We start from the raw sequence: 288,358 nt of genomic DNA on the forward strand, positions 1-288,358 counted from the left end.
AAACACATTTTTACCATTAACCTTTTGAGTCCCAACAATACAAAAAAATATAATTTTAAAACCTTTCTCAAAATTAACCTTTATTATCAGAGTAAGCAACAAATACAAGAATCAACTGGTAAAAAGTGAACAATCAATGGTTTTAAACCTGTGATTTCACTTTGGAATACCAAAGACACACAGTTTTAAACCACCCGTTATTTCATGTGATTTATTTGAAAGCAAATTTGCATTTTGCCTAGACACAATCGCACATTTCGAAACTTCCATTAACCCATGACGCCTAAAACAAATTATAGTTTTAAACAACAACCAAAAATGGGCCTAAAATTTAACAAATCTTGTATCAAAGCTGTATACTGTCCCAGCGGTTTCATTTCGAAACCACTCATAAAAGCAGTAGCATAAACTCAGATGTACGTTACAATAAAATCAAATATACTTTCTTTCACTGTGGATCTCCTCAATATGATCACTATACAAAAACCCGCATGTCACAATCTCCTACAACCACGTAGCACCATCTCCGCGGCAACTATCGCTGTGAAGTGACTGCTACAATGCACTAAATTTGCAAAAGTAGCTAAGCGTACTACTAGATGTCTCTGTCTTGCAACAACATCGGCGTTTTCATGCTAAAGGCACTAAAAATTAATAAAGTTGTGGTTTCAGGCATAAACTACTGGTGCTGAAAGTGTTAACAACTGATACTCTTCTAACTCCGCTAGACGCATCAATGAAGACGTGGACCTGTCAACAAGTGTCACTAACAAGCGAACATTCTCAGGTGCAAATAAACGATCTAGATGTAACTTGGCGTAGACGTAGAGGGGTCAAAATATTGGAATACGTAGTTTTCATTTTGCCCAGTTTCACTTTGAAGCTGTCCGTCCCCGGTAGCTGAGTGGTGCCGGCGCGGTAGCTCAGCGTGTTAGGTCAGAGGGTTAGCTGCCCTCTGTAATAAAAAAAATGAGTTAATCGATCAACGACGAACTTAAACGGGTGTATTACGACGTCCGGCCCGATCAGATGCAACGAAAGAAAGCGAACAAAACGAAATAAAGAAAAAAAGTAGTCAGCTCGACAGCATGTCAATCCTAATGACCCGGGTTCGATTCCCGGTTGGGACGGAGATTTTCTCCGCTCAGGGAATGGGTGTTGTGTTGTCCCAATCATCATCATTTCATCCCCATCGACGCGCAAGTCGCCGAAGTGGCGTGAAATCGAAAGACTTGCACCAGGCGAACGGTCTACCCGACGGGAAAGGCACACACCAAAAGACAGTTTGGCATATTAGGTTTCGAGAGAATATTTCGAAACCATGATATATAAAAAATGGTTTTCATATGAAAGCTGAAACGTAATTGTGTACAAAAAAAAAAGGAATAGGATGTAAGTGCCACAAACTAAAATTTTCAATATTCAACTAAATGTGTCTTAAATATTGGATGATTGTATTAATTTTACGAAAAAATGTGTATATCAAAATACCTCTACAAAACATGAAAACAGTTTTTTTATGAATATGTACTTTTATGGAAAAAGAAGTGTCAGCCTTTCGTTTTCTGGAAAACGCTCTAAGTGCCTTACTAAGTTTGTGAAAAGGATGTAAGTCAAGGGTTTATGTTAAAAAAATATTGTAAGTCCATTGCAATTTTGAAAACGTTAGTAACTTTACATATAATTTTACTCTTTCAATGCTAGGCTAGTATAAAAATGGTATAAAATAAAATTTTAGATAGTTTTTTGGTTGGTACACTAAACACACAACCGAAGAATACTGCAAAACACACACGTGAAACGACCGAAATCACTGCCGTGTCAACGTACTGTTACCGTCTAAAGCAACTGTGTAGCTGAGGCACATACATCATGGCGGTGGCACTTACATCCCTTCCCATCTCAGCCTTGTTGGTGCTTGCTCAGTGCTGCTATCTTAGAACTGCTCTTTAAATTAGTAGGAATTTACCTGGCACTTGCAACTTTTTTCGGTTCATTACGCTTGGCTTATACAACCCTTTTCACTATAAAAGTCATTTTTTAATTTTTGGCACTTACATCCTTTTCCATTTCTTGTATTCAATTTATGTCCTGGAAAACTGTACCTTACCTTGTGTAATAATTTGAAATTTTGGAAAATATGACTCCATCATTAATTAATTCTGAAAAATGAAAAGTTTTGTTAGAATATGAATTAAAGAAGCTTTCACGCAGCATCTACCCACGCGTAATAAAGCTGGTTTGAAACAAAATTTTAGGAAATTGATTGGTACACAACGTGCAGTCGGAGTGTTTTCAACATACGTTACTAAAATATCTAAACGTTGATTATTATTTATTTGTTACACTTATTTTTGTTTTATGTTTTAAAATGTAATCTTACGTTTTAAATTTATGACCCTACTTTTTTATGTTTACCGTTTCACATATGTATATTTTGTTTGTTGAAAATAATAAGTAACTCATTATTATGGTACAAAGTTATTAAAAATAATGTTTATCTGTAAAGAAATGCTTAAAACATAACCTTTTTTACGCCATGCACATAAAATGAAAGAAATTTCTTCACACAATACACACGACGGACAACACAATACACACTTATCAGCCAGAAAAAATATGACCACCGACGTACTATCGACATAAACCCGTCCAGGCGATAGCAGAGCCACCTGGCATAGAATGACTGCCAGTCAGACACACCCACGGTGCATGTACTATCAACGAGTGTGCTATCCGCGTGTGGGGGAAGGCCGCGATCTATCTGATTTGCACGAGCATTTAGGACACTGCACGACTTGTCGGGTGTTCGAGGAGTGCTGTGGTGAGTGTCTTCAACACGTCACGAAACCAAGGTGAAATCACGTCCAGAGTCGTAGAGTTGGGCGACCACCCCTCATGACACACATCGGACGTCGTAGGCTGGGTGGAATGGTAAAACAGGACAGGCGGCGAAATGTGGCGGAACTAACATCAGACTTTAATGCTGAGCAAAGCACACGTGTGTCTAAACGAACAGTGCACTGAACACTCCTAACGACGGGACTCCGCAGCTGACGACTAATGCATGTGCCAACGTTAACACCACCACGTCGGCAACTACAACTGAAATGGGCACGCCACAATCGGCGCTGGACATTAGCGCAGTGGCAGAGCGTTGCATGGTCTGATGAATCGCGATACCTTCTTCATCCTGGTGATGGGAGAGCGAGAATCCGTCGTCTTCCAGGGGAGCAGCTCCTTGACTGCTGGAAGAGAGAAGCTGGCGGCGGCTCCACCACGCTCTGGTGAACATTTATGTGGGCATCCACAAGTCCAGTGAAGTTCGTGCAAGACACCATGACGGCCAAGGAGTATCGTACAATGGTTGCAGACTATGAAAGCCGCGCGGGGTTGCTGCGCGGACTGGGGCGTCTTGCCACGGTTCGGGCGGCTCCAACCGTAGAGGTCCGAGTCCTCTCTCGGGCATATGTGTGCGTGTTGTCCTTAGCGTAAGTTAGTTTAAGGTAGATTAAGTAGTGTGTAAGCCTAGGTATCGATGACCTCAGCAGTTTGGGCCCATAGCAATTTACCACCTACCAAGACTACGTACACCACTTCATGACTACCATCTTTCCCGACGGCAGTGGCATTTTTCAGCGAGGTAATGCGCCATGTCACAAGGAAAGGAGTGTGATGGAGTGGATCGAGGAGCACAGTGGTGAGTTTCAATTGATGTGCTGGCCCCCAAACTCGCCAGATCTGGACCCGATCGAGTACATCTGGGATGTGACTGAACGTGGCGTCAGAGCTCATCGCCCCCTCCCCGGAATTTAAGGGCGGTAGGTGACTTGTGTGTGCAGATATGCCAACTACCTCCAGTGACCTACCAAGGCCTCATTGCTTTCGTGCCATGACGAGTTGTCGCTGCTACCCGAAGAAATCCGCGAAGTGTTCAGACGCACAGCAGAACGTTTACATGCAGGTGTATCAGAGTAACTGTTCCTAATTTTCTGATGTCGTAGAGGACATGTACCGAAACATTACTTATCAATAATTCAGTGTCTGCAAATGCTTCGTTTTCTGTACAAGTTCAAAACGACACATTACTGGACATTACTTTATTAAGAAGGATGATTTATTTGATACCTTCTATTGTGTCAGAAAACTGGAAATAGTTATTATAGTACGCCTTGAATAATATTCTCTTGCAGTCAGAATCATTTAGAATGTAGCAAAACAAAACAAAAAAATAATCGTAAGCCATGTCTCCAATTTCCCATAGTGGCTCTGGAAGAACTAACCCACCAATCGGATGAATCATGAATGCGTGTGCAAAGGTTAAATACCAGCAGAAGAATGCTCCTCCCTTAAATGTAACTCGGTAACACCCACTAGTCCATCGCTGTTAAGTCGCTCATACCCATCCACTCCCACTGGCCCATTCTCACTCAGCTGCTGACATGAACTGGAAGTCACCTAAATAAAATGACGAAAACAGCTGCTTTTCTTGCTTGGCGCTTGCAGTGAGGGATGAGGAGATTAGTGTTTAACGTCCCGTTGACAACGAGGTGATTAGAGACGGAGCACAAGGTCAGGGTAGGGAATGATGGAAAAGGAAGTCGGCCGTGCCCTTTCGAGGGAACCATCCCGCCATTTTCCCTATGCTATTTAAGGAAATCACGGAAAACCTAAATCAAGATCGCCGGGCGCGGGTTTGAAACGTCGTCTACCCGAATGCGAGTCTAGTTTACTAACCACTGGGCTACCTTGTTCGGTGCAGTGAAGGCTGGCCACCCCTGGAAATCGCGAGTCGCGAGTTGCTGGTATGGCGAGCGTTGTCCGCATAGTCGAGAAGCGCGGCCATCTTACCGCAGCGTTCACAAAAGACCAGCATTGCTGCAAGGTTTTGATGACAAAGGGAAACTAATATTCGTTTCTTTGGGATGCACTTTCTTTTAATTTCTGGTACGTATTTCGAAACATATCGTCCTGTCGCTAGTTCGAGTTGTAAAAGATATTCTGTACATCTACATCTACGCAACTCAAGCCGCTTTCCGCTGAGCATTCGGTCTCCCCTCACAAGGGGATGGCGTAAATGTTTTGCTGCTTTCTATGGAGATATACAACAGACGCCAAATGAAGCCATCAACAGAAAATCCGCGTGAAGACTATGTGGTGTGCGAAGTGGTAGTCAAATTTCTAGACGAGAATCCAAATAGCGCAGACATGTGGCCAGAAAGGACTGAAGCGCTTGAAACTGTAGACTGCGAATCCACAGACACCGAAGAAACTGAAGAAAGTTGAATTCATGAAGACTCTACGGTTAATACTGCCATGTATAATCATCAATTATCTCGGAAAACAACACTTTTTGAGCTACCAGGAGTAGAAGTATGAAACCGGAATTCGGCTGCTGTGGCCGAGCGGTTCTAGGCGCTTCAGTCTGGAACCGCGCTGCTGCTACGGTCTCAGGTTCAAATTCTGCCTCGGGCATGGATGTGGGTGATGTCCTTAGGTTAGTTAGGTTTAATTAGTTCTAAGTCTAGGAGACTGATGACTTCAGATGTTAAGTCCCATAGTGCTTAGAGCTATTTGAATCATTTTTGTATTTTGAAACTGATAAACAATATTTTATTCAAAATAATCTCCATTCCTATTTATACATTTCTCCCACCTCCCCGGCAGGCTATGGATGTCAAGCTAGAAAAACAGTTTTTCTTTTGAAGCAAACGAGTCAGCGAGACATGTTCGTACATTTTCATACGAATTGAAGCGTTGTTCAGCGAGAGCGTGTCCCAGTGATGCAAATAGATGATAATCGGAGCGAGCCAAGTCTGGAGAACAATGCCGCATGCCCTAGCATTTCTCAACTGAACGCCTCGGTCGTTTCTCTCACCCGTTTTGCTGTGTGTGGCGGGGCGTTATCATGGAGCAATATGACTTTGTGTTGCCTTTTTCCGTATTCTGGTCATTTTTCACGTAATGTTCGATTTAAACCGATCATTTGCTGTTGGTTGCGATCAGTGTTAACGATTTCATCTGGTTTTAGAAGCTCATAATAGATGACATCCTTCTGATCCCACCAAACACAGAACATTGTCTTCTTTCCAAAGCGATTTGATCTTGCAGTGGATGTTGATGGTTTGCCTGGATTCACCCATGATTTACGACGCTTAGGATTCTTAAAATGTATTCACTTTTTATCACCTGCCACTATTCGAAGGAGAAACGACATTATTTTGTATCTGGCGAGCAGCATTTCACAAGTGGTCTTTCGATTTGCATGCTGTGGTCCATTCAGTTCATGCGGAACCCATTTTCCCACTTTCTGCACCTTTCCCATAGTTTTCAACCGAAGAGAAACGGCTTTCTGTGTCACATTCAATTGTTCCCCCAGGTCCTATTGAGTTTGAGTATCATCTTCATCCAATAAGGCCTGCAATTCGTTGTCTTCGAACTTTTTCGGTGGTCTACCGCGTCGTCGTTCCTCACGTCAAAATCACCACTTTTGAATTTTTTGAACCACACGAAACACTGTGATTTCCCAAAAGCATGTTCGCTGAAAGCTTCGAACAAGGAAAAAAAAAATGGTTCAAATGGCTCTGAGCACCATGGAACTTAACATCTGAGGTCATCAGTCCCCTAGAACTTAGAACTACTTAAACCTAACTAACCTTAGGACATCACGCACATTCATACCCGAGGCAGGATTCGAACCTGCGACCGTAGCGACTGAAGCGCCTAGAACCGCTCTGCTACACCGGCCGGCTTCGAACAAGCATTTGATGCGATTCTGCAGCAGTTTTCTTCAAATGATACCAGAAAAACAATGCTGTCCGCAAGTCGTAGTTTGTAGGCACAAAACTCGACACGTGTACGGGTTTGACACAGATACCAATGTGCACTACTGGCCATTAAATTTGCTACACCACGAAGATGACGTGCTACAGACGTGAAATTTAACCGACAGGAAGAAGATGCTGTGATATGCAAATGATTAGCTTTTCAGACCATTCACACAAGGCTGGCGCCGGTGGCGACACCTACAACGTGCTGACATGATTAAAGTTTCCAACCGATTTCTCATACACAAACAGCAGTTGACCGGCGTTGCCAGGTGAAACGTTGTTGTGATGCCTCGTGTAAGGAGGAGAAATGCGTACCATCACGTTTCCGACTTTGATAAAGGTCGGATTGTAGCCTATCGCGATTGCGGTTTATCGTATCGCGACATTGCTGCTCGCGTTAGTCGAGATCCAATGACTGTTAGCAGAATATGGAATCGGTGTGTTCAGGAGGGTAATACGGAACACCGTGCTGGATCCCAACGGCCTCGTATCACTAGCAGTCGAGATGACAGGCATCTTATCCGCATGGCTGTAACGTATCGTGCAGTCACGTCTCGATCCCTGAGTCAACAGATGGGGACGTTTGCAACACAACAACCATCTACACGAACAGTTCGACGACGTTTGCAGCAGCATGGACTATCAGCTCGGAGACCATGGCTTAGGTTACCCTTGACGCTGCGTCACAGACAGGAGCGCTTGCGATGGTGTACTCAACGACGGACCTGGGTGTACGAATGGCAAAACGTCATCTTTTCGGATGAGTCCAGGTTCTGTTTACAGCATCATGATGGTCGCATCCGTGTTTGGCGACATCGCTGTGAACGCACATTGGAAGCGTGTATTCGTCATCGCCATACTGGCGTATCATCCAGCGTGATGGTATGGTGTGCCATTGGTTACACGTCTCGGTCACCTCTTGTTCGCACTGAAGGCACTTTGAACAGTGGACGTTACATTTCAGATGTGTTACGACCCGTGGCTCTACCCTTCATTCGATCCCTGCGAAACCCTACATTTCGGTAGGATAATGCACGACCGCATGTTGCAGGTCCTGTACGGGCCTTTCTGGATACAGAAAATGTTCGACTGATGCCCTGGCCAGCACGTTCTCCAGATCTCTCACCAATTTAAAACGTCTGGTCAACGGTGACCGAGCAACTAGCTCGTCACAATACGCCAGTCACTGCTCTGGATGAACTGTGGTATCGTATTGAAGCTGCATGGGCAGCTGTACCTGTACACGCCATCCAAGCTCTGTTTGACTCAATGCCCAGGCGTATCAAGGCCGTTATTACGGCCAGAGGTGGTAGTTCTGGGTACTGATTTCTCAGGATCTATGCACCCAAATCGCGTGAAAATGTAATCACATATCAGTTCTAGTATAATATATTTGTCCAATGAATACCCGTTCATCATCTGCATTTCTTCTTGGTGTAGCAGTTTTAATGGCCATTAGTGTATGTAATTTGGGTTGCCTTGTGTTGACATTCGTCGTCAGCCGTTATAGGTAGCAGACGGAGCTGCAGACACGGTTTCACAGGACCTACACTGACGGCTAACACCATCTACAGGGAAATTCCGGTGTCATACTTCTACGCCTGCTATTTATCATTCATTGTCAACGATACAGATTTACGTGACTGGGCGTTAGGTACTGCCAACGCGATAGGCGATAAAGAATTTATAGCTTTTCAGAGTTGGATTAGTCGCTTCAGAAGGTCACATAAAATTCTGCCAAGAAAAATAACAAAATTTGTATCGAGAACCAGGTAGGAAAATGAAGTGATCCAAACCGAAATGATAGAAGCTTTTATTACGTATGCAAAGCGTAAAATCTCTAGTTTTAGTAAATCTTAAGTTTACAGTTTAGATCAGCTCGGTTTTCAAAAAGGAATGCGTGTTAAAAGAACACAGTCATTCAAAGGGGAAAAACATACAGAGGCGACTGCTGAGTCCACGACTTCATTCACACACTATAATGCCCATAATTAGTCTGGCTGGTTCATTGCTGCCTAAACTATATGTATGTCTTCAGGAATCAACTGGACGTTTTGGACCACTTGTCAAAAGAACAATGTTCTACGCAGAAAATCGAATTCGGAAAAATGGGACATGAGAAAACGTTATAGTTATCATGCTTTTTTTTCGTTTCGAGGAAACAAATCTCTTCTCCTATATGCGTGGTCAGGTCATGAAATTTCTGCTTCATTAAAAGCTGTATTTCGAGTTCCTAACAAAGAAGTCGAGATACTCCAGATTCCACCGCCCACCACGAACGGAATTCAACCGTTAGAGAGAGAATTTCAGTGGAAGGCATTTTACAGAAAACTAAAAGAGAAAATCATTGGGTGCAGATCACTGCAGTTTCCAGTCTGCCACCGTGACAATATTCTCAAGTTGCAATCAACAGTATGTTATCAATTTTCCTTCCCACGGTTTCAAAATTTGATTAAATTTCTAACTCAGGCCCAGTTTTGCGTAAGGAAGTCTAATAACGTCTGCAACTCGCAGGGCTATCATATGTCGGTCTTTACTTGTATGTTATTGGTGCACAAAACGTGTGTTTCGAACATTTGATCGATATTTCGCGTTTTTCCGGTAGTTACAATAAATAAAATTAACTTTGATGTGTTCTAAACCGTATATTTATTTGCGTCAGTTCCACAGCAATTTATAAAAGAAAGTTGTAGGTAACATATCAGTTTTACTTGTCAACGAATGTGTAATTATGTTACGACCACTTTCACTGGGCGAATCAGCTCTCTCATTGCAGTGCCAAGAGAGCGGCGCGTAGCTAACGTCACCTTGTCCCTAGATGGCGTTGGCATAACGTAGCAAGAGAGGTCAGCGCTGTACAATAGGCAGTTACAAGCGAGGACACTTCCAGGGCATATCAGCAGCTAAAACATTGCGTACGTGCTTTTTTCAACGTTAACTCACGGTAGTAAAAAAAAGCAGCACAAGTTTCGACTTGACAAGTCTGACCATTCCCCCGTTAGTCTCATTGTCTCTTGCCTCACAGCCACAGTCTCCTCCTTTTTGTCCTATTACTAAAGTCTCTTCTCACTGTCACTGTCACTCTCTTGCTTTCTCTTGCTGCTACTATCCGATTCACTCCTTCCCACTGCTGCCGTTTATTCTCACTGTCACTGTCTCTCTCTCACTCCCACGTTGTCAGTCTCATAGGCTCAGCCTCTGATTATCACTGGCTCTTGCTCACTTCAAATTTCACTTTCTCAGCATTCCTCTCTTACTGGCACTGTCTCCTTCACTACTTTTCTACCACTGTTCTGTTACTATCAACTACACTGAAGAGCCAAAAAAACTGGTTCACCTGCCTAATATAGTGTAACGCCCCTTCGAGCACGCATAAGCACCACAACACGACGTGGCATGGACTCGACTAATGTCTGGAGGGAATTGACACTATGAATCTTGCAGGGCTGTCCATAAATCCGTACGAGTGCGAGAGTATGAGGGGGTGGAGATCTCTTCTGAACAGCACGTTGCCAGGCATCCCACATATGCTTAATAATGTTCATGTCTGGGGAGTTTGGTTGCCAGCGGAAGTGTTTAAACTCAGAAGAGTGTACCTGGAGCCACTCTGTAGCAATTCTGGACGTGTGGGGTGATGCATTGTCCTGCTGGAATTGCCCAAGTCCGTCGGAATGCACAATGTACATGAATGGATGCAGGCGCTCAGACAGGATGTTTACGTACGTATCAGCTGTCAGATTCGTATCTAGACGCACGAGGGGTTCCATATCACTCCACCTACACACCCCCTACACCATTACAGAGCCCCCACCAGCTTGCATGTCAGCAGGGTCCATGGATTCATGAGGTACCTTCATACCCGTACAAGTCCATCCGCTCGATACAATTCGAAACGAGACTCGTCGGACCAGGCAACATGTTTCCAGTCATCAACAGTCCAGTGTAGGTGTTGACGAGCCCAGGCGAAGCGTAAAGCTTCATACCCGTACAAGTCCATCCGCTCGATACAATTCGAAACGAGACTCGTCGGACCAGGCAACATGTTTCCAGTCATCAACAGTCCAGTGTAGGTGTTGACGAGCCCAGGCGAAGCGTAAAGCATTGTGTCGTGCAGTCATCAAGGGTACATGAGTGGGCCTTCGGCTCCGAAACCCCATATCGATGATGTTTCGTTGAATGGTTCGCACGCTGACACTTATTGATGACGCAGCATTGAAATCTGCAGCAATTTGCGGAAGTGTTGCACTTCTGTCACGTTGCACGATTCTCTTCAGTCGTCGTCGGTCGCGTTCCTGCAGGATGTTTTTCGGCCGCAGCGATGTCCGAGATTTGATGTTTTACCGGATTCCTGATATTGACGGTATACTCGTGAAATGGTCATACGGAAAAATCCCCTCTCCATTGCTACCTCTTAGATGCTGTGTCCCATCGCTCGTGCGCCGAGTATAACACCACGTTCAAACTCATTTAAATCTTGATAACCAGCCATTGTAGTAGCAGCAACCGACCTAACAGACATTTGTTGTCTTATATAGGCGTTGCCGACCACAGCGCCATATTCTGCCTGTTTACACATCTCTGTATTTGAATACGCATGCCTATACCAGTTTCCTTGGCGCTTCAGTGTATGTTCTACGGCCACTGTATTCTTCTCTTTCTCTCACACTGCAGTTGTCTCCTTCGCTCTTTCTCTATCACAATCACTATCTACTACCTTGCAGTATTCATTACTTTTCCGTTTCTTTCCCACTGCCACTGTCTCCTTCTCTCTCAGCGTAAAAAAGCGGGCCGGCTGGTGTGGCCGAGCGGTTCTAGGTGCGTCAGTCTGGATCCTCGCGACCGCTACGGTCGCAGGTTCGAATCCTGCCTAGGGCATGAATGTGTGATGTCATTAGGTTAGTTAGGTTTAAGTAGTTCTAAGTTCTAGGGGACTGATGACCTCAGATGTTAAATCCCATAGTGCTCAGAGCTATCTGAACCATAAAAAAGTCTCTCACATACCAATATTTTTGGAAAAATTTTTAAAGGAGCTGAGGAAGGTAGAATGAGGCAGCTTGTAGCCTAATTTTCAGTCACTCTTTTAAAGAGGAGCGCACTCGCCTTTCTTGTGCCCTGATAGGAGCATTGTTCCACTTGTTCATTTCTTTTACCAGCTGCAGCAAGGCATGTCACTCATACGAAAAGACATTTATGGTTCAGTAAAATTTTGATAGTTTGCTTGTGTGGAATTTAAATAACACAAAATTAATTTAACTTGCACAAAAATTTTACATGTCCTTCAGTACTATAACGTGAGGCTGACAGAACCCTTCTGATGATAACGGACACATTTAAAGTATATATCTCCATGCTACGACATTTTATACACTAGGTTTTCGTCTCACATGGGATTTTATGTGCATAATTTACTTGTACAAGTTGGCTAACTTTGAACCTTTGTATCTCGAAGTCGGATAAAGATATCAAGAAAACTCTAGGATTGATCGATGTCGGGATTTCAGGAATACATCGTAACAATTACAGCCATTTGCTGTGCATAGCCATCTTGGAATCCGCAGCTCCGTTTTGGAACCCAAAAATAATGTTTTTGGTATGTTTCTCGGTAACGGACAAAATCGGCACTTCTAGATTAAAGTAGTTGCGATTTGTTGCCGTAAGTTATTTACAAATCCGCTGCTGACGGTGAAAAAATCGTGAAGCACACTTTCTTCGGGTATTCTCAGACGCTGCCCATGAACTAAATGGTGCCTCCATAAACCCCTTAAGGCGCAACGTAGACCCCATCTAATGCAAAAAGAACCAAACGACTTTCTCAATTTGCATGAGCTGGAAGAAGTGTGTAATATTCAAAACTCGACCCTCTACCTGTAGGACAGTTGCAGTAAAACGATCCTCCTGTAGGGTATACAAATTGTCCCTAGCCCGAGGTCTATCCGAAACGCTCAACCCTACCTTTCTATTACGAATAGAACCAGAGGTATGAGATCCGTAAAAATCCCGTTTTTATGCACTTTGTTTTGCAACATACTGGTAGCTCATACTGTCGTATGGTTACCGATATCGAGAAAGAATACCAGCGCCATGATGATTTCATGGAGTGAGAACCTGAAGGAATAGTAATAAATGTTGGTTTGAAAAGTATTGATGAAAACAGTTATCAGGAACCCTAGACCACTAAATCTACGGAAATGGATAATAACTGGACCGAGACCTACACGGCAAGAGAGAGACCTAGTATGACTGATGAACTAACAATATCGACTTCAAATGCTATTCAATAATGAATTATTGTAAAATGTGTGTACGCACCATTTAATTTTGTTTTTTAAATGGATTGATTTACTTTCACTTCACCTTGACACAAAAAGCTAAGTATTATACAAATAAACATAATACTTAACCTTTTGTACACTTACGAAATACACTATGTGATCCAAAGTATCCGGACACCCCCAAAAACATAAGTTTTTTTATATTAGGTGGATTGCGCTGCCACCTACTGCCAGATACTTCATATCAGCGACCTCAGTAGTCATTAGACGTTGTGAGAGAGCAGAATGGGGCGTTCCGCGGAAATGTGTGTGATGTCCTTAGGTTAGTTAGGTTTAAGTAGTTCTAAGTTATAGGGGACTGATGACCTCAGATGTTAAGTCCCGTAGTGCTCAGAACCATTTGAACCATTTGAGCCAAGCTTTTTTGACCAAGATATTATGTCACATCAAGTAACTAGAGAGTTCCCGTGTAAGCCAACGTACCTCTTTCATGTCATTTCATTTCTTCATTTTTACGATACTTCCAGGACAATCACATACAAATAGGTATATTTTAGTTTGTGTTTACTTTTGAATGCAAAATATTTTCTGTATATTTCCTGTAAAATCACCTTTTGATAGATCTGCCTCATCACTGAATCTTGTTGACAGTCCTTCCAAATTATAACGACGTTTCTCAGCTATTGTCGTATACATTGTTTAGACAAATGTTTTAGCAGTACTTGCAACAACATTTAAAGAAAGTGCATTATTACAAGGTGGTTTCAACGTACGATATCTAAAGAAAACATTGCGCATTCAAGATTACGCACGAAATAAAATCAGAATTGTGTGACATTGGTGGGTAATAATAAAAGAAGCAAAGAAATAAAGTGGAAAGCAAGAGCTAGACTGACTATGCTGGTGCTGGGGTAATGATCCTTTATTTTTCTGTATGATTCAAAATTTATTTTACAATAAGAGTCTGATATTTGCAAACTGAGCACCCTGGGGGACCCGAATCCATGAGAGTTCGCCCCCGGGAATTTTGAGTCTCCTGACCCCCCCCCCCCCCCCCCCAATCTCTCGTCGGGCATGATCATAAGCAAAATGGCAAAAGGTTCTTCCAAGATAAATTGAGCATCCAGAAGATCATCGCATAGACTGGTGCTAAACGCAAAAGCTTTTAGAGTCTCACTACAGGAAGCTGAAAACAGAGGTTTAGATATCTTTCTATACCCGACAAGTTGTCACATAGAGTATGGACTGAATGGTTCAAATGGCTCTGAACACTTTAGGACTTAACATCTGAGGTCATCAGTCCCCTAGACTTAGAACTACTTAAACCTAACTAACCCAAGGACATCACACACATCCATGCCCGAGGCAGGATTCGAACCTGCGACCGTAGCAGCAGCGCGGTTCAGGAGCTAAGCGCCTAGAACCGCTCGCCCACAGCGGCCGGCAGTGTGGCCTGAAAATTATGGTGGCGTGGCCATGACTCTTAAAGCCGTTACGCAGTTACAAGAAATTAACATTGCCACAAAATTATGCACAGAGCACCGAGTGTTTCCTTCAGAGGTAAAGTGCTGTAAATGCGGGCATAGTGGTCTGTACAGAAGCGATGTTAGCAGCCTGAATGCTGTAGGTGTAGATGAGTTGGACACTGAGCACAGGATCCTGAGAATCAAAGTCAGGTAGAACAACGTCGCCGAAAACAGCCGTTAAATACAAATGTGTTTACTTCCACTGTCGGAACACATTCGTAATAGGACGTAACGCTGTAAAGGCATAGATGGAATGCTGCTTGGCAGGCTTTGTGGAGGGCAAGGAATGTAAATTTCTGGTAGACGCAGGTGCACACGCGTCAGTCCACAGCCTGGACCTTGTAGGCAGGAGGAAACTTGGATATCCGTATTACAAGTTGCATGGAGTTGGTGACACTAATGTAGAATCGCTAGGTACGACGCTACTAAGGTTTAGTATTGCGACTAAGAATTTTCGTGAGCGTATGAAAGTGTTACCGTACATGGGTGTAGGGTATTCAGCGGTTCTTGCGCTAGACTTTCTCGACAAAATCTTGCTAAAATCGATCTTTCACAGTTTACAGTAGAACTCTGTTGGACTTGGTTTCCACTGTGGGATACAGTAGCAAGTGAGGCAATGTCACAAAACACACCACTCAAGAAGATGTAGCCAACTAAACTGCATACACGTACGCTAAGGTTCGGTTTCCAGGATAAAACACCAGCAGGTATGGGGAAGCAATATACGGGGTGTATCAAAAAGAATCAACATATCTGGCACCAATATTTCTGAAACTAATAAACATAAACTAAGGATTTTGTTTTTTGATGAACGGGAAACTAAAAAAAAAATTTCATAGATTTTCATAGGTGTTCAGTATGCATGGCATATGTCAATGCGGTATTCATACTGTTCCCACATTGCAGCGAGCATGTCTTGAGTTACAGATTGCACAGCTACTGTTATGTGATGTCTCAGTTCATTCATTGTTGCTGGTAACGGAGGCACATAAACAGAGCCTTTTATAAACTCCCACGAGAAAATAATCACATACAGTCACATCCGGTGACCTTGGAGGCCAGTAATGTAAGGCTGAATCATTTGGTGCAGTGCGACCGATTCATCACGTTGTTGTTTGTCACCTTCACGAAGAGCTTGCAGTAGCTGAATTTTGTATGGTTTCATGTGTAAACGTCGGCGCAACACTCGCCAGACGGACATCGGGGCATGTTGAGCTGTTGAGGTGCACGGCGAACGGGTTTCAGCGGTGAAAGTATGGCGGATGCGTTCGCCATCTGTCAGGCACTCGGGGACGGCCCAGCGATTCGCCGTTACACAAACAACCTGTTTCTCGGAATTTTTCACGCCATCGTCTAATGCTGTAGGAAGATCCACACCATACCTAGTACGAAAGTCACGCTGAACAGTTATTGCTGACCTGCACTGCGCAAAATGTAACACAAAACGCTTTCTTTTGTCCCGATAATATTTTTACCTGAACTGAAATGAGCGCACACTGTTGCTACCTAGAGGGAACCACTTAAAACTCGAGAGTTTGATCTTTCCAACAGTGCGTTGTTCACATACATATCTCAAATAACATAATAGTTATGATTTTTAAAAATCGGATGCCGCGCGGGGTAGCCGCGCGATCTTGGGCGTCTTTTCACGGCCCACGTGGCTCCTCCCGTCGGAGATTCGAGTCCTCTCTCGTGCACGGGTGTGTGTGTTGCCTTTAGCGTAAGTTACTTTAAGTTAGATTAAGTAGTGTGTAAGCTAAGTGACCGATGACCACAGCAGTTTGCTCCCATAAGATTTTACCACAAATAAATAAATAAATAAATCTTAAAATCGGATGATTCTTTTTGATACACCTTGTATGTCGTAAAACCACTTGTGGATAATGTAGAGTTAGACAAAATGCATTGTTTTCTGGGCAGAAATGTACCGTCCTTAACTAGTATTAATGGTTAATTTATGATTCCTATAAGCTTGAATAGCTTTGACATGGCGGTAGTTGGCTATACAGGAGCGGATTTTAGCGAAGGACCATAGGTATTTCCTGCAGATTCTTGAACAGATCCAGTCCCCAACTGTGCATTAGTGGAGGCACAACTGGAAAGTGTGTAATCTCACTCCGCCCCCCCCCCCCCCCGCCCTTCTTCCTAATTCCAGCTATTGTCCACAATAAGCAGTATTTTATGAAAGATTTGAGAGAAGCGAAGGTTTTTAGTTTGCTTAGCTTTTCATTTAGAGTTGACTCCGGTTCTTCATGTCTAGGGGTCTGATTCTTGAAGCTGAAAATCTCACATTTTAGGTCCTCACCGTTGGAATGATCTAAATAAATTCGAAGATCGTTGTTGCAGAATTTTTGTTTTCATATTAATATATTTTCTCATATTTTAGTATCACATACCGTGTTTTGATTGTCCACGTTAACAAAGTCGAAATTGCATTCTTCTCACACAAAAAAAAATACGTCAGATCACACCAGACGCATGCTTGCGACTCTCACACTCTGCAGAAATAACCTTATTCTAAAGGGTTTACAATTTTTCTTCACAAATGAATTTCTACTAGTTTCTGTTACATTATTACTTTCGATTATTATTTCATAAACGAATCCAGAAATAAAGATAGTAACCAGTACAGTATTGTGTAATTAATAATACAAATTTTAAGTGTGCCAGTAGTTAGTAATTTCAAATATTTCTAAAAAATAATTTTAACTGCACATCCAGAACTAGTACTTATCGATTATAACATCGAGACTAAAACATTTTATAAAGTAATTCATTTTCATAAATTTTAGCTTGAAATATAACACATTATGCATGAAATTATTAGGAACTGAAATAATACTGACCTCTCCAATTTTCGAAAAATAATACTGGTATCGACAACTACTCTTGAGGAAAAGTACTCATAGATGAGGATGTCCCGTTACAAGTGACACCTGCAGTTCTAGGAACTGGCGATCCGGCCTCATAGCAGCTACACACACGGGCGGATTTCTGCGATAGGTCTCGTTCAGGGCGTCCGTGAGCTATCGCCGAGGCAGAACAGCGCACTCACTTTGGGTATCCAGCAATTTTTCCCACACGATTTTGAAGGAACTATTCTGTAAAAAGATTGTTTTTACGTTAGTTGTAGCTTTACATGTCAGCTTCAAGATGAAGTTCCTATCACTTTGTAAATGGTCATAATTATTGTGACTTTTGCATATAAGTAGGACACTGTGTGAAATTCGAATGTATTGCAATGAGAAATTGCAGTCACTATGAATTTGCATTGGGGAGTATTGAACCATACATTGCAGCATATAGAATTTAGCTGACATATTGAATTTTTCTTTAAACTTGCGAGGAGATCAACATCTAACTACAATCTCGAGAAAATGGGTTCTATGAAGTGTATTCACTTCCGCTCGCACGCGGATGACATATTCACAACGCCCCTCATATGTACTAAACGGGTATTTTTTCGATATGGTAAACATGTGGAACTTTCTTACATACCATGATATAGGCTGCGAGTAACTGTAGACTTCTGCAATGGAATGACGTAATTTTTTGAGCCTGTGGTAACAGAATTAGTGTGGTTTTGCAACAAGATAAGTGAAGAAATTGTTGTTGTTGTTGTGGTCTTCAATCCTGAGACTGGATTGATGCAGCTCTCCATGATACTCTATCCTGTGCAAGCTTCCCCATCTCCCAGCACTGCAACCTACATCCTTCTGAATCTGCTTAGTGTACTCATCTCTTGGTCTCCCTCTACGATTTTTACCCTCCACCCTGCCCTCCAGTAATAAATTGGTGATTCCTTGATGCTTTAGAACATGTCCTACTAACCGATCCCTTCTTCCAGTCAAGTTGTGCCACAAACTCCTCTTTTCCCCAATTCTATTCAATACCTCCTTATTAGTTATATGATCTACCCATCTAATCTTCAGCATTCTTCTGTAGCACCCCATTTCGAAATCTTCTATTCTCTTCTTGTCCAAACTACTTATCGTCCATGTTTCACTTCCATACATGGATACACTCCTCATAAATACTTTCAGGAATGACTTCCTGACACTTAAATCTATACTCGATGTTAACAAATTTCTCTTCTTCAGAAACGCTTTCCTTGCCATTGTCAGTCTACATTTTATATCCTCTCCACTTCTACCATCATCAGTTATTTTGCTCCCCAAATAGAAAAACTCATTTACTACTTTAAGTGTCTCATTTCCTAATCTAATTCCCTCGGCATCACCAGACTTAATTCGACTACATCCCATTAACCTCGTTTTGCTTTTGTTGGTGTTCGTCTTGTATCCTCCTTTCAAGACACTGTCCATTCCGTTCAACGGCTCTTCCAAGTCCTTTGCTGTCTCTGAGAGAATTACAATGTCATCGGCGAACCTCAAAGTTTTTATTTCTTCTCCATGGATTTTAATTCCTACACCGAATTTTTCTTTTGTTTCCTTTACTGCTTGCTCAATATACAGATTGAATAACATCGGGGAGAGGCTACAACCCTGTCTCACTCCCTTCCCAACCACTGCTTCCCTTTCGTGCCCCTCGACTCTTATAACTGCCATCTGGTTTCTGTACAAATTGTAAATAGCCTTTCGCTCCCTGTATTTTACCCCTGCCACCTCTAGAATTTGAAAGAGAGTATTCCCGTCAACATTGCCAAAAGCTTTCTCTAAGTCTACAAATGCTAGAAACGTAGGTTTGCCTTTCCTTAATCTTTCTTGTAAGATAAGCCGTAAGGTCAGTATTGCCTCACGTGCTCCAACATTTCTCCGAAACCCAAACTGATCTTCCCCGAGGTCGGCTTCTACCAGTTTTTCCACTCGTCTGTAAAGAATTCGCGTTAGTGTTTTGCAGCTGTGACTTATTAAACTGATAGTTCGGTAATTTTCACATCTGTTAACACCTGCTTTCTTTGGGATTGGAATTATTATATTCTTCTTAAAGTCTGAGGGTATTTCGCCTGTCTCATATATCTTGCTGACCAGATGGTAGAGTTTTGTCATGACTGGCTCTCCCAAGACCGTCAGTAGTTCTAATGGAATGTTGTCTACTCCCGGGGCCTTGTTTCTACTCAGGTCTTTCAGTGCTCTGTCAAACTCTTCAAGCAGTATCGTATCTCCCATTTCATCTTCATCTACATCCTCTTCCATATCTATTTCCTTGTATAGACCCTCTATATACTCCTTCCACCTTTCTGCTTTCCGTTCTTTGCTTAAAACTGGATTTCCATCTGAGCTCTTGATAGTCATACAAGTGGCTCTCTTTTCTCCAAAGGTCTCTCTAATTTTCCTGTAGGTAGTATCTATCTTGCCCCTAGTGAGATAAGCCTCTAAATCCTTACATTTGTCCTCTAGCCATCCCTGCTTAGCCATTTTGCACTTCCTGTCGATCTCATTTTTGAGACGTTTGCATTCCTTTTTGCCTGTTTCATTTACTGAATTTTTATATTTTCTCCTTTCATCAATTAAATTCAATATTTTTTCTGTTACCAAAGGATTTCTACTAGCCCTCGTCTTTTTACCTACTTGATCCTCTGCTGCCTTCACTATTTCATCCCTCAGAGCTACCCATTCTTCTTCTACTGTATTTCTTTCCCCCATTCCTGTCAATTGTTCCCTTATGCTCTCCCTGAAACTCTGTACCTCCTCTGGTTTAGTCAGTTTATCCAGGTCCCATCTCCTTAAATTCCAACCCTTTTGCAGTTTCTTCAGTTTTAATCTACAGTTCATAACCAATAGATTGTGGTCAGAGTCCACATCTGCCCCTGGAAATGTCTTACAATTTAAAACCTGGTTCCTAAATCTCTCTCTTACCATTATATAATCTATCTGATACCTACTAGTATCTCCAGGATTCTTCCATGTATACAACCCTCTTTCATGATTCTTGAACCAAGTGTTAGCTATGATTAAGTTATGCTCTGTACAAAATTCTACCAGGCGGCTTCCTCTTTCATTTCTCTCCCCCAATCCATATTCACCTACTATGTTTCCTTCTCTCCCTTTTCCTACTTTCGAATTCCAGTCACCCATGACTATTAAATTTTCGTCTCCCTTTACTACCTGAATAATTTCTTTTGTCTCATCATACATTTCATAAATTTCTTCATCCTCTGTAGAACTAGTTGGCATATAAACTTGTACTACTGTAGTAGGCATGGGCTTCGTGTCTATCTTAACCACAATAATGCGTTCACTATGCTGTTTGTAGTAGCTTACCCGCACTCCTATGTTTTTATTCATTATTAAACCTACTCCCGCATTACCTCTATTTGATTTTGTATTTATAACCCTGTATTCACCTGACCAAAAGTCTTGTTCCTCCTGCCACCGAACTTCACTAATTCCCACTACATCTGAGTTTAACCTATCCATTTCCACTTTTAAATTTTCTAACCTACCTGCCCGATTAAGGGATCTGACATTCCACGCTCCGATCCGTAGAACGCGTTTTCTTTCACCTGATAACGACGTCCTCCTGAGTAGTCCCCGCCCGGAGATTCGAATGGGGGACTATTTTACCTCCAGAATATTTTATCCAAGAGGACGCCATCATCATTTAACCACACAGTAAAGCTGCATGGCCTCGTGAAAAATTACAGCTACAGTTTCCCCTTGCTTTTAGCCGTTTGCAGTACCAGCACAGCAAGGCCGTTTTGGTTAGTGTTACAAGGCCAGATCAGTCAATCATCCAGACTGTTGCCCCTGCAACTACTGAAAAGGCTGCTACCCCTCTTCAGGAGCCACACGTTTGTCTGGCCTCTCAACAGATACCCCTCCGTTGTGGTTGCACCTACGGTACGGCCCTCTGTATCGCTGAGGCACGCAAGCCTCCCCACCAACGGCAAGGTCCATGGTTCAGGGGGCGGGGAGTGGGGTGAAGAAATTACACGTTTATATTTGTACCAAGACAGTACTTTCCCATAAGGTTTTGATCTGATTTGTTCTCAGTTGACAAAAACTGTTTCAGGATTCTCTCGCGTTTGCGATTGCATTAGGATGTTGGCGAGGCGACATAAAGTAACGTCCACTTTGTTTGGTCAAAGAAGAAAATTTTAACGTGGTAACAAGAAAAATGCAGATAATACAAGAAATTCGACACTGATGAGTGAGTGATTTTCAGGTGATAGCAAGTTTTAATTGCTGCAAGTATAGCGTAGTGGTCAGACCAGTGACAACTTCGAAAACCTTATGCAGTTCTATCGTGAAATATAGTGTTCAGAAAATCGACACATGAACATTACACAAACAAGAATGTAAGAAACAGGGCGTACACGGATATGGTTGAAACATTTCTAGACAGTACTCCAACTGTGAACCAAAGTGTTATAAAAACGAACATCATTACCAAACACGGGAATACCTCAAAAACGTGCGAGCAGACGGCGTTTCATGATGTGAGTGAGAATCGGGATTTTGTAACGACTGTTTTTAGATGTAGATGGCTCTGAGCAGTATGGGACTTAACTTCTGAGGTCATCAGTCCCCTAGAACTTAGATCTACTTAAACCTAAGTAACCTAAGGACAGGTCGTGCGGTAGCGTTCTCGCTTCCCACGCCCGGGTTCCCGGGTTCGATTCCCGGCGGGGTCAGGGATTTTCTCTGCCTCGTGATGGCTGGGTGTTGTGTGCTGTCCTTAGGTTAGTTAGGTTTAAGTAGTTCTAAGATCTAGGGGACTGATGACCACAGATGTTAAGTCCCATAGTGCTCCGAGCCATTTGAACCATTTGAACCTGCGACCGTAGTGGTCGCGCGGTTCCGGACTGTAGCGCCTAGAACCGGTCGGCCACTCCGGCCGGCTTTAGATGTAGAAACTAAGCCATACTGTAAATATGTTTCATTACAGACCACTGATGATGTTTTATTTCAATAAAACGAAACGCATTTGGTGATAAAAATACGCATTTTGTTGTAGTATCAGAGACAGGTTTAAGGTACTTTCAATAATTTCAAAAATTATCTCAGAAAGGCGTAGGCCTCTTGAAAGAAGAGTAAAAGGGGGGTGGGTGGTGGGATGCGTTGTATAAACCAACACTATGGTGAGCGAAAATAAAATGTTGCTAGTACTATGTTAATTATTGTAGGCTTTTTCCCGTAACTATGTTATAGTCATTATTTTACAGGTATTACGAATTTTCAAGGGCTCAAGAATGCCCTCTTCCTAGCATTTTGAATCTTCATGGTTCTCCTAGGAATGCCCACGATTCTGAATCAGTTCCATATATCTGCAATGTGGCCTTTCGGTAATCCACTTTTTGACCCATTTTGTGCCATTTTTCTTTCGAGAAATATATGAGTACATAGCATACGAACAGCCTGCGACTACTACAATTTTCTTCAAATCATAGTCCATACTTTCTTTCGAAGATATAAACTGCTTTCAAAATGCGAAGCTGTGCTACGATAAATAAAATGCCTATGCAAGGCCGCACTGTACAACATGCTTGTAGTGAGACACCGTCGCAGCTACTAAAATCCGTCGCCTGTGGCCTCTGGCCTGTCGAGCATGTACCACAGTCCTGGATCTGGGGATAAATCACGAATATTCATTGATTTGCTCCCACACACGAAAGGACGCAGCCCGCGAGCAGCTCGAAAAGATTCGTTCCGACGGGCATGGCCTGCACGTTTAGTGGCCAACGACGGGCCTCATATCTGCGAGCCAGATCCGTCAGAGATACACGCGGAAATGACCTGCAGTTCTGGCCCATCGCGGCAATCCGCTCGTGTATCGCCAGCTAATGGAAGATTTGATACGATGGTTTATGGACTTACTTAATACAGATGGTCCTTTACCAATAAAATATGTTACCCAGCAGCATATACCTATGGGCCAGTTTATAGAAAGCCATACCGCATAGCAAAGGATCACCAACCATTAACGGAGGAGTTCATAGGCCAACAGTTGGCAAAGGGGATAACAGAGCATAGTGATAGCCCATGGGGGGCCAGCATCGTTGGCCGGCCGCGGTGGTCTAGCGGTTCTGGCGCTGCAGTCCGGAACCGCGGGACTGCTACGGTCGCAGGTTCGAATCCTGCCTCGGGCATGGGTGTGTGTGATGTCCTTAGGTTAGTTAGGTTTAAGTAGTTCTAAGTTCTAGGGGACTTATGACCTAAGATGTTGAGTCCCATAGTGCTCATAGCCATTTGAACCATTTGAGCCAGCATCGTCCTTGTTCTGAAAAAATCACCGGATGGTCCTAAGAAGTATAAATTCTGTTGTGATCACCATTGCCCGTATGCTAAAACAGTTGTTTGTGCACATCTAGCCCCCAGTATTATGGAAACATTAGACAGCTCAGGACAGCGCCAGCACTTTACAGCAACGGATTTAAGAAGCAGACATCACTAGCAAGAGGTAGCCCCAGAAGACAGACTGAAAACAGCTTTATGGTCCCACAGGGGTATCACAAGTATGGGATGATGACATTTGGGCTTAAAAACGCGCCATCCACATTTCAAAGGTTGTAAGATGGGGTCCTACATTGTTTAAAGCCATAAACATGCACGGTATATTTGGACGATATTATTGTATTCTGGAATGACATGCTATAGTATGCAAAATGCTTGGGACATGTATTCAGCTGGGTACAATCAGCATGTCTGACACTTAGCATAGATAACTGCCATTTTGTGCAGATGCAGGTGAACTACCTCAGACATGTGGTTAGCTAGAAAACTGCTCAAATTTTCCTCACCTAACAGAAGCAATCCGGTACTTCACAATGCCACAGACCACAAAATGTCTACAGTCACTTCAGAGTTTATGCTATTAATATTGCAAATTCGTTAAGAATTTTACACAGATCACAGAACCATTGAATTAGTTATTGAAAAAGCGTGTGAAATTCTACTGGTCAGTGGAATGTCAAATGGCATTTGAAACATTGAAGACAGCATTAGTTTCTGGTCCAATACTGACTTTTCCTGATTTTAGGAAGGAATTTATCTTCTCACACTATACCAGCAGTGGGTCTGTTGGTTGTATTCTTAGCCAGAATGTCAATGCGTGAACATCGAGTAGTGTATGCTTCAAAGCAGCTGAACAGAGTGGAGCGTAATTACTCCACTGCAGAAAAGGAAATGTTAGCGTTTATTTATCGGAACACATATTTTAGTTGTTAATTATATGGAAGGAAGATTGGGGTAGTAAGGGATCACACATCACTGAAATGGCTGTTGGGTCCAAAAGACCCTTCAAGCAGATCAATGAGGTGGGCACTCAAATTTAGTTTGTTTTATTATGAGGTGATTCTTAAACTCGGTAGTAAACACACAAATGCAGATATATTGAGCAGAAAGGTTGCAGAGCTGAATGCGCTAAGGAAAAGTGTAATGGAGTGGCAGCACTGGCATCTGACAAAGACTGTCAGGCATTCAGGTCACAACCGCACATGAGAGCTCACTCTGCAGAACGGCAAACTGTGGACCATGAATAGTTGTTCCAGCAGTGTTCAATGATGAGGTGTTGCGACAAGTGTATGACCATAAGTTGTCAGTTCATGGAGGATAAAGAACAATGGAGATATGAGTCACTAAAAGGCTGTGGCGGAGAACAAGAAAGTGTGACGTTGAGCAGCATGTAAAGGACTGTGTACTTTTTACACAAGAGGCGCAACTTAGTCATCAAAAATGCACCTTTCTAAGATTACCAGAGGCACCTAAACCTTTTCACATGATTGTACCTGATATTTTGAAACCGCTCAGCACAACAGCCACTGAAAATAAATACACACTAACAACAATAGATTATTTTTCAAGGTTCGTAGCTGTGGTGGCGATTCCTAATAAACAAGTTAATACGTGGCTCAGGCTGCCGTTCACGGCTGCATACTTAAATTTGGTGTACCTGATACCTTAGTTATGGGTTCTGGTGTGAATATTGTATCAGACTTGATGAAGCAGTAATGTCATGTACTTCGTATCCAGAAGTTATGGGCAACACCGTTGCATCCATAAACTAATGCCAGAATCGAGAAAGTTCGTAGAACCATCTCTAAAATGTTGTTAGTACTTAAACCAATAGCACACTGACTGGAATACACTCCTAAAATATGTAGTTCACGTTTATAATTCTAAAGTACATACCACTACAGATCGGCACCATTCGATGTTGGGTACGGTAGGATGAATACCACTTACTTTGGTGTCATGATTCCTAAATTGGGGCCTAACTGTGAATCAGTCCAAAAATTTGCAAAAAGGATGCCTGGGGTGTAGCAGGAGGTAGAGCAAGCCAACACTAGAGGCATGAAACGACGGGAAAAGTTGGAGCAACGTGTAGGGAAACTACCATAACATCGGGAGGTCAATGGGTGTTAGTCACTAATTCTTGAGATGACTTCTCTGCTGAACGTTAAAGTATAGTTTCTGAGAACAACGTATGTTAGTAGACTGAATGGTGGATGCATTGCCACGAATTCCAGCAACCGAGTTTGTGCCCAGGAAAACAACTAAGAAAGTTAAAAAGCGTTACCAGTTGATATGCAAGATGCACATAGCATACCCTATACATTGATCTCACACCATAATTAGTAGTATTTAGGTTTAATTATGTTCTTTCTAATAGCTGTCCGCCTACATGGCTGAGTGGTAACGTGCTTCCCAACCAAGCAGAGGGCCTGGGTTCGATTCCCAGCTGGGTTGTAAATTTTCTCTGTTCGTGGACTGTGTGTTGTGTTGTCATCGCCATCTCATCATCACCGACATGCAGGTCGGCCAATGTGGCGTCACCTGAAATAAGACTTGCAACTGGCGGCCGAACTTCCCCGGACAGGCCTCCGGACAAACAACACCACACGATCATTTCACTTCATTTCTAAGAGCTGTTTAATAAATGTGTTACTTTTTCTATTATTTTTCAAGTGAAAAGTGACTTTGTATTTATATTAGTCATGGTAGGTGGTTGCAGTTGTATTGGATATGAGTTATATCATGGTTGTTTTATTTTGTTCAAATGGCTCTGAGCACTATGGGACTTAACATCTGTGGTCATCAGTCCCCTAGAACTTAGAACTACTTAAACCTAACTAACCTAAGGACAGCACACAACACCCAGCCATCACGAGGCAGAGAAAATCCCTGACCCCGCCGGGAATCGAACCCGGGAACCCGGGCGTGGGAAGCGAGAACGCTACCGCACGATCACGAGATGCGGGCTTTGTTTTATTTTGTACACGCGTTTTCGCAGAAGGGAGGGAATGTTCCTTTCCTCAAGTGGCAGATCACCAGGGACTGCTGCACAGGTTGTTGTATTCCCAATGTTGCTGCATGTCATCAACAGAGAACCAACCCATAGAGCTTCCATTTAACAGTTAGTCAGCTGTGTTCTTTTCTAGACAGCCAGGTTTGCTATTAACCAGTCATCAAGGGACACTGAGGGTGTTTGTCGATGTTTGGGAAATGTGGAACGAAATTCGCAGATTGCAGAAAGCATTCGCAGAATTACAGAGATAAGCACAAGGGGACAAAATTCTCACCGAGGTACTAGGCAAATAGCAGGACTTGAGACTACCATATGGCAAGCTGAGAGTTAAAAGCTGATACAGATAACTGACATTGCACCATGGATGCAAGTTCGAAGGAGAAAAGGGTTGTTAGACGCAGGAGGAAAAACATTAAAGACAGTGTATAGAATGGTGGATAACGAGGATATTCAGAAGTTGAATGACATGGTTGGACAAGTGCAACTAATGGCAGGCAGCACCAAAACCGAAGTAGAGCAGCATAGTACGCAATTTGGGCATTCTAATTAACACCAAAATGGTATATGAGTCAACCACGGAGCTAGTCCTGTACACCCACGATACAATGAAAACAGTCAGCAGTGATTTGGGAGAAATACAAAATCGGTTTAGCTTACTAGACACCAAAATAGCATTAGAGAGACTATTACTGGTATTAGCAGATAGACTCAATGATGCGTAATTGGGAGTAGTACATATAGCAGATTACCTTGCGACAAACAGACAACTGAGTTCGGTACTATTATCGCCACAGTTCCTGGCAGAGCAGAAAAAACGCTATTAATGGCAGTAGGGAACCTACAGGAGTGTCTAAAGGAAAGCATAACCATTTGTTCAGCCAGGGAAGTGTAGACTGATACGCGGATACGCAAAATGCATCTACTTTTAGGAGAAAGAGCCGCAGCAGAATGCCAGAATGAAATATTGGCCATTCAGCCTCATTTTCAGAAAATAGGAGCACGTTGAGTCTGCTCGGATTTGGCACCGGAAACTGCGATCATGAATTGCTATGAGACAAGGAAACCTAAGGGAATGATAAAATTCGAGTTATGTAGGTATGTAGGTGAACAGCACAACTGGTGAGATGGCCGCGATGAACGGCCGCCACCTAGCTACACTCACGCCTACGACTGGACTCTAATTAATCAGCACTTTATTGTGTTGGCCATGGAAACCATTGGAAGTACTGCCAGCACAAAATTTAACCTATCTCAACAATACCCAATGTCCTGATCATATACACTCATTAGATAAGTTGATTGCATCTCAGCAATGGAACATTTCCATGGGACAAATGTTCCAACACATGCAGCAATTACAAAAGAACCGATGTTGAACTGTCATAACTATAAACATTTCAACAAGCAGTCTTTCCGTGTTTCTGATAGCAATTTGCCTACTTTTGTCTCAGACATGAAAGTACCTACTATTCAGACCTACCGATACACCAGATACCTGTCAAGTGGTTGACTGACATAACCCAGAAAGTATAGACTAAGAAGAACTATAAATTTGTGGTAGCTTATAAGAATGGAAATAGGAATAATACAGCATAGCTTCGAAAAGGGTTCAGTGAACCAAAACTTAGAAATAATGATAAAGACTTAAGTAAGAAAAGGGAGAGCCGTGTGGGTCAGCTCACATGAGCAAAAAAGTTGGTGCATTGAGCACAGTGTACAGTTATGTATGTAAAGGTATGAGACTTGCGGTGGATGTTAGAGAAAAATTCGGGACGAAATTTTTGCATGAAGGAAGGAGTGTTGCGCCACAGAATGATTCGGGTTGCAAGCCTAAAATTTTTACAGGCTTACCCAACGACCTTAGAGCGAAGGAGGCTCTAGCTTGTGTCTGATGTGCCAGTCGGAATATCAACATGGCGCACCTCTGACGTAGCAGAGACAAGGTACCAGGTGATCACTGCCACACAACCCGAGAGTGATAGAAGTTGAAGAGCAAATGCTGTAATACAACATAACAGGTCAATATGAAGTAACACTGTGTAACTTCCAGTGCCAGGGCACCACTGCAGTAGTCAAACGTTGCAAAAAGACCTGAAGTCGGCGACCCAGAATACACTGACTGGAAGAAGATCGCAACACCAAAACATAATTAATGTAGAACAATGAACTAAATGGTTCAAATAACTCTAAACGGCACTTAACATCTGAGGTCATCAGTCCTCTAGATCTAGAACTACTTAAACCTAACTAACCTAAGGACATCACACACATCCATGCCCGAGGCAGGATTCGAACCTGCGACCGGAGCAGCAGTGCGGTTCCGGACTGAAGCGCCTAGAACCGCTCGGTCACAGCGGCCGGCAACAATGAACTTTCGAGTTAACATTTGTCTAGGTAACATATTTAAGTGATTAAGATTACAAGATCATGGATAATGTAAGAGCGACATAGCCGATTGCAAATGTGAAATGCTGGTACATTAATAACCAGTGTAACTGCCAGAATGTTGCATGCAAGAATGCAAACGTGCATGCAGTTGTACTTGGCCAGTCAACGCAGGGATAGTTAATGCTGTTTGTGGATGACACTGGAGTTGAATTGGAGGTAGATCTGGTGATCGAGCAGGTCAAGGCAACATGTCGGACACTTTTTAGGGTATATCGGATTATAACAGTGGTATGTGGGCGAGCGTTATCCTGTTGCAAAACAACCCCTGGAATGCTGTTCATGAACAACAACACGACAGGTCCAGTCATGTTATTTACGTACAATTTTGCAGCCAGGGCGTGCGGAATAACTGCGAGAGTGCTCCTGCTGTCATACGAAATGGCACCCCAGAAGATGTCTAGCACGCAGAGAAATTCTTTGCAGGCCCTCAAATGGCCTCCTCCTAGTCAACACACGGTTATTACTGGCACCAAGGCAGAACTAGCTTTTATCAGAAAACACAACAGTCCTACATCGTGCCCGCAAATTAGCTCTCACTTGCACTACTAAAGTCGCAAATGGCGGTGGTTTGTGGTTAGTGGAATGTACGCTACAGGGCGTCTAGTTCGGAGCTGTTCTTGGAGTAACTAATTTCTAACAGTTTGTTGTGTCATTGTGGTGCCAACTGCTGCAGCACATGCAGTATGATGCGCCAGAGCCGTACGCCAAACACGATAGTCTTCCCTCTCGTTAATGCCACGTGGCAGTCTAGAGCCCAGTCGTCTTGTGCCCGAACGTTCTTGTGACCCCAGCTGCCAGCGGTCATGTACAGTGGCTACATTCCTGCCAAGTCTTTTTATAATATCGCAAAAGGAACATCGAGTGTCTCGTAGTCCTATTACACGATCTCGTTCAGCAAAAGGAACATGAGCTTCTCGTAACCCTATTACACAATCTCGTTGAAACTCAGTGAGGTGCTGATAATGACGTCTTTGTCGTCTTAAAGGCATTGCTGACTAACACCAACTCACCACATCCAGTCGCAAAGGTAACTAACGCTCGCGACCGTTATACCATGTATTTAAAGCAAACCCGATCTGCATCCTCATAATGGCGCTATTAGCGCCTCTCTTATGCGAAATTTGAATAGACATCATCTTTCAGATGTAGAAACACGCCTACCAGCTTTCGTTTGTATTGCTCAACTTCTTCTTGGTGCTGCGATATTACTATCATTAGCTATTTTTTTATTTTTTTTTTATTTTTTTTGCCGTTAATGCAACTTTGTGGCACCATAGAATAGGAGCACTGCTGGAGACTTCAATCTACCCTCGATTTGTTGGCGAAAACACATGTTCAAAGCCGGTGGTAGACAGAAAAATCTTCCGAAATTGTACTAAACGCTTTCTCTGAGAATTACTTTGAACATTTAGTTCATGAGCCCACACGAATTGTAAATGGTTGCGAAAACACACTTGACCTCTTAGCTACAAATAATCCTGATCTAATAGAGAGCGTCATGACGGATACGGGGATTAGTGAACACAAGGTCATTATAGCGAGGCTTAAAACCATATCAACCAGAACCACTAAAAATAAACGCAAAATATATCTATTTAAAACAGCAGATAAAAATTCGCTTGATGCCTTCCTAAGAGAGAGTCTCCATTCCTTCCAAGCTAATTATGTAAGTGTAGACCAGATATTGCTCAAATTCAAAGATACAGTACCGACAGCAATAGATAGATCTATACTGCATAAGTTAATAAGAGACGGGACTGATCCACCATGGTACACAAAACACGTCAGAACACTGTTGCAGAAGCATCGAAAAAAGCATGCCAAATTCAGAAGAACGCAAAATCTCCAAGACTGGCTAAGTTTCACGGAAACTCGAAATTTAATGCAGACGTCAATGCGAGATGCTTTTAATAGGCTCCACAATGAAATATTGTCTCAAAATATGGTAGAAAACCCAAAGAGATTCAGGTCGTATGTAAAGTACACCAGTGACAAAAAACAGTCAATACCGTCACTGCGCGATAGCAGTGGAAATGTTACCGATGATGGTGCCACTAAAGCGGAGTTACTAAATACAGTTTTCCCTAATTGCTTCACGAAAGAATACGAAGTAAATATTCGAGAATTCGAAATCAGAACGGCTGTTAGCATGAGTGACATAAAAGTAGATATCTTAGGTGTTGCGAAACAATTCAAATCACTTAAGAAAGGCAAGTCTTCCGGTCCAGATGGTATACCAGTCAGGTTCCTCTCAGAGTCGCTCACTTGACGAAAGGTCTGTTCCTAAAGACTGGAAAGTAGTACAGGTCACGCCAATATTCAAGAAAGGAAATGGGAGTAACCCATTGAATTACAGACCCATATCACTGACCTCAATTTGCAGTAGGATTTTGGAGCATATACTGTACTCGAACATTATAAATCACCTTGAAGAAAATGACTTATTGATACATAACCGACACGGATTCAGAAAATATCGTTCTTGTGCAATTCATACGAAGTAATGAGTGCTGTCGGCAAGGGATCTCAGATCAATTCCATATTCCTAGATTTCGAGAAGGCTTTTGATATCGTTCCTCACAAGCGACTATTAATCAAATTACGTGCATATGGAGTATCGTCTCAGTTGTGTGACTGGACTCGTGATTTCCTCTCAGAGGGGTCACAGTTCGTAGTGATAAACGGTAAATCATCGAGTAGAACAGAAGTGATATATGGCGTTCCGCAAGGTAGTGTCATAGGCCCTCTGCTGTCCCTGATTTATATAAATGATCTAGGTGATAATCTGAGCAGCCCCTTTAGATTGTTTGCAGATGACACTGTAATTTACCTTCTAGTGAAATCATCAGACGATCAATTCCAATTACAAAATGACCTAGAGAGAATTTCTGTATGGTGCGAAAAGTGGCAGTTAGCATAAACAAAGAAAAGTGCGAGGTCATCCACATGGGAACTAAAAGAAATCCGATAAATTTAGGGTATACGATAAATCGCACAAACCTAATGGGTGTCAGTTCGACTAAACACTTGTTGTTATTGTTGTTGTTGTCTTCAGTCCTGAGACTCGTTTGATGAAGCTCTCCATGCTACTCTATCCCATGCAAGCTTCTTCATCTCCCAGTACCTAGTGCAACCTACATCCTTCTGAATCTGCTTCGTGTATTCATCTCTTGGTCTCCCTCTACGATTTTTACCCTCCACCCTGCCCTCCAGTAGTAAACTCGTGATCCCTTGATGCCTCAGAACATGTCCTACCAACCGGTCCCTTCTTCTTGTCAAGTTGTGCCATAAACTCCTCTGCTACCCAATTCTTTTCAATACCTCCTCATTAGTTATGTGATCTACCCATCTAATCTTCAACATTCTTCTGTAGCACCACATTTCGAAAGCTTCTATTCTCTTCTTGTCCAAACTATTTATCGTCCATGTTTCACTTCCATGCATGGCTACACTCCATACGAATACTTTCAGAAACGACTTCCTGACACTTAAATCTATACTCGATGTTAACAAATTTCTCTTCTTTAGAAACTCTTTCCTTGCCATTACCAGTCTACATTTTATATCCTCTCTACTTCGACCATCATCAGTTATTTTGCTCCCCAAATAGCAAAACTCCTTTGCTACTTTAAGTGTCTCATTTCCTAATCTAATTCCCTCAGCATCACCCGACTTAATTCGACTACATTCCATTATCCTCGTTTTTCTTTTGTTGATGTTCATCTTATATCCCCCTTTCAAGACACTGTCCATTCCGTTCAACAGCTCTTCCAAGTCCTTTGCTGTCTCTGACAGAATTACAATGTCATCGGCGAACCTCAAGGTTTTAATTTCTTCTCCATGGATTTTAATTCCAATTGCGAATTTTTCTTTTGTTCCCTTTACTGCTTGCTCAATATACAGATTGAACAACATTGGGGAGAGGCTACAACCCTGTCTCACTCCCTTCCCAACCACTGCTTCCCTTTTATGTCCCTCCATTCTTATAACTGCCATCTGGTTTCTGTACAAATTGTAAATAGCTTTCGCTCCCCGTATTTTACCCCTGCCACCTTTAGAATTTGAAAGAGAGTATTCCAGTCAACATTGTCAAAAGCTTTCTCTAAGTCTACAAATGCTAGAAATGTAGGTTTGCCTTTCCTTAATCTATTTTCTAAGATAAGTCGTAGGGTGAGTATCGCCTCACGTGTTCCAACATTTCTGCAGAATCCAAACTGATCTTCGCCGAGGTCGGCTTCTACCAGTTTTTCCATTCGTCTGTAAAGAATTCGCGTTAGTATTTTGCAACTGTGTCTTATTAAACTGATAGTTCAATAATTTTCACATCTGTCAACACCTGCTTTCTTTGGGATTGGAATTATTATATTCTTCTTGAAGTCTGAGGGTATTTCGCCTGTCTCATACATCTTGCTACCCAGATGGTAGAGTTTTGTCATGACTGGCTCTCCCAAGGCCGTCAGTAGTTCTAATGGAATGTTGTCTACTCCTGGGGCCTTGTTTCTACTCAGGTCTTTCAGTGCTCTGTCAAACTCTTCACGCAGTATCGTATCTCCCATTTCATCTTCATCTACATCCTCTTCCATTTCCATAATACTGTCCTCAAGTACATCGCCCTTGTATAGACCCTCTATATACTCCTTCCACCTTTCTGCTTTCCCTTCTTTGCTTAGAACTGGGTTTCCATCTGAGCTCTTGATAGTCATACAAGTGGCTCTCTTTTCTCCAAAGGTCTCTTTAATTTTCTTGTAGGCAGTATCTATCTTACCCCTAGTGAGATAGGCCTCTACATCCTTACATTTGTCCTCTAGCCATCCCTGCTTAGCCATTTTGCACTTCCTGTCAATCTCATTTTTGAGACGTTTGTATTCCTTTTTGCCTGCTTCATTTACTGCGTTTTTATATTTTCTCCTTTCATCAATTAAATTCAACATTTCTTCTGTTACCAAAGGATTTCTACTAGCCAACATCTTTTTACCTACTTGATCCTCTGCTGCCTTCACTACTTCATCCCTCAGGGCTACCCATTCTTCTTCTTCTGTATTTCTTTCCCCCATTCCTGTCAATTCTTCCCTTATGCTCTCCCTGAAACTCTGTACAACCTCTGGTTTAGTCAGTTTATCCATGTCCCATCTCCTTTTTGCAGTTTCTTCAGTTTTAATCTACAGTTCATAACCAATAGATTGTGATCAGAGTCCACATCTGCCCCTGGAAATGTCTTACAATTTAAAACCTGGTTCCTAAATCTCTGTCTTACCATTATATAATCTATCTGATACCTTCTAGTATCTCCAGGATTCTTCCATGTATACAACCTTCTTTTATGTTTCTTGAACCAAGTGTTAGTATGATTAAGTTGTGCTCTGTGCAAAATTCTACCGGACGGCTTCCTCTTTTATTTCTCTCCCCCAATCCATTTTCACCTACTATGTTTCCTTCTCTCCCTTTTCCTACTCTCGGATTCCAGTCATTCATGACCAATAAATTTTCGTCTCCCTTCACTATGTGAATAATTTCTTTTATCTCATCATACATTTCATCAATTTCTTCATCATCTGCAGAGCTAGTTGGCATATAAACTTTTACTACTGTAGTAGGCATGGGCTTCATGTCTATCTTGGTCACAATAATGCGTGCACTATGCTGTTGGTAGTAACTTACCCACACTCCTATTTTTTTATTCACTATTAAACCTACTCCTGCATTGCCCCTATTTGATTTTGTATTTATAACCCTGTATTCACGTGACCAAAAGTCTTGGTCCTCCTGCCACCGAACTTAACTAATTCCCACTATATCTAACTTCAACCTACCCATTTCCCTTTTTAAATTTTCTAACCTACCTGCCTGATTAAGGGATCTGACATCCCACACTCCGATCCGTAGAAGCCAGTTTTCTTTCTCCTGAAACGACGTCCACTTGAATAGTCCCCGCCCGGAGATCCGAATGGGGGACTATTTTACCCCCGGAGTTTTACCCAAGAGGACGCCAACATCAGTTAACCATACAGAAAAGCTGCACGCCCTCAGGAAAAGTTACGGCTGCAGTTTCCCCTTGCTTTCAGCCGTTCGCAGTACCAGCACTGCAAGGCCGTTTTGGTTAGTGTTACAAGGCCAGATCAGTCAATCATCCAGACTATTGCCCCTGCAACTACTGAAAAGGCTGCTGCCCCTCTTCAGGAACCACACGTTTGTCTGGCCTCTCAACAGATACCCCTCCGTTGTGGGTGCACCTACGGTACGGCCATCTGTATCGCTGAGGCACGCAAGCCTCCCCACCAACGGCAAGGTCCATGGTTCATGGGGGTAGGACTAAACACCTAGAAATTAAAATTACGAGCAGCTTAAATTGGAAAGACCACATAGATAATATTGTGGGGAAGGCGAAACAAAGACTGCACTTTGTTGGCAGAACACTTAGAAGATGCGACAAACCCACTAAAGAGACAGCCTACATTACACTTGTCCGTCCTCTGCTGGAATATTGCTGCGCAGTGTGGGATCCTTACCAGGTAGGATTGACGGAGGACATCGAAATTGTTCAAAGAAGGGCAGCTCGTTTCGTGTTATCGCGCAATATGGGTGAGAGTGTCACTGATATGATATGCGAATTGGAGTGGCAGTCACTGAAACAAAGACGGTTTTCTATTTACGAAATTTCAGTCGCCAACTTTCTCTTCCGAATGCGTAAATATTTTGTTGACACTCACCTACGTAGGGAGAAATTATCATCACAATAAAATAAGAGAAATCAGAGCTCGAACGGGAAGATTTAGATGTTCCTTTTTCCCACGCGCCATTCGAGAGTGGAATGATAGAGAAGTAGTATGAAAATGGTTCGATGAACCCTCTGCCAGGCACTTAAGTGTGAATTGCAGAGTAACCATGTAGATGTAGATGTAGATGAGACCAGTAAACAAGGATAGATTCGCTCATACACCCAGGGTCACCACATTACAGGCATGGACTCTGCTCTATTAATAACAGGACTCTACATCTGCTTCATTCTTGGCCAACCCACTGTGGGTGAACTTCACGACAACTACATCCTGGACTACACACTTGGTTGTCCTCACCTAAGTGCGCAAGGGCTCTCCATAAGAGCGCTGATGTGTAACGCCACCCTGTACCACAGAACGTCTGGAGCAGGCAATGCGTGGCCACCGCCATGCTTCCAACTGCACGATGACACGCGAGCTGTGGCACACTGACATGCAGCTCCGACGTCATGACTCACCAGTGAGGCACGTCAGCGGTTTTTCACAGCACGCGCCGAGGCCTGGCAGCTGTACGAAGCACTGAGAAAGCTTCATTACTCCACATACCCCTCCCGGTGAATAAATGTTATTACAGATAGCGCCATGTTTCTAACGCTTCTAGGTATTCCTCTCGACCACTCTTCCACACTCTGTGCTTGATCTCCTGCACACAAAGTGATTAAAGCTCCCTGGGTCACTACAATTATTTTATTCGTGTGTTTCCCACATTTTCCCTTGTTATCTAATCCATCTGTTTCTGTTATCCTGACAGGTCTGCAGAAATGTTCCTCCCCCCCCCCCCCCTTTCCGACTCCTCTCTCTAAAATGATGTTTCTACAATTTTTTCTCCACAATTTTACAATTTTTAAGTATATTTAGTAAAAGTACAACATTACTGAAAATTATTACTTAAACGAAGTATAGTGATGAAAAATATTGGCCACAGCAAAGTATGTAGTAAGTAAATTATAAGTTTTATAATGGTTCTAAAAAAATTGAAAGTAAAACAAAATATACATCTTATGGCAGCTACTGTACATTGGTTTTAGCATGATGTTTAATAAGGGATAGGTATTATTTACTCCTCATAAATTATGAATAGTAGATAAATTATTAAAGGTGCCATATTTAAGAGTTGAGAAAATATCTCTTTCCAGGAATTGTGTTTTTATTACAATTTAACTTGGCATTTTCTTGTTTTTAATAAAGCAAACACATTGGTTATATAATTGAAGTCAAGTTCAGTAACTGTGTTATAATCTCTTGATGAGACAGCTAAATCTGACAGCCTACTTTCACCCTTACTCAAATTTAAGTAGTTTTTTATTATCTTTAATTTGATGAAACTTAATTCACATGGTAGATCATACCAACTGAAACTTGGGATACTGGAGGGCCAAGTAAATTACATATCCCATCCACCTTTTGTGCTGCTTGCTGCATCATTGTATATCACTCCAATCCTCAGTCAGCCAAAATTGGCAAAACCCAAAATCCTCTGGTCAAATAGAATATTAGTTTAAAAATCTAATTGCTAACCTTTGAAATCCTTTAGTATTGTAGCAAAATATCAGCAAGAAATACATTGTTGAACATGAGTTAGCTGTGTAGGCATCAGCTCTATGAACCAAAAACACTGTTGCCACGTAAATCATGTTACCAAAAGACATCTGATCAGTAGTAACCATAATGCTAATTGAATTAAGTGACACTAGAGATGATACTGTGACAACAGTATGTATTTAAAATCACAGGTTGAGGAAGAGGCTTCTTCTCATAGGCAGAAGATAGGAACATGAGGGATACAGGAATTCATCTTTTACTGGTCAGATTTTTGTGGTCCTTCTGCATGGCCACCCTGGGTAGGGCCTACCTCATGATCCCCATGGTACAGCCCTAATCTAACAATATCATAAGAAATTTTACGTGTTGTATTTCATTTAATGTATGACTATTGATGGTTTTTCTATAACAATCAGGCCTTATTTGTTTGTTTGAAACTGCATAATATGAGTCTTTCTTGTATTAAGACTTGACAAAGAGCTGTTTGGGAACAGTCCTTCACAGTCATTGTAAGGCCATACACCTTGATGAGACAAAACATCTTAACCACCTCATTGACAGCACGTTGTTCCACCTCTGGAAGTGATTCTGAGTGGCATGTATCTGACATGACGCTGACAGGTTTCCTGAGCGTGTTGCACCAGATCTCTATGCACAAGTCTCGTAATTCTCATAAATTACTGGCCAGTAGTTTTTGGACGCAGATATAGTGATGGATAGCTTCACAGACGTGTTCCATTGTGTTTCGATCAGACGAATTTGTAGCCATGACATCAACATTAATTCACTATCATGCTCCTCAAGCACCTGTGGTATGATTTCAATCCTGTGACATAGTCCACAGCTCTCATTGTGCCCTCATTTACTATCGCAGGTCCCACAGAAGCCCTGTTAATGTCCCCCATGGTCTAACACTGTTCCCACCAGCCTGTGGCAGACATGTGGCATGTTTCTAGCAGCAGTCACCTGTATGCAGCATATCTGGACACAAACATTGGTCTTGTAACAAAAAATAGGATTTTTTGAACCAATTATTGTGTTTTCATTGATCTACAGTCTAATCTTGATAATTCTGCGTGAACTGCAGTCGTAATTGATGATGTTGTTGGATCATGTCAAATCACAGGGTTTGTCTACTATGGAACCCCATGTTCAACAGTGTGCACTGAACATTTTGCTCTTATCCTGATTTACAGAGCACATTCAGTAGGAAGCCACTTAGGTCTATTTCAGTGAATTACACACTTCAACAAAACAACACAGTAAAGTTTATGGCAAAGGGTAGTTTAATTGTAACACATATTAAAGTTTCCAAAATGGAATGTGAAAGGACTGCTTTTTACCCTTGTGTTAAAGTGGTAATTGGCCTTATTTCATCACGGTACCTACAGAATCAGTATGTAGGGTGTTTGAGAATGTTCAAAGTTTCTTTTCTGGATATCAGTCCTTTGAATTTTCCAAGTACATTTTTATGGGACATTGGACATCTTACATTGGGGAAAAAAAACCAGTTTGTGCTCACTTATCTGCATGATAACACGGGCAGTGAGTGGAAGTTTATGTTACATTGAAAAGTGTGGCATTCAAAATAAAAGTACTGACTGGTATGCAAAATATGGTGGTGTTTCAGGCAGTATAGACACGAAAAGTAAGAATTGCTGACAACATTAAACATCTATATTAAAGGATGAAAATCCAATGAGTTTTCTACACCTTTTCTTCACCTCTGATCAATACCACTGTTTAGTAGTCAATACTTTCTTTTCTTTCTTTTATCTCTCCTGCATTACTTCATAGCCACCATTCCAAATCTTGAAGAAAGACAAATCAGTAAGTTGACATAATTTTTGTATTTTTTAGTCAATAATATCATATGAAATAATGTTTTAGGGTAACTCAACTTTAAGAAAGAAAGTGTTCATTGCTCAAAAACATGCTGTAAGAATAATATGTGGTGCCCACTCTTGATCATCTTGTAAACATCAGTTTAAGGAATTAGGCATTTTTACTACCAGCTCACAGCATATTTATTCTGTCATTAAGTTTGTTCTAAAGGTCCATTGCAGTTCAAAAGGAACTGTGATGTACGTAATTACAACACTACAAGAAAAAGTGACATTCATTACTGTACATTAAAATTGTATTTAGCACAATACTGCCACCAAAATTTTGATCACTTAATGAATCATGTAAAATGTCTGACAGACAGCAAAGCTAAACTTAAAAACAAACTAAAAAAGCTTCACTTTTATAAATCCTTCTCTTCCAAAGAAGTTGTATATTGAATTTTGTTCTAAAATTTTAGGTTTGTCCAGTAGCCTTGCATATCTTGTACATGTAGTATTTGATGGACCAAACAAATAACTTTCTCTCTTGTTTTATCATGTAGTGCTACCTTTGGTGCAGTGGTCTGGCTGAGTCTCTTGTCCAATTTGTGAACAGTCCTGTTTTCCCCATCTGTTCTCTCTTTCTTTTTATGGAGGTGAAGCAATATCAGATGCTAAAAGTTAGTGAATTTGTCAACACTTACATGTTTCTATCATATCACCTGATAATTTGACATTTCCCGCTAACTTCATTCAACTGTCATTTGTCTTTAATTACATCTGCCTATTACTATGTAATATTTTATTCTCTTTTTTTTCAGGAAGCTGGAGGCGTAGCACTATTTTTTGAGGCAGTATTGCTCTTTTCACCTTTGAGAGTGGGTGGGAGTACTAGACTGTAAGAGAACGATCATTTCATTCTTTCAGTAACACTTATGTTGTAACCAAAACTTCTGTGTCATGCATTTGCTAATGATCTACTCACATTTTATTTCAGTACCACAAAACAGAATGTCATATTGAATCCTCCTTAGTTTAGACTAGGGAAAATACCATACTTCCCAAAGACAGATTAGTTGATCATGAAATCTTTTTAACATGTGCAAATCAACACTTACTGTTATCTTTCAAACACTGCCATGTTCACAATTTTGGTCATACTCAAGCTTGCCACAGTCAGTGAAAATATAGCAGATACACCACTGGCTTAAGAACAATGTGAATTAATCAATTCTTGCTGCTTATATGGATAAAAACTGTAATGGAATCTTCATATCAGTATCCTGTTTAATAATATAAGCTTAGCCCTCCTTTGCACTCAGAAGGCTCTGTCATTAAATTGTCATACATGTGACAGCCTCAATGCACTTTATATGGGCTTGCTTCCATTAAATGTTAGCTTATGATATCCATTTTGAGATAAAACAGCTTAAGCTAGGGAAAGTATTTATTCTACAGAAATTAAAGTCATTATGTGTAAATATTAAATTTGTGCAAAGACATATTCAGGAATTTTGATACCTTCACAATTATGTGTCGGTATTCATATTCTTCGAAGTCCTTCATGACAAGAAGTAAGTAAATTTCAAACCGCCCTGCAGTACTTCACAAATCAAGAAACAATGGATATTTCCATAGAAACTTTATATCCCCCTCCAATTGTAGACAGGAGCCCAGTATTTTGACAAAAATATTTTACCATGCTCAAAATAGTTGTTAAGTGAACAGTTCGAAACCAGGTCTTAATTAAAAGCCACTCCTTTCTATTTATCAACCAGTGATCTGATTTTAAACTCTTGATTTCTTTCTTGTAATCAGATGTATACACCTTCATGTTTATGTAGCCAACTTGCTCTAATGTATAAGCTCCAGTTAGAAGAGAGTACCGTAATTAGAAAGTACCAACATTTTTTGTATGTAATAAGTTTTCTGCCCTTATGGCCAAACAGTAAATTGCTATGTGGGATACAGAATATATAAAAACAGAAATTGGATGCAAATATAACAGTGATCTGAATAATAATAGTAGAAGTTATTAGTGATAGCTAATACACCAGACAACAGTTTTGATCATCTACACCAGCTTCTTTTGATATTCTTAATAGTATTCCTTAATATTTTGTATTATGAACTGGCTGAATAATAGTTATCTTCCTCTTTTTCCATCTTCTGGGTGATGGAGTAAACCATATGACACTTTCATCAGCCAGGTTTCTTTATATGTTTCCTGCACATTGTTATGTCAACATCTCCAATTTTACCATATCCATTATTGTTTTCTTTTATACATTAACTTTTTTAGCCAACTATTTCATTGACTTTATGGATATGGATTTTTGTATAGTTTTAGTGCCATATTTATGATGATGACAAAAGTTTATCCCTGCATGTTCCTTGGCTGCATAAATGTTGGTACACTGAAGAGATCATTCCTTAAAACTAAACAGCTTTCAACAAAAGTGTGTTTTAATGTACAGTACTACTTGTAGCAAGCTGAAAAGCAGCTACTCTCATTCTTTCTTTTGATTTAGAGCTGCACTGAAGAGCCAAAGAAACTGGTACACCTGCCTAATATTGTGTAGGGCCCCCACAAGCATGCAAAAGTACCACAACATGACATGGCATGGACTCGACTAATGTATGAAGTAGTGCTGGAGGTAACTGACACCATGAATCCTGCAGTACTGTCCATAAATCTGTAGGAGTACGAGAGTGTAGAGATGTCTTCTGAACAGAATGTTGCAAGGTATCCCAGATATGCTCAATAATGTTCATGTCTCGGGAGTTTGGTGGCCAGCGGAAGTATTTAAACTCAGAAGTGTGTTCCTGGAGACACTCTGCAGCAATCCTGGACCTGTGGGGTGTTGCATTGTTCTGCTGGGATTGCCTGAGGTCGTCAGAATACACAATAGACATCAATGCTTATGTACATGTCACCTGGCAGAGTCATCTCTAGAAGTGTCAGGGGTCATATATAATTCCAATTGCACATTCCCCACACCATTGCAGAGCCTCCCACAGCTTAAACAGTCCCCTGCTGACATGCAGTGTCCATGGGTTCATGAGGTTGTCTCCATACTCAATACAATTTGAAATGAGACTCATCAGACCAGGTAACATGTTTCCAATCATCAACAGTCGAAAGTCAGTGTTTACAGGTGCAAGTGAAGTGTAAAGCTTTGTTAAAGGCGCTACAGTCTGGAACCGTGCGGCCGCTATGGTCACAAGTTCGAATCCTGCCTCGGGCATGAATGTGTGTGATGTCCTTAGGTTAGTTAGGTTTAAGTAGTTCTAAGTTCTAGGGGACTGATGACCTTGGAAGTTAAGTCCCATAGTGCTCAGAGCCATTTTTGTAAAGCTTTGTATCATGTAGTCATCAATGGTACAGGAGTGAGGCTTCAGCTCCAAATGCCCATATCAACAATGTTTCATTGAACTGTTTGTATGCTGACACTTGTTCATGGTCCAGCATTGAAATCTGCAGCAATTTGTGGAAGGGTTGCACTTCTGTCACGTTGAATGATTCTCTTCAATTGTCATTGGTCCCATTCTTGCAGGATCCTTTTATGGCCACAGTGATGTTGGAGGTTTGATGTTTTACCAGATTCCTGATATTCACAGTACACTTATGAAAACATTGCGCAGGAAAATTCCCACTTCATCACCCTCTCCGAGATGTTGTGTCCCATCATTTCTGCACCAACTATAACACGATGTTCAAACTCACTTAAATCTTGATAATGTGCCATTGTAGTAGCAGTAACCAACCTAACAACTGCGCCAGACACTTGTTGTCTTATATAGGTGTTGCTGACCTCAGCACCATATCCTGCCTGTTTACATATCTCTGTATTTGAATATGCATGCCTATACCAGTTTTTCTTGGTGCTTCAGTGTATGTTCTATGACCACTGTGTATCATTGATCCCTACCTTTAGTAAGATTTCTGAAATGGTTATCCTTTCTCAGCTCTCTGCTTATTTTCTAAAGAACAAATTGTTAACAGAAACACAGCATGGCTTCAGGAGAGATCAGTGCACAACTACTGCCAGTGCTGAATTTCTCCATAAAGTGTACACTCTCCTAGACCAAGGTATGAAGACAGCTGACATATTCTTAGATCTTTCCAAAGCCTTTGACTCAGTCTACCATGGGCTGCTCATTAAGAAATTGAAGGCTTACAATGTCAAGGACTCATCTATGCAATTACTGACAACATACTTGACAAATTGCGAACAATGTACTAAACTTTCATGTAAAGTAGATAATAAGGTAATAGATTTCCAATCTTCTAGAGATACAGTAATTCAGGAAGTACCACAGGGATTGAGCCTTGGTCCTTTTCTCTTCTTGGTTTATGTCAATGACATGAAATGACCATTCAACTCACATGTAGTAACCTATGCTGATGACACTTCTCTCTTATTTTATGAAAAAGACTTCGCGACGTTACATTCAGTTGTGTTAAGGGGAGTCGGATGGTTGTTTGGTTCAAAATTTTTGATTTTTATTTTTTGCACTTGTTTTGTTATGCATATATTTGGGTTTAAATTGATACCAAATTTATTAATTTATGTTGAATGGTTTCCGTTTTACAAGCATTTTAGTAAAACCCTGCAATGCACAGTTTACATGAATGGAACCTTCTTTTTACTTGCTAGTAACTACTTGTTATAGTACAGCTGTTTGAAAGCTTAGTTGGTAACACTGATGAAATAATGTTGGAAACAATGATGAAAACAGCTTCCAGTTTACTTTGTTGTTTCTAATTCTCAGTTTGTGGTGATTGAAAGTGAAGTTTGTTTACGGTAGTCGTATTTCAGTGTTTAGATCTCAGCAAATAAGTTTATATTATGTAAAAATGCCACAAATACAAAAAAAGAAAAGAAAACGTGAGTTAAGTGTGTGTGTGTGGGGGGGGGGGGGGGGGGGAGATGTAACCAAAAACAGTTTTTGCATCATGATGAATCTGATGTGGAAGTTCATTGTGAAGGTGAGCCTAGGCCTAGTACTAGTACTGAAACTGCTTGTGCTTCTAAAACAAGCTCTTCTTCTAAGAAGCTTACTCGTAACTTGGCTAAATATGAGATATATGGAAACGAAGAAGGTTGCTATGATATTGTTAATATCAACAGTTTAGGTAGCCTAGTTAGCCAAATTGCGGTGTGCGTAAAATGAAAAGGATCAGTTGCCGTCTCTACTGGAACCAGGCTAGGCTTACAAGTACCGATAGTAATAAAGTGCAGTAACTGTTCTTTTGAAGTGTCCACTACTAATTCTCCAGGCTTACCAGCCTCCAATCAATCAGAAGTAAATATTCGATTAGCCTACGCATTCTGATATACTGGAAAAGGTTAAGAAGTGGTGAAAACTTTCTGCGGTGTAATGAACTTGACAACTCCGCCAGCTTTCAAATATCACAATAAGATGCTTCGAGATGCTGTGAAACAGGTCTGTGAAGAGAGTATGAAGGCTACTATTGAAGAAAGTGTTGGTGAAAATGATGGTAATAGAGACTTGACAGCAATATTTGATGGATCCTGGCAATGTAGGCCCACACTTCACTCAATGGAATTGTAACTGCAATAGCAGAAAACACAGGCAAGGTAATTGATGTTAAAATTTTATCCAAGTGTTGCTGATGTGAAAATAGAATGACCAACAATCATGATACTGATTGCCTAGCTAACTACTCTGGAGTAAGTCGAGCAATGAAGGTAAAAGTTGTGGAAATGTTCCAAGAATCACCACTGAAATACAGAGTGTGGTACAGTATTATTTAGGAGACGGGGACAGTGCTTCTTACCCTAAGGTTTGTGAGGCCAAACCATATGGTCCCGACTTCTCAATCAAGAAATTGGAATGTTGTGGTCATGTCCAGAAGTGGATACATAGTCTCCTCAGGAAATTAAAACAGAAACTTGGGAAAACAAAACTTTCCGACCGTAAAACCATTGGGGGTTGTGGCTGCCTTACTGGTGAGGCTATAAATGAAATACAACTATATTATGGTTTAGCTATAAGGAGGAATGCTACAAAAACTCTAAAGGGCATGAAGGCAGCAGTCTGGGCAGAATTTTTTCATTTGACGGCTACCAACGAAGACACATCTAGACATGAACTATGCCCCATAGGTGAGACAAGCTGGTGCAGATTCCGAAAAGCCCAAGAAAAAAATGAGCCTTATGACCACAATGTACTCACTCATCTTCCTTTTGCTGTCATGGAACAAATAAAACCCATATTTAAAGACTTGGCCCATCCTGACCTCTTGCGTAGGTGCCTACATGGTGGAATGCAAAATCCTTCAGTCATTCAACAATGTTGTATGGTTGCGGCTACCAAAAACAACTTTTATTTTGATGACTACATGTCAGGTGGGAGTGTATGAAGCTATGACAAGTTTCAATGAAGGAAATTTAGCAAAGTGTAAAATTTTGAGTCATCTAGGCATATCTCCAGGCAAGAACTGTGTCAAGTTTTTGAAAAAGGACGATGAACTTTGGATTAAAACAGCAGACAAAGCTGTCACAGAAATTGAGAAAAAGTGTTGCCAGGCCACACAGCAAGCAAGAAGAAATATTGAGGACCGATTTTAAGAACTATAAGATCCAGATAGACCTTCATATGAAGCTGGAATGTACTAAATAAGAATAAAATCATTGTTTAATAGTCTTATCTTTATTTGCATTTCCCCGCCAACTGTGTTTTTCAATGGTTAGGAACATCGTTCTTGGCTACTATCAATGTTATCAACATGATTTTTAAAAAAATTGTTCCTTATTTGTTAGTTGCTGATTTAAACTGACGAAATATGAATATCTTTTAAAGGACTATGGTATAAATCTAATTAAAGTAAAAATATTGCAGTTTTTATGGTTACTTTAAAAAAAATATATTTTTTTTAATTTAAGTTTTTATTATTTTTAAGACTTATCAGTTGAAAATGAAGATAAAGATATAAGGGACACAACAAAAATAATCATTATAATATGGCAATTGGTTAGGGAGAAAAATGTTCCGTAAGTCATATAATTTAACATGGCCGAGATAGAACCATCCAACTCTCCTTAACATGATTTATTTCTGACTAGTAACAGTTTCTTTACATACTCAAACACCAACATATATGAGACAGAGAGGAAAAACACAGTTTTACACAGCACAGATTCAACTTGTGTCTGGTAAGCTGTTTTGGCTTTGTTTCCTAGAGTAGCACAATCTCCTGCATGGGTTAATTTGCTATGTTATTCTAAAAAAAGCATCTGTCTTCCATTTCTTGCAAAGCAGAAACCAGATATCCCCTCAGAAATGTTTTATAGCACTCACGTTTGACAAAAATAGTTTGAAGTAAAACACTGGGGGGGGGGGGGGGGGCGCTTCCTCAAAGCAAAAGAAGCCATTAGCCAATACAGTGGGTTTCTGCATTTTTGTGTAGTTTTTTGTTCACTCATCTGTGAAAACTGTGTGCATTTACATAATCATTAAATGAAAAGGACACCTGATATATTCACAGGTTTTATTATACATATATAGAAAGACTCACACTCTTCTTCTTCTTCTTCTTTTCCTTCTCCTTCTTCTTCTTTTCCAGTGCTGCAGCCCATGAATGGCTCCTTCCAGAGTGACTACCCTCTGGTTTTGCAGGTAGCATCTTCTTTGTCACAGCTGGTTACTCCAATCCCTGCACATGTCCCAACCACTGTAATCTTCATGCCTTTATGTGCCTGATACATCTTCTGCATACATCCAAGGCATTACTGACTTTTTGTGTTATTGTCCAGATTTTGGATCCATACATAACAATAGGTTTTCAGTGACCTTGAGATGGTGGAGGATTGCAGCATTTTAAGGATGCTATAATAACAACTGTTAGCTGCAGCTATTCTTCCATTTACTTCTGTTGGTGCCATATTATCTTCCATAACCATTCCTCCCAAATACTGTTTCACATCCACCAAACAGCTCAATACCTTTACACTTTGTTTCATTTCTGTTGTTGATCACATATTTAGCTCTTTCATTACCGATGACAGCCAAATGCAGCTATTTCATACTATGAAACTACAAAGTTTTCCAGGAGATATTTTATATTTCTCACAAGCATGGCTATGTCATCCACAAATATTATGTTCTGAGTTGTCCTATTGAAAATAGGACCATCTGTTTTACTTGGCAGTTTTCACATGACAACCTGCAGGGCCAAGTTAAATAACATCAGTGATACAAAATGTCCTTGTGTAAGACCTTGAAAGGTTGGAAAATTATTGAAATATTTGTCATAAACTTAATTTTTGCTGTTGGTGTTGCTTAGGGTCATTTCCGCAAGTTTTATTGGCTTTGGCTCCAGTAAAGCCTTGAAAAGACTATTCCAATTGACAGTGTCATAATTTTCTTTAAATCCACATACTGTTGATGCTTCATTATACCGGGTGATCAAAAAGTCAGTATAAATTTGAAAACTTAATAAACCACGGAATAATGTAGATAGAGAGGTAAAAATTGACACACGTGCTTGGAATGACATGGGGTTTTATTAGAACCAAAAAAAGTACCCCATATTGGTAGATGCATGAAACATCTCTTGCGTGTATCGTTTGGTGATGATCGTGTGCTCAGACGCCACTTTCGTCATGCTTGGCCTTCCAGGTCCCCAGACCTCAGTCCGTGTGATTATTGGCTTTGGGGTTACCTGAAGTCGCAAGTGTATCATGATCGACCGACATCTCTAGGGATGCTGAAAGACAACATCTGATGGCAATGCCTCAGCATAACTCCGGACATGCTTTACAGTGCTGCTCACAACATTATTCCTCGACTACAGCTATTATTGAGGAATGATGGTGGACATATTGAGCATTTCCTGTAAAGAACATCATCTTTTGCTTTGTCTTACTTTGTTATGCTAATTATTGCTATTCTGATCAGATGAAGTGCCATCTGTCGGACATTTATTGCACGTTTGTATCTTTTGGTTCTAATAAAACCCCATGTCATTCAAGCATGTTGTCAATTTGTACCTCTCTATCAACAATATTCTGTGATTTATTCAGTTTTCAAATTTATACTGACTTTTTGATCACCCGCTATTTCCTATTATTAACCTAAGGGCAAACATCGAAACTGTTGTTGTTCTTTCCTTTGTGAATCAACAGTGGTACTCCCCAACCACATCTTCTGCATATGGTCATAATTTCCTGTTCAGTGTCCAAGCAAGCATTTTGTATACAGCATTTACCAATGATATTCCTCTACAGTTATTGCAAATTATTCTGTCACCCTTCTTATGCACTGTTATGATAGTGGATGTGTTCCAGTTTGTTGGCCTTTTTTTTTTTTTTTTTTTTTGCTCCTCCATGTTTTTTGACATTTGCAAGGATACACCTGGAGGATTGGAGGATTATAGTAAGTTATTATTAATTACACAGTCTCTCACAGTCTCTTACTGACATTTCATTTCAGAGATTCATATACACTTCATTTTCCATATGAAGAAGCTTCAAAACAACTGATATCTTCAAACTTTTCAAACATAGTTTTCTTTGAGGAATGAGACCACTTCTAATACCCTACATTGAATAACTTCAAAGAGTAACAGTAACACATTCAACCTCTAATGATGCAGCTCCACTAAAAGACCTTCACTTAATAAGAATAGTAGTTCTCATCTATCTATAATACCTTTACAGTCTTGAACTCAGTCATTTTTGTACTTTTGCAAGAATGGTATTAAGCATAAATATAAGGAATATATACAAAGAACAGCAAATTCAACACTATTATATGGACATTTGTTGTTGTTGTGGTCTTCAGTCCAGAGACTGGTTTGATGCAGCTCTCCATGCTATATATGGACATTTAGCACCACTAATATAGTGTGATATAGACTTTGGTGACAAAAGTCATGGGTTAGTGATATACACATATACAGATAACAGAAGTATAACATACACAAGGTATAAAAGGTCAGTGCATTGGCAGAGCTGTCATTTATACTCAGGTGATTCATGTGAAAAGGTTTCCGGCGTCATTATGGCCACACAACGGAAATTAACAGATTTGAATGCAGAATGTTAGCTGTAGCTAGATGCATGGGACATTCCATTGTCAGATCCACTGTGTTGAGAGAGAACCAAAAATAAAAAATTTCACACATTACTTCTCATCACAGACAATGCAGTAGCCAATGGCCTTTACTTAATGACCAAGAGCATAGAGTTGTTAATGCTAACAGACAAGCAACACTGCATGAAATAACGGCAGAAATCAATGTAGGACATATGACAAACATATTTGTTAGGAGTGTGCAGTGAAATTTGGTGTTAATGAGCTATGGTAGCAGATGACCGACACAGGTGCCTTTGCTAACAGCATGACATTGCCTGAAGCATCTCTCCTGGGCCCATGTCCATGTCAGTTGGACCCTAAATGACTGGAAAACCATGGTCTGGTCAGATGAGTCCTGATTTCAGTTGGTAAGAGCTGACAGTGGGTTTCATGTATGGTGCAGACCAACAAACCCATGGACCTAAGTTGTCAGTAATATACTGTGCCAACTGGTAGTGACTCCATAATGCTGAGGGCTGTGTTTACACGGAATGGACTGGATTCTCTGGTCCAGCTGAACCAATCATTAACTGGAAATGGTTATGTTCAGCTACTTGGAGACCATTTGCAGCAAACAAGGGTGGAAGTTTTGTGGATGACAATGAGCCATGTCACCAGGTCACAGTTGTTTGCAATTTGAAGAACATTCTGAGCAGTTAGGGTGAATGGTTTGGCCTCCTCAAATGCCTGACATGAATCCCATCAAACATTTATGGGACATCATGGAGAAGTCATTTCATGCACAAAATCCTACATTGGCAACACTTTCACAATTATGGATGGCTATAGAGGCAGCATGGTTCAGTATTTTTGTAGCGAACTTTTAATGACTTGATGAGTCTCTGCAATGTTGAGCTGCTGCACTACACTGGGCAAAAGGAGGTCTGATCTGATATTAGAAGGTATCCCATGACTTTCATCTCCTCAGTGTACAAAAATAGTATTATTAATAATGGCATTCAAAAATATTTGAGTGAGTATAATAATAAACAATTGTTTAACTTACCTATAAAAAGATTTCCTTGGATTTGCTTTATATTATTTGGCAACCTGTTGTAGAATCCAGTAGCAAGTGGGCTTTGATCTGGAGTTCTTTTATTGCACATAATTTAGGGGTGGAAGTAGCAAGTTAGTGAACAGAAGAAGTGTGCACAGGCAGGCACATGCGTGCATGCACATGCTCTCTCTCTCGCTCTCTCTCTCTCTCTCTCTCTCTCTCTCTCTCTCTCTCTCTCTCACACACACACACACACACATGCTTGTACATCTGCTTTGTGTCTGACCTGTGTGTGTGTGTGTGTGTGTGTGTGTGTGTGTGTGTGTGTGGTTGCTCAAAAACTAGTAAATTTTTCAGTCTAGTTTATGGGCCTGATAATGACTGAATGCCTCTACTATTTTACATTATAACGGAACTTTCCATTACTATCTTTTATTACTAGGTATCACATCATACACAACTAGCTCTTTATTAACCAAAAGTAATGAGTGCTATCAACAGGGAATGTCAAACTGAGTCAATATTTTTTGATTTTCAGAAGGCTTTTGACACCATTCAACGCAAGTGTCTTCTAATCAAATTGTGTGCTTGTGGAATATCATCTCAGTTGTGTGACTGGATTCATGGTTCCGTGTCAGATAGGTCACCGTTCATAGTAATTGATAGAATGTCACTAACAAAAACAGAAGTTATATCAGGCATACCACAAGAAACTTTTATAGATCCTCTGCTGTTCCTCATCTACACCAATAATTTAGGAGACCCTCTGAGCAGCCCTCTTAGATTTTTTGATGATGATGCTGTCATTTACCAAGTTGTAAAGTCACCAGATGATCGAAATCAATTGAAAAATGATTTATTCAAGATACTTGTATACTGCACAAAGCGGTAGTTGGTTCTAAATAATGAAAAGTGTGAAGTCAACCAAATAAATACTAGAAGGAATCCACTAAATTTCAGTTACACAATAAATCACACAAATCTAAAGGCTGTGAATTCAACTAAATACTTAAGGATTACAGTTATAAATAACTTAAATTTGAACTATCACATTGATAGTGTCATGGGGAAAGTGAATCAAAGACAATGATTTATTGGCAAAACACTTAGAAAATGCAACAGGTCTACTAAAGAGATAGCCTACAGTATGTAGGTCCATCCTCTCCTGGAGTATTGCTGCGCATCATCAGGTAGGACTGACACAGAAGACACTGAAAAGGTTCAGCGGAGAGAAACTCATTTTTTATTATTGCCAAGTGGGAAAGAGGGTGCCATGGATATAACACGTGAATTGGTGTGGCCATCAATAAAACAAAGGCATTTTTCATTGTGGCAGGAACTTCTCGCGAAATTTCAATCATCAGCTTTCTCCTCCAAATGTGAAAATATTTTGTTGGAACCCACCTACATATTGAACAATGATCATTGCAATAAAATAAGAGAAATCAAAGTTCACATGAGAAGATTTAAGTGTTCATTTTTCCACACTTTTTGAGAGTACAACTATGGAGAAATAGCTTCAAAGTGATTTGATGCACCCTCTGCCAGGCACTTAATTGTGAATTGTGGAGTAGTCATGTAGATGTGGATGTGGTTCATGTCTGCTTAGTGTATTGTAATGATGAATGTCTCTGTTCGTTGTGCTTATATCTTCATTCTCTTTTACACAAATAACTGTCTTAAGGACATAATGAGAGTGCACTGCCAGTAAATTATAACTGATGAAATAGGCCATACAAGATTAATGTTCGCTTATATTAACTGCTCTCTTATGAAGCCTGAAGTCCATGTGCATTAATTGGTAGTAGGTTTACTTTAGGACAGTAAGAGTTACTGTATTTGCAAGATGTTTTAATAAGTAAATGTTACAACTGATCTTTTTACAGGTGTAGGTGATATGCTCTTTCTATGTAAGATGTTCATCCATTATAATACATAGAAGTTTATGTTTATAGACTGTTCCAGCTTGAGACAGTGATTCAGTATTTATATTCACTTGACATGGTATGTAATTTGACAAGAAGTTTATCACCACTCTCCTATCCTTATTCAGTGTACACTTATTCATGATTAGATATTCTATGCTCATCAAAGTTCTCTTTATTGTTTCATAGATGGAATGCCCCACCTTAACAGTATGTCCAACTTCAAGCAAACAAGTGTCACTCTCATTGTATTCTGGTATGGTATACATTTATTTGTGATGAGAAATGAAAACCACTTCCTCTTACAGGAAGAATAAATACATGAATATTTTGAACAACACTGAAGAAATATTATGAGATATATGAAATCTTAGACATATTTGTGTCATATTTCATTTGGTCGACTGATGAGTGTAATGTATCACGAAATAATACTGATCTTCAATGATAATAATAATAATAATAATAATAATAATAAAGAAAAAGAAAGTGAGTCTTGCAAGTGTCATGTCTCTACAAACTGAAAAAGCAAGGAGGCAAGTCCCAACTCTCTCTACCCAGACACATCGCAACAAGCACCTACAGGCATTTTCACAAGATTATACCAGCCCTTTTGTACTGTACATTATTTTGAATTTGATGATGTAAAATGCAGTCATGCAAGGGCATGCTTATTTTTCACTAACGCTATACAGAATACAGAATTTATAGCTAATATGATAGAAGAAATAAATGTGAACAGCATCTGTATAAATCACCATACGTTGTACTGTGATGCTAGCTAAGAAAGTGATTCTTAGCCATCCTGTACAGCAGTTGTAGCATTATTCTGGTAAAAGCCACTATACTTCACCATGACCCTATCTATTTGCACACTGGTATGGGTCCTGCATGCACTCTGGTGGCAGCCTCATGAACAGCTGTTGAGTGTCACTCCACCAAGGATTCAGAAATTAAGAGTAACTATAATGCAACTGATGTTGACTTCAGTTATGTCTTGTATTATGAAGGGATCTCAAGGAAAAACATCCCAAGGGGTTGCCGTACCCAGTACACCCAGGGTCTGACCGGCAGCAGCAAGGTCTTACTTGACAGGTACCAAAACCTGTTCACTCAGGACCCCTTCAGCGAAGATACGATGGAGGCCAGGGAGGAACTAATGCAGGCTATTGCTGAGGATAAGAGATCACGGTGGTGCAAACTAGTCGAGAATCTTGACATGAAACAAAACAGCAGACGTGCATGGAAATTACTGAAAAACTTAAGTGGGGACCTAACTGACCACCAGCAGAAGAACAACGGGGTAACAGCAAATCAGATTGCTAGCCAACTTCTGAAGAATGGGAAAACCAAAGGGAAAAGAGAAAGGGAAAGAGTTATACCCCAAGAACAAAAAGATTACGTACTCCTCAGTGCTTCATTCACAGCAACCAAACTGGAAGACGCCATTCAGAGTATGAAACTGAATAAGGCCGCTGGAACTGATGACCTTAGAATGGAGCAGATAAAACAGTTTGGGCCCAAAGCTCGAAACTGGTTACTACAAATGATGAACACCTGTATTAAAGAGCTGAATATTCCAAAACTATGGCGGCAGGCGAGAGTGGTGGCTTTACTAAAACCTGGCAAGGAGATAAAGGACCCAAAAAGTTACAGACCAGTGTCACTTCTATGCCATCTCTATAAGATACTGGAGCGGATGATTCTCAACTGGGTGGCAGAAACTATAGATGGAAAGCTCATAAAGGAATAAGCCAGTTTCAGACCAGGAAGATCTTGTTGTGGGCAAATACTTAATCTGACGCAACATATAGAAGACGGGTTTGAAAAAAAATTAATAACTGGAGGAGCTTTCATAGATCTTACTGCTGCATACGACACGGTAAACCACAGAAAGCTATTGCGCAAATTATATCACCTCACAGGGGACTGTAGGTTGACGATGGTTATTGGTAGTCTTCTGCAGAATCGAAGATTTAATGTCTCCCTAAATGGTAAGAACAGTAGATGGCGACTGCAGAAGAATGGCTTACCACAAGGAAGTGTACTTTCTCCCATCCTTTATAATGTGTACACTAATGACCAACCTATACCTCAAGATGCAAGACTCTTCGTATATGCTGATGACACAGCTGTGGTGGTCCAGGGGTCCAATTTTGATGCAACATCTGGAAATCTCTCTAGAGCGCTTGAAGAACTGTCTCAATACTATGACGCAAATCACCTCAAGCCAAACCCTGACAAAACCCAAGTGTGTGCTTTCCACCTGCGCAATAGAGATGCTGGAGTTGAGCTCAACGTTACATGGCAAGGTAAGAAGCTAAAGCACTGTCCAACACCTAAATACCTTGGGGTTGTACTTGACAGAGCGCTTTCCTTCAAGCAGCATTGCCAAAACACCAAAGCTAAAGTCTGCTCCAGGAATAACATCATCCGCACGCTGACAAACTATGAATGGGGAGCTCAACCATCAGTACTGAGAACATCAGCACTTGCTCTGTGTGTTTCTGCAGCAGACTATTCAGCGCCAGTATGGGAAGCATCTGCACATGCTAAACAGGTTGATGTAACTGTAAATGAGACAATGCGAATTGTTACAGGCTGTCTCAGACCCACACCAACGGGTAATTTGTACCTACTTGCTGGAATTGCCCCATCCAAGATCAGAAGGCAGGTGGCAGCAGACGCTGAGAGAACAAAGAAAGAAACAGATTCTTGACACCCACATCACTCAGGCTCGGAGGCTTAAGTCTAGAAATAGCTTTATTGCAAGAACCAAGATCCTTGACGGTTCACGGGAAGATAATAGTGTCCGTAGATGGAAGAATGAACAAACCTCACTGCAGATAATACCAAAAGAGCAAATGGCACCTGGAAACAAACTTCCTTATACAGTGTGGAGAACACTAAATAGGCTGAGGGCTGGTGTACCCAGATGCAAAACTAATCTGTGTAAGTGGGGACTGCTCACTAACAATGATGACGTTCTTTGCGGATGCGGAGAGGTACAAGACGAGGCACATCTGCTAATGTGCTGACTACTGCCGGAGCCCTGCAGTTTTAGTGACCTGCTACAAGCCAACGACAAAGCCGTTGCGGTGGCTAACTATTGGAAAAATAAAATTTGATCTGGACACGGAAAAGTAAAGTAAAGTAAAGGATACTTAGTTTGATTTCTTGTCATATCTGCTCTGTTTGCAAATGAAGATTTTGGGTATGTGTAATATATGCTGTGGCCATTTCTTCTCAATTTTAGAGGCAGGAAGAACCAAATATTCCCTGTGTGTTCACTTGCTGGAGGCTGAAAGCTAGACTGGATGTCCAAGTTCAATGGAGTCTCTGATATGACTCACCTTTTAGTAAAGCATACATAAACTTAATAACAAAAGTTTACACCTTTGTCTTCTATAGTTAATTTACTTCTAGGTTTTAATTGAAAATTCCCCCTCTGAAAAGGAGTACTCCATCAGAAAAGATTTCAGTTTGGATTTATTATCTGGTTTTCTACGTGTATGTAGAGTAGACAATCAAACACTAGACAAAGATGCAGTGATGTCATTGTGTATCAAGAGTGTGTTCAAGGAGGGGGTGGGGGAGAGACAGAGGAGGCAATCCTTACCCTCCCCCCCCCCCCCTCCAAACTTCTGATGTAAAACTAAATTAAAGTCAAATGGTGATTTTTTTGTACTCTGTGCCAAAGTTAAGCACACAGATTTAGAGCTCTGGTCACTACATTTTGGTCATTTGCTTCTGGATTCCACAAGCCACCTTACTTTGTCTGCCTGGGAGAATAAGTATCTTGGGCTCCCATTTCTGTTTGAATTTTGTTCACTGAACATTAGTGAGATGTCCTGATCTTTCTTAGAAGTAGACACCTTAGGGGTTGTGAAGCAACTCAAATCGCTTGATACGGGCAAGTCTTTAGGTCCAGATTATATACCGATTAGGTTCCTTTCAGATTACGCTGATACAATAGCTCCCTACTTAGCAATCATATACAACCACTCGCTCACTGATAGATCTGTACCTGCAGATTGGAAAATTGCGCAGGTCGCACCAGTGTTTAAGAAGGGTAGTAGGAGTAATCCATCGAACTACAGACCTATACCATTGACGTCGGTTTGCAGTAGGGTTTTGGAGCATATACTGTATTCAAACATTAATGAATCACCTTGAAGGGAACGATCTATTGATACGTAATCAGCATGGTTTCAGAAAACATCGTTCTTGTGCAACACAGCTAGCTCTTTATTTGCACGAAGTAATGGCCACTATCGACAGGGTATCTCAAGTTGATTCCGTATTTCTAGATTTCCAGAAAGCTTTTGACACCGTTCCTCAAAAGTGACTTCTAATCAAGCTGCAGGACTATGGTGTATTGTCTCAGTTGTGTGACTGGATTCGTGATTTCCTGTCGGGAAGGTCGCAGTTCTTAGTAATAGATGGCAAATCATCGAGTAAAACTGAAGTGATATTAAGTGTTTCCCAGGAAGCATCCTGGGACCTCTGCTGTTCCTGATCTATATAAATGATCTGGGTGACAATCTGAGCAGTTCTCTTAGGTTACTCGCAGTTGATGCTGTAATTTACCGTCTAGTAAGGTCATCCGAAGACCACTATCAGTTGCAAAGCAATTTAGAAAAGATTGCTGTATGGTGTGGCAGGTGGCAGTTGACACTAAACAACGAAAAGTGTGAGGTGATCCACGTGAGTTCCAAAAGAAATCCGTTGGAATTCGATTACTCGATAAATAGTACAATTCTCAAGGCTGTCACTTCAACTAAGTACCTGGGTGTTAAAATTATGAACAACTTCAGTTGTAAAGACCACATAGATAATATTGTGGGGAAAGCGAGCCAAAGGTTGTGTTTCATCAGCAGAACACTTAGAAGATGCAACAAGTCCACTAAAGAGACAGCTTACACTACACTCATTCATCCTCTGTTAGAATGTTACTGAGCGGTGTGGGATCCTTACCAGGTGGGATTGATGGAGGACATCGAAAGGGTGCAAAAAAGGGCAGCTCATTTTGCATTATCACGTAATAGGGGAGAGAGTGTGGCAGATATGATACGTGAGTTGGGATGGAAGTCATTAAAGCAAAGACGTTTTTGGTCGCGGCGAGATCTGTTTACGAAATTTCAGTCACCAACTTTCTCCTCCGAATGCAAAAATATTTTGTTGAGCCCACCCTACATAGGTAGGAATGATCATCAAAATAAAATATGAGAAATCAGAGCTTGAACAGAAAGGTTTAGGTGTTCGTTTTTCCCGCGCGCTGTTCAGGAGTGGAATGGTAGAGAGATAGTATGATTGTGGTTCGATGAACCCTCTGCCAAGCACTTAAATGTGAATTGCAGAGTAATCATGTAGATGTAGATGTATATGTAGATCTGTCACAGCAGTGTGCACTTCACATCATCCATGCAGCACAATCTGCCTTGCCCCTATTGTTGACATTACTACTTTTGTTAGACGCTCATCCAGAATTCAGAAGCTTATCCATTGCCCTGACAATGTTGAGTTTTCAGTTTTGTGCCCCATGAAATTAGTTTAAAACATAGCATATTTCTTCTCTAAAAAACAGAAGACAACTTGTAAGTGACTCCTTATGTATTAAGTGGATCAATTTGTTTTGTTCCCATACTATTCAATTTCGGAATTTATGTTATTAAAGTAATATTATTGAGATTTCTCACCAATTTGTACATGTTCTCATCCACAGTGGACTGTTCCTGATGCCTTGAGTGGGACAGGAAAGCAACTGAAATTGCTCAACAGAGGGAAGGCCACTTGACCTGACTGAATAACAATACATTGAATATGAGAGAGAACTTGCTACTCTTCTAGCAGCTGTGTACCATAGTAGAGATGGGGGATCCGCTCTTGAACTAATTCATAGAGTTCAATCTTTCAAAGGAGTGAACAATCAGTGATTCAGAAAAAAAGAACGGTAGCTCCAACGTTTCCCACGGCAGAGAGAGAGAGAGAGAGAGAGAGAGAGAGACGGAGCATATCAGCAGCGCCTCTGCTGGTCAGAGCACAGTGCACGCCACACAACACAGCCAGCGCCGGCCTCTGCCCTGCTTCTACCTTGGCTGCCTGCATTGTGCAGTGCCCCCATTGGATTTTGTGTTTCACATATGCCGTGCCGTCTCTGTGCGTCGTCTGCCGCCTGCAGTGTCTGGCGAAGCGTAACTTCACATCGCTCTCTGTCGGCGATCGTTTCAGTCGCACGTCCTGCCCTCTGGGCAGTTGATGCGAGCAACAGGACAGAGAGCCACCTAGCGGATAACATAGGAACTACTTGCAAAAACCCGCTCGCAAGGGAACGAACTATTTGTCTCGGAGCGGGTGAGTTCACCGCTACCCCCACCCTCGGAACTCGCCCGCTCAACGCTCGCCCCACCGTCTCGACTCTAGCCAGAGCGTCGAGCAAAGCGACTCAGGTGTCACTCTGGTCTCTGCGGTCTCAGCTCATGCAGTAATACAGCTCGCGGCTCGACCTACTCGACTCAGCGCCTCTGCATCGGAGTCCATCTCTACTGGATATTGTTCTTCGTAGTAATACCGCTATGTATATTACATTATTATGTTATGTATACATCAATTGTTTTTATTTTATTTTTATTTGTTTAAACTGATTAGATTAGGTTCCTGATGACTCCTCTTACTATAGGATTTTTATTATGGACACTCGAATTTACGCTTTAATTACGAGCGAACCGATAAACGTATCGCAAAATGTGATACACCAATATTTTCCTTGTTTTATTCTGCGTAAGGCTATATGCAGCACTTTCGTTTTACAGTCAAATTTATATATTTTTTTTTTATTCTGGTACGGATTTTGCGATTTTAGGCGTCTTCGGAAGGAAACGTTCACTTTAAAAATATATGGCTTGCGATGTATTTGTATGAGGTTAATGAAATTTTAATACATTATAGCCAAATATATTGTTAATGTAAATCTCAAGTTACAACATTTTCCGATCACCCAAAAAACCACGATAGTGCAAAATAAATCAATAATCAAAAACTTTGTCATATCATGGAAATTTCAATAAACAATACAAAATTCTTACTCATTATCTGTGTTACTTGAAAATAGGATCAAATAAGATCAAAATACAGGTATAGTACTGGAATAAACCAAGTTTAAAGGGCAATGTGCCTTCCATTTATTTTCTATTGTAAATGAGTGGTGAGTCATGAAAAAGAGCTAATTCATTTCAGGGAGTGAACAGTTCTGATCCAATCTCTGAAAAGAACAGTTTTGCCCATCTCTATACCATAGGTCATTGGAGGAGCAAAGTGTTTCTGATGATTGGAAAAAATCAGAAATCATTCCCATTTTCATGAAGTGTCATGAAACAGAGGCTCAAAACTATTGACTGATTTCTCTAATATTGACGGGTTGTAGAATTTTGGAACATGTTTTATACTCTTGTGTTATGATATTTCTGGAGGCCAAAAATCTCCTTTGTGGGAACCAACATGGGTTCCAAAACAATGATCGTTTGGAACCCTACTTACCTGCTCATCCATGGGACCCAGAAAGCAGTAGATACACGTGCCCAGGTAGGTGCCATGTTTTTGACTTCAGGAAGCCATTTGATTCAGTTCCACACTACCACCTAATGAACAAAATACGAGCATATGGAATACCAGACGAACTGTGGAGCTGGTGTGAGGAGTTTCTAACAAACAGAATGCAACATGTTGATCTGAACAGAGGTAACACTTCAGATGTAAAAATAGCTTTTGGCATGCCCCAGAGGAGTATTATAGGAACATTAGTTTTCACAATACATATAAATGACCTAGTAGAAAAATTGTAAGTTCCATGAGGCTTTCCATAGTTGACGCTGTTGTAAACAAAGAAGTAGCAATTATAGAGAATTGTAGTGAAAAGCGGGAAGACCTGGAGAGGATCAACACTTCATGCAGGGAGTGGTAATTGTCTCTCAACTTAAACAAATGTAACATATTGCAAATACATGGACAGAAAGACTGTTGATTGTATGATTACATAATTACAGCATGTTTTGTTACAAGTGCATTTAGCAAGCATGAAAGTGTGACTGAGAAGATCACTAAACTTCAGAGGCAGACACTGCAAGAAAGGTGTTCTGCATCACAGTACAGTTTGTTGTTAAAGTTCTGAGAGCATATATTTCTAGAAAAGTCAACAAATATATTGCTTCCTCCTATGTATATATATCATAAAATGACCATAAAGACAAAATTAGAGAGATTCAAGTCTACATGGAAGCCTACCGGCAGTCAGTCTTCCCATGAACTATTCGTGGCTGGAACAAGGAAGTGGGGAATGACAGTGCTACACAAAGTTCTGAGAGTGTATGTTCCTAGCAGAGTCAACAAGCGTGTTGCTTCCTCTCATGTATATCCAGAGAAAAGACCATGAACATAAAATTAGAGAGAGAGAGAAAGCCACATGGAGGCTTACCAACAATCATTATTCCAGAAAACTCTTCGTGATGGAACAGGAAAGGAGAGTGTGACACCACACACACCAAGGTGGCTTGCTGAGTATAGATGTAGATGTAGAATGTTTCTGTTTTTCTAGTAACTTCCTCTTCATCCATATCTGTGTGGAAATTTTCTGGCATACCTATGTCAGTTTACCTGTATTTACATGTGACATCTAGGAGTGTTATGCCCATGTCTTTGTACAACAGAACAAGTCTCCTTTTATATTCACATTAACATTTTACCAGTAAATCCCCAATTCTTTAAAGAATTGACTTTCCATGTATCATTTTGTTGGAGAGTCAGCAAGAAAAATTTTTGGAAATGTTTGAAATTATGTGTCAAGTTTGTTGGAAGTTGCTAAGTGCTGTCATTCTCAATAAATTCAAGATATTGCTGCACCATCAGTTGCACTGCCTCAAGACAAATACACAGTCTCAAATTGTGATACATGTCTTACTATGTTAAACTTGTAACATAAAATTATTCTTATTAATGAGTACATTATGACAGCATTTTAAATTTTTAAAATCAGTTAGTAATCACGAAAAATACTGAAAATGAAATTGTTGTTGCCCCTAGAAGCCATGTGATAGGCAACCTGCAACTGTGATGGGGTTTCGAGATAATTGCTTAGTAATATAGATCACTGATTTAATTCTGTTGTCATTTCATTGGATATACATAATCACCATTTCAACAGTTGGCCTGGAGTAACCAGATAGCCACAATTTTAATTAGAATTCGAAAGAATTCCAAAACTAAAATCCCATCCCAGTGTACTCTTTATCCTAAAGAGGAAATATAAGTAGTAGCTATTTTTTTTATAGAAAGTGTAGTATTCTCAAAAGGCTCAAAGCATAGAGCATAGCTTTTTTAACTTTCTCCACAGGAAAAAGTTCTGGGTATGTCCTCAGCCATTAGTCGTAAGTTCTGGTGTTCATGTATGACAGCATCCCTCTAGCAGAGAGAGCAACTAAGCATTCATTTATGCCAATAGCTGCTTCGTCATGGTAACTGTGATGTACATGTATGCCTGTGTGGCAGAAGGGTTAAATACATAACATTTATGATTTTAGTGCTATGTATGCTTTTCGTGGTCCAGACCAGATGAACTTGTTGAGGATTCAGAGCCTCGAATGAGCGGCACATCATAGGTCCAAAACAGTCATATCAGTTGGTCTTCAGTTTCATTACCTTTATTTATTTATTAATTGTTCTGGTGATCCATGTTGTGACAGTACCACAGGATATGGAAGATGTCAGAAATCTATGGTAGCACATAAAAACAAAACAAAATGATTTAATATTGCAGCAAACAGTAACTTAGGTTCTACCACAGAAAATCAATTTTGAGAGATAAATAAATATAACAAAAAAATAAGTGTTACAGAAAATAAATATTGCAAAATATGTGTCAACAATAAACAATAGTCAGGATTACAAATGTAGATTTGTGCACATATTTGCATTTAACGATACAAGAAATGCTAAACACTGTAGTTCAGGAACTCTTCTATTGTATAAAATGATCCTTGTAATAGGAACTGCCTTAAAATTTTTTTTAAACAAGAGCTCATCTACTACCATGCACTTAATTCTTGAAGGGGGGGCATTAAAATCATACAGCCAGTGAAATGGACTCCTTTCTGTACCATACTTAGATTTGCCTGTTCATAGTGGATATCATGTTTTCTTCTCATCTCATGACTATGATCCTCACTATTCAGTTTAAAAATTGATTTTTCTTTCCTTATGAAACACATCAAAGAGAATATATATTGTGCATTGGATGTAAGGATTCCAAGTTTCTTAAAAAGATTCCTGCATGTGGCTCTAGGATGGACTCCACACATGATCCTTATAGTTCTTTTTTATGCTTATCCAGTGACTGATTACCCCAAAATATAATTCCATTTGCCATAATGGCATGAAAATAACCATAATGGGCTGACTTCATGGTTTCCATACTTCTATAAGAAGGAACAATGCATAATGCGTAAGTTGCTGAACTCAGCCTTTTGCATAGATCCAGGATGTGGTTTGACCAGTTCAGTTTGCTGTCAATAAGCAAGCCTAAGTATTTTTGAGGTATCCACCCTGGTTATCACCTGCTCACCTATTTTTGCTACTATTTCTTCACCTTTGAATGTTCTGTGGAACTGAACATAGTTTGTTTTAGTGTAATTTAAAGAAAGGCCATTAATATTAAAGCAGTTCACTGTTCCACTTAAAACCTTATTTGCTGTTTCCTGAAGTTTATCTACTGAATTATCAATAAGTAGTGTAGTGTCATCAGCAAAAATGGTGAGTCTACAATATTCTGCACAGAGAGGCAGATCATTTATAAAGATAATAAAAAGTAGAGGGCCCAGAACTGAGCCTTGGGCCACTCCACATTTGATGGTGCCCCATTCTGAAGATAATGTGACTCCATTTTGACTATCCACTACAACTTTCTGTTTCCTGTTTGACAGGTATGAGCCATGCCATTTCCCTAATGAACCACTTATACCAAGATGTGCAGCTTTTTGTAAAAGAATCTGGTGACTGACACAGTCAAACGCTTTTTTTAAGTCACAAAAAATCCTGACCACCTTTAGTTTTTTGTTGATAGATTCCAAGACTTTGCCAGCAAATGCAAATAATGCATCTTCTGTTGACAAACCTTTCTGAAATCCAAACTGACTTTTGCTGAGGATATTTTTATCCCTGAGATGCTTAACTATCCTGGCATGCATTAGTTTCTCTAAAACCTTTGAAAAACTTGTCAGTAGTGATATTGGCCAATAGTTAGCAGCATCTGTCTTATCTCCTTTCATATACAGCAGTTTTACAACTAGATACTTAAGCCTCTCAGGAAGTATTCCATGCTTAAGGGATGCAGAAAAAATGTGGCAAAGGAATTTAATTACATGGCTGCAGCAGTATTTTAATAATTTGTTTGAAATATTGCCAATCCCAGTAGAGTTTTTCTTTTCAGAGATTTCTTGAACAGTGACTGTTGTTATCTTCATGTGTTGTACTGAGCTAGGTACTCTGGCTTTCAAAAGATTGATAGCTTGGTTCAAGGAGCCTTGTAAACCTATTTTTTCTGTTACTGTTAAAATATGTTTGTTTAAAGTGCCTGCAACTATTTTTGGATTGCTAACAAGATGACCATTAATTTTATTTGAATATTTTCACTACAAACTGCATTTTTCCTTGTTTCCTTCTTTAAGAAATTCCAAATAGTTTTTACTTTATTGCTCAACTAATCAATTTCTGTCTTGACACACATGTTCTTTGCTGCCTGTATGATCTTATTCAGAACTATAGATTATACTCTACAAGCCTTAATTATGAAAATGACACTGGTCTTCATATTGGGACTAAGCCTTCAGGCAGAGTATGTGCCACCATACTTGAAAATCACTGGGAATCTCCTGCTGATTACAAATTGCCACATTCTAAGCACAACAAGGAAGGAAGTTTCAAAAACAATATCTGAAAAAAGAGCACTTAGATAAATACAAATCATGGTTAGCTTTATCACCATCAAAACCAGGCCAATTTTGCAAAGTATGTCCTTTTATTTTATGCCTTCTCAAGGTGGTCATCATGGAGGATTGAAGCTCAACACACTAGTAATTGTATCACTAACAAAAGTCTGTAAGTTACAGCAAAATGCTGTATTTTCAGCAAGCTTTAGAAAATGGTTATGGGTACTTGGTGTCACACAAAAGACCCAAGAAAGCCACTGAAAATCAAGTCACAACATACAGAATGGAAAGGGCAAAACGAACCCAAAAAAAGTTGTAATTTTCTTGAAAAATGTGAATTTCTTGGGAGGCAGAACATACGTTTTAGAGGGCATCATGATGATGGCTCTGTTTTCTCAAAAGAGCCCAGACTGTCAGTTAAAAGTGACATAAAGAATTGATTAAACTTTGTGGTGAAGAATGGGGAGGCACTGATTAGTGGCACAGTATAGCTCTGATAGTAAAAGGGATGCACTTCTTAGTAAAGTTGTATAAAATGATTTCATTGAATGCTGTGGTGAGTAAATTATTTCACAAACATTACACAGAATCCAAGTAAATGGATGCTACAGTACTGGGCTTTATGAGATCACAGATAGTAGTAACAAAACTCAGATCATAATTTTTCTGAGATTAATTAATGAAGATATTATCAAAGTAGATATCATAGGTTTTATCAATCAGTCAACTCTCAGAGATAACTAGAAATTAAAAGAAATGATGATTTCTCTTCAATGTCTAGAGGTGACAGTGACAACAAAGTCTTTGGAAGATGTGAAAGATGCCAATAATTTGGACAAAGGTAAAGCAGATGAAGAGAGTTAATATCCCTGAATGGCTGGTGTAAAATAAGGTGAAACTGTGTTAAGCCATGTGAGAAGTCTTGATCTTAGTAAATGCACTGGTATTGAAACAGATGGGTACTCTGTCATGAGTTCTGAAGTTGTGGGAACAGTCACTACAATAAAGAAAGAATGTAGTAAGACTGAATGAGGCCCTCATTTCATTTATTTTTTAAATTTGGCAATTGCTAAGTGCTATGATGAGCACTTAGTGTGAAGCCCAACTGGGACTGTTAAAGAGATTGTCTCTTTCTTTAAAGTTTTGCCAAAAAGAAATACTGTACTCATAAAGAATGTAGGGAACCAGCTGATCTCAATGTGTGACTGTAAAATCTTTTCTTTTCTTTTTCTTTCTTTCTTTCTTTAAAAAAAAAATTAAAAAAAATAAAAAAAAATAAAAAAGAGAGAGACAGAGAGAAAGAGAGAAAGAAAAAACATTGAAACTATCATGTCATACCTTGAGGAAATTTGGAATGGTTACATTTTTCAAGTGACACTTCTAGCATAACAGCTAAGACCCTTTCATATGCAATCACTAATGGACAATTTGTTGTAACTCTTATGTGCTTTGCTGATGTGCTCAGCCTAACATTACCTCTCAGTAGGTTTTTTACAAAAAAGAGACTATTGATGTTAGTAAAGTAGCTGATATCTTGACCAATACTTCCTCAGTTTTGAAAACAAGGAGGGAAAATGTGGGTGCAGATACAGCCTGCTGTATGATCAAATCAAAAAGCTGGCAGGTATTATAGGAAGCATCATTCAAACCCAGAAAGTTATTTTAGGGCAAATGTATACTTGACACAATAAACATTGACCTAGAAAACAGATTTTCTAAAGATGTTCTCAGTTTCTACAGTCTCAGCACATTCATATCAAAAATCTGTTCATCTTCAACAAAGTTCAAGGAGTTGGTGATTAGATATGCAGAAATCTGGCTACAAAGTGGTATAAAGTAACTGGGGAGAATGAAAACGGCTACATTTCCAGTCTGAAGGGTGAGATCAACCTGTGGGCTGCAAAATGGAAAACTGGTGATGCAAACAAAACATTTCTGCTGTTTTGCACTCCAGAAATTTTCTCTTCAGCTATATCTGTAATGTTGATCCTTTATTCTATTCCTGTTTCAACTGTAACAGCAGAAAGATCTTTCTCACCACTGAAGCTCACTAAGACTTGCTTGAGAAAAAGTTTTGAGCCAAGGTACTTATCAAGATTTGCTTTGTTGTCTGTCCCTATAGATGTACTAAGAAAAAACTATGGACAGGTTTGTTGAGAAGGGCATAAAGAACAGAAAGATATGTTTCCTGAAGTGCAGATAATATAATGACAGTTATTCTTATGTGATTTCAGGAGATAGAGTAATTAACATTCACACACTCAGCTTACTCTCTACAGTTTTATATAAAAAGTGAAATAACTGCAAATCAGATACTAATATGCATGAAGCACACTAAAAAACCTACTGTATGGGTAGATAATTAAAATTAGAAGTATAAACAGAATGATATTTTGTAAAAAAGGTCTTCTATGCCAGATTTCATCTCATCAGTGTATTAAAAGATACAGTATTACATACAAAACTATGGTTTTATTCACCTTCAAGTAAGGTTTGAATTATAGTCACAGTGTAATATGATTCTCACTGTTTACGGTGTCCTTTTTGGGAGATATAAGCCTCAAATACTATATTTTGCTAGTGTAATTAATGTGGATATTGAATTTTAATTTCCATTATGTTTATTTCAAAATGAGTATCATTGTAAATTATATTGAAAATAAAAATTAGAAAAATGTATTTGAGTATATATTCAAGACTGTATATATCTGGCAAAAATGTAACTGTCAATAAATTAAAAACTATGATTTTAAAAGTATTTTATTATAATTTCAGTTTATTCACCTTTAATTTTATTTAGCAACTTTGTGTCAACAAAAGGTTTATACAGATTGTGGTTGAGAGTTAACAATTATATAAAAGAAATTAGTTGGAAAAAGGCTTTGAATGATACACATTCCAAGAAATTTAAAGCTTTTTTGTCTAGAATATAACACTTCTTTGTACTTCTTTGATTTTTTAAGTATTAAAAGAGCTTAAAATAATAGTTTTTGAAGGTTGTTTTCCTTAACTGTCAAGGGGAGGAGCCCTCATCTTCTTTCTCTTCCAGGCAACAGCCTTCACTCACAAAATTTCATTAACTCACCACAGATGTGTACTTTTACACGTTATTATTCATGGTACTAAATATTTCACCTCCTGAAGGTAAGGAACGTCCAACAATTCTCTCTAATATATATCGAGCACCTTCCTCATCCAGTGACAAGTTTAGTCATAAGTAAAGTTTCTGAAGAGTAAGATTTAATGAATTTAGCTGTTTGGTACACTCAGTGAGATATTCCTTCTACTTGAAGTGTATATCAGTATAACACCAAAACTTTGGCTCATTCATGATCATATTCTACATGTACCATTATTGTTGCCCTGTTTGTACTTTGGGTAACTACCTTTATTATTATGTCTCTTAAATAGACCATCAAACACTAGTTGAAGATAATGTAAAGTCCAGGATTGATTAACAATAATATTATGAAAAGGACAGATTACTACTCACCAAATAGAGGTGGTGCTGCGTTGCAGACAGACACAATGAAAATGCTGCTAAATATTTAAGCTCCTGTGCAAAAAAATTGCTTCTTCAGAAATATTACAAAAATATTATGAAAAGGACAGATTCCTATTCACCACATAGAGGAGGTGTGAGTTGTAGACAGACTGCAAAACATTTTAGCTTTCAAGCAAGAAATTGCTTCTTCATAAATAGACAAAACACACACACACACACACACACACACACACACACACACACAAGTCACACACACGTGGCCTTGTCTCTCGCTGCTGTGGCTTGACTGTGGAAATCAACTCTGTCTGCTGCAAGCAGCCATATGGGGTTGGTTGAGGTAAGGAGGAAGCATGGGGTGGGGGGAGGGATAGCAAGGTAAGGGTGTGGGAAGAGGATGTGCTGCCTATGACACTGTGCTGGGATGTGGTGGGGACAGTATAGAGGTGCAGGTTGCTAGGTGCTAAGTTGCAAGCCTGTGGTGGGTGGAAAATGGGAGATGGGAGAGGAGAGAAACAGGGGTGGGGAATAGACTGTAAGTGTGCTGGTGAAATAAAAAGCATATGTAGTGCTGGAGTGGGAGCACAGAAGTAGACAGGTAAATAAAGGACAAGGATTAGTGAAGACTGGGGCCAAGGGGGTTACGGGAATGAAGGATTTGTTATAGGGAGAGTTTGAACCTGCATAATTCAAAAAAGTTTGTGTTGGTAGGAAAATTCTAGATTGCACAGACTGAAGCAGTCATTAAAGTGAAGCACATCATGTTGGGTGGCGTGCTCAGCAACCACGTGGTCCAGCTGTCTCTTGGCCACAGATTGGTGGTGACCATTAGTGGGGACAGACAGGTTGTTGGTTGTCATGCCTACCCAGAAAGCATCACAGTGGCTGCAGCTTAGTTTGTAGATCACATAGCTGTTTTCACAGGTAACCTTGCCTTTGACAGGATAGGAGATGCCTGTGACAGGACTTGAGTAGGTGGTAGTGGGAAGATGTATGGGACAGGTCTTGCATCTAGGTCTATCGCAGGACGTGAGCCTTGAGGCAGAGGGTTGGGAGTAGGGCTGGAGGGGGCATGCACAAGAGTATTACATAGGTTTGGTGGGGGGTAGAGCACCTGTGGAATATTTGGAGAGAGATAGCTGATTTCTCATTTCACAACATGACAAGAGATGGCTAAAACCCTAATGGAGAATGTGATTCAGTTGTTCTACTCCTTGGTGGTACTGAGTCATAAGAGAAATCATCCTTTGTGGCCAGACAGTGGGTATGTGGGAGGTATTAGATGACTGGAGAGAGAAGGCATGGGAGATCTGTTTCTGAACAATGCTGGTAGGGTAATTTCAGTTTGTAAAGGCCTTAGTGAGACCATTGTCATATTTAGAGTTGGAGATGTGACAACCACAGATGGCTAAGCTGTATGGAAGGGACTTCTTTGTATGGAGTGAGTGACAGCTGTGGCAGTATTGTTAGGTAGGTCTGATGTGGACAGAGGTACCAATATAGCCAGCCTTGAGGTGGAGGTCAACAACAAGGAAAGTGGCTTGTTGGGTTGAAGAGGACCAGGTGGAGTGAATGCGGCAGAACATGGATGGGGTGCCCTCACCCTCAATCCAGATCACAACGATGCCATCAGGGATTTTTTTGTAACTTATGCCTTCAAGGAGAAGTAACTGTGGGTGACGATTTATTTGGTCAGTGTAACCAAGAAGGAGGTTGGAGTCAGTTGGATGTTGGGAGAAGTAGTGTTCAGTAGTAGCAAGGCCATGAGCATTGTGGATATTAGTGTATAGGGAGGTGACAATGATGATGAACATGGAGCCAGGTAGTAAAGGAACAGGAACTGTGGAGATTCAGTAAAGGAAATGGTTGGTGTTTTCTGTATAGGAGAATAAGTAGGTTGAAGGTACATTGACACCACTGTCTTCAGACTTTGACACTCCACAGTGCCTAAATTATGTATTTCTCAGCAGAGCAGTTTGCTGTCCCACGCAACATACAATCAGCATTTTCTTGATACAATCTGTAATACTTTTCAGAAAAGTGATCCCTGGGATTTAACTTGTCTTTACAATTGCCTCACAAACTGATGGTCATAATCCCATCCACACATCTTTCCCATTTAAAAATATTAGAAATTTTGATTGCTACATCATCATTTAGTCAATGGAAATAATAGTTGAAAAAGTTATTTCTGATGAAGGTCTTTAAGATTTAGGATTTATAATAGTAGTCATGATACATCTCTTACATAATTTGGGGTACACATTTATATCTCACAGGCCAAAATTTTTTCAAGTATTTTCCACAGCTACACATTTTTTACGCTATTCTACTCACAATAACAGCTGTTGGCATCATTGAAATATCCTGAAGCAACATACACTGCTATTGGATTACCTTTAGTAGACTTTTAATCACAAGAGAGTTTGTCCCAAGTACTTGGAAGAAGAAAGTAGATGTTGATTTATTTGCTATTGTTTGTAATGTAAAACTATTTTCTGTAGCTCCAGTGACAAGAAAAGTACCGCCAAAATTATTAAAGTTGTTTGTATTTTAATGACTTTTCCAGTAAATGACAAAAAAATAAGCAAGGTAAGTTGCATACTGAAGAGTGATTGTCATAGTTCTTTCATTTGCAGTTAACATTTATGAAGTCACACAACTGTTAAGTCTATGCGAGTGTATACCCGTCCTTTTTTCCCCCTAAGGTAAGTCTTTCCGCTCCCGGGACTGGAATGACTCCTTACCCTCTCTCTTAAAACCCACATCCTTTCGTCTTTCCCTCTCCTTCCCTCTTTCCTGATGAGGCAACAGTTTGTTGCGAAAGCTTGAATTCTGTGGGTATGTTTGTGCTCGTTTGACCTGCCAACACTTTCATTTGGTAAGTCACATCATCTTTGTTTTCAGATATATATATATATATATATATATATATATATATATATATATATTTTTTTTTTTTTTTTTTTTTTTTTTTTTTTTTTTTTTTTTTTTTTTTGAGGCAACCTCAGAAAAACTTCCTAAACTGCCAGAGCATATGCAAGTACAGTTAACATCACTCTTCCAGTCTGTAGGTAGAGCAAGTCTTACAAAACTGAACGACTTGATGGAGTGTGATACAAGAAAAAGTGTCATTTCTTCTATAGGTAAATTGTTTGATCTGAGAAACATAATAAAAGGCAATTAGACAGTGCTGAAATCTCTCAGCTGATAAAGAAAATTCCCATTCTACAAGAAATTCAAACATCAGAATTTCTTGTACAATACACATTGTTTAGGGATTTAGTACCTAGTTCTTGTAGAGAAGGTAAAGATGTTGATGTGATTGGTATTCTTCTTTCCTGAAAGCAGAGTATGGACTTTTTGTGGAAGCTGCAGTGAAGTCTTTGTGGATCCCAGTCAGTAATGTTGATAGTGGGACATCATTTTCTATATATTGCAATATAATGTCTGACAGGGGAACAGCTCTGACTCCCAGTAATATGGAAGTCATGGTATCCTTGCTTTCTCAGACTGACTTGTTTGTTGTGTACATAGACTAGGACAGGATAAATGTTTTCTAAACTTTCGTGATTTGGTATTTATGTTTTAATAAGATTTATAATTTTTATGCTTTTTCAATTTATGTAAAATAAAAGATTTTTCACTGCAAATGTGCCATAAATGTACACTCCTGGAAATTGAAATAAGAACACTGTGAATTCATTGTCCCAGGAAGGGGAAACTTTATTGACACATTCCTGGGGTCAGATACATCACATGATCACACTGACAGAACCACAGGCACATAGACACAGGCAACAGAGCATGCACAATGTCGGCACTAGTACAGTGTATATCCACCTTTTGCAGCAATGCAGGCTGCTATTCTCCCATGGAGACGATCGTAGAGATGCTGGATGTAGTCCTGTGGAACGGCTTGCCATGCCATTTCCACCTGGCGCCTCAGTTGGACCAGCGTTCGTGCTGGACGTGCAGACCGCGTGAGACGACGCTTCATCCAGTCCCAAACATGCTCAATGGGGGACAGATCCGGAGATCTTGCTGGCCAGGGTAGTTGACTTACACCTTCTAGAGCACGTTGGGTGGCACGGGATACATGCGGACGTGCATTGTCCTGTTGGAACAGCAAGTTCCGTTGCCGGTCTAGGAATGGTAGAACGATGGGTTCGATGACGGTTTGGATGTACCGTGCACTATTCAGTGTCCCCTCGACGATCACCAGTGGTGTACAGCCAGTGTAGGAGATCGCTCCCCACACCATGATGCCAGGTGTTGGCCCTGTGTGCCTCGGTCGTATGCAGTCCTGATTGTGGCGCTCACCTGCACGGCGCCAAACACGCATACGACCATCATTGGTACCAAGGCAGAAGCGACTCTCATCGCTGAAGACGACACGTCTCCATTCATCCCTCCATTCACGCCTGTTGCGACACCACTGGAGGCGGGCTGCACGATGTTGGGGCGTGAGCAGAAGACGGCCTAACGGTGTGCGGGACCATAGCCCAGCTTCATGGAGACGGTTGTGAATGGTCCTCGCCGATACCCCAGGAGCAACAGTGTCCCTAATTTGCTGGGAAGTGGCGGTGTGGTCCCCTACGGCACTGCCTAGGATCCTACGGTCTTGGCGTGCATCCATGCGTCGCTGCGGTCCCAGGTCGACGGGCACGTGCACCTTCCGCCGACCACTGGCGACAACATCGATGTACTGTGGAGACCTCACGCCCCATGTGTTGAGCAATTCGGCGGTACGTCCACCCGGCCTCCCGCATGCCCACTATACGCCCTCGCTCAAAGTCCGTCAGCTGCACATACGGTTCACGTCCATGCTGTCGCGGCATGCTACCAGTGTTAAAGACTGCGATGGAGCTCCGTATGCCACGGCAAACTGGCTGACACTGACGGCGGCGGTGCACAAATGCTGCGCAGCTAGCGCCATTCGACGGCCAACACCGTGGTTCCTGGTGTGTCCGCTGTGCCGTGCGTGTGATCATTGCTTGTACAGCCCTCTCGCAGTGTCCGGAGCAAGTATGGTGGGTCTGACACACCGGTGTCAATGTGTTCTTTTTTCCATTTCCAGGAGTGTATTTCCTTTACCTTTTACTGCTGAAAAGTGGAAATAAAATTTAGCGAAATTATTGACAAAATGGAAAAAAAACTAGCAAAAAATGTACCGAAATAACTTTTTAAAAATGACGAAATCGGCAAAAATTTTCACCACAAACAGGTGCCTCTATGCATAAGACTAGGATGCTTACTAGCAGTGGCTTCACGTCAACATTTTGTGGCGCTTTCGATGGTCAATACAGAGGTCTGTAAGGCCCTTTTCTTTTCATAGATACCCCCTCATACGTTCTTGCTCGGAGGAGTTGCTCACAAAGTTTGCTGTGGGTCAATTCCTCTCAAAAATCAACTTGGCCAAAGTACACCCTCAGATTCCTTACGGTGAGGCATCAGAACAATGCTTGTGGTTAATATGCCTTTCCACCTCTATCAGTATTAATGGCTAATGTTTGGGGTCACTAGTGCACCTGATATCTTTCAGCACTTATTAAAACAGCTTATGACAGTTGTCCCTCACTCCATTAACTATCTTGATAATAGTGTGACAGATGATACCATGGAGGATCACCTATGTAACCTCCTTTGTTTGTTTACTATTCTACAGACCATGGGTCTTAAATTTAATCATGCTAAGTCTCACTTTTTCCAGCCTTCCATTGTTTATTTGGGTAATGAAATTTCCTAGCAGGGTACACATGTGATGGGACAACATGTTGCCACCATTATAGCTTTGCCTAATGCAACCAGGTTAAGATAGAGCTGGATCATTTAACTTCATTGGGAGTGATGAGACCTATTTTCGCAAATGAATGTTGCTTGGAAAAGTGGAGTACTATCACAAGTTTATTCCCAGAGTGGGTACTATTGCCTGCCCATTGAATCTGTTGCTTCAGAAAAGTGCTCCTTTTGTTTGGTCTGCAGCCTGTGAGCAGTTTCAGGCCAGTCTCTGCCCCCCCCCCCACACTGTGTCTTGCAATGTTTCAAACTGGCAACTATCTGCCCCTGGTCACAGTCATGTCCCAGAATGAGGTGGGGCTGGTCCTGGCCCATTGCCATTCAGATGGCTCTGAACAGCACATTGCCTTTGCATCAAAAACTCTAAACTCAGCTCATGAGTATTACTCTCATGTGGAAGAAGAAGCTCTTGCTGCTGTCTATGCCTTTAAAAAATGTTTGTATTCTCGTATGGTGTAAAATTCATTTAATTGCCAAACATAAACCCTTGGTTTCTTTCTTTAGCCTGTCGGCATCTTTACTGGCCAAAGCCACATATTGTCTTCAGTGTTTGGTGCTGTTCTTATCCCAGTACAATTATGAGATCTATTTTTGTCCCACATTGCAACATGTGAATTTGGATGCTCTGTCCTCACTAGCCGTGGGCCCTGACTCTACACTCGATCAGGAGGAACTACTTTATTTTCAACTGGATGCGGAGGCAAGGCATACAATTCGTGGCTTCCCATTACCAGTTGCCATACAACCTCTGCTGTGGTGATGGGTCCGGCACTCTGGCAGTTCATACGCACAACACAACATGGATGGCGCAAACATCCACTGGGCCAAATATCAGACCCTCTTTGGGATTTTCATGTGCTCTACATCTACATCAACCTACATCCATACTCCGCAAGCCACCTAATGGTGTGTGGCGGAGGGTACTCTGAGTACCTCTATCGGTTCTCCCTTCTATTCCAGTCTCGTATTGTTCGTGGAAAGAAAGATTGTCAGTATGCCTCTGTGTGGCCTCTAATCTCTCTGATTTTATCCTCATGATCTCTTCATGAGGTATACATAGAAGGGAGCAATATACTGCTTGACTCCTCAGTGAAAGTATGTTCTCGAAACTCCAACAAAAGCCCATACCAAGCTACTGAGTGTCTCTCCTGCAGTGTCTTCCACTGGAGTTTATCTATCATCTCTGTAATGCTTTTGTGATTACTAAATGATCCTGTAATGAAGCACGCTGCTCTCCGTTGGATCTTTTCTACCTCTTCTATCAACCCTATCTGGTACAGATCCCATACTAGTGAGCAATATTCAAGCAGTGGGTGAACAAGTGTACTGTAACCTACTCCCTTTGTTTTCGGCTTGCATTTCCTTAGGATTCTTCCAATGAATCTCAGCCTGGCATCCACTTTACCGACAATCAACTTTATATGATCATTCCATTTTAAATCACTCCTAATACCTACTCCCAGATAATTCACAGAATTAACTGCTTCCAGTTGCTGACCTGCTATATTGTAGCTAAATGATAAAGGATCTTTCTTTCTATGTATTCACAGCACATTACACTTGTCTGCATTGAGATTCAATTGCCATTTCCTGTACCATGCGTCAATTCGTTGCAGATCCTCCTGCATTTCCATACAATTTTCCATTGTTACAACCTCTTGATATACCATAGCATCATCCACAAAAAGCCTCAGTGAACTTCTGATGTTATCCACAAGGTCATTTATGTATATTGTGAATAGCAATGGTCCTATGACACTCCCCTGCGGCACACCTGAAATCACTCTTACTGCGGAAGACTTCTCTCCATTGACAATGACATGCTGCATTCTGTTGTGTTTTAACTCTTCAATCCAAACACACAATTGGTCTGATAGTCCATATGCTCTTACTTTGTTCATTAAACGACTGTGGGGAACTGTATCGAACACCTTGCGGAAGTCAAGAAACACGGCATCTACCTGGGGACCAGTGTCTATGGCCCTCTGAGTCTCGTGGATGAAGAGTGCGAGCTGGGTTTCACACGATCGTCGAAAAAGATTGTTGAGCATCAACTTTCCCTCTTTGATGGCATTATTCTCCTGTTGATAGAAGTGTTTACACCCCATGATATGGTTCGAATGGCTTTGCAGTGGGAGGTCCTCCACTTATTACGTCAGTATCACTGGGGTATCTCTCACACAAAACTGTTGGCGTACAGCCATGTCTTTTGGCTGAGCATCGATCAGGAGATGAAACACCTTGTCATGGTTTGCCAAAATTGTTTATGTCAGCAGACAGTGCCATGCACTGTTTCTACACCATGGCCAGCTCCTTGGAAAAGAGTCTACACTGATTTTGCTGGTTCTTGATCCTTGCTGGCAGCTGATGCTTATTCTCATTTTCGGTATGTTGTTCATTGTCCATCTGTAATAGCAGACATGCCTGTCAAGTCTCTGCTGAAGATATTCTCCATAGAAAGCTTACCTTACATCCTGGTTTCAAACAATGGTCTTCAGTTCATGGTGCAGTCTTTCAAGGGCTTTTTATATAAACACAATAGCATTCACCACATCGAGGTGCCTGCTATCCATCCATAGTTGAACAGTGAGGCAGAACACCTTGTTTGGACATTTAACATATAGATGCACAAGTATGTAGAAGATTTGTCAGGCAAGGAGGCTCTCACATATTTATAAACTTCTTACAGAATGACGCCAAGAGACTGACAAGCTCCTGCACAACTGTCAGCCATGGATGCTGCTCAGCCTCTTGTGTCTGGGCAGCTGTCCCCCAGGATCACTGGTTTTATCAATGTCCATGGCTGGCACATCAGTCTGGGCCATAGTATTTGGATGGCATTCTCATTGGATTCTGGCCATCATCCACAGACAGCACAGTGCCGCATCTTCATGGTTCACACTGAAGATCGAATTATGGCACACCATCAGAATTGATTGTGTCCCAAGATGGGTGCAGTTCCCCATCCCCAGGGCGTGGGCCGAGTGCCTCTGCTCAGAGCTTCACCATCAGCAATGGTGGGTTTGCTTCCTGTGACCCATGCTGGCACCTTGCACTCTCCTGAGCAGGTACCACTGTCAGCAGGGATGGAAGTCAGGTCTCCACTACCAGAGTCTCTCCTGTCCAGTCCACCATCATTGCTGCCCATACCAATGCCCTGCATTGTAGATCCAGACAACCAGATTTCTCCTGCCCTCCTGTTGCTGGTCATGTCCAGCAGTCACACCGAGGTCAGCAGGCAGCAGGGGTACCCTCATTCCACTCACATTTATCTATATTTGCCAATCCAGGTAGGTCAGGAACTTCTCATAGCTGCCATGGACGTCTCTTTAGTTACAGCATCATGAGTAAAGATGCCATGTCATACCCCCTGTTAGGAAGAAGGTATGTAGAAACCTGTCAGTTACTGCATCAACAGCCCACAGCAGATGTAAGTTGGGCCACAAGGTAACCATAGGATGCTGTGACATTTAAACGGCATGCCCACAACAAGCCAAGAAGGCCAATAGGATCGCCAACCACCATCAACAGGTCTGCCATACATGCACAGTGCTACACCAGATGTGGAGAGGACAAATTATTCAGACTGTAGAGGTGGTATAGGTGTTGAAATATTTTTCACCTGAATGTTGTAGTCAGAGTTATTTTGAAAATTTTTGTACCTTGTCTTCAGAATTTCACCAGTCATCTTCTTTAATCTTGTAGACAAATTTCTGCTCTTGTAGAATAACTAATTTTCATGTCATGATTCAATAATCAAAACAGACTTGGTAGTATTAAACTCTACAGAAAAATATAAGTAGTAAGATCACGATCTCATCATATTATAAATTCTTAGCCACTGCAGAATGCCAGAATTTAAATAAAATTTCAATATAATGATACCTATGGCCAGTAATGAAATATCCTCATAATGCTCTCCAACACAAGAGGTGTAGGGAGCTATGGACAAATGCAACCAGATGGACCTAGAGACCCTAAGCGTATGAAAAACAGTTGGTTCAGTAGTATAGCTGATTGTTTACTGCAGAAAAATATTTTCTGTTGAAATATGAAGCTGTTTATGATTTAATATAATGTTGCAATACAAACAGAAGCCTCCTTTATATAGTTCAAAGTAATTTGTAGAATATGTGTGTGATCACATTCAAGTAAACCATTAATAAAAACTTAAGATAATGAAACTGCAAGTAAGGAAATAATATATGTTGACAAATTAAATGCCACCAGAGAATGGCTATATTACATGTAACACAAGGAACAAGAGAAACGAAAATGCAAGGAAACTTAGGTTGGAATAAGTCATGACAATTGCAAATTTGTGCCAGATTGGGATCATAACCTGTTTCCAGGAGTTTTTTCTGATGGGATATTTTTGCACCCTCTTATGCTTTAAATTAAAAGAAAGTTAGATCCTCCATCCCAATATTTCTCTGTATCAGAACTCCCTATGCTCTTCCCTCACTACTTAAGACACCACAAAGTACTAGTCATTTAGAATGTCTCCATACGACGCACCAATCACCTCAGCACCCACATCCATTTCCCACATGAACATCAAAGATACTAACAGAACTAACCACCACCCATCTTCAGCCACTTCAACACCTTAGTTAAGCTTAGCTATTTTTTGTTACAAAGATAGAATTTCTCTTTCTCCATGCCACCCACAAATACAAAAGTCCATTCTTCCACAATAAATCCCATGCCCAGACTTCACCCACATTGCAACCAAATCTAAAAAATCCAGTTACAACACTTCCATCACCATATCATTTACATCGAGCATCCCTGAGTCTAATTATCCACCTGCAGCACTGAACTGGTAAGCAATCTGTGAGTACATCAGCAGTTGCGTCATTGATGCCAGAACATGGACCTACATAAACCTCAACACTCCAACTGATCATTGTTGCATTATTAATCCATATATTTGTGTAAATAACACAGTTACACCTATATATAATATGTGTGTTTAATTGCATTTAACCACTTCATTGTTCAATCTGTTTCTGAGATCTAGTTACTCCAGTTGTCAGCTTGATGGGAAATATTAATCAGTAGCTGGCTGTTCAGTGCACAACTGTCTCTTGAAACAGTTATAAATATGTGTGTAGAGATATATGTAGGATGTGTAAGGCTGTGTGTTTTGTTTGTAACCATTGGCCTCATTTTACTTGAAAGAAAGAGTTTTTGCCTGGGCTAAATATTTGAATTTTAAATGAAGCTCATCCAATAGATTTCAGTTTGTTGAAAAAAAATTATTTATCTGCCAAGTAAAGTACTTTTGATCAAATTAGAAAAGTATAATATTATTTCAGCATAGGGAGCTGGAAGCATTACTGATAAGTGTACAGTAGTAACACTGTTGAAAGTTCAGGAATTTTCTTAACTATTTAGATTTCTTTTTCTAAACAACACTCTGTGATATCCCTTGAAATATCACACTTGGTTGACTGGATGAGCACTTTTTATTTCTGTCTAGTAAAATCATATTAATCTTTAAATTATCCATTGTGCATTAAAAGAAATTCTGCAGCCCACTGTTGATTTTGTCTTTCTGGTTATGCTGCCCAACTTCCTCTGTCACTGGTACCTAAATTCTGTTTAGGAAGAGAATCATATACAAATTCTATTACTTTCCTATTGCCTGTTAGGATCTCAATGTGGTTGGGCAGTGGTTAAGGTATATGACTAATTCAGATGAATGGCAGGATGATTCCTAGGATGAGACGTTGAACTCTAGTTAGTTCATTTCATGTTCTGTGGATAATTTGCATGATTAATCATAACAATATATAATGAGTCCTGTGACATTCACTTTACACATTCATATGCAAACATGGTTACATGTTGATCATCTACTTTTTTAAGTACTGAAGTGAGTGAATAATTCCTGTCCATCATCTTTTACACACTGCAAAATTAGAAATTGATCTTTGAAATAGGAGGAGTTGCAAAGGAGAAAGTTTTTCAGTTTGTTTTCAAATTCAGCCTTGCTGTCTGTCAGATATTTTATTTCACTGAGTAAGTGATCAAAAATTTTGGTGGCAGCATTGTGCAACACTTTTTGTGCTTAAGCCAACCTCAATGAGGAGTATTGAATGTCATTTTTCCTGTGGTATTGTAATTATGTACATTATTGTTCCTTCTGGACTGCAGTGGATTATTCACAACAAACTTCAAGAATGTATTCTGAAGCAGTTAGTCAAAACGGCTAACTCTTTAAACAGATGTCTAGAAGATGATCACAAGTAAGTACCACATATTATTCCTACAGTATGTTTTTGAGCAATGAGCACTTTCTTTCTTAAAGTAGTGTTACCACAAGACAATATTCCATGTGACATTATTGAATGAAAATACCCAAAATATGTCATCTTGCTGATTTGTCTCTCTGAAAGATTTGCAATGGTTCAAAGAGCAAATTTGGTTGAACTAAGCTGTCTGAGGAGTTCAAAAATATGTTTTTTTCCCAGTTTAAATTCTCATCAGTATGCACACCCAAAATTTTTTATGTTACCACCATAGTTATTATTTCCTCACCATGTGTTAACACTTATCATTAGTGTAGCACCTGTATGTCTGCAGAACTGAATATGTTGTGTCATTTTGAAGTTGAGAGTGAGATGATTAATGGAAAACCACTCAATAATACTTTTAAGAAGATTATTTACCATTTCTTCTGTTGCTGTTACTGTTTGGTACTCTTTCATCCTTCCATTTATTACTATTGACTTCTATGTTTACTTTTGTTGTTGTGAAGGACAATATAAGATCTGCTTCCATTTAGTTATAATATTTTCACTCAATTACCTCTTGTGGGCAATTGGTAAATTCTTTCCTCTGTTTCTGGAAGACAATTTCTCAACTTCTTAAACCTTCTCCAGAACATCTGTTGTGAATGATATTCCATGACTTAATGATGAATATTATCTCGAATGTTCAGTTTTATATGCATTAATTGCAAGGAGGTACAAAGTCAGAATGACAGTCTTGTGTGATTTATATTTGTTCAGCCAAGCAAAAGAATATTAACTGCAAGGAGGCAGAAGATGAGAATAATAATCTGTGTGATTCCTATTTGTTTAGCTATGCAAAAGACTACTTACTAGCTGTCTACTGTATTGAGAGCTGTCCCTCACTTTGCTGTACACATAATAACTGCAATCAAACTCCACATAACACACATTATCCATGTTGGTGTTGATGTTCCTTTCTGTTAAAGTGGTGATAGTTGTGGCATATTTTTCTAGTTTAAGAATAACCTGACTATAAGTGTGCCACATGAGTATGCATAGAAGCCAAAACACATTTTGTATTGTATGTGCAGCATGGCTGAGAGGAAAAGAAAGATGGCTGAGAAAATTGTCAAATATCATTGTTTGTAGACAAGGCACATAGTTATATGGTGGACGAGCCTAATTTGTGCCAGAGTTATTTGGTCTGGACAAAGAAGTTTCCCCAATAGCAAATCACTCGTACAGAAAGATGTGTGAGTGCAATGGGCAGCTGTCAGATAATCATTTCACTAGTGAGTACCTGCACGTGAATTTGAGTGTTTATATGGTTTTCATTAAAAGCCTAGAAATTGTGCTTCTCATTCTTCCTATGAAAAATTATATGCTTGGAAAATAACTGCTGCTGCTACTTGACATGTTGTGTTTGCATTATGCCATTCATAATGAACACTACAATTGCTAAATATTCTCATTACACCGAAACTAATTTGAAAATCAACACTAGTACTTCTATGCACAACCAGAAGTGCATACTGCAGACAGACACAATAGAATGTCACTATTGGCAGGTATACTGCATGGTATTTCCTGAGGCAGTGAAATGGAAGACATAGTTTGTGACTAAATGACTTGCTCGATTAGTAAATACACAGTCAACCACTTCGAAATATTTTCTAGTTTCTAACTATAATTCCTAACTCTGATGTTCTTCATGAAGAACTTTATGCCCCTCTAAAAATACTCAGGTGATTTTCTTTCCATCTAAACAGTCATATTTGTACAACCTCTGAAATTGCTCTGACAGTAATATTTTGTTTAAAAATTACATATTTTCTCCAATCTTGCGGAAACAGTGCCAGAAACTTCCATTGAAATGCATGTAATTTGATGCTTATTTGTGTGGTGATGGTGACATGCTGTAGATCATTAAAGGGGGAGAGCTACAGAATTTTTAGATTTATAAATGAATGAGATAAGGTTCATTCCATATGCTCGATGTGAGAAATGCCCCTTCAGCTAATAAGCTCTCATTTATTTTCTGAAGGCACTGTTTTGAAGCTCTGTGAAGGAAGGGAAGGAAGATTGGGGTATTAGCGACAGAATCCAAGCTAGGATTGAGTGAAGGAAAAGGAGGGAACTAGGTCAACTCTTCTTCAAAGGCATCACTCACTATTATCATTAAGTGATTTAGGAAAACCACAAGAACATATATCTGGATGGCCAGATGGAGGTTTGAATGGCCATACATCTGAATGCAAGTCTAGTCTGCTAAGCACTGTGCCATCTCCCCCAGTTTGAAAATCTTTGTCAATCCAAACATTAAACATGATTATAATATCTATCTATTCTCCACAAAAGCATTGTATTTTATTTTGAGAAGTCATGGCTTCTGTTCATGGTAAGCAGAAAACACTTTTCCACAAATAATTGTTGAATTTCAGAAATCCACTGCAGTAGCTCTATGCTATGAGGCACTCACTATTTTGAACTGAAAACTTTGCCATTACTAACCCTTACTCTCTGTGAGGACCATCTTCATGTGTAAATATGATTATAACATTCCGCCAATTACAAGACCATTAAGGAAACTGTAGAAAACTGGCTGAGTTGTGAACCATGTGGCTACCAACGACAATTTCAGAATCTCTTCATCAGTGTACCACATTGATTGCTATATAGTGCAGAAATAGCTTAGGCGTGTCCACAGTCACACTATTAAATTTCAGGATGTTCATAAATTTGCAGTTTCTAACAGCCTTCAGGTAAACTATGACTGTTAATTATCAGTGCTGCTGAGAAAATTCGTTTCACAAAAGGATGTGTTATATGACTCCCATTCTGAGTTGCCACCATTAAGTTTTCATTCACTTTGTATAAATGTTTATATCTAATTATAGTACAGGAAGGATTTTGCTGAAAAAATACATAAAGATATCAAATGGAATGTTTCTTTGAAACAATAAATATTTGCCCAACTAATCAGAATAGTTTATTTACAAAATAATTGCTTACAATAACAACAGGTCCCAGTCAACTTTAATATCAAGTTGTTTGATTATAAGAAAATCTGATCACAGGAACTGTCCTTTATTCAGTTTGAGAAATATGTTAGGTATTGCCTTCTGTAGTGATAAACTTCTGTGAACCAACATTTTAAAATAAGCTCGACATTTAAATACAAATGATATCATGATATTTGCGTAAATGGAGGCACTGATCATATATTTCAGATCACCATATCAGCTTAAAATTATAGTGGTAGATACAGAAATGATGAATGAATTGTAATTAACCATTATAAATAATTCCTCACTTACTAAACAAATTTCTTGATCCAAGTTGAACTATAGAAGATTCATGGGAACAGGCATTATGTTTCTTATTATCAAGCTGGCACAGCAGAGGTGATTTGCAGAAAATAAATTTCAAAGCAACTTCATGGGTTACTGTATTTTAGGGTAACACTTTAATTTTTGTGAGCTGTATCACATCAATTAAAACAGTTTAAATTACATCTTCGTTCAGAAAGAATTTGGTCATGTTGAAAATACAGTTTTGAAGCATATTTCAATGTGATCAACAGAAGTTTGGTCCATGAATTTAAAGTGCATTCACATAAAAAAAAAATTTAATTTGTGTTACTCTAATATAAAGTCTTCTATATATACTTTCTGGCAAGAGCATGTCTCTTGCAGCAAAAACTGATGGCAATATTGTACAAAAATTTTTTTCTTCATAATATACATTTAATTTTGCCTACAAAATCATTTGCTTTCTTTTAATCTGGAAGACGTTACAGTATTTATCACAATTCTACAGAACATAGGAGTTCTGAAATATATTTCCATTATTACCTTCCACAGAAGCTGTTAACCAATTTTAGTACTATGGTATACAAGTATTTTCCACTTTTATTATAGTTTCATGTTATATATTTTTAACTGAAACTTCCTGCTATGGGTATCATCAGTTTTATCAGTAACTAACCACATAAAGTCTAACATTCTTTGGTCTTGACGAGCATAATTTTATGAAAAACATAAATATGTACATGTAGTATTGTATGCACTCCAAAATGAATTTACACTGTATTTTAAACCGGTTATGATGATTTTGTATAACATTCTCATCTATTTATCTTTTTATTACATAGCTGTTTATTTACATGGATGCACTCTACAATCTGTACAGTTTTGAACAATGATGAATACAGGTATTCTTTGGGACTAGTACAGCCATTACTCATACCTTAATTACTTTCCTTATGATATAAAACTATTCAGTGTTATTTGATACAATATGAAAAAATATTTAAACTTCCTTTGACACAAATGCCGTATCTGATAATTTTTTGTTGTTGTTGCAAGAACTAACTGAAACTTTTGCATTTTGTTGCATCTCAACTATAAAATGGGAAACCTGTTTTTATGTTAACAAGCATTTGTTAGAAACAACAACAAATTGTTTCAGATTTTCCTAGCATACTGTGTATGTCAATTGACTAATTGAGTGTGAAGTTGACCTATATTTCACTAAAATGAAAAACAATTACACTTTGACGTTAATCATACTTAGTTTCACATGGAGGCCAATGACATGTGATTTCTGTTTAACATAATACCTACACAAAATGAATGTTGACAACTGTGATCAGTGCTTACACACCTCTCTAAGTGGCTGGAAGATCTGTATATGATTTCAGTATTTCTCTTCTGTTGAGACGTGCATGAAAGTAGCATGCCATGAGCAGTAATTATGTTTGAAATAATAATGAGAAAACCACACACAAGAGTTTCATGATCCTATAGACATTATGTTCACTTCAATGTATCATTCTTTTTTTTATTTAGGCTCAAATTGGCATCTTTAACATCAGTGCCAGTGGAATATAAAATATACATAACAGAATATGAAATAACAATAATTCACTTTATAATGGAGATGCTGAACAGGAGATAGGCACAGGAGCATGATACGTAGAAGCGCACAAGTTCAATGGCTGATATATAAATTTCAGTTTCTTTTCGATGCTCTTACTCTCTGCTCAACATATCCACCATATGATTGCTTCAGACTCATTTCATTAGTTTTATTCCATCAACAACTTTTAGTTACTGTAGAAAACACAAATATAATTTGAAAATAACAGAGGAACTTGAAATATTAGTACTACACTGTGGTAGAGGCGTTGTATGTGTTCTTTAAAATTATAGGGCTAAAACACTGAATGCTGAACTTTCAGAAGCAAATGTTTCTTTCATGTGAATCAGGCCAACAACACAGAAAAGTGATGAAAGAAATTATACACTCAAGTGTAAGTTGCCAGATATTATGTCAGGAGGCTGAAATTAAGATAAGAGAGTAATTAAGTATGTAACATGTGAAATTCAAAAGAAAAAGTACACATTCACAGGATGTTAGTACATCACAACATAAGAATAAGCTAAAAACTGCAAATTAAGATCTTGTCTCTGGAACTCTATTGATCTGGGTTCCATTCAAGGTACCTCTTTTGATAAAGAGGTTTCTATTCTTTCTTTTTTACATCTGTACCACTTTCCCCCTATTTTCACATCCTCCTTTTAGCCGTAGCTATAAGATAACTTTCAGCTCTGAAAGCCCATTAATCAGTGTCAAGTTTCCACAGTGATGCTTGCACTATAATTCCTTCACATTTTAATGATGGCTACTTCATATACTTCAAATATAGAGGCTAAAACAACTTCCAGAAAGGTGTGAAGATGTGATCCTGATAGATAGGCTTTTAAGTAATTTTCTAACAATATAATAATTTCATTAAATCTGAGATCTGTGTCTGAATACTTCACTGTAATTCCACAGTTTCTGGGAAAAGTAAACAACTTATCACTGAGACATACAATATAGTTTATCTTCACAATAACTCACTACAACAGATTTCCAAGATACAGTCAACTAATTATTTTAATTGGCACACACACTTTCTTATCATTACAAAAATACATTTGAAGAAAATTTCATCTTTTGGGCCACTCAGTTGTAACCATTTTAAAAATGCTGATTACAGTGGAACACAGCATTGGATTTTAAGGTTCACACTTTGTTATTTTATAAGTAACAGTCATTGTAACTGAAAAGAGTTGCTCATGTCTTCATTTAACAACCTTTCTGCCTCTTTAAGAAGAAACCTGCAGAGCTATTGATCACAGGCATGTTACCAAAGTTTTATCTGTAGTTCATCACACAATTTTCCAACGGCAAACGACAATATACACTACGCACACATCGGTTAGCCAGTATTAGGCAGCACTATTAAAAGTTTTGACTGCTTTGACAGTTTTTGCACAATTTTCACTATAAAATATCCCACCTCAGTCGAGGACCTCCGCTAATATCACAACCACAAGTTGACAGTTTGTAGAGAGATTGTGGTTTCGACACACTGAAATAGTTCCATTTCTTAGCTCAGACCAATAAGGTTTTTTTTAAATTTCTTTTGTAAAGTACAAAAGAATTGAAAGTTATTCCACTGATACCTGTATTAACAGTCAGTTTCTTATAAGCCACCTTTTCACATTCTGAGGTACACTACCACAGTGCATAAGAATATTACTTCAAAGTTTCATTTAGTGAAGCGAATATTAGCACCGATATTTCGACAGGTGGCAAGATGTCTGCTACAATGGCTTCACACGACATATCTAGTAGTTCTGCAGGATCCGGCCAGTATTACGGAAAGCTACCCGTACCTAGGCCGGAAGTATCTAGCGATACATTCTTCCAGGGCCGTACCGGGGAGAAAAAAGCTCGGCCAGTGCTGAGGATTCGGGCAGAGTGGGGTGACAAAAGATTGTCATAAAAATAAGGAGCAAACAAGTTTGGCAGGATTAGGCGTTAGATTGGTATCATTTTCTGAACAAATAAGAGTCAATGATATGTACTTTTGCAGCCAATTAATTAATTATGAGGGTTGCCTGTTGCTGTGTTTATGGATGATAAGTGATGCAGTGAACTATGGCGGTGGTGGAGGTGTAGGTGGTTGGAGGGGGGGGGGTTGTAGGCAGGATGAGGTTCCTCTGAGCTGGCAACACTGCATTGCAAAAAAGAGTAATTTTTCAGGAGAATCATAAAGGAGACAAGAAGTGTGAGAGTGTGGGGAGCAGGGGTTTGTATAGGAGGGGGGAGGGGGGGGTGCAATCCGGCCGTGGCATACCAGCCAGGGTCACGAGATCTCATCAGTACAGTCCTGCACTTTCCAAAATGTTACTCACATACAAAAATAGTGACAGTCTAAATGATAATTTCTTTTACTTTTATAGGTGGTAAACAGCTTCAGTTACCATAACCATCTTCTGTCCACAATTACGAAAATACAAACACAGATGACGGTTATGATAACTGAAACTGGTCACCCGAAAACAGAAGTAAAAGAAATTGCGCTTTAGACTGTTACTATTCGTTCTCGCACAAATCAAAACTCACGGAAGCCGAAGCTTCTTATCGACGTACATTCGAGACGTAACGGAGAACCTCCGACGCCACACTCCGACGATTTCCGCACGTCGACACCTGACGACAAAAATAAGATACCCCATTTAGCAGACGAAGGTGCTTCTGTGACGGTCACAGTTGTCAGTTGTGAGGAAACACGTCTTCAGAGAGCAGTAGGGTACAGTGAGGATGGAGAATCGCAGTCTCACTCGTCGGAAACCTGAAGTGTCGAATGGTGTGGCTCCTATCTCGGCGCGGAGCGGTTCTGCTTTCCGTCTGGCGCACTAGCGAGATCTGGCCGCAAGTCGTCCCGTCCGGGGCCGGAGGTGCGTCTCGGAAGAGGTGCGGCACGTGAGAGGCGCCACCGTCAGCCGCGGAGTCGAGGCGCGCCGACGCCGGCGACGGGCCGGCCTCTCGCGGAGCGGCAGGGTCTTCACTGCCATTCACGGGCAGCGTCAGTGCGACCGCCGGCGGCGGCTTCCGCGTCGCGCGCCAGTCAGCGGACGTACTCGTTGGCCAGCTGGTACTGCTGCGTGTCGACGATGACGCTGGTGTAGCCGGGCTGTGCCAGCGCCGCCTGCTGCTGGTGGTGGTGGTGGTGATGGTGGTGGTGGTGGTGGTAGGGCTGGCCGGCGCCCTGCTGGCCGTCGCCGAAGCTGCAGGCGAGGCCGAACTGCGGCTGCTGGGGCGCGGTGGGCCCGTGCAGCGGCATGCAGAAGGCCGGCGGCTGCACGTCGCTCTCCGAGCTGCTGCAGCTGCTGGACGACGAGCTGAACGGCCGCTGCTGCGGCTGCACCAGGCCCAGCTGCGGGGGCGTGCCGGCCGCTGGGACGGAGGCGGGCGCCGCCGCCGGCTCGGCGTACGGGTAGAACAGCTCGGAGTAGAAGGCGGGCTCCTCGTAGCCGCCGGCCGCGGGGTACTGCGGGGGCGGCCCCACGTAGTCGGCCGCGTAGCCGGCGAGCGCGCCGCTCGACGAGTCGCTGTAGTCGTCGTCGGGCGTGGGCGCGGCGGCCGGCGCCGCCAGCGGCCGGAACTTGGCCTGCCGCACGGGCGAGCGCGCCTTGGCCGGCGGGCCCTCCGACCCCAGCTCCTCGCGGCCCGCGATCTGCTCCACGTTCAGCACCAGCTCCTTCGCCTCCTGCTCGCTGCAAACGACAACACACTGTAAGCTCCCCAAAGCGGGAGGCGCTCTTCTAACCGGGCGCAGCAACCTGAGTAGAAAGTTTCGAGAAACAACTTTACACGACGGATCTAGGAATACACACTATCTGTTCAGAAGTAGCCGAGCGTCCTTATGTAACGCGGAGTTGACCAAATGATGTTCAAATGGTTCAAATGGCTCTGAGCACGATGGGACTTAGCTTCTGAGGTCATCAGTCCCCTAGAACTTAGAGCTACTTAAACCTAACTAACCTAAGAGCATCACACACATCCATGCCCGAGGCAGAATTCGAACATGCGACCGCAGCGGCCGGCGACCACATGATGTCGGGCGTGCTATAAAAGTAGGCGGACAGTAGTATTAATAGAGAAGCAATAGCAGCAGAAGAGCCTACTGACTTCGAAAATGGACTAGTCATGGAAATTCATCTGAGTAACAAACCCATCAAAGAAATTTCGACCCTTCTAAAGTTGCCCTAGTCGACTGTTAGTGATGTCATTGTGAAGTGGAAACGCGAAGGAACAACCACAACCAAACACAGACGAGGCAGACCTCGTGTACTGACGGAAAGGGACTGTCGAGCATTGCGAATGTGGCTCTAAAACACTGCACGAATCCAGAGGAAGGAATCACTCTCGAGTTCCAAAGCTACCACGAGTCGAGCTATCACAATGACTGCGCGTGGGGAGTTAAAAAAAAAGGGATATAATGGTCGAGCAGCTTCTCATAAGTCGCACATTTGTGTAGTCAGTGTTTAGCGATGCTTGAGCTGGTGTAGAGAGCAATTCCACTTAACAAAATGTTCAAATATGTGTGAAATCTTATGGGACTTAACTGCTAAGGTCATCAGTCCGTAGGCTTACACACTACTTAACGTACATTATCCTAAGGACAAACACACACACCCATGCCCGACGGAGGACTCGAACCTCCGCCGGGACCAGCCGCACAGTCCATGACTGCAGCGCCTTAGACCGCTCGGCTAATCCCGCGCGGCAATGCCACTTAACAGTGGATCACTGGAAACGACTGACTTGGAGTCATGAATTACACCATTCCCTGTGGCAATCCGATGGAACGATTTGGGTTTGACGAATGCCTGAAGAACGTTACATGCCATCAAGTAAATGCGGAACGATATACAGGGTGAAAAGTATTTAAACCGACAAACTCTTGGAGGTTGTAGGGGCATCAAAACAAATATTTTTCCCTAATGTCATTTTTTCCTATGAGGATTATTTAAACCGGTGGTGGCCGTATTACGCTCTTCAGTTATTAGAGGCCGTATTACGATCTTCAGTTGTTAGAGGGCGTATTACGCTCTTCAGTTGTAGGCAACTGCTGTCCACCAGTGTAGTAGTGCATTGTCTCTGTTTACTAATCGAGCGATACGCCTGGAGTGAGTACACTGATATGGTTGGTGCGTACTACATAGCGCACCACAACGGACGAGCTGCACAGCGGGTTTATCAACAACATTATCCTAATCGCCGTATCCCGCATCATACGACCTTTGCTGCTGTGTATCAACGTCTGCGTGAGACCGGGTCATTTAGCAGATTACCTGGACAGGGACGCCGTCGCACGGTAAGAACGCTGCAATTGGAGGAAGCTGTCTTGCAGCATGTGGAGCGGGATCCTTCAATCAGCACTCGTGCAATTGCACGTAACATTGGGACGAATCAGACGAATGTAAGAACAGTCATTCGAGAGCAATTGTTACATCTATTTCACTTACAGCGTGTCCACAACCTGGAAGCAGTTGATTATCCACCCAGAGCACAGTTTTCGCAGTGGTACCTGGAACAGTGTGAAATGCATACTACAATTCCATCCTCTGTGTTGTCTGGCGATGAAGCAAAGTTCGGGCGTGATGGGGTCTTCAACATGCACAGTTCGCATGTTTGGAGTGAGGATAACCCACAAGCCACAGTTACTAGCGCTCATCAAGTGCGGTTTTTCGTCAATGTGTGGGTCGGTGTTGTTGGGGACTGTTTAATTGAGCCGTATCTGCTACCTAGGCCATTAAATGGCAGGAACTATTACAATTTTCTCGCCAGAGCATTGGCAGAATTGCTGGAAGACGTCCCTCTCCCTACAAGACAACGCATGTGGTTCTAACATGACGGGGCGCCGGCACTTTTCAGTCGTCGTGTGCGTCGATTCCTGGACCGACGGTTCCCAGAAACGTGGATTGGTCCTGTACCATGGCCTGCTCGATCCCCAGATATGTCCCCTCTGGACTTTTTTGTGTGGGGAGAGATGTGCAACCTTGTTTACGCAACTCCTGTTGCATCAGAAGAGGATCTGGTTGCCCGGATAGTAGCAGCAGCAGGAACAATTCAGGATACTCCTGGGGTTTTTGCCCGTGTCAGACAGAACATGATCCGACGGTGTAACCTTTGTTTACGTGTCAATGAAGGCATTTTTGAAAACCTACTGTAATTGAAATTGGGTTGTGTTAATGTGTTGTCTTTTGGTAATAAAAATGGAGAAGTGTTCGTTGGTTTAATTAAGTTGCCGCCAGAGAAATCTTCCTCTACCGGTTTAAATACTCCTCATAGGAAAAAATGACATTAGGGAAAAATATTTGTTTTGATGTCCCCTACAACCTCCCAGAGTTTGTCGGTTTAAATACTTTTCACCCTGTATAAACACGTTTTACAGCATTGTGTTTTGCTTACACTAGGACAGTTCAGAGACGATGACTATTTGTATTAGCATGACAATGCTGCATCTGTTAGGTAATGATCTGCAAGCAATAACATTCCTAAAATGGACTGGCCTGTCTAGGGTCCCAACCCGAAGCTAATCGAACGCCTTTGGGATGAGTTACAACGTCTATTTCGCTTCAGATTCCAGCGCCCAACATCACTAGCTTTCTGGTTTCGGCTCTTAAGGAAGAATGGGCTGCCATTCCTCCACAGATATCGCCTGAAAGTGTTCCCGACGGAGTTCAAGCCGTCATAATGGCGAAGAGTGGAAACATCTCACATTAATGTCCTCTAATAGGTGTCCGGATACTTTTGATCGGATTGTGTACTAAATACCTGTATGTGTCACTCCCATAAGGATCGCGCAGACAAGATTAGATTAATTACAGTGCGCTAAGAGGCATTTAGGCAATAAAATTCCACGCTTTCCTTACGTGACTAAAATAGGAATAAGCTGCAATAACTACTACGATGAGAAGTACTCTAGACCATATGAACACCAGATGGGCTCAAATAACCTTTTAGGACTAACTGGAGGTACTTAAAAAATTCCGTTCCACCCTTACTTTCATTTAAGGACTCAACCACATTTGTATAAATAGAATCATAATTAATTATATTATCCTTAATTAATCCTTATCTTCTTGGAGATCAGGATGAGATGGCACCAGCAAATCCTCTTGTCACACTACTTCATATTCAGACTTTTATATTTTTACATATACCAGTTTCCAAATTTCCCAGCTAACTTTCCAAGAATAAAAATTATTATTACTGCCAATTATTACTTTTATTAATAATGGAAATAATTATTACTGAGCTTTATAGGTAATTACTAATCACTATAATTCTCGTTGCCTCCATTATTTTATCATCATCATTAGTATTACTGTCATTATAATTGCCAATAATTATTTTTTATTAATAGTACAAATTATTATTATTGTGATTGTTATGAAATATGTTTATGTGTTATTCCTGGTCAGATGTAAGAGACGGCATTAATGTCCGAATCTGATGAGGCTAAATGAGGAATAAATAAAGTAGTGGGAAAACTAAGTCTCGAAAATGACAAGTAAGTCCAGAAATCGCAAGCTATGGTTAAATGTTTCTCAGATTTCTTGCCGCGTGAGATTTGTTCATTAACTCAAGCTTTCAACGACTTCCACTCTCGTGATTGTCAGGAGTTAATTGTCGTGCCAATGGGCCACGAGGAACTTTAATGTCTGTCCATGACATACACTGAAGCGCCAAAGAAATTGGTACACGCATGCGTATTCAAATACGGAGATATGTAAACAGGCAGAATATGGCGTTGCGATCAGCAACGCCCACATACGACAAGTGTCCGGCGCAGTTGTTAGAACGGTTACTGCTGCTACAATGCAGGTTGTCAAGATTTAATTGAGTTTGAACGTGGTGTATAGTCCGCGCTCGAGCAACGGGACACAGCATCTCCGAGGTAGCGATGAAGTGGGGATTTTCCCGTGCGACCATTTGACGAGTGTACCATGAATATCAGGAATCCGGTAAAACATAAAATTGCCGACATCGCTGCGGCCGCAATCCATTTTCGAATTTCTGTATATGCTACAGTCAAAACGGGTGTCAAAAATTACATGTACTAGTTATGCTCGGCTGCCACAGTGCATAGATATTATTGAACAGTACCTAACAGCGGTGGCCTTGTTGGTTTAGTGGGCTATCAGACACGGGCGAGCACCGTCTCAGATGTGGCGCGGAAGAAGACGTATGGCACTTAGTTCTACAAGTTTTGTTTCTACGGGTGAACCCGAAACATATCGCACGCAGGTTTCTTCTTTTTCCGGATGAACTGTATTTCCCGCGCACCAGAACCAGCGCAGTCACGTTGGTCCGTGGGCACGCGGTGAAATATTTATTTCACGATGGTCCTAAAGATGTATTGGGCTTTTGGAACTACCAACAAGAACGTCATTGTAAGATTGTATGGAACCCGAAGTATAGGCAATATTTTTCTAATTACTTAGGGAGTGCCCTACGCAACCCTCCACGCAGCTGGATCAACAGGTAGGAGGAGATTCCCACTGACTGAGCTGACGACAACACGACCAGATACCGCTGGAATAACCTACGACATGCGTGAAGACATACCTGGATAATCAAGCGTAAGGCGAGTAGCGGAGCAACATGTACGACGCACATTTTTCGTTTCCCCATATACATTACCTCGGCGCAGGAAAGTTCCGAGAGTATTTGTTTCGTTTACTTACTTCACGATGCGGTGTCAGTTACAGCCGTTTTAGGTGTTGTATAAAGGAAATGAAAATAAAAAAATATAAAAAAATTACAAAAAGAATGTTCGCCTCGCCTCACCACTCCTAATACATTGACTATGGGACTTAACACCTGAGGTCATCAGTCCCCTAGAACTTAGAACTACTTAAACCTAACTAACCTAAGGACATCACACACATCCATGCCCAAGGCAGGATTCGAACCAGCGACCTGCGACCGATGTATGTGATGTCCTTAGGTTAGTTAGGTTTAAGTGGTTCTAAGTCTAGGGGACTGATGACCTCCGATGTTAAGTCCCATAGTGCTCAGAGCCATTTGAACCATTTGAACTGCTACGGTCGCAGGTTCGAATCCTGCCTTGGGCATGGATGTGTGTGATGTCCTTAGGTTAGTTAGGTTTAAGTGGTTCTAAGTCTAGGGGACTGATGACCTCCGATGTTAAGTCTCATAGTGCTCAGAGCCATTTGAACCATTTGAACTTTCCTGGGCGTAAAAGGCGGCTGTGGTGATTGGTCCCCCACTCTCCCCATTCTAGTGTCGAAGCGAAGAAAGGCCGCACTCTACCTACCATCAGTCGAAGAGCCATGTCACTGACTTGCGACACAGACGTAACAGCGAGCAGGTATCACAGAGATGAAAACAGTAACAATGTACTGCAGCTGCGCGTAGCTATTATTCATTATCATTTACGCTCATATTGATAGTAGCGCATGTCAACTCTCGAAAATGCTTATATAAAACGAAACTAGTTCTGCAAGAAAGAAGCACTCCGTCTTCAGGCCACAAGTGGCCCATCGGGACCATCCGACCGCCGTGTCATCCTCAGGTGAGGATGCGGATAGGAGGGGCGTGTGGTCAGCACGCCGCTCTCCCGGTCGTTATGATGGTTTTCTTTGACCGGAGCCGCTACTATTCGGTCGAGTAGCTCCTCAATTGGCATCACGAGGCTGAATGCACCACGAAAAATGGCAACAGCACATGGCGGCTGGATGGTCACTCATCCAAATGCCGGCCACGCCCGACAGCGCTTAACTTCGGTGATCGCACGGGAACCGGTGTATCCACTGCGGCAAGGCCGTTGCCGCAATAAAGAAGGGGCCTCAATAAATATTAGTCTGTGTGGAATAACTCGTCTTCATTGAGTAAATTTACGACTGTGGTGCTTAGTATAACGAAGAGGTCTCTATTGCCTAAACATGAACTTTTGAACTGAAGTAAATATCCTGAAATGAAATGAATATATCGACGAGGAAAAGAGTAATACAGATGCAGTGACATGAAATGGTTAAACAGGAAATGGGGAAATATAGTAGTGCACCAAGTACTCTTTAGCACAACGTAAGGTGGCTTGCAGAGGGCCTCAAAGCGTCCAGTCACGAAAAATGAAGCAAAAACAGAATATAAACTGAGTGGTCAAAATTCAGAGGAAGGATTGCCCCATTTGAAGAAATGCTGTGTTCGACGCACGAATATTGCGGCTGCGTGCGGCATAAGACACGTGTGTAGAGGCGCTGTCTGAGCAGTTACCGACAGATGCGTTGTGAACAAGGCAGCACATCGCGAGTTAACCAAATTTGGTCGTGGGACGATAAGTGGTGAAAGACCCATAGGTCATAGAAAATTGGATATTACACAAGAATTCGGATTTCCGAGGTCAACGGCGTCGAAGGTGGACTTTCAGTCTCGCAGAGACAACGTTTCCACAAGCGGAAACCGCTACTCAGGACGACCACAAGTGTTTGACGAACAGACTTGATGTCTCCTCTGCAGAGTTATATGGGGGATCGACGGTCAACTCCGAGTCACGTAGCCGTCGATTTGAATATGGGGCGTCAGCAAACTGTATGTACCAGGACTGCACGGAGACAAAAGCACCGCATAGACTTCAGAAGGCGACGACCGTCATCAGATCCGGTATTTTCCCACGAATTTTGGTAACGCTGTGTATGAAAGCTCCACCGGTCTGGGCTCAGGCTGGCCATTCGGGACCGACTGACCACCGTGTCATCCTCCGCCTATAGCAGTATGGCGGGGCGTGGGATCAGCACATTGTTCTCCTGGCGCTTTATAAGCTGAAGTCTGAAATAGGTACAGCGTCAGTGGCCTTAATCCACGTCTATATCTACATATAAACTGCAGACCATTGTGAAGTGCATGGAAGAGGGCTCTTCCCATAGTACCACGCATTAGTGTTACTTCCCATTGCATTGACGTATGGAGGGCGGGAAGAATGACTATTTACATGCCTCTTTGCGCGCGGTAGTCAGTTCAGTCTTGTCTTCCCAGTCTCTATGGCAGCAACAGTTTCAGTCGGTTAGTTGGAGCTTGTAGCGGCGCGTACTTACCTGAGCACGTAGTTGACGCTAACGACGCAATGAGGCCGCGAGGATCGGCTATTGTGGACGATCGTGGCGTAGCTCTGCATCCACACCCAACCACCATCCTTCGTCAGAAACCGGTAGTATTTCGTCGTTACTTGGCCCTTGAACAAAACTGTCAAAAAACACTTTATTCAAATGCTAGTCGCTACCCACAAGGGATTACATATTTTAATAATAAAAGCACACGACTAAATTGGCAGTCATAAAATATAGTGGCGATACGACTTCAATCAATATTCCTGCTTCATGGAAAGCTGCAGAACAACACTAAACAATGTTTTGAAACATAGCTGTACTTTGTAAAACAAAAAAAAAATGGTTCAAATGGCCCTGAGCACTATGGGACTTAACAGCTGAGGTCATCAGTCCCCTAGAACTTAAAACTACTTAAACCTAACTAACCTAAGGACATCACACACATCCATACCCGAGGCAGGATTCGAATCTGCGACCGTAGCGGTCGCGCGGTTCCAGACTCAAGCGCCTAGAACCGATCGGCCACTCTGACCGGCTTGTAAAACACTATTCATTCTTGAATATACAGGGTGTCCCTGAAATGTTGCGACAAACTGCGAGGGGTTGTAAAGGTTGTCTTGAGGAATAAATTGAGGATAGGGACCCGTGTCCGGAAACGTCATCCAACAACGCTACAGAGAGTAGAAGTTATAAGCGTCGGCGCTTGCCACTAGGCCATCCCCTTCGGCAGCTCAAATCAAATGTTCAAATGAGTGTGAAATCTTATGGGACTTAACTGCTAAGGTCATCAGCCCCTAAGCTTACACACTACTTAACCTAAATTATCCTAAGGACAAACACACACACCCATGACCGAGGGAGGACTCGAACCTCTGCCGGAACCAGCCGCACAGTCCATGACTGCAGCGCCTTAGATCGCTCGGCTAATCCATCGCGGCCCTTCGGCAGCAAACGTGACTTAGTACCCTGACAGACCGTAGACAAGCCTTGTCTCCTATGAATGCGATGTTCTGTCCTCTTCCTGGATGACGGTTTCCATCTGCAGTTTATTTTTTTCCCGGAAACCTCCAAAATCTCCACTGTTTTTCGGTATGCTGAGGTAGAGTGAAATGCAGATGGAAATTTGTGTCCGAAACCGTCATCAGCCAAGCCAAAGTAGCATCGCATTCATAAGAGACTAGAACTTCCTACGCAGCCGCTAGCTCCATATTCTCCAGTGGCGATCGTGGGAATCAGTCGCAATCAGTGAATAACAAACAACATTGTGAGACGTTCTGCCTGCGGTCCGTCAACGTAGAAAATCGCGTTTGCTGCCGAAGGGACTACCTAGTGGCGGGTGCCGGCGTATTTAACTTCGACGCTCTGCAGCGTCGTTGGATAATGTTTCCGGAAACAGGTTCCTATCCTTGATTTGTTCCTCAAGACACCCTCTACAACCTCTCGAAGTTCGTCACAACATTTCTGGGAATCACTGTACAGATAAATGTGAAGTAATACACATAACAGGCACGAGAAGCAAACAATCATCATTGATCTCTGACGGTAAGGTCTCTCGTGCTTGAAAAATGAAAAACTAATAGTTAGTGGGAGCCTTTCTTCCAGCATCCCAACAGTAGACTACAGTCCGCAGCTCGTGGTCGTGCGGTAGCGTTCTCGCTTCCCATGCCCGGGTTCCCGGGTTCGATTCCCGGCGGGGTCAGGGATTTTCTCTACCTCGTGATGACTGGGTGTTGTATGCTTCCTTAGGTTAGTTAGGTTTAAATAGTTCTAAGTTCTAGGGGACTGATGACCATAGATGTTAAGTCCCATAGTGCTCAGAGCCAGTAGACTACAAAGCGAGATGGCGCAACGATTTAGAGTACGTAAATGTCAAAATAGGCAGTAGGCAAACGGTTTCATCTTTTGTCGGATGTGATCAATTTGTAAGATGACTCCTTTCGAAAGATTTGATTGCCTTCAAGTTATATGGTAGTACTTCGAGAAAGGAAGGGGGTTTACTTTTACTAGAGTGACACAGGTGTCTACGAGGTCTATCACACCATTCAACGCAAAAGAGGGTAGAGAGTACCACGGATATAATACACAAATTGAGGTGGCAGTCATTAAAACAAAAGGGTTTCCGCTACGGCAGGACCTTCTCATGACATTTCAGTCACTAGCTTTTTCCTCAGAGTGTGAAAATATTTTGTTGGCGGCAACCTACATAGGGAGAAAGGATCATCATAATAAAATAAGAGAAATCAGAGCTCGCAAGGAAAGATTTAAATGTTCGTTTTTCCCGCGCGCTATTCGAGTGTGGAATGGTAGAGAAGTAGCTTAAAGGTGGTCCGATAAACCCTCTGTCAAGTGCTTAATTGTGAATTACAGAGTAACCATGCAACTGTACATGTCCTAAAATTCTACTGTGCAGCCACATCTTTTCCGAGAAACTTCCCCAGTTCTCTGTTGCTCGAAAGACCCAGTTTTTCGTAAGTTTTTATCCTCCGCTGTACATTTCCAGTTGGCCTATGTGCATAGTTTAATACGCAGTGCGCTAGCTTGCGCGACAAGGAGGTATGCCAGATCCGGATCGAAGGGGAAACTGTTACGGCGACCAGCCACAGATGGCTCTAGCGTTCCGCTTCTAACGACCTGTATGTCGACGGGACGTTTAATTCTGACGAACCCTCCTTCCTTCGAACAGACAGCACGGCAAATTCGGCGCAATAATGGATGCGACTGCGTGCAAGTTCTTGCGAGTGGACAGGCGGCAGTATTAAATCATTAGCAGGATTCATTAAAGTTGCGCCTGGCCGCTATCGGGCGCGTGTTTGCTCAGGCGGCGGCGCCGTATTATGTCATTATCTGATTCACCGGAGGAGACATCCATAAATAGCTTAGTTACACATCCTTGCGCGTGCGCCGCGCCCCCGCCCCCATCCTCCCCTACTAGGGGCACTCAGCCTCTGGATTAACTACTCGTGCTACGACCGGGCTGTAAAAAGAAAATTAAATCACGAGCGCTGTTGGCTTAGGACTACCGTCGGGCCAGCAGCTAATATGGGCGGCTGCGGAAGGGGCGACTAGTACCCCTGCCGACGAGACCCTGCCCTTACGAGCTGCCTTACTGTGTTGTATGGCGAAGGTGTGTGCTGTGGCATACTTGAGCAGGTCGGTACCAGCATTACGTAAATCACGTATTTCAAAGCTAACGTTTCCATGTAACCCGGACAGAAATCGATAACGCTGCAACTAGAACCTCCAACAAGTTACTTAGGAACACCAGGAGATTCGTAGAAGACGTGTGAGTGATGGTGAAGAAGAGTGAACTGGAGTATTCAGTGAAAACAGCGGGAACAGTGACCTATTAAGTACGCTTCACCTTACCAGCATACGACTGATGGTACTGAAAATACATAAACGATACAAACTATATGTCTCAATCTATAATGGTGTGCTTCCGGGTACTCAATCGAGCTGTCGTTGCCATATTATACACGATACTTCGACAGCCGACCCAGACGTTTTCTTCAGGTCCTGGTAGTTGTACTGTGCTCTTTCGTGTACTCGTTGCTTAGGCTTCAACTTGAATGCGAACTATTAATTACGTCGGGCCGTTATTTACAGCCGAGTTCGACTCTTGATGCCCACAACGCTTTTTGATGCATTTTTCGGAGTCTGCAACTGAGACTCTAAGGGTATTTAAATTGAGACTATTTTTTAGTGTCATTTCTCTGATTCAGCACTGAACTCAGACGCTAAGTAGAATTTAAACAAAGTACATTAATGTTATTAATTTCCAAATACCATTTTCAATTTAGAAGAAATTTTTCTCTCTGATATCTGTATTTATATAGGTTTAGTGTAAATTTAAAAGCAATGAACATGTTAAAATGCATTTTTTTATAAAAACTAAACGAATTTTGTGACATAACTTGCGTGGATATCAGGAATTACGGCCCACTAATTGAACAGCGTGCGAGGTCACACAGTGGGAAGACGGCAGCTCAGATATCCGTCCAACTATCCAGATTCAGCTATTCCGTGATTTCCTAAAAGCGCTAAGGGCAAATGCCGGGTTGGTTCTTTAGAAAGGGCACGGACCATTTTCTTCCCAAGTCTGAGATTATGGCCCGTCTCAGTGTCCTCGTCGTCAACGGGCGGTTAAACTAGAACGATCCTTCCTTCTAATAGAACAAATTTAAATATTAACAGTTTCTTGTTTCAAAACTAAAAATTTTTTTAAAGTTAAACTCACTCTTTTCGATATGTTGAAAATCCGAGACGTAGAAAATACCGACAGTTTATATTCGATACAACATCAGCATCGATCACACTCAGGTATTTCTCCAAAAGTCGATATATCGACTTATGATAATTTGGCAACTTTTCATTCGACCTCAGAATTAACTTTCCCAGCCTATTACGAGGGCTATTTTTTTCTCAGCCTCCGATCGGCCATGAAATGGGAACCACAGAGAAAATTAAAAATGTTTTACTTGCGACATTTAGCTACTTCTGTACACAGTTGCCGCACCGACTTAGACATTTGTCTTAGCGTGATAACAATTTTCCAATACTCTGCTTTGAGCTCCGCAGTGCATGGCTAGGCTTGGTCCTGTTGAAGGTATTATGCTGAGACCTTCGAACTAACTCACACAGCCAGGTGAACCTTTGGATTGATGCTATGCGCCGTGCGGGATTAGCCGAGCGGTCTGAGGCGCTGCAGTCATGGACTGTGCGGCTGGTCCCGGCGGAGGTTCGAGTCCTCCCTCGGGCATGGGTGTGTGTGTGTTTGTCCTTAGGATAATTTAGGTTCAGTAGTGTGTAAGCATAGGGACTTATGATCTTAGCAGTTAAGTCCCATAAGATTTCACACACATTTGAACATTTTTTTTTTTTTATTGATGATATGCTTTCCCCCCTGAACCATGGACCTTGACGAGGCAGGGAGGCTTGCTTGAGTCAACGATAGAGATAGTCGTACCGTAGGTGCCACTGCAACAGAAGGGTATCTGTAAAGAGGTCAGACTAACCTGTGGTTCCTGAAGAGCGGCAGCGGCCTTTTCTGTATTTGCAGGGTCAATGTACTGGATGATTGGCTGATTTGGCCTTGTAATTTTTCCTGAGGACATGCAGCTCCACTGTAGGAGAGCTGGATCAAACCAGTCTTCTGACTGAATTCAACAATAACAATAACATTGCGCTTCACAAGCCGGTTTTTTTAATTATTATTTCGGCCTCCAGATCTCCTCCTCTGGCCCTTATCTTAATTGAATTCCTCCACTAGCTCCATGTACTGTACTGGTAAGTGGAAAAACATGTCTCTTACTTCTTGGACTAAAGAAACATCGGATGAATTCAAAGATGCGCTGCTTTGTTCGTAATGTAGATTCAGCTGATAGGGGAGCATAACAGTGACGCAAAGTACAGTAATCTTTGTGAGAATGGCGACATCGGTCTCACTTAACATTGTTTGGCAATCAAATTTTATTAGTCTTTTCCGTTTTAGGTGTGCTGTAATATAAGAATGTTTTATACCAAACGCGTTTCACTTTTATCTAAAAAACATTATTATTGGTCATTCTGCAAATACAGTATCCATAATACGATTCTACATTTTGGTACTTATGGAGTGAAAACAGCTTTTCCTTTACAAATTTGGCGTACGATTTACTTACGGTGTTTATTCCTCTTTTTTTACATGATCCAAAGTCGATAGCTTTTTCTCTCGTTGTTAGCGGGGACTGAAGTCGGAAAAACCTTGGTTACAATTTCATCCTTCTCGATTTTTCGTCTCTTCTACAATCTGTTTTTTGCACTTCGATTTTTTCAAAATTTCATAAAAGTTGTCTTCAAAGAAATATCACTGTGTTTTCACCTTTTTTGCACTCATATTTACACCCATACACATTCTGTCTTTGTCTCTGTGTCTCTTTCTTTCTCTCTCTCTCTCTCTTTTTCAACGTCACTCACTCACTATCTACGTAAAACAATGCATTCACAAGACTGGCAGAACTCACAACCTACAGGAAGAACAAACGAACACACAAAAACATAGTCCTGACTGTGTAACAGGTGAAACCACATTAATATAAGATAAATTTTGTGAAGTTTTGTAAACCTGAACTGCATAAACGTAAATACGGCAAAAGAAAAGGTAGTTTCTTAAAAGTTGAAAAATCGACAAGGATGAAAGGGCAACAAAGGTTTTCTCGGGCTTCAACCTCCGCTAACAATGAGGAAAAACTTGCAACCCCAGAACATGCAAAAAAGAAGAATAAACACCGTAGTTAAACTGTACGCCAAGTTTATTAAGGAAAAGTGTTTTTATCTATGACTGGCTAAATGTAGAAGCATATTATGCGTACTATATTTACAGAATGACAACTGCGGATGCTACGTAAGGAGAAGCGTGGTGCCAAACACTGTTACGCTGCAGTACACTTAAGACGGAAAAATCAAATAACAATTTACATACAGCAGCTGCTGCGGAAGATGGCCATGCAAACAAACATATTATTGTTTGGTAAATTTAGGAAACCGGTGTTCGAGAAAGATTTTGCGGCAGTTCTACTGCGTCCATCATATAAATTTTGACGTGAGGGCATGAGAATAACATGAGAGGTACAGGGTGACAATTCTTGAACTATATGAAATAAAATCGTCACGACTTCTGAACGGTGTGCGTTAGGACGTTCAAACTGCACGGTTGGCCGCGGGGCATTATGGGAATTAGTATGATCATGCGCACGTGGTTTTGGAATATGATTTCATCCTCATTATCCAAAGCGGCCCTGATTTGGACAAGATATGGTTCATGCAAGACGGGGCTCGGCCCCATCGAAGCAGGAGAGTGTTTGATGTCCTGGAAGAACACTTAGGAGACCGCATTCTGGCTCTGGGGTACCCAGAGGGCACTGGCGTGAGCCTCGGTTGGCCACCGTATTCTCCGGACCTGAACGCATGACACTTCTTTTTACGGGGCTATATTAAAGAGACAACAATAACTCCAAAACCATTGCTGAGCTGAAAACAGTCATTCAGGCGGTCATCGGCAGCATCAATTTTCTGACACTTCAGCGGGTCATGCAGAATTTCGCTCTTCGTCTGTGGCACATCAACGCCAATGGTGGCAGGCATATCGAGCATGTCATAAACTAAATCCGAATATCTGTAGTGATGTTTACATGTTGAATAAAGTGTGTGCATGCTGTAGTTTGTAACTAATTTACTTTTTTTCATATAGTTCAATAATTGTCACCCTGTATCACAGTGCGTCACTGAGCATATAGTCACTCATTTCTGACTCGCTCCGTACGCGAATCTAATAGGACAAATAACCGATAATATTGATACGAAATACGCTTCATTACGTACTGTACAGTGGTTTGTGGAGTATACACACTGCTCTGTAAAACTTATGGAAAAGATGGATAAAGTAACGGATCCGTCCAACGATTTATGGAGTAGGGCTGGTGTGCCGGCCAGAACCATGTCCTGCCTTTTGTAATATGCAGGGAAACGTCATAAATGGTGGTGACTTCAGTGTAATTATTATGTTTGAATAAAAGTGTCATTTCTGTTCGTCCCACTGCGTATTTCCTTCAGTTTCCTTGTGTACTCTACTATAGAAGTTCTTTCTGTGTGTAGTCCAAGTTTCATCGAGCTATATTACTTGGCAGTGGAAAAAGAAGGAAAACTAGATTTTAACTTCCCGTCGACGATGACGTTATGGCAACTGGAACACAAGCTCGGATGAGAGTAAGAAAGGAAGAGCTCAGTAGTGTTATTTTCAGAGGAATCGTTCTGGAATTAACTTTAAGCGATTTAAGGGAATGGAATATCTAAATCACAATGGTTAGCCACGGATTTGGACCGCAGCCCTCCCGAATGCGAGTCAGGTGTCTTTATTACTGCAGTATCGTGCTCTTAGTGGTGTTCAACTGTTAAATAGCCATCTTTCTGCCATTTATAGGTTGTGGTAACAATTTATAACCACAGATTCGGCTGCCAGAAAATTCATCCGAGAACGACCAATAGCTGTGACGCGTACCGATGATACTGTTGCGCAATACCGCCACAACCCCACCTCTTGTGTTCTAGTGGAAGACAGAAGCAGCCTCACAGACATGAAATTCAGAAATGTTTAGGTCAGTGGATGGAAGAAATACAGACGTGTGCGAAGCAGTCCTACTTTGAAGTCAGCCACTACTAATTATACGTACTTACTGACTGACAACATTAAACATCCCCTGTAAATCAGATCAGACAGTTTATGGGCACAGTTCCCATAGAAGTAAGGAGAGGAATGGCTCCAGAAGTTGAAAAACAAAAGCAAGAGACAGATTCCAGACACTATGCATGGACATATTTCTCAGCTGCTGAGACTGAAATCAAGAACGAGCTTTTTACTATCAACCAAATCTATCTCTTTATCACATAATAAACGCCGAGTAGAACTACGACGAAACTCGTCTTCAATAGCCCATGGAAAAACTCGAAAGAGGAGTTTTCTGAGGGGTTTCGAATTCACTTGTACGACAAACTGCCTATTGGCTTCCGTCTCGGGTTCTTCGGCCGACGTTCATCTAATGATTTTTCTGACGTTTCGCCAGCACGAGTGGCTGGCATTGTCAAAGCTTCACCCTCCATTGCCGGTGGTGAACTGGAGGCGAGCTCGCGGCCGCAGACTATATGTACCTGGCGCGCCAACGTCCGAGGGCTTCTCCACGGTCATTTCCGGTGCGGTTCTCCTCTTGCTAACCGCGACGGTCGTTCGCTGCAGTACGGGAAGCCAGGATCCGTTTACCTTAAGGCTTTCCTCCTTCTTGTTGAAACTGTTCGCGTGTTTTTGGATTTCTACAGCTTCTCTGAACAAGCGCGTGTGATAGTGCTTCTCTACAGCCAGAACTTCCGTGTCGGCGAATTTTATTGCGTGGTCGGTCTCATTCAGTGCGTGCTCTGCCACGGCCGATTTCTCCACCTGCCCCAACCTGCAATGTCGCTTATGCTCTTTGATCCTGGTGTTAATGGATCGTCCAGTCATTCCGACATAAACTTTTCCGCATGTGCAAGGTATACGGTATATTCCCGACATTGCAAGTGGGTCTCTTTTCTCCTTCACCGATCTAAGACACTCTTTGATCTTCCTTGTCGGTTTGAAAATCGTCTTTACGCCGTGTTTGCGCAATATACGGCCGATTCTGTCCGTCACTCTGGGAATGTATGGCAGAAAGGCCGTACCCGACATTTCTTTTTCTGGTTCCTTACTTCGCCGAGTGTTTGGCTCTGTTACACTTCTAATGTGTACGGCCTTTCTGCCATACATTCCCAGAGTGACGGACAGAATCGGCCGTATATTGCGCAAACACGGCGTAAAGACGATTTTCAAACCGACAAGGAAGATCAAAGAGTGTCTTAGATCGGCGAAGGAGAAAAGAGACCCACTTGCAATGTCGGGAATATACCGTATACCTTGCACATGCGGAAAAGTTTATGTCGGAATGACTGGACGATCCATTAACACCAGGATCAAAGAGCATAAGCGACATTGCAGGTTGGGGCAGGTGGAGAAATCGGCCGTGGCAGAGCACGCACTGAATGAGACCGACCACGCAATAAAATTCGCCGACACGGAAGTTCTGGCTGTAGAGAAGCACTATCACACGCGCTTGTTCAGAGAAGCTGTAGAAATCCAAAAACACGCGAACAGTTTCAACAAGAAGGAGGAAAGCCTTAAGGTAAACGGATCCTGGCTTCCCGTACTGCAGCGAACGACCGTCGCGGGTAGCAAGAGGAGAACCGCACCGGAAATGACCGTGGAGAAGCCCTCGGACGTTGGCGCGCCAGGTACATATAGTCTGCGGCCGCGAGCTCGCCTCCAGTTCACCACCGGCAATGGAGGGTGAAGCTTTGACAATGCCAGCCACTCGTGCTGGCGAAACGTCAGAAAAATCATTAGATGAACGTCGGCCGAAGAACCCGAGACGGAAGCCAATAGGCAGTTTGTCAACAAGTGGCCACGAAAGCCTCAACAATTTTGTATCACTTGTACGACTTGGAAAGCCCTTAATCGCGTAAGGACGGGTGTAAAGAAAATTTGAATAAATGGGGCTACATTAGTACTTACGAACGGTGTAGATATGGTGAATTACAAGATCCATCCAACTTGCTAATCTGCAGAGCAATGCATGAACTGTGCACCTTAGAAATCATGAAATCATGGTTACAGCAAAAAACAAGGTTATTCAGACTGATATTTTCTGGACTAATTTTGGAACTTGGACAACTGAAAACCTTGTTGGAGACGATTTTCATCACCGCATGACATGTTGTAGTATTATTTAACATATTTTAATGTGATTACTCGGTGATCTTAACTAAATTTGTTTTAATACTGTAAATTATAATTTTTCTCAAAAATTGTATTGTTCCTATTGCGTGAGGTCTTGGACCAGAATGAAGTCAAAAATATCAGCATACAATAGAAGGAACCACGGAACGACGAGCAGGACTTTTGGAATGCGAGATGCAAAGCGAGGGGCATGGAAGCGCTAGGTGCTGCGCACCGCTGCCGTTGACCCGCGCTCGTAGTCTGCTACCACACTTCAACTATCCGCGTCTCAGCAGCGTACCGACACGGGAAATCTCGTGCTTCGTCATGATGTACGAGGGCTATTCGGAAAGCAAGGTCCGATCGGTCGCGCAATGGAAACGACATTGAAAATCAAAAATGTTTTATTTGCTACACTTTCCAGCCACTTCTCTACATAGTCGTCGCTCCGACTTACACATTTGTCGTAGCGGTGTACCAACTATCCAATTCTCTCATCATAGAGGGCAGTCGCCTGTGCTTTCGGTCACCTGTCGACACCGATCTGCAGTTCGTCGTGTCAAAATGTTGTCTTCATAGTCAGCGGTTCGTGTGAGCAGAGATGAACATCAGAGGAAGCCAAGTCAGGGCTATATGGTGGTTGATCAAACACTTCCCATAGGAAACACTGCAAGTGTGCGACCGAGAATAGTCATGAAGAAGGAAATTCATAATAGTTACGTCGTGTGGGATGCATGAAATCAGGCGAAATCTCTCACAGGCGCTCATGCTTGGCGGGAGACACTATTTTCTAGGCAACTTTACGTGCTCACTGTGCGTTCGGAACCGAAAAGAGCGATGTGACACGATCGACAGGCATACTAGAGACACTGTGCAACACATCTGTGCAAATCTTCATCGGATTTTCACTGTCGTTTTCACTTCGCGACCTATCGGTCCTTACTTTTCGAATAGCCCTCGTAATCCGTTGAAGTAACGTGTGGAACGAAGCTCTTTCTGAAATGGATCGTCCAGAAATGAAAATAAATAAGTGATTGTTATTAGATACAGGCGAGTACTTACGCGTATGGTGTGCGTATCGCATGTGCATCATGTCGCAGCCGTGGATATACTGGTACAGCGTCTTCTCGATCAGGTCCTGCGGTTCGTAGCCCGTCAGCTGCGCCACCCTGCAAAATGCACCACCGTCCTCACTCAAATCCTTCTTCAAACAAATTCTTGCATATTTCTGCAATTGTTAGCTATCAATACAAAACCTAAGGATGTACTATATATGTCAATCTCCTAATGGTAACTAGCTTATTAATAGAGTAACGGAAAAAGAGGAAGTTCTGGGAGAAACTGGAACGTGGTTGGCGTGAATGCGAGTTTAGTGATGTTATACATTCGCTATGCATAGCTTTCTACATTATATTTTTGGGTAGATTCGTAACGTCCAATACTGTCTAGCAAATTTAGAGAAACTGTGTACGAAGAACACTGCGACTTCTATGCTGCCACCAACGTATATCTTGCGTAGGGATAGTGACAAAAAGATAAGACCGATTAGGGCGCGTGTAGAGGCATTTAGACACTTATTTTTCACTCAATCAATACGCGAAAGGAAGAGGACAGAAAATTGACAATATAGGTACGACGTACTGCAGACTATGTATGTAGATGTAGATGCAGAAGTATGCCACAGAGACCCCCAGCTAAAATTAAAAATTTCAAGCAGTACGTAAAACTCCGATCCAGCTGCGTGTCTTTTATTCCGCCGCAACCGGTCTCAGATCTAGAAATGTCCTTTCAAGTGGTCATCATCATCATCATCATTTAAGACTGATTATGCCTTTCAGCGTTCAGTCTGGAGCATAGCCCCCCTTATACAGTTCCTCCGTGATCCCCTATTCAGTACTAACTTTGGTGCCTCTTCTGATGTTAAACCTATTACTTCAAAATCATTCTTAACCGAATCCAGGTACCTTCTCTTCGGTCTGCCCCGACTCCTCCTACCCTCTACTGCTGAATCCATGAGTCTCTTGGGTAACCTTGCTTCTCCCATGCGTGTAACATGACCCCACCATCTAAGCCTGTTCGCCCTGTCTGCTACATCTATAGAGTTCATTCCCAGTTTTTCTTTGATTTCCTCATTGTGGACACCCTCCTGCCATTGTTCCCATCTAATAGTACCTGCAATCATCCTAGCTACTTTCATATCCGTAACCTCAACCTTGTTGATAAGGTAGCCTGAATCCACTCAGCTTTCGCTCCCATACAACAAAGTTGGTCGAAAGATTGAACGGTGCACAGATAACTTAGTCTTGGTACTGACTTCCTTCTTGCTGAAGAGAGTAGATCGTAGCTGAGCGCTCACTGCATTAGCTTTGCTACACCTCGCTTCCAGTTCTTTCACTATGTTGCCATCCTGTGAGAATATGCATCCTAAGTACTTGAAACCGTCCACCTGTTCTAACTTTGTTCCTCCTATTTGGCACTCAATCCGTTTATATTTCTTTCCCACTGACATTACTTTCGTTTTGGAGATGCTAATCTTCATACCATAGTCCTTACATTTCTGATCTAGCTCTGAAATATTACTTTGCAAACTTTCAATCGAATCTGCCATCACAACTAAGTCATCCGCATATGCAAGACTGCTTATTTTGTGTTCACATATCTTAATCTCACCCAGCCAGTCTATTGTTTTCAACATATGATCCATAAATAATATGAACAACAGTGGAGACAGGTTGCAGCCTTGTCTTACCCCTGAAACTACTCTGAACCATGAACTCAATTTACCGTCAACTCTAACTGCTGCCTGACTATCCATGTAAAGACCTTTAATTGCTTGCAAAAGTTTGCCTCCTATTCCATAATCTTGTAGAACAGACAATAACTTCCTCCTAGGAACCCGGTCATATGCCTTTTCTAGATCTATAAAGCATAGATACAATTCCCTGTTCCACTCATAACACTTCTCCATTATTTGCCGTAAGCTAAAGATCTGGTCCTGACAACCTCTAAGAGGCCTAAACCCACACTGATTTTCATCCAATTGGTCCTCAACTAATACTCGCACTTTCCTTTCAACAATACCTGAGAAGATTTTACCCACAATGCTGATTAAAGAGATACCTCTGTAGTTGTTACAATCTTTTCTGTTTCCATGTTTAAAGATTGGTGTGATTACTGCTTTTGTCCAGTCTGATGGAACCTGTCCCGACTCCCAGGCCATTTCAATTATCCTGTGTAGCCATTTAAGACCTGACATTCCACTGTATTTGATGAGTTCCGACTTAATTTCATCCACCCCAGCCGCTTCATTGCACTGCAATCTATTGACCATTTTTTCCACTTCCTCAAATGTGATCCTATTTCCATCATCATTCCTATCCCATTCTACCTCGAAATCTGAACATTACTGATCGCATTTTCACCTACATTGAGCAACTCTTCAAAATATTCCCTCCATCTGCCCAAGGCATCCACAGGATTCACCAGTAGTTTTCCTGACCTGTCCAAAATACTTGTCATTTCCTTCTTACCTCCCTTTCGAAGACTGCTAATTACACTCCAGAATGGTTTTCCAGCAGCTTGACCCATAGTCTCCATCCTGTTTCCAAAGTCTTCCCACGATTTCTTCTTGGATGCTGCAATTATCTGTTTGGCTTTGTTTCTTTCTTCAACATAACTTCCTCTGTCTACCTGGGTTCTGGTATGTAGCCATTTTTGATACGCCTTCTTTTTCATTTTACAGGCTGCCTTGACTATATCATTCCACCAAGTTGTTTGCTTCATCCTACTTTTACACACTACTGTTCCAAGACATTCTTTAGCCACTTCTAGTACTGTGTCCCTGTACCTTGTCCATTCCTTTTCCAGTGACTGTAAGTGACTACATTCAACTAACTGGTACCTTTCTGAGATCAAGTGGTGAGTAAAGAAAATAGAGAAGCGAAATGTCGCAGAAATAAGGTTATTATAACATCCAATTAACTAAAAACAACATCAGCGTACTTAGTTAAAATGAACTTTTTCAGTACGTCGCGTCTTGCAGCTCCCAAACATTGCACAAAAGACTTTTAAAATGTTTAATATCACAGATGCTATTTATTTACTGGGTGATTAGTTTCGAGCTTTGCCCATTTTCACAAGCTACCTGTTGGTTCAAATGTCTCTGAGCACTATGGGACTTAATTTCTGAGGTCATCAGTCCCCTAGAACTTAGAACTACTTAAACCTAACTAACCTAAGGACATCACACACATCCATGCCCGAGGCAGGATTCGAACCTGCGACCGTAGCGCTCGCGCGGTTCCAGACTGTAGCGTCTAGAACCGCTCGGCCAATCCGGCCGGCAGCTACCTATTACAGAGAACAAAATTGTTATCCACATCCGACACATACGCTCATAACAAACTTTGTTTTCGGTAATAGGTAGCTTGTGAAAGTTGGCAAAGCCCGAAGCTAGTCAGCGAGTAAATGAATGGCAGCTCTGGCGTCAAACATTTGAAAATCTCTTTCTTCCAATTACTTAAAATGAAATACAGTAACATAAATCAATGAGGGTCCAATATTAGAAAACAGTATACTCGTGGAAACATAATGGGTGACAACTATTGAACTATATAATCGGCATAACTTCTGAACTGTTTGCATTAGGACGTTCCAACTGCACTGTTGGCCGTAGGGCATGATGGGAATTAGTATGTGCATGCGGTTTTGCTTAGCGATGAAGCCCACATTCATCTGGATGTGTTCGTCAATAAGCAAAATTGGCGCATCTGAGGCACTGAGAGTCCGCATTTTGCGATCGAGAAGTCTCTTCAACCTCAAAGGGTGACTATGTGGTGTGCAACGTCCAGTCATGGAATTATCGGTGCGATATTCCTCGATGGCACGGTGACTACTGAACGGTACCTGAAAGTTTTGAAATATGATTTCACCCCCTTTATCCAAAGTGACCCTGGTTTCGACAAGATGTGGTTCAGCAAGACGGAGCTCGACCCCATCGAAGCAGGAGAGTGTTCTGTGTCCTGGAAGAGCACTATGGGGACGGAATTCTGGCTCTGGAGTACACAGAGGCCGCCATATTCTCCGGATCTGAAAACATTCGACTCCTTTCTGTGGGGCTACATTAACGACAAGGTGTACTGCAACAACCCAAAAACCATGTTTGAGCTGAAAAGAGTCATTCAGGAGGTCATCGACAGCATCGATGTTCCGACAGTTCAGCGGGTCATGCAAAATTTCGCTATTCGTCTGGCACATCATCAAATGGTTCTGAGAACCATGGGACTTAACTTTTGAGAACATCAGTCCCCTAGAACTTAGAACTACTTAAACCTAACTAACCTAAGGACATCACACAATTCCATGCCCGAGACAGGATTCGAACCTGCGACCGTAGCGGTCGCGCGGTTCCAGACTGTAGCGCCTAGAACCGCTAGGCCACTAAGGCCGGCGGCACATCATCGCCAATAATAGCAGGCATATCGAACATGTCATAACCTAAATCCGAATATCTGAAGTGATACATGTTGAATAAAGCGTGTGCACACCGTAGTTTGTAACTAACTTACGTTTTTTTTTCCTTCATATAGTTCAATAATTGTCATAAACAGCTGCGAACATTATTTGTGGATATATGCAAACACCATGTCATTCTCATGATGATACATTCATGCCGCGCGACTGTGTGCTGCTGTTTTTAGGAAAAATGGACGCTATAATAACCTTATTTCTAATGCGTTTGGCTTGCGTATTCTCTTTAGGCACCACTGGAAAATGTTCTTCATGGTTTGAGACCGACTGTGGTACGACAAAAGATGAGGAACTGAGGCGTTGTTTCACACATTGCTTTTACATTACGCACCCGGGTTCCCGGGTTCGATTCCCGGCGGGGCCAGGGATTTTCTCTGCCTCGTGATGACTGGGTGTTGTATGATGTCCTTAGGTTAGTTAGGTTTAAGTAGTTCTAAGTTCTAGGGGACTGATGACCATAGATGTTAAGTCCCATAGTGCTCAGAGCCATTTGCTTTTACATTAGCGGTTGCGACTATCCAAAACGACGCACAAAACTGTAGATTCATGAAGTCGGCGACCCACCTCTGCATCTTCCAGGGGATATCCCGCGTTGCGGAACTATCATCTCATACGTTGATCTGGCACTAAATATATTTGTATTAGTTAACACAGCTCTTGTTCTAGCTAAGGTACTGTCGACAACAAATCGTGTATATGACGTTGCACATGTTCGCTCCGTAACGTCTCCTTGTGCCACTTCTCTACGTTCAGACACGTAAGATTGTGGTGGTCTTTCTATATGATGTCATCACTTCGAACCTTGGACGAAATACCGCTGTACTTTAATAGCCATGCCTTTGTTGGAGGCGGCATGTCCTTGCCTTCCTCTGAAATAAGAAGTGTGTTACCAGTTACTCATACGGTGACCTAGAGTTTAATGTGGACTCCGAATCACGATTTAGCTTGCCTTTTTTCACATTCACAAATCATCACCAGAGCAATAAGTAACAGAAAACATACTGAAGGTGATTGAAGTGTAAGACCGAGAGCACTGGGTTTGCAAGTGACACTTACACACTAAGTGACCAAGCCACGTCATCATATGCGTATGGTGTCCTATTTCACATCTTAGCTGGCTATTTTATGATATTTAAATCTATGAAACGTAACTCAGCATCGCAGTTGAGTGTCACAGTTCTATACGTTTATACAGGATATTTCACGAGCAGCGGTAAATATTTTGTGAAATGGTAGTAGAGACTACTCCAATTCCGTCTGAACAGGACGCGAAAGGCCCAACGGTACCGACCGATCGCCGTGTCATTTTCAGCCAAAAGCGTTACTGGATGCGGATATGGAGGGGCATATGGTCAGCACACCGCCCTCCTGGTCGTTGTGTGCTTTCGTGAAAGGAGCCGTTACTTGTTTATCAAACAGATCGTCAGTTGGCCTCACAAGTGCTGACTGCAGCCCGCTTGCCAACAGCGCTCGGCAGACCTGAACGGTCTCCCATCCAATTGCTAGCCAAGCCCGACAGCCTTAACTTCGGTCATCTGACGGCAGTCAGTGTTACTCCCCAGCGCGGAAAGGCCTTACGCTGGTATTATAGACTAATTTGAGTATAACATTCCATATAACATGTGTCCAATTTTTATTGGTTACAGAGGTACGGCTAATTACAGTTTTTATTTCACGTCTTGGTACTCCAGTTTTTATGGGTTTGTTTATCGACTATCAGTTTGTTTAAGGTCAGTTTGTAAAGTTGTTCTTGAATGTACATAACTGAATTTTTCAACCGTGGTTGTAATTTGTTGGTCAAGTGGACTGTATCGTTTAAACATCATAGAACAGGGCCTCTTTATATAGACGTTCTTGAAAAGGAGGTTCGGGCATTTTTGGAAATGTTTCCTTTGGCTACAAGGATGGGTAACTGCTTCCATCACGACAAGTCCCTTACACATTCTAGTCGTAAGGTTACACAACATGTAAACCCAACATTTCGCGGAAGATGGATCGGCAGAAAAGGTCACATTTCTCGGCAACCAAGGTCCTGGGACCTTTATCCTTTACAGTTTTATCTGTGGGGCTGATTGAAAGGTAAAGTCTACAAAGCAAAAGTAAACACAAGAGACGAAATGATCGTTGGAATTGTGAATACTGCCGCTCTTATGAAAGACCACCAAGACGACCTGGTGCTGTTAAGAGAATTCGAAAGTGCATCGAAAAGTCAGAGGTGAAATTTATGAAAATCAACTTTGCGGTTAATCATTTGCCTTTGCGCAACACCGTCTGTAAGTATTTGTTTGGGTTACATTCTAACAGCTGTATCTCTGTACCCAATAAAACTTGGACACATGTTATATGGAATGTTTTATTCGAATTAGCCTATACTGCCGTCTCCTAAAATAGTTAACATTGCTCCTAAAACACCCTGTACATGTTTACACTGATCTTCAGAGAAAACAACGACAATTTCAAATGTGTGTCAGCTTCAAATTTGTCGAGTATTTACCTTCTGAATAACGAAGTGGTCGATATTCATTTCTAGATTTTGTTATTTTCAAAAATTACTTATGTTGTAGGGCGCCACCTTAGAGAAGGTATAATAAATAATTAGAGACTATTTGTCGTGCTTTATGGTAAGACCCAGGACTGTTATTGGAGAGGACGGCGGTTCAAATACCTGTTCGGCCATACAGATTCAGGTCTTCCGTGGCTTCCGTCAGACGGATTTCGTGATGGTTCCATTGAGAAGGACAGTGAAGGCTCCATTTCTCGTCCTTCATCACTCCGAGTTTTATCTCCGTCTCTAATGACCTAGGCGTCGACAAGAGGTCAAACCCTAGTCTTCCTTTTATCATGTGTTAAGCGCATCTACACTATGACATTCTCCGTCCAACTTCGCGCATGCGCGTAGAATGTGTAAGTAGGCTGTTTATGTTTTCTTTATGTAAGTTTGCTGTTTATGTTTTTTATTGGCAACGTTACATAGCACTCTATATGAAAATCACTGGCTGTGCTGTGTGCAGTATGTGGCTAGTTTGCATTCTTGCCTGCCATTGTTGTCATGAACTGCTATAGCTGGATGTTAACAGCGCGTAGCGTTGCGCAGTTGGAGGTGAGCCGCCAGCAGTGGTGGATGTGGGGAGAGAGATGGCGGAGTTTTGATAATTTGTAAGACTGAATGTCAATTATGAATATTAAGGTAAATACATTGTTTGTTCTCTATTAATATCTTTCATTTGCTAACTATCCCTATCAGTAGTTAGTACCTTCAGTAGTTTGAATCTTTTATTTAGCTGGCAGTAGTGGCGCTCGCTGTTTTGCAGTAGCTTGAGTAGCGAAGATTTTTGTGAGGTAAGTGATTTGTAAAAGGTATAGGTTAAAGTTAGTCAGGGCCATTGTTTTGTAGGGGTTGTTGAAAGTCAGATTGCGTTGCGCTAAATAATATTGTGTGTCAGGTTAAGCACAGGCTTGTATAATTGTTCTAAGTGGACGTTTCACATGTAAAATTGTTCTAAGGGGACGTTTCATATGTCGACCCTTAGCCTAGGATACCTCACTGGAATCTTCTGATTTTTTCTTGTAGTTTGTGTATTTAGTGTAGCTTTTGTTTATTGCTAGTGCGTAATTGTAGAGAGAATCTCCTTTGTAGTTGCAGTCTTTCATTGTTGTACAGTAAAACAGTTGTGGCATGCATGTAGCTTTGCGCCAAGTATTTCGCTGCTGCAATTAACTAGATATTATTTTCAGTGCTATGTTAATGTGTTCTCTTATTTTTGCTCTTCAAATTGTGTTTTTGTGTGTTATCGTGTGAAATATTGTCTCAATAATGGCGTGTGAAAAACGTAACACTCGGCTCCAAAGTAAACTAAGAAACGACAGTGAAGACGAAAGCAATGTGTTAGCGCCACTGTGTAATGAGTTAACTAATGTTCAAAGTAGTAATTTGGTAACTGTGCAGAGGGAAATGGAGCGGGCGTCAAACAATGGCGTAGACAGTCAAACAGGTAGTGAACAGGGAAGCATTATCGATCGATCGGTCGGCAACAGCTCGCCTCAGGAATCCGAAATGATAGGACACAATTTTGCAAATGCTGTAGATTCAGGTTTTGCGTCCTCACCGGTTTCTCAAATGAGTCAAGACACATTTTCTGCTTGTCAAAATGTGAATGCTGCCGGTGAAAACGCACTGCCAAAGAGCATAGAGAAACAGATTCCAGACACTAATACATTATTATTGCAATTAATGCAACAAATGGAACAAAATCAGAGGCAAATGGGACAAAATCTTCAAAAGTTAGACACAATGGAACAGAATCTTCTAAAGTTAGACACAATGGAACAAAATCTTCAAAAGTTAGACACAATGGAACAAAATCAGAGACAAACACAGCAAAAGCTTCAAAAGTTAGACACAATGGAACAAAATCTTCGGAAGTTAGACACCACACTTGAACAAACACGTGAAGATTTAACTACTGAGTTACATAACATTGAATCGAAATGTCAAAAGGTCTGTAATGACGTAAAAACACAAATTTGTGAGCATTTTCAGCCTATTTTTTCGCGGCATGAAAACGCATTACAGAATCACGAAGCAGCCATAAAAGAACTGCAAACTATTGTTCATGAAAATCATGAGACCTTGCAAGCTAAAATGGACTCAGTTGCATCTACCGATTCGGTTACGCAACTTGCAAAAACTCAGGAAAACTTAAAGGACACAGTAGAAAGACACATGGGGGAAATTAGTTCATTATCAGAGAAAGTAGCCGAACTTTCGGATCAGGTCACTAACTTATCTACAAAGGTAGATGATGATCTGAATGACACAAGACCCATAGCCTTCACTGACACAGAAGAGTATGAACAAATTAGAAAATTCAAACAAAATCAAAATCAAATCAATACACAGTACAAAAGAGAAATCCGGGAAGTACAAGATCAGTTGACACAGGTAATACAAGAATTACATATTTCAGAGGATACTCGCGCTCCAACACGGGAAGAGGAACTTATAAATACGGAAAAGCCACAAAATAATAGCACAGGGCATTTCGGTAATTATGAAAGAAATTGGCAAGGTACACCGAATTTTGAGATGGAACCGCCGAAACGACGTGACAATGACCGACATGCTACTCGCCGACACGATGACTTTGACTATAAGCTGTTCATTACTACACGTAAATTCAAAACATTCAAGAATTCTGCCAACGACATTCATCCACAAGCGTGGCTCCATCAATTCTCTCATTGTTTTCCTCCCAACTGGTCATTAGAACACAGATTAGAATTTATGTGTGGCTATTTGGAGAATGAACCAGCTGTAAGAATGCGATCGGTCATTCACGATTGCCACAGTGAAGGAGAATTTTACCATGCCTTCCTCTCAGCATATTGGTCTCAAGCCACACAAGACCGCGTAAAACATAGCATCATGATGATGAAACACTTTGAACAATCTGAATTTTCCAGTCTTGTCAAATATTTTGAAGACATGTTGCACAAGAATCAGTACCTATCAAACCCATACAGCCCCTCAGAACTCATCCGCATTTGCTTAATCAAACTGCCTGAACATTTACGACATATTATTTTGGCAGGACGTTGCAAAGACGACATTGAAGCTTTTCAGGGATTGTTACAAGAACTGGAAATTGACACAGACAGTCGCGGGATGCGAAAACAGGAAAACAATCATTACAGGTCACATCCTTCACAATTCCGTGACGACAGAAACAATAAATGGCCACGACAAACCTATTCTTACAACGTAAATCGTGACCAAAACAGACACCACTCATATGACAACCACTGGCAGAGTAATAGTTACAGGGAAAGATCACCTTTCCGCGGTAATGACTATCACAGAGACAATCAGAGAAACAGACAATATGGGAACCAAAATAACTATTATCAAGGGAGACAGAATAACTTTAGACGCAACGGTCCAGCGCGTAGTTACGATTCTGGGAGAAATTCTCCACCACATGACCGACAAGAAAGAAACTATCGAACCTACCGACATGACGACAGACGATATGATCGTAACGACAGACCTGAATTGCATCAGAACTGGCGAGATTTAAATAGAGCAGAGCACTCTCGTCACAATGAATTTGTAGAAGTTAGGTCTCCAAATCCCAATAACGGCGCGCGCCAACAAAGAAACAGACAATGACTCACACTGCAGGCAGCCGCGTGCGCCCGCTGGCTCAGGGAAAAATAACATTGACGCTAACCTTGAGCAAAATTCCCGTATTCTTTACGGACGAATACCGCATGATAATTGCGTTCAAGTTTAAACTCTGCGTACTGAGAAGAGCAAAGGGTAAAAGATTTCACCACATTTCTCATGTAAAACCATTTATTGACAGATAATCTGGTTTTTAACTTAGTCTTTGCAATTTTCACTTCACGCTGCTTGTACAATTTGTCAGACTTAAGAAACTGTTAACATGCAACATTTTGGTTTGCTTACGAGTGGATTCTGGATTTGAGGTGCTTTCTGTGAAATGCCAGATGACACAGTGGTTAGTTTATGTGACAGCTACACGATTTTATCACGACGCTGCTAATGCGTGACAATTTACAATGTTGCTTTTGCGGTGTATCTGTTTTATATCTGCACAGTTTTTTCTGAATTCTTCTATAAAGTGAGACATGTTTTAGTGGTGACTTTTGTGCTATTGCTACAAGGAGACAGCCTTTTCCGTAGGACAACAATACGTTACAGCACAGTACTTTCCTCATCACGGCAATAAGCGTAATAACTAAGTTATCTATACGCAAAGCATTTCACTTTTGTGTATCATGAGGTAAGTACATTGACTTCTGCAGAACTTAGCTTTTGGAGGACGATAAATACGACACTTCCCAGAGATTATCTTACAGCAAGACGCATATTTAGCGCTACAGGACACGTATTTGAGTGATTAATTTTGTACTTAAAACATTTATTTTTAAAGATTTTTGAATTACAAAGAAAGTTTTTCGTGATACATTTCATTCCATTGCTGTAATCTGTAACACCTGAGGGTATAATTACAATAAACCTCAGGGGGGTACACGCCTACTTTGTGTACCATGTGTTTGGCAAGCACAAGGAGCCCTACCTAATATGGTATTTGCTTATACAATTTAACACATCGGTACCATATTTCTCTAACACATAAATTACACAGCTATCTGATCATTTAACAGAGAAACAAACATCTTTTTACTACGTCAGTGACACATGTTTACGCAATTACAGAGTTGGATTACTTCACACTTAAGAAATTGTACTTTGTCTGCACTTTGTGCACTGTTCATATTTTTTTGGTACCATTGTGATACTATGAGAGCTTTGAATGATGTATTTGGTAAGGGAGAATGATTTTAAAGTACGTTTGAGGCAGATGACACCTTTGACATGAGCAGAGAATTTTGTTAGGTTTTGAAATTATTGGAGGAAGCTACGACGATTTTGAGATTTGACTGAGGTTTTATGATGTTATTTTTACGTCGACGATGTGTATTATGCTGTTGAGGCATATTTATGTCAATAAGATGATGCTACCATATATGAGAAATGTGATTACGTGTTTATATGTATATGAATAATGAAAGAAGTTAAGGACTCTTGACTTGTGAAAAAGGATGTTGGAAACCGAGAATCGTACTTTAAGAGTTATGAAATGTGCGTGTAAATGCGTGAATGTATCACAATGGCGGCGAAAATTTTTTGGAGAATGTTATATTCATAAGATTTTGTTTCTACAGATTTGTAACGCAAATTCTTGACCTGTGAAGACTGTCACTGTAGCGGAAACTGCTGTCGTAAATATTTCCGTAAGAAAGTTAATTGTCACCTGCACGTGCGTCGTCGGCACACAGCTGTGTCAGACACCTGGAGAACAAGCCATTAGGGTGTGCCTTTGACATTCCTTTGTAGAGGGCATCGCTAATGCGACACGCTCGTTACTTGAAAACATATGATTTTTGTAATGCGTTGTGGGCACACAGCTGTGTCAAACACCTGGAGAACAAGCCATTAGGGTGTGCCTTTCATCGCTAATGCGACACCCTCGTTACTTAAAAACATATGATTACTCGCACTTTGTGCTAATTACTGAAATGCTTATGAATTGATGGGAAATATTCGTACATCTGCACACCTGATTATGACAAGTGTCTTTCTCCGAGAGTTGAGTGCTACTGACTTACGAAATGCCACATGACTATTGAATGATATTTTTATGCTTTGGTTTGCGTAATTGCTTATTTCATTTGATATCTGGTTTCCAGCTGTGTTGCAGCATTGCTTTTATAAAATGAGATGCATTTGCTAATGTGAACTCTTTCTGTCAACAGATCTATTAAATGATAATTTTGTAATCCACATTCTTTAAAAAAGGAGCACTTGGAAAGGAAAGAACAATAAGAAGTAACTAGTAACAGTAACACTTAATTTTCCTTTCAGGTACATGGTAATATTTTTTTTACAATCAGTTGTTATGGTGCACCACTTTAATTACATAGACATTAAGATGTGAATATGCATTTCCCTTGTCTGCATTGTTGTTTTTACTGTAATATTTTTTCTGCTTGAGCTATGTCATGTCTAGGTATAAGTTGCTGCTGTTTGCCAGGCATAGTGGTATTGAATTTGACTTTTGCTAATTTCTTAATGCTGCTTGCTTCGCAAATCTGCGTTTTTTTTTCATTGCTGTTTATATTAACTGTGTTTTGTGATGCTGCATTGCCTCGTCCCTTGGTATATATATCTGAGCTCAGTAGATTTAAGTTAGCTTAAGAGGGGGTAGACTATATAAGAAACTGACTATGGAGAATAGGTAAAGAATGCATTGCGAAGAAAGATTTGGGCCCCAATGAGTATTGTACAATCAGAAATAATTATTTTGAAAGAAATATGAATAGAATACAGGAAGGAGGTATAGGTAGGATTATCTTGGAAATAAATAATGAGGTAAGAAATATGTGAACACATAAATACAGAAAGCATGCTTGGATAGGATTTTTTTGGTGGAAGCAAAGGTTGAAATAAGACGAACGATCTATGGAATGAAGGGAGATCTCCAAGCAAAATACTGCAGTAAACCAAACCCTGTCCTTTCCTCTTTGCTGCTTTTTCCCAATATGTAATTGTGTGTTGTCCTTTCCTTTTGGTGTTATCCCACTATGTGTTTGTGTACCCTTGTGTATTTGTGTTTTTTTCCTGTCTTTATGTGTTTAGCTGATGAGAGCTATGTTGTAGAATTTTTCTAATATTCTGTTATTTTCTTTGTAAAGATGCTTAGACATTATTTATTCTGTGTTGTTTTAATGCTCATGTGTGAAGTTGAATTTTTAAAAGTGATTCTGATCTTTTATTTTTGTACTCATGTCATAATTTCTGTAACACTGATGTATATGTATGTAAGTAGGCTGTTTATGTTTTCTTTATGTAAGTTTGCTGTTTATGTTTTTTATTGGCAACGTTACATAGCACTCTATATGAAAATCACTGGCTGTGCTGTGTGCAGTATGTGGCTAGTTTGCATTCTTGCCTGCCATTGTTGTCATGAACTGCTATAGCTGGATGTTAACAGCGCGTAGCGTTGCGCAGTTGGAGGTGAGCCGCCAGCAGTGGTGGATGTGGGGAGAGAGATGGCGGAGTTTTGATAATTTGTAAGACTGAATGTCAATTATGAATATTAAGGTAAATACATTGTTTGTTCTCTATTAATATCTTTCATTTGCTAACTATCCCTATCAGTAGTTAGTACCTTCAGTAGTTTGAATCTTTTATTTAGCTGGCAGTAGTGGCGCTCGCTGTTTTGCAGTAGCTTGAGTAGCGAAGATTTTTGTGAGGTAAGTGATTTGTAAAAGGTATAGGTTAAAGTTAGTCAGGGCCATTGTTTTGTAGGGGTTGTTGAAAGTCAGATTGCGTTGCGCTAAATAATATTGTGTGTCAGGTTAAGCACAGGCTTGTATAATTGTTCTAAGTGGACGTTTCACATGTAAAATTGTTCTAAGGGGACGTTTCAAATGGCACAAGGAAGATAATGCATTTCGCCTACGTGTATTTAAATTTTAAAAATCTGTTAACAACCGGTTTATAGTGACTGAAAATGTCTGCAGCACTAGGACGCAAAACTGTATTGAATATATCCGGCATTGTGAGAATAGGAGAAAGCGATTATCAGCAGATAATCAAATGCAAAGGTATAACAATTTTAAAAACTTTCTGTAAAACTTTATAAAACTTTCAAAAAAATTTTTTTTTTGTCTCAATCGCGACCATTTGCAGAGCTGAGCAAAGACAAACCAACAGAAAAGTGTCTTAATTAAGAAGTTATTTAAAAATTGCTGTTGGCTTATATGAAAAATTTACAGGAAATTAACATACCATACTTAGTATTATAAGAGCACTAGCAGTATACAACACCGTTGCATCGTCCATAACATTCTTATTTTAAATCTTTAGATAAAATCCATTATGTACAGCCTAAAACGGCGTTGGTTTTAGACTGTACATAAGGGATTTTACCTGGAGATTTTAAATTAGAATATTATGGACGATGCAAAGGTGTTGCAGACTGCTAGTGCATTTATAATACTGTAAGTGGTATGTTAAATCCCTGTAAGTTTTTTAACGAAAGTCAACAGCAATTTTTACACAACTTGTTACATAAGGCAATTTTTCTTTTGATTTGCCTCTTCTCCGACCTGAAGATGGTAGTTAGCTACCGAAAGTGATCATCAGTAGCAAAAAAAAAAAAAAAAAAAAAAAAAAAAAAAAAAAAAAAAAAAAAAGTAGTATGTAGACAGTTCTTGAAAATTTTTAAAAGTATTACAGAACCTTTTTAAAAAAATTTATTATTTTACCGTTGACAAAACTTTATGTACAGAAACATGACACGGATCACAGTTTCATGCTCATAGGAAACCTTCACTGTATGTGTAAACTTTCTTCCGCGCGTTTTCTCGTTTCAATGGCTTATGTGCATTACCCATGATGAACTACCACAAATCCAAGTGACTGTGAAAAACCACCTAACATCCAGCCAGGCCAGCTAGTGCAGCAGCCAGCGACCTCAGTCGGACTCGCCGCGCTGCCTCCTAAGCTAACGTTACCTAATCAGCACGTGCTTTTCAGAAATATAGAAAACCAGGCAACGTGTTTATTGCGGCACGTGTGTACGAAGCGGTGGCACAGAGGCGGCAGGGAGCGCTGGTTGAACGACGTAAATCACACCGGAGGCTGAGCTACTTGTGGCGAGAGGGCTATTTGCGGGCTGTAGAATATCGAGTATCTTCCCAGGCGGGCCGAGCCCCCATGCGTAACCCAATCTTTATGTGCGCGCGAGATGACGCGGCTCCCGTTTCATGGAGGTGGGTGGCGGACCACCGCAAGTTCTCACACGACCCTCCGCCGCCCCATCACGGATTTCCGTTGTCTCTTCCACTGACAATTCCCTCGATCAAAATCATTTCTAACCGATAATTATCGAGAGCTCCTTTTTGAGACTACACTATCGTTGGAGGTCTGCGAGACATGCTATCCGCAAACGCAGGATCCTTATCCTTCACCGCATCCAAAGACATTAAAATTTTCTAAACCAGTTAACCCGTCCGGTAGCCGAAGCTCTGATGGGAGCCTAAATATTCGTCCGTTAATGGAAGAAACTGGTAATTTGCAATTCACTGACTAAGAAAATTGAGGCCTATCGCGACCACATGTTAATATAACACAGCCTGACACATTCTTGATACTATTGGTAAGTTACAGCTTTCTGCCATAAGTACGTATACGGATTTTGTGAACTTTTCTGGGGAATATTTGCGCAACAGTGGGAAGTCAAACAGTGGGAAGTCAAATGAAGTGTTAAAAGTTGTCATCATTTGTTTCATATTGTTAAAAACGTCTATATTCTTCGTTTATCAAAGATACTTCAATTCAACAGAAACGTAAACCACGTTAACGTGCTACAGTTCTCAATATAATAAGCGTTCCACTGCATACTTATAAATACATTTAATAGAAACGTAGATTCCCGGGTTCGATTCCCGGCGGGGTCAGGGATTTTCTCTGCCTCGTGATGGCTGGGTGTTGTGTGCTGTCCTTAGGTTAGTTAGGTTTAAGTAGTTCTCAGTTCTAGGGGACTGATGACCATAGATGTTAAGTCCCATAGTGCTCAGAGCCATTTGAACCATTAGAAACGTTGATACATTATTTATGTCGTATGTGACATACAGACATGAGTCAGACCATGGAACGAAGATTCCAGTGGAGCGAGTATCATAGAACAGCATGTCGCTTTGTGACAACTTTCGGTTATGCCCTAACCTATCTCTGTTACTGTAAATGAAATTGGAGGTATGCAAGTCTGGTTTCAAATCAAATGGCTCTGAGCACTACGGGACTTAACTTCTGAGGTCATCAGTCCCCTAGAACTTAGAACTACTTAAACCTAACTAACCTAAGGACATCACAAACATCCATGTCCGAGGCAGGATTCGACCCTGCGACCGTAGCGGTCGCGCGGTTCCAGACTGTAGCGCCTAGAACCGCTCGGGAACCACGGACGGCAAGTCTGGTTTGATGGAAGCAGAACGTACGCGTAATTGCGCGAAAACTAGGAAGAAGGGCGTATCCCCATCTTTCACCCTTACATCATCTGCCCTTATCAGAACACGGCATTCGAAACAATACAGTGGCCCTCCGACTCGAATGATTAAGAATAGTGACTTAAAACAGTAATTACTTATCATATTTAATACAAATAGATGAAAATCGTAACACTCACACTGTCTTTTAAAATTTACTTACAAAGTAATTATAACTGCAGATATCTGCAGATATACCGGCGGATATCTATCGATGCAGGCTCTTATCCGCCAAAGAGTTATTCGATATCCGCGCGCAAGGGACTAGAAAGGGGGGAGATGCTTGCGAAAGGGGTGAGAGTGGGTTGTAGTCTCTCCCCAACATTACCAAAGGCTTACATTGAGCAAGCAGTAAATAAAGCCTAGGAGAAATTTGGAAAGCGAAAAGTTCAGGGAGAAGAAAGAAAACCTTTAAGGCTTGCTAAATACATCGTAATTCTGTCAGAGATGGTAAAGGACTTGAAAGTGCAGGTGAACGGAATGTATAGTGTCTTGGAAAGAGATCGTGTGATGAACATCGACAAAAGTAAAATAAGCGTAATGGAATGTAGTCAAATTAAATAAAATGATACTGACGAAATTACCTTAAGAAAAGGGATACTAAAGGTAATCGATGATATCTGCTGTATGGGCAGCAAAATAACTGACGATGGCAGAAGCGGAGTGAACAAAACATGGAGACTGCAATAGTGAGAAAAGCGTTTCAGAAAGGAAGAAATATGTTAACAAAAATGTAAATTTAACATTTAAAACGTCTTTTCTGAAGGTATTTGTCTGGAGTGCAGCCTTGCACGGAAGTGAAACGTGGACGATAAACAGTTCAGAAAAGAAGAGAATTGTAATGCCGTGTTAAAGAAGAATGTTGAAAATTAGAAGAGTGGATCGAATCATTAATGAGGTGGTACTAAATAGAATTAATGGCACAGCTTGACTAAAAGGGTGTATCGGTTGGTAAGACATCAAGGTGTCGTCAGTTTGGTAATGGAGGGAACTGTGGCGGGCTTAAATGGTAGAGGGAGACGAAGGCTTAACTAAAGCAAGCAGGTTAAAATGGACGGCGGCTGCAAGAGTTACGCAGAAATGAAGAGTCTTCGTTGTTGTTATTTTTTCTTTATTTATGAAAGATCCTCAGTAGTGATTTTTTTTTAAATTCTGAGTATCACTTATGTAACCCCTGGAATTGTCCCTTGTTCTTCTGCATACACCAGAATATCCATTTTTCGGCGTTTTCAAGCATCTAAATACATCACATTCGCTATGTCTTTTTTAAAAACGTGTGAAGTGTTTAGATGAGTTGTGTTCGCAAACCCCGAAAATCGTACCTCCTGATGTACACAGAACAACGAGTCACAATTCCAGATGGCACTTAGATGCGATAACAAATTCCAAAAATTGCCACAGAGGACGCTTTTTAAATAAAAGCAAGCAAAACGCATGCGGCATAAAAGAAACAGCCCTTTTTTTAGTTGCATAGACAGAGTACATCTCAAAGAAGATAAATATAATAATAATAATAATAATAATAATATGAAGAGGTTCTCTTAGAATAGAGGTGCATCAAAACAGCCTTGGGACTGAAAACCACAACAACAGCAAAATCCGCATCCGCGCAGAGCTCTAACCGTCGTAGGCGGTCGATAATATTTGCACCTGACGATATGAAGCGAAGGAATTGTTTTTCAAACTTGCCAGCAGATAAGTATTGCTGATACTGGCCTAATCTGATTCAATTTTCTTCATAATGGATTAGGGAACACATTGATCGGACGCATGCTACTGGGTAGTTTGTTTCGTAGACGAATGACTCACATTTAGATGAGATACAGGAATATTTAGAATTATGCACTGCTACAGCCAAAATTCTGCACACTTCAGATCTTGTACTACAGTTACGGAATGATTATAAGTGATACACAACCACACGTAGTCAAGACTTTAGTGACTAAGGAACCAATGGAAAGAAAAACAAGTCAACTGAAAATCACATTACTTAAATGTTTACGTCCACAGTAAATGAGAATATGATGCACTAAAACGTTGATGGATCAGCTGCATTTTACAGACGTAGCTTTTTCACGCTTTCACGGCTACCCATATGCGTCTAAAGTTTCCTCTGTGTGTTCTGTGTTAAACTACATCACTTCACACAGATTCGGCAATGCTAGTGACTGCACTATTTTCTTATTTTATTGTAGGAAGAACTATGTTTATTTATGCACAATGCATCCCTTTATTACTCACAAACAGCTTTGCTGAAGATTAACTACAATTTTTTTAGTATTATCTTTTTAAACATTACTATTATTTAAAAAGATGATTGATAATTAAGACAGGTTTAATTACCGAATGTATTACCGCGAAATATGGGAGAGAGTGTCATAGAAATAATACAGGCTTTGGGATGGACATCATTAAAAGAAGCGTTTTTCGTTGCGAAGGAATTTTCTCACGAAATTCCAATCACCAACTTTCTCCTCCGAATGCGAAAATATTTTGTTGACACCGACTTACACAGGGAGGAACGATCACAAAGATAAAATAAGGGAAATCAGAGCTCGTACGGAAAGATATAGGTGTTCATTCTTCCCGCGCGCTATACGAGATTGGAATAATAGAGAATTGTGAATGTGGTTCGATGAACCCTCTGCCAGGCACTTAAATGTGATTTGCAGAGTATCCATGTAGATGTAGATGCAGAATGTACGTTTTCAACAGTATAGTTGAAACGTGCTTACTATTCTTTGATGTCTTAGGATGTGCCATATCAACCGAATCATTTCTTTCAAAAAGCTGTGCCATAAACTTCTTTTCTCTCCGATTCGATTTAGCACCTCTTCATTAGTTATCCGATTTACTCATCTAATTTTCGGAAAAGGTTTTCTTGATGTTCCAAGTCTGCATTTTATATCCACAATGATTCTGCCTTCTTCACTTATTTTGCTGCCCAAATAGCAAAACTCATCTACTACTTTTTAGCGTCTTATTTCATGTAATTCCATGAGCACTTCCTGGTATAATTAGACTTCATTTCATTACCCTTGCTTTATTTTTATTTATGTAAATTTTATAACCTCTTTTCAAGAAAATATTCATTCCGTTCAAATGATCCTCCAAGTACTTTGCAGTTTCTGGCAGAATTACAATGTCGTCCGGAAAATCTTAAATGTTTTTTCTTCTCCTTGAAATTTATTTTTCTTACCAAATTTCTCCTTTGTTTCCTTTACTGCATCCTCAGAAAAGAAACTGATTAACGAACATACGCGAATCATGTGTATGTATGGGATATGCGTAGTGTATCAACTAATCATTCGCCCTTTAAGCGCTAAACTGTGAAAGTGCTCTAAATAAGCACTTTGTATATCGCAATGCGAGAAATTGCGTTGTACAGTGTTGATGACTGTACCGGACTTTGCCAAAAATCGGTCGTGATTTAATGTCTACACTTTTCTTGAAAATCTAATCGTGGATTATTGCAGACTTAATAATTATTTAGCTGAAAACGGCGTCGTAACTCATTACTAACCTAAATGGACGAATTTATTATATTTTTCTCTTCGTGAGTTTAAAATGAAAAAAGGATTGAACGTGTTTCTTTCGTCTTGAAAACATGAGAACATGAGAGATAGGACGCATAATGCAGGATGGCCAAAATGAAAATGACTCCAAAAGCGTTCCCTAGAAGTCGCGGCAACGTAATGTTAACAGCAAACAGGTGAGCAAGAATTAGCAAGATGGAGCAACAAAACACACCGCACTTGCAACCTTGCCACGAGCTCAAAAGGCGTTGGATGACGAAAGGACAGACAACAGGGGCAGCAAACTATCCTGGCATCCAAGATTCCAAGATCGCATGATCTCTCGCCCTGTATTTTTTTTTTCGAAGATTGGAGAATCAGGAGCTGTGAAATCATTCTTTATTGTTTCACATTGGATGAGATGCAGCGGAATACTGAAAATTCTGTTACTGCCATTTCCCAATCACAGCTGCTACGGTTTCTGACAGATTGACAAAACACGCACAGCACTGCATCGACGTCAAGGGAGGCCATTACCAGTGTATTCTGAAGAAAAGTGGTTCTCCTGTTCATTAGTCAGTGTAATTTATTTCATGTCAGGCTTGTAAACATTATTCGGGCCAGTTTTATTTTGGCCAGCCTGTATTAAGTGCCTTGAGAATAAAATGGGGAATTAGGACAAATTCTAACCATTGCCATATTTAGAAATTTACGCTTAACCGTCGACTGGATTTTACTGCTAACAGCCACGGAAAATACGAGGTAAGGTATAAATAATTACTTATCAATGTAACTGCACTTTCCTTTTATTATGTTAAATTCACAATATCCGTTGAGATAAACAATGGAAACAATAGAAAATCACTTTGCTGTGTTACGTTTATCAAGGAAAGAACAAAATTCCTTTCGACGCTGGGTTGAAACATTGCTGAGCAAAACCGCAACTTCAACCGCTATATATAGCTTCGACAGAGAAACGTGAATACATTCCAAGGCAAAAATAGACTTCGCAGTCGTTTTCAGTAGGAATTCCGTTAGCTTTCATGAGGTTGCATTTTCGGTTTCTCACCATTTGTTGTTTTCAGAAACGAGTTACATTGGAACTTTTCCGGTCACTCAGAACTAACTTTAATGGGGCATTATTGTCTCACGGCGAAGCACTATAGGATCAGTGTTAAATCGAGTCATAACATCGATTTTCATGTGCCGTATTATTTTCAGGTTTTGGCTGTCTGTCACGTTCAGGAAACAATCAATTGCGTAAATAATGTTGCCAACTCACCTGTAAAAAAACATCGGTAAGTTGATGAACTTATTTCTGGACAACACAAATTCGATTCCTAGATCAGTCATGCTCACCGAGAAATTCAGAATGCAAAAGAAGATGTAAGATTAGGGTTTAACGTCCCGTCGACGACTAAGAGATTAGAGGCGGAGCAAAATCTCATATTCATGAAGGACATCTGCCGTCTACTCTTCAAAATAATCACCTCGGCGTTTTTCTTCAGCATTTCAAGGAAATCTACCGGTATATCTAGATGGGCAGACGGAGCTTGAATCGTAGTCCTCCCGAATCCAATGTCTTACCGCCGCATCACCTCCCCCGGTAATTCAGAGTAAATGAACAAAGTATTTACATCTGATAAAAGGAATGCGAATTGTCTTTGAACTGAAATAAACACAGAGAAAGAATTTGATAGCATCCGAATACAACGTCAGAGGTGAATATCAGGAGCACGTCGTATCGTTTAAATACTTAGTGGCAGTACTAACAAGAGATATGAAACACGTAAAATCTGTGGTAGGGATGGCGCGTGGAAGACTTGAATTTGTTTTAATAGTTCTGAGTAAGTGCTACGAACTGAAGAATTATTTTACGGGTACTGTGACCGATTTTAGTCATAATACTGCTCTCTCTCTCTCTCTCTCTCTCTCTCCCTCTGTGTGTGTGTGTGTGTGTGTGTGTGTGTGTGTGTGTGTGTGTGTGTGTGTGTGGTAGAATGGAGGGGACAGACAAGCATGTGTTCGAATACGTTTATTTTTATAAGTATCACATGTAATAACAAAACATTATTATTCCAGGGAAAAATCCACAGAACATAAAAGGGGAAACGCATCTGGAGCCACCATCGAGTTGCTCGCGTAGGGAGAATGAAAGTCGATAAACGGTGTTAGAATGCCCACAGAGGCATACACACAATCATTTTCCCCTCGTTCCATACGCGAATGGAATAAGATGGAAAACCGCTGAGGTTGGTGCGAAATTCGCTCCACCACGGGTACACAGATCCACTGCTGGCCATTAAAACTGTAACTCCAGGAAGAGTAGCATTAATACAGTTTCACTTATTGTACGGATATAATACTACAGAAAACATGATTAGTTTTGTAAGTGATATGGGAGTGTATATGGAGCGAAATTTTGTTCGTAGAGCTGTCAGCTTTGGCGCAGTGTCTCTAAAATTGGTGGAAATCGTGACGAACTGAACTTGGCTGACAGACGTGGATACATCATTCAATGCTGCTTCAGCTTTGTACTAAACTTCATCAATCGTAGTGGCTGGTGAGTGGGAGCGTGCCTGTCTCTTGGTTATCCACGACCACACGTTTTCAGTGGGTGAGTGATCTGGAAACGTGGCTACCAGGGCAACGGCGGAGCAGCCTCTGTATCCAGGAACGTCAGGACAGCAAGGGCAACGCATGAACTTGCATTACCTTGTTAAAAGATAGCCGCGCGGGATTAGCCCAGCGGTCTTAGGCGCTACAGTCATAGACAGTGAGGCTAGTCCCGGCAGAGGTTCGAGTCCTCCCTCGGGCATGAGTGTGTGTGTTTGTGCTTAGGATAATTTAGGTTAAGTAGTGTGTAAGCTTAGGAACTGATGACCTTAGCAGTTAATCCCGTAAGATTTCACACACATTTGAACATTTTGTTAAAAGATAACTTTACGAGGCAGGGTACAGCCACTGGCCTTAACACATCATAAATGTAGCGCTTGCTGTCCAAAGTTGCTACCCATCTGTCTAGTGCTGTCGTCGATCACATCACTGCAGTGTATTCTACCGCTTCAGGAGAAGCGGGCTATTTCATGACTCAAAGTACGCGACGTGACTGTACGACTGGAAGGCTGAATGAACAATACGTCTTTCCCTTCGTGCGCTAGTCGTGTGGAACTAATGAGATTCTGCATAGTTTCGAGTATGAACCTCTTGAACCCATCGATTCCGTATTCTCATGACAGTCTTGGGAACCTGGACAGCGCGTGCAGCAACATTGTGGAACGATAACCCGCATTTTCCATAGGACACGATCCTTCACTGTCGAATTCCGACACGTTCACGAGATCTCCTAAAGAAAAAAAAAAAAAAAGTAAATGCGATTTATGAATGAGAAACCGACTATGTATTCTCCCCTTATACACTAGATGTAGACAGTGCGGTTGTGCTGGAAAGTTTATCATTTGCACAACAACAATGTGTAATACGTATCGTGCCAATTTGACGTCTGTTGCATGCCGCCTTCACGGTGGCCAGCGATGTAGGTATAGATATGCCTTAAACAAACAGTCGTCAGAAGAAAGCAGGGGAGGAAGCGCAGGAGCAGGGCGGCACGAACCTGGCGTCGAGGAAGATGAGCTTGAGGTCGAGGCTGGCGCGGAACATAAACATGTTGCAGTGCAGCTTGATCTCGGTGATGGCGCTGGGGGGCAGCGAGTGGCCCACCGCGACGAGCCCCACGTTCTGGTAGCAGCTGTCGTACGGAGAAGACTCCAGAGTGAACTGCTTCACCTTCAGGTAGCCCGAGCAGTGGATCACCTGCCACACACACAACAAGTGGCTACATATAATAAACACTACTGTTGGTGCTAATGTTCATATGAGGAATAGTAATCATAATAAAGGCAATGCCAGTAACAACCACTTTTTTTATTTCAACTGCATTCTTCTTGTTTTCTTTCATTTCTATATTTTTCTCTTAATATAGCTGTACAATGCAAAAAAGAAACTAATCTTAGGAAAAACTATCCGAGTTTTCCTTACCCGAAAACTTTATCTCGCAGTCCACAAACATCCAGTCACAGTAAAATAAAACACTGTAATACACGGCGGTTATAATTAAACTTCCTTGCTTGAGAGGGCCCCCATGAAAACCAGTGATCGTAGGACAATGAAACTTCGTGGAAACATTTGTAAGGATACGAGGAATAGAAATAACGGATAAACTATTAAAAGAAAAACATTTTAATTTCCATATAAGAGGGTAACATTTGTTAATAGCGTACCATATTTATGTTCCACGTTACTAACGTTGGTCAATGCGGCGACCGTCTGCATCCATAACAGCCTGGAACCGCACTAGAGAGGGATATACTGCTACCCGAAACCCCGAAACATCTCAGGTGGGATGTTGGCTACCTCCCTCGCTATGCTCCTCCTCAGCCTTCAACGTCTGTTACGGTCCCGTTGATAAATACTGTCTTTCAGGTAACCTCACAGCCAGAAATCACACAGGTTCAAATCTGGTGATCTTGGTGGGCACGCAGTTTGGAACGATCGGCCGATGAACTTCCGAACCATAATCCTCAACGCCAGTGCCGAAAGAGGACCTCTCATATCCCTTTAATGCATCGATTCTCGCGAAGAGCAGCAGTACTACTGCCGTTTTTTGATAAAACAGCTTTACGAGCAGAGCCCTGTTCAACTTGGCCAAACCGATGTTGACTGTCTGCAACTGTACCGAAGGTTTAATTACAACCTCCCACTATCTTGGACTAACACTCGATCAGAAACTAACCTCGAGTCTCCACGAACTAACCGTCAAAAGAAAGCCTACAATAGATTGGAACTATTAAAACTGTTAAAAGGCCCAACCATTTTCCATATCTACAAGACCTCATCCGTCTCATGCTAATCTATATCGCATAGACTACTGTTCTTCCAAAGTTTTACGACTTCCTCAAAATCCTAGAGTGCAATGCACTCGACCTTGCCTTCCGTATCCATCTACGCTACGACACCGATTTCCTTTAGCAGTTAATACAATTTCCCCATCACCTCCAACACTTATAACTCCTAGGCCTCTCCTACATCTCCCATAAACACCCTATAGTCTCCAACATCCTTAACCTTGGTTAGTTGCCTCGCCTCTATCAAGATGCCACCCACTTTCCCTCTTCATGCACTTCATATCCTCACCCAACGGAATTTCACTTGCCTTCCCGTCCCAGACTGTCAACTCATACCCGAGATCTAGCCCTCCTTCCAAGTATAACCTACCCTAACCATCTCACCCCAAATTAACGCACCAACCCACTCTTTCCATGTGCAACTGACATTCTACTCCTGTCTTAACATCTGCAACCCAACTATTAGATCATTTCCACAAAGACATCGCTCATCTTTTTCCTAACATTCTTTCCAAGGCCTCCCACAACCCAGTCCCCAAGCAGAATTATCATGATGGCGTACCACATCGCCCTATTTGAGACTTAGAATACATTAGATCACCGTCATAATTTTCATAAACAACACCACCTGTATTTTAGCCTCAATAACTGTTTTATTTTACTCTGAACTATTTTAAAAAATCAATGGCTGAAGGGTGGCAACAGGGCCGTCGCCAACCCGCCCCATCTAGTTGGGGAAACAGTTTTCCTAAGTGCTTTCTGATACGCTAGAATTTAGCATACAGTTCCATTTACAACAATCCCAGTTGACCCTGGGCCTGTGTTGTATAAATAGCACCAAGCGGAAATAACTTTTATCTTACTAGCGCAGGTCTTTCTTGTTGCTGCACATTACCACGAAACCTGGTACGGGAACTCAACTTGAAGGAGTTCACATAACAACAGCCGAGTCTGGCAGCTTTGCTTTCAGTTTTAGCACATTTCTCGAACAATTTTGCAAGAAGCTTCACCGCCAACATTTACGAGAGTTATATCACTGTACTTGTTATGCTCTTAAAATGACGTAAACGCCTTGAAAAAGTATGTATATTGTTCAATTAAAAAACCATACTTCCCTCAATATCTCGATCGATACAGCAGTTTAAAGTATTACCCATGTAACAAATTACGTGCCCCTTTGCCAAATATCATTATCGTAATCATCGTTTCGGTATCTTCGACTATTCACGAATTAAAAGGGGTGCTAGTTTCAGATAATTCACCATGTAAGGCTAACGTGTTACATATATACACAGGGTGAGTCACTAACTATTGCCACCTAGAATAACTCCGAAAGTATAACAGTAGCTGAAAAGTTTGTGGGACAAATGTTGCATGGGACAACGGGGGCCATGATATGACGTTGGTTTTTTATTGTTGGTGGGGTCGCGTCAGAGATATTTTTAATATATAGGCCCCAATTTCATCAAAGGAAATCTTAATGGTAGGAAGTACACCACATTCCTGCAAAAAACATTAGGTCTGTTATTAGAAGAAATACCTGTAGGAACAAGGAACAGAATGTGGTATCAACGCGATGGGTGTCAGGCACATTTTTCGCTGATGGCTAGAAATGAGTTGCAGATACAATTCCAAAATCGTTGGATTGGACGCGGAGGAGATGCGTCGTGGCCGGCTCGCTCGCCAGACTTGACGCCCTTGGATTTTTTCTTGTGGGGATTCGTAAAAGGCATTGTTTATAAAGACGTTCCAACTGCACCTGAAGATATGCGAGAGAGAATTGTCAGAGCATGTGATTCGATAAGTGCCGAAGTGATAAGGAATACCACTCAATCCATGACAAGAATATTGCAGCACTGCATTGATACTAATGGTCATCACTTCGAACACCTTTTGTAAATGGACGTTCATGCCACCTTGTTGACTTTCGTTGACCTTCAATTACAATCCCCCGTCGCGGTATTCTGTTTGCATGTGAAAGGTAATCTCAGGAAATACTATACGGATTTTGATACAGTTTTCACTAATAGATTGACTGATTCACAAGAAAGGTTTGTATACATAATTTATTGCTGCAAAGCGACAAGTCTTCCGACTGTACAGAAGATGCTAACCGTGCGATGCCAGGGCGGGTCGCTCGTACATGTCAATTTGGTATCTAGGAAATAGAACAGAGAAGGAACGTAGACATAGCAGCAAAAATGGCAGAAGGCAAAAGGCTTTCGACAAGAAGATACAGCTGCTAACATCCAAACATACCTTGAGACAAGAATATCACGGAGGACTATGCTTTGCAGCAGAGCTCTGTAGGGGTGTGAAACATGGACAGTGGCAGCAAAGGAGTGAAACGAAGCCTTTGAAATGTGATGTTACAGAAAAATGTTAAAGATCGGATGGATTGATCAAGTAAGGAATAAAAACGTCCTGCAGCGATTCAACAAAGGAAAACTGCGTGATAAGCGACATAAGGTATCGAAAAGACAGAAATGTTAAGTGCATATTACGAAATGAATCTTTACTGAAAACCGTAACTACATGTATGGTGGAAGGCAAGAGTAGTAGGGACACGTCTAGACAACAGTCTACAGGACAGATCGTTAATGATGTAAAATGCAGCAGCTGTACTAAAACGAAGAGGATAGGAGGTCAGGGAAATGAAGTGGAGAACTGCATCAAACCAGCTTTAGAACTGATGAGCGAAACAAAATCGTTCCTCATTCGTAAACGTTTACTTTAATTCCTATCTTAAAACACATCCCTTTCATGTTTTAAATCATAAACTCCCATTAATTTATTACTAATTACCAGTAAACCTCACACCGAAATCTCATGTACAAACGAATTATGTGTCGTACAGTGATATAATTTTGCAGGTACATTCAGTGTTATATTCTGTCTGTGCGAACATAGTTAATAGTAAGGAAGTAAGAAATTAAAACGTCATAACTCATTCTTTAGCTTTACTGTATGAACAGCGAAAATGTAGTAAGCAACAAACTTTCATCCTTTCATCATTTTGTGTGGGGTGTCACCGAGAAAAAGTTTCGTGGAGGTTTGAAATTATGTGTCAACTTTGTTGGAAGTCGCTAAGCGTGCTAGAAGAATATAATCTGTATAATTTACGCGCCATGAGCTATGCTGAATCAACGCAGATTCACAGTTTATAACTGTAATGCTTGACTTATTGTGTTAAATCGTTAACATAAGATTATAGCTCTTAAGGAGCAGGTTACGACAGAGTTTTAAATTTGTAAATTCGGTCAATAACTGTATGAAATATTGAAAATGAAATCTTTGTTACTCCTGGAAGCCGTTACATTGGCGCCCTGCAACTGGGACCATGCGGCAGATAAGCCGCTTAGTAATGCAGATATGACTGCTGAAACTTCCTGACGTATTACATTTGTGTGCCGAGCCGGAACTCGAACCCAGAACCTTGCATTCCGTGGGAAATCCTGTTACGCAGTGAGCTACGTAGGCGCGATCGGAAAGTAGTGACGTGGAAGTAAGTGTGTACGAGTGCAGCCGTGGCGGGGGGTGGGGAGGCGGGGCAGTTTAAATGTCGGTTGGTGGGAAAGCAGTGCGGGGGCGTGTGGAGCCCTGCGCGCACCTGGGCCGTGCCGGCGAATGCCGCGGCGCGCTCAGCAGCCGCCATTGTGGCCGCGCGGATCTGAGCGCGCATACATTGAGCCGCATTCCTGCCGCGCTCAATGAAATAGTACAAACACGCCGCTGCCGTGCCACGGTTACGATACGTCTCACCTGCCCACGGCTGGGGCACCAGGCCGTGGGGGTCCCCCTGTCTTCTCTCCTCCTCCGTTTGTCTTGTCACACTTACCGCGGTCCTCTTGTAATGCAGTACCGAACCTTCGACAATAGTACTGCTGAAGCGAAGATCCGGATACCTCGTCTTCTGCGTTGTATGTGCCATAGCGTTATGCAAGGTCCGCCCGACCCTTTGAGACCCAATATCCGCGTTTGTAACACTGCAGTCAGCTGGTAAAGACAAAGCGTGGCAGCTATTTGCGATACTGTATCAGAAAAGAGTGAAGCACTTGGGTTTAACTTTGGATACGAACCTTAACTGGGCAGAAAATGCTGTCGCCACGTGCAGGAAGACTTCTGCTCACCTATGTGCCCTCCAGAAGTCTTGGAACATATTTCCACAGGACGTGAAACCTGAAGTTTGTCATCAGTCATTATACCGTACCTTCATTATTGCCACGTAATCCAGCAAGGCACGAGTAGTGAGGAATCACCGCAAATAATTGTGTCTGTTACATCTGCAACGTCAGTCCATTTTTCCCGTTTTCGTAAATCCGTAATGTTGGTTGCGGTCAGACAGTTTACTTGACTATAATACCCTACGTCTACTTCATCGGCTCCTCAGTACGCATGCACCGCACTACTTAGAATCAGATACTAAGTGTCTGTCATCTCATCATAATCGAAACACAACAACTCATTTATTTTAGCAGTGCCCATCCACAAAACAAAAGTCCGCAGCTCGTGGTCTAGTAGCTATAGCTCGTGGTCTAGTGACTAGCGTTTCTGCCTCTGTATCACGGTGTCTCAGTTTCGATTCCCGGCCGGGTTGGGGATTTTCTCCGCCCGGGGAGAGGGTGTTTGTGTTGTCCTCATCATTTCATTAGCTTAATCATCATTCAGGCTGTAGCTAGATTGGACTGTGTACAAATTTGGACTGTGTTAACATTGGGACTTTGTAGGGGCGTTAATGACCGCGCAGTTGAGCGCCCCACGAACCAAACATCATCATCATCATCATCATCATCATCATCCACAAAAGAAAAACATTGGCAAACTACTCTCTTGTTGCTGTCTCTGGAGCAAGCTACCCTGCAGTCTGCGCAAAATTCAGTGCCGCGTTGCTTTTAACAAGAAGGTGAAACGAGTCCCTCAATCAGCCTCGTAACATTCTATGCTGGATGTTACTTGTAACATGCTTGTTCAAACGATTGTAATACAGCGTGTAGAATGCATGGTTAGATGTAAGATAGCCCTAATCATGCTTTGTTAAAGAAATCAACAAACTATATAAAAAATACACTTCGCTCACCTTGTAGCCCCCCGTCGTGAGGCCAGCATTCCTCTTGGCCAGGACGCACTTCATTCGCAAAAAGAACGCTCGTTCGAGTTCGAATTCTGAAATAAGAGGAAAGGAAACATCTGTATATTACTATGAGTTCCATGTAAATTGGAAATAACTACTGCGACGAGCACATATACTACAATAAAAACTCGATCAAAATAGAGATCAAGCAAGCCAGACAGTTTTTTTCAAAGACTAACTGAAAAGGATCCGATTGGCATGGTCTCCTTTTCCATTTGTTTTCTGTATTGGAAAACAATTGCAGTTAATCATCTCATTTGTTCAGCATCTAACTTATTTAAAGTATATTCTCATAAGCTAAATTTGGTGTTTTGCTTTCGGGTGAACACGATTTTTTTTAAATTCACTGGGCAACATTCGAATATTTGCGCTTGTGCTTTACTGATGGTCATACTGTACGCTAATTTTACCGGAAATGGGAGCCTTTTAAAGCCGATGGGTAACCTCGGTGAAATGAGTTGAATTCATAGTTTTACTACTGATTTGCCTTTTTCTTTTTCTGTTAATATTTCATCTTGTGAGTTTCTTCATGCTTTTTTGCGAAAGCGTACATTGAGAGAATGTAGGAATTATCTTGAGAAACTCAGGCTTTCGTCTTGAGTAATCGCTGATTTGTTTGTTGAACTAGGTCGTCTTTATTTTTTGCAAAAATAGTGCGCTCACACAACCGTTCGTTGTTTTGTTTACGTAGTTCCTCCATCTAAGCAGATACACTTTTTTGGTGAGGTGTTCCACTGTCTTTACTAAGTCGTACAACTCATCGGTTAAGATATATAATTTTGCCAGAGTGCGGATCAATGCGATATGTGACGTTTCAAATTGTATTCTAGAATATCTGAGAATATCGAAAAAGCTTGAAAACATTACAGAGCAATCTCTAATTTTTCCCCTGAAAAATACACCAATGCAAAAGAGACAGAAGATGTCCTGGCGACCACCAAGAAGTGACGACGACGGCTTAAAACACTCATATCTTTACAACCAAAATAGTTATCATTGCACAACCAGTGCAATGGGAGATTACTTTGTCATTCTATTTTTACGTTTTGATGGAAGCCGCCAGAACTCTTTTACAGTCCTTTTACAACACAGGACTTCCCGGTGACGTACGCGTCTCTTAGCTTTACGCGTTTTGTATAGGCATAGAAAAATGTCCTTTGCAATGCGACCACAACTGTTGCTTGATTTTCACGGACGGATGTGTTTTTATGACACTGTAGAGGACCGTTTCTGCAATAAACATTCTTGATGTTGGTGTATTAAATGGATCTGAGAATCCATCACCAGTAATGTGCGGACTCCTTTACAGTATTAAATTTTTAAATACTTTACCCTGGGAGGAAGGTAACGAATTTTCTGTCGGTGCTTGGCAGAACGTGATAATAATATTAAAGAGGAAACACTTCCTAACGTTCTGCAATGTTTCTCAGAACGTTAGGAATTTACTAAGATTTATTTATTAGCGAGGTTATTGAGTTTCTGATTTGTTCCAATGAAATGCAAAGAAAAGAATGTTTAACTTATTTGTGTTACTACATGCCCCTCTTTCATTAAGTGATATTCAATACCAGTAATTTATCGTATATGACGGAAACTGGGAAGGGAGCACGGCAAGGCCGTGGAATAAAATCCATAAAACAGTAACAAACACCAAACAAGAAACACAAAATATGCTTGAATTTACAAAGAAAGTTATATCATGCAATTATTCCCAGTTATTTTGAAAGATATGGCCTCACACATACATCGCGTTTGAATTTATTGATTGTCGTTTAGCGATGACGTCCATTTCAGTATATGAATGCCGAAATCAAATAAAATAGTCGTTAACTCACTGAACATATTTGCCTAGCCCCTGTAGAGCATTCTGGATCGACGCAGACTAATTTTTAGTGTAGGATCCGTACATTTTAAAAAATAAGAGACCATGGTAGTCACTGTGTTATTGGATTAATAATCAATCTGGCATGATATGGAAATTTGTACGGCCTTGATTTGAAGCGGATATGTGGTTCCAAAATGACTGTGCAGAAACCTGCACTTCTTCTCGTCACTAGTCCTCTAATCTTTGTGTTTGGCGGCGGTGATTCAGCCGTCATCTTTCTGATTCAGCTCTATTTTTTTTTCTTGGGGAAAGAGAGCAAGAAAGATGACTACAAAATTTTAGTAGCCAATGCTGACGCAAATACGGTTTATTGTATAAACCGGTTTCGACTCTTCAGTCATTTTCAGTAGCCCTATGAAACAGGAAACAATATACAAAGCCAAACACGACAACTTTACATTAACAAAGTAACTAAACACATAACTATAGTAAATAAACAAAAATCGATACCATGCTACGTCTTGGTAGATGACCGCGTCAGAACGCTGCAGTTGTGGGCATCTCCTCAGGCCTCCTATTAGAGAACTGAGTACAGCTAGCCAGTGGATGCCCTTACATAGCTAAAACTATATGCGTAAGCTAACACAACCTGATTTTAGTGCGTAATTAAAATTAAGTTAGCGTAAAGTAATACATCAGAGTTAAAAACTGTTATATAACTTACTTGTGGTGAATCTATTTAATAATGTTTATTTGCTACAGTATTTAATAACTTTTTAAAACATTTTTTAATAAGTCACGACAGCTCTTTAATATTGTAAAACACTATTATGCATTGTTTTACACCAACTTAATTTTAAAAACACACACGATTCTGGACACACGATTAAGTTGTACTTCCACTGGCTAGCCCCACTGAATCCTCTAGTCGGAGGTCTGAGGAGATGGTCACTCCTACTGCGTTCTAACACGGACACTCGCTAAGAAGTGATATGATCTCACTTTTAATTTATAAAGTGTAGTTTGGCGGTTATTTAATTTGTTAATGTAAGGTTGACAAGTGTGTTTCTTGTATACTGTTTCTTGCTTCATAGGGCTATTGATAATACCAAAGTGCTTAAACCATTTTGGCTAATAAACAATATTCATGTGCGCGTTGACTGGTAACTTTTGTAGTTAAATTTCGTAAGCTCACGGACGGTCTAAGCCAACAACAAGGCAAATATGAACGAAGGAAGGAAGACGTTGACGAGAAGCTCATTAGAGATGGATCACAAGCTCTGAAGTAACACAAAAATGGAAGAAATCGTAGTCTCCTTTTTCCAAGGTACCATTCCGGCATTTGCCTAAAGGGCTTTAGGGAAACAACGGAAAATATAAATTTAGATGGCCGAAAGAGGAAATGTACGCCTATCGTCCAGAATTCGAATCCGCTGTCCTAGCCAGTTCACCATCTCATACTATTCAAGTCAGCATCCAACTATATAAGAATTAAAGCGAGGAATAGGGCAAGAAGGCGCCACAAATTCACCCACGGTGGTTGGCAAACCCGTGGACAAGTTTTGTGAACGACTTTGACAGCGTCTCTTCAGTAAAAGGCGCCACTTCAGCAACAATACCTTTAAACCCTGTTTTAAAAGTTTGCGTAGGTACTTTTTTTTATAAAACAATGTTTTGTGTTCCTTTTATAGTCTGAATTTTATTGCCCTACAGAATGCTGGAGTTGTTTGTGCTGCACCGAACGTGAAAAAACGCCTTTACCTTGAAAGCTAAAGCACATCAGTACGTGCAAATCAGTTTGAAGGATTGTAAAGCGCAATGAGGGTCTTCTCAAGTAGTATAGCGAGGAGGTAGTAACTTATAAGGGATCAGGATGGGATGCAAGGTGATAGGAAGGATGAGCTGAAGTTCCATCGACATTGACATCATTAGGTACAGAGCAGTACAAGGATGGAACAGGAAATGTAATGTGATATTTTTGAAGGAACTGTGTCAGAATTTTCCTGAAGTGAGTGTGGGAAATTAAGGAAAATTAAAATTGAGACAAAAAAATGGGGGTCTGAACTCCTCTCTCACTAAATAAGTTTTACAACGGCGTCACCTCGCACAAAGATTTCTGGGAATCTCATGTGAAAAATGCTGCGGAGTTCCTCCAGCAGCGATACTGCACATTTCTTGTACGGCCCCTGTTCGGCGGATATAATACATTGTTTCAGTCACCGCACTGTCAATGGAACGTTAACATAAAAGGAATATCAGTTTGAGCGGGTGGTGATCCAGGGGCGTTAGTTTATACCGAATGGATGTAAGTTGCTCAAGATATTTATGCGGCTTCCAGATGATCTTACATGGGGACCTAACGGCCTGGCACTCTTCGATTTCCTTCATACGAGAAGGGACCTGAAAATCAATTTTCAATTATCTAAAGCAGTACTACGCAAAAACGCAAAATTCGCCTTCGGAGACTTGAATTTATCCATATGCTATTAAATACAAAACGTTTGCTGGTAGCTGAGTACATGGGGTGCCAGTCGTATGTTTGTGAATGTCCCTTGTTTAATTCGCGATCATAGCAACTGTTCTACATTCATTTTAATTCTATATTTATTATCAAATCTGGTCTCGTAAACTGACAACGGCCAGACCAGAAGTGTGCTGGGCACATGCCCCTCCACATCCACAGCCAGTGGCGCCAGTGGGCTTAGGATAATACGGCGGTCGGACGGTACCGTTTGGCCTTCGAGGCCTGTTCAGATGTAGTTTTATTTATTATCAAATCGAAATGTTAATTAATAAATATTGATAAAAATCTTTTATTTTTAGTTAATAATTTCATGAATAATACGAGTCTTCACAATAAATTAAAATTTGGTTCTAAAACCATGCAACATCATCCGATAATAAAACACGTTTTTATTTCGAAAGGTTAAGTATATATTTTTACATTTCGCGTACATACATCAAATTTTAATTTACTTTCATGCAATTAGTATTTAAAAATGTTATATTTAATATTTGTTAATTAACAGCCCATTTAATAATAAATACATAATTTAAATGAAAGTAAAGAGACGTTACAAACGAGAATCTAACTAGAGTCAATGAAATACGCTACTCGCTCAGCAGCCAGCGACTCTGTTGAATATGAGGAAATGGTTTTTACCTAACCATCTTCTAACATTGAAAGGCAAATTTTCAAGTTTTTTTTTTTGTGAAAATTGCACCGTACTGCTTTATAAAACCGATGTCCAAGCACTGATCCTAAATTTCTCTAAGTATGAAGAAAACCGAAGACGACCAGTCCGAAATGCCAACTTGTTAGACATACAATTAATTGCAGCGTACTGAAAATCATCTCCTGTCTTTTGTTTCCTATTTTTTTTCCATGGTCTGCACAGCCACTGAATGAGTTCCACGCCAGTGCAGCCTGCGAGACGGGAAAGCCGTCCTCAGCAGTTCACGAACAATGGTCAGCTGAGCAAGTAATGCCTCCCGGCGCGATGTTTCTTCGTGTCCAGTCTATACATCTGTAACGTGGTGGTAGGCTGCTCTAATCGCCACTGCTTTTTTCTGGAAGTTTTGATCTTACGTGTGAATTATTATTATTATTATTATTTTTTTTTCAGAGTTGGAAAGACGCACCAGAACTCGCTTCGGACTGCAGTATTGTGGCTGACTGCGCATTAGGGTAACAACCAGGGTATTGTTCTCACACAGTTTTCGTTATATGTCAAATTCAAACCTGAGTGTATCTTCAAGTTATTACGTTATCTACAAGTTATTACGTCTTAAAACTGTTGTGTTACGTGCAAGGTGTGTCACACTTTCGTGTACAAAATTATACACTTAGTGGCGGATCTTAAACCGAGTACTTGGAGATAAGGAACGATTGGTCGAAAGTGAGTATTTCAGGCTGGACGAGGTCTTTGGAGCCTGAAAACTTGTTCTGTTCCTACATCTACGTTTGTGGCGATACGTTAAAAGAGAACTCACAATCGTCTGTGATGTCTTGACGGTGGATTTTTCTCCTTCGCGTTTACAGGAAGTCGTTGGTGCACGGAAGCCCATTAGAAACTTCAAGGGAACTGACTATTGGAGTGTTAGCTACGTGTCTCATAGTACGACAGACAAGAGGAATATCTGAGGGTGTGGAAAATTATTACGCGTCGGTGTAAACCATACACTGAAACAGTCATCACTTGGAATAGCATATATGAGCTCCAGTTGCTGTTACAAGGCTTTAGTTGTTCGTGCCAATAAAAACCTAAACATTCATATCCACCAGTCCTTATCTTAAAGTGCTCGGTCCTCAACCACCTTATTTAATATTTACCCTAAATTTTGTTACCCTGGATAAGAAAGCACCCAGAATTTTTTTTTACTTCTCAGTGGCTTTTTCGTTTCCAGTAGATATCAAAACATACATTTACGACCACAATATTATGACCATCCCCCAAATAGCGTGTTGGTCCACCTTTGTAGCACATCATTCTGGGTGGCGGGGAATCCTACAGTCCTCGGTGAGTTTCCAGATGTACGTGGCATCTACGCACCGGTCACAAAATTCCCGTAAATTACGAGCCGGTGGCTTTGGGCGCGAACATGACCCCCGATAACGTCCCAAATGTGTTACGTCGGATTCGGACCGGGCCAACTTGATGACTAGGATATCAACGTCGTTTCACTATCATGCTGCTCCAATCGCTCTAGCACGAGTGTGGCCTTGTGACAGCAATTGTTATTTTGCTGTAAGACGCTATCAGCGTCGGAGAAGGCAACAGGCGCGCAGGGATGCTGGAATGCCGCAGTAATGTTCACGTAGTTCATAGCTGTCATGGTACCTTTACTTACTGCCACATGTCCCATAGAAGCCCAAGTGAAATGTGCCTCATAGCATAATAGTGCCTCACCCGCCTGCGTTCATGGAGCGGTGCATATTTCGAGCAGTCGTTCGCCTGGATGACGGCGTATCCGGACACCACCATCGAGCAGGTGTAACAAGAAACGTGTTTCATCCAACCAGGCGACACGTTTCCACCGATTCACGTCCAATCACGATGGTACCATGCCCACAACTATCGTAACTGACGATGTCGTTGGGTCAGCATGGGGCACATAGGTGCCGTCTGCTGTGGGGCCCCATGTTCAACAATGTGCGCTGAACGGTGTGATCCAAAACACATGTACCTGCACGGCGTTGTACTCTGTTGTCAGATCTGCCACATATCGCCGCCTATCCTGCATCAGAGAACGGGGAAGCCTCTGACCTCCACGTTCTGTGACGAGGCGTGGCCGTCTAACACTGCGGCCGTCTCGTTTGTGATTTCGCCTTCGTTCAACAACTTTCCTTGGATGCTGACGACAGTAGCACATGAACATCCGACCAGCTTCGCCGTTATCGAGATGCTCGTTCCCTTGCGCCGTGTCACAACGATTTGTCCTTTGTCAAAATCGTGTATGTCAGGAAATTTCCCCATTTGCGGCCCGTATAATCACGAGAATGATTCCCTATTCGTCTCTGCTACCGTTATATACTTTCCTTATCGCGTCAAATAACCCGCAACGCCACCAGGCAGCTTTCTATCTCGCGGCTCGCGATGGTCACAATGTTCAAATGTGTGTGAATTTTTAAGAGACCAAACTGCTGAGGTCATCGGTCCCTGGACTTACACACTGCTTAAACTAATTTGTGCTAAGAACAACACACACACCCATGCCCGAGGGAGGACTCGAACCTCCGGTGGGAGGGGCTGCGCATCCGTGACATGGCGCCTCTAACCGCGCGGCCATTCCGCGCGGCAATGGGCACAATGTTTTGGCCCTTTAGTGTATATGACTGCCAGTCCTTAACCGGCTAAGCTGTTTAGCTTGCGCAAGAGACGAGAAGGGAATCTGACCCACACCGATTCCGAACGCGATACTGAAGTCTGTTCGCGTTTTTCACCTGTGATATCGTTGGTTGTACACACACATGTTGGCACTTGCCAGGTTGGTTGAAAGACTTGGTACACATCAATCTAGGCAAATGATACACTGTTTCGTATTTCCAACTTATATACACAATTAATGAATACTGAGATACGAAAGCACACTGGACAGAGATTATATAATTAGAAGTACATTTTCCCAGATTAAGATTAATGTAACATTAGGGCTGTGGGAACAAATTCGGCCACAAAGGAAAATCTGAACGTAAAATCTTCTCGGTAAATTTAGAGGAGCGGTAAAAAGAGAGAGTAGGGCGCTCACAGAGGCTTATAAACAGCCATGTTGCTTCGCTCCATACGCCGATGGAACAGGTTAGAAAGTGAGTAACGCTCGTACGTTACACCCTCCTTCTTGCACCATCCGTTGGCTTGCAGAGTGTGTATTTATATTCTGAAGTTGTTCTGTAGGATATTTTAGTCGCTGGAGGTTCAGTTATTATGTACTGTCCTGATCCGGAATGCGTTTTGTTAGCACGCTACGAGAGCGAGTAAATTGAAAGTGATTGATTCGTTCTGATCGGTCGCCGCTCAGAAGCAGCAATAACAACAAGTAGAGTGTGTGGAGGCTGCGACTTGAGCACGAGTGGTGCGCGTGTAGTAGTTAAACACCGCCAGCACATATAGCTCCTCGTTGAAACAACAAGCGCTAATGGCCTTTGTTCTTTATGCTTGTTTAGTTAATAATCACGCGACCAAAAATCTGTTAACCACTTTGTCCGATGTTGGAAAGGTAAACCTCCTGTTGTTAGTACGAGATCTAGACGAACTACCACACGCTCTCAGCACCACCTAAGAACAGAGGCATGTCGTACAACCGACAGTTAAGAGAAATGAAGCTGCGCATCAACTTTTCTACTTTACTTTCGCAGAATGTCAGTGCTGCAGCTGGCTATTGCAGCCTGTGCAAGGTGACAGGATGGGATAGGATAAAATATGATAGGGTAAGGATAGAATAAGGTAGGATAAGATAGGATAGTCCTAACCTGTCATCAAAAACACCAAGTGCTACTGTCATAGGAGCACTGGCGGAGTGTTCTCTTGTATTGATCTGAGGGGAATACCGTGCCCAGGTCTTTTTGTTAGCTCTCTGTAAGAATGATGCAGCACACTCTGCATATACCTATCAGAAGTTACGGTTTAGTGGAAAAATATCGGTCCAGCAAATCGTGTTGCACTAACTGAACATCACACTTATGTTTTCACATCATACAGAGACTCTTGGTGTTACTGATGAGAATATTCAGTACTCCAATATCGATTGTTCTGCGGGTTCGTGTCCTCAGATAAATACAGCAATGCTTCACCAGTAATAAAGTCACGTTAGGAACAACCTCTCCATCATGCACTGACGTCGAGCAAAAGCATCTGAATTGGTCAGTAGATGCATTATCATCACTTTCTAGGGACACAGTTTGAATTAGAGCACAGATCTGTGAGCATATGCTGAAGTGCTAAATGGCGCGACGAGTTTCTCGGACTTCATTCCAGGGCCGCTGGTTATTCACCAAGTTTCTTCTTCTTCTTCTTCTTCTTCTTCTTCTTCTTTGCTAAAGCCCATACGCCAACTGCCGCACAGACCGAGCAACCGGCTGGCGCGTCATGTAACAATCACGGTCGTCCTACGGAGGTACAGGTTCCTGCGACAGACCTTGCATCATACGTGAAACAACTGTGCTAGTACTCAGGGTAAATACAGCAAACTCTGTCTCCGCTGTACTAAAGTACACTGCCTGACAAAAAGAGTGAACCGCCCAGGAGACATGGTTAGATATCAATGTTGCTCGGCGAGTATTTAAATGATTAGAGATGCAGTCCTCTGTGACAGGCAGTACGGCCAACAGGTGCATTAGCATTGTTCCTGTTTACTGTCGGTAACAGTCCTGGTTGGGTATGTAAGGGGCGTGAACGGCGTCAGATGTTGAATTAAGCCGGTCGGTGTGGCCGTGCGGTTCTAGGCGCTTCAGTCTGGAACTGCGTGGCCGCTACGGTCGCAGGTTCGAATCCTGCTTCGGGCATGGATGTGTGTGATGTCCTTAGGTTAGCTAGGTTTAAGTAGTTCTAAGTTCTGGGAGACTGATGACCACAGCTGTTAAGTCCCATAGTGCTCAGAGCCATTTGAACCATTTTTGTTGAATTATCACTATGAAGGGCAAGGAGCCGGCCAGAGTGGCCGAGCGGTTCTAGGCGCTTCAGTCTGGAACCGCGCGACCACTACGGTCGCAGGTTCGAATCCTGCCTCGGGCATAGATATGTGTGATGTCCTTAGGTTAGTTAGGTTTAAGTCGTTCTAAGTTCTAGGCGACTGATGACCGCAGATGTTAAGTCCCATAGTGCTCAGAGCCATGTGAACCATTTAAGGACAAGGAGATACCGTGTATCCTTATGGGACGTCAGTATCAGCACCTCACAGAGTTTGAAATGGGCCTTATTGTGGCTCCCCATTAGGCCAGCTGGTTGAATCGTGCAATATCGATATTTATGGGGCATTAGGATGTGGCACTACCCAATGTTGGACTGCATGGGAATGTGAGCGCAAGCATACTCGTCGTCACGTTTCCAATCGATCATGTCTGATCACCAGGAGCGCTGTGTTGTGTATTAAGCGCTTCATAACCCACTCACATCTGCGTCTGCTATCCGAGAATATGAAATAGTCTGTCATCCCGCACCACTGATCAGAGTCTAGCACCAGCCGGATTACGGAATTATCGTCCCATACGTAGGCTGCCGTTGACGCTACAATACAAATAACTGCGTTTGAATAGTGTCGTACCTGGGAAGCATGGACTGCTGATCAACGTCGCCGCATTGCGTTCATCGACGAATCACTGTTCTGAACTACCCCAGATGACTATAGTCGGAAAGTATGACGGTGACCTGGGGAGGGGGTCCCATTCTTCCATGGTTTTGAGTTGCATAGCGGTGTTTGTCCTGGCTCCATTGAGTGAGGACGCGTTGGATATGACTTTAGGTCACAGCTGGTAGTAACATCACGAACATCCCGCTCCTCATGAGTTACCTCTCATGCAACAGTACCCTGGTGCCATTTTTCAACAGGACAAGACTCGTTATAAGCATGGAACGTGTATCTATGAAATGTCTGCGTGATACTGAGGTACTCCAGTGGTCAGCATGATATCCAGATCTGTCCCCGATAGAACATGTGTGGGACCAACTCCGTATTCAACTGCGTCACAGTGTTAGTATCCAGGATTTAAAAATGTAGTTACACCAGTTGTGGATAAGCTTGCCTCGGGAGAGGCTACAACTGCTTTGTGATACCCTTCCCAACCGTTCAGTACGTGCATCCAGCCCAGAGGCGTTCCAATACCATACTGATAGATGGTTTCATACTGCCAAGTTCTTTGTAAATTTGACTCGAATTTGTAATCACAGAAATAACATCGCATACTCTCTTTACCTGTGAAGTTTCATTTCTTTTCTTCCTCCCGTTCTGGATGTTTCTTTTCTACTTGTCAGCTATTGTATTTAACAGTTTTTGCTTGAAACTTTTATCGCAATATGTCCATAGCACCGCAGGCGGTATGGTGGTACTGCTATCCCCATGGACACAGCAGAGAGCTCTGTGAAGGAATCTGGTACTTCAGTGTACGCTCTCACGGTCGGTGCCTCTCTGCAGTTCAAACTTCCGGCATGATCGATGCATAAAACTGTTTAGTGACGTTTCGTTCCCGTCAACGGGAAACATCTTCAGAGAGAAATCAGCAACTGCAGTTCTGCAGTACAGCGCCATGCGTACCTATGTCCTATCGCAGTTACAGATTTATCTCTGAAATTACCTCCCGTAGATGCGGACGAAACGTCAGTGAGTAGTTTTACATATGGACCACGGTTTCTCAGCCCCGAAGTTTTATCTGAAATCTGATTCTTCGTCACTTTCCGTGTGGACAACAGTGTTTTTCAGTACTTTTTTCTCCTGTGCTCCCTGTCTGCAGAGGCTGAGTCTCTGGTCAAAGCGTGAGTTCCCTCATTCGTCATGGACCACTGCGTCATGACAAACCTCCTTAGCCGAGCCAATCGGAACCGTAGAAATTGCAGACCACTGCCCAGGCGGGTTTTAGTCCAAACACTGTTATTATTTAAACAAATGTATATGTATATACAGGATCGTAGAGAGAAAATATGATCTACTGTATAACACTAAGAGACAGACCATGATGCAGTACATATTAAAAAAAAACTAATGTGTCTTCGGGTCCATGCCAAGATGCGACACAACTGTCATGAATGGTGCAGCAAGTTACTAGGTAAGTGTACAACAAAAGGAACGTTGTACATTTTATCCGTTATATCCACTGTGAGTGACGAACTGAAACTTTGATTTAAATGTGTCAATGATATCTCATCAGGCGCTTTTTGAATTTAATACGATTTATTATAATATTCACTAGGTTTTGAGCCACTGCTTGCTCATGATCAGATAGCGGTAGTGAATGAACATTATTGTTGCCTGGACCATGTGAGTTAGATTACAAGGCATTTTGGTGTCCACGAGAAATTAATTTCGATAATTTACATTTTAGACAACTCACACACACATACACACACGCACGCGCGCGCGCGCACACACACACACAAACACGCACACACACACACACACACACACACACACACACACACACACACACACACACACACACAAACGCGCACGCGAGCACACATGCCCAGTATTTAAGTATTCACTGCGTTTTACAGTAAACACACAAGGAATGAAAATATTTTACTATAGAACTAAGTACTCCTAAGTAGTGTGTGTGTGTGTGTGTGTGTGTGTGTGTGTGTGTGTGTGTGTGTCCGCTGGCTAAAATGTACATTATCGGAACGAATTTTTCATGGACACCAAGATGCCACGTCATCAGTCCATTGCATAGTCGTATTCCATGGATCCCACGAATTGTGATGTCTGGAAGTAGAAGAAAGTCAGTGATGCATATTCAGATTATTTTAAGTTAAATACAGTGAAATGACTTTACATTACTGCTAATTGTAATTATAAAATAACATAGAACATTGTTTCCCTGAAGCTATTCTTCATTTTTTATTCTTTCAAACGTCTGTACAGAATGTTCTGTAACTAACACCAGAAACAGTTCTTAAAACACAATTATGTATTCTGAAAATACTATCTTTTTAATCTGATTGTCCCAAGTGAACGTAAATACTCAAGATGAACTACCATCTTCATTTTTAAAACGCGTATACGAAAAATCGTATGCATCGCAAACATAACTGAACCGAAGACCCACCATTAACTCTATAAAACGGATTTCCAATTCTGATTTCATTTCTCCGAAGTGCCAAAAACTTGATATCTTCTGCATCTTGTATTTCCTAGTCTGAGAAATATATTTTAATAGTTTGTGGAGTTGTATAAGAAGTACTGAATCACGACGAACATAGCATCTAGTTGTGCGTGCTCCGGAAAGGAATGTTTCCTGTTCCGGCCGCTGTGGCCGAGCGGTTCTAGGCGCTTCAGTGCGGAACCGCGCTGCTGCTACGGTCGTAGGTTCGAATCCTGCCTCGGGCATGGATGTGTGTGATGTCCTTCGGTTAGTTAGGTTTAAGTAGTTCTAAGTCTAGTGAACTGATGACCTCAGATGTTAAGTCCCATAGTACTTTAAAAAAAAAGGAGGTCCTGTAATGCCTGCGTCTGATGACGAGTCTGCATTGGTCCAATAAAACGTATGAAACGTATTGATTCAAAAAGAGACTAGCGCCTATCACACACACAAAAGCCGCCAGCTGTACTTTCTAGTGAGTGAGAAGGTGTGCTCACCGTGCACCAGCGGGTTGTGCGTGAAGACGGGCTGCGCGCTGCTGAGGACGGAGGTCATCTCCTCGTGGTCTCCCGGGTGTATGTACTCGTAGATGCTGTTGCCCGTCAGCTCCACCTGCAGCATCGCGCACGCACACCATATATACTCCGATGTATATTGCGCTGCCAGATAATAATCAATGTCACTCGCGTAACACTTGTAACTACAACTAGAACTACAGCTACCACTATTGACATCTCTTCAATACCCAGACAAAAGCTTATCTCATCGGCAGTGATATCATATTTGCCTTGCAGGCACCAAATATTTATTCAAAAACACGATCCATGCGCCTACGCCGCAACTTACCCGTTTATTTCAAGCGCAGGACGTGTTTAGGACTTTGTGTACATTTGAAATTGTTGCCTGCATAAAAAAGTGAAACACACATCAAAAAGGACCACAACATTGTTACAGGTTCAACCAAGGTGAACGAAGATAGGTCTACATAAGCAAATATATGAATCACATTACTTCAATTACATCAGTGTGCCATTTCATATGCTTACGCGCCCTGCAATATAAAGCGACGGGAATGTACACCATCTGATTAAAAGTATCCAGACAGCTATTAGTGGACATTAAAATGGGGTGTGTCTACCATTCCCCTTCTTCACGGCTTGAACCCTGCAGGAAACACCTTCAGTGAGGCGCCTCAGTGTCTGTGTAGGGATACCGTCCCATAGTTACTCAAGAGCCGAAACCAGGGAAGGTAGTAATGTCGGACGCTGGGGTCTGAAGCGAAGTCGACGTTCTAACACAAAGGTGCTTCTCTGGATTCACATCGGGACTCTCGGCAAGCCAGTCCATTTCGGAAATGTTATTGTACACAGACCATTTATGACAGGGTGCAATGTCATACTGATACAAACATCGTCTACGAACTGTTCCTGCACTGTACGCTCTACACAATGCTGTAAAATGTGTTCATATTCTTCTTCATTTACCGTTTTCTTGCCGCAAAAGGAGACCATACACTAACTACGAAGAACACCCCTATACCATAACATCACCTCCTCACTTCACTCTTGGCACTACACACGACGGCAGGTTACTTTCCACGGGCATTCGTAAATCCCTTGAAGATCATACACGTCCTGTATGTATCCATTCCGAGACGTCAAGAAACTGTTTTGAATGTCAACGGGCTTCCTACATCGTATTATCCATGGTAATGTGTTTTCGTTGCTTCCATATTTTTGTTCAACCCTGTATTTGGCGGATGAAGGAAGTGGTTCCTGGTGTCAGCGTCCTTTGTGGCATCATACCTAGCTATTGGCGGGTGGATCGACAGTTTGTATGTCGTCCGGCGGAAGTGTAATGTGGTTCCTGTTACGAGCGCCGTAACTACATGGCATCACACTGGAGACTGCCTAGATGTGCGCCTTCTCTGGGTATAACTGTGTACCGTATCTGACGGTGGGCACAGCAGCAGTAAGTCATCAAAATACTGCTTAATACTTTACATGCTTATACCAGTTAAATTTAACACCGCAAAACAACTGTAAATAGTGGGTCCTCTCTACAGTACATAACTACATGCTAAATGTGGTGTCTGTTCTTTCTGACCTGTCGGAAAGAACATTTCCATTTTCTTCCTGCAGCCACTATGAATCAAGATACAAATGAATTAATGACTTTAGCTGCCAGTGGGAATTGATTTAAATCAATGAGGAAAGTTGAAAAATTTTTTGGATCGGGATTCGAACACAGGTCTCCTGCTTACTAGACAAATGCGCTGACCACTGAGACATAAGGACACAGTGGTCATCGCCGCTGCACACACTAACCTAACTCACCTCCTGTCAGACTCAAACCTCAATTTATCCAAAAACTACTGATGTAGCGCCCCTTGTCCATTATACGCATTACTCGTGGCATTTCGCTAATTCCTGGCACAAATTTTCAACTTTACCCATTTATTTCAGTCAAAGCCCTCTGACAGCTAACGTCATTTATTCCTTTTGTCTTGACGTAACAACTTGTCGTGTAGATTGACAACAAACACTGCTACAAGCCATGAAGCTGACAAAGCTTTTTCAGTTCCTGAATCTAGGAATTCAGACAATTTGTAGAAAGACGAGCTAATGAGGTATGTTCATTTTCACGTTCGTCTCCTGGGTCGTTGAGTGTGATGAAATTAGTCTCCTTCCGTCGATTTGCCACAGGGTATCGTCGTTTTTTACATGGCCTCAAGCGTCGCTTAGCATAGACTACAGAAATATGTGGCTTACTAGGAGCTAATCGACTATTGTACCCCATTCTTTTTAACTCCCCAGGCACAGTCACTGTGCTAGCTGGACTATTGGTAACCCTTTGGAACTCAAGAGTGATTCCTTCCACTGAGTGCATGCAATAGTTTTACAGCCGCCCCCCCCCCCTCCCCCCCAATAATGCTCGACAGTCCCTGTTCATCAGCATATGAGGTCTGCCAGGTCTTAGTTTAGCTGTGGTTATTCCTCCACATTTCCACTTCACAGTCACACCATGAACAGTCGACGAGATCAGTTTTACAAGGGTTGAAATGTCCCTGATGAATTTGTTTCTCAGGTGAAATTCACGTTCGCAGTCAATGAGCCCTCTTGACCTACCCATTGTGTTGTTACTGCTTCTCTACTGGCAACAAAATGCGCTCCGCCTCCTTATATACTGGCGTGTCCACCTCTAGTGACGTCTAGTTGCCAGTTTCGCGTTACAGATAGGAGTCCGTATACTTTTGATCTATAGTGTGTAACGATGGTTTCAATAGATGACTTCCCGTCATTTGCTAATCACTGCGGCCTTTCTGACAACAAATCTCGAATCACTTCTCACAATTGAGTCGGTACTCTATAGGCACGCAATTTGATTAGAAGTTCCTTGTGTGGACAGCTGTCAAATGGTTTACGGGAAACTAGAAATATGAATTCAAGTTGAGATTCCTTGTCGATAGCATTTCTTCAGACGAAATGAAATTACTCTGTAACGAACCACTGGAGACACGGGTGTCTTGTAGCAAAATACTCAGAAAACATTGCAGAACAAGCTCCGAAATTTTATGGACTGTGTTCGGGTTCGCCCTGTATATCGTACAATGAAAAGTATCCCCCACCACGCACTTTAGAATACAGACGTTGGTGTAGAACACGGGAAGGCCGCAACGTGTCTTCCTTCAGTGAGTGCAGGTGGGAGATAAAGCCGGCCTGTGGCGCGCCCAGCCGAACACAGGAGCGCGTAATGAGCGGCTCATTAGTGCAGCTTTTACTCCAACCCTCAAGGCTGCCTTCCTCCTAGCCCCATGTGACTACAGCTCCATCTCTGGCTTGCTGCTCGACTTTAAGCTGACTTACCGAAGTATCTCACCTTTCATCCCAGAAAACGCATGTTCTTCTTTTCTTTTTCTTTTCTCGTCAGTTTATCTAAACCTTTCCCAACTTAATACGTATCTTACTTTGTCATTCCTTGCCACATCGCATTCTCTCATAATTACATGTGAGAATTTTTTATTCTGGCAGAGCGTGTTATCTCTCACAGCGCTCGTGCAATTTTGCAGAACAAGGGGACGAATCAGACGAATGTCAGACACGTCCTTCGTGAGCAATTGTTAATCCATTTCAGCTACAGCGCGTGCACAACGTAGAACCAGATGTACCTGGAACAGTGGCATATGCATCCTACATTTCCGTCCTCTGTACTGTTTACATTTGAAGCAACGTTCGGGGTGATGGTGTCCTCAACATCCACAATTCGCATGTTTTGAGTGAGGTTAATCCACCTGCTACATCTGCTCGCGCTCATCAATTGCCGTTCTACCTGAATATGTGGGCAGATTTGTTGGTGACTGTTAATTGCACCATATCTCCTGTCTAGGTCATTAAATGACAGGCACTATTACAATTTCTTCGCCAGAACTGCTGGATGACGTGCCACTCGCAACAAGACTGCATATCGTTCCAGCATGACGGGGCGCCGGCACATTTCAGTCGTCCTGTGCGTCGATTCTTGAACCGATTATTTCGAGAAAAGTGGATTGGGCGTGGTGGTCGTGTACCATGGCCTACTCGATTCCCTGCTTGACACCTCGGATTTTTTTTCTTTTTGGTATGACGGGAGATGGTACAGTCTTGTTCACAAAACCTCTGTTGAATCAGAAGAGGATCTGGTTGCCCGAATAGTAGCAGTAGATGTAGAAATTACGGACGCTCCTGCATCTTTGACCGCGTTAGACAGAAAATGACTCCCAGGTGTAACCTCTGTTTACAAGTAAATATAGGTGTTTTTGAACCTCTACTGCAATGAATTCATTGTGCTGTGTCATTGTTGTTGTCTCTTGGTAATGAAGGATTAAAGCTTGTTTGTATTACTTTTTGTCTTCACAGGAAAACACATCGGAAGAAGTGTTTTCGTTGTCCTATGCAACCTCCCATTATATGTTAGTTTAATTAATTTTAATCGGAAGAAAACTCCCTCTACTTGTTTAAAAAAGCCCTGACAGGAAAATATGACATTCGAGAAAAATATTTAATTCGGTATCATGTGCAACCTCCCAGGGTTCGTCGGGTAAATTATTTTCACTCTGTAGGTGTGCAATGCGGACTGTAATCAAGAACCATACTCACAGAACACCTCTTCATACAACAGGCTATCATCAGTTTCGAGTATTATTAAGCATTACGCCTTTTTGAAGCCAGCTTCGTCAAAATATTATGTAGCGGTTCTATACAAAACTGAGATCACGGAATTAAATAAACGTACAATTGGAAGGAAACGTTAGCTAACAACGAATTCGTACTGCTGCTTATAAACAAACTGTTGCTTATAAACTAGTCGAAATAGGCGTAGATACCACAGTCCGAGAAGCGTTCAGTGAATTCTAAAGCAACATCTTTCCTGCAGAGTTGTCAAAAACTCTAAAAAAGTTTTGGTTTTACATAAAAATCAGTCACTGGAACAAAGTCGTCTGTCCAACTGCTCGTTGCCCACGATGGCTCCATGACGTAAAATGCTAAAATGAAAGCCGAAAATCTAAACTTCGTCTTCCCAAGAAAATCACAGAACATATCTTACGTTCTGTTGTCAAAATGTTGGGAAAATGACGCGGAACTAAAAAACCAGCTCAAATATCTGGATAGAGTAAAGATCACTGGGAATGACGGATGCCATTTACATTTCTATATTGAATTTGTGGAAGAACTGTTCGCCCTCTTCCGTTTCTTGTATTAGTTTACCGTAGGTCGCTGGATGATCTCACTGGAAAATAGGTCGTTAAAATTTAAATGAAGGGTGTTACGACGGACACGCAGAACTATAGACCTATTACACTGACGTCAATTTCTTGCAGAAGTGAATTCAGATATGACGACTTTTCTCGACACTGTAACACCTACTAAGCGGCAATAAACCACCGCAATGGCGCCTGCATATAAGGGCATTTTTAACAGTGAGCTGCCTATACAATGGATCGATTATGAGGGACGTACGATTATCGCGTTGCATCATTGGCCTCCAAGGCCGCCACATCTCAAGGTATGTGATTTTTATTTTGTGGAGGTTTGTCAAAGACTTCGTCTGCGTACTTCCTTATCCTACAACTATGGCTGAACTGCGACGCTGCGTAGCAACAGGAGTGATTGCAGTAACTGCAGACAAGCTCGCGGAAGTATGGGACAAGTGTGACTAACGTCTGTATGTTTATCGTGTTTCGTGGAGGGCACGCGGAACGACCGAAAGCTGTTATTCACAGAAAATCAGTTTAGATCAAGTTTCCGCCCCCGGTAACTGAGTTGTCAGCGCGACAGAATGTCAATCCTAAGGGACCGGGTTCAAAAATGGTTCAAATGGCTCTGAGCACTATGAGACTTAACTACTGAGGTCATCAGTCCCCTAGAACTTAGAACTACTTAAACCTAACCAACCTAAGGACATCACACACATTCATGCCCGAGGCAGGATTCGAACCTGCGACCATAGCGGTCGCGCGGTTCCAGACTGTAGCGCCTAGAACCGCTCGGCCATCCCGGCCGGCGGTCCAGGTTCGAATCCCGGCTGGGTCGGAGATTTTCTCCGTTCTGGGACTGGATCTTGTGTTGTCCTAATCATCAGCATTTCATCCCCATCGACGCGCAAGTCGCCGAAGTGGCGTCACATCGAAAGACTTGCACCCGGCTAACGGTCTACCCGACGGGAGGCCCTATTCACGCAACATTTACATTTATTTATTTAGCTTGGATCAAGTGACCATCCGCAACCCACGAACTGACAGTACGTTAAAGGAAGCTTCCTAGCTATCAAACGCATAATTGTTTTTAGGTGCAGCGTCTGGGACACACAGTTAATACACCGTGCAGTTACCACGGCCTATGTTCGACGTCAACGTCACAGGCGGCACGTGATAACAATTGCGGTGGAGGGTATGTAAAGCGTGTCGGGGGGACGCCGAAGTGATTTATCTGCCGTCCGAAAAGGGCATGATCGTTGGCTTTCAGGCCGAGAGTGTAAGCATTTCAGAAATGGATACTCTGTAAACTTTTCGTGTGCGTCCGTGGTTGAAGTATAGCGTGCATGGCAAAATGGCGCCGAGACAACTGTCGTGCGTCAGGCACCATAGATGACAGGGGCGAATGATGGCTGTGGAGATGTGTACGACAAATAGACGTGCAACTGTTGAGCAACTGACCGCCTAGATGAACCGAGGCCCACCAACAGCGTCTCCTCAACGACCGTTTATCGAACGTTGCTGCGTACGGGTCTCTGCGGAACGCGCCTAGTTAGTTGCTGACTGCTGTTCATTGGCGACGAAGGCTGGAACTTGCGCGCTAGTAACGCAACCGGACGTCCCATGAGCGGCGACAGGTGGCGTTTTCAGATGAATAATGTTTTATGCTGCATCAGATAGATGGCCGTTGGCGTGTTCGGCGTGAAGCGTCTGACAGCAAACAAGGAGGATGCGTTATGGTCTGGGGAATGTTTTCGTGGCATTCCCTGGGTGGTCTAGTCAATCTGAAAGGCTCACTGGATTAACACAAGTATGCATCTATCATTGGGGATCATGTCCACCCCTACATACGGTTTGTTTTTCCTGGGCAAGATGACATCTACCAGCAGGACAATGTAACGTGTCGCAAAGCTCTCAGTGTACTTGCGTAGTTCGAAGAACACTACTATGAGTTTACCGTACTCCCCTGGCCACGATACCTTCGAGAGCCCCATAGGCTCTCTTCCTGTACGTCTCGGAGCGGTCAGAGTTGCTAAAGGTGGTTATTCGGGCTTTTGGCAGATCACATTAATGTTGTAAGTAGGCTGTTGAGGTTTTTTTTATTCGTAACGCCACGTAGAGCTCTGTATGAAAATCACTGGCTGTGCTGTGTGCAGTCCGTGGCTGGTTGGCATTGTTGTAATATTCGCTATTGCAGTGTTGGGCAGCTGGATGTAAACAGCGCATAGCGTTGCGCAGTTGGAGGTGAGCCGCCAGCAGTGGTGGATGTGGGGAGAGAGATGGCGGAGTTTTGAGAGCGGATGATCTGGACGTGTGTCCATCAGAGACAGTAAATTTGTAAGACTGGATGTCATGACCTGCTATATATATATATATATATATATATATATATATATATATATATATATATTATGACTTTTGAACACTATTAAGGTAAATACATTGTTTGTTCTGTATCAAAATCTTTCATTCCATATGAAACGTCCCCTTAGAAAAATTTATGAATGACTGTGCTGATAAACCTCTAACATTATTTGCTTTTCAAACAGCTGAGCAAAACTGAACGTACTCTCTTTACTTATTCTGATCAACACTAAATTGACACACAATATTTTTAGCGCAACGTAATCTGACTTTTAATAACCCCTACAAAAGAATGGCCCTGACTAACAATAACCTATACCTTTCATGAATCACTTACCTACCAAAAATCTTCGTTACTCAAACTACTGCAATACAGCAAGCGCCAATACTGTCAGCTAAATAAAAGATTCTAACTACTGAAGTCACAAACTACTGATAGGCATAGTTAGCAAATGAAAGATTTTGATACAGATCAAACAATGTATTTACCTTAATAGTGTTCAAAAGTCATAATATATATATATATATATATATATATATATATATATATATATATATATAGCAGTTCATGACATCCAGTCTTACAAATTTACGGTCTCTGATGGACACACGTCCAGATCATCCGCTCTCAAAACTCCGCCACCTCTCTCCCCACATCCACCACCACTGCTGGCGGCTCACCTCCAACTGCGCAACGCTATGCGCTGTTAACATCCAGCTGCCCAACACTACAATAGCGAATATTACAACAATGCCAACCAGCCACGGACTGCACACAGCACAGCCAGTGATTTTCATACAGAGCGCTACGTGGCGTTACCAATAAAAAACTTAAACAGCCTACTTACAATGTGACTGGATAGATGCACGTGTGACAGGTGTTGTAACTAAAAACAGTCATGAATTTGACGCCAAGGAACTTTCCTTTAACTTGATGTAGTGCTAATCCGGAACTTGAAGACGGTCACTTGACTAACACCGGTTGTCTCTGAATGGATCCTTTATTGTATGATTATATGATAGCGGAACAAACACTGGTGGCAGTTACTTCTGTAAAATATCTGGGAGTATGCGTGCGGAACGATTTGAAGTGGAATGGTCATATAAAATTAGTTGTTGGTAAGGCGGGTGCCAGGTTGAGATTCATTGGGAGAGTCCTTAGAAAATGTAGTCCATCAACAAAAGAGGTGGCTTACAAAACACTCGTTCGGCCTATACTTGAGTATTGCTCATCAGTGTGGGATCCATACCAGGTCGGGTTGACAGAGGAGATAGAGAAGATCCAAAGGAGAGCGGCGCGTTTCGTCACAGGGTTATTTGGTAAGCGTGATAGCGCTACGGAGATGTTTAGCAAACTCAAGTGGCAGACTCTGCAAGAGAGGCTCTTTGCATCGCGGTGTAGCTTGCTGTCCAGGTTTCGAGAGGGTGCGTTTCTGGATGAGGTATCGAATATATTGCTTCCCCCTACTTATACCTCCTGAGGAGATCACGAATGTAAAATTAGAGAGATTCGAGCACGGACGGAGGCTTTCCGGCAGTCGTTCTTCCCGCGAACCATACGCGACTGGAACAGGAAAGGGAGGTAATGACAGTGGCACGTAAAGTGCCCTCCGCCACACACCGTTGGGTGGCTTGCGGAGTATAAATGTAGATGTAGATGTAGATGAATAAATACACGTGGTGTTTTAATGATTTGTTATTTAAATACATTGAAGCTATGCAGCGCTGTGTATAGAAATTTACGATTAAGATCAAAGGTTTCATTTCCTTTTCACAAATGTTCTATGTACCCTCCAAGGGACGGACGATAAACTTCCAGAAGTTAGTCACACTCCTTCCACACTTCTGCGAGCGTGTGTGGCGTTCCTGCAATCACTGGCGTTAGTATGCGTGTCCCATTTCACCGACAGAATTTGAAAGAGGAGGCACATAGGTGCATTATTTCACAAATCCACACAAAAAAATCACATACCGTGAGATTAGGCGGCCTCGGAGGCCGATGGATAATTTTGCGGTTTTGAACTTTACAAGATGATATAGTCTTGTGGAGTGGGATGGCTCTTTTTGAAACAGCCCGTATTTGGGAGGCTATTGGTTGAAGGGACAGCTGTACGAGAGAGCTGCTGTATCTGTGCAAACACAATGACGCCGAAGGCGGGCGCGCCACGACGGCGGTGTCGGCGGGCGTTGACTTGGCGCGAGTCAGCAGCGGCGCTCTTGCTGTATCGACCGGCCCGCCGGCAAGATGGCCACTGGCGCGGATCTTCGCCGCCGCGCTCAATACACTTGCCGCTGTAGGCAGCACAGCAATTCCCTTCAAAAAGCGGCAAGCGGAAGGGAAAAACAGGAAACTGGCCTCGCAGCAAACGCTCTTATTCCGAACGAATCCTACGTCGATGGACATCTCGCAGCGCGGCATGGAGCAGATGGCCTGCAGCGTGGCTCGGAAGGCTTCCAACTTGGCGGATCTCTGTGTACGGAAATGGCAGACTAGCAAGAACTGTATCCAGCTGGTAAAAGGATCTTTCAAGTTCTGGCAATTGGTCCTTAACGTAAGTAAATGTAACGTAGTAGTAGGCAACAGATATTGGCACCCAAGTTGATACAGCATTCCTTGACTTTACAAATGAGTACAGTAGAGTTCTGCACTGTTGCCCAATGAACAAAATACATGCGCACAGGATATTAGCCAAGGTTTGTGACTGGATCGGGGAGTTCCTAGCAAACAGAACAGAGTATGTAATTCTTAACGAAGGTAAATCTCCAGACGTAAAGGTAACTTCGGACGTGCCTCAACGGAATGTTACAGAACCACAACTACTAACTATATGTATATTGGGCGATCAAAAAGTCTCTGTTCGGGTACTGTGCAGTCCAGAATCGGTATTTCAATCAGGCAAAATCACCGTCAGCATTGAGGCAATTATTGCACCGACGAACCAGGTTGAAGATACCCGTTTCGTGAAACACCGTGTCCTGCTGCGTGAAGAAGGACGTAACTGCCTGCTGAATAGCCTCGTCCGACAGGAATCTTCGACCCTCCAAGGCCTTTTTTAAGCGACCGAAGGCGTGGTAACAGTATGGAAAGAGATCAAGACTACAGGGCGGGTGCTCGAGTGCCTCCCACTTCATTTGGTGCAACTTCTGCTTTACTAGATTTGCAATATGGGGACGTACGTTACCATTAAGCAGCAGCACCCCTTGGCGCAACATTCACAAACATTGGTTTTCGACAGACATGCTGCCCCAGACACATTCTTCATTCCACGATGGGTGTCTATCGGTGTTTGTCCTGAGCAGCCAATTAAAGAATAACAGCACGTTGGTCCTGTTTCAACGCAATTGGTAATGACGTCGCCATAGTTCACGTCTCCACATTTACCGCAAGCACGTCGGAAAGACACGAATACCAAACTAATCCCTCGCCTACATGCCCGTGCTTATACAAGGTGATGTTTTCCACAGTGTACACACTAGGGATTGAGCGATGCCTATGAACTTGTGTCCGGAAATACATGGTTTTTATGACAGAGAACATTTATTCAATCATACATTGTTACAGACACTTCCGTCTAATACTCACTGTACCATCCAGCAATAGTTACAGTATGCATGGTTTCCTCCTAGAGGGTGGTACTGTTCCTCATACGTCATGACCTAGCGCCCTCTCCTGTCATTGTCATTGGTAATCTTGTGTCCGATTTACTTCTCCTGCTGATTCACCTTGTAGTGGATGTGATTCAGCGTTGTACGCAATGGTTCCCTATTCGAATCGAGAGCTTGCCGACACAGTATTTACTTACGGAAAGGCAAATAGCAACGAGCGACGGGCATCAACATTGTATCAGGAGACCTATCCGCGCCGACAACAACTACAGCAGTCAACGTCTGCAACAGTATTTCGCCGTTTGTCTGAGAAAGGGTCGTTTCACGAAGCAGGAAATCATTAAGGCCGTACCCCAAATGTTCGGACACCAGACTTGGAGGAAAATGTGATTAACACTGTAGAAGAAGACCGCCGTGTCAATACCAGGCAGTTGGCTCGCCAGTACAGGGTAAGCCAGACGACCGTGTGGAACATTCTCCATGACAATTGTTACTACCCTTGTCACTTACAGTGTGTGCAGGTCTTACTAGTGACAGACTTTTCAAATCGGGAGCAGTTTTGTCACTGGTTTTTTCACCAGGCAACCACGATTCCGGGATTTGTGTCATCCATCCTATTCACAGATGAAGCCACCTTTACGCGGAGTGGTATCTTCAACTTTCGTAACAGTCGTCTGTGGGATAGTATGCAGAACCCACATGGTGTGGTGACAACGAATCATCAGCATCGGTGCAGCAGAAAAGTGTGGGCCGAGATAATTGCGGTTGTATTTTGAGACCAGTCTTCCTTCCACGTCGCCTAACAGGCCGGAACTTTCGGCGTTTCTTGCCCGTGACTTCGCCTCCCCTGCTGGAAGAAGTGCCACAGATGATTCGAAATGTTATGTGGCTGTTACAAGATGGTGCTCAGGCCCATTTCGCAGTTAACACCCGGACGCAGCTCAATCATGTCTTCCTTGGTCAATGCATCGGACGAGGGATCCAGTTGCATGGTCTACTCGTTCACTGGATCTCAACCTGTCCTATTTCTGGTTATGGGGCCATCTCAAAAATATCGTATATGCAGAGCCTAGTCCAGATGTGGAGACACTGGAGCAACGTATTCATGCTGCCGTTAACACTGTTCTGATGCAGCTTGGTCGATGTGAACGTGGAGACAGAACGCGCTACGGTGCGTACATGCGTGGGTTGAGGCGTATGGAAACTATTTTCAGACCATACTGTACCTGTGGCTGCATGGTACAGCGCCTTTAGACTGCAGTCCTGTGTCAATGTGTGATTGAATAAACGGTCTTGCAAACCATGCAATTCCGGACATAACTTCATTAGACCTTTTTTGTTCCGAATCCTCCCATCGATCAATTCCTAGAGTTTGCACACGGTGGAAAAAACAACACTGTGTTCCCGCATCGGAGTCGTGTTACGTTACATATACGCGCAGCAACGCCTTCAAACGGAAACCCCTCATGATGCTATTCGCGGATGATGCTGGAGTATACAGTCATGTCTCATAGACAGAAAATGCTGGAAGATATGGAAAGGATCTATGCTTGGTGCAAGAATTGGCAGTTGACCCTCAGCGTAAACAAATGTAATGTACTGCTCATAAATAGGGTCACTCGACTGTCGGAAAATCACAGGGAGCAGTCATGGCTATCTCGGCGTTAGGGCACGCAGCGATTTGAAGAGCGACGATCACATAAAACTAACGGTAGGAGATGCAGATGTCAGACTTAGATTCATTAGAAGAGTCCTCAGGTTATTATAGCACACCCACTAACGCGGTAGCTCATAAAACCCATCATCGGCTGCTACTTGAGTATTGGTCGTTAGTCTGCGACCATTGCCAGATAGGATCGATTGAAGAAATAATGAAGATCCAAAGAGCACCAAGTTTCGGCACAGGCTCGTTTAGTACGCGCGAAAGTGCCAGTCAACTCCAGTGGCAGATGTTACAAGAGGGACACTGGGCATCACGGAGTGATTTACTATTAAAATCCTGTAAATTTACTTTCTTGAACAGTCAACCAATATATTGCTTTCCTCTAAAGATTCCTCATCAAAAGACAGTGAAGACAAATTTAGATAAATTCAAGCTCACATGGGGGCTTACCACCAATGATCCACCCTCGTGCTATTCGTGACTGGAACAGGAGAATGGGGAAGTGGCAGTTGTGCACGAAGGACACAGTGCCAGACGCCGTAGTGTGGCTTTCGGAGTATGAACGTCGATGTAGCAGTGGCTTACAAAACACATATTCAAGAAATTCTCGAGTATTGTTCATCAGTGTGGGACCCTTAGCAATTTGCTTAATAGAAGGGATGGAGAAAATCCAGCTGAGAGTGGGGCGTTTTGTAGCGGGGTCGTTTAGTCGGCGAGAGAACGTTACGGAGACGCTCAACAAACCCAAGGGGCAGACGCTACAAAAGAGGCGTTGTGTATCACGGATATTTGGTATTGACGTTCCGAGAGCGTATCTTCCAAGAATATTCGATCAACATATTACTTCAGCCCACATACGTTTCTCGAATTGACCACGACGAGAAAATCGGAGAAATTAGAGCTCGTACGGAAATTTATCGACAGTCATTCTTTCCACACGGAATTCGCGAATGGAATACGGAAGAGAAAAAAAATGACATTTGAGATGTAAACGTAGATTTAGTGTGACCACATTAAACAAATGACCAGACACGTAGCACAGTTTCAGCCATGCGGATCACTGTGTGCTGGGAGTTTCGCTTTGATGACATTGTGCGATGTCACACATCCAACGAAGGGCACCTGAACTGCCGCTCGGAGTGGCCGCGCGGTTTGAGGCGCCATGTCACGGACTGCACGGTCCCTCCCGCCAGAGGTTCGACCCGTCCCTCGGGCATGGGTGTGTGTGTGTGTGTTGTTCTTAGCATACGTTGTTTAAGTTAGATTAAGTAGTGTGTAAGTCAAGGAGCCGATGATCTCAGCAGTTTGGTCTCTTAGGAATTCACACACATTTTAACATTTTTGAGCACCTGAATTATATCCTTAGTGACAATGGTTTTATGGGCATTAGGCCGTGAACTAAGGCTTATTTTCGATCCTAACGTTTCGTCTCGTTTTGCTGGAGACTACCTCAAAGGCTACAAACACCCAGTTTGTAAACTTTTAAAACGTAAACGTGCACAGATAGCTGCTGCTGCCGAGTTGTTTATTGGTGAGTAACGGGAGTTGCGACGTCATCCTACGCCTGTCAAAAATGGACCATTAAGCCCACGTAACACAACAACCGGACTAGTGAACAATAGTCTAGACTCTAGACCATGTCTATGTCCTCACGTGTAAGCTGGGCAGTGGGAGCGCAAACTGTCAGGACGGTCTTCGCGTGTGTTGTTCATCTGAAACGCCGGATGTAGTAGCAAAACACTATCTACACGATGGTTCACTCACTAGTTCGTCCTGTAATGCGGTCTGTGTTCTCTCGTACCACTACGATGAAGCGTTGTTCCAAGTGTTTAGGTTCCTATAAGGCAATCCAAAAAGAAGGCATAAATCAAGAGGTCCTTGTTACCTGAAAGTTGTTGGAAGATAACTTGGTGTGAATAAACTGATTAACAGAGAAGGGGCAATAGGTTTCCACGGACGTGTCAACAAACGGTTTATGCTTCCCGTTGCGGCGGGAAGTCGTGCATATTACATACTTCACAGGCGAACGCTACCTACATTCCGCCCGCCCAACAGAAGCGGATGCCGAGCATACAGTGCCGCGTTGCATACGGGGGAAATTGAACTAGATTTCGTATACGCGTCCTAAATAGCGAAGAATATTAATATGCACCTCTTAAAGCCTGTATTATTCTCCTCTTCGAAAAAGAAGTAAAAATAGAAAAAGAAGCAATGATGGTATGAACGTACTGCACCTCAAGTGACTGTCCATTTTCTGATTGAAATAATGAGCTTCATTTCACTCTGTTAACACAAGGGGAGTCTTCTTCACATAGTTCCTAAACATTACTTAGAAGCAAAAGACTCATACAGGAAGTAATCGTATGGCGGCGGGGCCTGTTACTTTGATTAATGTGCTCAAAAATGGCTCTGAGCCCTATGGGACTCAACATCTTAGGTCATAAGTCCCCTAGAACTTAGAACTACTTAAACCTAACTAACTTAAGGACATCACACACACCCATGCCCGAGGCAGGATTCGAACCTGCGACCGTAGCAGTCCTGCGGTTACGGAATGCAGCGCCAGAACCGCACGGCCACCGCGGCCGGCTAATTAATGTGCTCTTTCTGTATTAAAAAAAGTAACTGAGATTTCGTTAAAAATATAGTAAACAGGAATAATACACTTGACGAGTGTCATTTACCTCTGTGACGTGTACAGGAAATAGAAATTCCGTACCTTTTACAGAAAACTGCCGTAAACCGAAATGACTGTCCTGCAAAACGCTGCATCTGTATCAACTGACGTTGCTATCACTCTGCAAGTTTCGAGTAGCGCACATTCTGCTGCTTCTGTATTTGCAGCAATCCATATTTATGAGATGCGATGTCGATATGCAGGATATTTAGTCGTAAGCGCTGTGATTCGTTTATCAATCCGTCAACAAACAGATTTGGATTCGTCATTTCATATGCGATTAATCTGTTAGCACGCGTCATATTCGAACACGTACTTCATTAGCAATTACCTCGTTCTCGACCAATTGTAAAACTGCAACATCAATACTCCCACCTGCAGTTATTGGAGAAATAAAGAACGTTGAAATTTCTGTTAATGTAAATAACTAGTTACCCTAACATTCATCCAAAAGGAATTTTCTCTAACAGTATTCGACATATGTTTCCATTTCACTGAAAATTACGTACTTTGAAACGTAAATTTGCATCTTATTGACTCCTTTGGGGCCTGCTCAAATAGCAGTCAAAGACCGGATTGATAAACTGATAGTGATCAGAGCATTTAATTTTATATTAGTGCAATCAGTAGGTCTCCCTACTACAAATAATCCATGGATAGAACACGAAGGGAGACAAGTAGCCCGAGTAGATACAACGAATTGTGAAGCATTGCTATAAGTATAGACCATCTACACATGCGTGAAGAAAGATACAATTAAAGAGGTAGATGATGTTTGGTTTGTGGGGCGCTCAACTACGTGGTTATCAGCAATTAAAGAGGTAGTCGACAAACTATTGACAGCTTTCATCAAGCTACTTTCCTTTTCCTCAGTTGCTACTGCATAGTTCGACTGTCAGCATTGCAGCAACCCATTCCGGCACAAAATTAGTTACGTCAGCTATTCGCCAGAAAGAAGTTCGTGTATGTCAATATAGCAAAGTGCTGTGTACGATTGGCAGATGCTACGTATTTATGTCTTCATATACGTGTACATCAACACTGCGCAAGCCACCTTACGTTGGGTCGAACCACAGTGGCTGTTCTCTTTGCTGATCTGTCCATGACTGGCGCGTAGAAAGAATGAGTGTCGGTAAAACTACGCATGAGATCGAGATCCAATGACTTTCTCGTCGTGATTATTTCGCAAGATGTATTTGCAAGAATGTAGTATGTTGCCCGATTCTTTTTGGGTCGTACGATCTCTATATTTCAACAGTAAACCGCTCCGTGACACCGCGCTTTTTATAGCGTCTGATACTATAGTTCTCTAGCATCTCGGTAACATCCTCGGGCTGTGTAAACGATCCCGTAACGCAATGCACTGCTCTTCGTTGGGCCTTCTTTGTGTATTCTATTAATCCTACTTAATAAGGGTCCCAGACTAATGAACAATACTGAGTAATTGGTCGAACGAATGTTTTATAAGCCACTTATTTCGAGGGTGAATTACATTTCCTTGAGATTCTCCCAACGAATCTCAGCTTGTCACGTGATTTTCCAGAAATTAGTTTCATGTGGGGTCTTCTCACTTCAGTTCGCTCCGGATGGTTACTCCTACGTATGTTGCGGTAGTTACCGTTTCCAGTGATTTGGTTGCCAATAGTGTAATAGAGCAGTAGTTGATCTCACCGCCTATTTATGTGCAACACGTTACATTTATTTATATTCAAAGTCGATTACAAATCCCTGCAATGATCGTCGATCTTATGCAAGTCTTCCTACATTTCCCAGTAGTCTTCTAACGTTGCAGCGTTCCTATAGATAACAGCATCGTCCACGGAAAGTCTCACGGGAACTAAACCACTATCCACTACATCATTAATACAAATTGTATACAGCGACAGTCCTATAACACTGCCTTTACATACTCTAGAAATTACTTTCACATTTGTCGATTCTGCAGCGTTAAGAGCGACGTGTTGAGTTCTATGCGCAAGGATATCCTGAATCCAATAGAAAATCTGGTCCGATATTCGGTAAGGTCGTACTTTGTTCACTAAGTGACACTGCGTATCTGTATCGAATACCTTCCGGATGGTGGCCGAGCGGTTCTAGGCGCTACAGTCTGGAACCGCGCTACCGCTACGGTCGCAGGTTCGAATCCTGCCTCGGGCATGTGTGTGATGTCCTTAGGTTAGTTAGGTTTAAGTAGTTCTAAGTTCTAGGGGACTAATGACCTTAGCAGTTAATTCCCATAGTGCTCAGAGCCATTTTTGAACATTACGGATGTCAAGGAACACAGAATCATCCTTTGCGTCTACTACGGCACTCTGAATCGTATGCTAATGTGCTATTTGCTTCAACGCTATTTATTTAGCCTCACAGGGCTCAATGGTCCCTTTTCATATCTTTCCCCTGAGCTAATCACAGGGAATCGAACCCGGGAGCTTGGCATCAGCAGCCAACAGCGCTAATCACCACACCACTCAGGCGACCTTTATTAGCTTGTATTCTCAGTATATACAAGGACACCTAGTTTAACACTCCACTTCCATCGAGTTCATATCAGACGGCTAAGCTGATGCAGTACCTCGATTGAAGAAGGGTGTGGGAATCACTCGGGAATGGTTTTTATGGAGTTTGGAAAACCACAGAAAACCTGAAACATCGTCAAAAGGTGCACATGGAGAAGAGAGCGTTTGTGCCATGTAAGTTGTCTGACATTTATAAGATGTAATTCACCCACCGAAAGCCGTCTCACATCAGGATTCCTTACTCCTTCCCGATGCTGTCCCTCCTAATCTCCATCCTAGTCACACCTGTACCAGGCCGTATGGCTCTCCTCAGCCACTCAGCCACATCAAACATCACCACACACCATTACAGTGCCGCTAACCGCCCTCATTCCCAAATTATGCTCTCCCAGTGGAGGTTCTGCGCTTTTAGTGGACTGCTGTGAAGTGCTTCACTTTGGTTACCAAAAAACCCATCAACGCTTTTCTTTTTAAATAAAACAGACCATTCTTAACTTCGTCAATGTGCAGCCGTCTGTTTCAAAAATTTTAAAAATTTTGCAAATATTTTATCTTTGAAATGTTTTAAAACGATCTTTATATTTTAAAAGCTTTTCGCTGCAGTGTGCCAGCTGTACAGCTGCCATTTCACCCCCGCCCCTCAGAATTAGGGCATCAAACTATAAAAACGAAAAAAAATCTCCGATGACTAAGTCATTATGTCTGAATATAGTGACTGCTCTAGTTATATGCTGAGGAACCTGTTCGACCAACACAGAAAGTAGGGTTTAAATTAAATGCAAGTAAGTCTAATTATATGACAGTGGGTAGCTCTCCGAGAGCCTGTGACCATCGTACGTTGGCTTTGGCGAGGCAGCACACACAGAGTGAGATAAATAATATTATTAACTTGTTACATATGTACCGTGTATTTGTAAAATTGTTTTATGGGGTCTTGTCACTGTAGGTGTTGATTTTAGCCTTTGACTATGCCTATTTAGGCAAGCTGTTTTATATTTGTTCTGAAGAAGGCGTGGTTATCCACGCTGAAACCTAGGTAAACACCAGGTACTTAGTGCAATCGAGGCGGATTTTTCATAATTATTTCGATACTTACGATTGCTGACGCGCTGCACTGCTGAAAGTTCGAAAATAGATCAATTACTATCCATGAATTACTGGAGGGGAAGAGCTAGAATCTGAAGGTTAGACACCGGAAAGGGAAAAAAATCAGAAAAAGTATGGAAATTAAAGGATACCCTTTTGAAGCTATTGAAAGCAAGAGGTTATTACAGTACTGCAATTTAGGACGAATGGATGATATAAGATGGCCAAAGAAGTTGTGGATTTGGATTCCAGATGGGATAAAGAAACGAGGTAGGCCAGATAACAAGAGGGATTTGGGAAGACCATGGGCTACGCACATTATGAAATAAAGTCATTCCTTCCACAACGGTTACCAAATTGCACGTTTCAGGTAAATAATTCCCCTACATTTTGTTTTAGGCGCACCATAGCTATTTAAGGAATAGTTGGTTAAACAGAAAGCAATACAAAATGCCTTAAAATAAACAGATTCTAGTTTGAATTGTTAACATAACGAAATTCCTATGTGCATAACTCTAACTTACATGCATTTCCTCTTGTCGAGGTGAGAAAATTGCTGCTATATTTATGGTAGATTAGAGTGCGGATAGTCGCATACACTCCTACCTGGGAGAGGCCGAGGTGCACGGACGCCGTCTCGGAGATGTACATGATCTTGCCGTCGGGCGCCACCACGAAGATGAAGCCATCCAGGGTCTGGGAACAGGGATGGCCAGCTAGGAACATGCCAACACACCACACCTCGCGCCTCCACTGCAGCACGTCGGCTCCGAGCAGTGCGCGCCAGCTCTACTTCTACAAGCGATCAGCGCTACATCTACTTCTACACATACTTGCTTTTTATAATATCCTTTTCTGTTATCAATTATTTACATTTCCCCAGTCGGGGAGGGCTGGCGGGCGCCATGTTGCCGCTCTTCAGCCTTTGGATAAAATGCCTTAAAACGCATTAAATACTTTACAATAACAAAGAAGGTGATTTAAAGCTTGAGAACAACTTGGTAATGTACTAAGTTTCGAACTCTGTGAGGTGATGGTACCGTGGGTTCCTGGCAACATTTTCTTGGTAAGACATTCTGATACAAATGGGACAGAAGAGGAAGTAGTATGAAAAAACGATGTGGCATGAAGACAAAAATATGTTTGTTACAGGTCGTGCAACACTCTTATTATTTTCCATGTTTGTATGTAAAACGGTCGACATGATTAATTGTTTAGTTTAAACCGTATGTCAGTTCATTTAGGTGGTATTGTATTGTATTGTATGTTAACCGGGGACCTAGAGACGACGGAGAGGCTCCGTCCCCGCCGCAGCCTCAGTGGTCCACAATCCCACGACGACTACCTCAGTCCACTTCACCCCTCTGCCGCCCACACCGAACCCACGGTTATTGTGCGGTTCGGCCCCCGGTGGACCCCCCAGGGAACGTCTCACACCAGACGAGTGTAACCTCTATGTTTGCGTGGTAGAGTAATGGTGGTGTACGCGTACGTGGAGAACTTGTTTGCGCAGCAATCGCCGACATAGTGTATCTGAGGCGGAATAAGGGGAACCAGCATTCGCCGAGGCAGATGGAAAACCGCCCAAAAACCATCCACAGACTGGCCGGTTCACCGGACCTCGACACAGATCCTCCGGGCGGATTCGTGCCGAGGACCAGGCGCTCCATCTCGACCGGAAAGCCGTGCGTTAGACCGCACGGCCAACCGGGCGGGCAATCATTTAGGTGGTACTCAACAGGCAATTATGTTGAAGTAAAAAGATGCTGAACAGGTTAAATAAGTTTGTGATGTTTAGTCATAATTGGCATCTGACACATGAGCATTTTTTATTTACACAGGAACAAAAAAGCCGTACATAGAGCGGAAAAAAATGGACAACAATTTTTCTACTTGATGTACACTACAGAAAAAGTGGGAAATTCAAATATGGAAATTATTAAAATAATTGGCAAATGAAGCAAGGTTACTGGTATGCTCAATTCAATCTTATGGAATAGAAATGTGACGAACAGAACAAGAAGACTCATATTCAAGTCAGTACTAGAGAGTATAGTCCTGAATTGACCAGAGAACTAGACAACTAATCAGAGACATATAAAGAAGCTGAAAATATAAGAGACGAATTTCTGGAGAAAATCAGCAAGAATTTCAAGGAAAGACCTCGTAAGGAACGCTTAAGTGATAAAGATAATGGAAGTGGAAGAAGGAATATGTGATGCTATGGATCGAAAGAGATTAAAATGCTACGGATATGTAAGAACGATGGAGGAAACAAGAATACCAAAACCGATTCTGAGGTGAGAAATTGAGAAGAGAAGGAGAAGAAGAAGAAGAAGAAGAAGAAGAGGACGAGCGATGACTGCCTGGCTTCAAAATGTACGGAAGACAATGAAAACATCTGGTGCAGAAAAGTAGGATGCGTAAGAACGATGTATTTGGAGGAACATCTTGAGAAGGTAGTACTGAATATGTATGTGATACTCATCTAACAAATTTCGAGTGTATTCTGACGTTGGAGAGAAATTTCTGTGTTAAGGAAAGTCTCAATAAATAAATAAATAAATAATAAGAACGAAAAAAGGAACTGATTTATACTTAGGGAAGACAAACATAGTTTAACAAATGTAACGTAACGTAAGATCGGACACGATGAGCATCGCATCTTATGGAGTTTTGTTTGAAACACAATGCACTACACTGTAAGTGCACCATATAGCTCTTGTTAATTGCGTTATTTGTCAACAACCGCAATTTATGAAGTTTCCCAATACCAAGAGTGACTGTTCAATCTGAATAAATAGGGAAAGGTTTTCGGCATTTTCAAATAGGAACAAGAACGTCGTAGACAAGTGTTCAGCATCTACTATTACGAAATACAGTTTCCATGTCTGTAAATACGTACTTCAAGACAGCGTTTGTGTAAAAGTAACCAACAAGCAAGCACTAGTTATGGGATTTGCCTTTCTTTAGCAAACCCAGTTTCAAAAATGGAAATAATTGGATTGGTTTAATTGGCATGCCTGTAATTTAATGGTGAAGCATAATTGTCAAAATCAAACACACTTTTACCTTTGTCTTAGATCTTTTTATTTCGCACGGCTCAACTTTGGGGCTCCAAACCATTATCCATCGTTACGCTATTTCATGCCTTCTTGTCACTGATCTCTATACTACTCGCATGTAATACTCTGATTTTGGAGTTCAGAGCTTAGCGTGCCTGCATTATCCTATTGTTCACCATGTTGAAATTAGACAAATATTTTACTGTTTCTCTCCTGGTTTTGAAACTGCAGATGGTACCAGGAAATTACTGTTCCAAAAATATTTCGTGCACCTTGTACCTTTACTGTGAATACCCTGCTGAAAATTGATAAGCCAGAAAACACATTATCTATCACTTTGTACACGTATCTCTGTTGTTAAAACAGGCTAAATGTAGCCCCAAGAAGAGTAGATAATCTTCCTGAAAACTCAAAATTTAATGTCTTACTGGCTGCATTTGCAGCATGTATCTCATTAACAATAAGTGACAACACAAATGTTGATAGGCAATGGATCACTTCACATATCAAACACACAAACATATATTTCGCTTTAAGTTGAGCTGAGTAGCGGATGCTCTTGCACATATTAATGTCACTTTCTGCTTAAAGAGAACTTGTATAGCTCATTCTTAATTTTTACAATCAGTACTGGCACGTTTGAACAAACGATATCAAATGTAGTTTTGTCCGTATTTTGCAGTTCTGGACGTGGCTGTATTCAACGAACAGAAAGTATAAATAATAACGTTTTCAGTGCGCAATCTTCGTGTTTTATTAAGTCACGCGATGTATGTCGGATGCCGTACGATGATCATCAGGTGCGTTCGTTTTAAAAAATCAGTTACTTCTGCTCTTAAGTGAGGTTATACGAAATGTACGCTCCGAAGGATCCACGAAGAACATTTTTAATGATTTAATGTCAGCAAACGTGGATTTATCCAATCTGTAGCTGCACGTCACGTCACTCAATGCGCTCATTTGTTTGTACGTTTCAAAACATGCTCAAACAAGTGTGTGCCTTGAGTGAAGTGATGCGCAATTGCAGAATGTACGAAGACTATTCGGGAAATAAGGAACGATAGGTCGCGATATGGAAACCACAGTGAAAATCAAAACTCTTTTATTTGCAACAGTTAGCTACAACTTACAGCTACTTATCTCTATAGTCGCCGATCCGACTTAGACGTTTGTCGTAGAGTTGTACCAACTTTCCAATACCCTCGTTATAGAAGGCAGCCGCCAGTGCTTTCCACCAATTCTCTACGCTGGCCTACAGCTCGTTGTCTGTGCCAAAATGTTGTCTTCATTGCCAGTGGTTCATGTGCGCAGTGATGAAACTCAGAGGGAGACTGTATTGTGGGTAATCAAACACTGAAAACGATGCAGGAGCAACTTCATTGCCCCTGCAGAATGCGGCTGAGAATTGTCTTGGAGAAGAAATGCACCACAGTTACGTAATGTTGGCTGCCTAGCTTCAGGCGAAATTTCTCACCAGGCTCTCGTAGTTGGCGGGAGACACTATTGTTCTACGTATCTTTATGTGCTCCCTGTGTGCTCAGAACTAAACAGAACGACATAATGCTATCGACGGGCATACTAGAGACACTGCCCAACACACCTGTCGAAACTTCATCGGATTTTCACTGTGGTTTCCATCTCGTGACCGATCGTTCCTTACTTTCAGAATAACCCTCGTATAAATCAGTGTCTCCTGACATTAGAGCGTTACAAATGTTCTTCATGGATCTTACAGAACATACATTTCGCAACATCTCCCTGAACAGGAAAAATAAATAAAGTCTGAAAACGAATTACACCAAACGTACAAGCTCCAAATACATGTGTGATATAATAACAACCGAAAAATTGTGACTACTGATGTCAACTTTGTTGACGAAGCGTCTTCTTGTTTACGACGCTTGATTTTACGCACGAAACGCATTTACAGGTTTGGGTAATGTAGTAGCAATTTCATCAATTGCTGTTCGGATAATGGAATCTATGAGTAAAACAAATAGGAAATAAAGAAGAACCTATTTTCTGATCAGTCTATCAATGTCCGGATCACGCCTGAGTTTGAAATGATTCTGTCTTCGTTTTTTTTTTTTTCACTAATTCTGAAACGGTACATTTTGGTTCAGATGGCTCAGAGCACTATGGGACTTAACTTCTGAGGTCATCAGCCTCCTAGAACTTAGAACTACTTAAAACTAACTAACCTAAGGACATCACACACATCCATGCCCGAGGCAGGATTCGAACCTGCGACTGTAGCGCCTAGAACCGCTCGGCCACACCGGCTGGCCGATACGTTTTGTTCTTCGCCGTAAAACTGGAACATCCGGTGCAATAGGCTTGCTTATTTGCATAATCTGAAAGAATTTTCCTTTGCTTTCTAGCGGCACTTCCTGGCCGAGATATTGTACTTACGCAAAAAACGAAAAAGATCTACGGCCGATATGCCCAGACAACTGCACTTGGACATCCATGTGATAAGAGACCACTACATCTGGTGGACTACAAAGCATATAGTTCACCAGCACCAAAGAAACTAAGTGAGATCCGACGGTTAACATCAAAGAAGTTTAATGCATATAGGTGCCAGTGATGCTGAAATATCTATTGTAGATTAGGGGCTAAATCTGTAGTTTATCTCTGAATATATCCGCACCATATTTACTGTGGAGTGCTATTAAATCTACAATCGGTTATTACGGTTTTGCAGAGATTCTGACAGTATTCAACGACGGCGTTGTGGTACAACGTATGAAACTCCTTCACTGGGCGGCTTAAGGATGGAGGCAGTGGGCGGGGGGGGGGAGGCAGGGGGGACGGGATGGGGGCGAGGCAATAGAGCCAGATAGAAAAAGAGCAAGAGAGAGAGAGAGAGAGAGAGAGGGGGGGGGGAGGGAGAGAGAGAGAGAGATCAGTTAGGATCTCCTTTAATTTCTTTGAAGTATATGTTCCCTCTTTCCTTAATGCCAGATTTCGACATCAATGGAATATCTATAGTTTCCGAATAACGATGCGCAAAATTGGAGTCCGCTTTCAGGAGTTTCCAGGATATAATCTACACTCCTGGAAATTGAAATAAGAACACCGTGAATTCATTGTCCCAGGAAGGGGAAACTTTATTGACACATTCCTGGGGTCAGATACATCACATGATCACACTGACTGAACCACAGGCACATAGACACAGGCAACAGAGCATGCACAATGTCGGCACTAGTACAGTGTATATCCACCTTTCGCAGCAATGCAGGCTGCTATTCTCCCATGGAGACGATCGTAGAGATGCTGGATGTAGTCCTGTGGAACGGCTTGCCATGCCATTTCCACCTGGCGCCTCAGTTGGACCAGCGCTCATGCTGGACGTGCAGACCGCGTGAGACGACGCTTCATCCAGTCCCAAACATGCTCAATGGGGGACAGATCCGGAGATCTTGCTGGCCAGGGTAGTTGACTTACACCTTCTAGAGCACGTTGGGTGGCACGGGATACATGCGAACGTGCATTGTCCTGTTGGAACAGCAAGTTCCCTTGCCGGTCTAGGAATGGTAGAACGATGGGTTCGATGACGGTTTGGATGTACCGTGCACTATTCAGTGTCCCCTCGACGATCACCAGTGGTGTACGGCCAGTGTAGGAGATCGCTCCCCACACCATGATGCCGGGTGTTGGCCCTGTGTGCCTCGGTCGTATGCAGTCCTGATTGTGGCGCTCACCTGCACGGCGCCAAACACGCATACGACCATCATTGGCACCAAGGCAGAAGCGACTCTCATCGCTGAAGACGACACGTCTCCATTCGTCCCTCCATTCACGCCTGTCGCGACACCACTGGAGGCGGGCTGCACGATGTTGGGGCGTGAGCGGAAGACGGCCTAACGGTGTGCGGGACCGTAGCCCAGCTTCATGGAGACGGTTGCGAATGGTCCTCGCCGATACCCCAGGAGCAACAGTGTCCCTAATTTGCTGGGAAGTGGCGGTGCGGTCCGCTGCGGCACTGCGTAGGATCCTACGGTCTTGGCGTGCATCCGTGCGTCGCTGCGGTCCGGTCCCAGGTCGACGGGCACGTGCACCTTCCGCCGACCACTGGCGACAACATCGATGTACTGTGGAGACCTCACGCCCCACGTGTTGAGCAATTCGGCGGTACGTCCACCCGGCCTCCCGCATGCCCACTATACGCCCTCGCTCAAAGTCCGTCAACTGCACATACGGTTCACGTCCACGCTGTCGCGGCATGATACCAGTGTTAAAGACTGCGATGGAGCTCCGTATGCCACGGCAAACTGGCTGACACTGACGGCGGCGGTGCACAAATGCTGCGCAGCTAGCGCCATTCGACGGCCAACACCGCGGTTCCTGGTGTGTCCGCTGTGCCGTGCGTGTGATCATTGCTTGTACAGCCCTCTCGCAGTGTCCGGAGTAAGTATGGTGGGTCTGACACACCGGTGTCAATGTGTTCTTTTTTCCATTTCCAGGGGTGTATTTCTTCAGTCTGATGCAGACAGATCTTCCCGGCCTTCTCACACAACATGAGCCACGCTTATTACACGTAAACTTAGTCATTCCACTTTTAGTCATAGAGGACTGCATGTATTTGTAGTTGAACAGATTCTAGTTCAAAATGTTCAAATGAGTGTGAAATCTTATGAGACTTCACTGCTAAGGTCATCAGTCCCTAAGCTTACACACTACTTAACCTAAATTATCCTAAGGACAAACACACACACCCATGCCCGAGGGAGGACTCGAACCTCCGCCGGGACCAAACGCACAGTCCATGACTGCAGCGCCTCTGACCGCTCGGCGAATCTCGCGCGGCCAGGTTCTGGTCTACTGTCTCTGTGGTGCAGTGAGTCACTAAACAACATTATTACACGTAACAATATCAGACATTACACCACAAATGTCTCGTATCATCGCTTTACTTATTCGTTGTACACTCTAATATCTCGATGTGTACAGAATTACCTCAACATTACTTTAGTAGTATTAAATTCTTCCATTCGTAGTGCACGGCAATACATTATTTACATTTACAGAAAGTTGTAAGACCAGAAAATGAACTTGGAAGCAGAAATCTAGGTCATGCGAAATAAAAAGTTCTGAAATGTCGTCAAAAGCGTGTTTTCTTGAAAGTTAGTTTCTTTTTTTCGAATGCATACTGGCATTAAGTAGTTACAATAATGATGTCAAGTTTTCTTGCGTACGAAGAACGAAGGCCAAGATGGCAGCTCGAGCCGCTGCGCCCTCTCTTAGGATAAGGTGCTGAGTAGAGGAAGTCATTGTGCATCTCTCACGCATGCGGACAATGGTACTCTCCATCAGCGAGATTTAATCACCGTCTCATTTATCCGCAAAATTGCGTCCATCACAGCTTCGTTTCTATCTGTGCGGAACATGCGTGCGATTTAAGAGCACCGATTGCGCTTAAAGCAAATGTAGAGGATAATAAATGGTACACGAAATTGTGGTTATTGCGGCTCATTGTAAATTTCGATGAGCACATGACAGCCAAAAGAATTGGAGAAAATTTCCCCTTTATGCATAACGTAATTCATTTATTTCTAATTTAATTGAAGTGTAACGACTTTCTTCAGAATCGTTCAACTGTATCGATAATGATCAGATTAATAGATGCTACAACAATTACATGACACGTTTCAGGTATTTAATCACTGTTTCCTGTGCCGTCGCCGGCCGCGGTGGCCGAGCGGTTCTAGGCGCTTCAGTCCGGAACCGCGCGACTGTTACGGTCGCAGGTTCGAATCCTGCCTCGGGCATGGATGTGTGTGATTCCTTAGGTTAGATAGGTTTAAGAAGTTCTAAGTTCTAGGGGACTGATGACCACAGATGTTAAGTCCCATAGTGCTCAGAGACATTTGAACCTGTGCCGTCGGAATTTACATAAGTACTGTGTATTGTTCTGCTTCTCTTACTTGAAGGCGCCTCCTTCATTGCCCAGACATTTAAGCTGCTCAGACAGTCACGCACACGCAAACCTTTAACTTACATTATTTGCCTTGCGTAAAATCGCTACATGGTACAAAACTGAAATTATAATTTGTTTTTATTACCCCCTTACATGTTTAAGCATTTTATGTATTATCGTAAGTATTTTTAATTATTTTGTTTCAGATAACTCTCATTTTCTTGTGCTTTTGTTCCGCATCGACAAAGGGTCGGCATGATTATTTACGGATTCGGCATGGTTAATTTTCAGCGGTGACCGGACGCCCTTCCTGTCGCCACTCCCCCCCCCTCTCCCCCCCTCCCAACCCCCTCCTCCACCGCGACCGAATATGTGCACCCCCAGCTATCTGCGTATCATGTGAAAGCAAGCGAAAATTTTCGAACTGTTTATGAATCGTGTAACTGAGGCGGGAATTGGGTACCAGCCCAATAATCACCTAGTCGGATGTGGGAAGCCGTCTAAAAATCACACGCTAGTTGCCCTGCGTACCGACTCTCGGTGTTAATCTGTCGCACCGCTTCGATCCGAGGCCGGCGCACATCCCCGACCCGCAAGCGGCACTTTAACACGCTCTGCTTTTCTGTCTCCGATAACACTATTAGCATCTTATGAAGTAGTGTAAAATTCAAAATACTTTAAACAACTGCAAAAAGACAATTGGTTTCAGGTTCTATGGTTGTAAGACGTGTATATTTCTATTGTCTATTGTGAAATCACAATTTATGAAAGATGTTTATATTTTATTAATAGGATTAAGTAGGAATAATTAATATTTGTGATGTTGGAAATAATTGTGGTAGCAGGGATTGTCTGCACCAGAAAGCATTGTTGGCGGGAGAGACCGCACTTTAGCGTTCGTAGGAAGTCAGTAGTAAGCGAGATGTGAAGCGAGTTGGTAGCAGGTCTGAAGCGAGAGGTTGAGAGGAGTAGTGTGCCTGCCAGCCACCAGCAATGATTTACAAGAGATTATAAACGGATGTACAGAGACATCAACTAACTATTATCATAAGAGGAACTAATATTATTGAATTATTTTCTTTGCGAAACTCAAGACTACTGAAGGTATGTTTGCGCAATGCTAGTTGTAAGATTATTGTAAAAAGTAAGTCCCATTTGAACGTTTGTAAAATCATTTCATTACCAACAGTAAATATTTGAAGCGTTTTCAGAATATAATTAATTTTTGCCAGCAATGTTGTATTACTGATTATAATCCATCCCAAAAACCATCAACATAAAACTCTGCAAAAATTTTATTGCTGTCAAGAAAAAGTGTAACTATGAATTACGTAACTTCAGTCAAATTAATTAAAGAAAAACGTCAGCTTTGCTAATAAAGAATAACGTCAGCTTTGGTAATAAATACAGCCACTTATTATGAGAGCCTACCAGCAGTTAATAGAGTATAGTAAACCAGAGTAAGTATATTCATGTCGCAGTTCGATGTAGCAGTCAGATGGCGATCCAGTAACAGTAAAAAAAAGGTAAGGAACAGTTTTGGGTTATTGCAGATAACGACTGAGGGCCACGACGACGACACATTCTATGTTTCGTCGAAATAATCAGAAAATCACTTTTAATAAGCAGCAATTAAGTTTGTATGCGAAGATTGTAAAAGAGAATAAATTTCAAAGGGAAGATTTCATTTGTTATTATTAACCAAGAGAGAGAAATCCTAAAGGAAGGTTACATAGGTAATTGTAAAAGGGAAGGTTATCATTAACAAAAGAAGTATAGAGGAGACAGGAAGGTTTCATGGTGTTTTTGCCGTTGTTATAGACATACTATAAAAACTTATTTTTTTCACTATTGCTGTTTTCACTGTGGCACGCGCATGCTGATACTTGCTTTATTTTGGTTCATTACGAAGCCACAAAGCTGACCGCAGAAACTTAGTGATTTCGTTGTGAAATAATATCAGAACATTAGCATGTATGTGTCAGAGTTAAAAGAACTGTAGCAAACAAAATGAATTTCTATAGCACGTCTAGTAAAAGATTATTTATAAAGAAGACGACGACTCCAGAAGTCAAACATTTATTTTGTTGCAGGTAACAAGCTGTTTAAAGTATGTTACGTATGACATTACCAGTACAAAATAACAGATAGTGTTAGCTGAGGTCTAATAATGGTAAAAAAGTACTGAAAATGGCACATAACGTACTGAAACATGAGTGGGAAGAAGAAAAATAAATAATGAACTGTATAAGGCGCAAATGTCCTCGATTTTTTCCGTGCAAACACAGAAATTAAGAAAGGCTACAATACACAAAAGATTAACCAATCAACACTGGGCGTGGCGGACATGCTGGGATGCACCAACGAATTTCGTTTTTCTCCACTTAGCGCGATGAATAGCGACTGCTGTACTTTACTTTTTTTTAGTGTTATTAACTCTGGAAGGCTGACAGTGGTGTTTCTAATTCTGTGCTGGAACATGTGTCCTGGGGGAGGCGCACTTGTGGAGGGCTCTTGGAATCTTGCGAGGGGAGAGTGCACAGTGCAAGGGCGAGAGAGTCAACTGGCGCACTTCCATGCTCGCCTTAACGCTGGGTGCGTCGAGTAGCTTACGCTACGCCTGCTTGCACACGCGACAATGGAGAAAAAACGTCTGGTTTTTGCTGTAGCAGAGTAACACATCTCACAAGCTGAGAAATGAAGAAGTCTTGATAATGGCACCATTATGCAAGACAGTTTCTAAATACTGAAACCATTTTAAAAGCCACTGTAGGCTCTCAGTTTTATTTTGCAAAGTGTCTTTATTGCACCATGTACATATTTGGCATTAATGGGTAGAAATGCGAAATATACAAGATGAATCACCTAAAAGTGCACCGCAAATATTGCGGAATGGAAGAAGCTATTGACGTGCGGTTTTCACAGAATGGATTGGTAGTCAGGAGCTCGTATTGGTAGCCAATGAACAGATAATAGTAATACTTAGAAAGTGTATTTTTCGTGCAAACATATACTTTTTTAAATGAGACAATGCCAATTGACACTAACAGTCTAAAAGTGGGGTAAATTAGAATGTCAGTGGTGTTTATTGCAGGATTCTAGTGCGAGTCATTTACGGCATATCGTATTTTGATAAGTTACCACCATCTTGTACAATACCTGTGGTCATACACACTAAAGAACATCGAGTGCATACACTAGTTATGGGGATTCTGACCAGTAACGGCCGTCCGGGGTGGCCGAGCGGTTCTAGGCGCTACAGTCTGGAACCGCGCGACCTCACGGTCGCAGTTTCGAATCATGCCTCGGGCATGGATGTGTGTGATGTCCTCAGGTTAGTTAGGTTTAAGTAGTTCTAGGTTCTAGGCGACTGATGACCTCAGAAGTTAAGTCCTATAGTGCTCAGAGCTATTTTAACCATGTGACCAGTAACGAGACAAATGACCATCACAGGTTGTGTTCAAAATGACCATCGGCAGGGGAAATACACGCTACCAGGCTGGTATGTAAAGACTGTTGCACGCGTGCTAGCGTTTCAACGGAAATGTCCGAGCAGGCTGCAGTAATACTTCATTGCGTATCATCGTGTGTATTTGATAGGTCCTTGAATACAGCATCTTTCAGCTTTCCCCTTAGAAAAAAGTCTACGGGCGTCAGATCCGGGGAACGGGCTGGTAAGGTACACGTCCTCTGCGTCCAGTGCAACGATTGGAAATGACCCTTGAAGACATGTTGCAGTACTTCATGCACTAAGGGCTGGACGGGCATCATGTTGGTACCACAGGCTCCTCCTAGTCTGGAGAGTCTTCTAACATCCATGGAAGACGAACTGCTAGGAAAAACGGGCATAGGAGCTGATGGTTTACTATCCCACACCGCACGTTTACACTCCATGGACGCTGACGTTCCTCCTGACGAAGCCAGCGAGGATTTTCAACAGACCAACAGTCCATGTTTCGGGGTTTAACCTGGCCATGATTGGAAAATGTGGCTTCATTGCTAAACAAGATACATGATACATTCAGAGTACCCTGTCTCGATGCCCGCGTGCAGAACTTAGCACGATTCTCATAATCGTTCCCATGCAGCTCTAGATTCAGAGAGATGTGATAGTAGTGGAACCTCAGTCAATGGAGAATGCGTACGACACTTGTCTGGCTCATGCTACTTCCTCGTGCAGTAGCGCGGGAGCTAAATGCAACAGAAGCAAGAACGTTAATTTCCCCCTCTTCACTCGTCACTTGTTTGCTTCTATTACTTTGTTTGGTTGATACGCTACCACTTTCACGTAACTTGTTGAAGAGGTTGATAAATAATTGCCGAGATGACTGACGTTTATTAGGATAGCTTGCCGTCTGCACCGTAGAAGAACGAACTACGTTCTTCCTACACTCTCCATACACGATGAGCACGTCGTCTTTTTCTGCATTGGTAAATCCCATGGTCCACTCACGACCTGTTGCCTGGACTGTCACACTAACTGAGTAGCAAGTCTCAGTGTACTTAAGGAACACGTAAACACACTGTGAGCAAACACAACAACATCGTACGTAGCAACTACGCACGTTAAATGGCACAAACGAGTGTCGATGTGGTACGTTTTAAGAATACAATATCTCGTAAACGACTCGCACTAGAATCCTGCAACAAATACCACTAACATTCTAGTGTAGTCTAATTTTAGTTTGTTGATGTCATGAGGCATTGTTCCATTTAAAAAAGTGTATGTTTGCACAAAATACACGTTCTGAGTATTATTACAGTCTATTTATTGCCAAACAATATGAGCCTCTGACTATCAATCCATACTGCGAAAACCGCACATCAATAGCACTTTCCACTTCCACAATATTTGCGGTGCAAGTTTTAGGCAATTCACCCTGTATACATGATGAAGTAACGACACGTTACACAATAAAACTGACAGCCTACCGTGGTTTTTTAAAATAGTTTCATCGTTTAGAAGCTACACTGAGGCTTTGGGCCCAAACATGAATAAACTAACGCATGGCGGAAGTGGGTTCTTCATATTTTACTTGAGGCTGTTTTCGGATTAATACAATCCGTTTGTTCCAGGTAATGTTCTCGGTGACGCTTTTTACACAATCTATTTATAAGGACATACCGAAAAATAATGTTACAAGGAGAGAATGTAATAATCACAATATTAAAAAAGGCAGATGCTGAAAGATGTACGTATTACACGACTATGGGATTACAAGTTATGATTATAAAATACTAACACGACTTATGTGCAAATGGATGGCACTACTGGTAGAGGCCAAACAGGGGAAAATCAGTTCGAATTTCTGAGAAATGTAGGAACACGAGAGACACCATTAATCCCAAGTCTTATTTTAGAAGATAGGGTGAAGAAAGAAGAAACCAGTACATGTATATTTACAAAGAAGCTTCTGACAACGTTGATTCGAATGAACTATTTGGAATTCTGAAGTTATCGGAGATAAAATACACCTAGGTAAAGAAGTGGAGTTCATTTCTAAAAGTCGAAGGACCTGAAACAGAGGCAGTAATTGAGAAGGGAATCAAACGACATTGTAAGTTACCCCTCATGTTATTCACTAAATGCACTGAGCAGGCAGTAAAGGAAGATAAGGAAGTTAAAATCCAGAAGAAAAAAAGAATTTTTAAGGTTTGTGATGGCATTTCATTTCTCTCGGAGACGGCAAAGAAGTTGGAATATCAGCAGAAGGAACTTATCAGTAAATTGGAAATTTGTGGGAAGGTCTTATGGGACCAAACTGCTGAGGTTATCGGTCCCTAAGCTTACGCACTACTTAATCTAACTTAAACTAACTTACACTAAGGACAACACACACACCCATGCCCGAGGGAGGACTCGAACCTCCGACGGCGGGAGCCGCACGGACCGTGATAGGCGCCCTAGACCATGCGGCTACCTCGAGCGGCGAACTTGTTAGTGACTTGAAAAAAGGTTATAAGATAGACACAAATAAATCTAAAACGAGAGTAATGCAATGTAATTTAAGTAACTCAGATGATGCACGTAGGATGAAATTAGGAACTGGAACTCTAAAAGTAGTAGATGAGTTTTGCGGTTGGGCAGCAGAAATAAAGACAATATAAAACATATTGACTGGTAAAAGCAAGAAAACTTCTCTGAAAAAGAGAAATAGAATAGTACATATAAATTTAAGTGTTGGGAAGTCTTTCCTGAAATTATTTGTCTTGAGTATCACCTCATTTGTCAGTGAAAAACGTACGATATATAGTACCGGATACGAAGAGAACAGAAGCTTTTGAAATGTCGTGCAGAGGAATGGTAAACACTAGGTAAATAGATAGAGAAACTAATCAGGAGGTAGATATTAGAATTGGGTAGAAAAGAGCTTTATGGTACAAATTGATTAAAAGATGTGATAAAATGATAGTACACATACTAGGATATGAAGTAATAATTAATTTAGTTAGGGAGTGAAGTAGTGGGAGGAGGATCATATGAGGATAAAAACTGTAGAGGGAGATCAAGGGTTGAATACAGTAAGTAGGGTGCAATAAATATTCAGATGCTGTAAATCCTCCCCCTATCTACTTTTCTGAATATTCAACCGCGAACACACTCAAATACTCGTCCTTATCACTGTCTTCATTAGCGTCGTACTTAATCACGTTTTCCACGTGTTCCCTTCTTTAGGAAATTTGTCCGCGCTTCTGGACCGCAGCCTGATCGTCATTTCTCCCCATTAACCACTGAGTGGCTCACTCCAATGTGCGCAGTCTACCTGCCATTCCCCCGTCGTTTCAGAAGCTTCTAGCACGTCAGCGATGTTGCAGTCACGGAAAATGAACTGATCGATCTTTAGTAAGAGTATCAAATGGTACCGTTACAAGATGAAAAGCCTTGCAGAAGAAAGACTAGCTTGGAGAGTGGCATAAAACAGTAACAGTCGAGCTTTCTTCAGTGCTACCAGGGCAGTGTGTGGTCCATTAACTCAAGGCCTCAATCTTAAGTCCCGTAAGATCTATATATGGTTTCATGACGTTTCCATGACGTGACTCTGCCAACTACAAACGAAAGTGTGGTGTCACCGCCAGACACCACACTTGCTAGGTGGTAGCTTTTAAATCGGCCGCGGTCCGCTAGTATACGACGGACCCGCGTGTCGCCACTGTCAGTAATTGCAGACCGAGCGCCACCACACGGCAGGTCTAGAGACACGTACTAGCACTCGCCCAGTTGTACAGCCGACGTTGCTAGCCATGGTTCACTGAGAATTACGCTCTCATTTGCCGAGACGATAGTTAGCATAGCCTTCAGCTACATTTGCTACGACCTAGCAAGGCGCCGTATTCAATTGCTATAATACTTCTGTATCATCAAGAGCAATGTTCTACAAATGTGGATTAAAGTTAAGTATTCCAGAAGCTAGGTACTTTCCTTTATAGCATTCATTACGTATCCTGTTTCAGACCTCACGCCAGCCTGCGTGAGCTTATAGCGTGCATTTCGGTCTCCTCCAACAAAACAGTGTTGGCACGTCTGCCGACACTTCATATTGGCGACGAGTAAAAATGGGGCTTGTTCTTAATACTTGCTGCACTAATTGACTTGTCATGGCTTCGCCACATTCTCCAGATGTACTGTCCGAATTTTATCGCTTGCAGAATCAACAGACGCAGGCCTTATTGGATGCCCTTGGACAGCTCGTCCAGGGTCAACGTGCAATGCAAAACGATGCGGCCGCCGCCGCTTCATCGCTACCGCAGCCACAACACCCTGTTGCACACCAGTTTAGTCCATACGATGCGGCACTGGAAACATGGACGGAGTGGTCACGCCAATTTGGATTCCATCTCGCCGCCTACAGAATTCAAGGTAACGAGCGGCAGCCTCACTTATTATCGTGTGTCGGCGTCCAGACGTACAGAGTGATAGTGAAATTGTTTCCCCGACGCGATGTAGCAACTCTGTCCTACGAAGAAATTTTGTCTGCTTTAGATGCCTATTTCAAAGAAACAGTCAATGTGGTTGCAAAACGGTATACATTCTTTCGTACAAAACGAATGGCCGGTCAGACTAATCGGGAGTGGGTTGCAACTTTGCAAGGCCTTACTAGGGATTGTGCTTTTGAGTGTGAATGTGGACTCCCTTATTCAGATACTATGGTGCGTGATGCAATTGCACAAAACGTTTCTGATGTTCGCATAAGGGAACAGATTTTGAAACTAGTCAATCCCTCCCTTCAACAAGTGATAGACATATTGGATAGGCAAGACACACTTGACTTTGCTCAGGAATCATTTGAAACTTCGCCAGCTGTGTGTCACATTAACCGGCCCGCCGGGCGAGCTGCACGGAACTGTAAACAGCCCTCGCGCACGTCCGCGCAGCTGCCGCCTGGCCCTCCGCCACGTACATTCGCGTGAGAATTGCCCGTCACGCCAAGCTATTTGTTTTTTTCTGTAATAAGAAAGGTCATGTTCAAAGTGTTTGCCAGAAAAAGCTCAGATCAGACACTCACAACCATTCCAGGCCCTTTGCTTCGCGCCGGAATCGAACCAAGAATACTCGGGCTCGTGAACCTTCGCCCATGGAAATTCATGTAGTTAATGCCACTCCGTCCAGTGCTACTCTCTCTAACAGTGACTGTGTTCGTCCCACAAAAAGTGTGCGTCGACGTCGACGGAAATCCCGTCACGTCGCAAGTGATTCTGTACCAGTGTCTGTTCACGTTGCACAAAACAGTCGCTCTTGTCGTCAACAGGACAATAAACTTTTTGTAGATTTGGACTTTGACGGACGAGTGATACCGTTCCAGCTCGATACCGGAGCTGCAGTTTCATTGCTCAATACAGACACGTACAAACAACTGGGCGCACCTCCGTTGCGTGCCGCAAATGTTAAGTTACATAGTTATTCCAGACAGCATATCCCTGTGTTAGGACAGTGCAGCCTTCTTGCAACATACAAGGGACAAACAAAACTTGTGTCTTTTTACGTCCTTCGTTCTTCTTCTGCAGTGAACTTGTTTGGTTTAGATTTATTTCAGTTGTTTAACTTGTCTATCGTAAATCAGGTCCTATCAGTGAACCAGACTGTGCCTTCAGCCAGTGTTTCTCGTCTATGTGAAGAATTTGCAGACATTTTTGCACCGGGCCTTGGTTGCGCTAAGAACTATGAAGCACAATTGGAACTGCAAGTCAACGCGCAACCGAAATTTTTCAGAGCGCGCAATGTTCCCCACGCATTGCGTGACGAGGTCGCAAAAACATTAAACGATTTAGAATCACAAGGTGTAATTGAGCGTGTGCAGGCTTCTCTCTGGGCATCACCCTTAGTAATTTTGCATAAACCTTCCGGAAAATTGAGACTTTGTGTGGACTTCAAGGCAACAGTGAATCCACAACTTGTGACTGCAACTTTTCCTTTACCGCGCCCGGAAGATCTTTTTGACACACTGTGCCCGGGTAAATATTTTTCGAAGTTGGACCTCGCCGATGCGTACTTGCAAATACCGGTGGACGAAGAATCCCAGCGCGTATTGGTGGTTAACACGCATCTTGGTTTGTACCGATTCAAACGACTGCCATTCGGGTGTGCATCCGCCCCTGCATTGTTTCAGCAATATTTACAAACTGTTTGTGCGTCGGTCCCTACCGCAGCAAACTATCTGGACGATATTGTGGTCTCCGGCAAGACAGACCACAAACCTTTGACATCGCTTTTTCATCCGAACAAGCCTGTACCTCCACGTACAGCGCAGAAATTCATTCGTTGGTCTATTTTCCTCTCGCAGTACCGCTACGATATCTTGTATCGGTCCACTGCTAAGCACGGAAACGCTGATGCGTTGTCCCGTTTGCCTGTTGCCGAGGATAGAGCATTCGATTCCTCCGAACTTGCTTGCATGTTCATTGATGCGGAAACCGATGACGTGGTAGAATCGTTTCCGATTGATTTTCGTCGTGTAGCTACAGCCACAGCTGCAGACCCTGTCCTTGCTACCGTTTGGCGTTTTGTTGCTACGCAATGGCCCTTGTCAAAGTCACGGATCGAGGATCCGTTGGTTCGCCGATTTTTTGCTCACAAGGAGAGACTTTTTGTACGACGTGGTGTTTTGTTGTTGCGTTCTGATACTGATCAGTCCAGGGTCGTGGTCCCACGTTCATTCCAGTCCTCTGTCTTACAGCTTCTCCACCAAGGACATTGGGGTATAGTGCGAACGAAACAACTTGCTCGTCAGCACTGTACTTGGTTCGGAATCGATGCTGCGATTACGCATATGTGCTCTTCTTGCATGGCGTGTGCCGAACAACAATCCGCGCCACCGCGGAAATTCTTTGCATGGCCGAAAGCCACTTCCCCTTGGAAACGCTTACACATCGATTTTCCTGGTCCATTCTGGAATGCTCGATGGTTGGTTGTGGTCGATTCCTTCAGTAATTTTCCTTTTGTTGTCCGGATGTCTTCCACGACGTCTTCTGCCACAATCCAAGCGTTGTCCGCTATCTTTTGCATTGAAGGTCTACCACATACTATTGTTTCCGACAATGGCCCACAATTCATGTCCGCAGAATTTCAGTCATTCTGCACGGCCAATGGTATTCAACATCTGACATCCGCGCCGTTTTCGCCTCACTCAAACGGTGCTGCTGAACGTTTGGTCCGGATTTTCAAGTCACAGATGTTGAAGTTGAAAGAGTCGCATTCTCGGGAGGACGCGTTATTGCTCTTTTTGTCTTCGTATCGCTTTCAGCCACGAGATGGTCGCTCGCCGGTTGAGTTGCTCCATGGTCGTCCTCATCGAACCTTGATGTCTTTGCTGCATCCGCCGCATCAGGTTCCTGTGCAGCGGCAGACACTTGCTTCTGCTCCTGGCGACGTTGTCTATTATCGCAACTATCGAGGTTCACGGCGTTGGCTCGCAGGGCGCATTCTTCGCTGCCTCGGCCGCGCTATGTATCTGGTTATGGGGGCCTCTGGTGAGGTGCGTCGGCATCTCAATCAGCTGCGCCTCTGTCGTCGCATGGGTTCTGCCGCTCCCCGTCTGCTTTCAGCGACGGTGCCGTCCGGTCAGCGCCCTGGGGACCCATCTACTGGCTCGCCTTTTCCCCAGGTGTTACCGACGATGCCTTCCATTTTGCCCCATGGCGTCGCGCCGCCGCCGCAGCCGCCGCCGGCGCCGCCCGCAGTGGACGCGTCGCTGCAACCGCCGGGAGCCTCCCTGGGTCACGCGCCGCCGATCGCTTCCCGTGACCAGATGTCCTCCGCCATGGAACTCTTGCCCGCTCCGGACCATCTGTCGTCATCGCCAGTCGGGTGCTCCGACTCGATGGAGGTCGACCCTTCGGCCCCTCCTGACTATCTACGGGCGCATACACCTCATGTTGGCGTGCACCCTGGACTAGGTTTTCAGGCGTTTCCTAGCTCCCCTCGGACCGAATGGCCGGGTGCGGGTGGCACAGCCTCGCCTGTTGTTAGGCTCCCCGCCTCGTCGCATACGTCAACATGGGGTCCTCCCCACGGCGGGCGGAAGCCTTATAACACAACCGTTCGCCTATTTGCGGGGGAGGAATGTGGTGTCACCGCCATACACCACACTTGCTAGGTGGTAGCTTTTAAATCGGCCGCGGTCCGCTAGTATACGACGGACCCGCGTGTCGCCACTGTCAGTAATTGCAGACCGAGCGCCACCACACGGCAGATCTAGAGACACGTACTAGCACTCGCCCAGTTGTACAGCCGACGTTGCTAGCCATGGTTTACTGAGAATTACGCTCTCATTTGCCGAGACGATAGTTAGCATAGCCTTCAGCTACATTTGCTACGACCTAGCAAGGCGCCGTATTCAATTGCTATAATACTTCTGTATCATCAAGAGCAATGTTCTACAAATGTGGGGTAAAGTTAAGTATTCCAGAAGCTAGGTACTTTTCTTTATAGCATTCATTACGTATCCTGTTTCAGACCTCACGCCAGCCTGCGTGAGCTTATAGCGTGCATTTCGGTCTCCTCCAACAAAACAGTGTTGGCACGTCTGCCGACACTTCAGGAAGTACCATATGCCTTATTAGTGTGACAGTTAGAAGATGACAGAGTAAGTCATTGAAAGTTTAAGTATACCGAGAAGCATTAATCCAATACTAAGAAGAGTTTTCGGCTCTAGAATTGGTATGTGTATCCACCAGAGAACACGCAACAAATAGGTTTCTGAGGCCCAAACAGACATCTCACTCTTTAGCGAGAAATACTCTATGGCAATGCTGTAAAGTTTTAAGCAGCTAAGAATGAGATAATCATAAAGTGTTGGAACGTGTCGTGCTCAGTAAAATAAACTGTAACTGAGTGGTAACAGAAATATATGTCCTCGGTGTAAAAACGAACTACACGATGTGCCGGCAGGACGTGAGAAGGTGAAGGACACAAAAGGACGGAATTGCAGATTCCAGCAGGCGTTATCCGCCATCGGTCGGAGGTGACGGCGACAGCGGCTGCCTTTGTGAGACCGTCCCTCGTTGACAGCCCGCAGATAACGCCACATATGCCCTCACCTCTGATCGCAGCCGCGATTCTTGTCATTCAAGTCCGATGCTGACATTAACGGCACAGCCTGCAGTAGGAGATAAACAACTTCAAACCGTGTAGTAGATGGCCCTTATCAAGTATTCCAACTCGCTAAACTTAAACTTCTTTCTTCGTTCACACATGACGCCCTTCCAACCATGGATGCAGGCCAACAGACAGATATAAATTTCTTAATGGAAGTAATCCTCCTGCGTAGGCTTTACTTGTATTTCGAACTAAATACTTTTTTTTGTAATGGCCATCATCCGCAGTAGGTAGCTGTTAAATACGAGTGAACTTAAAAAAGTAATACATTTCGCTCCGCGCTAACACTACTGTGCGACAAGAGTGGCACATGCCAGAAGAGAGTACGTGTTCTGTGATTCCTGCAGGGACAGTTCTGGTGCGGTACGGATAACAGGTGCACCATTAAGTGTGAATATAATGGCGCGGCAACAGGAAACGTAGGCAACAGAAAACATACTCCAAAGTTGAACTACGTGGGACAGTACGATTCTTGTGGGCAAAACGTCTAAATTGCACACAGATCCACCGGGAAATTCTGGCGGTGAATGGAGCAAATGCAGTACCGCGTCCAGCCGTAGTCAAATGGGGCCAACGATTTGGCCGAGGCCGCATAGACGTGGTTGATGTTGATCGGGTAGTAAGGCCATCGACATCGGCCAAAGACGAAAAAGCCTAGGTAACTGAGGAACTGATTTGCAACAGTCGCAGATTTTTCGACGGTGAGAATGTTTGCACAACGGTTCTCGAATGAGTACGTCATCAAGGAGCGGATTTCTATGGTTGATGAGTTTAACAGTTGCCAGAACGTTGTGACCGTCGTTTGCAACGACCGACCGTTGTTTACAACGACTTGGTAACTACGTTTAAAAATAATGCCACGTATCTGTGTCACTTTAAAGTGTACTGCAGCATTTAATAAAAGTTATTTGGCCTCCCAATATAATGTTTAACTTACTTTTCCAAGTCCCGTCGTATATATCATTATTTGTTTTTTTTCCGTCTTAAGTGTACTGCAGTAGAAGAGCGTTCTACATCAGATGTGTTTTGCTTTTATTTACAAAGCATCATTAGTGGTTGTTGGTATTTAATGCTCTTTTTTACATGCCCTGAAGTGGAAAGGCTTGTCGCTCGTTTTAGCAAATACTGATGATAAAACTTAATTGGCCTGTAACCTTTCGCGATTTTTCGGCTTTTAGGAACCTACTTTTGTTTCCGCTACATTTGATTTTTTTGCACTTCACTTTCGTAAATATTCACAAAAGTTGTCTTCATTGAAATTTTACTGTAGTACCATCAGTTTTGCATCCAGAAAAATCACAAAGGATGAAAGTGCAACCAAGCTTTCTCGACTTCAGCCTCTTCTAACAAAGTGGAAAAAACGTTTCTGCTTCAGAACACGTAAAAAAGAATATTTAAAACCAAAGACAACTGATGATGTTTCTTAAACAAAATCAAAACGTGTCTGTTACATAACATTCTTAACCTGCAGTATGCTTAAGACAGAGAAAACAAGTAACAACTGAGTTTATTTCATTATCAAGCAGTTAGCTAATTCACCCACTGGGCATTATCAACTTTCATCATGATAAACATAGTTATGCCAGCAGCATACCGGTGTGGGAGAAAAACAAGCAACATGTGATAGCATCCCTAATAAGACTGTCGCACAGTTGTAACAGGTACGGGCGCAACTATCACGGGTATTAAGCCTGTATGCAAAATGTAAAAAAGGGCAGCCCTTATACAGGCTCTGTCACCGTACCAGCATACATAGCACACAACAAGTCGTGGTCAACGTTTTCAAATTAAATACTATGCATATCAAAGAAATTAGCAGGTACACTTTATCCTCTTTCCGCTCCATCCACCTGTTTTTTTTTTTTTTTTTTTTTTTTTTTTTTTTAAAGAACTTTGACCGCGCCATACGGGATAGTTGCACCCGTACCTACTATAGTTGTACGTAACTCTTATTATAGACGATATCACATGTCTTTTTTTTTCTTCACGCAATGTATAGATTATAGCCTGCTGCAAGCATAACAGTTCATATTGTGATGAAATTTGATAATGCCCAAGAAAGCGAAATTAGCTAATTGCTAAATAACGAAACAAACTGTTCATTTCTGCGGTACTGCGCAGGAAAAAGACTTCCATTAAAAAATTTACATCGGCTATGTACCCATACATAAAAAGAACTATTGAAGTTAATTTTCTGTTCCTAGATTTCGGGGAAGTGTTGGACGCTATACCATACCGTAAAGGTGTAAAGTGTTAATAAAGGTTCAAGAATACGGAATACGTTTTCAAATAAATGACAGGCTTAAAAGACTTTTTGAATAACAGAACCCAATTTGTTGTCCTGGACGACGAGTGTTCATCAGAGAGAAAGGTAACGTCAGGTGTGCGCTGAAAAAATGTGATAGGACAACTCCTGTTCTTTATCCAGGTAAAAGATCATTCAGATACGGTGGGCAGCAATCTGAACCCGTTTGCTAATGACGCTGTTGTGTACAGGGAACAGCCCTCCTTGATTGAGTGTAGGAGATTCAGGATGCTGTAAATTTGGGTAAATGTAAGTTAGTATGGATGGGTAAGAGAAACATTCCCGCAATGTTCGAATACACTTGTAATGGCATTCTATTAAAATAAAATTAAACGATGTAACGATTAGAAGAAGCTTGGTAACGAGATATTTGGGGTTTTCCTAGATGAACGTCTTAACTTTGCACAATGTATAGAGGAGGCACGCAGGAAAGGTACAAATGTGATGCACAAAATGATAAACATCGCAAATAGGCAAATTCCACTTCTCTGGAGACGAGTCAGAACATATCTCCAGTCTATATTAGCACCAGTCATATGATATAGTGCGAGCATTTGGGATCACAACTTGCAGTTTGTGAAGCCAGTTTCATTAGTCAGAAGAGTTCAACGATGCGTGCTACTAAGATTAATGAGCGCCAACTGCACGATCCCGAACGATACACTGTTAGTGATTCAAGGCATACACCAATTGGACTTGGAAACCAGGAAAGGGGGAGCTCTTTACTGGTTAAAGAAGGGCAGTCAAATAAAAGTACAAAGGATACTTGAAACTGAGACCAATACAAAAACGTCAATATATGATTGCATATTATAACTGTGGCAAGAATAAGACACGTTAGGCATAGGCAGGAGAACATATGAATGTCTCACTAACCTTTAGGACAGACTGTAAATAAGATTTCTTCATCCGCCGAGGGGACTGGTACATTACGTGCCTGATGATGGCCCGTATACTACGTATCTATCCAAAATCAGAAGACAGATGAATTATAGATAGCTGCGCCTGCAGCAGTGTGAGCACACCAGAACATACAGTGTGGGACTGCGCGCTCTATGTAGATGCGGCGTGTGATGGCTGTCGGGCTTTAAGGGTGTTGGCACTTAGAAGGGAGTCAACCTGGCGCATCTTGGAAGATACTTCAGTCGCAGTAGCCAGGAAGGCCAAGGAACACTTCACGAGGCATTCAACCACACATTAGCATGTTGCCATCCCTACTAGACAACATATTCTGCGGATGGAAAGAGGAATGATATAGTTTCTCAAGAATTTACATTGTGTTGGTCCAAATGGTGATGGAAGTGCGGATTCGAAGACGTAACAGTGAATAGTTGAATTGCTTGTTATAGTGGAATGCTGCTGACGTGTTGCCCGATGCCCAAGGAATCCAGTAGACAATGGCTGTTACTCAGGGTAAGGGCAGATCCAGTAGCGGAAACAGCCATCTGCAGTTTAGATACACACTAATAATGAACGTAAACAAAAGAGAATCTGTAGAACCAGTAGTAGTATTAGTAGTTGGGAAATTGCTTGAGGGGTTTATAGTAGTCTTGTAGTGATAAACTGTTGTTGTAGTACCAGAATTTTTATCGTAATTTCTATAAGTACCATTTCAGCACTTGTAATACTGTCGGCACAAACTAACCTGACACTCGGTGCGATGGCTGATGGGAGAGACCGTAAAGGCATTCCCCATTTACGGTCGCTCCCATCAGTCACCGCGCCTAGTATCAACTTAGCTCGTGCGGACGGTATATTATATATATAAGGGTATAAGGGTAGATATTTTTCTTGATGACTGAGGACAGTACACTGAACAACATTACGTCAGTATGTACTTCATTTGCAGACTAATAATATTACAGCCATTAAGATTAGTATTTTTTTAGGTTCGTTACAGCTCCAAGTACTTGTGGCAAGAGTAAGCGATTAATGTTTATTTTCCTCTGCAAAACAGGTCAGGTGTTGAAGTGTGGACGTGTGGACGAAAATGTTTAGTCTATAGTGACAGGTGTAATATACTTAATGGTGCAGTTACGATCCTGTATAAAATATCAGGTATTAAATTAGACTGATGAGGCAAAACATTACGACCACTTGCTTAATAGCTTGTCTGTTCATCTTTGGAACGAAATACATCACTGATTTGGCGTATCAGGGATCCGACAGCTTGTTGGTAGGTTTGTGAAGATATGTGGCACTGGACGTCTACGCAGAGGTCATGTAATTTGCGTAAATAACGGGCCGCTGATTTGAGTACGGGGTGATGGCGCCCGAAAGCGACACAGATGGGTTCCATAGAATTTACATCAGGCGAATTTGGTCGCCGAGACGTCAATGTGAGTTCATATTATCCTCCTCAAACCGCTGTAGCACTGTTTTGGCTCCGAGATACGGGCAGTTATACTGCTGGAAGGTGACATGGCCGTCGGCGAAGACATCAAACATGAAGGGATGTAGGTGGTTCGCATCTGCCAGCGTGTATTCGATTACTAGCACAGGACCCATGCAAGCGTAGAAGAATGTCTCCCATAGCTTAACATTGCTCCCACTACCCTGCGTCCGTGGCACGCTGCACGTTTCCAGCCGCTGTTCATGTCGATGACGGCGTTTGTGGAGACAACCACCGACCTAGTATATCAGAAATGTGATTTACTCGAAGAGCCGACACGTTTACACTGATAGACAGTCGAATCCCTATGGTCCAGTTCCCACTGCAATCGTAATTGACAATGTCGTTGGGTCAACATGTGAACACGTAGAGGTGGTCTGCTTCGGAGCTCCATGTTCAACAGTGTACGATAAACAGTGTGCTCCGAAACACTTATGCTTACACCAGGATTGTGCTCTTTCGGTAGAGATGCCACAGATCACTATCTACTTTCCTTCAAGAGCAGACAAGTCTCCGAACCCCACGTTCTGTGAAGAGTCGTGGACCTCCAACCATTTAGCGCCAAGTGGTAGTTTCACTGCCCTCCTATCTCTTTCCGTAGATGCTCACGAGAGTAGCACGTGAACATTTGACCAGCTTCGCCATTTTAGAGATACTCGTTTACAGGCTTTCCGTAATAATAATCTGCCCTTTGTCAAATTTGCTTGTCTCAATGTATTTTGCCATTTGCAGGCCATATCTTCGCTAGGGTTATCCCCCATCAGCGTCTGCTCCGCTTACATCCAGCGTCGCGGTGTGCAGTGGTCACAATGTTTTCGCTTATCAGTATATGTGACATGTTTGCGAGAATACTGTTAGTCGCATAGAAAAACCAACTAACACATTGATGTGGAAAGTGGGTACATATTAAGGTACCAGTGATCACAATATCTTTATTTATAGCCCTACCACCCGAAACTTGAGTTGTATGGTTTATATTATCCTCCCAGATAATAGGCTGTAATTGTGAAGAACAAATAAACATGAAATCGCACGAGCACACAAGGTTCACTGTAGGAAAGGCAGATGGCCGACTACGGTTTATAGAAGGAGTTCTAGCCTCCGGCGTGTGGAGTTGTAGTAAGAGGCGCCGCTGTGTTACCTGCAGGAGGTGCGAACCCAGCTCCTTGATGCAGGACTCACGCGGATTCGCCGGCGGCGGCGCCGCTCCCCACGCGTCGCCCAGACCTGCAAAAACAACAGCACGTACATTCCTCTGCGTCCTACACATCACTTCAAATTTTATCAGTCGCAAAGTTCTGCGTATTGCGAAAAACAGGGTGATTCAACTAAGCCGTAGACCTCATTTTTTTCGGAGCCTTTTAGACATTGTAATTCTGTTTTCATCTACATAAATCGTGTGAAAGTCCTCACTAGACGGCCTATAGTTTCTTTTCATAGATATATTAATTAAAGAGATGTCGGTATCATCTTCACTTATACAGGGTGTTTCAAAAATGACCGGTATATTTGAAACGGCAATAAAAACTAAACGAGCAGCGATAGAAATACACCGTTTGTTGCAATATGCTTGGGACAACAGTACATTTTCAGGCAGACAAACTTTCGAAATTACAGTAGTTACAATTTTCAACAACAGATGGCGCTGCGGTCTGGGAAACTCTATAGTACGATATTTTCCACATACCCACCATGCGTAGCAATAATATAGCGTAGTCTCTGAATGAAATTACCCGAAACCTTTGACAACGTGTCTGGCGGAATGGCTTCACATGCAGATGAGATGTACTGCTTCAGCTGTTCAATTGTTTCTGGATTCTGGCGGTACACCTGGTCTTTCAAGTGTCCCCACAGAAAGAAGTCACAGGGGTTCATGTCTGGCGAATAGGGAGGCCAATCCACGCCGCCTCCTGTATGTTTCGGATAGCCCAAAGCAATCACACGATCATCGAAATATTCATTCAGGAAATTAAAGACGTCGGCCGTGCGATGTGGCCGGGCACCATCTTGCATAAACCACGAGGTGTTCGCAGTGTCGTCTAAGGCAGTTTGTACCGCCACAAATTCACGAAGAATGTCCAGATAGCGTGATGCAGTAATCGTTTCGGGTCTGAAAAATGGGCCAATGATTGCTTTGGAAGAAATGGCGGCCCAGACCAGTACTTTTTGAGGATGCAGGGACGATGGGCCTGCAACATGGGGCTTTCCGTTTCCCCATATGCGCCAGTTCTGTTTATTGACGAAGCCGTCCAGGTAAAAATAAGCTTCGTCAGTAAACCAAATGCTGCCCACATGCATATCGCCGTCATCAATCCTGTGCACTATATCGTTAGCGAATGTCTCTCGTGCAGCAATGGTAGCGGCGCTGAGGGGTTGCCGCGTTTGAATTTTGTATGGATAGAGGTGTAAACTCTGGCGCATGAGACGATACGTGGACGTTGGCGTCATTTGGACCGCAGCTGCAACACGGCGAACGGAAACCCGAGGCCGCTGTTGGATCACCTGCTGCACTAGCTGCGCGTTGCCCTCTGTGGTTGCCGTACGCGGTCGCCCTACCTTTCCAGCACGTTCATGCGTCACGTTCCCAGTCCGTTGAAATTTTTCAAACAGATCCTTTATTGTACCGCTTTTCGGTCCTTTGGATACATTAAACCTCCGTTGAAAACTTCGTCTTGTTGCAACAACACTGTGTTCTAGGCGGTGGAATTCCAACACCAGAAAAATCCTCAGTTCTATGGAATAAACCATGTTGTCTACAGCACACTTGCACGTTGTGAACAGCACACGCTTACAGCAGAAAGACGACATACAGAATGGCGCACCCACAGACTGCGTTGTCTTCTATATCTTTCACATCACTTGCAGCGCCATCTGTTGTTGAAAATTGTAACTACTGTAATTTCGAAAGTTTGTCCGCCTGAAAATGTACTGTTGTCCCAAGCATATTGCAACAAACGGTGTATTTCTATCGCTGCTCGTTTAGTTTTTATTGCCGTTTCAAACATACCGGTCATTTCTGAAACACCCTGTACAAACTGAATTATACACTGCCTGACAAAAAAGCGTAGTACCCAGGAGACATAGTCGGATTTCATTGTAGCTTCGTACGCGTACACAACATCGTTGGGTATGTAAATGGTAATTCTCTGTGACGGGTAGGCTGGCCGGGGTGGCCGAGCGGTTCTAGGCGCTACAGTCTGGAACCACGTGACCGCTATGGTCGCAGGTTAGAATCCTGCCCTGGGCATGGATGTGTGTGATGTCCTTAGGTTAGTTAGGTTTAAGTAGCTGTAAGTTCTAGGGGACTGATGACCTCAGAAGTTAAGTCCCATAGTGCTCAGAGCTATTTGTGACGGGTAGCACGGCCAACAGAGTGCGTTTATTTTGTTTGCATTTGCCAGAGCTGGTAGGTTATACTCGTATTAGTGGTGCGATCTGCGTCAGACACTGCCTGATCACTGTGAAGGATACGGAGATTCCGCGTACTCGCGTGAGATAGCGTTACCAGAGATCGAAAGGGGCTTCACTGTGAGTCTCCAATTTGTCGGTTGGTCGAATCATCCAGTAATCAGATTTGTAGGATGAGAGAACTCTTGATGGGACAACGGTACGTCACGAAAGTCCTGCCCCTCATGTGTTTCCTCCCATGTGACAGTGTCGTGGTGTCATTTTTCAATAGGACAATGCTTGTCCACACATTACATTTGTTTGTATGTTTGCATGATACTGAGGCACACCCGATGGAAGAAGTGCGGGACTAACACGGAAGTAACTCCGTGTCAGTGCCAGTATGCAGGATTTCAAACACCAGTTACAACAGTTGTGGGGCAGCTTGCCTCAGGAGAGGATACAACCGCTGAATGGCAACCATCCCGATCAAATCAGTTCACGCATCCAAGCCAGGCCATAGGAGGTCCAACCTCATACTGATAAGTGAATCCAAACTGCCTAGTTCTTCGTAAATTTGGGCGGAGTTTGCAATTACTAAATAACATTACATCCCCTCTCAATCCGTGAAGTTTCGTTAGTGTCCTCCTCCTCTTCTGGGTGCTTCACTTTCTTTTCTCAGACGCTGTTCTGCTGCTAGTATCGTACTTCCAAAAGAGACCATCTGAACGCCGTTTCACTCTTAAAAACACGATTACAGTACTTATAACTAGGGTTTTATCTGCTTTTAATATGAAACCGAGTGCTACATTTTGCGGAAGTTCGTGATTTCATACCCAAACAAGGAAATATGCCACGTCAGATACGGAGGAAACAGTGTTTCACACTGTCGCGATACCAGTAAAAAAGGGACAAAGAGATAATGTAGCCATCATTCTATCTTTGGCGTTCACGAGTGTCGAGTACTGGCTAGTTTGAAAAAATAAATGTCTTTCACAAACCAAGAGGAACTACACTGTCGGAATATAATGCAACATCCTCCAGGACAAGTTCGTTTGTATTGACAAATGATGTGACAGGAAGTTCATTATTTTGCTCATTTTGGTTAGGGAAGGACGCAGCTGTTTTCGAAAATTATATTGTAGGAAATACATTTTTTTTAAAATGATTTTATTGTACCATTACTTGCAAAGAAGTCAACGGTACCATTTAACGATGGGCTCAGGCCCGAAGCTAGCAATGGTGCAATAAAATAATTTCCAAAAATTTGTGGCTCGCTGTAATATTTTCCACGGTGTACTTTACAGGTATTTCATTCTTATAGGAGCATATGATAAAAAATTCACACCAAATGAAACGCACATGTCATAGTAAAAAATGACCAAACGGTCGCAACAATACATAACGTACTCCCCTCTGGCGGCAACGTTGGCTTGTATTTTCGAATGCAAAATATCGCAACGGTGCCTAATGGCATTCTGCGACAGATTGTCCCAACCAACTTGCACCTTTTATTTCAATTCCGTAATGGTTCTTGCAGGCTCTGGAGAACGAGTAAGTTCCCACTTCACCATGTCTCACACGTGTTCTATTAGTGCGACAGCTGTTGATCTCGCTGGCTAGTGGAGTTGTACACAATGAAGATGACAGTGCGTCGCAGTAGCCGTACATAGACCTGAACTGTCTAGCTGAAAAAGCACATCATCTTCCTGTCGAAGAAATGGTAGTAGAGCGAAGATAACAACCTGCAAAATGTAGCTGGCAGTGGTTATTTTATCCTACAGAAACACCAAATGTGACCGCCGGTTGTAACTGATCTCCGTCCCATACCATGAAGTCTAAATTGGGACCAGTGTGTCGTGGCGAATGTACTCCAGAGAAGGCCGCTCACCATGTCTACGCCGTACACGCATTCCTCCGTCACTCGCATACAGACAAACCCTACTCTGATCGTTGAAGACAATAGAGTGCCATCCCACTCTCTAGTCTACCCTTTCACGAAACCAGAGTAACCGTGCTTGGCGGTACCGTGGTGTTAGTGGCAGCCGGGATAGCAGACGGTTTCCAGTGGTTCTTGGTGCCACAACAGGTGCAACATGCGTCCAGATTTCTTCCCTGGATGATGTTCTGTCAGTCACTGCAGCTCTCACAATCCGCTTATACCGCATTGTTTGCGGAGTAGTGATTTAAAGACACAAAGCTGCTGATTAGATGTGGATTTACTATGAATACGGAATTGCACCCAGCACGTTGTTGGTCATATATTTAAAGTTACCTATTTCCGGCCATATCAAAAATTTTCCCACCGAGATTTGCACACACTGAAGTTCTGCACGAAGACGGTCTGCTCCCCAAGGCCAAATTCGATATAATCACTAGCATACTTGTGAGAATGAGAGCGTTAAAAGGGGAAAGGATTCGACACATTTCATTTCTCAGTCTACTGGGAGAGATACGTGTGAAATTGGACGGTAATTTCATTTAGCCATCGAGTTACTATCGATCGCGTAAGGGCGGTACAATGAAACCTTTCAACAATTAGAGTGGAATCACCGGAAGTGGGTTTTTCCAACTCTACACAGGCAACAGTTACTGGAATGGAAGATGAATCGCACTTTTATGAGGCTTTCTCGTCTGAAGCATTCACCGTCAATGGCATTAGTTGTTTGCAACTGACCACAAGTGTAGCGCGTTTGCCCGCCCACGCGGCCACCATTACAGGATCGAAAGAAAAAGTAACACGCTACGTAGGAAGAGGAATTAGGCGGTGCGTGGTCCGAATGCTGCGCGGGGAATTATGTAGCATCGCTCTTTTAGCGCTGGCGCCACACGTGGGTAAATACCATCTGTAAATTCCAGCTGCCCCCCCCCCCCCACAAAAAACGCACAGCATTTACAAGCAACGTTTACGGCACAAAACAATAAAAATGAACCTTTCCCTTGCAGGACAACAAAATCTGAAGCACTTGTAACCTCCGACACTACATTAATACACGGATGTGAAATTCGCAATAGAACATATTAATAATTTTCCATGCGATATGTATTCTGAAATTTATTTTACAAACGAACTTAGCATGTATTTTATAGAGGGCTTCATAAAGTATTAAGTGTTCTCAAATTCCTAGTTTAAGTCGAAATTCGATTCAGCGTACCACGTTGTTTTGTTAGTCAGGAAACAGGAAGCACTTAACATGTCGGAGCAAAACATTAATATTGAAAGCAAAAATACCAGCAGTTAAACATTGTCATTTTCCGCAAGTTCTCTTGTTAATGGAGACTACTTTGACACTTTAATCGAATGACATCAGCAAATATTTTGGTTTGCATTTCATTTTAAAGTCCTGCATCTCTGAACTAGGAAGACGCACCAAACACAATGGCACAAAAGGAATGTGAAAAAATCCTGGTCAAGTCAGTTATCAGAAATTACGATAAAAATACCTTCATGGGTTCTGCAAACATTAGCGGAATGAGGTGCTGCAGTAGTTAAGGTACCTGCTTCACGCTACGCAGTAGCGAAGTTCAAATTCTCGTTGACCATCCAGTTTTAAGTTTTTCTTCGCTTCCCTAAATAGTTCGAGGCAACTGCTGGGATATTTCCTTTGAAATGGAGAAGGCGACTATCTTTCCCAGCAGAGTTCTATTTTTCCCCCAACACTCATTTCCTACAGCGTTTCCATTCTGTCTTCCGAAACGAGCTCAGTTAGCTTCTGTATTAACATTTCGTTATAACTTACTACACTTTCCCTTGCTTGATGATTTAAAATTTCTACCGCCAACAAGTTGTATCATGTCGCATTGTTGTTAAACGAACCTGCGACTAATTAGCAAGTCAGATTGGCTAGTGCACCAAGCGTGATTTACTTTATTCTTTACTGTTGTACGCAAAGTTAAGGTAAATTTCAGGCAGTTAGTTCTTTTACACCTTGAATTTGCGATATATTAACAGTAAAACACACTAAAAATTTTCTACGTAGTTTACCGATATGTGGCGCATAAGGCTTTTCCTGAAAAGCTGTATTAAAATGACGGTGTGGATATAAAAAGGTATTCGGTCACGGAAATAAACGAAAAATCTTCTTGAATGTAAAAAATTTAATTTTTTTGGTATTATATTTTTAACTGAGATAGAAAAATGGTTCAAATGGCTCTGAGCACTATGGGACTCAACTTCTGAGGTCATTAGTCCCCTAGAACTTAGAACTAGTTAAACCTAACTAACCTAAGGACATCACAAATATCCATGCCCGAGGCAGGATTCGAACCTGCGACCGTAGCGGTCTTGCGGTTCCAGACTGCAGCGCCTTTAACCGCACGGCCACTTCGGCCGGCTAACTGAGATAGAAACTTCTTCTTGCATCGAGACGAGTCATTAAAATGCATTAGCCAGAATAATCTTCTAGGGGAGAATGGCGGGGAGGCGGAGAGGTGAGGGAGGGGGGGGGGGGAGGGGGGACGGTTAATGTACTCGGGAAGTGTGAATCTCGAAATACTTATTTTAATGAGGACAGGTGGTATCGACCAATTCACCCGGGAGATTTTCCCGCAAATCGTAGCTGAATGCGGACAATGGATAGTTGCAAGTCCTCTGGGGTTTCAGAGTAGCGATGCTGCCTCGTAAACTGAAGGTTGTCGATCGAGTAACGCTTCGGGCGTAGCTGAGGTTTTATATCTTACTGAGTGTAGTCTTCAGAGCGGCAGGAAAAATGATGGAGCTCACAATGTGTTTTTGTGTGAGTAAATAAGAATTATGTGACTGGTGGCAAATACCCAGATAACATTCAAACAAAACAGATTTTAACGAAGTGCAAACCTCACACATCAACACATGGAGAAATTTTCATATCAACAAATATCCGAAAATCTTTCGTTTTCAAGTTATTACTGAAAGTTTACATTCAGCACGTTTCTGTGAAAAACCCAACAACTGAAACTTTACAATCAATAACTAAATTTCATTTTGTTAGTTAACGGAGAGATATTTTAAATACAAGTCAATACGTAGCGGCACTCGTATTCAGTGGCGGTGTTTTGATACGGAGACATCTTTACGTTAGGGTAAATCTGAGGTTCGTCTCTACTTTGAACGTGTCATGCGGGTAGTCGTCGTGTGTTAGGTGATACGCCTTCCTCTTACACATCACATTCCGTGAGTATGCAGGTATGGTTTTTATGCGAGGCTGCACGAATGGTAATGGACGCGAGGCTGCACGGTTGTATCGAATTCGATTTCCAGATAAAAGAAAGCTTCGTTAGACATCCTTAGTTGTTGATCATCGTCGGTTTACTAAGACTGGATCCACAGCGCTACAAAGAATGTATCGCCTTAGACCAAGATTCGATCGTACGTCTTACCATGAAAAACTTAATCCGTAGATCCATGTATTAGCAGTACATGGCACGTCGCCGTAGTCTCTGATACATCACTTAGTTCCGCATGGAGGGTGCATCGCATGTAGCTGTATCAACGTGTGCAGGTTCTTTCGCCTACCAATAACCGAAGATGGGACGACGTCTACCACTGATTTGTTGAACAATTTCCAATCTTTTTTGCACCTTCTAACTTTTTTACAGATGTGGCAACATGTAGAAATGATGTAAGGAAAATTTTCTCAACAAGCATTTGTGGGCGTATGAAAAACCTTATGGTACATTGCACGTTAGACAGCAGCAACAGTTAAAGAATATTGTGTGGGCTACAATTGTAGGTGACTGCCATGTAGATTCAGAAGTTCTCGTGGCACCTCTTACAGGTACTATCGACAAAGTTAATAAAGGAAACAAATTTCTCATACGAGTCCGCATCACTGTGAATATGTTTTGAACAAAATCGTCTAGATCGCTAGATATATTTCTTTATTTATTACGTCGTTTTGGCTACTGCCATCATCAGAATCAAATCTTAGAACTTGCAAAACAAGTTTCAGCCTCAGTATCAAAAATTTATGCCTGATGGGTACGACTCTATTAGACACATGTTTTTCACACTGACACTACATCCACACGACTACACTGGAAGTCACACTTAAGTGCCTGGCAGAGGGTTCATCGAACCACCTGCAGACTATTCCTCTGCCGTTCTACTCTCGAACAGCGCATGAGAGAAATGAACACTTAAATCGTTCGGCACGAGCTCTGATTTCTCTTATTTTATTACTAAGATCATTTCTCTCTATGCAGGTTCGCGTCAGTAGAACATTTTTGCATTCAGAGGAGACAGTCGGCGATTGAAATTTCGTGAAAATACCTCGCCTCAAAGAAAAACGCCATTGTTTTAATGACTGCCACACCAACTCACTTATTACATTCGTGACACTCTCGTCCCTATTTCGTGATAGTACAAAACGAGATGCCCTTCTTTGGACTTTTTCGATATGCTTCGTCAATCCTAGATGCTGAGGACCCTATACTGCACTGCAATAGTCTAGCAGAGGACGGTAAAGCTTTGTATAGGCAGTTCCTTTAGTAGACCTGTTGCATCTTCTGAGTGTTCTGCCAATAAAACACAATCTTCGGTTTGCCTTCCACAACATTATTTATGTGATCGTTGCAATTTAAGTTGTTCGTAATTGTAATTCCTACGTATTTAGTTGAACTGACAACTTTTAGAGTTTTGTAGTTTATCGTGTAACGGAAATTTAACGGGCTTCTTTTACTACTCACGTGGATGATCTCACACTTTTCATTATTATGAGTCAATTGTCACTTTTCGAATCACACAGACGTCGTGTCTAAGTCATTTTGGAATTTCATCTTGTGACGAATCTACTAAACAGTGAAAAGCAGCATCATCATCTGCAAACAATCTAGAAGGGCTGCTCATATTGTCTCCTAAATCAGTAATATAGATTACGAACAGCAGAGGGCCTATAACACTTCATTGTGGAACGTCAGATATCGCTTCTGTTTTACTGGACGGCTTTCCGTCGATTACTACGAACTGTGACTTTTCTGACGTGAAATCACGAATCCAGTCGCTCAACTGAGACTCCATAGGCACTCACTTGTGCCTATGGGGAACTCAGTTGTGAAGTACTACGTCAAAAGCCTTTTGGTAATCTATAAGTATGGAGTCAATCTGAGATCCCCTGTCGATAACACTCATTACTTAGTGCGGATAAAGTGCTAGTTTTGTTTCACTAGAACATTTTCTGAATCAGTGCTATGTGTCTATAAACCGTTTTATTCGAAGTAAATTAATGATGGAACACAGTATATGTTCTAAAATCCTACTGTAAATCCACGTCAATGATATAGTCTGTAATTTCCTTTCTTGAGTACTGGTATGACCTGTGAAACTTTCCAGTCTTTAGGTACGTATTTTTCGTCCAGAGCGTCGTTGTATATGATTGCTAAGTATGGAGATATTCTATCAACATACACCGCAAGGAACCTACTGGTATACAATCTGGACCAGAAGACTTACCTTTATTGACTCTGCTATTTCGTTACACCAAAAGGATATCTGCTTCTAAGTTACTCAGGTTGGTAGCTGTTCTCGATTCAGATTCAAGAATATTTACTTTGTCTTCTTTGGTGAAGGAATGTCGGAAAATTATATTCAGTAACTACGCTTTAGTGGCACTGTCATCGGTGATATTACCAGTGGTATTGCGCAGTGAAGGTATTGATTGTGTCTTGCCGCTGGTGTACTTTACATACGTCCAGGTCTCTTTGTCTCTAACTCTGACAGAAAATTCAGAGTTTCATTGTGGAACTTATTAAAAGCATTTCGCACTGGAGTCCGCTCTATGTTTCGAACTTCAGTAAAACGTTGCTAATCTTGGAGATTTTGTGTTCTTTTAAATTTGGCATGTATTTTCTCTGAACATTTGTTCACTGAATTTTGTTTTGTAAGTTATAAGTTTTGTTCTAACGATGGCAGTAACTAAACTGCGCAATAAATAAAGAAATATACTGAGGAATCTAGTTTGCTACAAAGGCAAAAACTATCGACAACACGCTTCCAGATTTGTTTCTGGTAACATTGCTGCAAGTAGGCGAAAGTATGTGGTTCTACCAATATTCCTGCAAGTAAGAGGAATCACATGCTTTACGTACCAGGGGGCTCCCTCACATTTCAGCCACATTATTCGTGATGCATTGATGGCGTCCATCAAGGCAGAGAGATTTGCAAGGAGAAACCAGTTCTATGGCTCACAACGTCAGTTCTTATAAGTTAGTTCCATGTTCCATTGATCATATTCACGATAAATGTTCTAATGTAGAACGTGTCAGTTGGACAAAAGAATGGAGAGAGAAATTTGCAAGCTGAAAGCGAATTTCAACTATAAAATTTCACCGATTTTTTAGAGATATTTTCTAAATATTTTCGTAAAAGGGACTCGTTGTTTCCGGTGGCTCGATACAGACTAATTGCATTTCATTTGATTTGTTCTCCCCCATTTATCTTTGTGTGTGAATTGTACTGAAAATGGGCCGGCCGGTGTGGCCGTGTGGTTCTAGGCGCTTCAGTCTGGAACCGCGTGACCGCTACGGTCGCAGGTTCGAATCCTGCCTCGGGCATGGATGTGTGTGATGTCCTTAGGTCAGTTAGGTTTAAGTAGTTCTAAGTTCTAGGGGACTGATGACCACAGATGTTAAGTCCCATAGTGCTCAGAGCCATTTTTATGTCTACACACACGTGGAAATGTCGAAGGTACGCGTTGTGTGTCTTGTTTGGAGTCAAATCCTTCTATACACTGACGGTAGTTACTGTTGCCAACAGTAATGCACTATTTACTCTTCACCCTCAAGCTTCCTTCAGTACTGTTCAGTTCTATCTTTTCTTTCTGTAGTGTTAACTGTACGTTAACAGTGATACACAGCAGTATGGATATGTTTTTTGTGTGAAGAGTTGGCCGGTGTACAATTCGCGTATGTGTTCCCTGAATGCAACGGAAGAGCTCCAGAGAACCGCTATGCTGATCTATTCCTGCAGCGGCGGCAACCACATCACAGTGTACGTGTTTCGCCTGAGGACTGTTGCATTATTCTCAGTTTTGTATGCTACGTTTTAGTGATTGCATATTACACACTGTTTGATTATCGCGAAGATATTTTCCCAGAAACATATGCATCTGTGGTAACGAATCAAATAAATGATAATTACATTATTACTCTGCTACGGACGTCCGGAGACCACAGGTCCCTTATTCCAAAACACTCAGAAAATATTCCTGAACAATCTTCGAAACTTTGACGGTGGAGTTCTGGTTCAACCTTTATACATGGTTATCATTTACAAATTTGTAACAGACTACTTGTTTCTGTTTAAAACTGCTCCTTGATGTAGAAAGAGTTCTTATGAAGAATCAACTTAAATCTGCATTTAGGCCACTTTTTCTTCAGTCGGACATTTTATTTTCATGATCACCTCGTTTAAAATGTACTATAAGTGTGTGATCGACACTCCAAATCGCTAACGTAGATGCCTACAAGATGTACGAGTGTGAGCCCCGAAAGTTATTCTAATTATTTTATTACGAGTAATGAATACTTTTTTGCGCAAATGAAGAGTTACTAAATGTCATCGGTGAATAAACGTATGAAAACTACGTTAACTTACAAATTTCTATCTGCTCAAATCTGAAAACTTTTCTTATACCAAAATTAGCTCAATCTTAACATTTTAACAGCTCTGCTACAGATACGTCCCTGGTTAATTTTTCTTCAATGGACACACCTAAGGACTTAAAACTTTCTATCTTGTTTATTGTTTTTTTGCTACACTGTTACAATAGGACGTTGGATATTTTTTCACAGTACAAAACTGGATAAGCTGTGTTTTTGGAAAGTTTAAAACTAACCCATTTACGCAAAACAAGTTAGTAACTCAACAAAAACATCGTTTATTTTTTTCCCTGTAGATGCTTCTTTGCTGGACATGACAACAACGTTCGTGCTGTCTGCAAAAACGACTTATCCTGCATCATTTTCCAGTATAATGGTACATTATTAACTATATGTGGCCTGAAAAGACAATTTGCATTAGCAGTAGACATTTCTAATGTAGACATAATTCATCAATATAAATGAATGTAAACCATCTAACACTGTCCAGGTGTGTTTGGAAGAGAGCATCACAGCTTAATCCGATGAGTGCACTCTTGTTTAGAGACAGAAAGAGGACATGTTGAACATTTGATATTCGTCTGACTTGAGAACCTTGTAAAATGTTTGAATGCATCATCTTACGAATATGACCCAATGAAAGTTTCTCGAGATTCAAGCGGCGTCACGAGCTTTCGGAAGAGTGCTCCTCGGCCTTTGTCAGATGACGACTGTCGTGTGGTTGTTGCTTCCATGTTGCCGCCTGTGATGTCACTGGTGCCCAGTCCAGCGCCAAATAAGGCAATACTTTCGTTGCGCACTGGCTTTAACCTTTAAATAGCCAAGTTCCAAGCTGTGGTTAGTTGCAAGTCGACATCTTTATTGTGACTTTTGTCAGGTATTTTTCTCTCTACAGTTTCTTTTATTAAGGTATCCGGCTTGTCTGTTTAATGATAGAAGCTGAAAGTAATTCGGTTACTGTTTTTTAGAGCATATTCAGCTATCGTTGATTTCTCGGCACTCGGTTGACGAAATCGCATCTCATGTTCCAACCTGCGCTGTTCAGTAGTGAACTGTCTCTTCGACGTAAAATTGTCCATTTCTACACACTAGTTTTCATATACCGGGCGGTTTATGCCAAACAAAATATTTTACAGGCCTCACGGGACGTCGAATTTTTGTTGGATTCCTGAGCACTGAATCGATTTTACGCCTGTTTAGGCGGCAGCTAATCTTTTTCTGTGACTGAGCCACAGAACGGCAAAAACGCCAGCTTCTCTGTTTGCTTTTCAGGGACCTTCTGATTATGCGTCTTCAGTGAAATGAATTGTTAAATTCGCCGGTTGTTGTAGTCGTTTTACTTGAATATTTGCCGCAGGCCACTCAAGTTTTGCGGCACGTTTTCCGTGTCTTCAAAAATGGTTCAAATGGCTCTGAGCACTATAGGACTTAACATCTGTGGTCATCAGTCCCCTAGAACTTAGAAATACTTAAACCTAACTAACCTAAGGACATCACACACATCCATGCCCGAGGCAGGATTCGAACCTGCGACCGTAGCAGTCGCGCGGTTCCGGACTGAGCGCCTAGAACCGCTAGACCACCGCGGCCGGCATTTTCCGTGTCTGAAACGGCTTCCGCTCAATGCACCAAAGTCCTCAGACCAGACCATTTCTATGCTGGGTGGTGGTAGCTGGTAGTGTGTAGATGCCAGTCCGTATTATGGGTGGGTTTCACATAAACGCTGTGGTACTAATTCGGACTTTGGCGGACAAGAGCGTCTATGTACAAGGAGGCACCGACCGACTCTACTTCCATCGTTGAATTGATGTGGTCGTGGATGTTGCTGAGGTACTACAAGTACTCTCCCTGCTTTTGACGTCCAGACAGATACTGGAATTAAGCGACTGAGATATAAATGTCTGCCAACACCCTCAATAAAGACAGAGGCTTGCACCTAGGAACAGCTTGGGACTCGACCATCGGGCCGGCCGAAGTGGCCGAGCGGTTCTAGGCGCTACAGACTGGAACCGCGCGACCGATACGGTCGCAGGTTCGAATCCTGCCTCGGGCATGGATGTGTGTGATATCCTTAGGTTAGTTAGGTTTAAGCAGTTCTAAGTTCTAGGGGACTGATGACCTCAGAAGTTAAGTCCCATAGTGCTCAGAGCCATTTGAACCATTTTTTTCGACAATCGGAAATTTGAAGCAGCCGCTCAACAAAATCATCAGCCTATATGGCGCTGCGCTGGGTGCCAGTGACGTCACAGGCGGTAGCACGGCTATATAAGGACGGAAATAGTAAGAGTATGATATACACCGATGGTACATGTCGGGCATACTATCCACTTTTCTGTGTACACATGTAAACGAATACACCTGTACATACGTAAATTTTCATGACACTCCCGGATTTCCGAGTGCGTTAACGCACCGCTTCCGGGATCTGGGGAGAAGAACCTGCTCAGGATTGAATCCGCCACACGGATTAACGACGAGGACTGATGAGGCGGCCAGCATGGATGCAGCTTTTCATATCCACCCAGGTAAATGACGAGCTGGTACGTCCAGCCACAGATACAAGCGTCGCAAAAATTTGTAACAAATTTTCACACTTCACACTTGAACATAAAATTCACTCTATGCACAGACACATAAGGTACACACATTTGGGAGGGGGGGGGGGGGAGGGGAGGAATGATGGCGCTAGAAAGAACATCCGGCCACCAACACCAACTGTCACTAACATTGCCAAAACCCATATGATAATCTCGATTCCGTAGAGACACGGGAGAGCGAAAGAAAGAGGAAGAAGATACAGTCTCTTTCAAAAAGAATATATATATTACAAAGTATTATGTTGTCGAAACTATGTATCACTGCGCCACGGCTCGGTTATTGGAGGAAAGAATACATTGTCCAGCTTATATTCATTGCCGCTAGATGTCGGTTGTCTTCTGTTCGTTTGGTTAACGTGACGTGTTTCAAAATGTCTACTTCGCAGCAGAAATCATTTTGCGTTTTGTGTTCTCGAGCTTCCTAAGTGTAATTCCGTGATTACAAAAATGGTTCAATTGGCTCTGAGCACTATGGGACTTAACGTCTGAGGTCATCAGTCCCCTAGAACTTAAGAACTACTTAAACCTAACTAACCTAAGGACATCACACACATCCATGCCCGAGGCAGGATTCGAACGTGTGACCGTAGCGGCCTCGCGGTTCCAGACTGAAGCGCCTAGAACCGCTCGGCCACAGCGGCCGGCTCCGTGATTACAGTGCAAAGACGTTTGAGCTCGCGGTTCCAAACTGATCATACAAATGGATGGAACATTCGCAGATGGTATCGACAGTTTGTAGACACGGGATGTGTATGTAAAGGAAACAGTCCTGGTCGCCCTCGGTTTTCCTACGAAAATGTCGCGCGAAGTTACAGCTGCCAACTTAGCTTGTTTTGAGACGTCGGATGATTACGAAGCCATACAGCTGTTATAGGCTCTACGGCTGACGACAAACGCAGACGTGTGACTTTTTCTAACGAGCTTCAGATGCTTGGCTCTGAGAACTATGGGACTTAACATCGGAGGTCATCAGTCCCCTAGAACTTAGAACTACTTAAACCTAACTAACCTAAGGACATCACACACATCCATGCCCAAGGCAGGATTCGAACCTGCGACCGTAGCGGTCGCGCGGTTCCAGACTGTAGCGTCTAGAACCGCTCGGCCACTCCGGCCGGCCTTCAGATGCTATTTACAATAATAATAATTTCGCACAACGCATTGTGTTCAGTGATGAACCGACTTCCACCTTAGTGGGAAAGTAAGCAAACACAGTGTTGGAATTTGTGGACAAGTTGTATATCAACACTACTTATTTTATTTGGCCTGCTGTTGATGATGGCCGTTGTTACGTTCTTCTCTATGTAACAAATTCCAATGCACTTTGTTTTTTGATAATATTTAGATAATAACTGAATAATGGCCTTAGAGGCTGAAAGCGGTCGTGGTATTTAAAATAACAAGGTAAGTGGAACTTGTGATGTCATTTTATTCCAAATCATATTACATTTCGGAATCTCCATTGCCATGGTCCATATGGTGGACAAGAAATATAAGTATTGTACCCACAGAGTGATTTTCATTGTTGTTCTTGTTGTGGTCTTCAGTCCTGAGACTGGTTTGATGCAGCTCTCCATGCTACTCTATCCTGTGCAAGCTGCTTCATCTCCCAATACCTACTGCAACCTACATCCTTCTGAATCTGCTTAGTGTATTCACCTCTTGGTCTCCCTCTTCGATTTTTACCCTCCACGCTGCCCTCCAATACTAAATTGGTGATCCCTTGATGCCTCAGAACATGTCCTACCAACCGATCCTTTCTTCTGGTCAAGTTGTGCCACAAACGTCTCTTCTCCCCAATCCTATTCAATACTCCCTCATTAGTTATGTGATCTACCCATCTAACCTTCAGCATTCTTCTGTAGCACCACATTTCGAAAGCTTCTATTCTCTTCTTGTCCAAACTATTTATCGTCCATGTTTCACTTTCATACATGGCTACACTCCATACAAATACTTTCAGAGACGACTTCCTGACACTTAAATCTATACTCGATGTTAACAAATTTTCCTTCTTCAGAAACGCTTTCCTTGCCATTGCCAGTCTACATTTTAATTAACTTTTAAAAAACCCCGAAGCGACGTATATTACTCTGAGACAAGTAGTTTAATATAAGACAAATGGGGCCGCAAATGTTGGAAAATAGCCGGAGAGTGGATGAGAGATGTTGAACATGTGACGTCACCAGATGACGTACCTTATCGCACGTGCAGCGGCTAGGCTTGTTGATCCTACCCTCCCCTGCAGGGAACAGTGCTACACATCGCTCCGCTAGGGTATTCTGTTTTCTTTCTTGCATTATCAGTGCTTGCAAATAGCAACAAAGGAGAAATCATTTCATAAGTTAGATCTTATCTGATAATTAACCTTGATTTCAGAACACAGCATGTCTGATCACAGTTTTTGCATTCGGTGTTTACTTACGTGCAGGTTCCGTTTCATGCATTCACCGATCCACAGCAGCAAACGATGAGTGAGAAAGTAAAACACACTATGGGAAACGTTCTGCGCATTGGAATTGGCACCACTACACAGATTCATGTCTGAAAGCTAGTTAAATCGTAGTCTTGTATTGCCACTATTGCGAGCACTACCGTATCACACCGTATAATGAAAGAACGAAAACCGAGTACCCTAGGGGCGCCACGTGTAGCACTGCCCCTAAAGACTAGGTTAGGCTCGACAAGCCCAATCGCTACACGTGCGACGAGGTACGTCATCTGGTGACGTCACATGTTCAATATTTGTCATCCATTTTTCTGCTATTTCCCGAAATTTGTAGCCCCATGTGTCTTATATTAAGTTACTTGTCTCAGTGTTATTTGCGTCACTTCCGGGGGTTTTTAAACGTTAATAAGAATCATTCTGTGTATGGGCATGCTAAAGTTATTCTAAATCAGTGACCGAACTATTTATATTGTGATTTCTCTGTAAATATGATTACATATTTGAGCCAATCAGTTGTCAGCATGATACGAGAAACCCAAGTCAAAATAAAAAAAATTATACCACGAAAATAGAAATTCGCCATCATTTCAGGAACAGTAATTGACAGAAACAGAAAGAAAAGGTGCTACAATTCCAGTAATAGAAAACTAAAAACCTTGGCTGCACGACATCACTCCCCTGAGCGGCGCTGAATGGATCGGATTTAGCAGACAATAAGCGGACTCGCTTCCGACTGTCACGAACAAACAGTCCGGGCCGCGGCGTGTCCCGGCGGAGGGAGAAAGGGGAACATTATTCGACGTCCATTTGCAAAGTCCTCGATTCAGTTTGAGACCGGGGGAGGGTGGAGAGGAGTCCAGTTTGTTAGTGTTTTGTTGGGGCGCGCGCCGAGGGGAGCTGAAAAGCGCAACACAAGAGCGCAACCCGCCGCCTGCCGCATGAATATTCGAGGGCGGCGCCGCGGGCATGCCCACACATATCATTACCACCGACACCGTCACGTCATTATGTCTTCGTCGCAGATATCACGCCGGGGCAATCGTCATCACGGCAGCGGGCCACCGCTCACTCTTCCCACGCAGCTGGCCTCTTTCCGGCATAAACGAGTCGCTCAAAAAACGGATTAATCGAGACCTTCCCAAAGGAGGGTCGTTATGACTGGGACATCATAAATCGTGGAGCGAAAGGGATAAAATTCTCTCACGAGCAAAGATTGTGAAAAAAAGAATTCCTAAATTAAAGCATGCCGCCCGGACTGTATCATAGTTGATCCCTAAAACTATTATGGGTGAAAGTAAACGATAATAGAAGCAAGAACTTTCTAGCAAATATGGATCCGACAACAAGTCGTTCCTGTGATAACAGGGAAAGTGTGTTTACCAGCTGCCACTGACTTCAGTACGAGATATTGTCCTAGTTACAATAAATAAATTTCATACCTAAACTTTTCAATTAATTCGACCCAAATATCAAGGACAAGTAAACTTCCAATTACATACAGAATCAAACTCCAGTGTGTAAAACAGATTCAAACATCTGATTACTTTATAAGTGAGTTAGTGTGTTCAATAGCTGACGTTAAGCATGCAAGCGAGATAAGGTTTGGAAAATATTTCAAAGTATGCTTAATGTTTGTTGGAAGTCGCTAAGTCCTTATGAAACACTGGATGAATATAGTCTTGGTAATTTGGGCTCGATTTGAAGCAAAAGCAAATTTTCCGCGTACCTCAATGTTTATGACGTTATATCTCCTCGACTATATGTTGTACAATCATATAATTTTGCAGGTAAATTCAGTGGTATATATGGATACTGTGTGCAAACTGTGTTGCGAATAGAGTCGGTAGTAAGGAAGTAAGCAATTGAAACGCTGAAGTTTTACTGCATGAAAAGCGAAAATGAAGTAAGCGATTAATTTCTTCTTTTCATCATTCTGAGGAGGGTAAACGAGAAAAAATTTTGTAAAGTTATGAAATTATGTCAAACTTTTGCCGGAAGTCGCTAAGCGCTCTCATTGTCCGATACTGGCTAGATAAAGTGCAGGTATCTGGACGCCGTCGGTTACACTCCCTCAAAACAAACGCACAATTTTAATTGCAATACTTGGTGTATTGTGTTATATGTTTAGCCTAAAATTGTACATCGTAACGAGTAGATTACGACAGCATTTTTTTTTTTTTTTTAATTCGGTGAATAATAATGCGACATATTGAAAATCAAATGTTTGGTGCCCCTGGGAGCCGTTTGTTAGGCAACCTGCAACTCGTACTGGCTTCCTCGATAGTCGCTTAGTAACCTTGCGGTCTAACGCACGGCCTTCCGGATTGGGATGGAGCGCCTGGTCCCTGGCACGAATCCGCCCGGCCGACTTGTGTCGAGGTCCGGTGAGCCGGCCAGTCTGTGGGTGGTTTTTAGGCGGTTTTCCATCTGCCTCGGGGAATGCGGGCTGGTTCACCTTATTCCGCTACACTATGTCGGCGATTGCTGCGCAAACAAGTTCTCCAGGTACGCGTACACCACCATTCCACCATTACTGTACCACGCAAACATAGAAGTTACAGTAGTCTGGTGTGAGACATTCCCTGGGGGGGGGGGGTGTCCACTGGGGGCCAAACCGCACAATAACCCTGAAATAGTGGTTCGGTGTGGTGCGGCGGAGGGGTGAAGTGGACTGCGGTAGTCGTCGTGGGATCGTGGACCACTGCGACTGTTGCGGGGACGGAGCCTCTCCGTCGTTTCTAGGCCTCCGGTTACCATACAATACAATATATATGGCGCTTTAGACGTCACCTAATATCAGCAGCAAAATGTTCTGTCCGCCATCAGGCATGTACCAGATTCTCCAACCATGGGCCACGTCTGACATTTGTTTCCAACTGAATACGAACTCATTGGAAAAGTTAATATTTTAAATACATTTGCGCTAACTAGGTCAAAATTTAATGCTTAAAATCAGTGACTGCTCGAAACCACACATTCGCAATTATCTCGCAAACGGCTCGTTTACGGTCCCATGTTAAGTGAAATGCTACTGCTTATTTTATCGAACACGCTGATTTGATGTAAGAGACGGCCTGAAGGCCTTATCTGATTACGTTAAATAAATAAATATACTTTTCTCTGTGTCAGTTTCCACTTTTAATTAAGATACATAATGTATATCGTGCTGGTGGCACCGGAGTTGTTAGATGCTTTTTCGCTGGTGTTTCGGTAGATACTGTAATTTCTTTTTGCGGTTTGTAGACGTAATCGTCCTAAACAAACACTGGTCATCTCGTACTTTATGCGACGCCCAACCTCAACAGGAAAAGTCGATTTGTTTCCATCACAAACAAAGTATTTTTAAGGTGGAATTTTATGTGCCCATTTGGTAGGATTGTCCCAATTTAGTCTAGTCTGATGTCCAATTTAAGGATACGTATTAAGGACGATAGAGTACGCAAAGAATATCAGTACTCCAGCAACGACTGAGCGGCGCAACTGCTTGGCATTGCGGACAGCGCGGCGCGGGGCGTAACACGAGACAAGAAAGGGCGAGTCAGGCAACCAAGATACGGCTAACCAATGTTAACCACCACAGTAAGTGCTGCAGCACATATAGCTACGCTAAACACCCGTCAAGCATAATTCGGGATACTTTATCGAATTGTCACATACAGTGAGGTGACAAAAGCCATGGGGTACCTCCTAAAGCAGTGTCGGACCTCCTTTTGTCCGGCGTTGTGCAGTAACTCGACGTGGCTTGGATTCAACAAGTCGTTGGAAGTCTCCCACAAAAATGCTGAGCCACGCTGCCTCTATAGCAGTTCATAATTGCGGAAATGTTTCCGGTGAGCTGTGATGTGCACGAAATGATCTCTCGATTATATCACAGAAATGTTTTCTGGGATTCATGTCGGGCAATGTAGGTGGCCAAATAATTCGCTCTAATTGTCCAGAATGTTCTTCAAACCAATTGTGAACAACTGTGGCTCGCTGACATGATATCCTTATTTGGGAACAGGACGTCCATTAATGGCCTCAAATAGTCTCCGTGTAGCTGAACATAACCGTTTACAGTCAGTGACTGGTTCACTTGAACCAAAAGACACCGTCCATTTCATGTAAACACAACACACACGCCGGCCGCGGTTGCCGCGCGGTTCTAGGCGCTTCAGTCCGGAACCGCGCAACTGCTACGGTCGCAGGTTCGAATCCTGCCTCAAGCATGGATGTGTGTGATGTCCTTAGGTTAGTTAGGTTTAAGTAGTTCTAAGTCTAGGGTACTGATGACCTCACATGTTAAGTCCCATAGTGCTCAGAGCCATTCGAACCATTTTGAACAGCACACACCATTATGGTGCCACCATCAGCTTTCTCTGTTCCTTATTGACAACTTGAGCTTATGGCTTGGGTCTGCGCCACACTCTAACCATACCATCAGCAATCGGGACTCATGAGACGAGGCCACGGTTTTCCAGTCGTCTAGGGTCCAACTGAAATAGTCACGCGCCCAGGAGAGACGCAGCAGGCGATGTCGTGCTGTTAGCAAAGGCATTCGCGTCGGTCATCTGCTCGCATAGCTCAAAAAAGCCAAATTTCGCCGCACTGTCCTAACTGATGAGTCATCGTACGTCCCTCATTAATTTCTGCGGTTATTTCATGCATTGTTGCTTGTCTGTAGGCACTGACAACTCTACGCAATCGCCGCTACTCTCGGTCGTTAAGTGAAGGCCGTCAGCCACTGCATTGTTCGTGGTAAAGCTGAAACCTTGGATTCGTGGCACACTCTTGACACTGTTGTTCTCGGAATATTGAATTCCCTAAAGATTTCCGAGGTGGAATGTCCCATGCATCTAGCTCCAACTTCCATTACCCGTTCAAAGACTCTTAATTCCCGTCGTGCGGCCATAATCACGTAGAAAACATTTTCACACAAATCACCTGAGAACAAATGACAGCTCCGCCAACGCACTGCCCTTTTGTACCTTCTTTACGCGATACTACAGCAATCTGTATATGTGCATATCCCTGACCAATGACTTTTATCACCTAAGTATAAATTTCTACTTTAAAAACGTTTTATTTGCAACGAGGAACAAACGGATGTTATCTGCTGACACTGGGCGTCACATGAAACACGCGATGAGCAGTATTTGTTTTGGCTGGCTACACGTACACACCGCAAAAATAAATTGCAACCATCTTGCAAATCATCAGACAAAATGCACTCGACGACTGTTGGAAGAGTTACCATACGCGGGATGATCTTCACTGAACTTGGGTCTGCAGCTGCGACAATCTGTTTGAATGATTTGATACCGCCTGTAGCTGTCATGTTTTCTTTATTTGTTTCAGTAATGTACTATGTCAATCTCAGACAATTTCCAATTATCCTGATAAATCGAAGCAACAAGAATTTAGTGCCTTAACAATTTAAAAGTTATACGCTGTAAAAAATTAAATCATCAAATATGCTACAATTAATAAAAAAAAATTACTGTAGAAAAACTCAGCGATGTGCATTATGCCACAATAGTCGCTGCACATGTTATACTAAATGGCGTCTATTGTCATTGTGCTTGTGCGTACAAATGCCGTAGTTAACATAAAACCAAATGGCTCTGAGCACTATGGGACTCAACTGCTGTGAACATAAAACCAGTATCACTAGCACCGTCAATACGAGAGAACGTTAGAAATTTAAAATTAAATGTATTTCGAAGTATCATTGCACTCGACTTAAATGTTATGATCGAACAATGGTTAACGTGGGCATGACACTGTAAAGTGCTGTTACAAAGAGCTTATGGTAAACTCCATGGTAGACATACAGATATGATGGACACGGTCTCATGCCTAAACTCTGTACAGCAACTTCCATCAGATAGATTTAGGAGCTATGAGATAAATTAGATATAGAGGCGAAAGTGTATAATTTATCATTCGAGTAAAATAATATCCACTAAATGGTTACTCCTACAATTATATAATGAAACTATCACAACTTATTATTACATGGGTACAACGCCCACTGTACTCCGGTCGCGTGTGTGTCACCATAGAAACGATGCGCGTTCAACGGTCCTGCAACGCCTTGTTGCAGAATAGGCGTAAAAGTATCTAGAAATATTCCATTTCGTAAGGACTTTTGTTCATTAAGAACTATTAGATTGGTCTCTTACTTTACCTTTGTATGTTACGACAATTTAGAATAATCGTTAGGTCAGGCTATACACTTGTACGAAGATGCATAGAGTTAGACTTGTCACGTGACACTAAACAGGCGATTTTCGTGTGAGTTATTGCTATACGAAAGAAAGGACAACGCAACGTACAGTCCTCGAGCAGAGAAAATTTAAAGCCGGCCGGGAATTGTACTAAGTTCTTTGTGCTTGAAGTCCTTGAAAGTAGTGTAAGACCGAAATTGTATAGCAGTGCAACAAATAAAGAAAAAATGACATTGCAGAAGCTATCAAGTCATTTAAACCATGCTCGGGGTTTCTATGTAAGATCTTGATTATTAATCGGTTACAAACCATAGAATGGAAGAAAAGAAGTTAAAGAATTTAGCGTCCCGTCGATAACGACGTCGTTAGAGACGAGGCACAAGCTTTGATTGGTAATGGGTGGAAAAGGAAGTCGGCCGCGCCCTTTCGCAGGAACCATCCCGGCATTTGCTTTAAGCGATTTAGGAAATCACGGAAAACTTAAATCTGGGTGTCAAAGTAAACACCTTTCAGTCGTCAATTTTCAACCTTATTTTATTAGGCCACCAGTTCCGGCGCTTTATTACACCATCTTCAGGCCCTGACCGACGTGTAGGGATAATCCACCTCACTTGTGATCGAAGCAGGGACCGGCAATACTGTTAGTAGTAGATATCTACTTGCTACAGTGGCCACTTCAAACATCACCCGCCGACTGTTAGATAAACATTCAAACCGCACCAGTCATAGATGACTGACGTCGGTCAGGGGCCTGAAGATGGCGTAATAAAGCGCCGAAACTGGTTGCCTAGTAAAATAAGGTTGAAAATTGACGGTTGAAAGGTGTTTCGCTGGACATCTTCAATCGAACAGCAGAGTCCCGTGACCATTGCTAAAAAGATGGACATACAGAGTCTTAAAACTGGATTGTCGGACGTGAATTTGAAAAGTCGTCCTCTCGAAAGTAAGTCTTATAAGTTAACCACTGCGCCACCTCATTCTGTACACAAACCACAAGGAAATAAATCTTTGCAGTATGCACTACTGGACAGCTGAAAATCTACGCAGGCTAAGAGAAACTGATAAACAACGACTTTGGTCTGTCATGAGTCGCTTCATTGCTGGCTCTCTTAACATCCGCAAGTATTACAATTTCTAACAGATCTCTATCAGTCATGATGCTCGGCATTTACTCAATATTATTTGTTGGTAAGTGGTGAAGTATTTTTTCGCAAAAACATTTACACTTCGAATGAGGTCCTGAACTAATTGCTCAAAATAATTTACGGAGAAAGCACTTAGTACAATTTCGGACTAAGTTTCATGGTCGAGAAATTTATGGATCGAAAATTAGTTGATAGTAAAGTAAATCATGTTAAATTCAAAAAGAGTCTACTTGCATGTCATACTTGAGAAGCGGTATCAAAAAGTAAGTCACACATTATCGAGCGGGGCCTAGAAACATTTATTGAGTGCTGCACTTCAAACTGACACAGATACATGATATTGTTTTACAAAATAGTCACCAAAAATCTGTAAACAAACACGGGAACGTCCTTGCAATAGTTTGGTTCCTTGACGACAGAAATCCGCTCCTTGGTGATAAATCACTTTGTGCTGTATCATTGTGAGAGATACAGAGGCGAGCGAGTGTGCCGGGACTTTCCCCAATTCACTACTACTAGCGCCATGTCGTCATAAAGCAGGCGCGCTTAGTATACAAAGGATTGCACCATACTCTAAGACTGAAATTAAAAACTCAAATAACTTTTCCAAAATTAGTGAGTGTACGCTTCAGTATATTAACGTTAACAATGTGAAGTCTCACAATGATCAAATCAATATGTTCCACCAAATATTTTTTTTTAGAAAAAAAATAAGTAGCGCTAAATAACGAAGCTAGAAAGTAAAAAACTGTTCGGAATGTGCAAATGTATGTCACAATTGAAAGTTACAATTCTCAGTTCGATCAGGGCAATTTTTTGGTCAAAATCCGCGTTCTTACAAAAAATTGAAGGCGCGAAGTATTAGACACAGAAAGATGAAAATTCGTATGTAGCCTCATTTTTATCCAAAAACCTTATATCTATGACACAAATAAGCTACCTCTTTTATTTTTCAAGTTATTTACTAAAAACCAAATTCGGAACGAAAATGTCCTTATTCATAACAGAATATGTATCATTTGTATTTTTAATAGAAAGTTCTAATTGCAGCACTTGATTACATTCATTAAATAGTACAGCTGTACCAAGCTTCAAGGAATCTGAAAGAGGCAGTTCACAGGTCATGTTCTACTGTAGGTTTCATTCTAAAAATTCTAACTGGCGAACTTTAAATGCAGTCAAGGTAAAACTTTTTTTTTGTAACTAGAGCAAACTTCACTCTATTTACATAAAAATTAAGAAGACTCTAAATTATTAAGACAGAGATATTAATTAATACATTTACAAAAAAGGGGCTCTAGCAAGGTGGCGCAGTGGTTGGCACACAGGACTCGCAGTCGGGAGGACGACGGTTCAAACCCGCGTCCGGCCATCCTAATTGAGGTTTTCTGTGATTTTACTAAATCGCTTTAGGCAATTGCAGGGATGGTTCCTTTGACAGGGCATGGCTGACTTCCTTCTCCATCCTTCCTTAACCCGCTGGGACCGATGTCCTTGCTGTTTCGTCCCTTCTTCCAAATCAACCAATCAATCAGTCCAAGAAAGGGGCCATTTAGATGATGCTACTGTGCCTAGGGCGGTTGATAGCAGATGTTTCGTTTGGCGGTCCGCTGCGCCCAAACATAAATACGGGCAAAGAGATAGTGGAAAGTGACACTGCGCACCGAGATAGCAATCTATCCATGCCAGTCAAACGCCTGCATGATCTGTGTGTCGGCTGACGTCAGAGCCAGGCAGCTACCAAAAGCGTTTTCGGTGAAACTGGGAAGTGAACTCGCGAGGACTGTACGCCGTCCTGGATCGCTTGGATGTCACTAAATTAACTATTTGTGTGCCGTCCTTAATGTTGACAAAACCGCGTGGCAAGTGACGAGATTATTTTCCACTTTTAAGGTGAGCAATTCACTTTTGGTGACTAGAAGTCATGGTGGTAGACCATTTACCTGGAACTTTCCGTAGAGGCCGCCACTGAACTGTTAATAGCGCAAATATGAAATTGAAATTTGTGGTAAGTTCTACAGGACCAAACTACTGAGGTTATCGGTCCCTAGGCTTACACACTACTTAATCTAACTTAAACTACCTAACGCTAAGGACAACACACACACCCATGCCAAGGGAGGACCCGAACGGAACGTCCGACGGAGGAGGGGGAGGAGGGAGGGAGCCGCGCGAACAATGGCAAGGCGTCCAGACCGCACAGCTACCACGCGAGGCTGTTAATAGTGCTGTTTCCAATAGCGACATTATTATTATTATTGGAAATTTTATTATATTTTGTACGTGCCGTGCGAACTTTTACTGAATATATCAATCAGTTTAAAGTCAAAATTTTATTTATAGTCATTATTCCCGATCCCGATGAGTATACAGCAAGTAGGAACATTTTCTGTCAGTGATTATGAAGAGTAATGTGGACTTGCAGACTAGAAATTATGGTCAGTATGTTCTCCATCACTTTCTGGCTGACCGTACAAATAGTTTTCACGCTCTTGTTAACGGCAAAGGTAGGTGCAATTCACGCACAGGCACTGTAAGTGCCTGTTATAACGACATAACGAAGTGACGACCAGTTTGATTATTTACTCGCCGCCCCACACATCAAGAACCGCTGTCTCTGCGTCATCGTCGTTGGAAAATCTGCATTGTTGCGAATCGGTTGCTCGATTACCTGGACATTACCGTCTATAGTCGGTGTCGACAACCTTACTTCCCGATCAACGTCACACAGGTCTGTGCGGTCTTGGTCAAATTGTTGGCACCATTTCACATTTCACTACAGCTGGACGCAACAGTGCACTTGATCCATGTACCACCAGAATTCTGCGGTGAATCTGTGTGCAGTTTAGACGTTTTTCGTACGAAAATCATGTAGTGTCGTCCAGAGATTGCAGTGCCGCACCGAAGCTGCCAACGCGAATCGATATCACAGACATTAGCTACAGCTCGCTGTAATCCGCAATTACAAATCGGAGGCGTTCCTTAAGTCCACTCCTCCCTCTCAACACAACAGCGGCCTCGTGCTGAGCTCAGTATTGTGTCGAGCATGCAAGAGGTCTGCCCCAGTTTGAGACCTCAGCTACAGAAGTCAATGCCATCGTGTAGAACAGTGACATTTAAAGTTTTTGGTAAAATGTAATTTCTTCAGTGTTGCATGTTGCACTGCAAGAGAAAAGTTTGTTAATGAATGCAGCAAATGATGCTTTGCTAGTCAATGGCAGTTGTACATTATACAACAATCCTGTGGCAAAGAACGGTGGCAAAGGCAAGTCATAAATTTAATTTCATCTGTTGTAGTTAAAAATGTACCATCTTCTCGAACATTGAAAGAACGCAGAGTTGTGGCCAAACGATTGCAGTTTTGTCACAAGTCATATTGTCCTGCGTACATCAAATTCTGAGTACGTTTACAGTTATCGTTCCATTTCACTCCCATACTGTGATGTACTTATTATATGGGCCGCAGCAGAACCGTGGCTGCATGAAATCTAAAACCTGCACTCTCTTCTGACAATGCGACACTGTTGTTGCGCAATGGTCTTAGCGTGGGACGACACGGGTAATTTCCTTTTTGAAATCCCATCGAGCATAGACTGTCAATTTTTAGTTCGTCATCCACAATGGATATAGTGAAGAAAGCAGCATTCGGTTTCTGTACGAGATCCGCGTATATTAATCAGCGGCAGGGCTGGGCAGAGGCAGAGAAGATAACGGGAGGGATTTGTTTGCGTGGCTGCAGCTGCGGCCGGAGCGGAGACGGGCAGCGCTGATGAGCGGTGGCGGTGGTGGTGGCGGCGGCGGCGGCGGCGGCGGCGGCGGCGGCTCAGCCGGTCGGGATATGCGCACGCGCAAGGCGCTGTTTAGGAAACAAAGGCCAGGGCGTGCGCGCGCTAAATGAAGCCAATAGCGGCAGTCACCTTGCCACCCGTAGCGGTAGCCGTAGCGCTAGCCGTTGCGGCAGCGGCCGGCCGGCGCTCATTTCCATATGGCCCTAGCCACAGAGCTACCTGCCCTTCACACAGTCAGCCATCTCCACCTACATTCCCTAAATTTATCACTATCTGCATTTATAAGAGGCGATCAAAAAGTTTCCATTTTAGGGCTCGCTGCAGCGTATACAGTATACAACGTAGCGGGACTCCGATGCGGGTGTACCGCTTCATTTTTTTCACCGTGTAGAAACCCTAGTGATTGTTCGATGAGAGGATAGGGAACAAAAAACGTCTAACTTGTCCCCGGAAATGCATGTTTTTCAGGCTAGAGACCATTTAATCAATCATATATTGTTACAGAGACTTCCGTCTAATACTCACTGTACCATCCAGCAATAGTTACAGTATGCATGGTTTCCTCCTAGAGGGTGGTACTGTTCCTCATACGTCATGACCTAGCGCCCTCTCCTGTCATTGTCATTGGTAATCTTGTGTCCGATTTACTTCTCCTGCTGATTCACCTTGTAGTGGATGTGATACAGCGTTGTACACAATGGTTCCGTATTCGAATCGAGAGCTTGCCGACATAGTGTTTACTTACGGAAAGGCAAACAGCAACGGCCGGCGGGCAGCAACGTTGTATCAGGAAACCTATCCCCGCCGAAAACGACCACAACATTCAATGTCTGCAACAGTGTTTCGCCGTTTATCTGAGATAAGGTCGTTTCAGGAAGTAGGAAATCATGAAGGACGTAACCGAAATGTTCGGACACCAGACTTGGAGGAAAATGTGATTAACACTGTGGAAGGCGACCGCCGTGTCAGTACCAAGCAGTTGACACGCCATTACAGGATAAGCCAGAAGATCGTGTGGAATATTCTTCATGACAATTGTTACTGCCTTTATCACTTACAGCATGTGCAGGTCTTGCTAGCGACGGACTTTCCACATCGGAAGCAATTTAGTCACTAGTTTCTTCACCAGGCAACCACAGTTCCGGGATTTGTGTAATCCATCCTATTCACACATGAGGCCACCTTTACGCAAAGTGGTAACTTCAACTTTCATAACATTCATCTGTGGGATAGTATGCAGAACCCCCATGGTATGGTGACAGCGAATCATGAGCATCGGTGCGGCCGGAAAGCGTGGGCCGGGATAATTGGTGACCATATTTTGAGACCAGTCTTCCCTCCACGTCGCCTAACAGTCCGGAACTGTCGGCGTTTCTTGCGGGTGGCTTTGCATCCCCTGCTGGAAGAAGTGTCATTGATGATTCGAAGGGTTATATGGCTTCTATATGATGGTGCCCCAGCCCACTTCGCCGCTAACGTCTGGACGCATCTCAGTCGTTTATTTCCCGGTCCATGGATCGGACGAGTGATCCAGTTGCATGGCCTTCTCGTTCACCGGATCTCAACCCGTGCGATTTTTGTTTATGGGACCATCTAAAAAGTATCGTGTATGCAGAGCCCATTCCAGATGTGGAGACACTGGAGCAGCATATTCATGCTGCCTCTAACATTTTTCGCATGCAGCTTCGCCGATGCGTGTGACACAGAACATGCTATGGCGCGTACACTAACGCTTTGAGGCACATGGAAACCATTTTCAACACATACTGTAACTGTGGCTGCATGTTTGAGCGCGTATTAGATTGCAGTATCTGTAACAATGTATGACTGAATAAATGGTCTCTAGCATGGAAACCATGGTAGTTCATTAGACCTTTTTTTGTTCCGTACCCTCTTATCGATCAATCCCCCTGTATAAGCACATCCAATTAGCAAGGGATTAGTGTGAAATTCGTGTCTTCCTGACGTGCGTGCGGTAAATGCGGAAACGTGAACTATGGCGATGTTACTACCAAATAAGTCCAAAGCGGACCAATGTGATGTTATTCTTTACTTGGCTGCCGCTAAACATCCATTGGAGAATGAAGAATGTGTATGGGGCAGTATGTCGGACGAAAACCACCGTTATGGAATGGTGCTTAAACGCACGTCACCATATCGTAAACGTCGTAACGCAGAAGTTACGCCGACTCCAGTGGGAAACATTCGAGCACCGGCCCTATAGTCCTGATCTTTCCCCATGCGAGAATATCGCCTTCGGTCACTTAAAAGCAGCCTCAAAGAGTCAACAACTCGTATCGACGAGAATATGCAGCAGGCAGTTACGTACTTTATCGCGCAGCAGGACATAGTGTTTTACAAACGGGTGTCTTCAACCTGGGCCGTCGGTGGGATATTGGCCTCAATGCTCTCGGCGATTTTGCCTGATTCGCATACCGATTGTGAACTGCGCGGCTTTCTAACGGAAACTTTTTGATCGTCCCACGTATTTTCAACGCGTACAGGAACAAGGTGACTTCAGATTAGATTAGATATACTATTTCCTCCATATATCCCGGGTCTGCGGCTCAGTGGTATCTGAGATATCCTCACTCACTACAGTCACATTGTAAATGTGCCATGGGTAGCTAAAACTTCAATGGCCTTCACCTTTTTAGACCTCGAGAGTACTTACGACTGATCGAACTTGAATACCTTCTGCACGTTTTGTTAAACTTGCCTTTTAAACTTTTTTACAAGAATCATTGAACGATGCATTTATGAAACCATAATCGGGACCAAGATCAATGAAACGCTCATGAAACCTATTTCGATCAGCCAAGTTCTCAAGCATGGCTGCAATCTTTCGGTGACTCTACTCTCTGGCCACTGATCCGCTTTCACAAGTACTGCAGCATACTCTTTCAGGATTTTTCTTTTAAGGGTGTGAGCCGGTGGTTCAGTAGTATTCTGACGGTGTCAGCATTTAATGGTCAAGATTCACAGGGGATCAAGGACTTCTAGAAACCTTTCGGCAAGATAGCGGTGCGCGCCTAAATATACGTAAGTTCGCTATCTTCCCGATCGGACAGGTGTTTTTCGCTTCGTTTCCAGATAAAGCACTTACGAGTCTAATGCGAAGGAAGAAAAAGAAACAGATGCGCATTTGTATCGTTAATTGTGTGGTGAAACGTATGTCCAAGCTGCAGCAACGTAATAAGATCCAGAATTCACCAATAACCAGAATTAGACTTAGGATTGGTTTCTTTTGGCAGCCACAGGGCAAACAAAATGTAAAAAAGGAACAATAAAAGGAAAAACCCATTGAGTATGACATAACTGTGGTGAAACATGGTTGGGCATTAAACAAAACAAAACTTGTGTTCTTTTAGAAAGGAAGACCATCTTTCAGGTCATTGTTATTTTGTGCAAGTACACAGCTTCAAATTGTATTGTGGCAGTTAATTGTTCAGTTTTAAAAAATACTTGCCTTAGTTTTTCAGCTCGTGCAAGAGTTAAACAGTCTACACATAAAACAAAATTATATACCCCTTTGCCTACTATCATTTGTCAGGAACCCCCATTGGATATCATGAACCGTTAATGAAACAAAAGGAGTAACGTTTCAGAAGATTCATTTGTGTACAGATTGGTGCATAAAACAATTCGTACGCTACTGTACACACGCATAATGAAATTGAGGTCACTTGGCAACACTTATTTACATTGATCACATTACTGCACTCGAGATGTTCACAGGGTAGATTTTACGTAACACTCGTGTTATTCGATATTATTAATAACGTATGCATCAGTTGAATTTACTAAGAAATTCGGCAATGGAATAGAAAATATTTATTTTTAGCACTGTCTGAAGAAAGAGACACAAGTGAAGATCTTGCAACTGTACATAATTTATGAAATTTATTCACAATTGCGCAATCTTTCTGGCATTAGCTGTTTTAGGTATAGATATATTACCTACAGGTGACACATAAAATTTTGAGCCGGACCGGGACTGGAACCCGGATTTCTCACTTGTCTCGAGGGGGTCACCGTAACCACTTCGGCTCTCCGAGCATACTTCCAGGACCTACACAAACTCCCAGGTTCAAGTCCTCGTCCAGCACAAATTTCCACGTGTCACCAATACGTAAAACATTTAAACCTAATGCAGCTAATATCAGAAAGATTCCGCAGTTGCAAATAAATTTCATAAATTAAGTATGGCGGCAAGATCGTCAGCAGTGTCTGCTTCTTCAGACATCGTTAAAAATAAGTATTACAAATCTCGATAGGCTAAACGACGATTATAACAATGACGTTGAATACGTTTGTCTTCTTGAAACCCTGTGACGGGAATCCAAGTAAAGTTGCGAGCGATGTGGTCGTAGACTGTGTAATATATGGAAGTTTGGGTTAGTCCCGGAACCGTGCTCAGATAGCTGAAGTGGTTAAGCCGACTGTTCGCGACAAGCGGGATATCTGGGTTCCTGTTCAACAAATTTTCATGTGTTACCAGTAGGTCATATCTTAATACGTAATGCAATTAATGGCAGAAGGATCCCACAGTTGTGAATAAATTTCAGGAATGGAAAGTTTTCAAAAAAATGGCTCAGAGCACTATAGGACTTAACTTCTGAGGTCATCAGTCCCCTAGAACTTAGAACTACTTAAACATAACTAACCTAAGGACATCATACACGTCCATGCCCGAGGCAGGATTCGAACATGCGACCGTAGCAGTCGCGCGGTTCCAGACCGTAGCGCCTAGAGCCGCTCGGCCACTCCGGCCGGCTGGAAAGCTTCGGCCACCAAAAAGTCGCTTAGTTACCTTTTCAACTGAACTGAATTTGCAGATAAACCTTTCATGGCTGTTGCTACTTTAGTGAACTTGTGTTTTCCTGAATAATGAATATTTTTCTAGACCAAAGTAAGTGAATTTTAATTTTTACCAAGATTATTTTTACATCTTGTACTGGTTCCTGAACAGAGTAGTTGGTTCCAAATTGAGATACACTGTTTATAACAAATTTCATTAAGGAATACGTATATTGGGAAGCAATAGTTAGTGTCCCCAATTCTTCGAACAGCCTTCTGCAGGACGTTCTTGAGCCTACATCAGAAATAATTCGTATTATGCACTTTTGAACTTGGAAGCTTTAGCTTGGGTTGATAAATTATCTCAATAAATTATCCATACGATGTTATGGAGTGAAAGTAAGGGGAGTATGCAACGTTCACATTGCAAATAAAGGTTTGTTTAAGTGTTTCTACATTTCTGTGATACGCTCCTCCCAAGTCAATTTACAGCCAGTTTGTAATCCCAATAATTTAACGCTGCCAATCTCTTCTGTCTGCTTGTATTCATATTTCAGATATATTCATGGAGGAAAACACTAATGGGACGACTAACAGCAGATTCACCCATCTTCTGTCTGCGTTTTCATTCAGACACGCAGCCTAACGTCCGTTGACATTGGCGTGGTCGTAAATAAGAACCTTACCGGTCTGCTCGCGAGATAAATATCTTGCCATTGTTGAAAGGGACACTTACCAGGTAGTTATCGACTTCGACACGACACAGTGAAAAAGCAACGAATCGACACTGAGAAAGGAAAATCATATTTGAAGCCACAGTGAAAAGGTGGTGAGAAACGTGATTCCCCTGCTGGTGACATCAAGGATGAAACAGAGATTCCCTATGAGTCAGCCAACGATGATAACCAAGAGACTCGCACGTGACATGTTCGCGTTCTCGCAAACCATTATCTCAGTTCCACACTTGGAGTCGCGAAATGTACACTCATTCATGAACAAGAAAGAAAATCATCTGGTGGGACAGAGAGAGAGAGAGAGAGAGAGAGAGAGAGAGAGACAGACAGACAGACAGACAGACAGAGAGAGAGAGAGAGAGAGAGAGAGACAGACAGACAGAGAGAGAGAGAGAGAGAGAGAGAGAGAGAGAGAGAGTGGCTGGAGGGAGACGGTGGATGGCATAGTTCACAAAATTCCTAAAAGATTAGAAATTGGAAAACCGGTATAAGAACGACAGAACGAAGATGTGAATACTACTCTCCATTTTCGTGAGTTTAGTATTCTAACTACAAGTCCTCCTGGCTCTGTGGGAAAAATTCAAGTATCTTGTAGAAGCAAATGCCACTTTACTTTACTAAATGGGCCTAAGTCATTAAAAGTGTTTACAATACAATCTAAGAATGCCAACTGTTTCAGATAGTACTTAAAAGTTAGATTTGTCAGGACTGCAGTAGTCACTCTAACAAGTTAGTGACGAATTTCACTTGTACGGCGGTTCTCAGTCTTGATTCAACAGTAAGCTAGAAAAAGTCTCTACTGATAAACGAAAGGCTGTGTTTGAGAAAAACATCTCGCTTCTGTGACAAGAAATCACCCGTAACCAGTCCATTTCGAAGAAAGAGAACCTGCGATAAGAAGAAAAATGGTTCAAATGGCTCTGAGCACTATGGGACTCAACATCTTAGGTCATAAGTCCCCTATAACTTAGAACTACTTAAACCTAACTAACCTAAGGACATCACACACTCCCATGCCCGAGGCAGGATTCGAACCTGCGACCGTAGTAGTCCCGCGGTTCCGGACTGCAGCGCCAGAACCGCTAGACCACCGCGGCCGGCGCGATAAGAAGAGACTGCCGAGAACTTCGCCTAAGAAAACCTCGAGCCTGTGACAAAGGAAGTGGCGTAAAATACTCATCCGTCCCATTAATTCACATGGCAACCCAAATAATACTGTGCCCTGAAATAAACCAATTTTATAGGTAGTTTCTTCTGAGGGGGATACCACTCCAGATTTTTGTCATTCACATGCGGTTCACGACCGCTACGGTCGCAGGTTCGAATCCTGCCTCGGGCATGGATGTGTGTGATGTCCTTAGGTTAGTTAGGTTTAAGTAGTTCTAAGTTCTAGGGGACTTATGACCACAGCAGTTGAGTCCTATAGTGCTCAGAGCCATTTTTTTTTCAAAGAGAATTCGTCAGTAATAAGTACGCCAACAGGATATTTCGACAGCATCGTCCTACCGAATCCCCTTAGTTCCATTGCTTTTCGTTGGAATTACTTCAGAATACAACGAACTTACTTGAGCGAGCGAAGTATGCCCTGAGGTTATAAATACTTCCTTAGTTGCTTTACGAAATCAAACAAGCTCTAAACTCAGCTAGCAAAGCCCTCATAGTCTCTAAGGATACCACCAGCTTTAAGAGACAAAGTTACGCACAGAAACATGCCTTAAACCATGGACTGATACCCAAACAACCAAAATCACCAAGAATTTAAATGCCCCGTGGAAGTCTACAATGTATGGGTGACTAAACTGGGAAATAAATCTCCTTCAGCCCCAGCCAGGAATGAACTAATAGGCACCCTGCTTATTGTTTTCAAATTGCTCTCACTGGACTTGCATTCGGGAGGACGACGGTTGATTCCCGCGTCCGGCCATCCTGATTTAGGTTTTCCGTGACTTCCCTAAATCGCTTCAGGTAAATGCCAGGATGGTTCCTTCGAAAGGACACGGTGGACTTCCTTCTCTAATCCGATGAGACCGATGACCTCGCAGTTTGGTCTCTTCCTCCAAATAACTCAACCCCCCCCCCCCTCCCCGCCCCGCCCACCAAATTGCTCTCAAGGAAAATTTAATTCATTAACGATTATGAAGAGATGATGCAAAGCAAGAAACTTCCGAGAAGGAACTACATGCACCTAGATGACAAACTGACAAGATGGTAACAAATGTAGATGTTAAAAGCGAAATGGCTAATAGTGTCCACCATGAAATGAAATGTAGAAAATTTCATTGAATGGAGGCATGCTGAGTGCCAAATGCGAGGCGAGGCTTACCGTCGGGGAAGACGTGTCGCATTTTGAGGTAGCTGGTGGTGAGGCGGATGATGGAGGCCTTGTCGAGCTGCGAGGTGATGGCGGCGGGCAGCGGCAGCAGCTTGGCCAGCTCCAGGAACTCGGCGTTCTCCTTCTCGCGCCGGCTGCGGGCCGCGTTCTTGCTCTTTTCCTTCATCACGCTCCTGCAACACACACGCCACCGCCTCAGCATCCCTTTCCAGTCGGTGACAGCAGTTTATGGCAGCGATGCCCCTTGCAGCCTGGCGTTAGGAAGGTTTGTTCTCTTTTGGCACAATTTGTCATTGTCGGTGGTGTCCTGGTTTCGGTTCATATTTCTTACCCTACTGTTTTAGTAGTCTACTATGATTTCTTTGCCTGGCGGAATTCCGTACTCCGGCATTTGCCTTGCAACTAAGGGAGATCAAATGACTATACAGGGTGTAAACAGTATAATCTGCCGAAAGATCCTGTTATTAGAACACAAGTAACTGATTTTAAACGTCTAGATAGCAGGTGTAGAAGTATGAAACCGGAATTTCCCTGTACACGCTGCCCGTCTGCACCGCCATCTGCTTCCTGTAACGGCTGACAACGAATGCCAACACGCAGTAGCCAAAGTTCCATTCATCGGCATTGTTTCAAACCCGTAAACATGTCGAGTTTTGTGCCTACGAACAACGATTTGCGGATAGCATTGGTTTTATGTCATCATTTGAAGAAAACTGCTGCAGTATCGCATCGAATGCTTGACGAATCTTTCGGCGAACATGCTCTTGGAAAAACACAGTGTTTCGAGTGGTTCAAAAAATTCAAAAATGGTGACTTTGACGTGAGAAACGACGAGCGCTAGAAACCACTGAAAAAGTTCCAGGACAACGAATTGCAGGCCTTATTGGATGAAGATGATACTCAAACTCAACAGGAACTCGCGGAACAGTTGAATGTGACGCAGAAAGCTGTTTCTCTTCTACTGAACACTATAGGAAAGGTGAAGAAAATGGGAAAATGGGTTCCGCATGAAATGAATGAAACACAACATGCAAATCGAAAGACCACTTGTGAAATGCTGCTCGCCAGATACAAAAGAATGTCGTTTCTCCATCGAATAGTGGTAGGTGATGAAAAATGGATATATTTTGAGAATCCTAAGCGTCGTAAATCATAGGCGAATCCAGGCAAACCATCGACAGTCAATGCAAGACCAAATCGCTTTGGAAAGAAGACAATGCCCTGTGTTTGGTGGATCAGAAGGGTGTCATCTATTATGAGCTGCTAAAAGATGGTAAAACCGTTAACACTGATCGCTACCAACAGCAGATGATCGATTTAAATCGAGCATTACATGAAATACGACCGGAATATGGAAAAATCCAACACAACGTCATATTGCGCCATGATAACGCCCCATCACACGCAGCAAAACGGGCCAGGGAAACGATCGAGGCGTTAAGCTGGGAAATACTAGGGCATGCGGCTTATTCTCTAGGCCTGGCTCCGTCCGATTATCATCTATTTGCATCACTGGGACACGCTCTCGCTGAACAACGCTTCAATTCGTATGAAAATGTACGAACATGGTTCGCTGACTGGTTCGCTTCAAAAGAAGAACTGTTTTTTTGGTGTGGCATTCATAACCTGCCGGAGAGGTGGGAGAAATGCATAAACAGCGATGGAGATTATTTTGAATAAAATATTTTTTATCAGTTTAAAACAACAGACGTGTAATTACTTACTTTACTTGTGACTTACTTTACTTGTGACGCAATATGGTAGGCTCCTGTTGTACTCTACTTCGCAATTAACCAGCAGAGATCGCGAGACCGGAAAGATTTGCTGGCCACTTCCCCACAGTAACAACTAACGATTTTAGTGGGATGAACATATAGTGATGAAATATTAACATCATTCTTAATCTACTTAATCATTCATTGAAAATAAAATATGGTCTAAAACTGAAAATTAGGGCACATATTTCGAACAAATAATTTTATTTCTGCAATGAGTAATCTTTGCAAAATAAGCATCGAAAGTGACATCAGGGTGGTAATCATAATTGGGCTACATTTCGGCAATATTGAGCTTCAGAGGATTCGAATTTATCATGTACTACGCGAAAGAATGAAAAGAAATTTGAGTATATCATATTTTCATTAGGAGTGCTACAAGTATGCTAATAGATACAGCCTGTTACAGTTCAACGCGGAGATTTTCAATCTGATGGTTGCACCTTCGAATCCTTGTGACGGATGAAGGCGACTGCGAGAAATGCGCAACTGATTATTCGTCTGCGCCATTCTGCAGGCAATTTTTATCTTCAGTAAAACAGTGCATCACTCCATCGTTCCTGAGATGAGTCATAATGGTTTCAGGAACACTACACGACCACTATTATTTGTGTGCTTCCATCTCCTCTCCACCTAAATACTCATGGCAACTCGGAAGCCATAGTGTGAGATGTATGCGTGACCAATCTCGTGAGTTGTGGTCCGTGGTTGAGTGGTTATGGATCAAGACTCCAGCCCACCGCCTTCGGTGTCGTTGTCTTGTGGAATAAACACTTCGATATATCTTCAGCGTTATCGGGGCGAAATGGGCTACTACAACGCTAATATGTACAGCAAAGCGAAGCTCTACCGCTCTGGCTTCAGACGGACCAATCAGGACCGACCGAAAGCCATGTCATCCTCGTCCAGTTTCGTAATTTCGATGTGACAGGTAGGATCTCGGGGTCAGCACACCACTCTTCCGGCCGTTGTCGACTTCGAAGACTTTGAGCCGCTACTTCTCATTCAAGTAGCTCCACAGTTGACATCACAAGGCTGACTGAACCCCGTTTCAATCCTCCCACCAAGGAAAAATCTTTGACAGCACTGGGAATCGAACCCCTGTCCTTCGCATAACAACCAGATATACTGACCACAGAGCAATGGAGGCGGATAATGCTAACGTGTAATTCAGTTGTTCATGAATGAGTAAACGTGAAGTGAGCGGCAGCGGGCAGCGTTGGTTCTTCTTCTTCTTCTTCTTCTTTTTTTTTTTAATGGTACGTAACTAAACAAACTCGTCAAATTCTATAATGCCAGTCTCTGGGTTCAAAGAGTTAGCTCTATTCGGGAGCGATCTGACGATCACGCATATGACCATCAACCTTACCCGTGACAATCCCAACCTCTCAATCTAAATTTTATCAATGAAATGTGCTCGCGCTGAGCACAGAAAAGAGAGATGCTCCTGCAACATCGCACGTCGAACTGTTCAGTGCATTACTTGACGAGCCACACAGAACTCCTCTGGAAATAATTATCGGGTTATCTTGCCAAATGACGTATATCAGTCGAAGTTCCTTACTCACGAAGTGAGCGTCGGAGACATTTTAGGAATGCCGAATTGGCGGCTGTGGACGACTTTCAGATGGAGGTGGTTAGCTTTTGCCTTTCGGAGACTGGGGAATAACTCAGCATTTTCCTAAAAATCGTACTCAGTGTGGTCGATATACCAGACGAAGACTCTTTTATCATCCGCCCGGATTCGTTTGGAGTCTGGCTTACCAGTCTTACAGGCCAGCGCGATGCGCGTTTAGCCATACGAGCAGACCTGAAGGGTCAGATGAAGTGCGTACTAACATGTTTCTATTTTCGCACACCAAGAGACCGCAGAGCTGCACAGATTGTCTAAACTCTGCTACCCCAAACCTGTTCCTGTATGTTACACGGAACCGGAGCCGGGTCTATACGCATCCTAGAGAGCACGTCAGATGCTACACCAATGTTACTCAGAGGAGCTGAAGCGTTCACTCACACCTGTACTTTCAAGCGGGTAAGACAATCAGCATCTGTGCATTTCACAGCTTCCACACTACACAGGTAAAATAACTTCGAAGGAAAAAGAAGGCGTAATATGGCAACTTGGCGCAAAAAAACACTTGAGTGCTTTAATTAAACAATATGAAATGAACCTGCATCTTTTTTATATCAGAAGTAAATGTTATCACAATAGGAGCAAACATGATACAGCACTGCAGAAATATGCTTTGCGTTTAGAATTTAGGCTGCAGGCACGCTGTGTTTACGGTATTGACGAGTAAGACATGCCGTCAGAGGCTGTTTACGTACGAAAATTAGAGTATTTGACATACAGTGAAGCCGCGCGGTTCAAAATGGTTCAAATGGCTCTGAGCACTATGGGACTTAACATCTATGGTCATCAGTCCCCTAGAACTTAGAACTACTTAAACCTAACTAACCTAAGGACATCACACAACACACAGTCATCACGAGGCAGAAAAAATCCCTGACACCGCCGGGAATTGAACCCGGGCACCCATACGTGGGAAGCGAGAACGCTACCGCACGACCACGAGCTGCGGAGTAGCCGAGCGGTCTCAGGCGCTGCAGTCATGGAATGTGCGGCTGGTCCCGGCGGAGGTTCGAGTCCTCCCTCGGGCATGGGTGTGGGTGTTTGTCCTTACGATAATTTAGGTTAAGTAGTGTGTAAGCTTAGGGACTGATGACCTTAGCAGTTAAGCCCCATAAGATTTCACCCACACTTGAATTTTTTGAACATACAGTGAATAACCTTAATATTCGGACACTAAGAGATTTTTAATTTGCTGCATCATAACTGTATTCTGAATAAAATAAAAACATAATATATCCACGTGTTACATGAAAGTAGCTGTCTAGTAAATAATAATATGAACGATGTTTACACAACGTATACCACTTGTTAAACAAGACGATTGAAATACAGCACTCTTCGATGGTCACTTTACTTTAATATCCGGACAGATGGCAGTGCCGCACTTGTTTTCACCGTTCACGCCAGGGTAAATACTTCGAGTCAGAAGGCAAGTGTGTGTTTACAAGCGCGATCAACTGTCCGGACGGTACGATGCCACGATAAGCTAATACTAGTTTTGAGATACGACAGCTTGTGATTTTTACAATGCGAAAGGTAAATCATATAGACAAATTGCTGCCACGCTCAACATATGTAAGAGTACTGTGGCAGATATCGTCAGACGATTCAAAAATGAGGACCGTATCGACTCTATACCGCAAAAGGGCCAGCCACCGAAGCTGGAGGCACGTGACAAGAGGCAGCTAATACGAAAAATAAAGAAGGATCCTACTCTCAGTGAACCCAGATTAGCACGTGACTTGCTAAACGTGACTGGCAAGAAGGCACATCCTCAAACGATTCGCAGAGCATTGAATGAAAGTGAAAACAATGGAAGAGTGGTCAGGAAGAAACCGTATGTGAATGAACAGAATCGAAAGAAGAGATTGTACTTTGCCAGGGAGTTGGTTACGAAGGATGAAATATGGTAAAACGACGTCATTTTTACCGAAGAAAATAAATTGAGCGTCTTTGACTCGGTTGGACGAAGCATGGTGTGGTGGATGAAGAAAGAAAAATTTACAGTCATAAATATTAAACCGACTGTAAAGCATGGAGGTTGCAGCGTTATTGTCTGGGGCTGTATATCGATATTTGGACCGGGCGAATTGGTGTTCGACTGTATTATGGACAAATATGTCTATTTGAAAATATTAAAGAACGATTTACGGAAAAGTGCTGAAATCAAGGGGATATCAAACACGTTCAGGTTTTACCAGGACAATGACCCGAAACATAGGGCTCGCATTGTGCTGGAATATTTGTTGTGAAGTTGAACCAAAGTCTTACAACCACCTCCTCAATCACCAGATCTCAACCCCATTGAGACAGTGTGAGGAGAACTGGAGCGACGTATTAGAAAAACACCAGTATCGTCCAAGCAAACTCTGAAGCTTCGATTAAAAGAAGAATGGGACAGTCTACATGCGAATTATTTAAAAAAGATCATTTGCAGTATGTCGCAGTGTTTGAAAGAAGTGATAAAACAGGACGTCTACCCGACAAGATATCGAAACATTTAATGTTCCACAAAATCTTGTCTTGAAATGATTAGTTCTGGAAAGTGTCTGAATATTAAAGTAACGTGAATATAGGACCGAGTTGTATGTAAATAGTATTATTAAATAACTTATGTACCTTATCTTAATAAAGTTTATGCTATTATTTACAAGACACATCACGGAATATAATACTTAGTTACATGTTTTGTTACGAATAAAGTTATGATGCTACAAGGTTAACATATCATAATGTCCGAATATATAAGTGATTCACTGTACTTCGTTCACTGAACGCGTGCTTGGCAGATAGGAGCAGCTGTTTAATACACACGTATTTCCTGGCAAATCAAACTATTAACTTGACCACGGTGGAAGCACCGCTATGTTTACGCCTGAGAAGCAGGGAGGGGAGGTAGCAATAGCTTACACTCCAGTACTCGTTTGAGAGAACCGCTGTCACACGCTGTACGTCTTTAAGCGCCAGTGAATGAAGTGCCCATTTAGAGGAAGAACAGAAACACAACGTACAGTACTTCTCATATTGTGTGCTCACGTCGCCTCGCTGGCAGCATCCGTAAAACTACCTCCCCGATGATGTGGCTATTTTCCACAACAGTGATTGTTGATCCGTCATTCGCTGTTTCACTCGAGGACGATTATTCTGACTCTTTGTTCGAACCTATGGTGACTGATTTTACTGGTCCGTCACTATATCTCTCCTCCACTCATCGCAAACTTTTTCAGCGTGATATGTGGCCTCTCAAGTCTTCTAATGTCGCTCTACTAAAACCTAGTATCACCGCTGCAAAAGGAAATTGACCGCGTGGGCTAGCAATTAACGATTATGGCTGGTACCGTCGAAGCTCAGCCGCTGGCTGGATGCGGTCGGACGTCTCGCGCGCAGTGCATCGTGACCGCTTCCGTGGTATTGTAGTGAATATTAACGATTATAGAAATGGTGTCCTTAGTTGGTAAGTCCACTTTGAAATTTTACTTTCGAGATGATGTTTCGTGTCCGAAAGTTTACGATTTCGATGTCTGGTTGCACGATGAGACGCGATTACAAGAAGATGATGTGTACGGCCTGTAATATGATTTCCTCCGAAATGCGTTTCAAACTATATTTACTAGTGCTTCAGGATTATTGCAGAATGTAATGAGAAGCTGTTTACAGGGTGCTATCGGGTGAGGTGAATCAAATTACAATTTCTTATGCTGATCTAGGCTTACGGTCTTGGCTTTTGAGGTTGATAGTACATGTGTTAAACAGCCAGTTTCGAAGTTTGGAACGGTGTATACGATAACTACAGATCAATGGTCAAATAATAGATACTTTAATGTAGACAATGGTATCAGGATTGCGAGAGTTGACTTAAATGTCACATTCCGTCCTACGTCAACATTATGGGCTTTAAAGCCCTTGTTATCTATGAGGGCCAGCCCCGAACGTGCTGGCGTTGTAATGCCACGGGCCATTTCCGATCGGAGTGCAAGTGTGTGCCACCGACGCAGGCGCAGCTAGCATGACCCCAAGTTGTTGTCAGAGTCACGCGCCTGCCTTCGCATGCGGACGTGGCCGGCGATCTGTCAGTACGAGAACAGGACGCGGCTTTAGTTAACCGAAAGGCACGCCGCCCCGGAAACGTAAGTTGTGACTTACCTGTAGTTGACGCTAGCGACACCGGACGTAGAGATGCGTGAGAATCCTGGTACTGACGAGGCCGAGATCCCGTCCCTTGCCCCTGTTCTGACGGCCTACCCTCCCTGCCCGGCCGAGAAATGTTTAAAGAACAGGCACTGGAAAAGGGTCATCCCAGTGTCCCACAGGCCGTAGAATACAAGTCAGAACGAGCACCAGAAACTGGTGTTATAGACACCGCAAGCTTCCCAGAGATCGCTGGTGTGGCCTTACATAGTGTGAACAACAACTTGGAGCCTCCACGAAAAATAAAATAAAATAAAATAAAATAATAAAATAAAATAAAAAATAAAAAAATTACTGTTGCGTATGAAGCAGTCTCGGCCGTCGCAGAAAACTTCAAGCCTAGAAATAGAGAGATAGCAAGTAAATTAAGGGAACAGGTTATGCTGCATCCCAAGCAGTCACCGACAGTCAGCAGGAAAAATTACAGTATGTACGCAGGTGAAGACTATCCTCCCACAGCATCAAATGAACCACAGTGGAAGATTGTTACTGTCCAAGAAGGTGCAAATCATTCCTATCAAGATGATGAACAGTAAGTGGGTATGAAACATTACTAGTTGTAACACATACCAACTACATGGCGCTATACAGATTAGAACAGCACCTGATTTCCTATCCGACATTAACGCCGATATTGTTACTGTTCGCGAGATGATAAAAGAGCTATCTATCACAAGATATACAGCTACAGCGGATGTCAGTACTAAGGAATCAACCAGAACAGTAATTCCATAACACACGACCGATCGGCGCTTAATTTCAGGGAGAGATATCTCGCACAGAGTAATCGGGATCCCCGAAGTTAACGTCACTGCAACATATAGCAGTAGAGAATAGGCCCAAATACACGCGAAGCACTAGAATTTCTATGCAGGCTTTCAAGTTAGCAGCTACTGTGTTAGTAGTAGCATAATAAAATCCGACGTAAAGACACAACGCCTAAGGGATTAATTATACGCGTCGGATGTTGACATCGCAACGTTACGAGTAGTAGTCTCGACGATGGTCACAAATACAATTGCTTATAACACAATTATTAGTATGGGGACTGAGAGTGGAACAGCAGTATTATATAAAATATGCATCCCCCATCATGGTATCATATTCTGACAAAAAAAACAATATTCGGAACATAAAAAGGAAAAGCGATAAACATATTTCACTGTCGAAAAAGAAAGTGGTATTTCCAGATTCTAGGAATTACTTATTAATTTTTTCTTAACTGGAGAGTCTTTATGTTTTTCAACAGTTAATGGAAACTTGTGACTCCTCCTAAACCAGCAACGAGGGAGAGACGTTTCTGTTTCGGACACCTACTGAAGAAGTAATTACTTTCATCTAAAGCCCTCTTTCCTTTCTAATCAAAAACTTTGAACTTAACGACTTTCCTTAAGACAGTACAAGATGAGAGAGAGTAATTTCTTGCATGCACGACATATGAAGCCGACGCCGATCAAGATTTTGGTGAGTGAAGGCTGAAGAGGAGGAAGGATGCCCTAAAATAAAAGAAATTAAAATCTGAAAAACTGTACCTGGCGACCACTTAATTTTTTTTTCTCCTGTGGGGTGGCCTGGAAGAAGGTCCGTTCAACCTTGTGAGACCAACTGAAAAATTACTCGAATGTAAAAGCAGAGAAACTGAGGCACAAGTCACCGAAGTTGAGTAATATCGAAAGGTTTCCACGAGGTAGGGTGAGACATGATGTTTGTTTATTAGCAACAAAAGCATCAGCTGTTATTTTTCTGGTTACAAAAAAAAATGGTTCAAATGGCTCTGAGCACTATGGGACTTAACATCTGAGGTCATCAGGCCCCTAGAACATAGAACTACTTAAAGCTAACTACCCTAAGGACGTCACACACATCCATGCCCGAAGCAGGAATCGAACCAGCGACCATAGCGGTTGCGCGGTTCCAGACTGAAGCGCCTAGAACCGCTCGGCCACACCGGCCTTTCTAGTTACAGAACGAGATTCTTGACGTATTAAGACTAAGGATCGTATTCTTTGTAAGATTCCAGACCTGTTCTTTAGAATTTAGGTCTAGCCTGTATGGCAGAAGTAGGTAGGGGACCATTTTGTTGCAAATTTTAGTCTGTGTAATAAAGAGGAGACGTTTGGTGCTCCATAATTTATGCCACAAGTTTGGCTCTTTTTGTCTCTGCGTATATTTATCTCTTCTGTCTATTTCTACATGATAGTCCGAAGTTTTCCTGTTAGTGCCACAATGGATAGAACACGAAACGAAACTCAATACATTCATAACAATGAAACGCTGTCTGACATTATTGTTTGACAATGCTCGTCGGACTGCCAGATTTCAACTTTCGCTCGCAGTGTAGAGCATACGAAAAAAAAAAAAAAACAATTACTCGTTTATTCAGGCATCTTCTAAACTCAAATCCAATGGATGGAACTGGTTTTTGTCAGAGTTTCTTTGCTGGTCTGGAAGTCCATTTTTGTACGACAAAAGCTGCGAAGATGTGCATAGACGGTTTACTTTGCATTGATCATAATATCGCATAAAGTTTTGTCTAATAACGCATTTATCTACGCCAATTTTGACTCCCTACGGGACCGTTGTGCACAGCAACTGTATATTATTATAAGGAAGGATAGGAAAACAGCAATCAGTTGCAATCTCATTGATTTGTTTACCATTCTTGCGTATCCAGATTTCAGCTATAAACAGCCATCTCCAGTGCATTTGCTCATTCTTCTCCTGCGTGTACACCAATTAAGTCGTATGGCGACGGATTCTGTTGGGACCTTCTTCGATTATAATTCAAATCTGGACATGCAAGAAGAATTAAAAAAACCAATGGGGTTGCTACTGATTGCTGTATTCCTGTCGTTCCTTATAGCATTTATCTACATATCAATGAAGTATTTACTCTGTCCATTATATTTGTTCTGCTTTTGAGGAGATACTTGGATCCTGCTCCATTCGACATCGTGTTCCTGCTTTCGTAATTTGCGCACCATTGACTTACTTAACTTCTGCGTGTCAACATCTGCTTGCACCTTCCATTGCATTCTCTGACGGCACTATCACACCTTACTTGTTCTCATTCTCAGTAAAATTCATGTTAACAGCAAGCTAATAGCACTTGCCCGGGAAAGGCAAAGGTCCCGAGTTCGAGTCTCGGTCCGGCACACAGTTTTAATCTGCAAGGAAGTTTCTTAACAGCAAGCTGTCGTAGCTTCCCTTCAAGGTATTTTCCGCGATCGCCTTTCGTGATCTCTTTTTCACACTCACCCAGTCACGTAATCAAGTTAGTTCCTGCTACGAAAGGGTTGACCCTTCGTCTTGCAGAGTAATGATAACAGATTTCTGAATAAACGCGATCGGTTATTTACAGTGACAAAAACTATTTATTGACAGTAAATCAAATACTGTAATTTTTACAACAGTTCAATTATGTGTCCCTCAAAAGAAGTTATTTTCGAAGAAATGTGAAGCTTCTGCTCTTTCCTCGTCTGTGCATGTATTTTTTCACCCATAATAACCGTTTTCTTTTCGTATTGTACACTATCATAATACAAGGGTGTGCTGGAAAACAATGCGTCCACATTTTTTACGTGAAAACTCGCAAAGCTTTTAAAATAAAGCAAACGATATTAACATTCTACATCTTTATTCTTCATGTCTGCATCTTCTGCCGCTAAAGGGCTCCGAAATATAGCGTGTAGCATGGCGGTGTGTAACGTAACTATGTCGGTGCGTGAGAAACAGCATGCTGTAATAGAGTTTCAGATTCGAAGAGGTCGTCGACACGTGAAACACCTTCTCCTTCAGCATGACAATGCCAGATCATACACGAGCGCTGCAACATCTGCAACAATCCGACACCTTGGGCTCACTATCATCAAACATCATAAATACAGTCCCGGCTTGGCCCCATCTGATTTTTCTCTGTTTCCAAAACTTAAAGCACACCTTCGAGAACTTCACTTTAATAGTGATGGAGCGATGCAACAGACCTGAAGTTGTGGCGTCGTCTACAAAGTCAGACATTCAAAAGTGACTGTATCAACAGAATGGTGTCTCGTTGGGTGAAATGTGTTCGTCGCCAGGGTGACTATGTTGAAAAATAAATATGTAGACGTGAAGAATAAAGCTGCAGAATGTTAATAAAGTTTTATTTGAAAAGCGTTAAGAGTTTTCATATAAAAAAGTCGGAAGCATTACTTTTCAGCACGCCCTCATATAGTGGCCACAGAGGAAGGAAAAACTGCTCGTTTCCTTTTAGCACTAAACGCCATGATAGCTCGCTCTCTGTGCGTGCACTCCTAATGTACGTTTTCTGGTGCGTCTAGCAACAATTTTCCCGTTCGTTTTATCGCTCTTTAACGAACGTGTAAATGTGGACTCAAGGAAGTTAAATGTTGCATCAGTCATGTTCGTTCCGCTATTGATGGTATAAATGAGAAGCAAGTTGTGGTGTGAGCAGAGCGAGCTGTGAGCAGTGTGCAGGCGCCGCAGCCCCTCGCGTAGGTGGGAGGAGTTCCGCATGAGCAGAAACAGTGGCTGTGTTGCTCTTTGCGCCGCTTACTGCCTATTGTTCTCGGAATGCGCGCCGTCCCTGCCCTACACGTATGACTGAAAGCGGCTGACGTGTTGCAGCTTAAGGTTTAACAGCACAGTAAACGTTGTCAAATCCTTATCGTTGCTAAGCAATGTCTGTTTTATGGGTACGGTATTGTATTTTTTTTCTTCTAGAAAGTACTATTTGAGCGCTGTATGTACACTGAGGTGACAAAAGTCGTGGGATAGCGATATGCTCATAAACAGATGGCAGTAGAATCGCGTACACAAGGTATAAAAGGGCAGCGCACTGACGGAGCTAGCCTTTATACTCAGGTGATTCATGTGAAATGGTTTCCGATGTGATTATGGCTGCATGACGGGTATTAAGAGACCCGGAATGGTAGTTGGAGCTAGATGCGTGGGACTTTCAGTTTCGGAAATCGTTAGGGAATTCGGTATTCCTAGGTCCACGGTGTCAAGGGTGTGCCGAGAATGCCAAATTTCGGACGTTACCCCTCACCACAGACAATATGGTGGCAGACTGTCTTCTCTTAATGACCGAGAACAGCGGCGCTCGCCTGGCGTTGTCAATGCTAACAGACAAGAAACACTGCGTAAAAGAACTGACCTTTTTCTTTTTACACTTGTATCTTTTACTTAAAATGAAATAAAATTATACTTCATCGTAGGAAATAAGTTGAAAACATCTTCTAAAGCATACAAAAATTTAAGAGAAAGAATATATAAAAATAACGGCGTATGAGGTAATTACACGTAATAGCAAAATTTTTTGTTTGTACTTTGCAGTTGTTTAAATGGTTAGAAAGAATGGATATCCGGATTTGGAGAGTGATCCCTTATTCACTTTTCATCAGTGTTTTCTTCCTTGGACTGGCGTGTTGCTTCCATGGATATAAAATATCGGTAATAAAAGTGTGTTGCCTCCTTCTTCGCATTAAATATGTTGAAAAATAGAAATTCCCCAGTTTTCACCCTAATCAGCATTGGCATTTTGTCTTCGATTAAATAAAGGAAGAGGATTCCCGTACAAAGCGGGCCGCTGATTTGGGTACGAGGTGACGGTGGCCGATAGCGACCTAGATGGGTTTCGTGGGATTGACATCGGGAGAATTTGGTCGCTGAGACATCAGCGAGAGTTCACTATAATGCGCCTCAAACTACTGTAGCAAGGTTCTGGCGCCGAGACACGGACATGTATACTGCTGAAAGATGACATAGCCGTAGGGGAAGACATCGAGGATGAATGCATGCAGGTGGTTCGCAGCTGTCAGCGTGTCTTCGATAACTACCACAGGTTCCATGCAAGTGCAGGAGAATGTCTGCCATAGCATAATACTGGTCCCCCTAGCTTGTGCCCGTGGCGCGCTGTACGTTTCGAGCCGCTGCTCACGTCGATGACGGTGTTTGTAAAGAGGACCATCGACCTAGCGTAGCAAAAGTGTGATTCACCCAGAGAGCCGACACGTTTCCCTTGCTCGCTGCAATAGTAACTGACGATGTCGTTGGGTGAACTTGGGAACACGTAGGGGTGATCTGCTGTGAAGCTCCACTTTCAACAACGTACGATGAACGGTGTGCTCCGAAACATTTGTGCGTGCACCAGAATTGTGCTATTTCAATATAGATGCCACAGATCACTATCTATCCTACTTCACAGAGCAGACAAGACTCCATACCCCACGTTCTGTGAAGAGTCGTGGACCTCCAACCAAAAGCGCCTAGTGGTAGTTCCACTGTCCTCCTATCTGTTTCCGAAGGTGCTCGCGATAGTAGATAGTGAACATTCGACCAGCTTCGCTGTTTTCGAGGTACTCGTTCACAGGCCATCCGTAATAATAATCTGCCCTTTGTCAAGTCGCTCATCTCAATGGATTTTCCCATTTGCAACCCATATCTTCGCTAGGGTGATCCCCCGTCCAAATCTGCTCCGCTTCCAGTCTTTTGTTATCGCGTCACATGCACGCAATGCCACCAGGCGATATCCAACGTCGAGGGGGGCAGTTATCATAATGTTTTGGCTGATTAGTGTAAATGACTTGCCTGCCGGAGTGGCTGCGCGGTTCTAGGCGCTACAATGTGGAACCGTACGACCGCTACGGTCGCAGGTTCGAATCCTGCCTCGGGCATGGATGTGTGTGATGTCTTAGGTTAGTTAGGTTTAAGTAGTTCTAAGTTCTAGGTGACTGATGACCTCAGAAGTTAAGTTTCATAGTGCTCAGAGCCATTTGAACCATTTTTTTTTTTTTTTGTAGATGACTTCTATTTGGTCGCGTTAAGCTATACGAGTATGTCATGAGGAAATGATCGCTTCTGTTCTCTCGCAGATACCTGTGTGCCGCAAAACCGATGTTTCCCTTACTTAATAGCCTCTGTAATTCGTTATCGATGTAGTGTGGGACCATGTACGAAGGAAAAAATCTAAGGCGCCGACGATTCCTAGTCGTGTTGAAGCGTATAACACGGCACAACCGTCAGAAAGGAAGGAAACAGTCCAGAAGGGGCCCGTGCGTTATAAATATTCATCGTGGCAGGCGGAGCGTGGGCGGAGAGGATGTTTCTGGGGACGCAAGTTAGTCACACTGCCATTCAGTGAGATGTGGCCGTGACGGCAAGCCGGCCGATGAGCAATCGTGCGCGAGCCGACTCTTCCACGGATCGTAAAAACGGTTTCCTCACATCGCTTCTCTAGAGGGAGGCGACAATATTGATAGTTTTAAGTAAAAGCCTTTGCATGAACATGTGTAAAAAAGTTCAGCAGGTGTCGAATGAATCGTGTTTGATTAAAAGGCATTCAATTCCTGTTGCCTTTTTGCTTTTTAGGGCTCTCTTTCGCAGTCGCAGTTTTACAAAAGGTACAGTAGATATAGCGTCTTTTGCGATTGTAGAAAGTCTAAGATTTTATACAGCCGCAAAAGACGGCATAACTCCCATATGACTTGCGTTCAGTTTCGATTAATGCGCAGTTCTGCAGACATGGTCATTACTGAGTGATACAAGGACTACTCGAAAAGAAAGGTTCAATAGGTCGCGAACAGTAAACGACAGTAAAACTCGGATGAAGCTTTGCACAGATGTGTTAAGCAAATATATCTACTATGCTTGTCGATGCGTCACGTCGCTCTTTCCAAATCTGAGCAAACAGTGAACATGTTAAGATACCTAGAACAATACTGTCTCCCGTCATGTGTGGATACGTGTTGCGAGGTTTCGTCTTAATTCATGCAACCCCACATTACGTGTCAATCATGCACTTCCTTCTTGGCCGCACACTGCTTGGTCAATGAGAACGCCCTTGCAGCGTTTTCGATGGGAAGTGTTTGATCACCCAGCATACAGCCCGGACTTAGCTCCTTTTGATGTTCATCTCTTCTCACATGAATCCCTGGCTATGAAGACAACATTTCGACACAGACAAAGAACTGCAGACCACCGCAGAGAAGCAGTGGAAAGCACAGACGGCTGCCTTTTATGACGAGGGTATTGGAAAATTGGTACAACGCTACGACGAATGTCTATGTCGGAGCGGCGACTATGTACAGAAGTTGCTGGAAGGTCTAGCAAACTGTTACAAATAAAACGTTTTTAATTTGGTTCCCATTTCGCAACCAATCGGACTTTACTTTTCGAATAAGCCTCGTGTGTTTACTTACATGAAGTTTACCATGTCACTACTTTGCAATGTGAGTGTATAACAATGTCGAACTTCGACACGATCAATGAATATTTGAAAAATGGTAGTGGTAGTAGTACGAGAAGTAGTTTTATTCACCGTGGATCACTTTTCCAACTTAAGACCAAGAAAATAACGTAAGTCATGTAGCCTCTTCAGTCCTTGTGTAGCGTATATGCCACATGCTACTTTTATTTTCTTCTGGATCAGATAATAAACTAAATTCGCTCTGTCTGTTTCCTGACACAGATGCTACTGGTGCTCATGAAGAAGATCGCGTAGAGCCTACTAAACACTCAGTACCGGCTTCATGTTTTCAATTAGTCAATACCGGCTTCATGTTTTCAATTAGCATCGTGGCAGTTTTGCAGTTTCTTCTGAACGTGCACATAAGCAGGATAAGGGTAAATTATAGAATAACCACGAGTCTGCAATACGTGTTACTACGTCAAGCTCACAAAGCAGTTATCAGATCGAGGTGTTCGTCATACAAAAGAATGGCACACCTAGGGCTGCCTCTCGTCAGAAGTGAAGGCAACATTGCCTTAAGGAAGGCGCAGAAAAATTCTTCAGATTTTGCTATTTTGTCGAAAACTGGCGCAGTGAGACTGTAGCTGTGTAGAAATACATACTAATTCTTACGAAAATGTATAAAAAGCAATCATGCACTGTTAATAGCGATATTAATTAAATACGAATAGCACCGTTACCGGTTTCGGACGGACAGGCTCTACATCTCACGGCTGTTCACGTTTAGAATTACTTTTAATTTATGCTGTTTCGCATTGGGTCGGTGGTGTCCTATAGCAAGAAACAATGCAACACAAAGGATTACTTTACTACAATTGGATCTAACAATGGACTAAAACACTGTAAACAACTTTATAAGATAGGAAGTAAGCTGTTTTGTATTATTTCCATCGAAAATTATTTTCTAGCACTGTTGATCGCTTTTGAAGAGGTTCTTCACAAGCTATCAACAACACCAAAAAATAACGCAGGATTTTCTGTGTGAGTAAAACGTCAGTTGTCTTGAAATGAAAGGACAGTTCCTTAGCACAGAATATGGTTTAGGGTAAATAAAACAAAGAATAACTCGTTGATGATTATGACTTTGGACCAGAGTTGCGCTCTACCAAAAGTAAGGTTCGGTACTTTCTGTACAATACATAAATGACATGGTAAATCGTAGGCTATCGGTAGTATTGGTAGCATTGGTAGGGAAAGAAACGTAGTTGAATGTGTGAGAGAGAAACTGGGAGCCGACTTCACTTTCTTTTTGTTTGTTTGTTTTGAATATATTTAGAACCGCACGTCGTTCATTGTTAGGCCACAGTGTATTTTATATTCTTACAATACATAAATTACATTTTATAAGTAACAAAAATTAGTTAATCACATAAGTTCTGCGCTTTTATGTAACCAAAGCAATTAATTTTGATGCAAGCAGTTTACACGCACAATTAATCTGTGCAATTATTGTTGCTACTATGTACTCAATACAACGTTCTTCATGATGATCAAAGGCAACATTTTCTGCTACTATTAATAAGCATGAAAGTTGTTTATGAATAACAGAAACAAGTTATAAATAAGCTCGACAAAGTATTGAAGCGATGTTAGATATGTTTTTGTTTTGCGTTTTTTTTAATTTTACCATTTTTTTAGGAAATTGTATTTTCTAGCGCCATATGATAAAAGCGTATTGTTTTTGTTTTTACTACATCATCCCTCTGTTTCACGTTGCAAATGAACAATATTCGAATAAAACCTGATTTAAAGACTGAGAATTTCAATGTTGCTACAAATGCTGTTTATTTTTAAGTAACAGGCAGGAGGATAAGTATGTAGAACAAAAATGTTAAGAACGTTATGCGGATCTTTATATATCCTCGCTCAGTTTCTAGAAGGTTCACCGCTTCGTTTTTCTAGGAGAATCTGGTAAGAAACTGATCGCATACGTAAACGAAGCGATCAAAATAAGGTAACGCCCCATAGGCATGCAGCAACCTTATAGGTATCGCTGTTATTATCTTAACTCACCAATGCTTTTACTAAAACCACCGTGGTCGACGCTTACTTATAGCAGGCAACGGTAGCCTACGCTAGGTTTACAACTCTGTTTTGGACCCGTCGAAGTATAAGTGAACAGAACGAATTTTTAGTATGATACGCGTTTCGCATTTATTATTTTAAAAAAGCATCATCAGTGGTCTGGAATAAATACATATTTAAGTTTATATGACTTCCTTTTACATATTGGACCAGCACATTGAGATTATAAACAGTTCTGGCAGTTTTTGATTTTCTATGACGTAATAATAGTTTAAACTTCTATTAAAAATTTCATACCTGCTGCTCTACAGGCGTTCTTGTTCTAATTTTAGAACGGTTCTTATTGTGGTTATTGTCATTAAAATTTCATTTGTACAGCACTACGACGTGAATAATGTTATATTTTGGATGTTTTTGCAACAGTGGAATATTATTGCCAAGTACTGGATATGTGTGGTTGTGATATCTGTGATTTGAGTTTGTGTTGGAGTGTGTCTGGACCGAATGAGGTGCCGCGAGGGTTAGAACACTGGACTTGCATCCGGATGGTCAACGGTTCAAATCCACGTTCACCAATAGTTAACTTTTTTTCCTGTTTCTTGTTGCTTAGTTGCGCTGACATATGAGGTAATGGTGACTAGTTTCAAATGTTTTGTTCATTTTCAAACAATTACCTTAGTCGTTCCCATGTGATTAGTAAAATAATTTCATAGTATATCATTTAGCATTTCCGGTTGTTCACAACCGTTCAAGTTTGAACATTCCGTGTCCTTAATGCTGCCAACTACTACACACTGAGTGATTTGTTAACGAAACAAACGACTCAGTTGAAGAAGCAACAGTGGTCCGTAAATTAAGCAACCTGATAGTCCAATGAGCTCGAGTATTTAAACATTATGGGAAAATGAATCATCTCGCATGTCATCTTCATCTCTTCAATTTATTGTCCACTATTTTGCAGTAATATTTTTACTGCAAGTCGTAGTGCGCTGTGTCTGTGATTTGAATTAACTAGATGCCGACATGCTAACTACTGTGTGTGTTAAAAAATAAAGTTAACTTTTCTTTTGTGGAAATAAATTTATTTATTCGTCTATATCAAAGTCATCCCTTTCAAAATATTCCTCATTAGACATTTTGCACTTGTGCCAGTCCTTATTTCCAATCCCCGAAACACTTCAGGAAGTCGATGTTAGGTATACCTCATAGCTCTCTAGGCGACGCGCTTTTAATCTCGTCTGTGGTTTCAAAACGACGGCCGTTTAAGGTTTTCTTTATTATGGACTTTTATTTCGCGAATATGTTGCCCCTGGCCCGGTAAAAATTGTGAGGAGCATGCGTCCGGAAGAGATGCAGCAAGAGGCGGCTGCACGCACAGCTGGTGGGTTCCTTGGCCGGGTGTGAATAGCGCGCAACGAACGGAACCTCGCGCATTCCACCATCTCTTCTCTCATCTGCGGCTCGTAAAAGTCCGCGCACAATGCTATCCGGTGCGGTTTGCGGCTGTTTCGCTACGCCGCAGACAGACAGCCCAGACTCGCGACCGACGAGCAAAACCGTACTTCGAGCCTCCGCAGGATCTTATGTCGTTGCGGGACACCGAGATTGTCTTTTGCTCCCCACGAGATGTCCTTTAAAGAAAAACGAAGAACAAGTTATCAATGACGTCTGAAAAGTCACTGCCAACTGAGAAACTCCTGTAACCTTCCAGAATGTTTGCCGGTCCTCCAGGCAGTGGTAGTAGTACGAGAAGTAGTTTTATTCACCGTGGATCACTTTTCCAACTTAAGACCAAGAAAATAACGTAAGTCATGTAGCCTCTTCAGTCCTTGTGTAGCGTATATGCCACATGCTACTTTTATTTTCTTCTGGATCAGATAATAAACTAATGTCGACTGAGACAGTTTGTGGCCTTCTGTCCATATTAAGCGACGAGTGGCGATCAGATCGACGCCAGCGTGTACGTAGACGACTTGGTGTAAGGTCATAGAAAGCAGCGACTTTCGAGACCCATAATTCTCCATCACCTGAATCATGGAGTGACAAGTTACTGGATATGACGATATACTTGATTTGGTAACTACTGAAGGGTGACTGCATGCACGGCAGTATGTGGCAAGAGTGGTAAATCTTGTCGCCATACACTTCAGGACCAGAGTATCAAATCTCCGTCCAGATCTAAGCCATACACAACAAGCCCCTAACGGTGTGTGGCGACCGCTACGGTCGCAGGTTCGAATCCTGCCTCGGGCGTGGACGTGTGTGATGTTCTTAGGTTAGTTAGGTATAAGTAGTTCTAAGTTCTAGGGGACTGATGACCTCAGCTGTTAAGTCCCATAGTGCTGAGAGCCATTTGAACCATTTTTGGTGTGTGGCGGGGTGTACTTCTGGTACCACTAACTGATCCCTTCTACCCCGTTCCACTCGCGAATGGCGCGAGGAAAGAATGATTGTCGGTAAGTCTCTGTATTAGATCTAATTTCGCGAATTTTCTCATCGTTGTCATTCCGCGAAATGTATGTGGGATGAAGTAATATGTTGTCCGACTCTTCTCGGAAAGCACTCTCTCGAAATTACAATTGTAAACCACTCTGTGATGCACAACGCCTCTCTTGTAGCGTCTGCCACTGGAGTTTATTGAGCATCTCTCGTGCCGACTAAACGATCCCGTGACGAAACGTGCCGGTCTTCGTTGGATATTCTCAGTCTCTTCTGTCAGTTCTACCTCGCAAAGATCCCGTATTAATGAACAATACACAAGAATTAGTCGAACAACCGCCTTGTAAGTCACTTCCTTGACGGATAAATTACATTTCCTGAAAATTCTTCCTACGAATCTCAGTCTGGCAGCTTCTTTTTCTACTGTTTGTTTTATGTGGTCATTCCACTTAAAGTTGCTCTGGATGACATATTCCAGCAGAATAACACAAGATCGCACTCTGCGTTTCACACCACGCTCGCCTTGAGGAATGTACGGATCCTCGATTGCCCTATCTTGTCCCTTGATCGACACCATATAGTATGACTGGAGTGTGATAGGAAGACGTATACTTACACACCTGCTTCCAGGCACTAAATCTCATGAAATGACACAGCATGTATTTCAAGCATGGCAAGGAATTCCTCGCGACTATATTCTGAGGCTGTTTACTTCCATGCCATAACGAATAAAAGGAAGTTGAAGTTAATGCTTGTAGTCATAACGTAGTATTCTCCATTCTTCTTAGATATCTGAACTCCGCCACGTGCATCTCTTTTTGCTCCAGTTTATTATTGTTTCACATTCTTATGGGGGAAGCCGGCCAGTGTGGCCGAGTGGTTCTAGGCGCTTCAGTCTGGAACCGCACGACCGCTACGATCGCAGGTTCGAATCCTGCCTCGGGCATGGGTGTGTGTGATGTCCTTAGGTTAGTCAGGTTTAAGTAGTTCTAAGTTCTAGGGGACTGATGATCTCAGATGTTAAGTCCCATAGTGCTCAGAGCCATTTGAACCAATCTTATGGGGAAAGAGCAGTAAATGTTTTTCAACAGGCGCAGACCTTACGAGGTATGGAAAAAGGTAAGAGACTACTTGCCTCGCTGCGGAAGTACTTATCATGGTATATTCGTATGCTACAGCTTTTAGATTTGGAACTGTATCTTTACGCTGTGGCAGGTCTCATCAGAATCGATCCATTGAGTGACAGTGAATGAGTAGTTACAGCTGACGTGTCACTGCGATCCATTGGAATGCAAATGCGGTGGAGCTACAGCGCAGTATCACGAAAAACGACACTCTGAAATGTTTTGAGAGGTATAAGGAACGAACTCAGATGTGTGTGGACTGAAATGAGCCCTACTTTGAGAACGACCACTGTCGATGGGTCCATTTGGTACGAACGTAAATTTACAGCGCGAATCTTGGATCTTTTGTGTCAGGCGTCGTACACGACTACGTACCGGTGGTGCGCAAAATCAGTTCTACATTGCTCGCTCAGTTTCATGAAACTTGTCACAGCGTAACGATACAATTCAAATGATGCGATCAGTCATGCTCTAATGATTATAACAATGCGTATGGCTACGCCGGAAGTCCCATCTGGGAGTCCAGTCACCTAGTGCAAGTCTGTTTTAGTTGGCGCCACTTCGGAGATTTGCATGTCGATGAGGATGAAATGATGGATGAAGAGAACACAATACCCATCCCCGAGCAGAGAAAATCTCCAACCCAGCCGGGAATCGAATCCGGGCCCCTCGCATGGCATTCAGCCGCGCTGACCACTCAGCTATGGAAGCGGGCGTCATGCTCTAATACACCACAGCAAGTAGTTCGTTGCTAGAACGAACAGTTTTTCTTTTATTTTGATCAATATACACTGACGAGAGAATATATTATGACCCCTGCAGCCGGAAGATTGAATACCGCCTGGTGGCGGAGCAGGGGGAGCGGAGACCAATGAGATTCATAGATTCAACAAATCCTTGTTACGTTTCCGGAGGTATGCGACACAGGATGTCTACGGGCAAGAGACGCGTTTCCCCCACATTACGGCCCAGTGATTCGTGGACGCTCAACAAACCACTGTAGCATGATTCTAGTCTTGTGAAACGGGCAGTTACCGTGCTAGAATATGCCATCGCCGTGAAAACATCAAGCATGAAGAATGCAGGTGGTCCGCAATAAGGTTCACGTAGTCCGCAGTTGCCATGGTGCGTTGGATTACAACACTTCCAACTGAATACTAGGTGACTTTCCACCAAAGCATAATACTGCCCCCACCGACACAAGTCGTGGCAGGGTGCATGTTTTGAGGAACCTTTTGGCTGTATGACGGTGTATCCAGACACGACCGACGATCTGGTGTAATAAGAAATGTGATCGGACCAGGCAACATTTTTCCGTGACCAACGGTCCACTCTCGATGGTCCCATACCAATTGCAGTCATAATTGACTATGTCGTTGGGTCAAGGTTGGAAGAGTCGCTAATCGATGTAAAGGATATAATATGACTTACACTAACTTTCCAGTTGTTGTGATTAATAATAGCGTGGTCTAAATGTAGAAAAGTGTAAGTTAATGCAGAGGAGTAGGAAAAATAAACCCTTAATATTCGAGTACAGCATTAGTAGTTCAAAAATGGGTCAAATGGCTCTGAGCACTATGCGACTTAACTTCTGAGGTTATCAGTCGCCTAGAACTTAGAACTAATTAAACCTAACCTAACCTAAGGACATCACACACATACATGCCCGAGGCAGGATTCGAACCTGCGAACGTAGCGGTCGCGCGGTTCCAGACTGTAGCGCCTAGAACCGCTCGGCCACTCCGGCCGTCAGCATTAGTAGTGTGCTGCTTGACACAGTCACGCCGATTTAATATCTAGGCGTCACATCGCAAAGCGATATAAAATGGAACGAGCATGTAAGGGCTGGAGTAGGGACGGCGAAAGGCAGACTTCGATTTACTGGGAAAATTTTAGGAAAGTGTGCGTCATCAGTGAAGGTGACCGCATATGAAACACTATTGTGACCCATTCTTGAGTACTTCTCAAGTATTTGGAATCTTTACCAGGTCGGAATGAAGGAAGATATCGAAGCAGTTCAGAGGCGAGCAGCTAGATTTGTTACCAGTATGTTCCATCAATAAGCGAGTATTACAGATATGCTTCGTGAGCCCAACCGTGAATATCTCCGAGGAAGACGACGTTCTTTTCGCGAAACACTATTGAGAAAATTTAGACAACCGGAATCTGTGGCTGATTGCAGAATGATTCTACTGCCGCCGATGCACATTTCACATTAGGGCCACGAAGATAAGAGAAGTTAAGACTCCAACGGAGGCATGTAGGAAACAGCTTTTCCCTCGCTCTATTCGCCACTGGAACGGGAAGAGAAATGACCACTACTAGTACGATGGCTTGGGGATTATGTTTGTAGATGTAGGAGTGGAGTCGCCTGCTGCAGAGCCCCTATACTCAGCTATGTGCGCTGAGCAATGTTCTCCGAAACACCTGTGTTTGCATCAGCTTTACACTCTGTCGCCAGATCTGACACAGTCTGCTGCCTATCCTCTTTTACACAGCGAGAAAGCCTCCAACCTCCACGTTCCGTGATCAGGCGTGAACGTCCAAAAGCTTTATACCAACTCGTTGTTTCGCCGTCCTTCAACCAATTTTCATAGACGCTCACGACAGTAGCACGTGACCAGCCGACCACATTGTCCGTTCTCAGGCGTCCAGCCACAAAATCTCCCCTTCGTCAGAGTAGCTTATGTCAGTGGACTTTCCCATTTGTGGCCCGTTCCGGAGCTAGAATCATTCCCCATTCGTCTCTTCTTCGCTTACATACTTTGACTGCCACGTCAAGTGCACGAAGCGGCACCAGACGCCATTCAATCTCGCAGTGGGCAATGGTCATATTTTTTTGCCTCATCAGTGTGCATAAAACAGCAAAAAACGGTAGCGTAACTATTGAAGTATATACACGTTGCATGGTCAACGTCTCTGCTTTAGGCAAAGTTTTTAGACTGGTATAGCACAAATTCCCATTACGTGTGTTTTTGTGACTTTCTCTTTCTCTCTCTCTCTCTCTCTCTCTCTCTCTCTCTCTCTCTCTCTCGTGTGTGTGTGTGTGTGTGTGTGTGTGTGTGTGTGTGTGTGTGTGTTTCTATCTCTGCATATAAGAACTCTTCCAAAATACTTTTTATTCTAGTACAGGTTTATGTAATCTAATACTTATTTTAATCACACTCACATCATCAGATTTCAATATGGGAGCTAAAGATATCGAGATGGAGCACTCAAACAATGTTGTCCCCCATCGATCGAAAATTTGTGAAGCAGTAGCATTGTAGCCGTTCTTTCAGGTCGCTCCTCAAGATAAATTTGGCTGGCAGTTTATTCACCCAATTCGATGCGTGGCGTTCAGTGACCCACACCAGTCCTGGATGTCGAACAGTAACTGTGTGGGAATGCCAGCCAAAGATCCTTGTGCTTTGTTTCTTGCCTAACTACAACATGGCGGCCACAAAGTATCACTAGAACTAAAGGATAACGCTTTACAATTCTCTGCGTGCATGGGGGTATTACATCGGATGTTCTATATTTCTGGAGAACTACAAAATGAACTAGTGCATAAATGGTGACAGTCTTGCTGTATCATTTCAAAACTCGAGAGTGGCAGTCGTATTGATGTGCTGATCAGAAAAATTCATCCTGATTTAATACACCTATACTTTGCTGAAACAGTCCACTGTCATGCAAAACACTGCCATTAGATGCAGTAGATTACGTACATGGCATTTTGAGTGGTGCCTGTTAGCATTTCCGTTACCACTAAGTGACACACTGTAAACGCGACAAGGTAGTTCTCTCAACTTGAGAATAAATATTGGGTTTATTTGAGCTCAGGCCAACGACCTTGCCGCAGTGGTAACACCGATTCCCTTCAGATCACCGAAGTTAAGCGCAGTCGGGCTGGGCTAGCACTTGGATGGGTGACCATCCGGTCTGCCGACCGCTGTTGGCAGGCGGGGTGCACTCAGCCCTTGTGAGGCCAACTGAGGAGCTACCTGATTGAGAAGTAGCGTCTCCGGTCTAGTAAACTGACATACTGCGCGGAGTGCCGTGTGCTGACCACATGCCCCTCCATATCCGCATCCGGTGACGCCTGTGGGCTGAGGATAACACGGCGGCCGGTCTGTACCGTTGAGCCTTCCAAGGCCTGTTCAGACTGAGTCTTTTTTTCTTTTTTTTTAACCTCACTAAGTATTTCTAGACCACTAATTTCTCTGCTATCACTAACAGGAAGAAAACACAAGTAAGATAATGAAATCTGTAGCTTATGTGGGGGAAAGACCTATTATGGTTAGGTGGATGTCTTTAAGTAATGCAATCTTCTAGTGATATGATAGAACTCTTTTCAGCTATTGTTACAGTCAGTGACGTACGGCTTACGCAAATAATCCTCAGTCGCTTGCAGACCGATCAAAACTCTACGCGTAACTACGGCATGGTAGGTGGCGCAGACGACAAGCATCCGTAGGTATGCTACCCAGTCATGTAAACAAGTTACTATGATTATGTTAATAAATTTTATAAATATTTTTGTCATTATCAGTGGCACGTTGATTTGAGGGCGATTGAGATTTACTATTTGGGGGGGGGGGGGGGGGGAATGCGAGGGGAGTTGGTATTACTCTCCCCCTCGTCCCGCCCCCCCCCCCCCCAAATGGTTCAAATGGCTCTGAGCACTATGGGACGTAACTGCTGAGGTCATCAGTCCCCTAGAACTTAGAACTACTTAAACCTAACTAATCTAAGGACGCCACACTCATCCATTTCCCAGGCAGGATTCGAACCTGCGACCGTAGCGGTCACACGGTTCCAGACTGTAGCGCCTAGAACCGCTTGGCCACCCCGGCCGTCCCCTCCCCCCACAAAACCCTACATCCGCACAAGAGAATCACAGAAATTCTATGTCAGAGACGAGATTTATACATCCACTAGAAGCTCACGCAAAATAATTTTTCCCATTAGCAGAAACAGTTCTCTTCCTGAGCGTTGGTCAAGTGTGATCTTTTGTGCCAAAGGAACGGCTGGCTGAGTTCTTTGTCCTCTGCAGAATTATGTGGTTCGCCCCTTACGAATGGCCACCTCAGTTGCTTATGCGATGATTTTTTTGTTTTTTCGGTACGTTAGCCAGACACTACTGATTTTGAACGACTGCTTTTGTCAAATTATTAGTCGTGCAGGTATAAGCTATTAATACGATCTTTTACACACGCGCTAGCTGCAGCTTAGAATTTCTGCGAGATAAGCGATTGTGCAACGGCTTCAACTGTCCGACTGCGCATCCCCCACGCAACGAAACCTCCACCATTACCATTATATCTGCGCAGGTAGGAGCCAATTTACTTTTTTAGTATAGAGATCACTGGTGGCACTAGACTGAACGCAGGGTCGCCCGGGACGACAGTAACATAGTAGACGAGAAATGGCTTCCCGTGTCTAATAGTACTCAGCCCTTGGGCATTGTGATGGGAGAACAGTGGAAAACGACAGTTGCCGTCTTGGTGTCGATCGTAATTGCGAGAGGTGCGCGCGGAGATCCTATTCTATTAACTGCCGCGAGCCGTAAGCAGTTCCGAGAAGCGGCGCCGCTTAGCTCGCTGGCACTCACAACTCAGTACTCAGTATTGTACGGTCGCGTAATGAGCTTCCGCCTACACTCATGCATATTTTAGCCGCCCGGAGAAAAATTTGCGGCTATTCACGAGCAGTGACGAGGGGAGCAATAAAAGTCGCCTTCTGCAGGGTGTATCCTTTTAATCGCCACTTCACAAAGGAGCGCGTAGCGTTTCGCGTCGAAGAGATGAGTTTGTCTTTTGTACTCTCGCAATATTAAGTGCAGTTGCCTTGAGCGGCTTGCGGAAAGGTGTCTCTGAAATGGTGTCGTTTACCCACTTCTGCCACTCGTGCCTTTATTTCCCAACTCAATTTCCGTCTACACAACCTGTCCTACTAATAAAAGAAAAATCTAAAAAGATATTGGACAAGATACTGACAGTTGTTTTCCAAAAATATCGAACATGACAACCTATATAAGCAAAGATACGTAAAGTGTATACTTTTAAAGAATTTTGATATTATAATTTTACAAGAGTAATTATATACAGAGTAGTCAGAAACAGTCTAAAAAGTTTGCAAGGTCGTTGCAAGGTAGGTTGTGCTGAAAAGTAACTTCTAAAGAAAAAATTCGATACATTTCACCGTTACCCACTTAATTAGCACTGGAGTTAGCCAATCAGGTCGCTGCGCGCGCGAATTCAAGCGGCCCATCAGATACAATTACTGTCAGTTGTTCTCTTAGCGTAGATAATGTCGCATGAGACTGCTCAGCCTACGACTGGGATTCGATCTTTACTTTTGTAACAGTCTCTTGCTCGGTTTTAGGAGACTAAAAGAATAACACGATGGAGGACACCGTCTCTGGCGTGCCGCATGAATTTGCGCGAGTAACGTCCTCATTGGCTAACTTCAATGCTAATTAACTCGGAAATGGTGCAATGTATCGAATTTTTTCTTAATAACTATTTCTCAGTACAATCAACCCTGCAACAAAATGGTTCACATGGCTCTGAGCACTATGGGACTTAACTTCTGAGGTCATCAGTCCCCTAGAACTTAGAACTACTTAAACCTAAGGTCATCACACACATCCAAGCCCGAGGCAGGATTCGAACCTGCGACCGTAGCGCTCGCGCGGTTCCAGACTGTGGCGCCTAGAACCGCCGTCCACCCCAGCCGGTTTAATTTAAAAATTTAAAGTTCTGTTATAATCTACTTATTAAGAGATGTAATCTTACATTAAAAGTTTAACACAATAAGAGAAATATCACACTTAGAAATCGTGTGTTTGTCTTGAGGCAGCAGAACTGCCAGCGCACAAATACACGGGCTTTACTCATCCAGTGTTTGAGAACGAGAGCACTTAGACACTTCCAACGAAGTTTACACATAATTTCAAACATTTTCAAAACTTTTCTCTCTGACATCTCCCACTAAATGACGACAGGAAAAGCGTCTAACGTTTACTACACTTTCGCTGTGAATGCAATTAAACTTTAGCGTCAGGTACGACGTTTTAATGTATTAATTCTTTACTGGTAACTCTGTTCGCAACACGCTCAGTATCCATATATATCCCTGAATGTCTTGCAAAATTATATCATGGTAAGACACACAGTTCAGGAGATACGGCACCACAAAGATTGAGATATGTGAAAAACTAACTTTTGCTTAAGATGGAGCGCAATTTACCCTAACTATATTCATCCAGGGTTTTATAACGAAAACACATGGCAACTTCCAAAAATCTTTAAGCATAATTTCAAACCTTTCGTACAGTTTTCTCTCTTGCATTGTTGGAGTCAAATATTTAAGACACTAGCTCATTTGTAAAGTTGTTATACGTTTGATGCTGTTTTATACATGGGAGTTGGATTTCTTAAAGAATCCGGGGTTTATTGGAGATAACTAGTTCATAAGAATGTGTCGCACGGCAGGCGGAGTAAACACCAATTCTCCTTCTTAGTATGGCGAGGACACTCCAAAGATTATGTAGCTCATACAACAGATGTTATCTAAATAATAATCTCTGAAATGATACAAACAAATATCAGTCTTATTTAACGTTTCGACATGGTTCGTACTTACCACAGCATTGTGTAGCCCAGCATTCACACGACAGCAGTTAAAGTGTGTCTGTGGTGCGTAATGTAAGCTGTAATCCCTGTTTTTAATTGAGACTCACATCTTATGATTAGACGACCGGTATGCATGGCAACATATGTTTGTAATATTTTGACGAAGACATGGATACGTAATGCATCCACGAAAGTAATGACTTACAAAACACTTTTTCGATCAGTTCTTGTGTATTGTTCACGAGTCTGGGGCTATTACCAAGTAGGACTAACAGAAGAGATAGACAAGATTGAACGAAGAGGGAGATGTTTCATTACGTGATTGTTTACTGGGCGCGAGACTGTTATGGAGATGCTTAACGAACTCTATGGCAGTCGTTACAAGAGAGGTGTTGTGTGTCACGCAGAGGGTTGCTATTGAAATTCCGAAAACGTTACGTCGGGAAACATATTCATTCCTCTCACATATATCTCATTAAAGGATCAAGTCGACAAAGTTGGAGAAATTAGAACTCATACGGAAGCTAACCGACAATCGTTCCTCTTATGCACCATTCGCAGAATGAAGCAGGGAATGGAGAAAATGATAGTGGTACCAGATACCCTCCACCACACACCTTAAACTGGCTTGCGGAGTATGCAGGGTGTAAATGACACAGTTGTGTAGAGGAAGTCGAGACGAACAATTTGATACAGGACACTTGTGATCTATGAAGTCGAGAAACTACCAAAAATTGGTCTACCAAAACCACCGCATGCGTCGCTAGACACTTTCACTATTTTCTCGCTCTCTTCGCGCAGACTATTAGACTTAGAGAAAAATATTTTTAGGAAATTTAATGTTGTTTAATTTTGTACTTAGATAAGTTTTCGCTATAGACCGCGGTTTCCGAGTAATTCAAGAAAAACGTACAAAAGTGAGCTTCAAACGCACACCCATCTCCACACTCATTCCCTCCACGCCACCCCCACACCGGTCTGGATCTTTTGTATGTTGTTTGTGATACACCCTCCTACCACTCTACAAAAATTGGTGGATATCCTTATTATTTTCCGTATTCGTCTTTTCTTTGGTATTCATTGTCTGGGCTACGGTTTCATCGACATCCTGTGTCTTCCCGCACCATTGGTGGGAGACTAGCAGCAACCAGACTACGGAATTAGCGACCCTTTGGAGCGGTGCTACGACCAAAAAGCATTGATTGCAGACGGATGGCTTCGCATTTTGTGCTGCTATGAATTGCGGTTCTGCACTACCCCGGACGATCTTCGTCGACGAATGTAGTGACAACCTGGTGGGAGGTCCAGTCCTTCTAATTTTTTGGAGAGGTATGGTGTGGGAAGCCATCGGGTATGACATTAGGTCATGGCTAGTACTGACTGAGCGAACACTTAAGGTACAACGGTACATCAAGGACATCCTGCGTCCTCCTGTGTCACCTCTCACGCAACACTATTGTGGTACTATTTTTCAACAGGACAATGCGCGGCCGCACATAGCAAGTTGTTCACAATAGAACGTGTGTGGGACCAGCTCCGACATCATTTCCGTCCCAGTGCCGGTATCCGGGATACCAAGGCCCAGTTACAACAGTCGTGGGGCAGCTTGCCTCAGAGGAGGACACAACAGCTTTGACACCCTTCGCAGCTGAATCAGTGCATGCATCCGTGCCAAAGGGAGGTGCAACACCATACTGTTAAGTAAGCTCATAATGCCATGTTCTTTGTAAATCTGAGACGATTTTGTAATCACTGAAATAACATAACGTACTCTCTCACCCCGTGAAGTTTAATTTCGTTTCTTCTTCCCCTTCTGGGTCTCTCACTTTCATCAGGTATTGTATGTATAGTTGTATACCTAGAAATTTTGAACGTGATGGTAGTTTTTACGGTAGTTATCTTCCTTCTATTCCACTGCTATTTTAATGGATTAATAATCCAGGTAGTGAAGAGCTGACGAAGAGCGCTGCATTTCGTCACGACCGTTTACTCGGCACAATACGTTAGGGCGGAGCTCAACAAACTGCAGAAATAGGAGCCACAAAAGAGGCGTTGTTCATCGTGCAGAAGTTTACTGTAGAAATTGCGAGAGCGTACGGTCTAATGCAGGGATTCACAACATACGTGCTCGCTGAGCAAGCTGTGAGCAGCAAGGCGCGAGCACGGAGCAGCGCGAGCACGCTACCCCCACTACCGGACCAGAGCGGAGAGTGGGGAGAGTCACGTGGGGCACACAACAGCTGCCGCCAGTCAATGTAAATGCGCGGCCACCTGCAGGGATATCACTCACGAATTATTACTGCGACAAATGAAACAAATAAAGGAGAATGTACACGTGCCACATAATTTTATTAGCTTAGTGTATGCCTCTACATTCGTATTACTTTGTGAACTGTTACACAATAAAAGGTGTCACTGAAGTGTGGGGTTCTCGGTAATCTTGTACTTTTTGCCCTTTACTATTGCGTCTATGTTCGGAGTAATTGTTCTTGTGCATTGTATGCGCAGCGTACAGTTTAAATTTCGATCAGACAATGCGTTTCTCAGGCGCGTCTTGTTACATTTCATTGCAGAGAACAGTTGTTCACAAACATACGTGGAACCGATCATTGATATTATTGTAGCCGCCAGTTTGTGCAAACGAGGACATCTATCCTGAGGGAAGCCTCTGTAGAATTCCAAAATGTTTTTCTTGTTCTGAAATTTGTCTCTGTATTCTCTGTCACACTGCAGGTCAATAATTTCTAGTTGCAGCTCAGGACGAATCTCTTCAATATTCGCTGAATATGGAGAGGAGAACAGATCAGAATCACTGTCTAGTGCTGTCAGATCTTGAAAGCGTTGATCAAATTCTTCCTTAAGGGTAACTAAACTATGTGAATAACGTTAACAGTCTTTGTGAACATCTTGCATGGATGATAATTTAGGAAAATGAACTAGATTTCCTGTTTCCAGCTGACTCACCCAAAGTGTCAATTTCATTTTAAAAGCTCGTATTCGATCTATGAAATGAGTAATTAGCAGATCTTTACCTTGTAGTGAAATGTTCAAAGCATTCAGATGGCCAGTTAAATCTGCTAAGAACGCGAGATCACATTTCCATGAAGGCTCTTTCAATTCAGGAACACACATGTTATTTATTTCCATGAACATATTTATCTCATCTAATAGGAAAAAATTCGATTTAATAATTCGCCACGACTAAGCCAGCGGACCTCGCTCTAATAAGGCAGGCTACCATACTGGCTTTCTACATCCTCAAGAAAGCTTTTAAATTGTCTGTGTTGTAGCCCATGCTTCCTTATATAATTGGTTGTACAAACAACAACACTCATCACATTTTTTTCGAGTGATACTCTTTGCACATAAGTTTTCCTGGTGGATCACACAGTAAATGCCCTTTATTTCATTTGGCACGGTCAGTTTTTGCATTTTCTCCTTCAACAGCGCAACGAAACCTAATTTTTTCCCTGTCATCGCTGGTGCACCGTCTGTAGACACTGCAACTAAAGAATTCCACGACAATCCTATATTTTCAACACTTTCTTCAACACTACTTAAAATATCACCTCCGGTTGTAGTGTTCTTCATGGCTACTACATCGTGGAGCTCCTTCCTCACCTGAAGATCTCTATTAACACCTCTAATAAATATGGAAAGCTGCGTTGTTCCAGTGATATCAACACTTTCGTCCAGAGCTAGAGAATACGCCATAAAATCTTTAAGGATATTTGCAAGCTGGCTCTGGACGTCGTCTGCCATGTCCTGTATCCGACGCATAATGGTCATGTCAGATAATGGCACAATCCGAAACTGTTCAACTTGAGATGGACACAAATGTTCCGCTGCAACTACCAAACATCTTTTATTAAATCGCCATCAGTGAAGGGGCGCAGGGATTTTGCTAAAAACAAAGCAATTTTGTAGCTCACTCTGAGAGCTGCCTCAGTTGATTTTTCTTCATCATCCAGATCTTCTTCGGATAGCTTTCTTTTAAATTTAATAACTTCCTGTGCACGATTTGGTCCATCACATTTTCCACTTCCGTAGTCTTTCGCGTGGTACGACATATAATGTCGCTGCAAATTAAATTTCCTAAAAGAATTCAGCGTTCTGTGACATACTAAACATTTTGCAACACCATCTTTTTCTGTAAACAGATACAATTCCTCCCAATAGGGGTTGAACTGCGAAAGCATGGTTGGGGTTACACAACGGCGACTTGACATGATTCTTAACCAGCGAAGTGACTGTTAGAGCTGATCGTAGTACTTTAAACGTTACACAGTCGGCGCGAATTCAATAGGCACGCTGCGGCCCTATCCAAACGTGCGCGCGCTTTCCCCTCCCTCCCTACTCCGCGACCTTGCTCCTGCTCGCGAGCACGTGCCTGAGCAGACGCGAGTACTCGCGCTCAAAACCGGCCAGCTGTTAAGCCCAGGTCTAAAGCCTCGCCCACGATACCGAGCGGTGTGCGGTGGTCGGTAAAGGGGCAGAGCGGCGCCGCTCACGTTTGTGTTTACATTGAGTTCAATGGAAACATGGGGCGGCCAGCTAGGGCAAGCATGAGCGACAGGGCAAAACATTTTGCCGCTTGATCTCCACTGCTCACCGCTCGCCCTAGGCATTAATTTTTCCGTACCGCTCAGAGTCTTTTGCAGTTGTTTAGAAGCTCGCATGCAGTGAAATTAACAGAAACGAGATAGGAGATCAAAGTCCCATCCCCGAGATCTGTCAATTAAGTTCAATCTATGCCAGGTTTGTGATTTGACAGCTATATTGATTTCAAAAATAGTGTTGTCACATAGGAACTGTGGGAGGAAATAGGAAGTACAGTTATCTTGTCAGGGAAGATTAACTTTTTATTCTAACCAGATTCATACAAATATTTTCATTCACTATTGAATTATTACCTACCAGTGTCGAACACGATGCAATTCAATTAATAACGAGCAAAAATATTACTTTAACATTAAAACATGTCATCAGTAGTTACCAAAAAATAATGACCATTAACTGAAATAGGTCATAAATGTATCCCTTATTTCTATTACTTCTGCAGTTGGACTTCATTATTGGTCTGGAATGGGATCCGAAGGACTTCTCAAGCTATTCGCGGTCTGTTCACGGAGAAATGGTTTGCAGCCTGCATCGTTAATGCCATCCATTTTCTGATAATATTGGGCAACACGCGAGGAGTTTGTACAAGCTTGTTTACTTTTGACACGTTCAGTACTTCTAAGCCTGTTCCTAAAAATCGTCATCAAAAAATGGTTCAAATGGCTCTGAGCACTATGGGACTCAACTTCTGAGGTCATTAGTCCCCTAGAACTTAGAACTAGTTAAACCTAACTAACCTAAGGACAACACACACAGCCATGCCCGAGGCAGGATTCGAACCTGCGACCGTAGCGGTCCTGCATTTCCAGACTGCAGCGCCTAGAACCGCACGGCCACTTCGGCCGGCTAAAAATCGTCATCCGTCCGTAAAATCCCAAAAGCGCATTTAACACTTTTCCTATCTTTTGTTAGATTAATATTGAAGTTTTGTTGATATGCCGTTACACGTTTTGCTGGAAATGGACGCAGAAGGTACAGTTTAAGTAGAAAGGCTTCATCTCCAATGAGAATGTCTGGGGTTGAAATATTCTTGTTTGGTAAGATTTTTTGGGGACACGCAGTAAACAATTCGCTGGCCATAAAAGTTTCCCCATCGCTTTGTATTCCTCTACCGCCTACATCAGTAACCAAAAGCTTTTTATCGGCATTAGGAACACCCATTAGAACTACAGGAAAGTCTTTCAGATAGTTCAAGTAACTCGATCCACTATGCTGTGGACATGACGCTATTTTAGGAACTGATGGACAATGCCGCCATTATCGTATCCGTCGCCACTCACCGCTGTACAGCTCTGCCACTTCACTGCCCGCCGCTCACCGCTCGATGTCGTATCCATGGCCTAAGAAGAGCTGGGCAACATATTAATTCTTGAATATTATGCGAACTGTGACTGTTGATGAATACAAATAAAGCAGTTTTCTGCCCCAGTCACTTATTTTTCATCCTCATCGACGCGCAAGTTGCCGAAGTGGCGTCAAATCGAAAGACTTGCACCCGGCGAACGGTCTACCCGACGGGAGGCCCTAGTCACACGACATTTATTTACTTATTTATTTTGCCGCTAAGCGGTTCGATGCTTCACGCCATCGTCCTCAGGTGGAGAATTGTTTATTTACATAGCTGTCTTTGGTGAAGAGTACAGACACATTTTCACAGTAGTAGACCAAGGACACTGTAGGTTATGTTGCGTCTTTTGCTAATGATAAGAATTGTGTACTTACAAAAGGCACTTATGAGGCTAAAAAACGAGTTTTTGACAGTTCTCCCTCACCAGATTCAAAGAACGCATCAACACCTTCAGATACAACACACCACACAAATCTGCAGTACCCCTCCATATAAAAGATACAGGACATCGATTTGACGATGTAGAAAACAACCTTAATATACTACGCACGTTGAACAAAGACACAGGACGTCTCTCTATGCCGTCAGAGTGGCCGAGCGGTTCTAGGCGCTACAGTCTGGAACCGCGGGACCGCTACGGTCGTAGGTTCGAATCCTGCCTCGGGCATGGATGTTTGTGATGTCCTTAGGTTAGTTACGTTTAAGTAGTTCTAAGTTCTAGGGGACTGATGACCTCAGAAGTTAAGTCCCATTGTGCTCAGAGCCATTTGAACCATTTTTTTGTCTCTCTATGAAGAATTAGAAATCTATATCCACAGAAGGAAAGTTGGGAAAAATCTACTCAACGACAATAGTGAAACAGGCTCAGTCACCTTTTTCAAAAGCTTTGACAAAGTACTTAAAGTATTCCCACAATTTACAATTTCAATGCACAGCAGAAATTAATGTAACCACTCCTATTCATTTCCCAGAAAGTTCAACCTACGATATATAAGTATGCTGTGTTGTATTTTTTTACATATAAGAAATTAATATAATAATTGAACTGTACACTTGTCCATATTCTGGTGCAACCCATTTATATTTTTTATATAAAAGGAAAACATATCTGTGGTTATAACATTTGATCTATCTTGTATCCAATGCTGCAGCCCATTCATACCTTTAAAATACAAGAAAAACATATTTATGTATATACAATTACCTAATATAATAACTGTATAGTGTGCATGTCCATATCCTGGTGCAGCCCATTCATAATATTAAAACAGAAGAATAAGATATTTATGTAGAGAACGATTTATTTTTATATCTTTGTATACAATGTAAGTAAGCATATGTGTAATATGAACAACGTCTTTGAAGCGACAGTTCAAACATAACGCACAGTGGAGAGGGATGCAGTGTGCAGACTTTTTACGGCTCTACCGCCCCTGTAAGTCAATTCACTGTTAGAAATTCATGTTTGTCTTAACCGAAAAAGTGTCTTTTCTAAATAAACCTTTTTTATCATAAGCAAAAGACACAACATAACATATATTGCCCTTGGTCTGTAACTGTGAAAAGGCGTCTGTACACTACGCTAACACCATCTCTGTAAATAAACAATTCTCCACCTGAAGATAATGGTGTGAACCATCGAAACGCGTTGTGGAAGAAAAGGGAGATGCAGAGAGCTGTTTATTTGTGTTACTTCTTCCCATATAAGTCTCGCAAAATCCCCACAATGAAAAAGTCAGAGAAGTAGAGGTCATACGAAAGTTTATCGACATTCGTTCTTCTCAACCACCAGTCCTGAATGGAATACGGAAGCGGAGAAAAGATACTAGTGCCAGACGTACGTTTCCGCCACACAAGGGAAAGTGGTTGTAGATGTAAAGGTAGGGGAAAGATAGAGGGTGGGGGAAGACGTAGTTGGTGAAAGAGAGACTGGCTGTCGGTGGCAAAGCGGTAAGGGTCGCCGCGCGCCGTAGACAAGAGCGAAGTATGACCCACATAAACGCGCGGTATGGCGCTTTTAAATGTCCACGCAGGGAGAGCGATTAGGACGCAATGCGCGCACACAGCGGCCGGTATCTGCGGCTTATCAGCTGTGCGCTGGTGCCCCGTGGGCGCTGCCTGTTCTACAACCTCCCGATAACGTCACAGCTTACCGTCACTGCAGTGCAACGCCAATTATTCCAGCTGTATTTGCCAACCCAGTCACGATAGCTGTCAACAGCTTCGTCATTTTACACGCCTATATTAATGTAAGCTGCTGAATGCGGTTTGCAAAGCGAACATGCAAAATGAGCTGTAGCGACAGGGAATGGAAAACTTCGATTTATCCAATGGAATCTCGAAAGCTGACTTTTGTGAAGTGCGACATATTCTCGAGCAATTATCGAGTTTTTAAGATACAAAGTAGGCCTGGCGAAAGGCTTCGAAGTGATTCAGTAAGTTGCTGATAGTGATGTGGCCATCCCAATTGGTCGACGTGAGGATGTTGTGGAGATTCTAAGTGAACTTAAATGAGAATCTTCGGAAATGTGAAGATGTTTCTCACGCGAATGGCTGTTGAGTGCATACAGGAAATCTGTTGAGACCTGCATCGCTCACTTCGCTTGAGAAAGATGAGAGAGGTTGGTTAGATGTAAAACGCACAGACAATGTTTCTAGCTTTGTCCATTCGTGCATGCAGCAGTAAAGCTAGTGAGTACAACAATGTACAAAGGCTTGTTGAAGAATATCGTTTTAAATTACCCACGTGGAAGGCGGCCTGTTGCACAGCTCTATGTGGTGAATGGGTTAATATCAATCAGATTGTGTAGGACAACAAAAAATAGTTCCATCACGGCACATAATGTATTGATAAGTGATTGCTAGCGGAACCAATATATGTAAAAATATTGGAGTAACATTTCCGCCAAAACGTTGTTTTATAGCCTGACACTGAGTGCCCAAATTCTGTGATACATAAACCTGTTTAACATTGTATTCCCACATACCTAATATATACACCTGGTGAGTAGCGTACGAAGTAACACCCTTTTATTTCCTGAACGGTTCTAGGCATCGAAACGAGTTTTTCACATAGTGATACGAACGCAGAGGAACAATTAATTAATTAAATCTGTTTCATCGATGGTACCTTTAACGTTTATATCAACAGGAATATCGAAGCAAATATTTTTTAAATGGAACGGTTTACATTTTTATCGGAATTCGAAAGCTCTTTAACACATGAGTGTTACCGCTGAAACTTTCCGCAAAATAATATGAGAAAAGTGGTGAAGTTCAAGAGGAAAGAGTCCAGAATCCGCTATTGTGATGTAAACACCGCCAAGAGGGATACCGCATGCCAAGCTTCGTCAAGAAGCTAGGTCGAGGTTGCAAAACTAAAACTTGTTTCCTTTTTTACACTCTTCTATACGAAAAGACCCAGGATCAGCTACAATTTTTGCTATCAAAGTATGTGATAACTTTCGGTGTATGACAAGCAACTCTATTACAAATAGGTACATGTCCCCCTGTCTAATACATTGGTTGAGGCAGCTAAGACAGGTCACCCCATACATATCCAAAATGAGTACATAAATCGAGGTATACTTTTCGTACTGTAGTGGACAATGTGATAAATTTTCTGACGTACACAAGTAATTTTTAAGGCTTATACCTGCCGAATTATGACATCGCTGTTTTAATGCCACTTTATACTCCTTCCGCTAACATTGTAAAGATCTTTCGAAGACGATATCAACAACATAACATACTTGGCTCAAATAGTAGCCAGATAACGTCGCCGCATACCACTCCCCCGCCGTCAGATGAAGACATCCGACAAACTTCTGCCCTATTGCATCAAATTTATGCAAATACGTAACTCATGTACGGTTTGGGTGTTTATTACTACCACTGCGACATCAACTGTTCAAAACGTTGACCATGAGAATTGATACAAGCTATAAAGCGATTCCGGACTGACAATACAGTACACTGAATTTGATCTGTCTAGTGTCTGACAGATGTCTTCGGGAGTCGTCGGTGCTCCCTTATAGATCTATTGTTTTACGAGTAATTTTCGCTACAGATAGCATCCAGAGGTGTTACGTCTGGAGAGCATGCAGGCTACTGACACAAGAAAACAATCCGTGAGAGCAGAAAAAGATTTATGAGGAGCTATGTTCGGAGCACATATCTGTATGGGTGTGGAACAAGGGCATTAGCAGAGTCAGAAATGAAACGATTCGAAGCCTTTGAAATATTATGTTACAGGAGGAAGTCACGCTCAGATGGATTGATCGAATAAGAAATGAAGTCATCCTACAACGAGTGAACGAGGAACAACGTCTAATAATCAGTGAAGAGATGGCGTCGTTGGACACATGTTACGATATTGCTGATAACAGTAGTTGAAGGGATGGTAGAGGGAAAGAATAGCAGAGCCACGCCTGACAGACCGTCAGTGATGTAAGACAGGAATCGAGAGCTTCATAAACAGTCTTACGACTAATGATCAAACAGAGAATAACAACAACTACTTCTACAGCACGCCGTCTCTTTTGGGGTAAAAATATAGCATATTAACTCTGAACAACGGGCTCCATATAGAAAAACAATGTGAAATTGCAACTTGAAAACGCAGCGTTTTTAAAAAATTATGCATTATACATGATGTCGAATGTTGTAGATGGCTACATAAAATTTTCGAAATTCTGAATGTAGCATGGATAAGACATAGGAAGCGAAAGGTTTTCTACAACTTATGCAGAAAGCAGATTGCAGTTACAAAAGTGAAATGATGTGAAAGGTAGCCAAAGATGGGAAAGGAGAGACTGGGTCGTAGCCTATCGCGGATTTCATCCAGAGTGTACATTGAGCAAGCAGTTAAGGATACCAAAGGGCAAATTTGGAAAGGGAATTTAAGGTCGGTGAGAAGGAATGGAAACTTTGAGGATAGATGGTGACATTGCAATTATCGCACAGACTGTGAAGTGATCGGAAGATCAGTTCAGCGGAATGGATAATAGTTTGATGAGAGATTTATAAGGTTATTATAAAAACAGTAAAATAGAGGCAATGGAGTGGAGTCGAATTTAATTGGGCTATGATGAGGGAACTAGATTAGGACATGAGACACATAAAGTACTAGATGAGTTTTGCTATGTGGACAGCAAAATAACTGACGATGACCGAAGTAGAGAAGATACAAAATGCAGCCTGTTAACAGGAAGAAAAGCGTTTCTGGAAAATAGAAATATTTTAACATTTGCTATAAACTTTAGTGTTACGAAGCTTTTGCTGGAAGAACTTTTCTGGAATGTAACCTTATATGGAAGCGAAATGTGGACAAGCAGTATAGACACGAAGAGAATTGAAGTCTTTCAAACGTAGTGCTACGGAAGCACGTCGAAGATAAGTTGAATAGATCGAATAACTAATTAGAACACATTGAGTGGAACTGTGGAGAAAAGAGTGTTATGTCAGAACTTGACTAAAGGAAGGGATAGCTTGATAGGACACATCCTAAGGCATCAAGTACTCGTTAATTTGGTTATGGGGAGGGGGGGGGGGAGTCTGGGAGGTGACAATTGTCGAGGGAGACCGAAGCTTGACTACAGTAAGCAGATTCAAGTCGATGTAGGGTGCAGTAGTTATACAGTAACGAAGAGACTTGAGCAGGGCAGACTAGCGTGGAGAGATGCATCAGTCTTCGAACTGAAGACGACGACCACAACAACAACAAGATACATAGCTATTAACGAAAAAAAAACGTACAGAAAGGGGAGGTGATCGTACACAATTTTCCGTTCATAAGATGAACTGCAGACACGGACAGAAATCGTACTTTGCAGCGTGGCAGCCGCGACAGGAGATGTCAGCAAGGGGAGAACAGGACTGTGATGTGTAGCGCCAGGCCGGCGCCTGCAGCGTCAGCTACGAGGCACACGCATTCGCGCAGACACCATCGGGCAAATGCTGATTCTCTGTTCCGTGTGGTCGATAGTTCTCGAACATTCAAACAGACATCCCAATTAGATCTGTATCGTCTTGGTAATTATCGTTTCGTTCGCTTGTGCAAATACACTTCCCACAGCAGTTCGAATTTTCACTCACGGCTGTTTCTGTGCGACGGTTTTTAGTTTTAAAAGTGAAAAGCTAAACGATACTCAATAAAATGACATGTCGTGCTCTGCTTTATATAGTGTATCCATCTTATGGTGTGTGGCGGAGAGTACTGCTGGAAAAATCGTCATTTACCCCCTTTCAAGTTCAATTCGAAAATAAGGCTTGCGGAGATCGACTGGCAGTAAACCTCTCTAATTTATCTGATTTTACTCGTGTCATTTTCTAAGACGTACGTGGAAAAGGGGAAAGGAAGGACGACTAGAATTTAAAGTCCCTTCGGCAACGACCGAGACGGAACACACCCTCGGATTAAGGAAGGACGGGGAAGGAAATTGGCCGTGTCCTTTCGAAGGAACCATCCCAGCATTTGACTTAAGCGATTTAGGAAAATCACGGAAAATCGAAATCGGGATGGCCGGACAGGGATATGAACCGTCGTCGTTCCAGAATGCGAGTCCAGTGTGCTGACGACTGCGCTGCATCGCTCGAGGAGACGTACGTAGGAGAAAGTAATATGTTCCCCGGCTCTTATTGGAATGTACGTATGCTGTTGCAGACTGAAGAGTAAACCTCTCTGTGCTGCACGACTGCCAGCTTGTCGGGTCTGCCACTGGAGTCTGGTGAGCATCTCCACGACGCTACAGCGCCTACTAAACGTACCAACGACGAAACGTGGCGCACTTCTTTAAATATGCTTTTATTATTAGTCCTACCTTGTAAGAGTCCCAGTTTGGCGAACAATACTCAAGAAGCGATCAAACGAACTGTCACTCCCGTGGATGATTTCATTTCCTTAGGATTCTTAAAATAAATCTTCAGCCTGATATTTTCTCCTTAAAAATAATTTATTAGATCATTCAGCTTTTAGATCATTCTAGATACATGCTACTAGATATTTTAGGGCTGTGACTGTTCAGTGAATGGTCGCCAGTGGTGAAATCTACACTCCTGGAAATTGAAATAAGAACACCGTGAATTCATTGTCCCAGGAAGGGGAAACTTTATTGACACATTCCTGGGGTCAGATACATCACATGATCACACTGACAGAACCACAGGCACATAGACACAGGCAACAGAGCATGCACAATGTCGGCACTAGTACAGTGTATATCCACCTTTCGCAGCAATGCAGGCTGCTATTCTCCCATGGAGACGATCGTAGAGATGCTGGATGTAGTCCTGTGGAACGGCTTGCCATGCCATTTCCACCTGGCGCCTCAGTTGGACCAGCGTTCGTGCTGGACGCGCAGACCGCGTGAGACGACGCTTCATCCAGTCCCAAACATGCTCAATGGGGGCCAGATCCGGAGATCTTGCTGGCCAGGGTAGTTGACTTACACCTTCTAGAGCACGTTGGGTGGCACGGGATACATGCGGACGTGCATTGTCCTGTTGGAACAGCAAGTTCCCTTGCCGGTCTAGGAATGGTAGAACGATGGGTTCGATGACGGTTTGGATGTACCGTGCACTATTCAGTGTCCCCTCGACGATCACCAGTGGTGTACGGCCAGTGTAGGAGATCGCTCCCCACACCATGATGCCGGGTGTTGGCCCTGTGTGCCTCGGTCGTATGTAGTCCTGATTGTGGCGCTCACCTGCACGGCGCCAAACACGCTTACGACCATCATTGGCACCAAGGCAGAAGCGACTCTCATCGCTGAAGACGACACGTCTCCATTCGTCCCTCCATTCACGCCTGTCGCGACACCACTGGAGGCGGGCTGCACGATGTTGGGGCGTGAGCGGAAGACGGCCTAACGGTGTGCGGGACCGTAGCCCAGCTTCATGGAGACGGTTGCGAATGGTCCTCGCCGATACCCCAGGAGCAACAGTGTCCCTAATTTGCTGGGAAGTGGCGGTGCGGTCCCCTACGGCACTGCGTAGGATCCTACGGTCTTGGCGTGCATCCGTGCGTCGCTGCGGTCCGGTCCCAGGTCGACGGGCACGTGCACCTTCCGCCGACCACTGGCGACAACATCGATGTACTGTGGAGACCTCACGCCCCACGTGTTGAGCAATTCGGCGGTACGTCCACCCGGCCTCCCGCATGCCCACTATACGCCCTCGCTCAAAGTCCGTCAACTGCACATACGGTTCACGTCCACGCTGTCGCGGCATGCTACCAGTGTTAAAGACTGCGATGGAGCTCCGTATGCCACGGCAAACTGGCTGACACTGACGGCGGCGGTGCACAAATGCTGCGCAGCTAGCGCCATTCGACGGCCAACACCGCGGTTCCTGGTGTGTCCGCTGTGCCGTGCGTGTGATCATTGCTTGTACAGCCCTCTCGCAGTGTCCGGAGCAAGTATGGTGGGTCTGACACACCGGTGTCAATGTGTTCTTTTTTCCATTTCCAGGAGTGTAACTGTAATGGGTCCCGCAGTTCATTTAGGCGCAATCCGTTGCACTTGTTTACATGGGAGGTCAACTACATATGCCTGTATCAAGCGTCGATCATCTGCAGATCTTCCTGCATTTTGGTACAATCTTCTGGCGCTGTAACGTAATTGTACATAACAACAGTCTAAAATCTTCTGACATGGGTCATTACATGATTTACACTGAGGTTACGAAAATCATATTGAGTCCTTGAGGTAGCATGGCTCAAAATTTCTGCACGGGAGTTATTGAGTCCTTGCCACGTTGAGTTGCTGGACTACGTCGGGTAAAAGGAGGTCCGATACAGTATTATCAGGTATCCAGTGACTTTTGTCACGTCAGTGTATATACACTTTGTGGAGAGTAACTTTGGATACTGCCAATGTTACCTTTACATGCGATGATTTCGCCCCATTAAGAATTGGCGTGTTTAGTTCAATGAGCTAGAAAGTCCTGAATCGAATGACAAAACTTTTTCGATATTTCCACACCCTCAGATTTTCTCCATTAGGCGATACTGCAGTACGGCACAGAATGTCAAAAAAATGTTCAAATGTGTATGAAATCTTATGGGACTTAACTGCTAAGGTCATCAGTCCCTAAGCTTACACACTACTTAACCTAAATTATCCTAAGGACAAACACACACACCCAAGCCCGAGGGAGGACTCAAACCTCCGCCGGGATCATCCGCACAGCCCATGACTGCGGTGCCTGAGACCGCTCGGCTAATCCCGCGCGGCCCACCGAATGTCTCTCGGAAATAAAGGATCACGCGATCAGCTGGGAGCCGCAGCTGCGCACCGCATCTCAATGACAAATTGAGCTAGCTGTTGTTCGCAAGATCATTATTACGGAATCCGTGTTGATCTCAGCAGAGGAGATTTTCGGTCTCCAGGAAGATCGTAATACACGAGTATAAAACCTGTTCCATAATTCTACGACAGATTGGCGTGAGCAATTTAGGCTTATAGCTACATGCATCTGTTTAACGGTTCTTCTTGAGAATGGGAACAACCTACTGTAACCGTATGAAATTTTGTATTGTACAACATCTTTATACATCTTGAAAAATGATGATGGAAAGTATGTTGAGGTCCAATGGTAAAACGAATATCATTTAGTACTAAATGAACTTGGGAGCTATCCACACGACACACGTGCTGGAATTGTAGGGTTTGGTAAATGAAGCTAAAATGCTACCAGCTACAATAGAAAATTATGAAGAGCGTGTGCTGTGAGATATCTAGGTCACCCCATCCTGCATTGTCCCTCTTTATTACGATATACGAAGTCCTTACACCATTCCTAAAGGAACGCTCGGAGCTCTGTTCGATTGCAAAAATGTCGGACTATCAAGGCCGATTTTTGATATTCTCCTTCTACGTAGAGGAACGCGAAAATCGAACCGAAGATTGATTTCGTGCTGCAGATGTGGTCTGTCGACAAGACGAGGGTGGAACTGGTTAGAGTAAACAAAAGGTTTAATGTTGCAAAGGAAATGAGAACTACTGGTGAAACAACAGAGGGGATATGGATATCAAGGTGGTCTCCTGCGTCGTAGGCCACGAGCAGCAAATTGGCGAGCTGAGCAGCTTCCGCATGGAGGTGGCGGACGGGAAGCTGGTTCTCACAGCGGGCGCCGGCGAGATTCTCGGAAGGCTTAGCTGCGCGAGAGCTGAGACGCGACGGCGCACCCGGCCCAGCTTACATTACAGCCTCCACATACAGGACGCCTGCCTCTACTTCTACAGACATACTCCTCGGGCTACGGACACCCCTTCCAAATAATATTAGCCTCTTCCTGCCCTCTGGAGAGAAGAAAAAATGACTATTTTCCTAGATTCAACCCCTAAATTTTTACACAGTTTCTCATAAGCGGCAGCTAATCAAATTACGTGTCTAGTGGGTATCGTTTCAGTAGTGCGACTAGATTCGTGAGTTCCTGTGAAAAAGTTCACAGTAATAGACGGGAAGTTACTTCTAGAAAATGTCTAAAAGTGTGTCTTCGGTACGATTTAAAGTGGAACAACCACATATAACTAATCGTAGGAAAAGCAAATACCAGACTGAGATTCATTGGAGGAATCCTCAGGAAATGTAGTCTGCCAACAAAGCACGTAGCTTGTAAAACCGTCATCCGACCAGTACTAGAATACTGCTCATCGGCATGGGATCCGTATCATAAAGGACTCATAGAGGAAATAGAGAAGATCCAAAGAAGAGTAGCCCGTTTCGTTCCAGGTTCATTTAGTAAGCACGAAAGCGTCACGGTGATGGTCGATCAACTCCAGTGGTAGACGCCGTAAGAGAGACGTTTTGCATCACGGTGTGATTTATTGTTGACGTTCCGAGATAGTTAACTGTTCCTCCGATGTATATCTGTAGAAAAGATGAGGGAGATAAAATCTGAGTGATTCGAGCCTGCACGGAAACTTACCGACAATCGTTCTTCCCGAGAACCATTTGCGACAGGAACAGGAAAAAGGCGAAGTACCCTCCGTGACACAGTGCAAGGTTGATAGCGGACTATATATGTAGAAGTCATCTAGTGATACATAAGCTATATGTGGAGTTCCCCAAGGAAGTGTTGTGGGTCTTCTGCTGCTCTTAATCTACACTCCTGGAAATGGAAAAAAGAACACATTGACACCGGTGTGTCAGACCCACCATACTTGCTCCGGACACTGCGAGAGGGCTGTACAAGCAATGATCACACGCACGGCACAGCGGACACACCAGGAACCGCGGTGTTGGCCGTCGAATGGCGCTAGCTGCGCAGCATTTGTGCACCGCCGCCGTCAGTGTCAGCCAGTTTGCCGTGGCATACGGAGCTCCATCGCAGTCTTTAACACTGGTAGCATGCCGCGACAGCGTGGACGTGAACCGTATGTGCAGTTGACGGACTTTGAGCGAGGGCGTATAGTGGGCATGCGGGAGGCCGGGTGGACGTACCGCCGAATTGCTCAACACGTGGGGCGTGAGGTCTCCACAGTACATCGATGTTGTCGCCAGTGGTCGGCGGAAGGTGCACGTGCCCGTCGACCTGGGACCGGACCGCAGCGACGCACGGATGCACGCCAAGACCGTAGGATCCTACGCAGTGCCGTAGGGGACCGCACCGCCACTTCCCAGCAAATTAGGGACACTGTTGCTCCTGGGGTATCGGCGAGGACCATTCGCAACCGTCTCCATGAAGCTGGGCTACGGTCCCGCACACCGTTAGGCCGTCTTCCGCTCACGCCCCAACATCGTGCAGCCCGCCTCCAGTGGTGTCGCGACAGGCGTGAATGGAGGGACGAATGGAGACGTGTCGTCTTCAGCGATGAGAGTCGCTTCTGCCTTGGTGCCAATGATGGTCGTATGCGTGTTTGGCGCCGTGCAGGTGAGCGCCACAATCAGGACTGCATACGACCGAGGCACACAGGGCCAACACCCGGCATCATGGTGTGGGGAGCGATCTCCTACACTGGCCGTACACCACTGGTGATCGTCGAGGGGACAATGAATAGTGCACGGTACATCCAAACCGTCATCGAACCCATCGTTCTACCATTCCTAGACCGGCAAGGGAACTTGCTGTTCCAACAGGACAATGCACGTCCGCATGTATCCCGTGCCACCCAACGTGCTCTAGAAGGTGTAAGTCAACTACCCTGGCCAGCAAGATCTCCGGATCTGGCCCCCATTGAGCATGTTTGGGACTGGATGAAGCGTCGTCTCACGCGGTCTGCACGTCCAGCACGAACGCTGGTCCAACTGAGGCGCCAGGTGGAAATGGCATGGCAAGGCGTTCCACAGGACTAAATCCAGCATCTCTACGATCGTCTCCATGGGAGAATAGCAGCCTGCATTGCTGCGAAAGGTGGATATACACTGTACTAGTGCCGACATTGTGCATGCTCTGTTGCCTGTGTCTATGTGCCTGTGGTTCTGTCAGTGTGATCATGTGATGTATCTGACCCCAGGAATGTGTCAATAAAGTTTCCCCTTCCTGGGATATATATATATATATATATATATATATATATATATATATATATATATATATATATATATATGATGACTTTTGAACACTATTAAGGTAAATACATTGTTTGTTCTCTATCAAAATCTTTCATTTGCTAACTATACCTATCAGTAGTTAGTGCCTTCAGTAGTTAGAATCCTTTATTTAGCTGGCAGTATTGGCGCTCGCTGTATTGCAGTAGTTCGAGTATCGAAGATTTTTGTGAAGTGAGTGATTCATGAAAGGTATAGGTTATTGTTAGTCAGGGCCATTCTTTTGTAGAGATTATTGAAAGTCAGATTGCGTTGCGCTAAAAAATATTGTGTGTCAGTTCAGTGATGATCAGAATAAGTAAAGACAGAAATGTCTGAGTACGTTCAGTTTTGCTCAGCTGTTTGAAAATCAAATAATGTGAAGGTTTATCAGCATGGTCATTCATTAATTTTTCTAAGGGGAGGTTTCACCTGTAATAGCACACCTGTACCGAGTAAGTCGCCTACTACCACCGAGATGATTGATTTCTATGATAGCTCTACTTCTGACAAAGAAAGGACAGAATTCAGCTTACTAATAAGGCGCCAAAGTAATTTCTTCCCAATGTGAGCAGGCTTTCATCGTTTTGGGACGTCTCCTTAAGTATTAGTAACTAGTATAGATCTACAAGATTATTTATCCTCCTTAGGTTGCCTGAAGTGAAAACTGGCAGGCTTGTGTAAAGATGTTCATGCACGATCGCCGAGACTGTCTAGTGCCCATCAAATCACGGTACCGAGCGAGGTGGCGCAGTGGTTAGCACGCTGGACTCGCATTGGGGAGGACGACGTTTCAATCCCTCGTCCGGCCACCCTGATTTAGGTTTTCCGTGATTTCCCTAAATCGCTCCAGGCGAAAGGGTACCGCCGACTTCCTTCCCTAATCCGATGAGACCGATGATCTCGCTGTTTGGTATCAATTCATGACATCCAGTCTTACAAATTTACTGTCTCTGATGGACACACGTCCAGATCAGCCGCTCTCAAAACTCCGCCATATCTCTCCCCACATCCACCACTGCTGGCGGCTCACCTCCAACTGCGCAACGCTACGCGCTGTTAACAGCCAACTGCCCAACACTACAATAGCAAATTCCAACAATACAAACCAGCCACAGACTGCACACAGAACAGCCAGTGATTTTCATATAGAGCGCTACATGGCGTTACGACCATAAAAACCTAAACAGCCTACTTGCGCAGGGTACGTACAGCCTCTTACAGGCCGCCACTCAGCCTTCCGGCACGTCTGTAGCCCACTGCCACTAAGGTGATCGATTTTCTCACAACGTAAGACACAGTTCAGGGCTGAAAAATAGTCGCACACGGATATGCCATGATAAATAGACTTAGTTCTACTAATTCGGAAAATTAAGGTTTACCGCCTCGTCGACGACGGGGTCATTAGAGGCGGAGCGCAGGCTCAGACAGGTAAGGATAGTCAAGTAAATTGGCCATGCTCTTTCAAAGCAACCGTCCCAATATTTGCTTTAAGCGATTTAGAGAAATCACGAAAAGCTCAAAGTAGGTTGGACGAAAGTGGGTTCGAAACTTGGACCTTCCAATTGCGAGTCTACTATCTAACCACTGTGATTCCCTCTTCAGTCTAAATAGCTCTTTAATAATGAGGTCATCCCCTCTGTGAGAGTCGTCTTATAATGTACGATTACCTTTCGTGACTTCCCAAGTTACGTCTCCAAAGAAGTCACAGTTCGTTGCAATAATCTGATGGAAACATTGAGATAGTCGTCCTACTGGCGCCATAATTTCGTACATTGCTATGATTCTGCAAGTGAAACTAACATTTACTTTCCAGAAATGGAAGAGATTCATTCAATTAACTCTTCTGCTCGCAGGGCTACTTTTTAACGAGATGAGGCACATGGGGCGACGAGAAAGCAATCTAGACTAATGTGCAATATAAATGACGCGTTTTACACTTCTTTAAAATACTCATAACGTCTTGCTCTTGTACCCTCGAAATGAGAAAAGCGAAAGGAGTGATACATTTTTAAAGCGACTAACATGTGCACGTATTTGCACTATTTGCATACATACACTCGCTCTCTTCTTGTTTATTCTCTTCGTTCTCTCTCTCTCCCCTCTCCCCCCGGGCCTCCCCCCCCCTCTCTCTCTCTCTCTCTCTCTATGGCCCACGCTTCAAGTGACGATTGTCACTCGTCCGCAAACATTGTGCAGTTAGCAGTTAACCGGAAAAGTGACGCGCTGTTTGTAACTTACGGTGAGATCTAAGTAACATGACTTTGGAAAATGACCGTACTGAGAAACGCAGTGATAGCCCGATAGATTTCTAATGTGCAGTATCAACAAGAACGAACAGAAGTGTGTCAGAAACAGTCAACATTACAATACACGAAATGCTGACTCCAGTTCAATTCACTGAATGAAAATCACAAGCCCCTTCTAGCGAAGCTAGAAGTATGTTTCAATACCGACAGCATGACGTCCTCCAAACCTCTGACAGCAAAAAGGTGCCGCACACGGTACTGAGGTCTTATAACATAGCAACGACGTCAGGAATTGAGCAGAAGGCCTCTATCAAGTTTTCAACAAAGTCGAGCTTATGTATGGCGGGCAGCCGAAGAACCTTATGAAAGGGACTGCTTCCTTCTATTAAATATAGAACTGCCTCTATAATGACGTCGAGTTTTTGTTATAGCAGGGACGCACAAACCGCGGCTCGCGGGCCGCATGCGGCCCACCATTGATCTGATAGTGCCCGCCTCTCGCCGTTCGCTTTTGTAACTTTTTTACTCATCTTTCATTCACACCCGGAAAGGAGAACTTTCTTCTTTTGACCCAAAGCAGTCTAGCTAGCAGTGGGACAAGAGAACCCAAGTCTGGAATGATAACTTGTCTCACGGCACTCCATTTTTGAACTTACGCTCTCGCGCAACGATGCGGTTGAGGCGTGTGAACCTGCAAGGAACGAAATGCTTTTGTAAAAATACATTTGTTAAATGAAATTAATGTTTGGGAAACAAATTATGTGATACATTTCTTGGGGCCATTTCGTTGTCTCAGCGAGCGCTGTGCGGCCTGCAGTACTACCAAGTTTGTACACCCCTGTTTTACAGGAATACAACGAGGACGAATTACGTGGCACGATAAGTGAACAAAATACGAGCTACTTGAGTGGACCAGATTTGTGACTGGATTCAGGACCTTCTACGAAAAAAGTAAATTCGTGAAGCACGATCGACTGGGAATACCTCGAGAGATATGTTCAGTCACCTACTCGCAAAACTCATTATTGGTGTTGCGATTTTTTTCTGTCAGTATATGTAAATGATTACTAGATAATTTTGGAATCTCTATGAAGCCTTTTCCATACAATTCCGTTGTCTATAGGAAGACCGCAATGCCAGAAGGCTTTAGAGAAATGCAGCAACATGTGCAGAGGATCGATGATTGGTACAGGGACTGACAACTGATCCTGGACGTAAGTGAAAGTAACATATTACACATAAATAGGCGAAGAGATCCAGTACTGTTCGATCACGCTATTGATGAAAACTTACCGAAAACAGTAACAACCGTAAAATACCTAGGTGTTACTTTCTAGAGCGACTTGAAGTGGAATGACCACATAAAACAAACTTCAGGGAAATCAGATAGAGGGCTGCGATTTATTGGGAGAATCCACTGTGTAAGTGCCTTACAGTACGTTTGTTCGACCAATTCTTGAGTACTCTTCATTAATCTACATCCCTTACCACGTGGGATTAACAGAAGAGACAGAGAAGGTCCAAACAGAGCCGAACGTTTCGTCATAGTATTGTTAAACAAGCGCGAGAGCGTTACAGAGAGGCTCAACAAACTCCAGTGGCAGTCGCTATACGGGAGTCGTTTTGTATCACGGAGAGCGTTACTGTTGAAATTCTGAAAGCGTCCGTTCGTAAAGAAGTCACGCAACATATTAATTCCCCCCACGCATGTCTATAGAAATGACCACGAATAAAAACTCTACGAAATCACAGCTCGTACAGAGTTTCCATTCGTGCATTGAACTGAAAAGTGGAAAAGTGACATCGTGACATCGTAAAGGGACTTGCAGGTATAAATATAGGTTTATGTGGACATTTTTTGGGACTAAGTGCAACCTACGGTACATTTCTTGGAAGTTAGTTACTTTATGCTTATGTCATTTGATTTACGCACAAACTGTTAAAGCAGAGGTTATTTAGTACCGAATGGCAACCTGAAATAAACTCCTATAGCTGCTAATATAGATATTCACATCTACAGCCAAACGTTGATTCATGACACGAGTATGTGAATATTCAGCGAAAAAGCTTTAATAGCCACATTAAGGACCGCATACACTTGTGTCACATACAAAAATTAATGAACCCTTTGTTGACGGAACAGTGGGACCGAAACTTGCGTAGAAATCTGACGAAAAACAAAAGTAACTGATTGTGCTTACGATGCCGACATAAAATTATTTATAGCAACTATTGACTCTAAACTGCTAATGACAAGTTCTAGAGCGGCTTGGCGAACATGAACTTCGGTACATTCTCCGAGTCTACCAAACGGAGTGAGGTGTCGCAGTTATGGCTCGGGAACAGCGGGGTTCAAATCCCCGTCCACAAATCCCGGTTTAAAATTTCCGTGGCTTCCGTTAAGCGATCGAAATCCAGGCTGATTTCTCTGAAAATAACTCAACCTATTTCCTTCCTCATCTTTGTCCCATTCGAGTATGTGTTTCATATTTATTTCATGTTTATTCCTTCACTTTATCATGCATCCAAAGACATTATTGAGCATCTGTGGTCAGGTTGAAATACGAAATTCGATAAGAGCTATGTTATGACTCCCTTTTGAATGTTTCTTAGCTGGTATACGTACGTAACGTTCATCTCGTGTACACGACTGGTCTGGAATTCACACTTAAGGGTTTGGCAGAGGGTTCATGGAACGTTGCGATCGTCATTTCACTTTACATAGGTGCCAGTAAACAAAATATTTTCGCATTCAGAGCAGACAACTGGTGACTTAAATTTCATAAAAGTTTCTCATCGCAAGAAAAACGCCTTTATTTTAATGACTGCCACCTCAATTCTTTTATTATATCCGTGAGACTCTCTCCTTTACTTCGCTATAATACAAAAGGAGCTGCACTTTTGCTGAACATTTTGTGTCCCCTGTTAATCCTATCTAGTAAGGATCCCACACTGCGCAGCAGTACTCCCGAAAAGGACGGACAAGCGTAGTGTAAGCAATTTAGTAGATTTTTTGCACCTTCTAAGTGTTCTGCTAATAAAACGCAGTCTTTGGTTCGCATTCCCTACAACATTTTATCTCTGATGATTGAAATTTAAGTTGTTTGTAAATGTAATCCCTAGATACTTAGTTAAAGCCTTCCGAAAATCTAGAAATATGTAATCAATTTCAGATCCTTTGTCGATAGCAATCCTCATTTCGCGTGAATAAAGAACCAGTTGTTAAAAAAACGATATTTTCTGAATCCATAATGGTGATGTGTCAACAGATCGTTCGCTTCGAGGTATTTCATATGTTGGAATACCGTATATGCTGTAAAATCCTACTACTAATCATGTCAAGATGCTTGTCTCTGTTCAATAATAAAATGTTTCTCAATATATCTTGCACTTCTGATTATTTATAAAGATAAGTGAATTAAAATGGAGTGAATATGGGGTACCACGGATACTTTCCGAAATTATACGCGACTGAAGGAACCAAGAAGCAGGGTTCACATGCCTTGTATTAATTATGGAACAAGAGCTCAGCCCATACTAGTGATTAATCAGTTTCTAGAACCTTTATTTCATGTTCACTTTAGTTAATTTTGTCAGCCCACACAACATTGTTACCGTCCAGCCTAACCTAGATATCAGGCTGCGTTACAGATCAGTCTGTCGGTGCAATCAAGTTTTCTGAGGGTGACTGTCCCAGTAGAACCAAGAAATTCCATAGTGGGTTTTCTCCCCAGTATCTCTAACGGAAATAAGTCACGCACTTCACGACGAATAGCACGGAAATACTCGTTAAACAATTCGTTACATTCATACATGTATTCCGAGACGAATCGAAGCTGTACGACGAAACCGAGGTATAAACCCCTGTTGAACGACTCAAGAACAGATTTGCTTCTATAATTTAACGCGCAGTGGGCTAGTTTGCGAGACGGGAATGTGAGCCAGACCCGGGCAGAAACCGCACGGCGGATTAACGAACCTTGGTATCTTACATAGATCAGCACGTGTGTGATGTTTACATGGTTTCCTACACTCGTTTAGCCAAATGCTGTCTTGGTCCCCAATTTGCACCTCAGAAAACGCGATATAAAAACAGTTAAAATACGATAAAACACATAATGAAGTTTACACGATTGACAGACAGTCGGGACATACGGCTTCTCTCAGCCGGCCAATGTGGCCGAGCGGTTCTAGGCGCTTCAGTCTGGAATCGCGCGACCGCTACGGTCGCAGGTTCGAATCCTGCCTCGGGCTTGGATGTGTGTGATGTTCTTAGGTTAGTTAGGTTTAAGTAGTTCTAAGTTCTAGGGGACTGATGACCTCAGATGTTAAGTCCCATAGTGCTCAGAGCCATTTGAACCATACGGCTCCTCTCCCTTAGGTTACCTCACAATTGTCGCGACAGGAAGGGCACCCGGCCGCAAAGATAAAATAAACTAAACATTGTCAAATCATGAAAAGAAGGCCCGCTTCGACGGGATAAGCGATAGGAAGGAGAGAACGCCACA

General features: G+C 42.5%; 1 protein-coding gene and 1 pseudogene across 1 annotated transcript; both read right to left on the reverse strand.

Annotated features, from left to right (window-relative positions):
* Positions 1-87,943: 87,943 nt before the first annotated feature.
* LOC126184234 (single-minded homolog 1-like) lies at positions 87,944-234,211 on the reverse strand. The gene is made up of 9 exons (XM_049926604.1): positions 234,037-234,211; positions 198,170-198,255; positions 171,355-171,444; positions 151,603-151,717; positions 137,940-138,025; positions 131,572-131,771; positions 107,335-107,441; positions 95,946-96,093; positions 87,944-88,592 (listed from the first exon to the last, which is right to left on the reverse strand). Exons 1-9 carry the CDS (start codon positions 234,209-234,211, stop codon positions 87,944-87,946), a joined length of 1,656 nt encoding a protein of 551 aa, XP_049782561.1.
* On the reverse strand, positions 94,567-94,683 carry LOC126186129 (5S ribosomal RNA; annotated as a pseudogene).
* Positions 234,212-288,358: the final 54,147 nt, after the last annotated feature.

Source organism: Schistocerca cancellata, chromosome 4, assembly GCF_023864275.1.
Source record: "Schistocerca cancellata isolate TAMUIC-IGC-003103 chromosome 4, iqSchCanc2.1, whole genome shotgun sequence".
Lineage (NCBI taxonomy): Eukaryota > Metazoa > Arthropoda > Insecta > Orthoptera > Acrididae > Schistocerca > Schistocerca cancellata.

Coding starts and splice junctions, on each gene's coding strand:
- LOC126184234 (XM_049926604.1), bottom strand. CDS start 234,211: ATGAAGGAAAAGAGCAAGAACGCGGCCCGCAGCCGGCGCGAGAAGGAG. Junction 171,445..198,169: donor TGGGTTCGCACCTCCTGCAG/GTAACACAGCGG, acceptor CCCTGTTCCCAG/ACCCTGGATGGCTTCATCTT. Junction 96,094..107,334: donor GCGATACGCACACCATACGC/GTAAGTACTCGC, acceptor GTTTTTTGACAG/TTTTGTTCAAGGGCCAAGTA.